General features: G+C 47.7%; 1 protein-coding gene across 1 annotated transcript; it reads right to left on the bottom strand.

The window, feature by feature from the left end:
- Positions 1–54,758: 54,758 nt before the first annotated feature.
- On the bottom strand, positions 54,759–175,505 carry LOC115075872 (phospholipase A2 inhibitor subunit gamma B-like). The gene is made up of 5 exons (XM_029576749.1): positions 175,367–175,505; positions 150,258–150,380; positions 139,119–139,268; positions 56,637–56,780; positions 54,759–56,332 (listed from the first exon to the last, which is right to left on the bottom strand). The coding sequence occupies exons 1-5, from the start codon at positions 175,416–175,418 to the stop codon at positions 56,145–56,147; spliced, it is 657 nt and encodes a 218-aa protein (XP_029432609.1). The 5' UTR covers positions 175,419–175,505; the 3' UTR covers positions 54,759–56,144.
- Between the last annotated feature and the right edge of the window lie 112,853 nt (positions 175,506–288,358).

The raw sequence follows: 288,358 nt of genomic DNA, 5'->3' as shown, positions 1-288,358 counted from the left end.
CATGGACCCTGACTTACGTGTATGTTTGAAGTTTTTAAAATAGCATATACTTGCATATATATTATTTTACATGTGCTATTTTTTTACAAACGCAACTTTTGAAAATTCACCTTAAAATGTTTTAGGATGTTCATACCAAGATGTGAGTTATATCTCTATCTTATTGGTAGTCAGGAGAATAGATCTCAAATATAAAGTAAAAAATTGCCCAGGACATGACAAGGTACAACTACCTCATGATTCTGTAGTTGTAGAATCAAGTAAAAAAAAAAGCTAAAAAATCAAAGGTTTTTCTACCAGGGAAAGAAGCAAAGATCCTAGACTATTCAGGGAAGAAAATCTTCCAGTCTCCCATGTTACACAGCAAGATGTCTGCTCATCAATTCCAGGTGACTTAGTATTTATATAATATTTAACAAAAAATAAAAGATACCTCAGCTATTCTTCCAGCTGACCTTCAGGACAAATTTACACCACTTCTTCAAGAAACAGATGAATGTTCAAAACATCTAATAAGATCTATATATGACAGCTTTGACACATTTTCTAGATGTTCTGCCTTAGCCATAAGTACAAGGAAATAAGTGTGATTGAAGGCATCAGGGCTACATGAGGATCCTCACCATAAATTAGCAGATGCTTCCATGTTCAGGTGACAATTTATTTGGAGATAAAATTAAAGAGACTGTCAATATTATGTTAAGCGCCAAGCCATTCTTTTTGACGCTTATATCCAGGGATACAAGAACACTTAGATTTTGTAGAAAGTATAATTTTTTATTGATCAATATAAGTATTCTTTGGAGATGCTGTATGCCATTTCTCTAACAAACTGTTGCATCCGTCGATCTCAGACAGCTTCGACCCTTGTGCCTAACCTTTTTCTCTGCTCTCCCCACTAGCCTTGGGAAGATGGCTGCCGCCGCGTCTGCAAGCCGCATCCTCCGGCGTCCTAGGAACGGCTTTGGCAAAGCCTCACGCCATGTTTCTCCTAAGGGCCTCCTAGGGTGCTCAGGTGCATGCCACCAATGTTTTTATCCACATCATGGCGGGAACCTCGGGGGCGTCCCCCTCAAGTGATGTCACGCCATCCAGGTATTTAGCCTACACTTGTTTGCTAGCTCATTGCGTTAGCAAGGATTGGACTCGTCCGGTCTAAGCTACTCTGCTGCTTCCGTGCTGCCGCTGGAAGCTCTCTCTGCCCTTCGGGGACTTCATCTACCTGGGTACTCGCTCCTTGGGGGCCCTTTGCTTTCTTTCAGGTGCCTTACTGGGATCAGATACTCGCTCCTCGAGGGCCTGCTCTCCCTGCATCGGTGCCTGTTACCATCTACTTCTGCCTGGTGGAATCATCAACCTTACAGCTACCATCTAGTGAGTAATCTAATTCTCAGTCTGTCTCATCTACAGCTCTGCCGAGCTGGGAAACCTACACCTGGATATCCCTATACCATCTTGGTGAGATGGGTTCCCTCCGCCGAGGGTCTCACTACTGCCACCTCTGGTGGTATACATCAACTGTACAATAAAAGATAAAACTCTGTGTTTGTGCGTCCTGAGTCTAGCCCAGTACTGTGGCTCCCCACAGGGCTCCTCCCCGTGGGCGTAATCTCCCACAGTACCCAAGAATCCACTCAAACACCTCGAAACCATAACACAAACTGACCACCAGCATCTCATTGTATACATGAACTGATTATTCTTTTATAGGTAAAATACAATATAGTATTAGGTTAGAAATTCTAAGTGCGGGATTACCCAGAGAATAATTTACATAGATTGTCATGTCAACAGCATGATAAGATTATCCCTAAGCTACCCTGATTAGGAAGGCTAAGATAGCAGATGATTCTGGGTCAGTTGCCTTCTCCATGTTGGTCTCCAGCTCAGGCACACATATCAATTATAAAGGAACATTGCTCAACTTCACAAACTTTTAACTACAGTGATCTCAGATCTGATATCTTTTCAGAGAAAGTATCAACCACAATCATTCAAGAAGCAATTCTATTATCCTAACAGGCGATTTCAACTTACTCATATCAAAAGCAACACTTCCAACATTTGCAGGCTTCACAATGACAATTGCAGAACAGAGCTTGTCCTAGAGAAAAAGCCCAGCAAAAATTCTGTCTAGCAACCATCGCAGGAGTACAAAGCTCTCCCATTTGGTAGGTATGTGCATGTGTTTAATTTGTTTTTGTTTTTTAGTGCGCACTAAAAAAATTAGTGATCACTATTTCAATTTAGTAACAAATATACAAACAATTGAACCAAAATCACTCTTAATAATTTTTTTCATTAAGTATACCAAAAAATAATCTACAAGTGGACGTCCCCACAGCAGATCAAAATAAATAGTGCACTTTTATTTACAATTGGCCAAAGAAAATCTTTTACTTGCTAACTAGAAAATTATACTTACAAGTTGATTATGTAGGCCTGATTAAATACTTACAAACAGATCTGTCATCCCCTACCGCAGTGGGGGGCACTCTCTCTTATGTCTTTCTGGTATCACTTTAATAAATAGTCATCCAGAAATCTTCTGTTCCTGGGAATTACTATGCAATAAGCAAAACATCCAGAAATATTTATCTGGGTAGCTTCCTTCGGATGAGAGCCAATTAATGTCCGAATACTAGTGTTAGGTCTGAGTCTGTCCAGCAGATTCAGACGAAAGACTGCACAATTCATGGTCACCGCAGCCACCAAGTCCCTGTTCAGGCACCAGAATGTTAAGCGCCAAGCCATTCTTTATGAAGCTTATATCCAGGGATACAAGAACACTTAGATTTTGTAGAAAGTATAATTTTTTATTGATCAATATAAGTATTTTTGGCAGATGCTGGATGCCATTTCTCTAACAAACTCATTGTATACATGAACTGTTCCTTCTTTTATAGGTAAAATACAATATAGTACTAGGTTAGAAATTCTAAGAGTGCATGACTACCCAGAGAATAATTTACATAGTGTTATGGTCCCGGGCCGTGCCCCGGTCCCTCTACTCACCTCGGGCTGGCCCGGGCTGCTGAAGCGCCTCCACAATACACTAGGCCCGATCCTGGCCTCTGCTGCGGCGCTCCCTCCGCGAGGGAGACGCTGCCGACCCGACGCGCTTGGCCCCACCCCCTAGGTGCGCGCGGGCTCGAGCTTTAAAGGGGCCAGCGTGGGAAATATCAAGCACAGCCATCGGATGACGTCAGACGCTGCAGGGGTATTTAAACCCTGCAACTTGACCTAGACATCGCCTTGCAACAAGGTTCACTCTCTGGTGAGAGCTATTCATTGCTGTTTCGTCTTCTGGCTTCCAACCCCGGCTTCTGACTACTGGCTTCCGACTACTGGCTTCCGACTCCGGCTTCTGACTCCAGCTTTCTTCCAGGAGGCCTCTCCTAAGTCCAAGAGGCTCGGGTCCTCACGAGCTCCTCTCGGGGGGACCGCGGGCATCCAGTGGTGAAGTTCCAATTGGCCTCCTGGCTTCAGCTCTACTCTTCTGGATCCTCTGGAACTCCTCTTCTGTCACCAGGTGACCTCCCTTGCCTTTGCCATTGGCTATTCCGTCACCAGCTGTGCAACTCACAGCTCAACAGCTATACAGCCTCTGGGGCTCTACCTGGGAGAAACTTCAATGCACGGCAGTCACGGCGAAGAGGTACGCGGACCGTCTGCGACGTCCAGCACCAACATTCCATCCCAGGGACAAGGTATGGTTATGTACTAAACACCTTCACCTACGGGTTCCTTCTATGCGCCTGGCTCCGAAGTACATTGGCCCATTTCCAGTCACAGAACGAGTGGGTGCTGTCTCCTACCGACTCCGCCTTCCCTCTATGCTTAGGGTTCATAACGTTTTTCATGTTTCATTGCTCAAGCCGTTGGTTCCATAAGAAGATCCCTGAACCTGCTGCTCCTGCGGCCCAGGAGGACACTCTCTACCAAGTGAAAGAGGTTTTGGATGTAAGGTTCCACCATCGTAGATGGGAGTACCTCCTTTCCTGGGAGGGTTACGGCCCTGAGGAGAATACGTGGGAACCATCCTATAACATCCTGGACAAGGGTCTTCGCCACCAGTTCCACGTGGATCATCCTGCAAAACCCAGGCCCCCAGGAAGGGGGTGTAAGAGGGGGGGGGGTACTATTACGGTCCCGGGCCATGCCCCAGTCCCTCCACTCACCTCGGGCCGGCCTGGGCTGCTGAAGCGCCTCCCCGATACACTAGATCCAATCCTGGCCTTTGCCGTGGTGCTTCCTCCGCGAGGGAGATGCTGCCGACCCGACACGCTTGGCCCTGCCCCCTAGGCGTGCACGCACTCGGGGGCTCAAGCTTTAAAGGGGCCAGTGTGGGAAATGGCAAGCACAGCCCTCGGATGACGTCAGATGCTGCATGGGTATTTAAACCCTGCAGCTTGACCTAGACATTGTCTTGCAACAAGTCTCATTCTCTGGTGAGAGCTACTAGTTGCTATTTCGTCTTCTGGCTTCCGACCCCGACTTCTGACTACTGGCTTCCGACTACTGGCTTCCGACTACTGGCTTCTGACTACTGGCTCTTGACTACTGGCTTCCGACTCCGGCTTCCGACTACTGAATTCCGACTCCGGCTTCTGACTCCAGCTTTCTTCAAGGAGGCCTCTCCAAGTGGCTCGGGTCCTCACAAGCTCCTTTCGGGGGGACCGCGGGCTTCCAGTGGTGAAGTTCCAGTTGGCCTCCTGGCTTCAGCTCTGGATCCTCTGGATCCTCTGGAACTCCTGGCTTCAGCTCTGGATCCTCTGGAACTCCTCTTCTGTCACCAGCCCACAGGAGACTGCACATAAGTCCAAGCGGCTCGGGTCCTCACGGGCTTCTCCTGGGGGGACCTCGGGCTTTCAGTGGTGAAGATTCCTCCGGTCTCCTGTTCAGTGCCGCCTCCTGGCTTCGACATCCACTGTGGGCCTTCCCACAGTGAGTGGAAAGGCCTTGCCGGCTCAAGGGTCCACAAATCCAACACATAGATTGTCATGTCAACAGCATGATAAGATTATCCCTAAACTATCCTGATTATTTCTCCAAGATGGGGCGATGGGGCCCATTTACCATCACTCTTTAGATAGTCTTTTGTTCTGTTAAAATCTTGCTGGTCAGGGCAATTAACACATCTTAGGCTGTGTTTACAGATGTCCCTGTAGTGAGTCTAGCCTGAGGTTCCAACCGTTGTCTTCTGCTTTTGTGACCCTATAATTAGGCATCACAAAGTGTTGCCAGCTTCAACTGCTGTTCAGGTGGTCTTGGAATTCCTGCAGGTCAAGCTCAGTAAGGCATTTGAAGTTAACAAGGCCAGGATGGCTAAGATAGCAGAGGATTCTGGGTCGCTTGCTTTCTCCATGTTGGTCTCCAGCTCAGGCACATATATCAATTATAAAGGAACATTGCTCAACTTCACAAACTTTTAACTACAGTGATCTCAGATTTTATATCTTTTCAGAGAAAGTATCAACCACAATCATTCAAGAAGCAATTCTATTATCCTAACAGGCGATTTCAACTTACTCATATCAAAAGCAACACTTCCAACATTTACAGGCTTCACAATGACAACTGTAGAACAGAGCTTGTCCTAGAGAAAAAGCCCAGCAAAAATTCTGTCTAACAACCATCGCAGGAGTCCACTCCTAATTTTTGACTACAAAATTTCTGTTCCACCCAAAGGAGTGGAGGACTTGCCTAGTGGTTAGATCAGTGGGCTGCGAACCATGGAAACTGGGGTTGAAATCCCATTGCCACACCTTGTGACCTTGGGCAAGTCATTTCACTCTCGATTCCCTCAGGTACAAACTTAGGCCTACATTCACTAAGCCACAATATTTTATCATGGGACTTAATATTGGGGGGGGGGGCTGAAATATTTTGCCCCTCCCTGGACCATGCCCCTGCAATAGGGACCTGGTCAGCACCACTAATGCTTATTTTACAAGTTAGGGGTGTTGGCGAGTCTGGGGTGGTGGGCTACTAGGCAGCCAAGTAATTTTTGATGGGCTGAGAGGTGGAGAGGACCCTACCAGCCTATACTTTTTATTGAAAGGGAGGTCATAGGGGTGGGAAAGTCACTGTTGGGGGGGCAGATAAGGGACCCGGGTTGCCTTATGGAGGAGGAGTTTGAGCAGGGAAGAGGGTTGTCACCACTGGTGCCTTTTGTCCATTTTTAAACTTATTTTTGGCATGGCTGTCTCGCATGGTGGTCCTGGAGTAGGGCGGTGCGACCATTAGGAGAACTTCGGTGGTCGCCTAGGGTGCCGAGCTGTAGGGGGTGCCAAAGAGCAGCCACGTGGTGCCACAAGTGTGGGAGTAGCTTGCTTGTTGCGGTGTTTACTACCCCTGTTGTGCTCGGGCTTGTGAACCCTTGGCCGACGGTAGGTTCTCTCGTCGGGTGGCGAGGCAGCTCAGAAGACGGGACCAGCTGACCCTTGGCACTGGAGACTGAGGCGACTGTGGAGGCGGATGAAGAGACGAGAAGAGATGCTGTGTCTTCACCACTGGAAGTCTGTGGTCCCCCCAGGAGGAGCCCGTAGGGACCCAGACCGCTGGGACTTAGGCGGACCTTTGAGAGGTCAGGGTGTCGGTGCAAGGGCTGACTGGAGCTTCACCCTGGAAGCCCGCGGTCCCCCCGGGAGGAGTCCATAGGAACCTGGGCCGCTGGGACTTAGGTGGGCCCTTGGAGACGGTAGTCTAGAAGGAGTCCTAGGTCGAGTGCCAGAGGGTCATCGCTCACCAGTCCAGGGCCACACACCGAAGGTTCACCACTTGCCAGTCCGAAGTCATACACCAGAGAATCACCGTAAGCCAATCCGAAGTCAGGAACCGGGAACACCAAGACGAAACAGGAACAGGATCCAAAGCTCAAGGAACTCACCGAAGCAAGCAGACTAGACAGCGCTGGAGGATGTTGCCAAGTCACTGGATGAGCAGAGGAGGCTTCCTTTTATACTTCCCCTGCCTAGGCTGATCAGGAACAGGTGAAGCCAGTTAAATTGATTAGGTCCCTTTAAATCTGAAGAGGAGGCGTGGCCTCGCACCTAAGGATGGCGGCGGCCATCTTGGATTTTCCCCCGCGGATGAGAGACGCCGCTGGATGCCGCAAGGGGGATCAGGACGACTCCCCCTGCAGCGAGCAGCACCGGAGGCCATGCGGGAGCGACGGCCCGAATCAGAGCATTCCCCTGGGGCTCCCGCGGCGAGGGAACGCCTCGGACAAGGTAGGGGGCCGCGGTCGTGGGACGCCATGGCCACGGAACACAACAGTACCCCCCTCTTTAGGGCGTCTCCCCGGAGGCCTGGGTTTAGCTGGATGGTCCTTGTGGAACTGCTCCAGCAAATTCCGGCCCAGGATATCAGCCAGGAGTTTTCCTTGGGGCCGAAGCCTTCCCACGCTATCAGGTACTCCCATTTCTTCCTGTGTTTCCTCACATCTAGGACCTCTTGGACTTGATAGGTGAGGTCATCCTCAGAGGCAACAGGTTGCGGGGTTGGAGGCGTGCTGGAAGGCCATGATAATACCAGAGGCTTCAGTAGGGAGACGTGGAACGTGTTGTGAATCTTGAGAGACGGAGGGAGACGAAGTTGATACGAGACAGCACCTACCTGCCAGATGATGGAAAACGGTCCGATGAATCGCGGGGCCAGTCGCGATGATGGCAGCTTCAAGCGGATGAACTGCGTGCTCAACCAAACCTTCTGGCCCGGTTTGTGAGGCGGGTACTGCCTTCTGTGCTGGTCAGCATATCTCTTAGCTGCCTGGCCAGCCCTGATCAGGGCACGTTGCGTGGATATCCAGAGACGATGCAACTCATCGGCAGAGAGTTGAGCTGTCGGAGACGCAACCGTGATGGGAACAGGCAGTGGCGGGCGTGGCTGTTTCCCATACACTATCTGAAACGGGGAGGATCCCGTAGCTGCGGAGATATGGGAATTTAGCGCAAATTCGGCTCAGGGTAGCAGGTTAGCCCAGTCATCTTTTCTCATTAACATACAGACTAAGGAATTGCTTCAAGGTCTGGTTTGTTCTCTCTGCGAGACTGTTGGTTTGTAGATGGTAAGCGGACGTGTAATCTAGGGTGATGTCGAACTTCTGGCAAAGAGCCCTCCAGAATTTGGCGGTAAATTGAGGGCCCCGATCAGACAGGATGCCTTTAGGTAGGCCATGAAGCCTGAAGATGTGCTGGACGAACAGCTGGGCCAGCTGAGGTGCAGACGGCAATCCTGGCAAAGGCACGAAGTGCGCCATCTTGCTAAAGCGATCGACGACCACCCATATTACCGTGTTGCCATTGCATAGTGGCAGGTCCACCACAAAGTCAGTTGCCACATAGGTCAACGGTTCAGAAGGTGCGGGTAATGGTTGAAGTAACCCTGGGGTCGAACCGGAGATCCTCTTGTGGCGAGCATAGGTCTGGCAGGACTCCACATATGCCCGGATATCCTTATGTACCTTTTGCCACCAGTAGTACCGGTGCAGGGTCTGCAACGTGCGGGATTGACCTGGGTGGCCGGAACAGCGGGAGTCGTGAGCCCATGCTAGTACTTGTTTCCGCAAGCATGGCGGGACCAGAGTTTTCCCAGGCGGAATGGTTGTGGTAGCCAACAGAAGGATATGGGATGGCTCAATGATGTACTTTGGTTCCTCAGAACCTTTCGTTGAATCAAATACCCGTGAGAGGGCGTCGGCCTTAATATTCTTCCCAGCCGGTCTGTATCAGAGAATAAAATTGAAACGGGTGAAGAACAGGGCCCACCGGGCTTGTCGTGGGTTGAGCCGCTGTGCCCGATGCAAGTATTCTAAATTCTTATGGTCTGTGAAGACCGTAAACTGGTGTTGTGCCCCTTCCAGCCAAGGGTGCCACTCTTCTAAGGCCACCAAGAGCTCTTTGTCGCCGATGGCATAGTTCCGCTCTGCAGGTGAGAACTGGTGGGAGAGGAAAGCACATGGACGTAGCTTATGGCCCTCAGAGGCCTGGCTCAGGACGGCCCCTACTCCCTCCGAAGATGCGTCCACCTCGATAAAGAAGGGATGTTGCAGATCCGGATGCCGAAGGCATGGTTACTGCATGAATGCCTCCTTGAGGTGACGAAAGGCGGCCTCTGCTGCCGGAGGCCACTTTTTGGGATCTGTGCCTTTCCGGGTCAGGACTGTCATCGGGGCAACAATGGACGCATAATGAGGGATAAAAGAGTGGTAATAGTTTGCAAAGCCCAGAAACCTTTGGAGTGCCTTGAGCCCGGACGGCTGTGGCCATTCCTGAATGGCCTTAGCTTTTACGGATCCATATGGAATCCCTGACTGGAGACTATATATCCCAGGAAGGGAAGAGACTCCTGCTCAAACAGGCACTTTTCGAGCTTCACATACAGCTTATGTTCCCTGAGGCGTTGTAAGACTTGGATGATGTGCCGCCGGTGAGCGGCCAAAGTATCGGAGCAAATCAAGATGTCGTCCAGATACACCACCACGCATTGGTACAGGAGATTGCGGAGTATCTCATTCATAGTATTCTGGAATACTGCAGGGGCATTACAAAGCCCGAACGGCATCACTAAGTACTCATAATGGCCGTCACGGGTATTGAAGGCCGTCTTTCATTCATCCCCTTCCTTAATTCGAATGTGATTGTAAGCCCCTCGGAGGTCCAACTTAGAAAAGATCCTCGCACCCTGTAGTCGGTCAAAGAGTTCAGAGATGAGAGGCAAGGGATAATGGTCCTTGATCGTTATAGCATTCAAGCCCCGGTAGTCAATGCAGGGGCGGAGTGTTCCATCCTTCTTCCAGACAAAGAAGTATCCAGCCCCTGCGGGGGATTTTGACTTCCGAATGAAGCCCCTCTCCAGGTTTTCTCTGATATACTCATTCATAGCCTGCGTCTCTGCAGGAGAGAGGGCGTAAGTGCGTCCTCAAGGAGGCTCAGTGCCAGGGAGAAGATTGATGGCGCAATCGAAGGATTGATGAGGCGGGAGAATCTCGGCCTTTTGTTTCGAGAACACATCCGCATATAAGGCATAGGGGGCCGGCAGGCCTGGAAGACTAGTGGATGCCATAGAGCAGAAGACTGGGACTACGGATTGAAGACATTTGTCATGACAGCTTGGGTCCCAACGGATCAGCTGTAAAGTCTTCCAGTCAAACTGGGGACCATGTTCTTGGAGCCACGGAAGGCCCAGGACTACAGGGTGTATCGAGTGCTCCAGGACGTGGAATGTCATCTCTTCGCGATGGAGGAGCCCGACCCTTAACAGGGTGGATTCTGTAATGTGGGTCACACAACCCGGGAGGGGTCTCCCTTGAATGGAAGAGATGACCAGAGGAGCTGGGATACGGGCCAGTGGAATTTTCGGTGCTCCACCAATTTCTGCATTATGAAATTGCCGCCGGCGCCTGAGTCGACCAGGGCTAACATTTGAAACTCACCCGCGGGTCACGTTAGAGCCACTGGAACAGTTAATGGAGGTGCCGATGAAGTTGAGCCTAGGAAGAGGCCTCCTCCTGGTCCTAGGCATGGGAGTTTTACAATCGCGCAGGGCATTACGGTTATCCGATGGCCCACTGCGCCGCAATAGACACAGAGGTCCTTCTTTATTCGCCGATGGCGTTCGTGGGAGGACAACTTCCCACATCTCACTTCCATGGGTTCATCAGGTAGCGACCGGGGGGTTCTCGACCTACCCTTGGGTGAAGGCGAATGTCGAGGATGTCTGGACGGAGTAGCGGCTTTAGATGTCATCTGGGCCTCTTGGCGGCGCTCCTGATGGCGCCGATCTATGCGGCCTGCCAAGTCGATCAAGGCGTTTAAGGACCTCAGTATCTCTCGTCCTGCAAGCTCGTCCTTAATTCGGGGACTCAGCTCCTGATAGAAAATGGTCTGGAGGCATTCGGAGCCCCAGCCGAGCTCCAAGGAGAGGCCCGAAAGTCGGCGTATTCCACCAATGTCCTCGAGCCTTGACGTAACTGCAGTAGTCTCGGGCCTGCCGAAACTTCTTGGGTTGGATCCCCGAAGTTTATCCGGAACAACTCCCAAAACTCCCTGAGGTTCCTTAGGATGGGATCGTCCCGTTCCCACAGAGGGGAAGCCCATTCTAGGGCCTTCCCTTCAAGAAGAGCCAGGATAAAGGTGGTCTTGGTGGCATCATCTGGAAAGAGCGCGACCTGGAGGCGGAAGTGCATGCTGCACTGGTTCATAAAACCCCTGCAGGCCGAGGTTCCCCAGAGAACCGTGGCGGTGTGGGCAGGCGGATTACCGGCCGACCCCCAGAAGCCATAGGCAGGGAAGGCAGCGTAGGATTCATGGGACCCAACGCATCAAAACGCTGGTTTAAGCTCTGCATGGAGGAAACCAGGGCGTCCAGGGTTTTCTGCTGGTCCACCAGGTGCTGGGCCATTCCCGGAATGGCCTGGTGGGCAGATGCCTCTGCCGGGTCCATGGACTTTGCAATCTGCTATGCTCGGACTTGTGAACCCTTGGCGGACGGGAGGATGGTATACCTTTCGGAGGATCCGTAGGTTCTCTCGTCGGGTGGCGAGGCAGTGCAGAAGATGGGACCAGCTGACCCTTGGCACTGGAGACTGAGGCGACTGCGGAGGCGGATGAAGAGACGAGAAGAGATGCTGTGTCTTCACCACTGGAAGTCTGTGGTCCCCCCAGGAGGAGCCCGTAGGACCCAGACCGCTGGGACTTAGGCGGACCTTTGAGAGGTCAGGGTGTCGGTGCAAGGACTGACTGGAGCTTCGCCCTGGAAGCACGCGGTCCCCCCGGGAGGAGCTCATAGGGACCCGGGCTGCTGGGACTTAGACGGGCCCTTGGAGACGGTAGTCTAGAAGGAGTCCTAGGTCGAGTGCCAGACACCGAAGGACTGGTGGTAGGCTCACCAGTCCAGGGCCACACACCGAAGGATCACCACTTGCCAGTCCGAAGTCATACACCAGAGAATCACCGTAAGCCAATCCAAAGTCAGGAACCGGGAACACCAAGACGAAACAGGAACAGGATCCAAAGCTCAAGGAACTCACTGAAGCAAGCAGACTAGATAGCGCTGGAGGATGTTGCCAAGTCACTGGATGAGCAGAGGAGGCTTCCTTTTATACTTCCCCTGCCTAGGCTGATCAGGAACAGGTGAAGCCAGTTAAAGTGATTAGGTCCCTTTAAATCTGAAGAGGAGGCGCGGCCTCGCGCCTAAGGATGGCGGCGGCCATCTTGGATTTTCCCCCGCGGAGGAGAGACGCCGCTGGATGCCGCAAGGGGGAACAGGGCGACTCCCCCTGCAGCGAGCAGCACCGGAGGCCATGCGGGAGCGACGGCCCGAATCAGAGCCTTCCCCCGGGGCTCCCGCGGCGAGGGAACGCCGCAGACAAGGTAGGGGGCCGCGGTCGTGGGACGCCATGGCCACGGAACAAAACAGTACCCCCCTCTTTAGGGCGTCTCCCCGGAGGCCTGGGTTTAGCTGGATGGTCCTTGTGGAACTGCTCCAGCAAATTCCGGCCCAGGATATCAGCCAGGAGTTTTCCTTGGGGCCGAAGCCTTCCCACGCTATCAGGTACTCCCATTTCTTCCTGTGTTTCCTCACATCTAGGACCTCTTGGACTTGATAGGTGAGGTCATCCTCAGAGGCAACAGGTTGCGGGGTTGGAGGCGTGCTGGAAGGCCATGATAATACCAGAGGCTTCAGTAGGGAGACGTGGAACGTGTTGTGAATCTTGAGAGACGGAGGGAGACGAAGTTGATACGAGACAGCATCTACCTGCCAGATGATGGAAAACGGTCCGATGAATCGCGGGGCCAGTCGCGATGATGGCAGCTTCAAGCGGATGAACTGCGTGCTCAACCAAACCTTCTGGCCCGGTTTGTGAGGCGGGTACTGCCTTCTGTGCTGGTCAGCATATCTCTTAGCTGCCTGGCCAGCCCTGATCAGGGCACGTTGCGTGGATATCCAGAGACGATGCAACTCATCGGCAGAGAGTTGAGCTGTCGGAGACGCAACCGTGATGGGAACAGGCAGTGGCGGGCGTGGCTGTTTCCCATACACTATCTGAAACGGGGAGGATCCCGTAGCTGCGGAGATATGGGAATTTAGCGCAAATTCGGCCCAGGGTAGCAGGCTAGCCCAGTCATCTTGTTTCTCATTAACATACAGACTAAGGAATTGCTTCAAGGAATTGCATTTAGCTCTTGACATCCTCTTGACACAGATCCTTTATTGCATACTATGTAAATATTCACTGTAAATGCGTTTTACTATGTAAATATTCCTGTCCCTTTTCTCTTTTTTCCTCCTATCCCAGTTGGTAATTTCCTTGTTCATTGTAACTATTATTTTCTGCACCAGTTCAATTACCCTAGTTCTATGTTTATTACACGACTTGTTAAATGTAAACCGACTTGATGCAACCTTTGGTCGTGAAAGCCGGTATAGAAATTAATAAATAAATAAATAAAATAAATAAAGGTCTGGTTTGTTCTCTCTGCGAGACTGTTGGTTTGTAGATGGTAAGCGGACGTGTAATCTAGGGTGATGTCGAACTTCTGGCAAAGAGCCCTCCAGAATTTGGCGGTAAATTGAGGGCCCTGATCAGACAGGATGCCTTTAGGTAGGCCATGAAGCCTGAAGATGTGCTGGACGAACAGCTGGGCCAGCTGAGGTGCAGACGGCAATCCTGGCAAAGGCATGAAGTGCGCCATCTTGCTAAAGCGATCGACGACCACCCATATTACCGTGTTGCCATTGCATAGTGGCAGGTCCACCACAAAGTCAGTTGCCACATAGGTCAACGGTTCAGAAGGTGCGGGTAATGGTTGAAGTAACCCTGGGGTCGAACCGGAGATCCTCTTGTGGCGAGCATAGGTCTGGCAGGACTCCACATATGCCCGGATATCCTTATGTACCTTTTGCCACCAGTAGTACCGGTGCAGGGTCTGCAACGTGCGGGATTGACCTGGGTGGCCGGAACAGCGGGGGTCGTGAGCCCATGCTAGTACTTGTTTCCGCAAGCATGGCGGGACCAGAGTTTTCCCAGGCGGAATGGTTGTGGTAGCCAACAGAAGGATATGGGATGGCTCAATGATGTACTTTGGTTCCTCAGAACCTTTTGTTGAATCAAATACCCATGAGAGGGCATCGGCCTTAATATTCTTCCCAGCCGGTCTGTATCAGAGAATAAAATTGAAACGGGTGAAGAACAGGGCCCACCGGGCTTGTCGTGGGTTGAGCCGCTGTGCCCGATGCAAGTATTCTAAATTCTTATGGTCTGTGAAGACCGTAAACTGGTGTTGTGCCCCTTCCAGCCAAGGGTGCCACTCTTCTAAGGCCACCAAGAGCTCTTTGTCGCCGATGGCATAGTTCCGCTCTGCAGGTGAGAACTGGTGGGAGAGGAAAGCACATGGACGTAGCTTATGGCCCTCAGAGGCCTGGCTCAGGACGGCCCCTACTCCCTCCGAAGATGCGTCCACCTCGATAAAGAAGGGATGTTGCAGATCCGGATGCCGAAGGCATGGTTACTGCATGAATGCCTCCTTGACGTAACGAAAGGCAGCCTCTGCTGCCGGAGGCCACTTTTTGGGATCTGCGACTTTCCGGGTCAGGACTGTCATCGGGGCAACAATGGACGCATAATGAGGGATAAAAGAGTGGTAATAGTTTGCAAAGCCCAGAAACCTTTGGAGTGCCTTGAGCCCGGACGGCTGTGGCCATTCCTGAATGGCCTTAACTTTTACGGATCCATATGGAATCCCTGACTGGAGACTATATATCCCAGGAAGGGAAGAGACTCCTGCTCAAACAGGCACTTTTCGAGCTTCACATACAGCTTATGTTCCCTGAGGCGTTGTAAGACTTGGATGACGTGCCGCCGGTGAGCGGCCAAAGTATCGGAGAAAATCAAGATGTCGTCCAGATATACCACCACGCATTGGTACAGGAGATTGCGGAGTATCTCATTCATAGTATTCTGGAATACTGCAGGGGCATTACAAAGCCCGAACGGCATCACTAAGTACTCATAATGGCCGTCACGGGTATTGAAGGCCGTCTTCCATTCATCCCCTTCCTTAATTCGAATGTGATTGTAAGCCCCTCGGAGGTCCAACTTAGAAAAGATCCTCGCACCCTGTAGTCGGTCAAAGAGTTCAGAGATGAGAGGCAAGGGATAATGGTCCTTGATCGTTATAGCATTCAAGCCCCGGTAGTCAATGCAGGGGCGGAGTGTTCCATCCTTCTTCCAGACAAAGAAGTATCCAGCCCCTGCGGGGGATTTTGACTTCCGAATGAAGCCCCTCTCCAGGTTTTCTCTGATATACTCATTCATAGCCTGCGTCTCTGCAGGAGAGAGGGCGTAAGTGCGTCCTCAAGGAGGCTCAGTGCCAGGGAGAAGATTGATGGCGCAATCGAAGGATTGATGAGGCGGGAGAATCTCGGCCTTTTGTTTCGAGAACACATCCGCATATAAGGCATAGGGGGCCGGCAGGCCTGGAAGACTAGTGGATGCCATAGAGCAGAAGACTGGGACTACGGATTGAAGACATTTGTCATGACAGCTTGGGCCCCAACGGATCAGCTGTAAAGTCTTCCAGTCAAACTGGGGACCGTGTTCTTGGAGCCAAGGAAGGCCCAGGACTACCGGGTGTATCGAGTGCTCCAGGACGTGGAATGTCATCTCTTCGCGATGGAGGAGCCCGACCCTTAACAGGGTGGATTCTGTAATGTGGGTCACACAACCCGGGAGGGGTCTCCCTTGAATGGAAGAGATGACCAGAGGAGCTGGGATACGGGCCAGTGGAATTTTCGGTGCTCCACCAATTTCTGCATTATGAAATTGCCGCCGGCGCCTGAGTCGACCAGGGCTAACGTTTGAAACTCACCCGCGGGTCACGTTGGAGCCACTGGAACAGTTAATGGAGGTGCCGATGAAGTTGAGCCTAGGAAGAGGCCTCCTCCTGGTCCTAGGCATGGGAGTTTTACGATCGCGCAGGGCATGCGGCTATCCGATGGCCCGCTGCGCCGCAATAGACACAGAGGTCCTTCTTTATTCGCCGATGGCGTTCGTGGGAGGACAACTTCCCACATCTCACTTCCATGGGTTCATCAGGTAGCGACCGGGGGGGTTCCCGACCTACCCTTGGGTGAAGGCGAATGTCGAGGATGTCTGGACGGAGTAGCGGCTTTAGATGTCATCTGGGCCTCTTGGCGGCGCTCCTGATGGCGCCGATCTATGCGGCCTGCCAAGTCGATCAAGGCGTTTAAGGACCTCGGTAACTCTCGTCCTGGAAGCTCGTCCTTAATTCGGGGACTCAGCTCCTGATAGAAAATGGTCTGGAGGCATTCGGAGCCCCAGCCGAGCTCCGAGGAGAGGCCCGAAAGTCGATGGCGTATTCCGCCAATGTCCTCGAGCCTTGACGTAACTGCAGTAGTCTCGGGCCTGCCGAAACTTCTTGGGTTGGATCCCCGAAGTTTATCCGGAACAACTCCCAAAACTCCCTGAGGTTCCTTAGGATGGGATCGTCCCATTCCCACAGAGGGGAAGCCCTTTCTAGGGCCTTCCCTTCAAGAAGAGCCAGGATAAAGGTGGTCATGGTGGCGTCATCTGGAAAGAGCGCGACCTGGAGGCGGAAGTGCATGCTGCACTGGTTTATAAAACCCCTGCAGGCCGAGGTTCCCCAGAGAACCGTGGCGGTGTGGGCAGGCGGATTACCGGCCGACCCCCAGAAGCCGTAGGCGGGGAAGGCAGCGTAGGATTCATGGGACCCAACGCATCAAAACGCTGGTTTAAGCTCTGCATGGAGGAAACCAGGGCGTCCAGGGTTTTCTGCTGGTCCACCAGGTGCTGGGCCATTCCCGGAATGGCCTGGTGGGCGGATGCCTCTGCCGGGTCCATGGACTTTGCAATCTGTTATGCTCGGACTTGTGAACCCTTGGCCGACGGGAGGATGGTATACCTTTCGGAGGATCCGTAGGTTCTCTCGTCGGGTGGCGAGGCAGTGCAGAAGATGGGACCAGCTGACCCTTGGCACTGGAGACTGAGGCGACTACGGAGGCGGATGAAGAGACGAGAAGAGATGCTGTGTCTTCACCACTGGAAGTCTGTGGTCCCCCCAGGAGGAGCCCGTAGGGACCCAGACCGCTTGGACTTAGGCGGACCTTTGAGAGGTCATGGTGTCGGTGCAAGGGCTGACTGGAGCTTCGCCCTGGAAGCACGCGGTCCCCCCGGGAGGAGCTCATAGGGACCCGGGCTGCTGGGACTTAGACGGGCCCTTGGAGACGGTAGTCTAGAAGGAGTCCTAGGTCGAGTGCCAGACACCGAAGGACTGGTGGTAGGCTCACCAGTCCAGGGCCACACACCGAAGGATCACCACTTGCCAGTCCGAAGTCATACACCAGAGAATCACCGTAAGCCAATCCAAAGTCAGGAACCGGGAACACCAAGACGAAACAGGAACAGGATCCAAAGCTCAAGGAACTCACTGAAGCAAGCAGACTAGATAGCGCTGGAGGATGTTGCCAAGTCACTGGATGAGCAGAGGAGGCTTCCTTTTATACTTCCCCTGCCTAGGCTGATCAGGAACAGGTGAAGCCAGTTAAAGTGATTAGGTCCCTTTAAATCTGAAGAGGAGGCGCGGCCTCGCGCCTAAGGATGGCGGCGGCCATCTTGGATTTTCCCCCACGGAGGAGAGACGCCGCTGGACGTCGCGAGGGGGGAACAGGACGACTCCCCCTGCAGCGAACAGCACCGGAGGCCGCGCGGGAGTGATGGCCCGAATCAGAGCCCTCCCCTGGGGCTCCCGCGGTGAGGGAACGCCGCGGACAAGGTAGGGGGCCACGGTCAATGGGTGCCATGGCCGCGGAACACAACAACCCCAAACCAAATAAGTCTGATACTTCACTTTCAATGCATATCCAAGCAGCTCTCTGCTTCAATGGCGGGAGGAATGAAGAAAAGAGGATGTATATTCAGACATCAACCAACAAGGACTAAATTGCACAGGCTGGGTAAACAAATAAGCATGGGAGTAGCTTGCTTGTTGCGGCGGTTACTACCTTGAACCAGCCAAGCCTGATACTTCACTTTGAATACATATACATCGTAGCTCACTGTAATGAAGAAAAGAGGGTTTATATTCAGACAACAACCAACAAGGACTAAATTGCACAGGCTATTGTTATGGTTAATGGTGTTTGGGTGGATCCTTGGACACTGTGGCAGCTGACCATGCCCATGGGGGGCAGCCCCGTGAGGGACCACGGTGTCAGGCTAGACTCTGGACACACAAACACAGAATTGAATCTTTATTTAAACAGGTTTGAGTAACCACGAGAGGTGGCAGTAGTGAATAGTGGTTGTAGAGCCCGGCTGGGTGCGTCTCACACAGAACGCTGGAACAGCAGATCCTCTGCAGGGCAGTGCTGTAGTGGAAAGAGACTGAGAGTTATGAGTACAAAATGAGAATAGCATTCAGAGTCCCAATGTTGAAATAGGAGAGCTCCGAGACAGGGAGAGCAGGCCCTCAAGGAGCGAGTACCTGATCCCTTAGAGCAGAGAGACTCGGTAGCGTTGTACTCACTTAGCAGTAACAGAAATTCCACTAGATGAGAGGTCTGACAGCAGAGCAGGGAGCAGGCCCTCGAGGAGTGAGTACCTGGTTCCAGTGAAGCAGTACTGTGGATAGAGATGGTTACTGTACTCACTGATGTTAGCTGTAGGTTAGTTCTTCCAAGTAGAAGGGTAGAGGTTGCAGGCAGCGACACAGGGAACATGGGCCCTCGAGGAGTGAGTACTGGTTTCCTGATAGCACCTGAAAGAAGCAAAGAGGCACCCGAGGAGCGGGTACCCCATTTGAGACCCCGAAGGGTAGTAAGAGTTCCAGATAGCGCTGGAGTGGCAGAGTAGCTTAGGAATGGAGAGCTAATCCCATCCGTAAAAATCCTGTTGCTATCTCAACGAGCCAGCAAATACTGTAGGCAGATATACCCGGAAGTCGTGACGTAAGAACAGGGGCATGCCCCTGAGGTTCGCGCCAACGTAGAATTAAAGATGAGGGCGGCGTGCACGCGCGTGCCCTAGAGGTACCTTGAAGGAGAATGGTGGGAGGCGGCACCAAAGCCGGTCCGGGGACGCCGGAGAGAACGGCAAGCAGACGCCGTGGCGGTCATCAGTCCAAGGTGAGCGGTAAGAGCCGCAAGTAGAGAGAGGTAGGCGGGGAGAAGCCTTCGAAGACCGACGGGCGCAACAGTACCCCCCCTTCAAAGGACGGCCTCCGGCCCTTTTATCAGATATGGATTTGTGTGGATGCATCTGATGAACCTGAAGAAGCATCTCCTTATCCAAGATATTTGCCTTCAGCTCCCAAGAATTTTCCTGGGGGCCGTAACTGTTGCGACCGTTGCTGCTCGATGTCCTCACTCCGCACTCTTTACCTCTGTGGCGACTCCCTCCGAGTCTGATAGATGGCTGGCTGCCGCGGCGTCTCCATACCGTCTCCCTCCAGCGTCCCCAGACCGGCTTGATGTTGCAGATCCGCCATGTTGCCTGAAGACCTAGGGGGCGCGCGCGTGCGCTCTGATTGAAGTACCAGCAAGAGCGCGAACCTCAGGGGCGTCCCCCTGAGATGACGTCATCCGCTTCCAATATTTAAAGGTCTCTATTTCGCTAGCAAACTGAGTTAGCAAAGACTCGCTTTGGCTATCCAAGCTACTCTGCCTCCTCGGACTTACCAGAGATACCCACTCCTCGGGGGCCTCGCTCTTTTCTTTACTTTCAGGTTACAGATAGGAACCGGTTCTCGCTCCTCAAGGGCCCATGTTCCTGGACACTCTGAAGATTCTCTACTGCCTGGAAGCTATCGCTGCTACAAACATTTGTGAGTTACCATTGCTCTCTCAGAGCTTTCCCTGGAACCAGGTACTTGCTCCTCGAGGGCCTAAACCTTTCCAGCTCCTGAGCTTCCTTGAGACCTTATGTGAGTTTTGTCATCTAGTTCTGTTCATGAACTCTGTCTACTCTGCCTACTCACTTTCTACAGTTTCTCAACAGCTCAGCCATTCTGGATCGCTGTTCCAGTACCTGAGGGACTACAGCCCTGCTGGGCATATCAGCTCACTACTGCCACCTCTGGTGGTTTCAAAAACCTGTTTAATAAAAGAACTAATGTGTGTCTGTCTCCATACTTAAGCCTAGCTGGTGGTCCCTCTCAGGATATCCTCCTGGGGGCGTGGTCATCTGCCTCCGGCCCAGGGATCCACCCACAATTCTATCAGATTCATTACAGTTTACTACTCCTTAGCAAGACGATATCTGAGACACAACAAGATTGCTGACTCCTCCTTCTTTAGGAGCCAATAATAACAGATTGCTAACTACCAGCTCTAACACAGTGCTTTCCTGACAGATTGCTAGCTCCTCCCTCCTTCAGGAGCCCGCAACACAGATTCTAACAAGATTGCTAACTCCTAGCTTGTCAACTAAGCTCATTCCTAACAGATTGCTAACTCCTGCAGTCAGTCTATGACAGTAACCTTCCCAAGACAGAAGGTATTCCCAAGTTTTGCCGCGTCTTCTTACATCCAGAATAGCTTCAACCTTATATTCAAGGTCTTCTTCTGTGGTAATAGAAGTTGGCTCTGGAGACTTGGATGAGAACTCAATGAGAATGAGTGGTTTCAATGTTTAGCACAGTTAGAGCATGACGCTATATAGGAGTACATGTCTTCCTTGATAGTAGGCCACCAATAGTACTTCTGTAATTTCAGCAGGGTATGGCATTGACCAGGATGGCCAGCCAGCTTGGAATCATGAGCCCAGTGTAGTAATCTCTTTCTCAGGTTCTTGGGTACAATCGTTTTACTGGCAGGCCCTGAATGGGTAGCCGCCAAGATGACTTTCTTCGGGTTGATGATATGCTGAGGTTCACGATTTAAAACTCCAGGGAGGAAGACTCAGAACAAATGTCAGGAAGTATTTCTTCACGGAGAGGGTGGTTGATGCCTGGAACGCCCTTCCAGAGAAAGTGGTGAAGACCAAAACTGTGAAGGATTTCAAAGGGGCGTGGGATAAATACTGTGGATCCATAAAGTCTAGAGGATGTGAATGAAGAGAAGAGGCATGGGGGTGGCTTGAGGGAATGATGGCTACTACCTGGAGATGAATATCCTTATTCAATAATGCGAATGCAACATTGAAGCATAGATCAACGGCAAGAGGAAATGTGGAAAAAAAGAATTTGCAACCACATAAAAGCAGGGGAATAGCTGGCTTGTTATGGCGGTTACTACCCCAAAACAAAAAATACCTGATACTTTACTTTCAATGCAAATCCAGCATAACTCTCTGCTTCAACGGCAGGGGAAAAAATTTGACAATTCACGCATATTCAGCATAGCCCTCTGCTTCAACGGCAGGGGAGAAAATTTTGACAATTCACACATATCCAGCATAGCCCTCTGCTTCAACGGCAGGGGAGCAAGTCTGATATTTCACTTCAATACAAAGCCAGCATAGCTCTCTGCTTCAACGCCAGAGAGGAAGTTTGACACTTCACGCATATCCAGCATAGTCCTCTGCTTCAACGGCAGGGGAGCAAGACTGATACTTCACTTTCAATACATAGCCAGCATGGCTCTCTGCTTCAACGGCAGGGGAGAAAATTTGACACTTCACGCATATCCAGCATAGTCCTCTGCTTCAACGGCAGGGGAGCAAGACTGATACTTCACTTTCAATACATAGCCAGCATGGCTCTCTGCTTCAACGACAGGGGAGAATGAAGAAAGGTTGATCTATATTCAGGCAATAATCAACAAGCACTGAATTACACAGTCTGAATAAACAGATAAGCATGGGTGTAGCTTGCTTATTGCGGTGGTTAATACCCCTAACTAAATTAAGCTATTTCACTTAGATGCAGTTCCAACACTGCTCTCTACATTAATGGTGGGGGTGGAAGGGAAATAGAATAAAAAAAGGTTACTAAGAGCCAAGAGAAACAGATAAATATGTGAGAAAACAAAAGTGCGAAAGCTTGCTGGGCAGACTGGATGGGCCGTTTGGTCTTCTTCTGCCGTCATTTCTATGTTTCTATGTTTCTTCAGGAACATCTTCAGAGAGGAAAGAGCGAGACAGGGCATCAGCTCTGGTATTCTTGTCTCTGGGACAGTATTTGAGCATGAAGTCAAAGCGATTAAAAAACAAGGACCAACTGGCTTGTCTGTGGAGATCGGATATTAAAAGATATGTGGAATTCTGTCCCACCTGTGCTGCTCAACAAGTTCCACGACAACAATCCTGTGAACTCTTGCAACCACTTCCTGTTCCAGATAGACCCTGGACTCACATAGCCACTGACTTTATTACTGAACTTCCTCGTTCCAAAGGGAATACTGTCATTTGGGTCGTAGTAGACCGATTTTCTAGGGTGGCTTATTTTATCCCACTTCCCGGATTACCCTCTGCTCCAGAATTAGCTCGACTTTTTCTGCAACATATTTTTTGGATTCATGGTCTGCCTTCAAGTATCGTGTCTGGCTATGTGAGCACGGCTCGATACTGGAGGGACATGTGCAAGAAACTTCAGATAGAACTAAATTTTCTTCATCTTATCATCCCCAACCCAATGGGTTAACTGAACGCACTAATCGGTCTCTCAAGACCTTTTTACGGTGCTATGTAAATCGACGACAGGGTGACTTGGCATCCCTTTTGCCTTGGGCCGAAATTTGTCACAATAATCACATAACCCAAGCTTCAGGAGCATCACCTTTTTTTTTAGTTTTTGGGAGACACCATCTCATTCCCCTTCCCATTACCACCCTCCTCTTGTCCAGCTGTAGAACAGACTATACAGTCCATGACTGAGCTCTGGAGGGAGAACCGACAGCTATTACTGCAGGCCTCCAGTAAAGCCAAGAGACAAGCCGATAAAAGAAGGAGATTGGCTCCTCGACTTCAACCAGGGGATTTAATGTGGTTAAGTACTTGGAACCTCAGGTTACGCACTCCATCCCTAAAATTTGTGTCCAGATTTGTTGGACTTTTTCCTGTTGAAAAGCAGATTAATGAAGTCACCTTCAAACTTCGTCTACCCCCAAATCTACGTATCCATGATGTGTTTCACACAAAGACCCAGCAAACTACCGGCCTATCTCCAACCTGCCTTTCATCTCCAAAATCCTTGAAAAGGTAGTTAACACGCAACTCACTGACTACCTCGAAGACCATAGTATCTTACACCCATCTCAATTCGGCTTCCATAAAGGTCGCAACACAGACAATCTCTTATTAGCAATTACAGACACCATCCTCATAGGCATGGACCAAGGTAAATCGTACTTACTCGCCCTTCTAGATATCTCGGCAGCCTTTGATACTGTCAACCACCAAATCCTCATTTCCCGTCTTGCAGAGACAGGTTTCTCCGACACTGCACTATCATGGTTCTCCTATCAAACCCACAGAGAATTCTTAGTAAAAATTGATAGGTCTGAATCTTCACACTTTTCCCTCACACAAGGTGTCCCCCAAAGATTCTCCCTATCCTCCACTCTATTTAGTATTTATCTCCTGCCACTCTGCAACCTACTCTCTGACCTAGGCCTGAAGTTTTTCCTATATGCTGACGATGTGCAAATCCTAATCCCTATTCAAAAACCCCTCAAGGAAGCCCTTCATTTCTGGGAATCTTGCCTTGTTTCTATCAATTCACTTTTATCCAACCTCCACCTTGCACTGAATGCATCAAAAACAGAAATCCTCATCATTTCTAATCAACCGGAACACACAATACATTCCACCCCTCATAACTCTACATTAGCCATTACCCCACTGCACTCTGTAAGAGACCTAGGCATCTCACTAGATCCACACCTACATTTCAAACTCCACATTAAATCTCTTCTAAAGGGGGGCTTCTACAAACTCCACGTCCTTAAAAAACTTAAGCCCCTCCTCCACTCCCAGGATTTTCACATAGTTCTGCAGATGACCATTCTATCTAAGCTGGACTACTGCAACTCCCTTCTTTTAGGCCTCCCGTCATCCACCATCAAACCCCTACAAATACTGCAGAATGCCATGGCGAGAATCATAACCAATACCCGGAAAAGGGACCGCATGATCCCCATTCTAAAGGATTTGCACTGGCTACCCATTCCCTACCACATCCAATACAAAACACTTACCATCCTACACAACACGCTTTACAAAAATGATCTCCCCTGGCTCGAGGACATGCCACGTTTCCGTTCTTCTACCCGCCCTACCAGAACCTCCCTTGCGGGCACCCTTCACACCCCATCCCTCAAAACTGCTCACCTCACCCTTACCAGAGAAAGAGCCTTCTCCATTGCTGGCCCGACTCTCTGGAACTCCCTTCCCACTGATCTCCGTCTTGAACCGTCCTTACGCAATTTCAAAAAAGGTATCAAGACATGGCTCTTCAAGCAAGCCTACTCGGATGCTAACCAAACATAGACAGTGCTAAGTCTACCCGGACGGTTTTCAATCCTAGACAGTCCTCCCTTCAGATCTCGCCTTCAAACTATGCCATTGTACGGCTAATCCAGTTATTCTGTGTACCCGCACACTTTGTGATTTCAATAAGTTTATTCTATGATGTTAGTAAGTTATTATGTTTATGTTGATTGCTCTTCGCTCTGTCCTCTTAACTTCTTTCCGTTATCTCTCCCTCAGTCTTTCTCGCTCCCGCCCTCCTCTACTTCCCCTTTCTTGCCTGCTCCTCTCACCCAGTATAGGTGAAGTTCCTGTCAGGTCTCCTGGTCCAGTTCCACCTCCCGGCTATGAGTGCCACTGTAGGCCTTCCTTCAGTGGATCCTCCAATTCTCGAGCCGGCTCAAGGGTCCATGTTTCCAACACACCTACAATTTGACTGGCTAAATTAGGAATTTTCTAAATTTAGCTGATTAGCGGCATCAATTTTCAAAGGCTTTGATCTAGCCAACTGAATCCCTTTGAATATTGAACTTATAATATATCTAGATTTGCGGTCATGAGGAACCTACTGTTTACTGAGTTATAAAAGTGCTCCCCTGATGCAGGCTCATTTTTGGTGCCAAAACGCTGCAGCGTTGGGATGCGTTGAAGTTGGGATTGGTTGAAGTTACTTGCACTGATATCGCACTTTTGTAGCCATTCTTGGATTTATGGGAGCTACTTGTGCCTACAACGCATGTCTCAGCAACATTTATACCAACCATAATTGGAGACATCTACACCATTTACAAATGGAGACATTTGATCTTTTCTCCATAAGACTGGCACACGAAAAGAGCTTCTCTCTGCTGATAGCGGTTATGATTTAAGAAGCGTGGTGTATCCTCTAACTCCTAACACGAAAAGAGCCTTTCTCTGTCGATAACAGCTATGATATGAGCAGTATGGAGCGGCTGCTATCTGTTAGTGCTGTGAATCTTCGAGTCATTTATAGGAGCCAGCCGGCAAGATTTTTTGCCTATATCAAGAATATTCTGGCTGGGGCTTCGCATATTTTGAACTATCTGGCTCCTTTTTGGTTATGCTCCATGATAATCTGCTATCGGTGCATTCAGATTAGTTTCAAGTGTTCTGTGGTGTATTTAGAATTTGTATACCTTTCCCTGGGAGTTTGTCTTTTGTTTGTGCTTTTGTTCTTTTTAAGTTTTTTGAAGGTTTTGTATTGGTTTTTTTCTCCTTGTTTTTCTCTTTGTCTTTAGTTTCTTGTGTACTTGTACATGTTTGTTGTTTTTAATGATTTCCTATTGTAACACTTTTAATCTATATATGTTCAATTTTTTGGAGATTATATTAAAAGATAAAGGGATAGTTTATTTGAAAATAAAGGAATGTAATTTTGGACAAAAATATTTTTGAAATAAAAGTTGATATACTTTTCACTGTTTTAGGTAGGTCTTTTGAGAAAAAAAAATGCCAAAGAGTGGCAACGGCAAACACTTGCAAAAACACAAAAAAGTCAAATTCTTCTCAAAAACACAAAAAAGTCAAATTCTTCTCAAAAATCCAGAACAGAAATCCTCTGGCAGCTAAACAGTTACTAAAAACAGGGACAAAACTACAGGAAACAGGAACTCTATCTCTTTACTTTCCTCCATCTCTGTTGAGACAGACTCCAGAGTCCTAACCCTGGAAAATATTCAAAGTGGTACAGCATAGGATATGCTGCCTCTTCAAAGGTTAGCTCAAGTTTTCAACTCAAAAGTCCACTGAAAATCCAGAACAGAAATCCACACACTCTGTGATAGAGGTAGAGGTTTATAAAGGCTCTAGGCACACCATCTGCTTCTCCCATATGGGGGAGCAAATCCCAAACCTCTGCTTCTCTACTCTCTCTTTCACTTCAGAATTTTGGTTCAATCCTTCTGGTAAGGAAACCAAAGATTCCTTACAAATATAAATCATACAGACTAGTATGGTGGTATAGACAAAGATATAAAGTAAGCAAGCTATTACACAGCAGGTTCATGTAAAGTAAAATTCATGTGAGGCTGTAGACAGATACTAAGGAGAGGGATAAAATATTCAGTGATACAACAAGGGGCAAAGATTTATGGGGAAAACTATGAGGTTGATATTCCAAAGCCATTTACATGGACAACTAAAACGTTATCCAGCTACAATTTAGCCAGATAAGTCAGAGGCATTCCTGGGCAGGCAGTAGGCATTCCAGGGAGGAGCAGAGTTAGCCGGATAAGTTAACTGGCTAACTTCTCTGGCTAACTTTAGTCATGCCATAGGGCTTTCCTAAAGTTAGCCAGATATACTTATCCAGCTAAATTTAAGATAGCCAGGTGAACATGGGAAGAATATCCAGTGAAGCTGAAGGAGATGAGGAAAGAAATCAGGAAAGCAAAAGGTCAAGTGGAAGAAAGGATGGCCAAAGAGGTTAAGTGAGGTGCCAAAAATGTTTTCTGATAAATCAGAGAAAGGAGAAGGGCCCAAGGTGGTATAGTAACATTGAAAGGTGACAAGAAGCAATGTATGGATAAAGAAATAACAGAAATATTAAACAAATACGTCGATGTTCTCTAAAGAAGACTCCAGAGAAGGACCATTGCTAATTCACAAGACCATGGATGGGGGTGAGGTAGATGAACCCCATTTACAGAAGAGAATGCATGGAAAGAACTAGGAAAACTGAAAATGGATAAGGTAATGGGGCCAGATAAGGCACATTCCAGGATAATAAAGGAATTCAAAATGTGCTGGCGGGTCCGCTGAAAGACTTGTTCAATAGATCCCTGGAAATGGGAGTGGTGCCACAGGACTGGAGAAGGGGAATTGTGGTCCCACTTTACAAAACTGGTAGCAAACTGAAAACTATAGGCCAGTCAGCCTCACCTTGGTGTTGGGAAAATTAATACTCTGCTGAAGGAAAGGATAGTGAACTACCTCCAATCATATTGGTTGTTGGAACCAAGACAGCATGGTTTCACCAGGGAAAAGTCCTGTCAGACAAATCCGATTGACTTTTTTGATTGGGTGACAAGAGAGCTTGATCAAAGAAGAATGCTCAATTTGATTTACTTGGATTTCAGAAAAGCTTTTGATACAGTCCCACATAGGAGGCTCATGAATAAAATGTGAAGCATGGGAATGGGCACTAAGGGGGTGGAGTGGATTACATACTGGTTGACGGACAGGAAACAGTGTGTAATGGTAAAGGGAACTTACTTTGAAGAGAGAATGGTGTTAAGTGGAGTGCCTGAAAGATCAATGTTGGACCGATTCTGTTCAATATCTTCGTCAGCAACATTGCAGAAGGAATAGAAGGTAAAGTTTATCTTTTTGCAGATAAGACTAAGATCTGCAACAAAGTGGACATGCCGGAAGGAGTAGAGAGAATGAAAAGTGATTTCAGAAAGCTTGAAGAGTGGTCGAAGACTTGGCAGTTGGGATTCAATGCCAAGAAGTGCAGAGTCATGCTTCTGGATGTGGTAATCCAGAAGAACTGTATACAATTGGTGGGGGGGGGGGGGGGGGGGGGGGGAGGATTGATGTGCATGGACTGGGAGAGGGACTTTGCAGAGATAGTGTCTAGAGATCTGAAGGCAGCAAAGCAATGTGACATGGCAGTTGCTAAAGCCAAAAGGATTCTAGGTTGCACAGAGAGGGATAACGAGTAAGAAAAAGGAGGTGATCATGCCTTGTACAGGTCCTTGGTGAGGCCTCACTTGAAGTATTGTGTTCAGTTTGGAGCCTGTATCTGAAAAAAGATAGAGACAGGATGGAGGCGGTCTAGAGAAAGGCAACCAAAATGGCATGGGGTCTGTATCAGAGGACTTATGAGGAGAGGCTGAATGATCTAAATATGTATACCCTGGAGAAGAGAAGGTGCAGGGGGATATGATACAGACCTTTATATATCTGAAAAGTATTAATATGCACAAACTTTAAACCTTTTCCATTGGAAAGGAAACTATAGAACTAGGGGTCACAAAATGAAACTCCAGGGAGTCAACTCAGAACCAATGTCAAGAAATATTTCTTCACAGAGAGGGTAGTGGATGCCTGGAATGCTCTGCTGGAAGAGGTGGTAAGGACGAAAACAGTAAATGATTTCAAAAGAGCATGGTATAGACACTGCAGATCCCTAAATGCTAGATGTTGGATATGAAAAAAAGGGGCATGGGTGTAACCTCCACGGAACGGAAGTTACTACCCTTAACAGAAGGCATGGGAGTAACTTGCATGAAATGGAAATTACTACTATGAGCAACTTGCTGGGCAGACTGGATGGACCATTTGGTCTTTATCTGCCATCATCACTATGTTACTATGTGTCCAGCTAACTTATCGAGCTGTTCAGCGGCTGAATATTGACCCCCATATGTATAATTTATCCCAGATATTCAGTGGGATTTACATTCAGTGGAAGACTTATGTATGTACTTGGATAAATTTAGGACTGATTATTCCAACCAGACTTGTGCGTGTGATTATACCCAGAGCATACTGAATCTGCATGCTCACTGGGTGGAGTTAAACTCACCCAAGAAGTGTTCGGGACTCATTAAAGAAAAAGAAGATATCATCAGAATTAAACTATATTGGCATCTGGTAAGGCTTCTTCTGATAGTATATGATTTGAAGTTCTAAGTTTTTTGGCTACATTTGGGCATCCATAAAAATATGGGTTGTTATATCAGCAAGCTGCACCATTATTTTCTTGCTTTTTTGGGGGGGCAGGGAATTTCTTTGATTTTTGGCTCTTCCCCCTTTTAATTTTGTGGTGGGCTTTTGTGTATTTCTTCATCTATATTATATGATTATATGAAGTGATATCAATTCATATTTGTACACTTTTCATTACAAGAGTGTTTCTTGCAATTTTTTGGATTAAATATGTTAAAAGTAAAGTAAAAAAACAACCTGTATTGACTGGAAAGACAACTAATCTAAAAATGTAGATTGACTACAGATTTTTTAATAAGCGCATTCTGCATTCTCCAGGCTACTGGAATTGTAAACTGGAAAGTCACTGCATATTTTTTCTTTTTTAATTTTTTATAACCTGTAGTAGGGTCTCCCCTCACCCCAGCCTTGGCAGGAATTTTCATCTCTGCTTCATCCACTTTCACAGTTAAATATTTTCTTAATATATGGCATGAAAAATAATCAATGTTACTGGAAGTGCAGAACTCAAAGATAGAATCTACAGGGGTATCCAGATCTTCTATTTCATTGCTAAATTTGGTGGGGTCACACCTTACTTTGATCTCCACCTTCCATTTTTTTTTGTCTTTGATCAACTGTGCTGTCCACATCACCATATGAGAAATTTGCTCACTGATTTCATGTTTCTAAGTCATTTCAAAGTTATATGTATACTCAGTCAGCTTTTTGAAGTTAAGCTAAGATATACATATCTGACATTGATAAATGTTAATTCTGATAAAAAAATGTGCAGAAGGCAATAGCTGGATCCTGATGTATAGGAGCAAATCAGTTTGCTAGGAGGAAACTGTAAACTCAGTTTTGGGCACTAAAACAAACCCCTTCATAATCATTATCAGGCTGATAACCTGCCCTTGGACGCGTGTTTTCCCTTACCCCTTATTCAGTAAGGGGCAGAAAACGCGCATCCAACCCGCCGAACCTAATAGCGACCTCAACATGCAAATGCATGTTGATGGCCCTATTAGGTATGCCCGCGCGATACAGAAAGTAAAATGTGCAGCCAAGCCGCACATTTTACTTTAAGAAACTAGCGCCTACCCAAAGGTAGGCGCTAGTTTCTGCCGGCACCGGGAAAGTGCACAGAAAAGCAGTAAAATCTGCTTTTCTGTGCACCCTCCAACTTAATTTCATGGCGATATTAAGTCGGAGGTCCCGAAGAGTAAAAAAAGTAAAAAAAAAAGAAAAAAAAATTTAAAATGGGCCGGCGGCTGTCGGGCCGAAAACCGGATGCTCAATTTTGCCAGCGTCCAGTTTCCGAGCCCGTGGCTGTCAGCAGGCTCGAGAACCGACGCCAGCAAAATTGAGCGGTGGCTGTCAAACCCGCTGACAGCTGCCGCTCCGGGTCAAAAGGAGGCGCTAAGGACGCGCTAGTGTCCCTAGCGCCTCCTTTTGCCCGTTTCTACCACACCACCTCATTTAAATAAAGAATCGTGTGCACAGGCGAGTGGCCTGTGCGCGCGCCGGGAGAGCGGGCGTTCGTCTGCTCTCCCGCTGGCTTTACTGAATCGGCCCGTATGTGATATGGCTTGAGACACCAGTCTGGTGGGAGCATATATCTTTGTTGACCCAGCTCAATGACCGCAGTAACTGAAGTACTGAAGTAAGTGCCATTACTTAGTTCTACTACCTGAGATTGAGGTGACTGCCAGATCTAAATTGCCTGCTGATTTCATTCAGTCCATAGGACTGTGGGACTCAGAACAATAAAGGTATGTGTCTGTGATATGGCAGGAGGCAGTTATTCATGAATGATGGAGCAATGTCCCATGCCATCCCCTGAAAAGGTATTATATGGGTTCTATGCCAATCTGGCTTCCCAGACTGGACAGAAACCGATATAGCTAAGGTCAGTTGTATCAGAAGGTCAGGCCACTACACTTCCTTAACCCTGACCGCTGTAACTTTGCCATCCTGCCAGGATCCAACATGGATGTCTTCCAGGACACTGTTAAGAAGATGTTGAGCTTGAGGTCCCACTACCCAATCAAGGCATTCCAATACAACCTGGCAACAGATACTTACAGGTCTGTATACAGAGTTTAAATGGCAGCTAAATATGCAACAATACTATTAGTTGTGGAACTGGTAGAATTCAAGGTATCCAAAGGAATGTGTCCCACCTGAGCAGTGTATTTATGCTAGCTGACCTACCCGGACTTGGGCCTACATGAGTAGACAATTGGAGGATAACTTTCAACCAAATGCGCATGGCGACATATGTGTGTATTTGGCCACGAGCAGATCTATGCAAGTATGTGTATTATATACATGCATTGTATAAAATGTACCTATCTCTATCCTGCAACATTCGCATGAATGTAGGCTTGCACTTGAATAATTCCAGTGCATTGAAACCACATATATCAATACATTGAAGCTGTGTTATGGGAGTTTCGATTTAGTGGACCCTTGGGCCGACCTGCAGGAGACTGGGATAGGTGTTCAATGTCTCTAGTATGTGGCAGGCCGGGAGGCAGATGTTCAGGCAGGACGTAGAGGTGCTCTTCACCCTGGAAGCTGGTGCTCCCATGGGAGGAGCCTGTAGGAGCCCAGCCGCTGGGACTTAGGCGGGTTGATGATCAGGACTGAGAACTGGAACCAGACTAGGACAGTAGACAGGAACTGTAGCAAGACTCGGGTACTGGAACCAGGCAGGAACTGTAGCAGGCAAGCAGGAACCAAGCAGGTACTGTAGCAGGCAAGCAGGAATGGAGCGAGTACCAAGGCAGCTCACTCCGGGGCACGAAGCAACAGGGAACCAGGAGGTAAACCCGTTGCAAGGCAAAGACTGAGTGTCCGCGGCCGGCTTATCAAGGCCGCGGCGACTGACGTCAGGAACTGGGCAGAGTCACCACTGGCGGGAAACGGCCTAGAAAAGCACCCAAGTGGCGCGCGCATGCCTAGAAGCAGGGTGGCCATGGGAGGCTTCCCGGCAGCGCGGCCCCCACAGGGATGCCGCCGAACAGGCCGCAAACCAGGCATCCAGAAGCGGGAACAGGTCCAGGAGCACGGAGGTAAGGGTCTGGTCGCGGCACTCGCGGCCAGAACCGTAACAAGCTGTGCACTTTTCATACCTATTTTTAAAATATATGTGTGTATATTTTACATGCAAAAGTAAAGTAGAACTTACTCATGCAAGGTACAATTTATGTATGTAAATTGGCCAATTTTAAAATATGCACACAGAAATGAAACTAGCCAGTTTACCAATTTGTCCATCAATTCACCCAGTTTTCTCCAAGTCATTGCTACTTTCCTGGTTCACCCAGACCTCCCACTCAGTCAGTACTACTCAATAAATACGTTTAATATCACTTACACTAGGAAATTATGTAATTACTCTTTGGGTTCATTACCAGAAAGGCCTTAGTTAATTTTTTGAGCTAGGAAAGGCAATCTTAGTAGGATTAGGGGAGGCACATTTGGTACAGCCACTCCCTTTGAAGGTGCTAGGATGACCATCCCCATGTGGTATGAAAGCAGCTTTCTCCCTGAGAGAGTGGGGCAGTGGAGCTTGATTTTTGAAGTTAGAGGAAGCAGAATAATTTAGCCTTAGTTGTTTTTTTGGGGCCTACCTTGGAGGCTCAGGCACTCCAGCCTGGAGTCTTTGGAAAAAGGTCAGGAAGCTGCCTTTCCAGTCCACTCCATGGTTGGTTGGGGTTGTCTTCCAGATTGTTTTTCTGGGATTCTTTTCATTTTTGTCATAGGATACCTTGTAAGGTCTCTATTTTTTGGCCTAGAGAGAGATTGTGTGTGTGTGTGGTGGGGGGGGGGGGGAGCAGAATAGGGAAGACCTACCCATCTGTACCCTCAATGAGGACAGAGACATGGTAGTGATCCACTGCAAGTGTATTCAGTTTTGGGGAAAGAAACTTCTTGTGTTAGAAGACCTGGGAGGAAGATTTTGCCACCTCCTTCCTCCCCTGAAGGAGGAATATCAAAAAAGTTGTGCTGTTCCTGGTTGGATCCATGTTCTAGTGTTGGATGCTGAATGACAGAGACATTTCTGGAGAACTGTGGGTAAGACCAAATTGAGATTTTATGAAGATCCCCAAGCCTAGTGCTACAGGGTGTGAAAACCATGTAATTGCATGGGAAGGCACACCCGGGAGGGCGGTGGATGGGACTCACCAAAGGGAGCAGTGAGAGGCCCATGTGGCTGCTGGTGGACCCCTTCCCACTGGCAGCGGAAGAAGAGAGAGGCCTGAGCTGCCAGCGGTGGAACCCATTCCATCAGCAGTAGCAGAAGAAAGAGGCCTGCACTCCGGCTGAAGAAGAGGGAGCTTATTTTACGGCTCCTCCTTATGTACCGGCCATCCCTGTAGTGTACCAATGGGAACCTGCCTGGGAGGGATGGATGTGTTTGTGAATGGGAGCCTGCTTTGGTGGGGGGGATGTGAAAAAAGTTTATGACACCCCCACCAATTGACGACAAACTCAAGGGTGCCTGGAAATCAAAGGTTTTCAGATAAGAAAAGTGGGGGATTTTACCCTTCTTGTTTTAATTATTAGGTGTTTGATGTGTCTGCTATTTTGAAATATTTTATTGCTGTTTGGAAATTTTAAAACTTTTTATATGAGTTCTTAATTATTAGATGTTATTCTTTGGGGAAGGAACAGATGGTTAAATGCATCTATAACATTACATATCCCACAAAGAAACCTTAGATCCAGCAATAAGGGTCTTCTTTCTATACCAACAGTAAAATCAGCACATCTAACACAGGTGTTGCGATGCGGCCCATGGCTGGAGCTATGAGCCGCCTCTTACCTCCACGGCCCAGAGGCCGCAGCTGCCAGGATCTTACCCGGCCGGGCTGGGCTTCTCCATTGTGGTAGGAAGCCGCCCCCGCACTTCACCGCAGCAGGATCTGCAGACTTCGGTGTCCTCTTCACGGTCTAGAGCCGCTGCCCATGCTGCCTCCTGACAGGCCTGGAGACCTGCTTCGCAGCGGCAGGGATGCCGCCTTGCTCCGCCTGTTTGTTATTGTAGTTTTTTGCATATATGAGAGTATATTTTTTTTTCATATGTGTAGATTTTTCGGTATCTTTCTCTCTTTTCATGTGCTATCTGTTACTTTGCAGACAGTGTCCTGCGCTGAGATTACAATCCTTTTCTTTTTCTAATTCCTGCTTTTCTGAGTCAAAGTGTTGCTCTTGCCATTAGTGTTTTAACTAAAGAACCACGTGATTTGTTTTCTGCTACTGTTCTATACAGGAGTCCATTATTAGGGTTTATGGGCAGGTACTGCAAGCACATTTGGTAGTAGGAACATTATCTGCTGGGTAATTTGAGAAGGTGCTGCAGATTTGCAGAGATTAGTGTTAAAGTTTCAAGCCTTGAGTCAGTAAGAATGTTTAGTTTCGTTTTACAGTGCAAAAGAAAAAAATAAGAGAAATCTTTATCTTGTCAGTACAGGGAATGCAGTAAATTGAAATGTCATTACTGGAATTATGGAAGAAAAAGGAAGGGAATTGAGATTGCCTTGAAGGATTAAATTTTTGGGACATTGAGAAAAACATACAGAGATTTGGTCATCACACTGGCACACTCAAAGCACATCCCTAAGCCTTTCCTTGCAAATTTAAAATTAATAGTCAAAATTAACAATATTTTGTCATTTCACAGAGGAGAGAGATTTCCCCAGACGCGAAAGAATTATCCCAGTAACAAAGATTCTGTTGCAGGACTGTATTCCAGAAGAGGAAAGAAAGAAATGAGTGGAAGCTGAGTATTAATGAGTACTGCGCCTCCTAGAGGCGCAGCAATATAAAAGAAATAAGGTAGCTTTTTTACTGCAGTTTGCTGAATTAATATCAGAATGTTTAGTTTCAATTGAGCTGTAATTTCTCTAACCTTTATGTTGCCAGATTTTATATTTTCCCAGGTTAATCACAGATGAAACATTTGAAGATTGTTGAAGATTACATTTTCTCCTTTTTCCCAGTTTTTCATTTTTAAACAGATCTCCTTTTTGATGTTTACTTTTGTTTTAGACTCTATCTAATCATTTTTTCACACACTTTTTGGCCTACTTTTATCTTTGATCAGGTTTTGAGCTCATCAAAAGAAAAATATGTGTTACTTGTTGTTTGTTTTCTGTGTCATGTGTCCTTACACCTGAAGAATGAATGAAGTTGTGTGTCATAGTTTAATATTCTATGTAATGACTGATGGAATCTTCTCCCTGATTAATCTGAATTTGTTGCTCTTATGTTAGATTCTGATCAAGTACAATAACTAGTGCTGAAATGAAAGGCTGTGCTTCGATGTCACTGAAGTGCACTAAGCCGAGAGAACTGTTTGCCCTGCATACATCATTGAATTCAAAGATTATCCCATCCTTACAACTGCATTCTTTGTCATGGAATTGGACTGTGAACTGTTTCCAAAGAAAGCCATCATACAGCTTTCATCATTTGATTTTCTTTTGTATGTTTCTTGCTTTGTGTCTTGCTCAGATGCTGTTTGGACCTATTTGCAAATGCCATTATGTAGACAGAATTAATGCTGTTTTTCCAAGTTTTGTAGTATTTTTCAGTCTGACTTTCACCACTTATATGCATTTCTTCACTGAATCAGCTAAATGATTATGTAATATGTCTTTCTTTGCCTTTGTCTATGAAAGCTGCTTTGATCACATTACTCAAACACCATATCCCACTGCTTGCCCTCTTAGAGTGAGATATGTTTCAGTATGGATCAAATGTTTCTTTATTCTCTGAGTATCTGTCTTTTTCTCTGGATCTTCCTTTTCTGAGTTTGATCTCCTGTAAAGACTCACCCATTCTAACTGAGGCTTACTCTCACAGGGATATGCAACTATTCCTATTCCTACCTATGACCAGAACGTGTCTTATGTTTTTTTCTGTTTTTCCTTTTCTTCCTTGTCCATTACGATGGATTGCCTCTTAATACTTTCTCTGTACCTTTTAGGAATGATGTTCAATTGCTTTGCTAGGTTATCCCTCCTGATTGGTATGTTTGTGACACCCATATGCATAAGTACCGATCCGACCTCATGTAACGCTTGCATCACAATAACCATAGATAGTATGACAAAAACATCTATATTGCTATATAAAACAAGGTACGAATGTCAAGAGACCATCACGCATTGTACATATAATTTCACCCAGTACAGTGTGTGTACACATAATAGAGAGATCACTTGTTTTGATCCTAGTGACAATCCCACCCAACAATGGCTGCAAGTTCCCAACGGAGGCTTGTCCCAGGGACAGCTCTTAGCATCTGTCCTCCTCCCCCTATCACCAGCTCCATGCTGTCTTCCTGCCCCCCCATTGATACACCTGCTTCTCATCTTTGAGGTATGTTCCTTGATCCCGGACTGGTATTTTATTTAGACCTGTGGTAGTTCCTAGAAAGGCACCATACTTACATGCATAACCATACATACATATGTCCACAACAGTGGCCACATACATACAGAAACCAGAGACATTGTACCTCCTTGATGCAGAGGTACCAACATGAGAGATAATTGGCTTTGGGAAGCAAAAGAATGGGATTGGAAATCACCTTATAATGTTTCTAGTATTCAGTTACCACCCAGATGTGGGAAAGCACAGTGGATATTGGCCCACTCCATTGTTGCAACATGGTGCATCCATACACCTTACACAGTATTGCACCCTATAGCTGTAGGCAATAGGGATGTGAATCGTTTTTCAACGATTAAAATTATCGTCCGATAATGTTTATATCGTCTTAAATCGTTATAGAACACGATACAATAGAAATTCTAACGATTTATCGTTAAAAATCGTTAAATCGTGTTAGTGCGCACTAACGGGAGTTAGTGCGCACTAACTCCCCGTTAGTGCGCACTAACTCGATTTAGTGCGCACTAACTGAAAATGATACAAATAAACACTTTCCAGGTCACTGAAGGTCAGTTAGGAATGAATATGTGTTCCTATTGGCTGGCTGCCCTCTTATCTATTGATGTTACCAAGGTTACCACTGAGGTGATGGTTGGGGGGATGGGAAATGGAACTGGAAACTAACGAACACCAACAGAAAATGAAACAAAGTGTTCACACTTCCCAGGTCAGTAAAGGTCACTTAGGAATGAATATGTATGTATGTATTCCTATTGGCTGGCTGTGCTCTTATCTATTGATGTTACCAAGGCTAACACTGAGGTAATGGTTGGGGGGATGTGAAATGGAAACAGTTGGAAGCTTGACAAAAAAAGTAATGTAATGATCAGCACTCACGTGACTAGAACTTGTTTGTTTATTATTTTTGTTAGCAGGCACCTGAAATGCTAGTGCATGTTGAATTTGCCAATCACTGTGCATTTTAGAAAGGTGGTCCTGGCTGGAACTGTACACAGTTCAAATATATGTAATTGATTGTTGGTAAGTGTATTTTTTAAGTAGCCACACTGGCACAAGTATGTTTACTTTTCCTCCTACTTAACTCACTAGCTCAGCTTTGTAAGAAGGGCTTCTCTGCTTGTGTGTTGTTTTTGTTTGGTGTGAGGAGAGCAGAAACATCAGATCTTTATTCAATCTACTACAGTCATCTCTTACAGTGCCCTATCCCTATTAATACCAGGAGTGTTGTGATCTTCCTGCACACAGTGCCCTAACCCTGATACCAGTCTGAGACAGCTCCCTCCCTGCATTACTAGTGAGAGGCTGGCTTCACAGACAGGGGGGAGCTGCCTGACCCTCACTCCTGACTTCCCCCATGTCCCAGCTAGTGAATGGTGTGTGGGTGAGGGGGGGGGGGAGGATGGTGAAGTCTGAGACAGCTCCCTCCCTGCATTACTAGTGAGAGGCTGGCTTCACAGACAGGGGGGAGCTGCCTGACCCTCACTCCTGACTTTCCCCATGTCCCAGCTAGTGAATGGTGTGTGGGTGAGGGGGGGGGGGGGGGGAGGATGGTGAAGTCTGAGACAGCTCCCTCCCTGCATTACTAGTGAGAGGCTGGCTTCACAGACAGGGGGGAGCTGCCTGACCCTCACTCCTGACTTCCCCCATGTCCCAGCTAGTGAATGGTGTGTGGGTGAGGGGGGGGGGGGAGGATGGTGAAGTCTGAGACAGCTCCCTCCCTGCATTACTAGTGAGAGGCTGGCTTCACAGACAGGGGGGAGCTGCCTGACCCTCACTCCTGACTTCCCCCATGTCCCAGCTAGTGAATGGTGTGTGGGTGAGGGGGGGGGGGGGGAGGATGGTGAAGTCTGAGACAGCTCCCTCCCTGCATTACTAGTGAGAGGCTGGCTTCACAGACAGGGGGGAGCTGCCTGACCCTCACTCCTGACTTCCCCCATGTCCCAGCTAGTGAATGGTGTGTGGGTGAGGGGGGGGGGGGGGAGGATGGTGAAGTCTGAGACAGCTCCCTCCCTGCATTACTAGTGAGAGGCTGGCTTCACAGACAGGGGGGAGCTGCCTGACCCTCACTCCTGACTTTTCCCATGTCCCAGCTAGTGAATGGTGTGTGGGTGAGGGGGGGGGGGGGGAGGATGGTGAAGTCTGAGACAGCCCCCTCCCTGCATTACTAGTGAGAGGCTGGCTTCACAGACAGGGGGGAGCTGCCTGACCCTCACTCCTGACTTCCCCCATGTCCCAGCTAGTGAATGGTGTGTGGGTGAGGGGGGGGGGGGGGAGGATGGTGAAGTCTCAGACAGCTCCCTCCCTGCATTACTAGTGAGAGGCTGGCTTCACAGACAGGGGGGAGCTGCCTGACCCTCACTCCTGACTTTCCCCATGTCCCAGCTAGTGAATGGTGTGTGGGTGAGGGGGGGGGGGGGGGGGAGGATGGTGAAGTCTGAGACAGCTCCCTCCCTGCATTACTAGTGAGAGGCTGGCTTCACAGACAGGGGGGAGCTGCCTGACCCTCACTCCTGACTTTCCCCATGTCCCAGCTAGTGAATGGTGTGTGGGTGAGGGGGGGGGGGGAGGATGGTGAAGTCTGAGACAGCTCCCTCCCTGCATTACTAGTGAGAGGCTGGCTTCACAGACAGGGGGGAGCTGCCTGACCCTCACTCCTCCGGGGTATTGTGATCTTCCTGCACACAGTGCCCTATCCCTGATACCAGGGGTGTTCTGATCTTCCTGCATGCAGTGCCCTATCCCTATTAATACCAGGAGTGTTGTGATCTTCCTGCATGCAGTGCCCTATCCCTGATACCGGGATGTGTGCAAGAAGATCACAACACCCCCGGTATCAGGAATAGGGCACTGTGTGCAGGAAGATCACAACACCCCCGGTATCAGGAATAGGGCACTGTGTGCAGGAAGATCACAACACCCCTGGTATTAGGGATAGGGCACTGTGTGCAGGAAGATCACAACACTCCTGGTATTAATAGGGATAGGGCACTGTGTACATGAAGATCACAAAACCCCTGGTGCCAGGGTTAGGGCACTGTGTGCAGGAAGATCACAACACTCCTGGTATTAATAGGGATAGGGCACTGTGTGCAGGAAGATCACAATACCCCTGGTATCAGGGTTATGGCACAAGTTCTAGTCACATTGACTGGAAATGGGGGATGGGAAACATGTTACCAAGTTTCCCACTGACAGTATATGGGGGATGGGGAATGGAAACAGTGGGAAACTTGGTAACATGAATAAAGAGGGCAGCCAATAGGAATACATATTCATTCCTAAACTGACCTTAACTGACCTGAAAAGTGTCAAATTGTATCATTTTCAGTTAGTGCGCACTAACTCCCAGTTAGTGCGCACTAACTCCTGTTAGTGCGCACTAACTCGAGTTAGTGCGCACTAATCGGAAAAAAACGATTTTTAACGATTTTTTAACTAAAAAATCGTGCCTAACACGATTTTCTTGCCCTGCCACACGATTTCTATCGTTAAGACGATATGGAAAACGATTCACATCCCTAGTAGGCAATTCTTCTTGTCTGTCACAATCTTTCCTCAATTATACCACGAAAGCTCAAATGGTAATTTCTTATTGGCCCACGATCCAGCCTCCTGGGCTCAGGATGGCTCTTGGGGTTACAGAACTCCAATTTACATGTTAAATCATATTATAAGACTGCAAGCTGTTGTAGAAATAATTACTAATGAAACTGCAAAAGCACTGAGAATATTAGCTGCACAGCAAAAGGGTTTCCGGAATGCCATTTACCAGAACTGTCTAGCGTTAGATTATACACTAGCTTTAGAAGGAGGACTATGTGGTAAATGTAACCTCAGTAACTGTTGTCTTCAAATAGACAACCAGGGTGAAGTAATTGAAGAGATCACCCGCAACATGATGTCAATTGCACATGTACCTGTGCAAACCTGGAAAGGACTTGATGTCAGTGATCCATTTGGATCCCTTGGATCATGGTTCTCTAGTTTAGGTTCAGGATTCAAAATTCTAATTGGCTCCATGTGTACGATTCCCTTACTGGGACTTGTCTGCCTCTGTCTGCCATGCCTTTGTATCTGCCTACGAAGATGCCATGATCAAGTATCTGAAATGTTGATATCTCAGACCAGCGCACAGATCATGATAAATCAAGCTGAAACCTTGAACCTGTTGCTCCTGGATTCCAATGATGACACCGAACCATTCCCCACCACCTTTAATAGCTATCTGTGAAAAATGAGCACATTGGTACTAGGACAGGTAAGTCTCTAGCCAGTAAGGAATAGCCTTAACTAGATGTAACTATCTAAGACAGGCGATGTGCGACGCAGATAGGTGTGAAGGGTTCCTAGGAGAAACCCTTCAAAAGGGGGGAATGTAAGAATAGCCAGCACAAAACTACACCTAGTAGATTGATAGCAAGCACACATGACCCTAGCACTGTGAAGAACTATGAAAACGAAACCTACTGGATTAACAGCCAGCACAGATGACATCATACTTCAGGAAACGAAACTTACTTGGATCCATCTTCCTGGGAATGAGTGCAGAGGCTTCTGTCCATAGTAACCAGGCACATACATACATGCATAAATTTAATGATTGGGCATAAGGTAAGAGGCGGTAAATGCAGACACCTGTTGATTGGCTGAAGGTAACCCTATATAATGTTATACATGCACGTTAGGATACTGAGCAGGTTTGAAAGTACAACCATTGCTTTGTATGGCTTGCTGTTCCAAAGAAAAGACGCATTTCTTTTTAATAAACTTTGCACTACTTAGACTCTTAATGCTGGTCTTTATTGGTCCTATTAGTCCGAGGTTTAAACACTGGTTTGTTCTGCTTCCCTAATAGGAGGTGTTTTAGGACCTGGTGTAATATTTTCCTTTTCATAGATAGGGTTGTTCCTATTTGAGTGCTTGCAGTAGTACTGTTTTGGTAAGATATTTTTACTATATTGTTGTCATTCAGGTTACTGAAGGCTGTCCAAGGGCCAAACCCACACCTATGATGCATTACAATAGGCCTACTACTATATGGACTCCAAGTGTCTTTTTGCAGTTTTCTGGGTGGCACCACTGCAGTGCATGTTTTCTGTACAACAAACTGGTACCATCTACAGGGCACAGCCAGCACCAATTGTATGTACCGGTAGGTGGGGAAGGAGCACCTGGAGATCATTCCTGCATAATTTAGAAATTTTGGGGTAAAATGGGTTTGCAGGAGCGTGTCAGTTTTGATAGTTTGGTCTGCAGAGGGAGCAGGGATTTTTTATCGGCAGCGAAAGGGGACCTGGAAAGGAGCGTGAGATGGACAATTTCTATAGTGTGTTGGTTATTGGGTGGAAAACCAAAAATTTTTATGTAAAACAAAACCCCAGAATTTGGGGGGGGGGGGGGGGGGGGGGCGCAGCACAGCAGTTTTTCACACAGGACAGCAGAAAGATTAGCATTGACCCTGAGGATCCCCATTCAGGCATCTTCACCCTGAGGAAGAGAGATTTTGGGATTGTGCAAAGACTGATTTTACCATTCTCTTGCCAGTTTGGATGGGTTTTTTCCTGCCCAAACAAGAATACTCCTGCCTACTTGGGAACCTTCTGTGTCCAAGCTCTGGAGGGTGAGTGCTTCCCTTGCCCTACTAGAGAGAGAGAGAGAGAGAGACCCTTGCACAAATAGAGAAGTGACTAAGAACTATATTCCATCTGTATGCCCAGAACTGATCTGAGCTTGCCACTTATTCATGCAAGAACATCTACAGAAAAGGCCGCATACGTTAAATCAGGCCTTTACGCACGTGGCTAGGCCTTGCATGCGTTGAGCCTATTTTCAAAAATGCTCGGCCTTGCAAGGGGGGGCAGGGAATGGCAGGGAGGGGCAGGCCGGGACAGCGCCATTGTTCACTGTCCTGAAGACCCAGCTCCCGGCGTGTGCATGTTATAAAATTGACGTGTCCATGTGCACGTGCACTGGGTAGCATGGACATGTGTGCGCACCTTTTAAAATCTACCCCTAAGGTTTTATGTTTGGACCTTCACCTAGAGTCTCTAGTATGTTTATTGGCACATCCCTACAGGAGGAAAAGGTATCCATACTTCTCCCAGGTAACAGAGACAGTTTCACACCTGCTACCCAGGGCCTTGTAGAGGAAATTCCTCACTCCCCCCGCCAGCCCTGAGGTCAAAGAGACTTGTATGAGAGAGATTGGAGATTAAAGAATTGCCCAAGAACCCTATGTGGCCCTGCACCACTGCAAGTAGGGGTTACCATTAGGAGGTGTAAAAATACATGAGTAAGTTGGCAAATGTACACACATGCATTTTAAATTAGCAACTTACATGTGCAAATGTCGACCCCCACCCTGGAACGCCCTAGACTGTTTTATGTGTGTATATGTTTATGTAAATGTGAAAGTATGCACTTATTTTCTACTTTATAAAATACTGATTACGTGAGACTACTTACGCGCATATATTCTAATTTTTATTGGTGTAACATTTTGAAAATTTACCTTTTAGTTTTTAAAAGATCTAACCCTCCATATGCTCCTGCCATGTGTCTCAGCCCCCCCGCCTGAAACACCCAGTCGTTGTTTATAATCTCTTTCTCTTGCTTTTAAAGCAGCATTGGCTGCAGATCCAGCTGTTCCGAGGGCTCCCATTAGTTTAGCCCAAATATCTTGTTTCCTTCAGTGCAAGAGTCAGTGTTGCAATTGATTTTCAACTTGGCATTGCTCATTCCATTGTTATCGTTGTGGACTCTTGAGCCGGAGCGAGAGGTGTTGATCACCGAGGGATCCCCTCAGTGGGGCTAGTCTCCGGGAGGTGGCATAGGCGAGAGGAGGACACACCAGGACTGGTTCCGAGGAATCAAGCAGGACGGCCCTCCAAGAAGCGGATAGCCTATGAACGCGGAAGAACCCCCGAGGAGCGGGTACTTGGAGCGTTCACCCAGCAAGATAGGAACCAACCTCCTCGAAGAGACGGCGTGGAGTACAGGTCAAAGGTCCTGGGCAGGCAGTGAAGAGACAAAGTAAAGTCCAGGCAGAAGGTCCGGGGCAGGCAGCGAAGAGACGAAGTGAAGTCCAGGCAGAAGGTCCGGGGCAGGCAGCGAACAGAGAGGTCAAGAGGCAGGCTGAGGTCAGTACCAGAGAGACAGTCCGAAGGTACTACCTGGGAAGATGAACAGACGGTCACAGGAACACGGACACTGGAGGCACGAAGACGCTGGAGGCACAAAGATGCCGGAGGCACCGGAGGAGCAGCACTGAAGCATAGGGAACACAGACTAGGAGCAACAGAAGGAGTCTGTTGCGAAAGCGAAGAAAGGAAGCAGCTGCAGGGTTTAAATACTCTTCCTGCAGAGACGTCATCATCCGGGGCCGGCTTAGCTCTTCCGCCGCGGCCCCTTTATTTATTTATTTATTTATTTTTATTTTTTCTATACCGATATTCTTGTAGAGCTACAAATCATACCGGTTTACATATAACTTCAATTTTGCCATAAAGCGATACAGTGAAACAAGTTTCAACAATTTTAACAGTAAAAAGAGATTAAACATTCTGGTCTGAACTTTGCCTTATATGATCATTGGAAATTATTTATACATAACAAACAAGCACATCAAAGAATCAGAGGAATTGAGATATTCATCTTAGAGGGAGGCCCCGATGCCAGCCGGGAGAGCGACGCTGCAGTCGCCGTGTGGCCCGGCGCCCGCAGCCCAGCACGGAAAGGAGGCTGCCGCACCGGCAGAGCCAATAAGGTAGGGGGGGGGGGGCTGGCCAGTCCCAGCCAGACCCCCTAACATTCATAGTGTCATGCCTGTACATCGAGGCTGGGAAGAGTAATATGTTTAATAAGAGTTAGGGCTGGTCCTACAGCTAATCTATCAGAGGGTGGAGGGACCAGACTAATCTTTCATTTAGCATAAGAACACCTATCCTTACATGATACTACGTTATTAAATACCAAGACTTCTCTGATTGATTAAACCAAACAAATGTGCTTCAAATAATGTCATTTGTTTTCTCATCCCCATCAAATTCAGCACGCCATATTGCCAAATTTGCCTAGGGCTTATGTTTTCTCTCTGGATAAGGGGACCATAGGATGGCATCAGGGCTCGGTGCTACTATAGTACTATGGAATTTCCAATCTCTTTCCCCTAAAAGAACCAATTTTTCCTCATCAAAACCTTATGAATTTGTCACTAGCAAATACTTGCTCATATTTAATGAGATATTCTTGCATCCCACCACACCTTCTGTGTGCCCCATCTCCCTGGGCACCCCAGGGGTCAGCACAGTTCATGTGAAATAAAGTGTATCTATAATCATGGTTTTGATGAAGTAACACAATTCTAGTAACATTAAGAACTCTCCAGGTTCTTTTCTTTTTATCACTAAACCCCTTGGAGTTAGATTCAGCATTTTCGCTCATCATGCCTTCACTAGCCTGCCTGGATCTAGATTCAGCAGCATCACTCATAGACCAGGAAAAATTGAAAAGAGTTGCCAGGAGTATTTAAGTTGTTGAGATGTCATCTCCTTGAACCTTAGACTCCGAGGATGGAAACCATCCAGGTGTGTGAGTATCCAGGTCTATTTCCTTTGCACCTTCACAGCTGTCTGCATAGTAAGTAGTATTTGGAAGGGACCTTCTCAGCGAGGTTGCAGTGGTGAAATGCAGACAAACTTCTTGACTAGGACCCAATCATCAGTTTCCAAGCAGTGGACTGGCTCTGGCATATCAGAGATCTTTGTCTCTTTTATCTGCTCTGAAATGGCACTAAGGCAGTGAGTTAACTCTTGATGATAACTAATTCACGAGTCACTTAGAAAATGTAAGGTGGCTCCATGTAAATGTGCTGCAGGAGTCCCTGCCGTTGGCATGGAATGTCCTATAATTATCTCAAAAGGACTGAATCCAATTTTTGCATTTGTATTCCCTCTAATGCTCATGAGCATAATTGGCAAAGCCTTTGGCCAGGACAATTTTATTTGTTCAACTCTTTGCTAATCTTTAATAGTCCAGCTCATCTTTTCAACTTGTCCAGATGATTGAAGGTGATAGGGACAATGCAAATTGCATTTAATTCCTAACACATGTCCCAGTTCTTTCCAGCCTTTCCTACAAATTCAACTCCCTGATCATTATCAATGCACTCTGGGATTCTCCATTAGGAAGTAACTTAGCAACAGTGTGTGAATTGTTGTTTCTGATGGGGTATGCTTCCACTCATTTACTGACGAGATCTACAATAACTAAGCAATATTTTAATCACGGGAGGGCGACAATAATAAAAAATCCATCTGCAGTTGCATGAATGATCTCCAAGGTAGTAGTGTTGTATGCTGTTCATTTCTAGTTGCTTGGGCAACATTATGTAAATAGTAAATAGAAGATGAAGATAGTTTTTCAGCTATAGGAGAAAACCTTTGGTATACCATTCCTTTTTTAAATTTACATTTAGACACCAGCTTCCACTCCCCCAGGCACATGCGCAAGATAGGGGAGTAAAGAAACTGGGGCCACTGGCGGCTGTAATAATGATTCCAGCAGCAGCATCAATAAAACTTATATTCATTATTACTTCTCAGGAAGTCCCATCTCAATTTGATATCTTACAGCATATTTTCCTCTACAAATGAGAGATAAATGTGTACTTCTCTGAATGCACACCATCTCTCAGATAAGTCAAATTCTTTTTGAGGTTGTTAAAAATACAACATGGCTGACAGGGAGCAGACAATATCAGACGTGCAGCTAGCCTGATCTACAAGGCAAACATCCTTAACCGAGCTCTTTTCTGCTCTCACTAGATGCTGAGAAAGCATTTGACCAGGTAGAATGACCCTTCTAGTTTGTGACCCTCGCCAGAATGAATTTCGGGCCTAAAATATTATGTTGGATTACCAGCTTACATTCATCTCCTAGGGCCCAAATTAGGGTCAATGACAGCTCCTCTGCTCGATTCTGTCTTGAGAAGGGGATTAGACAGACTATCTTGTATCACCCTTGCTTTTTGTTCTTTTTCTAGAGCCTTTAGCCTGTGGGATTAGATCTCACCCAAATATCCATGGAATGATAGGGGCAGAGAGGCAAGTGCATAAGACAGTGCTCTTCATTGATGATCTTCTTTTCATTAGAGATCCTCTTCTATCATTAAAGAATCTTTCTGATTGGATTGCTGACTTCACTCAGGTTTCTGGCTAGAAAATTAATATGAACAAGTGAGAAATATTAAACTTGGGTCTGTCCTGGGTGCACCATTCCCAGATCTCTGAGATATTTCCCTTTCAATGGGCTCTCACCTCACTTGAGGTATCTAGGAGTGGTCTTAGCTGCTAATTTAGTCCAATTATTTTCACTGAATTACTTACCTCTGAGGAGCAACATTTAACAGGACCTAAAAAATGGTTGCCCTTCTCGTTAACTTGGTTCAATAGAATTTCAACAATAAAGATGAACATTTTACCACGGGTTCTATTTTTATTTGATATGTTGTCTATTAAGCTATCCCCCTTCTATATGGCTGATCTTAACTCACCCATAAGTGAGATAAGGAAATTAGGTTGTGCCTACACAGCCCGCATCTAACTGCAGGTTAACTAGTGCGTTCGGCAAAGCGCACTGTATTGCATCGGCCCCAAAGTTATCCAGGGACGATGTTCCTGGATAATTTTAGACTTGCACTCAGGCACATCTAGAGTTAGGCCAGAAACCTAATCTGGGTAACTCTTGATATCGGAGTTAGCTGGCTAAGTTATTCACTTAACTTTTCCCCACCCCAGAACTCTCCCAACACTCCCCTTTCTTATTTGGCTAAATCTTAGCCAGATAAATACTTATCAGGCTGTTAGTTGGATAACAAGAAAAATATTCAAACCAAGCCATTTAGACAGATATCTTGTGAGTTATCCGTCTAAATGGCTTTGAATATTGACCCCCATGGTGTATAAATAAAAAGGTAGCATTTGACAGGGTTGAATGGAGATACATGTTTAACTGTTTAAGAAAACCCTAACAAGAGCTCTGATTTTGTAAATTAGATTAGAGCTCTGTATAGTAACTCTAAGTTGTAATTTTGTTAATGGACTTAAATCTGAAGAGTTGAATTTATTCAGGGGCACTAGACAGGAATGCCCATTGTCACTCGTATTGTTTGTCTTAATAAAACTATTTGCTTGTAATGTACAGAACAATAAGAATATAACATTTTTAAGTGCTGGTTATCAGAGCTTGGGTTAGGGGTAACCAAGTTAGGACAGAGCAGTGCTGCTCTGAGGGATAGTGGGCTTCTGCTGGTGTGGGTTGTGCAGGACCAGATCTTCTGCCTAACCAGCCACCTACCCTTCAGGTTTAGCCTTCAGGTTCTGGCGATGGTAGGACTTCACCTGAGGTGCTGGCAGGGGAACTGGAAGGCACCCACCAAGACAGAACAGGGCTGGAGCAGAAATACAAACACAAGGGTGCCCACAAGATAAGACAAATAAATAGAAATGAACAAAGGGGTCAGCACACACAAGAACAGAACAATGTCAAAGAAACACATAAACTAGGAAGCCAAATTATTGGCCTACGCAAGACAATGAACAACAAGGAAACAAGACAAGGACTAAAGCGGGCCATGGCAAGGACTCTGGATAGACCCAAGTTGAGGCAATGCACTGTGAGTGAGGCAGGCTTCTATGGATGGCACTGATGCGTCAGTGAATCTTCAAGCAAAGCCTGTGCAGTTCAGACTGTGTTCCAATGAGAGCCCCTGCAGGCAGGAGGGTTGCATTGCAACCAGGATCCTCACACTGGTTGAATTGACCTTAAGATCTGTATCTACGCTGACACCCTGATTTCTATGGAGGACCCAACAACATCTACCCCTTATCTAGTAAAGAAGATAAAATAATTTTCAACAGTACTGAGTTTAAAGTCAATGCAGATAAGAGAGAAGCTTCAGCTATAGGTTTAGATCAGAATGAGTTATAACTAGATTTCCTTTTCAAACAGTAGACTAGAAATTGGAATATCTAAGGGTTATAATCCCTTTGTAAATTTTCATTAGCAGGAAATATGTCTGTTTAAGAATACCGGATGCAAGGCAGTACTGTCAAAAATATGTAAGATAACCCTGAGGTAAAGAGGCTGTAAAACAAATCCTTATATTGATCTATACAGTGCTTGGTCAGGTTCTCTTTAAATCAGCAACAGTGGAAAATTCTTTAAAGACCAAGTTACGTAGAGTACAATAAAAGATATTCAGTAGGCTATATTTGACTACCTGAAAATTGTTTCATATGACGACATAGGAATCACCATTCTGTTGGAGTGGATACAATACTAATCTATACGTGGTAGGAATACTCCAAGATTCAGGCAGTTCTTTAGATTAAAGAACTCACAAGTTTAGAGGTTGCTTTAAATCTCAGACCTGTACCATCTAGGGATGTGAATGACCAAAAAATGTGTTTATTTTTTTGGTTTTTGTTTGTCATATTTTTAATGTTTTATGTTTTCATAAGTTTTAATTTTTTGTTTTTTCTTTCATATTTGTTTTTGGCAAATAGTGCGCACAGTTTTCAAACTGTGTGCACTATTTGCAGAAAATAAATAAGAATGAAAAATTTCAGGTTTTGGGTGTTGAATTAGTTTTGTTTGATACAAAACAAAAACAGGTACATTTGTTCATTTTTGTTTCAAAAGAATGAATGCAGAAACACATAAACATAGAAATGACGGCAGAAAAAGACCAATCGGCCCATCCAGTCTGCCCAGCAAGCTTCCACACTTATTTTCCCATACTTATCTGTTTCATCAACCAAGTTCAGGGCCCTTGTTGGTAACTGTTTGATTCAAATTTCCTGCCATCCCCTGTCATTGATGCAGAGAGTAATGTTGCAGTTGCATCTAAAGTGAGCATAAGGCTTAATGGTGATGGGTAGTAACTGACACATCAAGCAAGTTACTCCGATGCTTGTTTACCCAGACTGCACACATCAATGCCTTGTTGGGTGTTGTCTGAATGTAATACCTTCTAGGGTTTTTAGAAGATGGGTTTTTGGGAATAGATACATAGCTTGTGCGACATTTACTTCTAACTGCTAGAACTGTATTAGCCAGAAAGTGGAAAATGCATGATGGACCAGACTGTAAGAATGGCTCTCTAAAACAACAAAGGTAATGTCTTATGAGAAAGTTACAAAGTCCTTGAAGGGAAAGCGTGAGTTATTTTTATCCACCTTGTCCTCTTTATTCAAATGAAGCAGGCTTGCTACTGATATGAACAGCAGTAGACATCGCAATTCGAAGGTTATGTTAATATGTTTAATGATTTTGTAGACAGACACTCATAGTTAGCAATGTCAATACATTTAAATACATATTTGATAAAGGTGTACAATACATATTCTTATCAGAGTACAAGAACTGCGTTAAATATAGTATGGCATGGACTTTGATTTTCTTTTCCTGTCATTTTATTATGGATCTTTACCATGGTTATATGTTGACATGACATGTACAGAATCTGTTGCAGTTCTATTGGCTTTTTCATATGTTATTGGATTATACACATATATGTTTCTAATTAAAACAAAGTTAAAAAAAAAAAACCCCTGAGGTTGTATCTTCAATTGTAAGCAGAAACTCTGAGGGAGCTGGTGCATATGCTGGGGCAACCTACCTTAAAACGAGAATTATGTGTACTTAATGCAGAGTTCAGAATCCAGGCTCTTGCCTTATTTCTGTATGGATTTAAGGAGGCAGTTTGGAATTATCTGCATTCAGAGTCTGTGGGTGCATTTAACCTGCCAACTCGCCCCAGTTTTCCAAGCTGATATGGGCTTATCCTTTTGCTTTGAATTTTGCCCTGGTCTTTTGCATCTGCTTTCGCTGCGGCTATTTTTCTCATGTAGAAGCTGAAAATGCCATCCACGTACATTATTTCCCTTCCCATCACCTGAAAAAGCCGCCCCCCGGGTACCTCCTCTTACTGTGACTACCCCCCCCCCCTCATAAAATACATCTCAAAAAATATAAATATTGCCAACCCAGCCATCATTCTCGGAGATCTCAATCTCCATGTTGATTGTGACCCCCTCTCCACATCATGCGAAACTATATTGTTAGCTATGAATGCCCTTGGATTCAAACAGATCGTGACTAACCCCACGCACAAAGCGGGTCATACCCTTGACCTTATATTTACTAACACCTTAATCCAAGCTGACCACCCCTTTTGTACGCCCATTCCCTGGTCAGATCACTACCGTATTGACACATGGTGCACTATACAAGATTCCCCCCAATCCTCTCAACCTACAAAAACAATTAGTTTTCGCAAACAGGCTAAAACCGAAGATATCATAGAGGCCCTTTCAGAGGAACTACCTAACCTAGACCTTACAGATGCTAACTCCGCTACCTCTTCATGGTTCCAAATCACCACCAACATAGCAGATAGACTCTGCCCCTCTCAAACCAAAAAATCAACTTAGAAAAGAATAACAAAAAACCATGGTATGTAAATGAGCTTAAAACCATGAAACTGAAACTTCGTAAATTAGAAAAAACCTGGCGAAAGAACCGCCTCCCAACCACCTTATCACAGTTTCGCACCCATCTACACACCTACAGGAAGGCCACAGAAAAAGCAAAGAAAGATTTCTATGCCACAAGAATCCATCAATTCCAGTTCAACCCACAAGCCCTCTTCCAATACGTAAACAGCTCATTACATCTCCAGACAGATGCAACCCTGACAATGATGATGAAACTAAATGCGAGAAATCTAGCATCTTTACTTCCTTTCTAAAGTGGAAACCATTATGGCACGCTTCACAGCTCATTCTGGCTCCCCAAACCCATCAGCACCTAAAAACACCCCAATAGACGACACCAATCAAAGCATACAATCACACCCACACACAAAAAACCCAAACTCTTCACTATTGAAATTCGAAAACACATCTGCACTAGAAATTGAAAACACTCTCAAAAAAATCAAACCGGCCTATTACCCCTCAGACAACCTGCCCACCAACATACTACTCACGAGCCCGGCTACCACAGCCAAACACATCGCAAACATCCTGAACAAATCCATTACTCTAGGCCAAGTCCCAGAGCAACTCAAGCATGCCATTATCAAACCCACTCTCAAAAAACCTAATTTGGATCCCAATGAACTAGCCAACTATCGCCCAGTATCAAACCTCCCATTCCTCTCCAAAATACTGGAAAAGATTATCAACAAACAACTCACCGAATACATTGATGAACACAATATACTCTCCACATCCCAATATGGTTTTCGCAAACACCATAGCACAGAAACGCTACTCATCACACTCTCAGAATCCATACTTAAAGCCATGGACAACGGACAATCCCACATACTTGCACTGTTAGGACATCTCCGCGGCAATTCGACACCATCAATCACCTCACACTCATCAAACGCCTCATGGAAATTGGCATTGCTGGCACAGCCTTACTATGGTTCCAATCATACCTTAGCGACAGAAGCTATAGTGTAAAAATTGGTTGTAACAAATCCAACCCTGTCAAACTATCTCAAGGAGTACCACAGGGTTCATCCCTCTCTTCAACACTCTTTAATATATACCTCCTCCCCCTCTGCCATCTCCTCTCTAAACTGGGTATCCAGCACTTTATATATGCTGACGACGTGCAGATACTCATTCCTATTAATTATTCCATTACAAATGCAATGAAGATCTGGAACTCTGCTCTATCTGAGATAAATAAACTACTCTCCAATAATTTCCTTGCACTCAATACTAACAAAACAGAACTACTCATTCTTTCTCCTCCTAACAACCCCTCACGCAGTCTCTCCCCCCCCCCCCCCCCCCACCCCCCAGCTGCCCTCCTACCCTACAAGTCCGCAACCTTGGAATTATGATAGATAACCAATTTAACCTCAAAAAATTCATTTCGGCCACTATAAAAAGCGGATTCTTCAAACTCCACACCTTGAAGAGAATCAAACCTCTTCTTCACTCCTCTGACTTCCGCACAGTACTGCAAGCTATGATCCTGTCCAAACTTGATTATTGCAATGCTATCCTCCTAGGCTTACCAAAAAGTACTCTACAACCGCTACAGTTATTACAAAATGCTGCTGCACGCATCCTTACCAATACTCACCGTCATGACCACATCACTCCCGTCCTCCAATCATTACACTGGCTCCCTGTAACCTCCAGGATAGTATATAAAGTACTCACGCTCATACACAAAGCCATTCATAACCATGACATGCAATGGTTCCCAGAACATCTCCTGCTTCACACTCCGACCAGACCCACAAGAACGCCCCACCAGGCCAAACTCCAGACTCCCTCTCCTAAGCTCATGAAACACACCACCTTTAGAGAGCGATCATTCATCATTGCAGGCACTGCCCACTGGAATAAAAATGCCTTCCCAACTACGCCAGGAACCTTGCCCACAAAAAATTCAAGCACAATCTTAAAACATGGCTGTTCAAACTAGCGTACCCGGACTAACGAATTGACTCCCTCCAAAGATGCGACATGACCTCCCGACTGAACTCTTGCCCTTTCTGCTTACTCTCCCCATCCTTCCACCCACTGTGGATATACTCCCCCCTTCCCCTCCCCTAATTACTTTCCCCTGCTAATTATTCTGATTGCATTGATGAACGCCCTTGTAAAAACTAACATGTACATTTGTATATAATTCTCGTATTATCTACTCCTGTCCTTTGTTTACCCCCCTCCCTGTTAAAAAATGTTATTATTGTAAAGCTTGTTGCTCAGTTATGTTACATTGTGAACCGAGGTGATGTTTTGCAAACGTGCCTCGGTATATAAAAACCCGTAAATAAATAAATAAATAAATAAGTTTGCCAAAAGCGCCTGCGAAACAAAGTGCAGAATTTTAGCCATACTGAGGGAGGGAAATGTTAAGAGTGCCGATAATGAGGGTAAAATGATTTTTTATCTGCAGAAATTGTTTCAAAATTGCATATGTAAATATATGTTTGGGCAACAGTGTAAATATGTATCTATTTGATTATACATAAATGAACTAGAAACGTTTTGCTAGTCCAATCCCCACAGCTCTGCCAATACACCTCAGTGCTGCCGGGCAGCACTTCCTCAGCAACCCACAGTCCTGAGCTGCCCGACAGCACTGCACCCTGCCATTCTAGTATGAGGTGCTCCTCCACAGCTTTGGCAATGAAACCTCAGGTGTATCGTAAGGAAACATTTGCATGTCATAATTAATATTTTTATTTTAATCACCTTCATTTACTGTTCAGAGGTTATGGATTGTGAAGTTGGGGAACGGGAGTGTAAGTGTGAATCTGTCAAAGTATGTGTGTGTGTGTGTGTGTGTGTGCTAGTGGAGCCCTCTAGATTCCTAATATTTACCTTCATACCTGATCAAATCCTTTGAACCTAGCACTGGGGATCCTGGATGTTGGAGAAGGGGTAGTGTTTGCTGTTATTTGGAAATGAAAAACATAAGACTCAAGTAGGTGCTAGAAGTTTACTTTTCATCAACAACTGTGAAAAACCAACAAGCTGTGGGCCTGATTTATGAAGGATTTTTTCTTATTCTGTATGTACTGGGGCAAAAGCTTAGTGAAACAGGACCTACTTAGCTAAACCATTGGTCTGCATTAATGCAGGGGCGACCGCTTTCAGAGTACTGCGCCGATCAGGTCACTTGTGTAAAATATTTATTTGATATGCTGCATTATTGCTTGTTTTGTATCTATTGTAAATGACTCTGAAATAAAAAGTATTATAAAAAAAATAAAGAAAACTGTCTTCTCCGATCTGTTGCTGAGATCACTGCCCAGATTATGACATCAGTGAATTAATCTGGCAGGAAGAGAGGACAGCAGGCTGGTTTCTAAAATGCTTTTTCAATTTGTCCCACCGACTTCAAATTGGTGTACTGAGGAGTGGGCACTTACCAGTGGCATAGGCTGTAGTTTAAATGACACTGCTGATTTTGATTTAGTATATCACTAGTTCAGCTATGCATACTGTTTTGGGTGGTTGGATATTATTAGGCAGTTAATAAATCTATTAAATAAATGAAATAAATCCACAATGAGATACATTCAAAAGCTGCTCTTATCCTATTTCAGGTTCAAAAGGTAAGACACACACACAGGAAAGGACTGACGCTCCTGCAGTGAAAACAAATTTCCTTTCAGTCTTTATTATGAAGCCATAAAACATTGGTTTAATCTTCCACAGCCGGGCACAGACTTCAGCAATGCTACATCATTAGGTGTGTTTGGCTGCATAAGGAGAGCAGTCACCAGTAGGAAAAAGGAAGAAACACTGCTCTTTTACAGCACACCAGTGAGACCCCAGTACTGTGTGCTGCCTCAAAGATGGTACACGGCCTGCAGCAAAACTGCTAAATAGAGAAACTTAAGGAACTTGCTAAAGGAAAGAAGGGAAAGGGGATATGATAGAAACATTCAACTATCTGGCAGGTTTCAATAAAAGTACAAGGAGGCAGCATTTTAAATAAAAAAAAAAATAGCTCAAGGCAAAGGGATATGATAGAATATTGAAATGAAGTGGGCTCGGAGGAAATATTCCTTTACTGGAAGGGTGGAGGAATCCAGGAGAGCCACCATAGAAGGATGGTGACAACCAAAGCAGATCCACAATTCAAGCTCGCTTGGAGAGTGCGAGGAAGGCAGATAACATGAGAATGAGTAGGGCCTGCAGTGAACAGTAGGCAGGGACAAGTGGGCAGGCTAAAAGCTCCTTACCTGCCAGTGATTACTGAGTCACTATTTCGGAAAGTCTGAGGCAGGTTACAGAGTTTCTGATTGAAATGGATCTTTTATGGCTTTGTAAGGAATGTTTGAGAAGAGTGTCTTTCATCAGTATGGACCTGCCTGTTCTTGCATTTTAATATTTGCATGTGAAATAATGTTACACGTTTCTGTTTCGCATGCTGTTTGTTTCACAATAATTTTCTTTTTAAAGTTATTTTACTGAATAACATATTGAACTTATGTGCACAAAATAAAAAGCCATTCAGAAACTGAACAGATTCTGTTGTACAATTAGCAGACAAGGCATGTAGGGCAATCTTTAGCATGCTGAGCTTAGTAAGGAACCACAGATGGAACTGAGAAGAAACCACAAGCTGCATGGGTTGTGTGGTCTGAAAAGCTGCTGGGTATTTCTCCTGTGTTATCTCAGCAGAAAGTGGAAGAGGAGCTCTATCAGGAGTCCAGTGAGGACTGGAAAGAAGGACGAGGCCATTGGGAGAGAGGTTTAATCAGGAGTCCAGCGAGGAGTGGAAGGAAGAGGCCATTAGGAGAACAATCAGAAGGTGAGGAGTGAAAGGAGGAGGCCGTGAAGAGAGAAGCTTCATCAGGAAGAGACCAGTGAGGACTGGAAGAATGAGACCATTAGAAGAGGAGCTTCATCAAAAGCCCAGGGAAGAAGAAGGAAGAGGCCATAAAGAGAGAAGCTTCATTAGAAGGTGCCCAGAGAGGGCTGAAGGAAGCCTTTAGGAGAGGAGCCCAGCAAGACCAGGAAGGAAGAGATGATTAAGAGAAGACTTTCAGAAAGATAAGCCCTGTGACAGCTAAAAGGAAGAGACCAAGCTGAGGGTGGGTGCCGCTGCTGCACTTAAAGTTCATCTCATAGTTGTCTTTGTAATAGGCAGGGTTGTCCTTGCTTTCACAAAGGTTTCTGGTGGCACATCCATGCACAGCACTTTTCGCCTCCATTGTACCTGTGCAGATAAACAAACATGTTATCAATATCCCTGTGATCGTGTTACTAATATCTCTCTGCTACTGGGAGAACAGCATTGCTGAGATCATGCTATCAGCATCTTTTTGATTGCGTTATCTGCAACCATTTATTTTGCCATTATTCCTGAGACCATGCTAGAATCCCTATGACCATGTTATTAGCCTGCTGATACTGTGACTGTCAGGATACTGAAAACTCGAGGAGCAAAAGACCAGGGCTGCTTACAACCCTGTGCATTCCAGCAGGACATACCCTGCAGACTATGGCCTCACTAGACTTACCTGTTTTCACTGTCACGTCATACTCGATACACCTGTCCTCTGCTCCCTTACAGGTTGTGTTCTCTTTCCTGTCGCAGGTATGAGATGACAGAGAATAGCAGGATGGGCAGGAAAGGCCATTCACGTCTGTTTCCGTACGAGGCACTGAGAACAGAGATAAGACATGAGAGGGCTTTTGTACATTTTATGAAAATAAATACATTGCTAGTGAAATCTTTTGTTTAGTTTTTCATCATCATTGTTTATTTGTGACATGCTTTTCCAGCAAAGAGAGTTCAAAGTGAGTTACTTTAAAAATTGTCAGTGTTCAGATACAATTACACCAATAGCAAATTCAGAAACAGTGTACCAAGACAGTATCACAAGCACGCAAAAAAATATGAAAGGATAGTTACATTATGTCAATTTTTTTTTTCAAAATAATTTTTATTAATAGGAAGACGCTACACAAATCTGAGATAACAATAGCAGATGCAAACAGAAAAAAAACCTGCATACAATACAAGCGTTGCACAAAAATGTGTAGTTCAACAACCAATCCTCTGTCAACGTACTCCCCGGTTTTCTGTTTTTATATCCTCCATGCACTCCTGACCCTACCACCCCCACCCCAAATACCCAGCTCCAAAGCATCCTCATTCATACCGCATGCATACCACAGACAGACCGCGCATCCCCCCCTAATCTAACCCCCCCTCAGAACCTCATTTAAGACCATATGGCCTTGTACCCAGTGTTATTAAGCTCAGTTTGCAGAGCCAGAGGAAACAGGGCATAACATGCATTCCAACAGGCAGTATATATTTATTTATTTATTGTTTTTGTTATACCGAGTTTCATGATAGGCATCACATCAACCCGGTTTACAAATAACAAGGAGTGTAAAGCATAACGTAACGTAAAAAACAATATTTTCAATAAGAACCTTGAACTTTAAATACAGTGAATCAGAAAAAGGGAGAGGGAAAGTTACAAAAAACAAGGAAAATAAACTTGGGATGGAAGGGGAGAAATTGAACAGCACAATATTTACATTTCAGCCTATTGATACATTAGAATAGCAAGTGAAAAATGAAACAGTACATAGGTAATCAAATGAATAAATATGACAGTTGTGAATGGTAATAGTATGATAAATATTCAGCAGGAATTAGTGAGAGAGGGTTTGAGGTTGGTTGATTCGTGTTTACATTCCATTATTGCATACGAGTTAGTGCTAGTGAGAGGAGGTTTTATTCAAGGCTTGGAAATGCTTTTTTGAAAAGCCAAGTTTTTAGTCTTTTCCTAAATGTTAAAGAGCATGGCTCTTGTCTCAAATCAGGTGGGATCGAGTTCCAGAGAGCTGGACCTGCTGATGAGAAGGCTCTGAGACTCAAGGATTTATGTTGGTAGGTTTTGGCCTTTGGAATTTGGAGTGACTCTTTGTAGTGTTCCCCGATAGGCCTGGCGGAGGTGAATTTTTTAAGTGGTATTTGTAGGTCAAGTTGCGTGTGTTGGTTGATAGTTTTGTATATGATGTTAATGGTTTTGTACATGATTCTATAGTGGATCGGAAGCCAATGGAGGTTTTTGAGAATAGGTGAAATGTGGTCAATTTTCCTGGAATTTGTAAGGACTCTGGCTGCAGAGTTCTGAACCATTTGTAAAGGTTTGGTGTAAGAAGCTGGGAGGCCTAATAGTAATGAGTTGCAATAATCTAGTTTGGAAAAGATTATTGCTTGCAAGATTGTTCTGAAGTCCTGAGTGTGAAACAGCGGTTTTATTCTTTTCAGGATATGTAATTTGTAGAAGCAATCTTTGGTGGTTTGGTTAATGAATGTTTTGAGGTTGAGACGATTGTCTAGGATGGCTCCTAAGTCTCTTACGTGGGTTGTTTGAAGGAGTGTGGGTGGTTTAGGAAGTGTGTTATTGTTTTCCGGTGATATGAGCAGGAATTCTGTTTTCGAAGCATTGAGTACAAGGTTTAGACTGTTGAGGAGAAGTTTAATTTCTAATAGGCAACTGTCCCAGTATTCCATTGTTTTTGAGATTGATTCTTTTATAGGGATTACGATCTGTACGTCGTCTGCAAAAAGGAAATGTTTCAGGCTTAATTTTGTTAGTAGTTGGCAGAGTGGTAGCAGGTAGACATTGAAAAGGGTGGGTGAAAGTGATGATCCTTGCGGCACTCCTCTATTAGAAGGGTGGTATTGGGATTCTTTATTATGAATTTTGACTCTGTATCCTCTGTTTTCTAGAAATGTTTTGAACCAGTTTAGTGTGGCACCTGTTAAACCAATGTTTGCCAGCTGTTTTAGAAGAAGGGCGTGGTTGACGGTGTCAAAGGCCGCCGAGAAGTCAAGGAGGATTAGAAAATATGCTTGGCCTTTATCAATACCAGAGAGTAGGTAGTCCATGAGTGAAATTAGTAGCGTTTCGGTGCTTGCGGCTTTGCGAAAACCATATTGGTTTGGGGACAGAATACTGTGGTCCTCTAGGTAGTTGGATAGTTGGGTGTTTACCAGTTTTTCCATGATTTTAGCTATAAATGGTAGGTTGGAAATAGGGCGGAAGTTGTTGGGATCACATGCATTTAGATTTGGTTTTTTTAGCAGTGGCTTGATTGAGGCAGTTTTTAGGTCATCTGGGTAGATGCCATGTGATAAGGAGCAGTTTATAATATCTGCTAGGGTTTTTGCTATTGTGTCCGGGATAAGAAGAAGCATTTTGGTAGGGATTTGATCAAATGGGTGTGATGACGGTTTCATTCTTTTTAATACATTTTGTATCTCTGTGATTGTGATGGGTTGAAAGGCATTAAGCTGGATGTCTTTATTTTGGGGAAGATATGTGTTATCTGGAGACGTAGTGTTTGGAATCAGCTGATTAAGGAGATCCGATATTTTTTTGTTAAAATGAAGAGCCAATTCGTCTGCTTTAGTCTGGGCTTGTTCGGGTGGTATATCTGGAGTGATAGGTTTAGTGAGGCTGGAAACGAAGGCGAATAGAGCTTTTGAGTCAAAGCTGAGATGATGAACCTTTCGGGCATAGTAGTCTCTTTTGATTTTCAACGTGGTACTTTTGTAAAGATGGAGTGATCGTTTGTAATCAGAGAGTGAGGCTGGTGAAGGGGCTTTGCGCCATTTTCTTTCTTTTTGCCGAAGTAATTGTTTGAGTTTTCGTAGTTCATCATTATACCAGGGTTGACGTTTGGATGTATTAGCAGACCTTGTTTTGGTTGTCAGTGGGCAGAGAGTGTTTGCTATAGATTTTGTTATTTTGGACCAGGATTGGAGGGCAGCGTTAGGGGTAGATACTTCAATGAGTGGTAGATCCGAGGTTAGAGCTTTACTTAGATGTTCCGAGTTGCAAGGTTTTCTGTATAGGAAAGAGGGTCTTGAGTTGAGTTTGGAGTCTGATTGAGGTAAGGAAAAACTGGTGGAGATTAGAGAATGATCTGACCATGGGACTTTTTTGCAATTTGGTTGTTTTGTAAGAGAAATACCAGTGTTTGTAAAGAGTAGATCGAGCGTGTGGCCTGCTTTGTGGGTGGGTTTATTGATTTGTTGTCTGAATCCCATCGCTGACAGTGCGGTGAGGAGGGCTTCACAGTTTGTAGAGAGGGGAACTTTGTCAACATGTAAATTGAAGTCACCCAGGATTATAGCAGGGGAGTCAAGATTGAGATGCAGAGTTATGGTTTCGATGATAGGAGAGGAGTCTGACTCTAGTAAGCCTGGCGGGGCGTAGACTAGCAGGATTTGGAGTTGTTCTGATTTGAACAATCCTAGTTCTAGTTTAGTTACTGTACTGATGGGGTGGTGTGAGAACCTTAAGGATTTTTTTGCAGCTAGGAAGATACCCCCTCCTCTTTTTTTTTGTCTTGGGATGGAGAAGAAATCGTAAGTCTGTGTTGGTAATTGGTTAATGAGTGTGATGTCCGTGGATTTGAGCCATGTTTCTGTTATGGCGCAAACTTCTGGGGTTGTGTCCTGCAGTATGTCGTTGAGTATAAGAGTTTTGTTGGTGAGAGATTGGGCGTTGAATAGGATTATGGTGAATAGGGTGAGTCCTAGTAACTGTGTAGTGGGGGAAATCATGATTGGGATGAGTGATTTGTAGGTGCGTGGTCGGTAGTACATTATTGTTCAGGTTGGATCGGTGCTGGATGAGTGCTACCGGAGCTTGGATGTGCTGCTAGAGACTGGATGTGTGCTTCTGTAGCCTGGATGAGTGCTGCTAGAGATTGGATGCGTGCCTCTGGAGACTGGATGCGTGCCGCAGGAGACTGGATGCGTGCTGCTGGATGAGTGCCTCTGGGGACTGGATGAGTGCTGCTGGATGAGTGCCTCTGGAGACTGGATGCGTGCCGCAGGAGACTGGATGCGTGCTGCTGGATGAGTGCCTCTGGGGACTGGATGAGTGCTGTTGGATGAGTGCCTCTGGAGACTGGATGCGTGCCGCAGGAGACTGGATGCGTGCTGCTGGATGAGTGCCTCTGGGGACTGGATGAGTGCTGCTGGATGAGTGCTGCAGGAGACTGGATGAGTGCTGCAGGAGACTGGATGAGTGCTGCTGGATGAGTGCCTCTGGAGACTGGATGAGTGTTGCTGGATGAGTGCCTCTGGGGACTGGATGAGTGCCTCTGGGGACTGGATGAGTGCTGCAGGAGACTGGATGAGTGCTGCTGGATGAGTGCCTCTGGGGACTGGATGAGTGCCTCTGGAGACTGGATGAGTGCTGCTGGATGAGTGCCTCTGGGGACTGGATGAGTGCCTCTGGAGACTGGATGAGTGTTGCTGGATGAGTGCCTCTGGGGACTGGATGAGTGCCTCTGGGGACTGGATGAGTGCTGCAGGAGATTGGATGAGTGCTGCTGGAGATTGGATGAGTGCCGCTGGAGATTGGATGGGTGGATGTGTGATCGCTGGATGGATGGATAAGGGTGGGTAATGGCTCTTGCTCTGGGACGCTCCAAGGAGCGCACTAAGGGGCAGGCCCCTTAGGTTGCGCTCCTTCGGGTGCGCGACGCCTGGTGCGCGACGCCCCAGGGAGTGTCTGCAATTTAAGGGCCTGAAAACAGTGCTGGGCTAGACGGCTGGGTTGGGGGTGGGAGCAGTATCACTCACCACGTGGTCCTGCTGCTTCTCTTTATTTTGCAGGTTTCTGAGCCCTCTTGTCTCTTTTTTTCTCTTAATTTCCCGGTTCACTGTTCACTGCTGGCTCACAGAAGGGAGGGGTGAGCGGGCTCTTGCCCCGACTGAGCTGTGCCGACCGCACGAGCCCCTGCAGTGGAGGAGGACAGAGACTGAGAAAGGATCCTGGCAGAAAGAGGGACGCCCAGGGAAACGTCTGTAATTTAAACGCCTGAAAACAGTGCTGGGCTGGGGGTGGGAGCAGTATCACTCACCACGTGGTCCTGCTGCTTCTCTTTATTTTGCAGGTTTCTGAGCCCTCTTGTCTCTTTTTTTCTCTTAATTTCCCGGTTCACTGTTCACTGCTGGCTCACAGAAGGGAGGGGTGAGCGGGCTCTTATCCGGTTTTCTCTTGCCAAGGCGAAAATCCATAAATTCCATCTGAAGTAGAGAGGCCATCCTGCCAAACCACGCATCAACTGAAGGCTGCGCCAAGGGGTCAGTCCAGATAGCCAGTACGATATAGCACGCCATCATAACTGCTAGACGTTCAAATCTTGCTCTGGAACGCGTACCAGGAACCTGAGAGGACTGTTGATGTGCCATCAAAAGATGACCCATATGAGGGAGGACAATACCAGTACTTTTATTAATTGCGTCAAGGACTGACTTCCAAAAAAGCGCCACGTGCAGGCATGCCAACAAACGATGATATAAGTTGCCCTCAATAACGCCACACTGGCTACATAAAGAAGACTGGGTAATCTTCATATGAAATCGGCGAACATCATCACAGAAAATATTATGAAGAATTTTGAATTGGACCTCACACAGCCCCTCGTCTGGTAGAGGGCCATAAAGCAGCTCTTCAGGTAGGACGGGCCAACTGTAAGTCCAACAAGGCAGTCCAACTGTGAGTCCAACAAGGCAGTCCAAGGCAGTCCAACGAGTTGTAAGATGCTGTAATTGGCCTGAGTGGCCCAAGGACTGCCCTAATTTTTTCCATCCAGTAATTGTATTATGGAAGCAGGCAGTGTCAAAAACCTTAGTAGCAAACGTCATTTCCGCTGTCAGTTCCTCTACAGACCATGCAATGGATTGAATATAATGACGGGCTTGCAGGTACGCATAAAAGTACATAGTAGGCCGTTGAAACATGCATGTCAGAGTAGCAAAATCCTGGAGGACATGGGAATCAGGTTCAAACAAATGAAATATGTATACCACCCCATTGTCAGCCCAAGCCTGGAATACAGCCCGGCTATCGCTTCCCAGCACAAAACTTGCATTCCCTAGAAAAGGTAAAAAAAAGGGAGGCTATGCCCCTCAAGCCCCACTGTTGCCACAACCAGCACCAGGCTTGGATACAAGGTTGTAAAAATATTCGAGGGTATGCCATGGTACTCCGCAGCCCCGGGCGCATCTGAATAATACTTAAAGGGGAGCTAGGGAGGACTTCGTGTGGAGATACCTCTCCGTGAGAGGAGAGGAGAGGCTACAAGGGGTCTAAGTCAGAAGTGCTTCAAAAACATCAGAAGCTGGTAACAACGCAACTATACCTGTAGCCATGCCCCTCTAGTGACGTCATCCAGGGGAGCTGGAACGCTGGATAAATTCGAGGCAGGTGCGGCGCCTAATTCGGAGGACTTCGTGCGGAGATACCTCTCCATGAGAGGAGAGGAGAGGCTACAAGGGGTCTAAGTCAGAAGTGCTTCAAAAACATCAGAAGCTGGTAACAACGCGACTATACCTGTAGCCATGCCCCTCTAGTGACGTTATCCAGGGGAGCCGGAACGCCGGATAAATTTGATGCAGGTGCGGCACTCAGCTGCTGGCGCGCAGCCAAAGCCGCGCGCCAAAGGGGCGCGCCCCTTGGTAAAAAATTTCTTTTTTGCTCTTCCTATACCTTTATGGGTAGGAAGAGAAAGACCAAACTTTGGACTTCATCACCAGCGGTACAAGTGGTAAGAGGACCTATAGACGCTCACCTGATGAGACGAGTAAGTCAATCTGCTCGGGATACTATACCGGATATTTCTTTTTCCTCTGGTGCTTCTAACAGCCCTGGTCAAATGCAGCATTCTCAATCTTTGACAGAATCGCCTGGCCAAACATCCCCCACTACTGACCAAGGAGTTGTGAATACAACACCATGTGGGCTTGTAGAGTGTGGGAACATGGTGAGTTCTGGTTTGCAGGTTTCTGTGACAGAACCCATAGACCCTCAAAATATAACTTTGGGAGATGTATGGAAGGCTATAACTGAATTACAGAAAGTTGTATCTAGTGCTATAAGTCAGAATGACAAAACTGCTATGGAATTTAAAAATGCTTTAGAAGTGCATGATAGTCGTTTAAAGAATCTAGAAGAGTTGGGTAAAATAACTACAGCACAAGTTTCAACTTTGCAGGCTGTTAATAACTCTCATATTAAGGATAGTTTGGCGACTCATAGACAGTTGGAGAACTTGGAAAATGAATTGAGGGTCAGGAATCTGAGATTCCTGAATTTTCCTATTACACATGTCGAAATAGACAAAACCTCTAATAAGTATTTTTTCAGCAACTCATTGGCAGATAGGAGCCTACCTATCTGCCAATGAGTTGCTGAAAAAATACTTATTAGAGGTTTTGTCTATTTCAACAATTGATGATAAAAGTATATCGAAAATTTATTATGTGATGGATTCTAGATTAAGGACCCAGGTGGAGGGGGAAGGAATGGATATTGTTCAGCAACAGTCACCTAATCTGACTTCTTTTTTGGAGTCCTCTGTGGATGACATTCCACAAAGGGCTACCCTGTTAGTTACCTTATGTAGGGAAAATGATAAAAGTTTAATAATGCAAAAGTACTTCAAGAATAAGGATTTCCTATTTTGTGGGCAAAGGGTACAGATATTCCCTGATGTTTCAAGGAACACACAATTAAAGAGAAAACAATTTTTGGTTTTGAAGCCCAGAGTTATCGCTTTGGGAGCTTCATTCTTCTTAAAATTCCCCTGTAAATGTGTGGTTGTCCTTCATAAGAATAAATTTATATTTCAGGATCCCACCCACCTAGAAACCTTTCTGGAAGATAAAGGGGAGCTAGGTTGAGACATCTGATGTAACATCCCTGAATCACAATAAGAGTAAGTTTCTGTAATCCATTCACCCACATACCGCAACTGACAAGCCACATTATAGAGTCTAAAATCCGGCAAATTAAGCCCTCTTTGCTCCCAGGGGTGCTCCAGGACCACATAAGCCAACCAAGCCCGTTTTCCCCTTCCACAAAACTTTTGTAAACTAGCGCGCAATTGCCGAAGATCCCCAGCTCTCAACCAACAGCAGCAGATAGAGAAACCGTGGCACCATTACCATTTTAATAAGAGCACTTCTACCAAATAGGGAAAGTGGCAATGGGGTCCAGAGCTGCAGCTGCGCCGAAGCTTAAGGAGACATGGGGCAATATTTAACTCATAAAGCTGTGCCAGCTTTCAGGGTATCCAGACGCCCAGATATTTGATTTTGCCAGGGGCCCACTGAAAAGGAAAGGGACCGTCCCAGGATCCAGGCAGGTGAGCATTTAAGGCCAAAGCCTCTGACTTTCCATAATTGATTTTCAGCCCCGCTGTTGTGAAGCGCTAGGAGAGCGATTCCACTTACCAGGGGATGTGTGTTCTTGGACTACGGCTCAACCCCAGAGGAACTCCGAAGAGGTGCTGCGGCAGGCGAGGCATGCCCGAGCATGGGCTGGACAGGAGCGAGGCTGGACTGAAGATAGATGACTGGAGATACTGACCCTCCTCCGGACCTGCACGCTTCGGGAGACCAGCAACGCAATGGTGGTCTTATGAACAGTCCTCCGACCATTCCAAGCCCTTTCGGACCTGCCGCAGGGTACGGCAAGAAGCAGCAGGCCAGATGGAGGCCAGGGCAGCGAAGACCGGAACATGGAAATTCAGACGAGACTCAAGAACAAGGTACTTGAATGCACAGACGAAGACTCAGGAACAAGGTTCTTGGATGCACAGATGAAGACTCAGGAACAAGGTACTAGGTATTCAGAAGACTCAGGAACAAGGTATAAGGTAATCAGAAGACTCAGGCAAGGTGCAAGGTAATCAGAAGAGTCAAGCAAAATACTGGGTTGAGACTGCGACACAGCGCGCCCTACACAGTCCACCTGTGGGATTGGTCACGGACCACGCTGGACTCGAAGAGCCTCTAGACGAGATGGGGAGTAATGAAAGGAACATGTCTCAGAAGCATCGGGGTGCGCCCTACACAGCTGCCAATGGCTGGTCGCGGACCACGCTACAATGGCACAGGTTCTGGCAGAGTCTTTGGCACAGACAGAGCAAGCACAAGGGACTCCGTAGACCAGGGACAAGGATACAAGCGGAAGTCTCCCAGAGGCTTTTGCTGCAGAAGTGAGGAAGGCATTGCACCATGGTCCGCGACCAGTCCCATGGGACTGGTCGTGGACCATGACGTGGCACGCCAAGAAGGGTGGCAATGAGGGACCAAGGGTTCAGGACATCTGGACTGGAACACAGACTTCAGGAACAAGAGAAGAACATCATGGACATCAGGAACAGGAAACGAACATCTGGACTGGATCATGGATTACAGGAACAGCAGGCGGACATCTGGACTGGAACATGGTCATCAGGACAAGACGAGGAGCTCCAACGAAGAACAGGAAACACAGGACCTTGAAGAAGTGCTGGAACAAGGACGACTCCTGGAGCGAAGGACAGCAGGATCCCAGGAGTGTCTACTCCTTGCGAAGGCAAAGCTGGAAAGGACGCTGAGCCTTTTGTAGGGCTGAAGAGGACAATGCCCAGGGAGGGGTCAGCAGAGGGCCACACCTGGCTGGCCCTTGAAAAGCAGGAGAGAGGTGCATGCCCACGCCTAAGGAGAGCTGGAAGAAGAGAGCAGGAAGCTGGTGGTGTCCTCAGCCATGTGGAAGGCCTGAGGAAGCAAGGCAGGTAGTGGGGCAACCCTGCCATGAAGATGGACGAAAGGCAGGTTGCTGCAGCGGCTCCATGCCGTGAAGACTAAAGCAGGAAGGCTGCAAGCACTGGCAGGGACGGCTTCCCTGCCGGCTGAAGACCCCATGAGCTGCAGCAAGCCCCGGCAGGAGCAGGCAAGGCAAAGACAGCCTCCTTGCCGTCTAAGGACCCCAGGAATGCGAAAACAGCCGCAGGAATGGCTCCAGCCGCGTTGGGGAGGACAGGAGCAGCAGTGGTGGTCCCAGCCGCATGGGAGAGCTCCTGGTGGCTCAACCCTGCCCGGCGACAGCGACACGACCGCCGCGGAGGGAACAGCGCCAGCAGTCCGACTGGCCGTGGCAAGGTAGGGGACCTGCCCACGCTCCTCACGGGCAGGTTCACAACACCCGCCACCAGTTGAAACTGATCAAAAAGATGAATAATAGTAGGCACACTGGTGCGGGGTCATCCCACAAACAGAAGGATGTCATCTGCAAACAAAGCAGTCTTCAAAGGGTGGCCATCTACACTAATCCCATTGAATCCTGGGTCTCCTCTTAGCCGAATAGCCAGGGGTTCCAATGACAGCACAAATAGCAATGGGGAAAGGGGACACCCCTGCCATACTCCGCAGTGTAAAGGAAAAGGGTCGGTGGATCCTCCATTAAGCAAAATAGTGGCGTTAGGGTTACAATAAAGAGCCTTCAACCATTGCAGATAGGCCCCTGAGAAGCCGTAACGTTGCAGAGCCCAGAACATGAAGTTAGCATGGGGCACATTTAAAACTACTCGGAGAAAGTTCTTTTTTACTCAACGCACAATTAAACTCTGGAATTTGTTGCCAGAGGATGTGGTTAGTGCAGTTAGTATAGCTGTGTTTAAAAAAGGATTGGATAAGTTCTTGGAGGAGAAGTCCATTACCTGCTATTAAGCTCACCTAGAGAATAGCCACTGCCATTAGCAATGGTAACATGGAATAGACTTAGTTTTTGGGGTACTTGCCAGGTTCTTGTGGACTGGATTGGCCACTGTTGGAAGCAGGATGCTGAGCTTGATGGACCCTTGGTCTGACCCAGTATGGCATTTTCTTATGTTCTTATGTTCTTAATTTGTATTCCCAGGATAAGGAATCAAATGCCTTTTCCGCATCCAGACTCAAAACCAGGGCCTCTGGTATCGATTGATAGCTTAATACCGCCAGCAAGCGCCGAACATTGCAGACCCCCTGTCGCCCCTTAACAAACCCCGTCTGATCTCTATGAATAAGGAGGGGCAAAATTCCATTTAGCTGGGCCGCCAGGACAGCTGCCAGGATTTTAACGTCTATGTTTTATAAGGAAATGGGTCTATAAGAACCCACCTCCAAGGGATCTTTTCCTGGCTTTGGGAGAACGACAATGACAGACTGGTTAGAGTCCTCAGCCAGGCGGTCAGTGAACAAAAGGTCCGCATAATATTTCTGCAATGGGGAAAAGACTGAAAATTTCAAAATCTTGTAAAATTCGGAGCCTAGCCCATCCTGGCCCGCTGCCTTGCCCAATTTAAGCTTGGAAATAACAGCACAGATTTCCCCCTCAGTGATAGGGCTGCTCAATGCAGTAATCTGATCTACAGTTAGCGAGGGCCATGAGATTCCCTGAAAGAGGGACTCAGTAACATCAGCGGCCATAGGCTTAGAGCCATAAAAAGACATATAATAGTCCCGAAATCTATGGGCAATGTCAGATGAGGTACTCAAGTGGACTCCCTGGCTATACCTAATCCCAGTTATGGCTGCCCGTTGCCCCCTAGGCCAAATAAGGTGGGTCATCAGTCTACCTGCCCTGTTCCCTTGTTTATATAAGTGATACTGATAATAGGGATGTGCAGCCAAACAATTTTCGTTGCATTCGTGATACGTATTCGTCGGGGGTTATTTCCGTTGCATTCGGACGTATGGCGCCCCCGATATGTTGATATGTGAATTCATTTTCCGGTTCCCATTAAAGTCAATGGGGGAATGATTTCCAGCCTATTTTTGGCTGCAGAATTGGGGTTTTATTCGGCCCCTGCCCCGGCCCGAATCACCCGGCTACCTACCCTGCGACCTCCGATCGCCGAACCGACCCGGCAGACGCCCAGCAGACGCTCCAGGCCGCAGACCAGCCGCCGACCACGAGGCCCGGACACCCCACCCCCTCCCGGAGCTCCAGCCAATAGTAAGTGGAGCTGCGCTGACGTCAGCGCCAGGGAGGGAGGCACCTCGCAGCCCTTTAAATCCAGGGCTTTCTCCGCGGCTCTGCCTCTTCGCCCCGGCCCCGGCCCGAATCGCCCGGCTACCTACCCTGCGACCTCCGATCGCTGAACCGACCCGGCAGACGCCCAGCAGATGCTCCAGGCCGCAGACCAGCCGCCGACCACGAGGCCCGGACACCCCACCCCCCCCCGGAGCTCCAGCCAATCACCTATCTCCACCTCGACAGCTACAGGCAGCCAATCAGAGGAGCCCCTGACTGCGCATTAAATTTAGACCTCAGCTAGGTGCCGCGCGCTGAAGGAGCGTCACAAAGGGGCCAGCCCCTTTGTGCGCCCCTTCGTGCAGCACCAAAGTGCTGCCACCCTCTCCTACTCGCTCCTGCTACTGACTTGCTACTGACGTCCTTCATCATCTCAGGGCCGGGTTCTTTGTTGCCAAGAAACAAAGGAGGAAACAGCAGCACCACCACGTCACAGGCCAGAGGTCCTGTACTGACCAGCAAACCGAAGCAGCATTGCCCTATGGTCTTATCTCAATCTCACCCTTGATATCTTTAAACCACCAAGAACCCCTCAGCAACAGACACATCAGCAACCACCGGATTCCCTTCTATCTCGCTGCTGCTGATACCGGCAGCACTCAACCCTGACTTTCATCGTCTGGTGACCAACTTTAAGAACCTGGCTTGCTTCACTGATCCCTGTCACCTTTCTCACTTGATTTACTGTTTATCTTATACTGTACTGCTTTTTGCAGCCCTCCTCCTTTCGCTCCCGATTTCTCCTTGATTACCAGCTATCCAAAATGACCTCGTACTCAATTCCTCGTATCCACTACCCTCTCTCCAGACTTCCCCCCCCATTTCGCCTCCACCCACCCCCCCCTCGCAAATCCCTAATCCCCCATCCTCATCTCTCCATTGACACAACTCCTAGGCCTCACAACCCTCTCCATAATTCTCTTCAACGCCCAATCCCTATCCAAAAAGACACCCATCCTTAATGACCTTCTCATAGACTGCAAACCAGATATCTGTGCAGTCACCGAAACATGGTTCAAAGACTCAGACACTGTACTCATTAATCAACTCCCCATGACCTCCTACGACATCTTCCCTGTCCACCGACCCAAGAAAAGAGGAGGAGGACTCCTACTGGTGGCCAAAAAATACTTAAATCTCAAACCCATTAGCACTCCCAACCCACCCAACCTTGAAATAGGCCTTTTCAGATCGGCCACATTACAAATTTGTCTAGTCTACGCTCCCCCCGCCCTCCTAGAGTCTAACCCTTCTCCTGTGATTGAATTCATCGCAGAATGGATAAAAACAGACATTCCCTCCATTATCCTCAGAGATTTTAATCTCCATGTAGATTCTATTCCCCACTCCGCCGCCTGCGAGTCCATCATCCAATCCCTCCTTGCCATGGGCTTCCGGCAAATCATAACATCTCCTACACACAAAGCCGGACACACCCTTGACCTGATATTCATCAATACTGACATCCTCACCACCAACCCACCCACCTGCACTCCTGTGCCATGCCTCATAGAAAGCCTGCTCTCTACCAAAGCCGCCCCCCCTAAGCAACACCCATAGCACCACTATAATATACAGGAAAACCTGCCCAAGCGAAGAACTAGCAGACGCCCTATCATCTTCCCTACCGAGTCTAATCTGTTCAGATCCTGACACAGCTATAGCCTCCTGGAACTGCATCACCAAAGACATTGTCAACAAGCTCTGCCCCCTCTCCAACCGTGTCATAGATGCCTCCTCGAAACCCACAAAGTCCTGGTACTCCTCAGAGCTAAAAACCCTAAAGAACAACTTTAGACAAAAAGAAAGAAAATGGCGCAAGGACCCAACTCCACAAAATGCCTCCAGCTTCAAATCAGCCCTACACAACTACAGACTCTCCACTCTCAAACACAAGCGAGATTTTTACGCAACAAGAATCCACGACCACAGATTTAACCCCAAAGTACTCTTCTCTTACGTCACAAGTCTTACCACCTCTCCCCCCCCCACCATTCCAGACAATGAAGCAGCAGCCAAATGCGAAGAATTGGCAAACTACTTCCAAAACAAAATCTCTAACATCCTCGCTAGATTTCCCCCCTCCAATAAATGCCCCTCTCCCAACACACCCATCCTCCCCCTATCCTCCCAACCCATAATGGCTACTCTCGACCTCACCTCCTCTAAAGAGATCATCAATATCCTTCGAAAACTCAAGCCTGCCTCACATCCTAATGATACCATCCCAACTAAAGCCCTAATAGCCATACCCAACACCATAGCCAGAGCCCTGGCAGATGTCATCAACTGCTCCTTAGCACACGGGACGGTCCCTGACTCACTCAAGCATGCAGTAGTCAAACCCCTCCTGAAGAAACCCTCTTTAGACCCTAAAGACCCCTCCAACTTCCGCCCTATATCCAACCTCCCTCTTATCTCCAAGCTGATGGAAAAGGTTGTCAACTCGCAACTTATGGACCATCTCGAAAATCATGCCATCCTCCATGCCTCCCAATTTGGTTTCCGGAAACACTTTAACACCGAATCTCTACTCCTATCTCTCTCCGATCATCTCCTCAGAGGCCTAGGCCAAGGCCGCAGTTTCCTCCTTGCCCTCCTCGATATCTCAGCTGCCTTTGACACCATCAGCCACCATCACCTTCTAACACGTCTAGAAAGTATTGGCATTTCTGGACTAGCCCTCGCCTGGTTCAAATCATATCTCTCTAACAGAAAGTTTTCTGTCAAAATAGGAAACAACATCTCCACCTCACACTCTCTACAACAAGGAGTACCACAAGGCTCATCGCTCTCCTCCACCCTTTTTAATATTTACCTCATGCCACTCTGCCAACTCCTCTCTGAACTCAAGCTCAAATTCTACCTCTACGCTGATGATGTTCAGATCATTATCCCCATCCACACCTCTATTTCTGATGCCCTAGAACACTGGCAAAATTGTCTTATGGCCATTAACTCACTGCTCACTAACCTACAACTTGCCCTTAATACTAATAAAACTGAACTCCTACTCATCTCCTCGCAATCCTCCCCCACCCCCCTGCAGCCCAACAACCCCACACTTAACCTCCTCACAGCACAACCGTTTGTTAGGGACCTCGGTGTCTTCCTTGACCATCAACTAAGTATGAAACCGTACATCAACTCCATTCTCAAAACAGGATTTTTCAAGCTCAACGTACTTAAAAAACTCAGACCCCTACTGTACACCCAAGATTTTCGCACAGTAATACAAGCCACCATAACCTCCAAATTGGATTACTGCAACGCACTCCTCCTAGGACTCCCCTTTTCCACCATAAAACTTTTACAAATGTTGCAAAATGCATCAGCAAGACTTATCACCAATACATGCAAACACGAAAACATTACCCCTATCCTCAAAGACCTACACTGGCTCCCCATTACCTCTCGCATTCACTACAAAACCTTGACCATAATTCACAAATCCATCCACACCCACAACTCCAATTGGCTCGACATCCCCTTCAACACCCCACAGTCCACCCACCCCACCAGATCCATCAACATGGGCACCCTACATGTTCCCTCTTTGAAAACAGCCCACCTCTCCTCCACTCGCGATCGTACTCTCTCTATTGCAGGCCCTTCTCTCTGGAACTCCCTCCCTGTACACCTGCACCTCGAACCATGTTTATTCAAATTTAAAAAGAAACTAAAAACGCTACTATTCAAACAGGCCTATCCAGAATAGATTCCCTCTTCACCCCATCCCTGCACCGCCCCATAGATTCCTTCTCCACCCCACCCCACCCTTTCCACCCCATCCACCCTATCCACCCCATCCATTCCCTTTCCACCCCACCGCCCCTATAGATTCCTTTTCCACCCCATCCCTGCACCGCTTCCTGGTGAACGCAACTCCCTTATATTAAGGAATTTAATTATTTATACTGTTAACTTATGCTTGTTATTGTTTACGTTAATCTTTCCTTCCACGCTGCACCTTGTTATCCCTTTCCCAGTTTACTTCCCCTGTTATCATGTAATTTCAATCCTTTCTGTTCAAATGTAAACCGGTATGATGTCCCCACTAATACCGGTATATAAAAGGTTCTAAATAAATAAATAAATTTTATTATCAATTTTGATTAAACTTCTGGGGAGCAATCATCACAACAACAAAAGAGCTCCAAGGTACTTAGACTGTGGCAAAGTGGCACCAAAGTGGCATGAATAGCCTAAGGCACTGTAAAGGTGCAAAGGGGTACCAGAAGTGGCAAGAGTGCAGCAAGAGTGTCAAAAACACACCACAGCTTCAAAAGAGAGCACCGATAACAGATGCATGAACCCTCGAAGGCAGCATGACAGGCAAAGTGGTAAAACAAGTGGCATTGACATCCTACAGCACAATGAAGGGGGAACATAGCAAGCAGAAAGACTAGCACCAACACACTGAGGAACCATGATAGTGGCAATAACACCACAAGGAGATGAGTGAGTCAACTGGTGATTGGCAGCAAGGCAGAGTGGCAGAAAGTTGATAGGGGCAAGACAGGCTGGCAGAGCAGAGGTAGTCAGTTCCCTGTGGTTTGATAAGGGAAAGACAAGGAGGCAAGACAAGACGAGGCTCAGCATGTGGTGGTACTGTCAACTGTGCATACTGTGCACCCAACCCATCTTGAAACAGGGACCAGGGAGTCTAACACGAGTGCTAGGACCTGAAACATGATGAACTATGCCTGGGTGGAGTGGAGCATCTGCGGGTGCCGATTTTGGTGGTAGTAGCAAATATTCAAACAAGAGCCCTGGGGAGAGTTCCCTTTCCTATGAGCAGGAAAGGGCTCCCTAGAATGGGTTCGCCCCTAGAGTGGGGTGTTTCCATTGGCGTCCAGTGAGCTCTAAATCCGGTGGATGTAGCTGATATACAAACGAGAGTTTTCAAGGCCGAGACAGAGGAGGGTGAATGTGAACAGCGGTGCAACATGGGTCAGAGGGTAGAAACAGGCAGGCTACACCCGGGGAGAGTTCCCTTTCCTATGAGCAGGAAAGAGCTCCCTAGAATGGGTTTGCCCCTAAAGTGGGGGGTTTCCATTGGGGTCCAGTGAGCACGAGCCTTCAAAGCGTGGCGACAGGGAGCAGGGTGCCATGTGAACAGCGGTTAAACATGGGTCAACAGGTCCTAAGAGATAGGCTGCAACACCGGGGAGAGTTCCCTTTCCTAAGAGCAGGAAAGGGCTTCCTTGGAATGGATTGGCCACTAGAGTGTATACAAATTGTTCAGATTTAATCATTTGCAAACAGATCATGACTTCATATGCAAGACGAAGGAAGTTCTCTTCTCTGCCCTGAAACTAAAGAAAACTCTTTGTTTTATTTAAGGATCAATGCTGTGAAGGAGTTCGAGTTTTAATTGCCAGAGACTGAGGTTTCCCTTTGCAACGAGGGTTCAGCCATTAGGACTGGACATAAGGCCTGGATGGACAGGCAGAGCAATCGAGGTCAAACACTTGTAGGAACATAAGGCCTGGACGGACACGCAAAGCAGTCGAGGACAGAAGTCAATCCCACCTAGGGACATAAGGCCTAGACTGACAGGCACAGCAATCAAGGTCAAACACTTGTAGGAACATAAGGCCTGGACGTACAGGCAGAGCAATCGAGGTCAAACACTTGTAGGAACATAAGGCCTGGACGGACAGGCAGAGTAATCGAGGTCAAACACTTTTAGGAACATAAGGCCTGGGACGGACGGCAGAGCAATCAAGGTCAAACACTTGTAGGAACATAAGGCCTGGACTGACAGGCAAAGCAGTCGAGGACAGAAGTCAATCCCACCTAGGGACATAAGGCCTGGACTGACAGGCAGAGCAATCGAGGTCAAACAATTGTAGGAACATAAGGCCTGGACTGACAGGCAAAGCAGTCGAGGACAGAAGTCAATCCCACCTAGGGACATAAGGCCTGGACTGACAGGCACAGCAATCGAGGTCAAACACTTGTAGGAACATAAGGCCTGGACAGTTGGCGGTCAGGCACAGCGTTTGAAGTCAGGCCCTTGTAGGGACGTACGGACTGGGCAGTGGACGGTCAGGCACAGTGTTTGGTCAGGAACATGTGCTGCAGTGCTTATATTATCTGGAGCATAGGAGGCAGTTGGAGCTGCTGCAAGGCTTTGAATTGCTTTTATTCATCTTGCCATTCTCAGGGAAAATTTGGAAACCCAAGCAAAGGCAGGTTTACTTTCAAAAACAATAGCATTTCCATCAACTCTGGTGCCAGCCTTGAGCGGTGAGGGCTCATGATATCCCCTGTCATTGAAAAGACACGTTCACTGGGCACACTGGTTGGTGGACATGACAGATATCGCTGAGCCACTTTGGCTAGGTGTGGCCAGACAGTGGACTTGTGTGCCCAATATGCCAGCGGATCTGTCTGCATGTTCTCTATTGACTCTGAGAGATACCATGTCACTGACAGCTGTGCTGGTGTCTCCTTTACTTGGGCGGGCTGAGAGTCACTCATGCCAGCTGCTTTCTCTCTCGCCCATTGCACAATTGATGAATCTTTATGGGCAACATGCCTTGGGCGTTCTGACGTGGAGGAGGAGGTACTATCTGTCGCTGACACAGTGCTGCTCCTGCTTGGGCTAGCAGCACAACTCTCTGAAGTGCCTGCTGTTTCCACCTCTGCTTCAAGCCTAATCTGTCTCCGCCTATGGCGCTCCTGTTCACGGACTTTTGCTAACAGCAGCTCCTTCACAAATGACAGACAATTGGACTGTAGGGCGAGTTTCCCTTTCACACGGGGATCACAGACAGAGGCGAGCATGTATGTGCAGTCGTCTGTTAAAGGCCTTAATCTGTCTTTCATCTGCTGCTGCAAAACATCCAGTCACTGCAGCACCTCAACTGTCATTCCCTCTTCCCGTTTAAAGGCCTCCAAATGTTCATCCAGGAAATTAACTATAGGGATGATGTCAGCCAAGGTGACACTTCTGGAACTCAGCTCCTCCGTGACATCCTTGAAGGGCTGCAGGATTTTTACCAGCTGACTCATGACTAACCAATCATGATGCCCTAGGGGATTCTGTACACCTATGTCCATTGTACCAGAAAGTTCATGAAGGGGTGTCTGCAGCTCTAGAGGTTAGGACTTTTCAGCTTGGAGAAGAGACGACTGAGGGGGGATATGATAGAGGTGTTTAAAATCATGAGAGGTCTAGAACGGGTAGATGTGAATCGGTTATTTACTCTTTCGGATAGTAGAAAGACTAGGGGGCACTCCATGAAGTTAGCATGGGGCACATTTAAACTAATCGGAGAAAGTTCTTTTTTTACTCAATGCACAATTAAACTCTGGAATTTGTTACCAGGGGATGTGGTCAGTGCAGTTAGTATAGCTGTGTTTAAAAAAGGATTGGATAAGTTCTTGGAGGAGAAGTCCATTACCTGCTATTAAGCTCACTTAGAGAATAGCCACTGCCATTAGCAATGGTTACATGGAATAGACTTAGTTTTTGGGTACTTGCCAGGTTCCTATGACCTGGATTGGCCACTGTTGGAAACAGGATGCTGGGCTTGATGGACCCTTGGTCTGACCCAGTATGGCATTTTCTTATGTTCTTATGTAATCTCTCCAGCATCATAAAGGTGGAATTCCACCGGGTGGCAATGTCTTGAATGAGACGCTTGTGAGGCATATCCAAATCAGCCTGCTTTTGTCGGAGAACCTGCCCCGCCTTGACACTTCTGTGGAAGTGTGCTGCTATGTTCCTGCACTTCTGTATTAACCTATGCAGGTATTCAATCTCTTTGTCATTGGACTCCAAGCCCAGAGCTGACTTCACTACCAGGTGCAGAGTGTGTGCAAAACATCAGATGTTCTTAAAGCGCCCATCGGTTATTGCCTAGCACAGCTTCTCTTCTCAGTCAGAAATCACCAAAGTAAACAGCTTGAAAGAAACAGGACTAGCTGGCCCTGGCACTGCAGCAAAACAAAGAATAATTAACTTTTTCTTTCCTTAACTAGCTTAACTAGCCTATCTCTCAGTGCAGCCTTCTCTTACACCCAGCCCACCTCCCCATAGCATCGCTGGAAATAAGTGCGTGGCTCCTCATGCTGATGTTTATATAGTGCTGGCTCATCAGTAAAATTGACAGAGAGCACTGAATGACAGCGTGATTGGCTGCATTCAGTGCATGTCACAAAATGTCAGCGCGGATACGCTGCATTCCGGTATCCATGCCGACCTGTTCCGACCCTTTCCTGTGAGTCACTGTGGACTCACAGGAAAGGGTCAGGCAGGTCGGCTTGGATACCGGAATGTAGGGCATGGGTGCTGCCAATTTGTGAAAATCATAGGTAGCTAGTAGCTAATGGGGGCGAAGTAAAGCACGCGCTGCAGGGCGCACCGAATTAAACAGATAATAAGTTAAATACGTGGGGAGTCGCGATGCGTTTCGCCTCCCCACGTATTTAACAGATAGGACAAAATACGCTGCGGATTGCCAATACGTCGAAAACGGATGCACACCCCTAACTGATAGTAACGGAGCGATTTAGATGCCCTTTGGTGTAGTAAACCATTAAGTCAGCCACCTCCTTGGACTCCCCCGTCATGGAGGTCATATGTTGTTGTTGAGCTTGTTTAAGAACAGCAGTTAACCTCAGAATTTCAGCATTGCATTTTTTATTTGCTCTAGCCACATACGCTATTATTGCACCTCGCATCACAACCTTACCAGCCTCCCACACAGTCGGGGTGCTCATATCTGGGGTCGCATTATGTTTTAGATATTCCAGCTATTGATTTTGTAAATAAGTCTGGAATACTTTGTCCAGATATAAATCGGGACGCATGCGCCAGGAGAATAGAGGGCGAGCCCTGGATCCACATTGTATTGTTGCCATCACAGGGGCGTGATCAGAGATAGAAATAGTACCAATAGTGGCCTCCATCACCCTCGGAAAACAGCTATCCGATACCAGCAAGTAATCTAATTGGGAATAAGACTGGTGTGGGTTAGAAAAAAATGTAGAGTCAGAGTCTCTGGGATGCAATACCCGCCAGATGTCCATTAATTGCAATTCATCACATAAGAGAGTGACACCTTTACTCCTGTCTTGATTTTGCATAGGCTTGGGAGTCTAATATCTAGCTGCTTATTAGCCACTGTATTAAAGTTCCCCCCAACTACCAGGTGATAGTTAGGGAACTCAGCTAGACGACTCACCAAGGAAGCAAAAAATAGAGGAGAATATACATTAGGAGCATAAATATTACACAACACCATTTTCTGATCATAGACTGTACCTACAGCAATCACATATCTCCCTTCTGGATCCTGGTATGTGTGCGCTAGCTGAAATGGTATTTACAGCATTATAACATCTTCGATGGAGGTCTGAATTTTAAGGATCCTGGCATCCACCACTTCAGCCACCTTTGCAGATATCTTGCACAGGGCTTCTTCAGCAACCGGAGTCGTGTGGTCTCCCGCGTGTGTGGCAGCCATCTTGGCCACACTATGATGGTGCTGAGAGGATCTCGCCGATCTATGGTGCATTACGGGCCCAGGGGTGCTCAATTCCATCCCAAAATGCGGCAATTCTGAAGCCCCAGGCGTCCTCTGCAACCCCCACAAATCCAGAAGCTAGATGCTAAATAAGGTAGGGAGGATGGCTGTCGATGCAAAGCGAGGGAGCTCAGGCCTGGGACACTGATGCTGTGGGGAAGGCCGCACTGATTTTAGATCCGTACCGGCCTGAGAAGCTTCGTTTTTGATGCAAATCGCTGCGAAACGGCAGCCCCCCCGACTCGCTGGTCAGACTCCCAACAAAATTTTTAGGTATTTAAAGCGTTCCAGGGGAGGATGGCCGCCGATTGAAAGGAACGGAGTTCCAGGCCCGAGACGCCGATGCTATGGGGAAGGCCGCACCAAGTCTTACCGGCCTCAGAAGATTCGTTTCACCGCAGATCATGGTGAAACGGGCCTACCCCCAGATACATTGATCCAACTCCCAGCAAAAAAATTATGATATCAACGTATTTTCAGGGGAGGATGGCATCCGATGAGGGGGAGGGGGGTCTGGAGCTAGCTAGCTATGCTGCCGACCCCGGTGACGTCATCCAGGAAGTCCACATTATGTCAATTTTAGCCAAAAGATCTTCATTCAAAAATTGGAAGAAGGATCCAACAGAAGAAAATAGAATAAAGCATGTGCTGGCAAGTTAAATGTAAGACATTGATAAGACAGGCTAAGAGAGAATTTGAAAAGAAGTTGGCTGTAGAGGCAAAAACTCACAGTAAAAACTTTTAAAAATATATCCGAAGCAGAAAGCCTGCAAGGGAGTCAGTTTGACCGTTAGATGATCGAGGGGTTAAAAGGGCACTTAGAGAAGATAAGGCCATCGTGGAAAGATTACATGATTTCTTTGCTTCGGTGTTTACTGAAGAGGATGTTGAGGAGATACCTGTTCTGGAGAAGGTTTTCATGGGTAATGATTCAGATGAACTGAACCAAATCACGGTGAACCTAAAAGATGTGGTAGACCCGATTGACAAACTGAAGAATAGTAAATCACCTGCACCGGATGGTATACACCCCAGGGTTCTGAAGGAACTAAAAAATGAAATTTCAGATCTATTAGTTAAAATTTGCTACCTATCATTAAAATCATCCATTGTACCTGAAGACTGGAGGGTGGCCAATGCAACCCTAATATTTAAAAAGGGCTCCAGGGGCGATCCAGGAAACTATAGATCAGTTAGCCTGACTTCAGTGCCAGGAAAAATTGAGGAAAGTGTTCGAAAGATCGAAATCACAGAACATATAAAAAGACATGGTTTAATGGATCAAAGTCAGCATGGCTTTATCCAAGGCAAGTCTTGCCTCATAAATCTGCTTCACTTTTTTGAAGGAGTTAATAAACATGTACATAAAGATGAACCAGTCGATATAGTGTATTTGGATTTTCAGAAGGCATTTGACAAAGTTCCTCATGAGAGGCTTCTAAGAAAAGTAAAATGTCATGGGATAGGTGGCGATGTCCTTTCGTGGATTAACTGGTTAAAAGATAGGAAACAGAGAGCAGAATTAAATGGACTATTTTCTCAGTGGAAAAGAGTATACAGTGGAGTGCCTCAAGGATCTGTACTAAGACCCGTGCTTTTCAATATATTTATAAATGATCTGGAAAGGAATACGACGAGTGAGATAATCAAATTTGCAGATGATACAAAATTATTCAGAGTAGTTAAACCACAAGCGGATTGTGATAAAGTGCAGGAGGACCTTGTGAGACTGGAAAATTGGGCATCCAAATGGCAGATGAAATTTAATGTGGACAAGTGTAAGGTGATGCATTTAGGGAAAAATAACCCATGCTGTACTTACACAATGTTAGGTCCCATATTAGGAGCTACTGCCCAGGAAAGAGATCTGGGCATCATAGTGGATAATACTTTGAAATCTTCGGCTCAGGGAGCTGTGGCAGTCAAAAAATCAAACAGAATGTTCGGAATTATTAGGAAGAGAATGGTGAATAAAACAAAGGATGTCATAATGCCTCTGTATCACTCCATGGTGAGACCGCACCTTGAATACTGTGTACAATTCTGGTCTCCGCATCTCAAGAAAGATAGTTGCATTGGAGAAGGTACAGAGAAGGGTGACCAAAATGATAAAGGGGATGGAACTGCTCCCCTGTGAGGAAAGACTAAAAAGGTTAGGGCTGTTCAACTTAGAGAAGAGATGGCTAAGGGGGAATATGATAGAGGTCTTTAAAATCATGAGAGGTCTAGAATGGATAAATGTGAATCGGTTATTTACTCTTTCGGATAATAGAAGGATTAGGGGGCACTCCATGAAGTTAGCATGTAGCACATTTAAAACTAATCAGAGAAAATTCTTTTTCAGTCAACGCACAATTAATCTCTGGAATTTGTTACCTGGGGATATGGTTAGTGCAGTTAGTGTAGCTGGGTTTAAAAAAGGATTGGATAAGTTCTTGGAGGAGAAGACCATTACCTGCTATTAATCAAGTTGACTTAGAAAATAGCCACTGCTATTTAGAGTTGTGAATCGGAACCGGAATCAGTTCGGATTCCGGTTCTGATTCACATCGTGTTTTTTTTTCGTCCGGCCCGATCGCAGTTTTGTTTATCGGCTGCGCCCAAGCCGATAAACAAAACACCCACCCGACCCTTTAAAACTAATCGGCGCCATCTTTAAAAATGGCTCGGGCCATCCAGTGCTCCTACCATGTGTTAGGGGCCGGCCAATGGCACGGATACCCTGTCACATGATAAGGGCAAAGGGTGATCGGCACCATTTTGATTAGTGGCAGCCGACAGCCCGGGAGCGAGAGATCACTCCCGGGACCCCCACTGGACCACCAGGTACCTGTAAAACGTTTTTTTTGGGGGGGGGGGGGTCGGGAGGGTGGGGGAAGCTAAGGGATTAGTTTTAAAGGGTAGGAGTGGGTTTAGGGGTTATTTTTGTGTGCTGTTTTTCCCGCCCTCCCCCAAAACGATAAGAGAACCCCCACAAACAATATCGTAGGGTTTTCCTATCATTTTGGGGGAGCTCCCGATTTCTGACGATTTTGAAAATATCGTACGATATTTTCAATTGTCCGAAGCCCGATTCACATCCCTACTGCTATTACTAGCATCAGTAGCATGGGATATACTTAGTTTTTGGGTACTTGCCTGGTACTTGTAGCTGATTGGCCACTGTTGGAAACAGGATGCTGGTCTTGATAGTCCTTTGGTCTGACCCAGTATGGCTATTTCTTATGTTCTTGTGTGTTATGTTCAAAACAAAAGTGACTTTTCACAGTTAAAATTGCTACAATATACTGAATGCTATTGAATTTTCAATAGGTTTTGCCCATGTTATGTTACGCTCAAGTTTGTGGACCCTTGGCCGACGGGAGGATGGTATACCTTTCGGAGGATCCGTAGGTTCTCGCGTCGAAGGTCGAGGCAGAGCAGAAGACGGGACGAGCTGGCCCTTGGCACTGGAGACTGAGACGGCAGCGGAGACTGATGAAGGGACGAGAAGAGGAGTTGTGTCTTCACCCTTGGAAGTCTGTGGTCCCCCCAGGAGGAGCCCGTAGGGACCCAGACCGCTGAGACATAGGCAGACCTTTGAGAGGTCAGGTGTCGGTGCAAGCACTGATTGGAGCTTCGCCCTGGAAGCCCGCAGTCCCCCCAGGAGGAGCCCGTAGGGACCCGTGCCACTGGGACTTAGGTGGGCCCTTGGAGATGATGGTCTTGAAGGAGTCCTAGGTCAAGTGCCAGAGGGTCAACGCTCACCAGTCCGAAGTCGTGTACCAGAGAATCACCGCTTGCCAATCCGAAGTCAGGAACCAGAGAATCACCGTAAGCCAATCCGAAGTCAGGAACCAGGAACACCAAGACGAAACAGGAACCACAGTCCGAGCACAAGGAACTCACCGAAGCAAGCAGACTAGACAGCGTTGGAAGACGTTGCCAGGTCGAGAAATGAGCAGAGGAAGCCTTCCTTTATACTTCCCCTGCTCAGGCTGATTAGACACAGGTGCTGCTGGTTAAAGGGATCAGGTCCCTTTAAGTCTAGGAAGGGGGCGTGGCCTCGTGCCTAAAGATGGCGGCGGCCATCTTGGATTTTTTTCGCCAGGGAAACGCTGCAGGACGCCGCGAGGGAGGAGCAGGGGCGGCTCCTCCTGCGGCGGTCGGCATGGGGGACCCGTGCCGGAGCAAGGGCCTAGCGTCGGGGTCCTCCCCCGGGATTCCCACGACGGGTCGCCGTCACGGGTGAAGTAGGGGGTCTGCAGCTTTGGCTCCCACTGCCGTGGAGCACAACATGTTAACTGCACTTAATGCGGGTAAATGGGCTTTTGAAAATTGCTTCAATGGTATGATACATTTTCCTGCAAAAAAGACACTCAGGACTTATATAGCAAACCTCCCATACCAAAATAACACTAACTTCAAAGAATCAAAGAAACAGCTCTATGCTTGAAAAGGCAACACTATGAATATTACACTGGGTCCGAGAATACCAGTATACTCCCTATTGGGGAAACAAAACATGCCAGATTGCTACAGATTGCTAGTAGAATTCCTCATTTCAGTCACATATGCAAAACATGGATAAACCTTAAGAACGTAAGAATATATGAACATAAGAATTGCCATACTGGGTTAAACTGAGGGTCCATTAAGACCAGTATCCTGTTTCCAACAGTGGCCAGTTCAAGTCACTTTATCTGGCAAGATTGCAAACAGTAAACAGATTGCATACTGCTATCGCACAATGATAAATAGCAGCTTTTCCCTCAATAAGTCTACATGGTTAATAACAGTTTATGAACTTCTTCTAAAGGAATTTGTCCAAACCTTTTTAAAACCCAGCTATTCTAACTGCCTTAACCACATCCTCCGGCAATAAATTCCAGAGCTTAATTATGTATTGAGTAAATAAGAATTTTCCGTGAATTCTTTTGAATGTGCTACTTGTATTTTTTGAAAGAGTAAATAACTGATTTACATTCTATTCCACACATGATTTTAAAGACCTCTATCATAACCCCCCCTCATCCATCTCTTCTCCAACTCTTTAGCTTTTCCTTATAGAGGAGTCATTCCATACTCTTTATCATTTTGGTCACCCTTCTCTTTACCTTATTCAATGCAACTATAGCTTTTTTGAGATGTGGATATTAGAACTGCACACAGTACTCCAGATACAAAGGCATAATGAATTTGCCATTTTATTTTATTTATTTATTTAAGAGGTTTTATATACCGTCATTAAGTTATTCACCATCATAACGGTTTACAATAGGGCACCAATATAAAAATATGGGTCGTACATTACATAGGTGGTGCCATTAGTATTCGGTAACAATAAGGCGTTTATTTGGGGGACTGAGTGTTTCATAGCAATGTGTCCTGAAAGTTGCTTACAGTTAAAAAGGTTGACATAATTCAGTAAGGATCGTTAATTTGGGCGTTCGGTGCTTTATGCCGCATATCTTTGCTTAATTGCCTGCATCAGTTTTCTTTCTTGAAGGCTTGTATGTAGAGCCAGGTTTTGAGCTGTGTTTTGAAAAGTTTATGATTGCTTTGGAGTCTAAGGTCAAGGGGCATGGAGTTCCATAATATGGGACTGGCTAACGACAGAGCTCGCTCCCTCACTTGGGTAAGTCTTGCGGTTTTCACAGAAGGAATGGGAAGGAGTGCTCTGTTTGCTGACCTTAAATTTCTGTGTGGGATATGTACTCTAAGTGCTGTGTTCAGCCATTCTGCTTTATCGTCGTGGATAAGTTTGTGTATTAAGCACAGTGCTTTGAACTGTATTCTTTGTTCTATGGGAAGCCAATGTAGGGTGGTGAGTGTATCTGTTATGTGATCTCTTTTGTTTTTTCCAGTGAGAATTCTTGCTGCAGCATTTTGTAAAATCTGTAGAGGTCTTACTGTAGTGTTGGGTAGGCCTAGTAGCAAGGCATTACAATAGTCTGTGCTGGCGAAAATCAGAGATTGAAGCACAGTACGGAAGTTTGGTAATGACAGTAATGGTTTAAGTTTTCTTAGTATCATGAGTTTAGCGTATCCTTCCTTAACCTTTGTTGATATGTGTTGTTTGAGGTTTAGTTCATTGTCAATTATTACTCCGAGATTTTATTCGCCATTGCTTTCCTAATAATTCCTAACATTCTGTTTGCTGTTTTGACTGCTGCCACATTATGAACTGCGGATTTCATAGTATTGTCCACTATGATGCCCAGATCCTTTTTCTAGGTGGTAAAATTGGAAGAAAGATCCATCTGAAGAAAATAGGATAAAACATAAGCATTGTCAAGTTAAGTGTAAAACATTGATAAAACAAGCGAAGAGAGAATTTGAAATGAAGTTGGCCATAGAGGCAAAAACTCATAATAAAAACTTTTTTAAATATATCCAAAGCAAGAAACCTGTGAGGGAGTCGGTTGGACCATTAGATGACCGAGGGGTTAAAGGGGCTCTTAGGGAAGATAAGGCCATTGCAGAAAGACTAAATGAATTCTTTGCTTCCGTGTTTACTAGTGAGGATGTTGGGGAGATACCAGTTCCGGAGTTGGTTTTCAGGGATGATGAGTCAGACGAACTGAACGAAATCACTGTCAACCTGGAAGATGTAGTAGGCCAGATTGACAAACTAAAGAGTAGCAAGTCACCTGGACCGGATGGTATGCATCCCAGGGTACTAAAGGAACTAAAAAATGAAATTTCTGACCTATTAGTTAAAATTTGTAACCTATCATTAAAATCATCCATTGTACCTGAAGACTGGAGGGTGGCCAATGTAACCCCAATATTTAAAAAAGGCTCCAGGGGTGATCCGGGTAACTATAGACCAGTGAGCCTAACTTCAGTGCCGGGAAAAATAGTGGAAACTATCCTCAAGATCAAAATTGTAGAGCATATAGAAAGACATGATTTAATGGGACACAGTCAACATGGATTTACCCAAGGGAAGTCTTGCCTAACAAACCTGCTTCATTTTTTTGAAGGGGTTAATAAACATGTGGATAAAGGTGAACCGGTAGATGTAGTGTATTTGGATTTTCAGAAGGCGTTTGACAAAGTCCCTCATGAGAGGCTTCTACGAAAACTAAAAAGTCATGGGATAGGAGGCGATGTCCTTTCGTGGATTACAAACTGGTTAAAAGACAGGAAACAGAGAGTAGGACTAAATGGTCAATTTTCTCAGTGGAAAAGGGTAAACAGTGGAGTGCCTCAGGGATCTGTACTTGGACCGGTGCTTTTCAATATATATATCAATGATCTGGAAAGGAATACAATGAGTGACGTTATCAAATTTGCAGATGATACAAAATTATTCAGAGTAGTTAAATCACAAGCAGACTGTGATACATTACAGGAGGACCTTGCAAGACTGGAAGATTGGGCATCCAAATGGCAGATGAAATTTAATGTGGACAAGTGCAAGGTGTTGCATATAGGGAAAAATAACCCTAGCTGTAGTTACACGATGTTAGGTTCCATATTAGGAGCTACCACCCAAGAAAGAGATCTAGGCGTCATAGTAGATAATACATTGAAATCGTCAGCTCAGTGTGCTGCAGCAGTCAAAAAAGCAAATAAAATGTTAGGAATTATTAGGAAGGGAATGGTTAATAAAACGGAAAATGTCATAATGCCTCTATATCGCTCCATGTGAGACCACACCTTGAATTACTGTGTACAATTCTGGTCGCCGTATCTCAAAAAAGATATAGTTGCAATGGAGAAGGTACAGAGAAGGGCAACCAAAATGATAAAGGGGATGGAACAGCTCCCTATGAGGAAAGGCTGAAGAGGTTAGGGCTGTTCAGCTTGGAGAAAGAGACGGCTGAGGGGGGATATCATAGAGGTCTTTAAGATCATGAGAGGTCTTGAACGAGTAGATGTGACTCGGTTATTTACACTTTCGAATAATAGAAGGACTAGGGGGCATTCCATGAAGTTAGCAAGTAGCACATTTAAGACTAATCGGAGAAAATTTCTTTTTCACTCAACGCACAATAAATCTCTGAATTTGTTGCCAGAGGATGTGGTTAGTGCAGTTAGTGTAGCTGAGTTCAAAAAAGGTTTGGATAAGTTCTTGGAAGAGAAAGTCCATTAACTGCTATTAATCAAGTTACTTAGGGAATAGTCACTGCTATTAATTGCATCAGTAGCATGGGATCTTCTAGGTGTTTGGGTAATTGCCAGGTTCTTGTGGCCTGGTTTGGCCTCTGTTGGAAACAGGATGCTGGGCTTGATGGACCCTTGGTCTGACCCAGCATGGCAATTTCTTATGTTCTTATGTTCTTATGTTCTTAAATCCTAATATGGAACCTAACATCGTGTATCTATAATGTGAGTTACTTTTCCCCATGTGCATCACTTTGCACTCATCCACATTAAATTTCATCTGCCATTTGAAAAACCCAGTCTTTCAGTCTCAAAAGTTACTCTTGCAATTTTTCACAAACAATTTGTGATTTAACAACTTGGAATAATTTTGTGTCGTCTGCAAATTTGATCACCTCACTCACTATTCCCCTTTCCAGATAATTTATAAATATATTAAAAAGCACTAGCCACAGTATAGACCCCTGAGGCACTCCACTATTTGAGCCTTCTCCACTGACCATTTAGTCCTACTGTCTGTTTCCTATCTTTTAAACAGTTTGCATTCTACAGTAGGACATTGCATCCTATCCTGTGACTTTTTAATTTCCTCAGGACTCTCTAATGGTGCACTTGGTCAAATGCCTTCTGAAAATCTAAATATATTAAACTCACTGGCTCACCATTATCCATATGTTTATTAACCCCTTAAAAAATGTAGCAGGTTGGTGAGGAAAGGTTTCCCTGTTGCAAATCTATTTATTTATTTATTTATTTAACAATTTTTATATACCGGCATTCGTAGGACACATCATGTCGGTTCACATTTAACTGAGAAAGGAAATTACAATGAACGAGGATAGAGAGAGTCAACGATATTACAATGAACTAGGAACAAGGATAGAGAGAGTCAACGAGCAAGGATACAACTTTGTAAAACGAACTGGATGATGATTATGCATGTTAAGAGTAGGTATGCATCAGGATGTAAAGGATGCATGTACCCTTAAGAACTTAACATATGAAATTATTTACAATAATAATATTAAATGTAGGGGCAGGGAGAAGGGGAAGGGGTAGCGAGGAGGGGAAAGGAGAGGAGGGGGTAGGGGTATAGGAGAACGTTAAGGCAATGGCACTTTCAAGGAAAGGCTGTTTGTAGGAGGAGAGGGGAGGGGTAGGGGAGAGGCAGCAGGGTGCTGGGGAAGGGTGGGGGGAGGGAGCAGGGGGGGAGCTGGGAAGGTGAGGGAGCTAGAATGGTAGGGGAGAGGGGGGAGCTGGGAATTTTATTTATTTTGGGATGGCGAAGGGGAGGTTGAGGAGGGGGTGTGTAGGCTGAGCGGGAGCTGAGTATACTTGTTTGAGACCCATTAAACTATGTCTTTCTATATATTCTGTTATTTTGTTTGTTAGAATAGTTTAATGATTTTTCCCAGAACTAAAATCTGACTCACTGGTCTATAGTTTCCTGGATTACCCCTGGAGCCCTTTTAGAAGATCGGAGTTACATTGCCAATCTTCAGGCACAACGGATGATCCCAACGATAGGTTATAAATTACCAGTAACAGATCTGCAATTTCATTTATGAGTTCTTTTTAGAACTCTGGTTGTATACCATCTGGTCCGGGTGATTTGCTAAGCTTTAGTTTGTCAATCTGTCTTATTACATCTTCCAGCTTCACTGTGATTTGTTTCAGTTCATCAAAATCATCAACACTGCTGGGTATAGCTTCTGGCCCTGTATCTCCCCAACATCCTCTTCAGTAAACACAAAAGCAAAGAATTCATTCAGGCTTTCCATAATGGCTTTATCTTCATAAGTGCCGCTTTAACCCCTCAATCATCCAATGCTTCAACCAACTCTCTCACAGGCTTCCTGCTTTGGATATATTTTTAAAAGATTTTATTATGAGCAGAGGTGGCTGAAGGCAATCTGCTGCCGGAGGCAAGGGATGAGTTGGCACCCCCCCCCCCCCCCAGTCCACCCCTACTCCCTGTCTCTCTTTTCCAAACACACCCATACATGAGCTTCTCACAACAAGCATTCTCTTTCGCGCAAACACCAATCGGGCCACAGCCTCCCCCTTGCCTCTAGGTCTGGTCCACAGCATCCCTGCTGCTGGGCCTCCTCTTCTGGGCTGCCAAGAGATGGGATCCATGGCAGCCCTGCTACAGGGCCGTTTCTTTGGACACCATAGAGAGCTAATTGGTTGAACCACAGCCCACCCAATGGCCTCAGAGATGCTAACTAATAGGGATGTGAATCGTTTTTTGACGATTTAAAATATCGTCCGATATATTTTAAATCGTCAAAAATCGTTAGGGCCACGATACAATACCAATTCCCCCGATTTATCGTCAAAAAATCGTAAATCGGGGGAAGGGGGAGGGCAGGAAAACCAGCACACTAAAACACCCTAAAACCCACCCCCGACCCTTTAAATTAAATCCCTCACCCTCCCGAACCCCCCCCCCCCCAAATGCCTTAAATTACCTGGGGGTCCAGCGGCGGTCCAGAACGGTCTCCTGCAATTGAATCGTGTTGTCTTCAGCCGGCGCCATTCTGCGCCGCCATTTTGCAAAATGGCGGCGCAAAATGGCGGCGGCCATAGACCAACACGATTCGACTGCAGGAGGTCGTTCTGGACCCCCGCTGGACTTTTGGCAAGTCTTGTGGGGGTCAGGAGGCCCCCCCAAGCTGGCCAAAAGTCCCTGGGGGTCCAGCAGGGGTCCGGGAGCGATTTCCTGCCGTGAATCGTTTTCCGTACGGAAAATGGCGCCGGCAGGAGATCGACTGCAGGAGGTCGTTCAGCGGGGACCCTCGCTGAACGACCTCCTGCAGTCGATCTCCTGCCGGCGCCATTTTCCGTACGGACCGCCGCTGGACTGCCGCCGCTGGACCCCCAGGTAATTTAAGGCATTTGGGGGTTCGGGGGGGTGGGGAATTTAATTTAAAGGGTCGGGGGTGGGTTTTAGGGGGTTTTAGTGTGCCGGTTTTCCTGCCCTCCCCCTTCCCCGATTTAGCTACGGACCGCCGCTGGACCCCCCAGGTAATTTAAGGCATTTGGGGGGGGGGTTCGGGAGGGTGGGGGATTTAATTTAAAGGGTCGGGGGTGGGATTTAGGGGGTTTTAGTGTGCCAGTTCACGATTTTAACGATTTTCACGATACTCTAAACACCCAAATGGCGACGATACGATTCCCTCCCCCTCCCAGCCGAAATCGATCGTTAAGACGATCGAGGACACGATTCACATCTCTACTAACTAATCTCAGTACAGGGCTAACGTGACTCCTACTTCCTGCCCGCACAGGTTGATGCGCTTCCTACTTCCTACCTGCGTGGCTCCTGCAGTCATTTTCCGGGGCCTGCTTCCAAAGGAATGGAGAAATTACTTACCTGATAATTTCGTTTTCCTTAGTGTAGACAGATGGACTCAGGACCAATGGGTATTGTGCTCTCCTGATAGCAGATGGGAGACGGAGTCAGATTTCAAAGCTGACATCACCCTACTTATACCCATGCAGCAAGCTTAGCTCTTCAGTATTCTCTTCGAAAAGCCAGTGTGGATATATGTTGCTTAATACTTGATTACACTTGATTAACCTTGAACTGGTTCAACTGATTATATATATATATAAAACATTTGAAACTGGAGACCGCCAGTGCACTCAAACAATAAACACCGACACCGGACAACTGAGGGTGTCTTGAACTAGGGGTAGGCCATGGCTTACCCATACTTGCTCAGTCTTGAGATTTGATATCCGAGGTTATCAATTTCTGGAGCAGCCGTGGACGAGATGCTGAGTCCATCTGTCTACATTAAGGAAAATGAAATTATCAGGAAAGTAATTTCTCCATTTCCTAGTGTTTAGCCAGATGGACTCAGGACCAATGAGATGTACAAAAGCAACTCCCCTACAGGGTGGGAGGCTTCCCGTGGCCCACTTAGTACTGCCCTAGTGAAGGCTGTATCCTCCCTGGCCTGAACAGGTGTGTAGAAAGGACCATGTCGCCGCCCGACAGATCTCGGCTGGCGAAAGCAGCTTGGCTTCAGCCCAGGAGACTGCCTGGGCCCTTGTAGAATGCGCCTTGACCTGTAGAGATAATGGTTTTCTTGCCTTTATGTAGGCTGCCTTGATTACTTCTTTGATCCAGCGGGCTATGGTCGCCCGCAGTGCCGCTTCCCCTTGTTTCTGCCCACTGTGAAGAATGAACAGGTGATCAGTTTTGCGCAAGGGTTCCGATCTTTTCAGATATCGGACAAGGATTCTGTTGACATTCAGGTAGCGAAGGAGGCGTGAGTCTTCCAAATCCTTGTGCTCATCTGGGGATGGTAAGGATATGGTTTGGTTCATATGGAACTGGGAGACCACTTTTGGTAGGAACGATGGTACCGTATGCAGCTGTATGGTGCCCGGGATGAACCTGAGGAACGGTTCCTGACAGGATTGTGCTTGAAGTTCGGAGATGCGCCGAGCTGAGCATATTGCGACCAAAAATGCTGTCTTTAAGGTCAGGAGACGTAGAGACAGATCGCGTGTTGGTCTGAAGAAATCCCCTGCTAGGAATTCTAGTACTAGGTTGAGGTTCCATAGAGGCACTGGCCATTTTAGGGGTGGTCGGTATTACTTAACTCCTTTCAGGAAGCAAGACACATCAGGATGAGTTGATAGTCTGATACCATCTGTTATGGTTTTGAGGTGTTTGAGTGGATTCTTGGGTACTGTGGGGATGACCACACCCACGGGGAGGATCCCCGTGAGGAGCCACAGTACTAGGCTATACTCGAGATGCACAAATACAGAGTTCTGTCTTTTATTATACAGCTGATGTATAACACCAGAGGTGGCAGTAGTGAGATGATCCAGAGGTAGCAGTCCAGGAACCCTCGGCAAAGGGGACCCGTCTCACTGAGATGGTATAGGGGCTTCCAGGTGTAGTTTCCCAGCACAGCAGAGCTGTTGATGAAACAGACTGAGAAGTTAGATTACTCACTACGTTGGTGGCTGTATGGGTGAAGATTCCAGCAGGCAGAAGTAGTTGAATACAGGCACTGTACCAGGGAGAGCAGGCCCTCGAGGAGCGAGTACTTGATCCCAGATAGGCACCTGAAAGAGAGCAAAGGGGCCCCCAAGGAGCGGGTACCCAAGGTTAGTGAAATACCCCGAAGGGCAGAGAGAGCTTCCCGCGACACCAAGGAAGCGGCAGAGTAGCTCAGACCGGAGGCTTTCCATCCATTCACGATCCTTGCTAACTCGATTAGCTAGCAAACAAGGGCAGGCTAAATACCAGGATGGCATGATGTCACTCGAGGGGGATGCCCCCAAGGTTCCTGCCATGACGTAGATAAAGACGTGGGTGGCCCGCGTGTGCGCGCACACTAGGAGGCCCTTAGGAGAAACATGGCGTGAGGCTTTGCCATAGCGGTTCCAGGGACGCTGGAGAGAACGGCATGCAGATGCGGCGGTTAACATCTTCCCAAGGCTGGCGGGGAGAGCATAGAAAAGGGTGAGGCACAAAGGTCAAAGCCGTCTGAGACCGATGGACGCAACAGTACCCCCCTTCAAAGGGCCCCCTCCAGACCTCCTACCTGGTCTTGGTTTCTGAGGATGCATTCTGTGGTATTTCTGAAGCATCTCTTTATCCATGATATTAGCCAAAGGTTTCCAAGAGTTTTCTTCAGGTCCGTAACCCTCCCATGACAGGAGGTATTCCCATACTCTGCCTCTCATTCTCACATCAAGGATAGCATCTACCTTGTATTCGATGTCTTCTTCTGCATCAATAGGTGTAGGTTCAGGTGTCTTGGTGGAGAACTCGCTAAGGACTAGCGGTTTCAGTAGTGAGACATGGAACGCATTATGAATCTTCATTGCTGGTGGAAGTTTCAGACTGTACGTAAGAGTACCCAATCGTCGGAGGATGGGAAAGGGTCCGCTAAAACGTGGAGCAAAACGAGCTGATGGTAGCTTGAGTCTTAGTTGTTTTGTTGATAGCCAGACTTTGTCACCAGGCTGGAATTCAGGAGCCTTGCAGTGGTGAGCATCATAGCTTTTCTTAGTTCTTTGTCCTGCTTTTTGGAGCATCTCTTTAGTCTGACTCCATAGTAGTTGGATATCTTTGGCAGTAGATTGATCTGCTGGGGATGACACTGGAAGTGGTAAGGGTGGTACTGGTAGTCATCCGTAGACCACTTCAAATGGTGTTGATCCAGTTGATGTTGCTGGATGAGAGTTGATGGCGAATTCAGCCCAGGGCAACAGTTCAGCCCAGTCATTTTGACGTGTACCACGTAGGCACGAATGAACTGCTTGAGTGTCCTATTCATTCTCTCCCTTTACCCGTTCGACTGAGGATGGTATGCAGAGGTGAAGTCAAGAGAGATATCAAACTTCTTGCACAAAGCTTTCCAGAACTTAACTGTAAATTGAGCTCTTCCATCAGAGACAATGTGCTTAGGCATGGGTGATGTGGGTGATGAAAAGCTTTGCAAGCTCCATGGCTGAGGGCAAGCCAGGGAGAGCCACGAAGTGAGCCATCTTCGAGAAACGATCCACTGTAACCCAGATGGTATTGTTACCTCCCGAGAGTGGTAAGTCTAACACAAAGTCTGTAGCAATGTGAGTCCAGGGCTCTTCTGGTACTGGCAAGGGTTGGAGTAGGCCCCAAGGTCGTCCGGGCGGTGGTTTCTGTCTGGCACAATTGGAACATGAAGCAACATAGGAGAATGTGTCTTTCTTCATGGTGGGCCACCAGTAGTACTTCTGTAGTTTAGCCAGAGTTCTGCGTTGACCAGGGTGTCCAGCCAGTTTCAAATCGTGAGCCCATGCTAACAGCTTTTTCCTTGGGTTCATGGGTACAATGGTCTTGCCCGCAGGTACCGGGTGAGTAGCTGACAAGATAACTCTTTTCATGTCGATGATATGTTGAGGTTCATCAAGGTTCCTGTCATGATGTGGATAAAGACGTGGGTGGCGCGCGCGCGCACCCTAGGAGGCCCTTAGGAGAAACATGGCGAGAGGCTTTGCCATAGCCATTCCGGGGACGCCGGAGAGAGCAGCATGCAGACACGGTGGTAGCCATCTTCCCAAGGCTGGCGGGGAGAGCAAAGAGTGAGGCACAAAGGTCGAAGCTGTCTGAGACCGACGGACGCAACATCATCCACTTCGGACATGAAACAGGCTAGTGCTGCGACCTTGAAGGAGTTGAGAGACAACCCCTTCCTCATGCCGTCCTGTAGGAATTCTAGGATCATGGGAATCTTGGCTGTCCTCGGGAGGAGACCTCGGTCTTCATACCAGGCTTCGAATACTCTCCAGATCCGTATGTAAGACAGAGATGTGGAGAACTTGCGTGCCTGGAGCAGGGTGTCAATCACGGCTTTTGAGTAGCTGCGCTTCTTTAGGCTAGTCCTCTCAAGGGCCATACCGTAAGAAAGAATGGAGCCGGGTCTTCGTGGGAGTTCGTTCCCTGCTGAAGAAGGTCCCTGTATGGCGGTAGACGCAGAGGATTCCCCGCCAGTAGTCTTCGCATGTCCATGTACCATGGTCTTCTTGGCCAGTCCGGGGCTAGTAAAACTAGTCCCCTGTGGTGCTCTATCTTTTGGATGATCCTGCCCAGTAGTGGCCAGGGTGGGAAGGCATACAGGAGGTCTTCCTCTGGCCAGTTCTGGACGAGAGCATCAATTCCCTGAGATTGTGGTTCTCGTCTGTGGCTGAAGAACCTGGGGACTTGGGCATTGAGACGAGTTGCCAGTAGATCCATGACTGGGAGACTCCATTGATTTACTATCAGCTGGAAGGCCGTGTCCGCCAGCAACCATTCCCCCGGGTCTAGGCTCTCTCTGCTGAGGTAGTCCACTGAGATGTTGTCTTTTCCTGCGATGTGGGAGGCCGAAATCCCTTGCAGATTTAATTCCGCCCACGCCATTAGGGGATGTATTTCCAGAGACACCTGCTGGCTCTTGGTTCCTCCCTGGCGGCTGATGTAGGCACTGGTTGTCATGTTGTCCAACATGACTCTGACAGACTCGCCTCGGAGTCTGTGGTTGAATCGTAGGCAGGCTAGTCTGACCGCTCAAGATTCCAGGCGGTTTATGTTCCATCCCGCCTCTTCCTTGTTCCATTGTCCCTGGACTGTCAGTTCCTTACTGTGGGCTCCCCACCCTCGCAGACTCGTGTCCGTGGTGAGCAAGATCCAGGTTGGTGAGGATAGGCTTACATCTCTGCTTAGATGATCTTCCTGTAGCCACCATTGAAGCTGATCCCGAACCCCTGTTGGTAGCTGGAGGCGAATTGAGTAGTTCTGGGATGCTGGGTTCCATCGTGACAGTAGGGAACATTGTAGCGGTTGCATATGGGCCCTTGCCCACAGGACAACTTCCAGAGTTGATGTCATGAGGCCGAGGACTTGAAGATAGTTCCATACCTTGGGGCAAACCAAGGTCACCAGTTTTTCGCAATTGACCCATCAGTTTCCTTTCCCTTGGAGGGGGGAGGTAGACCTTGTTCTGTTTGGTATCACACCGGACTCCCAGATATTCTAGTGACTGGGAGAGCAGTAGACAGCTCTTGGCTGTGTTCACGACCCACCCGAGTTCTTCTAGTAGGTTCTTGACTCTGGTGGTCGCATGGCGACTCTCCTCCAGAGACTTTGCCCTGATCAACCAATCATCCAAATAAGGATGTACCAGGACTCCTTCTTTCCTCAGTGCTGCCACCACTACCACCATAATTTTGGTGAAGGTTCTAGGGGCGGTAGCTAATCCAAAGGGTAGCACCCGGAATTGAAAATGATGGCCCAGTATTGCAAAGCGCAGGAAGCGCTGATGGTCTTGATGGACCAGGATGTGAAGGTAGGCTTCGGATAGGTCCAGGGAGGTTAAGAATTCTCCCCGTTGTACCACCATTATAACGGAGCGTAGGGTTTCCATGAAGAAGTGTGGTACCTTCAGGTAACTGTTGATGGCCTTGAGGTCCAGGTTGGGCCAGAATGTTCCTTCTTTCTTAGGAACGATAAAATAGATGGAATAGTGGCCAGTATTTTGTTGACGCGTGGGCACCAGGGCTATTGCCTTCAGGCTGAGTAGTCTTGCTAGTGTGGTTTCCTCTGCCAGTCTCTTGGAGTGGGAGTGGCAAGATGATCTCATAAATTTGTCTGGAGGGAAGCTTTGGAATTCCAGAGAGTACCCCTCTTGAATGATAGTTAGGACCCACTTGTCCGAGGTTATCTCGACCCATCTTTGGTAGAAGAGGGCAAGTCTTCCCCCTAAGTCTTCTTCCTGTGGATGGGTCTGCATCTTCTCATTGTGGGGTACGGCCGGAGCCTGCCCCTGAGCCTGCTCCCCTCTTAATGTGTCTGTTCCGAAAGGAATGAGACCTTCCTGAAGGGCAAGGTGCCTGGGACTGTGTGTTCTTGTAAGGTTTAAAAAGCTGCGATCCTCTACCCTTGGTTCTTCTGGGGCAGGAGTGCTGATATGTTCTTTTGTTCCTGTCTTCAGATAATCGGGGTACTGGAGATTCGCCCCATTTGTTGGCTAACTTCTCCAGTTCGCTCCCAAACAGAAGAGATCATTTAAGGGCATTCTTGTGAGGTTCGCTTTGGAAGTCACGTCAGCCGACCAATTCCGAAGCCATAGTTGACTTCAGGCCGCCACTGCCGCGCCAAAACCCCTGGCTAAGGTGTGCACGAGGTCTACGGTAGCATTAGTGAGGAAGGAGACCACAGGCTCCTTCGCTTCCCTGGGGGTGGTTGCGTCTCTGGAGAGGATCAAACAGGAACATGCCACAAATGCGCAGCAGGAAGCAATTTGTAGCATCATGCTGATACATCAAAGGACTGCTTAAGGATGGCTTCCAGCCTTCTGTCCTGGGTGTCCTTCAGTGCCGCTCCTCCCTCCACAGGGATCGTAATGTGCTTTGAGACTGCACAGATCATAGCGTCCACTTTAGGGAAGCGTAGGAGTTCCTTAGCCATGGGTTCCAGTGGGTATAGGGCTTCAAGGGCCCACCCCCCTTTGAAATTGGCCTCTGGAGCATTCCCTTCCAGGTCAATCAGTTCCTTGATGGGCTCCAACATAGGAAAGTAGCATGAGGCCTTACGGAGGTACACCAACATGGGATTCTTCTTTGGTTCCGATATAGGCTCCATGCCTGGAAATCCCAGTGTCTTCATATTCTGGGACACGAGGGCTGGTAATTTGTCCTTGTGGAAGAATCGGAGCATGGTCCAGTATGGCTCCATCCCTGAGGGAATTTCTCCTTCTTCCAGGGAATCAGCTTCCTCATCTGAGGTGTCTGGATCCCCATCAGAGAGGCTCTTGGTTAGGAGAAGCATATCTCGAGGAACTCGGGAGGTGCCGGGAAGGGCTTGTGCCTGAACAAATGTTTGCAGCCCTTTAAAAATTACACCCAGAAGAAGGTTCCTAGGTCCATGTTGATCCCAGGAGGGGTTGTAGTGGGAGCCATGGAGGTACTTTCCTGTGGGGGTGCCGAGTTGGAAATACTTAGGTCCAGGGTGCCATCATCAGTGGTTCCGGATCCCTCTCCTGGCTGTAGGGGGTCTTGTTTTGGTTCTCCTTGGACCTGTTCGCACTGTTGACACAGGAGGGATTCCAATTTAGGCTGCACGGCTCTTAAGAGGCAGACTGGGCAAAGGAAGTGTCCCTTGGCTTTCTTGGATGGCGGTGCCATTGTTTGTGCTTGTGTAGAGTTTAAAAACTCATCTGTGCATGAGGTATGCGTGCGGATATGCTTAGTTGTGCATGCAAGATGTGCAGAAGTTATGCATACGATGTGTGCACAAGTTGTGCGTACAGACTACGGACTTTGTGCGCGCAGCACAGTTATGCATGCAGCTTGCGTGTGGCCTAGGTGTGCGTGCCGCTGTGCACACAGCACAGATGTGCGCACAGTTAAGCATGTGTCTTTAAGGGGGTGCTCAAATTAGGCGCCTCGGGCCTCCAGCCTGCCCCACGTGTACCGTCGGTTGAGGGGGGAAAATAGCGACAACGACCCCAATGGCAAAATGGCGACCCCCCTCGGAGGGTCTTCATGTGTGTGGACCCTCGCACCGAATTGAGGCCTAGCCAAACGAGGGCTGCTCAACCAGATTTTAAACCTTGTCGGAAGGAAGATCGGTACAACTATTCGAGCCTTGGAGACCGGAGACTTAAAAGTAAAAGTTTCTATCTTACCTAGTCTCGGCACTTACCAGTCGCGTGCCGGGTGGTCTCCAGCTGCTGGGGAAGAGGGGAATACCTTCACTGCAGCGCTCAAATCTGCACCCGCTGCCTTTCAGCCAACCTGGGGGCTAAGTCCACGCTGGGAATTGGCTACCGGACCAAGGCTTACCTCTGAGGGATATTGAAATCACCTCAGGAAAGTCTCGACTGTGGGAGGGACCATTAGGTTTCACCGCAGGAGAAGTGGGGCTCTCTTCTTAACAGGTAAATTTTCTTTCTTCTTTGTTGAAAATGTTACACTATTCTCTTTTGGATAGTGTCTGCATCTGCAATGGAGGCGGAGAAATACTGAAGAGCTAAGCTTGCTGCACGGGTATATGTAGGGTGACGTCAGCTTTGAAATCTGACTCCGTCTCCCATCTGCTATCAGCAGGGCCGGTGCAAGAGGATTAGGCGCCCTAGGTGAGCCTTCTCCCTTGCGGCCCCCCCCCCCCATTGCGCTGCCATCCCCCGGTCTCGGCCCCGACTTCTACATCGTTCTCGATCACGCACACCGACTGTGTGGTTTTCTGGGTCGCGAGCAGGTTGGGCATTGCTTGCGGCCCGCCAAATCTCCACTCCTCTTTGCTGCTGCTTGCGGCCCCATATGGTTCGCACCCAGTGGCGTACTAAGGGTCTCCGGCGCCCGGGGGCTAATGCATTTGTGTGCCTCTCCAGCATCCCCCCCTTAATCCTTCTTGTACTAATGCTTAAGGTCTCAGAAAATCAGTAGCATCTCTAGAGAGAAGAATTTTTTTTTGGGGGGGGGAGCCAAAATGACATTTCTTCATCACACCCACCTCTACAGCATGGATCCTGCTTTAAAATTGGTTACCAAAAAAAAGTGTTAATACAAAAGTCCAAAGGGTCTTCTGCGTAATTTTAAAAAGCTGGCCAGTTTCACACTTCTAGTAAAACTACTATAAAATTATTTGATAGCCTCATTCAACTAATTCTATATGGCTATGAGAGTGAAGTCTGGAATATATAGGAAGGGACAGAATGTCAATATAAATCCTGCACCTCCAGTTCTGTAACTGAAATTCCCACAAACAATGGAGCTTGGATATTTCTCTTACAGCTCAACATAGTAAAAGATATTTTCAAATTCTGGTGTCACCTCACAGTAACAGCAGCACAAACACCTTCCACTGCCAGGCACATTGTGAACTAACACAAAACCCCGCAAAAAAGACACTCAAAATCTATACTGCAATCCCATCATAACATAACAGTAATAACGCCAAGGACTCAAACAAGGGTAAATTTTACACTGGGTCCTAGAATACCAATACACCACCTACTAAGGAAACAAAACAAACCCAATTTCTATAGATCCCTATACAGACACTACATGCTAGCAGAATCTCTCATCACGGTCACAAACACAGAGCAGAGACAGACTCACCAAATACAGAATACAAAATAAAGGAGCACAAATTAGACAAAAACTGAAATGGAAACTCCAAGAAGCCAGAGTCTGTGTATTAACAATGGAAAAACAGAACCACCATTCCTCATAAAACAAATAAAATCAAGAAACATAAAGCATCAGTTATAATAGTAAAACCATAATAAAAGAATATTTTAAAACTACTGATAAATAGAATTTCTATTAATTAAAATCATATACATTTTTTACAATTTCCCAAACACCAATAAAATATTTCAAAACAGCACATATATCAAATAACATCCAATAATTAAAACTAATAAGGATTTTTAAAAGCCCCTGCTGTCCCCTTCTGTGGGAGCTCTTGATTTCCAGTCACCCTGATATCGTCGAGGATTAGGAGGTTATCCTCTCTCTCTCTCACACTGTTGCGGAGTGCTCGGAGAGCGATCCCACTCCTGGGAGATGTGTGTGCCCTTGGGCCGCGGCTCGAGGCCAGAGAGTCTGAAGAGGTGCCGTGGGAGGCGTGGCATGCCCGAGCATGGGCTAGACAGAAGCAAGCTGGAGTGAAGACTGGAAGACAGGCCCTCCTCCGAGCCTGCACACTTTGGAAGACCCAACAATGCTATGTTGGTCTTGTGAATAGTCCTCCGACCGTTCCCAGCCCTTTCGGACCTGCCGCAGGGTACGGCATGAAGCGGCAGGCCGGATGGAGGCCAGGGCAGCAAGGACTGGAACATGGATGCAGACGAGACCCAGAAACGAGATACTGGAAGTGCAGACGTAGACTCAGAAGCAAGGTACTGGAAGTGCAGACGAGGACTCAGAGACAAGGTACTGGACGTGCTGACGTAGACTCAGAAGCAAGGTTCTGGAAGTGCAGACGAGGACTCAGAGACAAGGTACTGGACGTGCTGACGTAGACTCAGAAGCAAGGTACTGGAAGTGCAGACGAGGACTCAGAGACAAGGTACTGGACGTGCTGACGTAGACTCAGAAGCAAGGTACTGGAAGTGCAGACGAGGACTCAGAGACAAGGTACTGGACGTGCTGACGTAGACTCAGAAGCAAGGTACTGGAAGTGCAGACGAGGACTCAGAGACAAGGTACTGGACGTGCTGACGTAGACTCAGAAGCAAGGTTCTGGAAGTGCAGACGAGGACTCAGAGACAAGGTACTGGACGTGCTGACGTAGACTCAGAAGCAAGGTACTGAAGGTGAAGACGTGGAGACAGGAACGAGGTATGATGCATACAGGAGACTCTAGGGCGAGGTACGAGACTGGCAACATGGAGCGCCCTACACAGCCCGCCCGTGGGGCTGGTCACGGACCATGACAGAGGTTGCCGCAGGATACCAGGCTTTTAGAGAGTTCAGGAATAGGGTAAGGCTTTCTCACAGATTCAGGAACGAGGTGCATGGCTTGCATCACGAAGCACCCTACTCAGCCCGCCCATGGGGCTGGTCACAGACCACGACATGGCTTGTCGCGAGGCACCAGGACATCTTGAACAGGAACGAGGTGCTAGCTTTCAGGAGATTCAGGAAAAGGGTAAGGCTTTCTCACAGATTCAGGAACGAGGTGCAAGGCTTGCATCACGAAGCGCCCTACTCAGCCCGCCCATGGGGCTGGTCACGGACCACGACATGGCTTGCCGCGAGGCACCAGGACATCTTGAAGAACAGGAACGAGGTGCTAGCTTTCAGGAGCTTCAGGAACAGGGTAAGGCAGGTAGCTGCACTCTTGGCAGTCTATAGCAGGGTTTGCTGCACACCGGCAGCCTGAAGCAGGGATTGCTGCACACCGGCAGCCTGAAGCAGAGTATGCTGCACACCGGCAGCTGAAGGCAAGGCAAGGCATCAACTGGACTGGAACACGGGATCGAATTGGAAGACAAGCCAAGGGCAGGAACAGAAACAGGCAAACATTAGGGCTGGTACATCAAGCAGACATCAGGACTGGAACAGCAGGTAAACATCAGATGAGACGAGGAGCTACAACAGAGAACGAGGAACACTGGACCTTGCAGAAGGCTGGAACACAAGGCAGCTCCTGGAAGGAGGATCGTAGACTCCCAGGAGTGACCAACTCCTTGCGAAGGCAACGTTAGACTGGAAGCTGGGCCCTTTAGTAGGGCTGATGATGACAACGCCCTGGGAGGAGCCAGCAGGGGGCCACACCTAGCTGGCCCTTGAAGAGGAGTAGAGGACCGCACGCCCACGCCCTAAGAAGCTGAAGAGACAAGCTGGAAGCTGACGGCGTCCTCCCGACCACGTGGACAATCCAAGGGAGTCAGGCAGGCCGCGGAGCAGGGCTGCTCTGAAGGTGGAAAGGTGGCAGGCTGCTAGCGGCTCCCAGCCGTGAAGACTGAAGCAGGAAGGCAGAGAGGTAAGCTGGCTGCAGGCTGAAGCGGAGTCAGAAGCAAACCGAAGTCAGATGCTGGCTGCAGGGAGCTGAAGAGACTGCAGGCACCGGCAGGGACGGCCTCCCTGCCGACCAAGGACCCGGGCTGAAGCAAGCACCGGCAGGGACGCCCTCCCTGCCGGCTGAAGACCCCGGGAAGCCTGCAGCGCGTCGGGGAACACCGGAGTGGTGGTAGCTGGCCCAGCCGCCCGAAGGAGCTCCCGGTGGCCGCGCAGGGCTGGAGGCAGCCAGGAAGGGACCCGGCTGCGGCGGCAGGCCTGCTGCGACGAAAACAGCGTCAGCGGCCTGACTGGCCGCGTGGGGTAAGAGCCTGCCCGCGCTCCTCGCGGGCAGGATCGCAACACACACATACTCACATGTCCATTCTCTTTCACATATACACTGTCACATACATACACATTCATGCTCTTATATCCACCATAACCTCTCGCTCTCACAGACACTGACACACTCTCAGGCTCTAAGACACTCTCTCCCCCTCCACACCCCCCCCCCCCACACACACACACAAACTCTTACTCCCCTGGATTTTCTCTTGTACACTCATGCTCCCACACTCACTGGCTCCCTCACATACACACAAACACACACACCCAGGCAAGCTCCCAGTCATTCTCACACACACACACACACACACACACACACACACAAACTGACTCCCAGGCAGGTTCCCATTCATTTTCACACCACTCCCTCCCCATCCCCCAGGCATGCACACATTCATTCTCACACACACAGACCCCCAGGCAGGCACCCATGCATTCACACACATACACCTCCAGGCAGTGTCTCATTCATACACATGCACACACTAAAGGCAGACCCCTCTCTCTTTCTTTTGCCAGCAACGTCTGAACCTCTCTCATTCCTCTGCTGCCACTGTCACTGCTGCCACATGGCTATTGTGGAGGCGCCAATTGCTGCTACTGGCACTGAAGCCCATTCTGCTGCCTCCTCTGTGCAGGCCCCGTGGGCTTCCACTTCCTCCATGCTGACCTCGTACATTGTGAGATCCGCATAGAGAAAGTGCTACTCTTGCACATTCCCAAAGATTACATGTGCCAATCACTAAAAAGTAATTTTTTTTTTTACCTTTGCTGTCTGATCTTAGTTTTCTAATTGGTTGGTCACAGGCTTTTTTTTTCCACCTTCCCTTTCTTACTTTTTTTCCAATTCCTTTTATATTATCTTTTTTTCTATTTCTTTTCGCTCCATCTTCTTTCCTCAAACACTGTCAGGTTCTCATTCTCACATGCTTTCTCTCTCTCACACACACAGGCTCTCACTGTCACATACTCTTTCTCATACAATCATTCATACACACAGTCTCTCACTGGCACATGCTATCTGAGTCTCACACATACAGGCTCTCTCTCACTCCCACATGCTGTCGTGCTCAAGCACAGGCTCTCACTGTCACATGCTCTCTCTCATACAATCATTCATACACACAGTCTCTCACTGGCACATGCTCTCTGAGTCTCACACACACAGGCTCTCTCTCACTCCCACATGCTGCCTTGCTCAAGCACAGGCTCTCACTGTCACATGCTGTCTCTCACACACACACAGCGGCTCTCACATGCTGTCTTTGCAAACATTCAGGTCCTCACTCTCACACACAATCTCTCAACTCATCTCACACACACACACACTCTACAGGCCCTCAGCCTCTCTCTCACCTCTGGGCCTCCTCTTCACGGGTCGCTGCAGGATGGGCTCTGCAGCGGCCTTGATCTTCTTGGGCCGCGGCGGCCCATAAGTGCTGCTCCTCTTCTGCACGTTCTGATGCTCCTCCTCCTTCCTGCCCGCGCGGCTCTGGCAACGTTTTCTTCCAGGGCCGCGCAGGCAGGAAGGAAGAGGAGCACCTGCAGGCTTGAACGCGACCTTTTTTTTCGGGCCGTGGTGACGTGAGCTCCACCACGGCCCTGCCGATCTGCCTGCTATGTGTCACTGCTCAGCCGCTAGTGGGATGAGGTCCACTGGAGGCTGCATGAGCCTCCCTGTGTCCGGGGGCATTGGCTCCTCTCGGGATACCACGGCTCGTGGCGCCTCCTAATACTCAGCGCCCTAGGCCCAGGCCTAGTTCGCCTAGTGCTTCCACCGGCCCTGGCTATTAGGGGAGCACAATACCCATTGGTCCTGAGTCCATCTGGCTACACGCTAGGAAAGGCGCACCTGGAGTTTTTGGATTTTGGCTTGGAGACCCGGCAATTTTGGCAGAATTCTGTAGTCTCTGGGCCAACTCCGGGGAGTTCCCAGGTATCCTCGTGGACCTCATTCAATCTTCAGCCACCGTGGTCTCTTCCGATCTTGAACCACTGGCACCCCGTGCTCTCATTCAATCTTCAGCCGCCAGTGGAATGGGAGCCATCAGCGGCCCTGCAGCCTCTTCTGATTTTGAGCTACCGATGGCCTCTTCCAATCTTGAGCTGCCGCCGGCCCCATGGTCTCATTCAATCTTCAGCCGCCACCAGCCTCTCCCGATCTTCAGCTGCTGGTAGAATGGGAGCTGCCAACAGCCCTGTGGCCTCTTCTTCCACGAGATCAATTTTAGTGCAGTTTTGGAAGCAAGGTGAGATGGCTGCAGGGCGTTTAGGAGGTGCTTTTTGCAGCTCATTTGGCCTTCCTTCCCCCTTTTAATGCATGGAATACATCTGGACTGGGCTTTCAAGATGGTATTTTTAAACAATGACCACAATGACCATGCCTGACGTAGCTCTTAATCTTTATAGCTGCACCTTTCAGTTTTTTTCTATTTTCCTCATTTATCAAAGCTTCCCTTTTAAAAGTTTAATGCAAGAGCTGTAGATTTAATTAATGACTTCTCCATTCATTAAGTCAAATTTGATCACAACTGAGCTAATTTTTAAAGCCTGGTGTGTGCCAAAATGGGAGATTTTGGCAGAATTCTGTAGTCTCTGGGCCAACTCCGGGGAGTTCCCAGGTATCCCCGTGGACCTCATTCAATCTTCAGCCACCGTGGTGTGGCTGAAGATTGAATGAGGGGGGTAGGAGGGTAAGGGAATTAGTTTCCCTTACCCTCCTACCCCCCTCCACATCCCCCCCCCTCAAGTTCTTTTCAGTTTCATTGTAAAGCCTCTTCCCTCTACCCCCTTCCCCACCCCCCTTCGCCCCCCTCCCCTCTAGTTCTTTTATCAGTTGCATTGTAAAGCCCTGTTGGCCAATTTTTGTTCTATGGAAACCGATGTGATATTTTCTTAACGAATGTCGGTATTCAAAAAACTTTAAATACATAAATAAATAAATAAATAAATAATGGCTAGGCCACGCATGTGCCACATGCATTTCAAAAAGGCTTGCTGCCATGCATGTATCTCCTGGTATGCGTACAGCGAAGATTTTTAAAAAGAGGCTGTGGGGGTGGGATATGGGTGGGGAGGAGCCAGCTGGGAGAACGCCATTAGGCACTGTCCTGGTGAAGCGCACGCCGGCGCACACTACTTACCATAGCTCCAGAGAGCAGGTAAGTATAAAAAAAAAACTTAGTAGAGGGAACGTAGAGGTCAGGGAGGAGAGAGGAAAAGGCAGGAAAGGTAGGTAAGAGGTGTAGGAAGTTCCCTCCCAGTCCGCTCCTTTATTGGAGCAGACTGGGAGGGAACTGGAGAAAGGCTTGCATTTTTTTAAATGACCCCCCCCCCCCCACCGTGCACGAGCCAATTTAAAATTGGGTGCGCATGTGCGCATGGGTTGTGAATTTTATAACATGTGCATGTCAGTGCCGGGAACTGTACGCACATGAACGTCCATGTGTTTCTTTTAAAATCTATCTTTGCATGATCACTGTTGCTAAGCAATCCCACCATTGTTACCTCCCTCAGCAAATCCCGTATTCCACTAAGAATTCAGTCTAAAATGGCTCCCCCTGTTACTAACTCCTGGTCCAACTGCTTCATGAAGCAGTCATTTATTTAATCTAGAAACTTTACCTCCCTAGGATGTCCTCATGCTATATTCACCCAATCAGTATTGGGGTAATTGAAATCTCCCATTATTACTGTGCTGTCAAATTTGATAGCTTCCCTATTCTCTGTTAACATTTCATTGTCTGTCACTTTATTTTAGCTAGTTAGATAGTTGTATACCCTCCACAGCTGTACTCTGCTCCATTACACATGAGATTTCCACCATTATGGCCATTTCCAACAAGAAAAGCCATAGAGGTCAATATTCAGCCATTTAGAGGGATAACTCACAAGTTAGCCATCTAATTCTAAGTTATCAATTTAAATGTAGACTTTTGATTATTGACCTCATGGAAACTATCAACAGACAGGTACACACAGACAAAGTCTTTGAAAAATACAACATTTTTATTGAAACTTTAAAACACATGCAAAATGTGTTAACTATGTACAAAATTTGCCAAAAAAAAGGGACAGGTGAGGGGTAAATTAGGGAGCAAACAAGTAACCAAAAAAAAAAGCCAGGGAATTAGAGAAGCCTGAGAACTCAGTAGTCTACTCAGCATTGGTGCAGCCTGAGGCTATAATCTGTACCACCGTAGTCAAGCACTGTCGTGCCTGACCGTGGCAGTCTACCATACTGAGCAGACTCCCAAAGGCTGCTTGCATTGCCCTCTGTTCTTCCATCATCTGCACCACAGATTTAAAATGGCTTCCTACAAAGAGCCTCTTTCTGGCTGCTGGGCTGCAGATGATGGCTGAGGATGCAGAGGGGTATGCAGGCTAAATGGCTGGCCACTCTGAGTCCCAGCATCCCTAACTCTCTGGCGCAGAAGAGGAGGAGGCCCTAACGGGATGGGGAGAGGGTGTTCGGGTTCAGCAGGCCCAAGGTGCATTGGTTGGGGGCGGAGCTGTGGGACCATCACCAATTCATCCCTTGGTGGTGGATGTAGTGGGGGAGGAGCATTCTGCTCATCCTCAGCAGTGGCTGCTGTATCCATCAGGACAGGGGCTGAGATCTCGCCACTGCCACCTGCTTCTTCTTCTTCCTCCTCCTCATCCAAGGATGATGACGACAAGGAGTTCTCATCTGTGAAGACAAAAACAATTGTGTGTCATGTTGTGTGCGCACATGCTGCAGAGTATGATGAAGAATTCCCTTTTCAGGAAGAGTTGAAGGCAAAGGGCAGCTTTGTTAATTATGGGACAACCCTGTCATCATTGTGCTGTCTTCCATATCGATAGATCTATGGACATCTAGATTATTGATTTGAGCATGATGTAATTGGCTAGAGGCTACTATGAGCCACGAGATCAGGATTTGAAATGTTTGACAGGGTTCACAGCGACTGCTTGAGGTCACTAGTACGCTTGAGGTGTACATAGCAAGACATCTAGAATTATGAGGCTACACATTCTTCTGTTGGTCAAGGGCCATGTTATTTACATGGAAATCATGTTGGAATGGGTGTTAACTCCCTGAAAGCATCCCAGCTAGGCTAAAGTGGTCTTCCCACAAAATCTTCAGGATAGTGGAGCCTCTGACAGAGAGATGTGTGAAGGAGGGTTTGTGTAAGCTGAAGGCTGAGAGCTTAGGGTGATTTGTGTTGGCATTGACGGAAAGAGGACATAGATAGACCTTGTTCACAGCTCTCAGTTGGCCTGATGAAAATCCCTATCCCACTAAGCACGCAGCTGGTCCATCATTCACCTCCACTTCAGGCACAGCTCCCAGGCCGCTTTCTTGAGGTCTTTGATCTAAAAAGGGAAAAAAGGATGCATTGTTGCTGTCAATGTGAGTGCCATACTCATATGTTACTATGAATTTTTCATAATTATGATGTGAGCAGTTATAGGACACTCGACCCCTCTAGTAGCCCCCATGCATCACCTGACCTTTTCTACCCTCCCCCCTAGCCTCCCAGTAGCCCCATGCACTGCCTTACCTTCACCCCTCCCCCACCCACTCTAACCCCACTTAGCTGACTCTACATGTATTGCCTAACCTTCTCCTCCCTTCCCTACCTCTAGCCCCCCAGTAAACCCCCATGCATTGCCCGATCTCTACCCTCAATCCACCCCCTCTAGCCTCCCAGCAGCACCCCATGCATTGCTTTATCTTCTCCACCCTCTTCCCCTTTAACCCCACCTAGTTATCCCCACATGCATTGCCTAGCCTTCCCTCCCCCATCATGCCCATTCTACTTACCACATGTGGATAGGAGGCACATTGGTTAAAAGTGGTGTAGGCAGTTGCTGCCGGGCATGTTTTTTGCGTTGTAAGTTTCTGTGGACCCCTGGGGCAAAATAGAAATCTGCTTCATTTTCCACCACCATGGATACCAGGCATTTGATGTCCCTAGTGGTGAAATTAACCTGCTGCGCTGGAGGAGGCATGTTTCTGGTCCCATGCCCCTGCAGGTCCAGAAGTTGTGCATCACTGTAGCGGGCACATAACCTGCTCACACACATGAGTGCACAAGCTTTGTAACATGTGTGACTATTCAGATAGTACGTGGCGAAGTTTGTGTATGGTGATGTGTGCATGTTTGGTGATGCATGTATAATTTGGCACACCATTTTAAATTCACACGCCTTTGCACTCACACCCACATAAGCGCATATGTGGGCGTGCGCATGCTCATTTTAAAGTTACCATCCCTATATTTTGCTACTATGTATGGAGGGTTCACAGTCTGTATGTGCATGAACATGCATACAGCTTAGAGGGAGCAGTGTCCTGGATTCTTCTCTGGATGAGGAAAATTTACAGGTCTCAAAATCTTTTCTATTGGATTCTTCAAATTCCCATCTCACCTGGATTCAAGTTTGCTGATGGATAACCCATCTTCCAGGTCAGTGCTGGCGTATGGGTAAAGGGTAAGCTGGGCAGTTACATGAGATACCTTGAGACTAGGAGCATCATGAGTGCCACTGGTATTGACCATTAGGCTGGTCCAGAGCACCACAGAAAATGAACACCCAGATCCTATGAGCCAATGAGAAGCCCAGAACTGGAGAAAACATGTTTTTTTTAGATTTATTTAGTTATTGTCCAACAGGTCAAATCAAGTCAAATTTGGTTCCCTGTACGTACCCGGATCAGTCCAGACACCTGGGTTGTGACTCCGCACCAGCAGATGGAGACAGAGCAAAACTTGTCGGGCTCCCTACATATAGTAAGGTGCCACCCACAGCCCCTCAGTCTTTCTCTGTCTCCAGCAGATGGGGCAGGTCCACCCACAGTCTCTGGGATCCCTGGGGTAGTTGGTAGTTAGTCAGGGATAGTTAAAAAAAAAAAAAAAGAGGATAGGATAAGAATCAATCTTCTACACTGAAGGAAGAAGAAGAAAGTCTCCCGTCGGTGGAGCCTCCCAGGGGGGTTGGGAAGGTCCTGAGGGGACCATCCCTACCTGGTTGAGGCCGCTGCTGAGGGTCGAGGACCCGGCCGTGTCTGGCAGCAGCGTCGGGGGTGACACCGGGGAGCCCGGTTCACTCACCCCCGCTGGAGCGGAAGATTTCAGGACCTGGGCCAGCGGCATAAGTAAAAAAAAAAAAAAAAAAGTTTCCGTACTTTGTTTTTAGCCGTGCCGTCTCTCTCTCATTTGGGCACTCGGTCAGGGCGCTTCGCAGGGGGGGGGGGGGGGAGTTGTTTTTTAAAGGTTATCTCTTCTTCTGCGGGGTTTTTTTTTTTGGTGCTGAGGTCCGGGGATGCCAAAAGGGGCGGCTTGCCGCGCGTGCGTCTCGCATGAAGGTGTGTGCGCGAATTGCGTGTCTGGGGGCGAGGGATCGTCGGAGGTCGGTCGGGGGGGGCCGATCTCGGGCGGCCCGTTCGCCGCTGTGCGCCGTGCAGCCGGAGGCCAGGGTTTCTGAGCCGTTCCCGCTTAGCGTGGGAACGGCGGCCATTTTGCAGTCTGTCAGGGAGGCCACGAGGAAGGTGGCCGATAATGGCGGCCAGCCTCCTCCACTTTCACCGCAACAACGGGCCCCCGGGGGGGAAGCCCCGGGGGGGCTTGGCTCGGGGGATCACAGTTTGGAGGAGGTTTCCTCTGCATCAGAAGATTCGTTCTCTGCGGATTTTGCCTTGTTGCTCCGGAAGCTAGTGAAGTATAAGAGGTCCAAAAAGAAGCATGGGAGATCGAAGGCTTCGGGGGGCAGGGAGGAACGCTCTCAGCCCCGGAAGAGGACGGCCCGGGATCGGGACCAGACGGACCCTCCGAGGGAGAAGCGGCCGACGCGGGGAGTCCCGCGGGACTCGGACACGGAGTCTACCTCCTCCTCCTCGGAGGAGCTGGCCTCAGGGGCCCCAGGAGGGCCTGAGGGGCCTGATGAAGAGGGTCCAACCCAGGCAGGGGCCGGCAAAAGGGCGCAGGCGGCGGATGGTGATGATCCGAAGGTCGTGCGCCTGTTCCGGAGGGAAGAGCTGTCACCCCTCATCCCGGCCATCCTCGAAGAGCTCGGGGTAGAGGCCCCACCGGTGGAATCCCGTCAAGGGGCCAATATGGATCCGGTGTTGCTGGGGCTTGCCGGACCGCCGGTGGCTTTTCCGTTTCACTTCTCTGCCTCCGATATCCTATTTCGAGAATGGGATACCACGGAATTGGGCCTGAAAGTGAGTAAGGCCATGGACAAGCTGTATCCTCTGCCGGAGGATGTCTTAGAACTGTTTTGCCACCCTCGAGTGGATGCGGCGGTGTCGGCAGTGACAAAAAGGTCCACAATCCCAGTCACAGGTGCCACGGCTCTCAGAGATATTCAAGATAGGAAGCTGGAGGTGCAACTCAAGAAGGTTTTCGAGTTACTACAAATGGCCGCCCTGGGAGTTCGGGCGGCCATTTGTAGTAATTTTGCGCTACGAGCGGGGCTGCGCTGGGCCCAGAATCTCCAAGCGAATGCAGGTCTCTCCGACGGGGAGGCATCGCAGGCTGATCACCTGGAAGCGGTGATCGCTTACAGCATGGATGCTATGCATGATTTGCTGAGGACATCGGCCAGGGCCATGGTGTCGGCGGTCTCTGCACGCCGTCTCCTCTAGCTTCGAAATTGGGCGGCTGACAGGACGTCTAAGGCTCACCTGGGCTCTTTGCCTTTTAAGGGGAAGTTATTATTTGGAAAACAGCTGGACGATCTGATGCAGTTCCTCGGGGAGAACAAGGCTTTCAAGTTGCCAGAGGACAGGCCCAGGCCTAGAACCTCCTTCTCATCTAGAAACCGTTCTCAGGGAAACAGACGGCAGCGACCGCAGAGATCGTCCGGGGCAGGGCCTTCCTACCGGTCCGGCTCCTCCAGGTCCTCCTCGTGGTCCCAGTCCTTTCGGGGGAAGAAGTTCAACAGAACGGGTGGTCCCTCGTCAGGATCGGGGGCCAAGTCGGCCCAATGAAACGAGGAGGGTTCATTCCTCGCTGCAGCCTCAGGAACTTGTACCAAATGTGGGAGCAAGGCTAGCATTGTTTTTCGAGGAGTGGACCAAGATAACTTCAGACCAGTGGGTCCTCAGCGTAATAAGTCGCGGTTACGCATTAGATTTTGCATGTCTGCCGGCAGACAAATTTCTCGTGTCGCCATGCATGGGGTTAGTCAAGCGCGCAGCGGTAAGGACAACCCTCCGGCGCTTGGAAGGTCTGGGCGCCATTACTCCCGTTCCCCCGAGCCAGATTTGCCGGGGGAGATACTCCATTTACTTCGTGGTACCAAAGAAAGAGGGCACGTTCAGACCAATTCTAGACTTGAAAGGGGTCAACAGGTGCTTTCGCGTTTCGCGCTTCAAAATGGAGACGATTCGGTCGGTGGTGGCCTCGGTTCGTCCGGGCGAGTTCCTAGCGTCTCTGGACCTTACGGAGGCATACCTGCACATCGGAATCCAGCCGGCCCATCACAAATACTTAAGGTTTTGCATCCTGGGCAGACACTATCAGTTCAGGGCTCTTCCCTTCGGGCTCGCCACGGCTCCACGCACCTTTACCAAAGTTATGGTGGTGGTGGCTGCCCAGCTCAGGAGGGAAGGCCTCCTGGTACACCCTTACTTGGACGATTGGCTCATTTGGGCCAAATCTGAGGTCGCGTGCCGGCAGGCGGTTTCCAGGGTGTTGCAACTCTTGCGGTCTCTCGGCTGGGTGATCAATCTCACCAAGAGTCGGCTGGAACCTACCCAGCGGTTGGAGTACCTGGGGGCCCTGTTCGACACGGAGAGGGGCAGGGTATCGCTGTCCCAGGAGAGAGTGGTCAAGCTGCAGAGTCAGGTGATACATCTGTTGTCACTGCGGTGCCCGCTAGTGTGCGATTACCTGATGGTCTTGGGCTCTATGGCATCAACGCTCGCCTTGGTTCCCTGGGCTTTCGCTCATCTGCGACCGTTGCAATCAGCATTACTTTCCCGCTGGAAGACGGCATCGGAAGAATTTCATCGTCCTCTTCCCCTCACAGACCACGCCAGGTCCAGCCTGCAGTGGTGGCTCCTTTCAGACCATCTGACATGCGGAGTCTCACTGCTTATGCCCAGCTGGACGGTGGTTACGACGGACGCCAGTCTCTCGGGCTGGGGAGTGGTCTGTCGGGGACGCTCGGTACAGGGGCAGTGGTCGAGCCAGCAGTCGCTGTGGTCCATCAATCGTTTAGAGCCCAGGGTCGTAGCGCTGGCGTTGCAAGCCTTTCTCCCATTGATACGGGGACGGGCAGTCCGGGTGCTGTCGGACAATGCGACCACGGTGGCCTACATTAATCGCCAAGGCGGTACAAGGAGCCAGCAAGTGGCGGAGGAGGCGAGCCGGTTGATGTGCTGGGCGGAGCAGCATCTCAGCAGCATCACGGCGTCCCACATCGCCGGAGTAGACAACATCCAAGCGGACTTCCTCAGCCGACATCGTCTGGACCCAGGAGAATGGGAGCTGCCGGACGTAGCTTATCACCTCATCTGCACCAGGTGGGGACAGCCACACATGGATCTGATGGCCACCGCTCAAAACACAAAGGCTCCGCGGTTCTTCAGTTGGCGGAGGGAGCGAGGGGCAGAAGGCGTCGATGCGTTGGTGCTTCCCTGGCCCACGGACGTGTTGCTGTATGTCTTCCCTCCTTAGCCCCTGATAGGCAAGGTGCTTCGGCGAATAGAGTTACACCCGTCGGAGGTGATCTTGGTTGCGCCGGAGTGGCCAAGGCGACCGTGGTTCGCGGATCTTCTACAGCTTGTAGCGGAACCTCCTCTTCGGTTTCGCGGGGACGTGATCCTTCTTCGCCAAGGACCCGTCTGTTTGGAGGATGCGGATCACTTTTGTCTCGCGGCTTGGCTTTTGAGAGGGCACGTTTGAGGTCTAAAGTGTACTCGGATGCGGTGGTAGCCACTTTGTTGAGAGCTAGGAAGCAGTCTACGTCCTTAGCCTATGTTCGGGTTTGGGCGGTATTTGAGGACTGGTGCAGTTCTCGCAAGGTGAACCCTATCCGGTCAGCTGTGCCTGAAGTCCTCGCTTTTCTCCAGGAGGGTCTCTCGAAAGGGCTGTCCTGGAGTACCCTAAGAGTCCAGATAGCTGCCCTTGGTTGTCTCAGAGGTAAGGTCCAAGGAGTGTCCTTGGCCCGCCATCTGGATGTGGCGCGTTTTCTTCAAGGGGCTAAACATTTGCGCCCGCCAGTGCGAAATCCTTGCCCGTCCTGGAATTTAAACTGCGTCCTGTCAGCTCTATGCGCAGCGCTGTTTGAACCTCTGAAACGAGCGACACTGAAGGATCTTACCTTGAAGACGGTGTTTCTGGTCGCGATTGCGTCCGCTAGACGAGTTTCGGAGTTACAGGCCCTGTCTTGTAGAGAACTGTTTTTGCGAATCTCGGATTCTGGGGTTTCCCTAAGAACGGTTCCGTCCTTTCTGCCGAAGGTGGTGTCATCTTTTCACTTGAATCAGTCTGTTGAGCTTCCCGCTTTTTCGGCCGTGGATCAGCTTGACAAGGGGTCAAAAGATTTAAGAAAACTCGATGTCCGTAGGATTCTGCTCCGTTACCTGGAGGTTACGAATCCTTTCCGAGTTTCAGACCACCTGTTTGTTTTGTGTTCTGGTTCAAGGAGGGGGTCTGCTGCTTCTCGTTCCACGATTGCGCGTTGGCTCAAGGAGGCGATCGGTTCGGCGTATCTTCTGCAGGGCAAGTCGGCTCCTAGGGGCCTCCGGGCTCATTCGACTCGTTCTCATGCCATGTCATGGGCTGAGATCTCTCAGGTTTCCCCGCAGGAGATCTGCAGGGCAGCGACGTGGAAGTCGTTGCATACTTTTACTAGACATTACCAACTTGATGTCCAGGCGGCAGAGGCTAGGGGGTTTGGAGAGAGTGTTCTTCGAGCGGGACTCTCTGCTTCCCACCCTCGGTAATTAGCTCTGGTACATCCCAGGTGTCTGGACTGATCCGGGTACGTACAGGGAAAGGAAAATTAGTTCTTACCTGATAATTTTTGTTCCTGTAGTACCACGGATCAGTCCAGGCTCCCGCCCGTATGTTCTGTTTTGCGCTGCAGTGAGGGAGAGTCCGCTCGGTTGGATTCAAGTTCTTCTTTTTTTCAAGTTCGGAATAATGCCGTTCGCCTCTGGCTCTGGCAGTTCGGTCCAGCTGGGGGTGTTTTTGTGAATTGGCCTATGTTGAAGGCGTGTTTTAGTTAGTTAGTCGGGCCCTTTAGTTGCTTTGACATTACGTAAGACTGAGGGGCTGTGGGTGGCACCTTACTATATGTAGGGAGCCCGACAAGTTTTGCTCTGTCTCCATCTGTTGGTGCGGAGTCACAACCCAGGTGTCTGGACTGATCCGTGGTACTACAGGAACGAAAATTATCAGGTAAGAACTAATTTTCCTATGATAAAACCTCATCATGGTTCCCATTAAATTCCAGTGTTCCACAGCAGTCTGCCCTTTCGACTATGCTATTCAATATCTACTTGAGACCTCTGTACAAAATCCTTGCTAAGTTAAGTCTACACCATTACTTATACACTGATGATAATCATTTTTTTCCTGCTCCTCAAACAGTAGCACTACTTTATTTATTTATTTATTTATTTTTTAGACATTTTATATACCATCCTTTCATGTACAAGATCACAAAGGTTTAAAAAGTGACATTCATAGTTATAACTCAACAAACAAACAGTGCTTGATTACAAGGGAGGTATTCATAGACAGGCATTAATATCTATCAAGACAAATTATCTAGTACATTCTAATAGTTGGTCTATCATGTAAGGCAATGTGTAAGGAAAATTAAAATGGAATGAAACTTTCATATTTTAGATAGTTGTTTTGAGAATCTTATGTTCTTTCATTTGGTTTATTCTATATGATTGGATTATTATCTTTAGTCCTTCTTAGTCCTTTATTCTGAAGTTTTTAAGTTAGTTTATATGCATTTCTGAAGAGCCATATTTTTAGCTCACATATAAATCTTTTTCTATCAGGTAAAATGCTTAGCGTTTCAGAAAGAGAATTTCAGAGCTTTGGCCCCGCAATGGAAAACACTCGATCTCTTACTTGCATCAGATGTGTGTGCTCCGTATTGAGGGTCTAGACAATAGTCCTTTATTTTGAGATCTTAATGTTCGTTGAGGATTGTAAGGTTGTAGTGTCACTCCTAACAAACTGGTGTTATTGGAATGAATGATGTTGAATATTACCGTTAATACTTTATAGCAGTGGTTCTCAACCAGTGTGTCGCCAAGAACATGCAGGTGTATCGCCACACTTCCCGATCCCCAACTGACCCAGCTGCTCCCTGGTCCTCCTCCGCCTGGGCTTAAAATGCTGTCAGGCCGGGCAGAACGTGGCAGAACAGGTGGAGTCAGCAGCACCGGCATGGTCTCTTCTTCCCGTTCCACCCCCCCCCCCCCCACGGCACGGAAGAGGAAGTGGTGAGCAACGGGTGCGTGCGCGGGAAGAAGAGACCATGCTAGTGTGGTCAGTGTCAGCCCGAAGAACAGAAGAGAGGAGCGGCCTGAAGAATGAGCAGCGCGGCGCGCAGAAAAATGAAGAAGAACGTCAACCCCCGCGGCCAATGGGACTCCTTGCTCCGCCAGGGCTGAAAACGAAGGAGGTTAGGGTTGGGAGGAGGCTGCTGCTGCTGCTAGTTCCGAGGAGGGAGGGAGGGAGAGCGAGTGAATGAGCAAGCAAGCATGTGTATTTGGGATCCTGTGTGTGTATGTGTGTGAGTGGGATAGCTTGTATGTGAATGATTGAGAGCCTGTATATGTGAAAGAGAGTATGTCTGTGATTGAGAGCCTGCCTGTGAGAGAGAGAGAGCATGAATGTAAGTTTACAATCGGGAACCTGTATGTGTAAGTTTGTGATTGAAAACCTGTTTGTGTGAAAGAGTATGTGTGTATGATTGAGATCCTTTGTGTGTGAGAGAGATCATGTGTATGTATGATTAAGAGCCTGTGTGTATAAGTAAGAGAGAGAGCATGTGTGTCTGTGTCTGATTGAAAGCTAGTTTAGGTGAGGGAGCATCTGAGAATTGGACCGATACAGTACATTGTGCTCCAATGGAGTGCACTGTTAACCTGCCATTGGACGCGCGTTTTCCCTTACCCCTTATTCAGTAAGGGGCGGAAAACGCGCGTCCAACCCGCCGAACCTAATAGCGCCCTCAACATGCAAATGCATTTTGAGGGCCCTATTAGGTATTCACGCGCGATTCCGTAAGTAAAATGTGCAGCCAAGCCGCACATTTTACTTTCAGAAATTAGCCCCTACCCAAAGTAAAAACTGCTTTTCTGTGCACCCTCTGACTTAATATCATGGTGATATTAAGTCAGAGGTCCCGAAGGGTAAAAAAAATTTAAAAAAAAAGAAAAAAAATTTTTGAAGTCGGCCGGCAGCTGTCGGGTCGAAAATGGACACTCAATTTTGCTGGCGTCCGGTTTCCGAGCCCGTGGCTGTCAGCGTCTCGAGAACCGAACGCCAGCAAAATTGAGCGTCGGCTGTCAAACCCGCTGACAGCTGCCGCTCCGGGCCAAAAGGAGGGCGCTAGGGATGCGTTTCTACCACCCGTTTCTACCGCCGGACCTAATTTAAATACTGAATCGCGAGCACAGGTGAGTGGCCTGTGCGCGCGCCGGGAGAGCGGGCGTTCGCCCACTCTCCCGCGGACTTTACTGAATCGACCTGTATGTGATTGGGAGCCTGTGTGAAAGTGAGAGAAAGAGAGACCATGTGTGCCTGTGTGTGACTGAGAGCTGGTTTAGGTGAGGGAGCATGTGAGTATGTGATTGAGAGCCTGTGTGTAAATGAGAGAAAGAGAGAGAGCATGTTTTTAAGCATGTGAATGAGAGTCTGTGTGTGAGAGAAAAAGACAGCATGTATGTGTGTGATTGAAAGCCTATGTGTGTAAGCGTGAAAAGATAGACAGCATGTGTGTAAATGTTTAATTAAGAGCCTATATAAGTGAGAGAAAAAGCATGTGTATATGTGAGTGACTGAGAGCATGTGCGTATAGGTGTGTAATTGAGAGCCAGTGTGAGAGAGAGCGCTGGTATGTGACTGAGAGAGAGGAGAAAGTTCCAAGCAAACCACCCCTCCTCCTGCTAATTCAAAACAATCTCAGGAGACCTGGATATCAAACGTTCCCAGGTATGCAGAGGAAAAACATTTTTGTATCCTTATTTTTCATTACTTGGTCTTTGTGTCTGCTATTTTGAAATATTTTATTGGTATCTAGAATTTTTTATATGAGTTTTTAATTATTGGATATTCCATTCATCAGCTGTTTTGAAATAATCTGTTCTTTTTGTTAGTATGGTTTTACTGCTACTGATTTTATATTTCTTGATTTGTTTTATAAGGATGGGTGATGTTTCTTTTTTTCCTTTGTTGCACTGCATACAGAGACTCTGGCTTGTTGCAGTTTCCAATTCAGTTTTTTCTGCATGCTTCTAGTTATGCGTTTTGGTCTCTTTATTCCTTGTTAGGTGAGGGTCAGCACATGTGACTGAGGTGAGGTATTCTGCTGGCGTGTAGTTTCTGTGTAGGGCTCTATAGCAGCCTGACTTGGTCCATTTTCCTAATAGAAGATGTATTGGTGTCTTAAGGCCTGGTGTAATATTTTCAGTGTTACCTTTTCTTAGGTAAGGTGGTTATTGTTTAAGTGCTGGAAATTGGTGCTGTTTTGGTGTGGGATGTTTACTATTTATGCAGTTTCTGTTCAGACAGAATATGTATCTTTTCCTTGTCATTTTAAACAATAAAAATAATTACCGGACCTTTACTTTTTATTTCTGCCGTGAATTGTGTCACACATGTGAGCGTGGCCTGTCAGGTGTGTCACGATGGGAAAAATGTTGAGAACCACTGCTTTATAGTATATTCTGGCTTGTACTGGTAATTAATGCAGTACAAGCCAGAGGGAGTGATGTGATCATATTTCCTAGATGCCAATAAGTCTTGCTGCAGCATTTTGTAATAGCTGTAGTGGTTTTAAGTGACATGCTGGAAGACCAAATAGTAAGGAGTTATAGTAGTCTAGGTTTGAGAAGATTAGAGTTTGCAATATAGTACAGAAGTGTTCCAAAGTTATTAGTGGTTTCAATCGGTGTAGTATACGCAACTTGGTATAACCTGACTTGATTAATTTATCGATGAGCATTGTTATTTTAAAGTTCTCATCTAGCTGTACACCTGAAGGCTTCCTTGATATTTACCTGACAGCTATTAAAAGCTGGCCACCTTGTAACAGACTCTTGTTGAACCTTGGAAAAACTGAGATTCTTTATTTAAGTAAAAATGTAGAAAAGCCTTTCCCAGCCACATTTTCTTCTCTGGGACATGACATTTTGATTGTACAGCAAGTAAGAGATCTTGGAGTTACCTGTACTCGGATCTTTCATCTAAAGTACATATTACATCATTAGTACAAAGTTCCTTTTGGAAGCTTCAAATGGTCCACAGATTAAAACCTTACCTGGATCCTTTTGTTTTTTGAACAGTTTTGCAAGCATTAATCATGCCGGTGTAAAGAACCCTTGATTTCCTTACCAGCAGGAATGTACTAACTAGCTTGGGAGGTGCAGAGGGATTTAGTGAAGAGAGGTTTGGGTTTTGCTCCCCCCATGTGGGAGACCAAGATGGTGCTGCCTTAGCCTTTTAACCCCCTAGGCATTATCTTAGGGTGTGGATTTTTATTGGAATCTTAGGCCTGGATTTATCAAAATGCACTAAATATCGCCTGCGATAGAAAAAGGGGTGTGTTTTATGGTATAAAACCCTCACCCTCACCCAGTATAAAACCCTCACCCTCATGCACAAAAAAATAAACAACAACAAAATGGACTGGCTAAACAACGGAATACAACCTTACCCCACTCAAAGAACTCTCAGATCCACCAACACTGGACTCCTAGCCGTCCCCAATCTCAAAGCTGCACACCTCAACGTCACCCGCAAACGAGCCATAACAATAGCGGGCCCCACCTTATGGAACACCCTCCCCACCTGTCTCAGAAACGAACCTTCACTGCAAGTCTTCAAAAAAACACCTCAAAACATGGCTATTTTAAAAGCTTTCCCACCCGACACATAACCCGCCCAATCGCAACCATCCACTCCATGCCCCCTCCACAAGCATCTCGCCCCACACCTTTCCCTCCCTACACAAGCATCTCCCACCACCCTTTCCCTCCCTATCACTACCCTTCCTCCCACAACATCCCTTCCTCTCCCCTCCCCCCTCTACACTCCCTGCTCTCCTTACCATAATTTATCCTCATCAACAAGCCATTTATGTACATATGTTTATTATGTTATATACTATAGTCTAATGTTCCATGTACTCCTGTTAGTTCTGTTACAACTTGTTATATTTATTACCATGTTATAATGTAAAATATTCTTATATCTATTTAATACCATGTTATAATGTAAAATAGGGCTGTTACCACCCTATTCCTTTAGTTATCTGGAAACCGATGTGATATCTCGATCGAATGTCGGTATACAAAAGAAATAAATAAATAAATAAAATAATAGGCAGTTTATTGCAATTTGTGCTAATACCTATGTGAAGAGCTAAGTTACTGCAAATGGTGATAACTTTTTTGCACTGTGAGATAAGTACCAGGATGTGGTATTTCCTACATACAACCACTTTGGAGACCATGTTTGCTATTAGAGCCATGGGGGGGGAGGGAGAGAGAGAGACTAGCCATAATGCCCTAACCCTAGATAGGTATTTATATCTCTACGGGAGGCCCACCTAGTAACTCAAGGTGAGGTTTAGGTATTAGTGTAGGGGTTAGGGGCCACTTTGACATTCAAAGTTAGATGTACGAACAGAACAGTGCTCTCTTGTGAAGATTTGATAACCCTCAGAGTGAGGAAACTCACTCAAAGATGATATTTGTGTAATGTTCTCTCAACCTAGCTTGATGTTACCCAGGTACCACGGATCAGCCCAGACTGCTGGGTTATGTCTCCCTTCCAGCAGATGGAGACAGAGAAAAACTTGAAGGACACCCCTGTAAGTAGGATGCGCCACCTGCAGCCCCTTTAGTATAAACAATATCAAAGCAGAATTAAAGTGGTTACAGGAATCAAAAAATTTAAATGGTTAAACCAAATTTAGGAGACTCAACTATGTACAAAATGTGAAATCTGCATCCTGTTATAGTATGACAGGAAAAAAAACCTATAATCTGTCGAACAGAATCAAAAAACTGGGTGGGCGTCTGGGCTGATCTGTGGTACTACAGGAACGAAAATTAGCAGGTAAGAACCAATTTTCCTTTCCCTGTTCGTACCTGGATCAGCCCAGACTGCTGGGATGTATCCAAGCCACCTTACATGGGGTGGGACCTAGAAAGCCCCGCTCGAAGCACACTGCTGCCAAAACTCTCCGAGTCGGGAGCCCGAACATCCACATGGTAATGCCGAGCAAAGGTATGCAAAGATTTCCAGGTTGCCGCCCTACAGATCTCCTGAAGGGAAATCAACTGACTTTCTGCTCTGAGAACGGAGCGAATGAGCCTTAAGACCCTCTGGAACTGCTCGCCCGTAACATATGTATGCTGAAGCAATAGCATCCTTCAACCACCGGGCAATAGTAGCCTTGGAAGCTTTATGCCCTTTCCTGGGACCACTCCAAAAGGCAAAAAGGTGATCCGACAGGCAAAAATCATTAGTGACCAAGTAACGCATCAGCGCCCGCCTGACATCCAAACACTTCAATTCACAAGCATGTGGAGAATTCTGATCCAAACCCGGGAACGCAGGCAACTCAATGGACTGGTTCACATGAAAAGCCGATACAACCTTAGGCAGAAAGGAGGGCATGGTTCTAAGAGAAATGCCCAAATCGGAAAACCTAAGAAAAGGTTCATGACAAGATAGGGCCTGAATTTCCGAAATTCTCCGAGCCAAGCAGATAGCTACCAAAAACACCGTTTTGAGCATAAGGTCCTTCAGAATGACGCACCTGAACATTTCAAAAGGAGGTTCACACAATGTCCTAAGGACCAAATTCAAACTCCAGGATGGACAAACAGCTCGACGTGGTGGATACAAATGCTTAGCACCCTGAAGGAAACGAACCACATCCGGATGAGCCACTATGGACGTACCATCCACCTTTCCTCGTAAATATCCTAATGCCACCACTTGAACCCGGAGAGAACTGAAAGCTAGCCCTTTTGCCAAACCCTCTTGCAAGAAGGCTAGAATGTGGACTATCGAGGCCCACCTAGGGGAAACATTCAACCTACTACACCAAGAGTCAAAAACCTTCCAGACTCGGGCATACGTAAGAGAGGTGGAAGTTTTGCGAGCCTGTAAAAGAGTGGAAATCACCGAATCCGGATACCCCTTCTTTCTCAACTACCGCCTCTCATAAGCCAAGCTGCTAGACAAAAGGGATCCACCTGGTCGAAAAATACTGGACCCTGCTGCAGGAGATTCGGAAGATGACCCAGATGGAGCGGCCCGTCCACTGCAAGGTTGAGGAGATCTGCAAACCACGGCCTTCTCGGCCATTCCGGAGCCATCAGCACCACCGCTCCTGGATGGGCTTCTATCCTTCTCAAGACCTTGCCTACCAGAGGCCAAGGAGGGAATACGTAGAGCAGAATGTCGCGAGGCCATGGGAGGACAAGACCGTTCACCCCTTCCACTCCGTGCTCTCTTCTGCGACTGAAGAAGCGTGGCGCCTTGGCATTCCCTCGAGTCGCTAGTAGATCCAAACAGGGAATCCCCCAGCAATGTCGGACAGCTCTTATTCTCCGGGATCCAATCTCTGATGGTTCAGAAAATCCGCCTGTACATTGTCTACCCTGGAAATGTGTGAAGCCGCTATCCTGAGCAGATGAGTTTCTGCCCAGGCCTTGAGCTGGTCCACCTCTGCTGCTATGGGGCAGCTCTTTGTGCCTCCCTGCCGGTTGATATATGCTACTGTCGTTGCATTGTCGGAGAGCACTCTCAGCAATCAACGATGAACCAGAGGCAAGAACTTCTGCAGGGCCAAGCGGACTGCCCTGGTCTCGAGATGATTGATGGACCATTGCACTTCCTGCTGCGTCCATTGGCCTTGGGCTGCCTGAGATTGGCAAACTGCCCCCCCAACTGGAAAGACTGGCATCCGTTGTCACAATAGTCCATTGAGGGACCTCCAGATCCATCCACTGGGACAAGTGTTTGTGGGTCAGCCACCAAGCTAAGCTGGACCTGGCCGGTTCCTGGAGGGGTAAGGGAACTTTAAAAGCTTCCGACTTGGGGTCCCATCATGATAGCAAATCCTTTGCAACGGCCTCATATGAGCGAAAGGCCACAGGATCAACTGCAGAGTAGACGCCATAGAACCAAGAACCTGTAAATAGTCCCATGCCCTGGGAACTGGCAGGGACAAGAGATGCCAAAATTGCGACATGAGTTTCTCTATCCGATCCTGCATCAGGAAGACTTTCCCAATCAGAGTATCGAATCTCACCCACCAAAAAATCCAGGACCTGGGCAGGGGACAACTGGCTCATGTCAGCATTGATGATCCAACCCAGAGCGTGAAGTGTCTGCACCACCTTGGCGACCGGCACCTCACATAGTTCCTTTGACTCTGCTTGAATGAGCCAGTCATCCAAGTAGGGATGGACCAGGATCCCCTGGTGATGGAGAGCCGCCGCCACGACCACCATCACCTTGGTAAATGTGCACGGAGCGGTCGCCAGCCCAAAGGGAAGTGCCTGAAACTGGTAATGCTTGCCGAGGACCATAAACCGGAGATACCGCTGATGGTCCTTCATCTCCAAAAAGCTGCTCGAACCCCCAGAGCCGACACTTTGAAGATACGCTTGAGAAGCACCTCCAGCTTATGATCCCGAGGGTCCTTAAGGGCAGCCGCCCCAACCAGAGGAATAGTCGTATGTTTGGTAGAGATGTGAATCGTGTCCTCGATCGTCTTAACGATCGATTTCGGCTGGGAGGGGGAGGGAATCGTATTGTTGCCGTTTGGGAGTGTAAACTATCGTGAAAATCGTTAAAATCGTGAGCCGGCACACTAAAACCCCCTAAAACCCACCCCCGACCCTTTAAATTAAATCCCCCACCAATGCTTTAAATTACCTGGGGATCCAGCGGTGGTCCAGAACGGCGGCGGTCCGGAACGGCCCCCTCAATTGAATCCTGTTGTCTTCAGCCGACGCCATTTGCAAAATGGCCGCTGCAAAATGGCGGCGGCCATAGACAAAAACGATTCGACGCAGGAGGTCGTTCCGGACCCCCGCTGGACTTTTGGCAAGTCTTGTGGGGGTCAGGAGGCCCCCCCAAGCTGGCCAAAAGTTCCTGGGAGTCCAGCGGGGTTCAGGAAGCGATTTCTTGCCACGAATCGTTTTCCGTACGGAAAATGGCGCCGGCAGGAGATCGACTGCAGGAGGTCGTTCAGCGGCGGTCGAACCCCCGCTGAACGACCTCCTGCAGTCGATCTCCTGCCGGCGCCATTTTCCGTACGGAAAACGATTCGTGGCAAGAAATCGCTTCCTGAACCCCGCTGGACTCCCAGGAACTTTTGGCCAGCTTGGGGGGGCCTCCTGACCCCCACAAGACTTGCCAAAAGTCCAGCGGGGGTCCGGAACGACCTCCTGCGTCGAATCGTTTTTGTCTATGGCCGCCGCCATTTTGCGGTGGCCATTTTGCAAAATGGCGCCGGCTGAAGACAACAGGATTCAATTGAGGGTGCCGTTCCGGACCGCCGCCGTTCTGGACCACCGCTGGATCCCCAGGTAATTTAAGCATTTGGGGGGGGGGTTTGGGAGGGTGGGGGATTTAATTTAAAGGGTCGGGGATGGGTTTTAGTGTGCCGGTTTTCCTGCCCTCCCCCTTCCCCCGATTTACGATTTTTTAACGATAAATCGGGGGAATTGGTATTGTATCGTGGCCCTAACGATTTTTGACGATTTAAAATATATCGGACGATATTTTAAATCGTCAAAAAACGATTCACATCCCTAATGCTTGGTGACTGCGGATACGGCCGCATCAACCTTGGGAACCTTAAGGAGGTCAAGAGAGTCATCCGGCAGCGGGTAACATTTTTCCATAGCTCTCCCTATGCGAAGGCTAGCTTCCGGAGTATCCCACTCCTGAAACATTAGCTGGAGCAACATAAGATGAAAAGGAAAAGTCCTAGCCAGGGGACGAAGACCAGACAGCACTGGATCCACCGTGCCCAGATCCTGAGGCGTCGGCGCCTGCAAACTCCGCTAGGACTTGTGGAATCATCGGCTCCAACTCATCTCTACGAAAGAGCCTAAAGACTCGAGGATCATCCCCTTCCACCAGGGCCACACGCTCGGAATCCTCATCCATGTCCACCTGAAGCGGATCTGCCAACAGCACCGTCCCCCGGTTCCTGGAACCGGACCCTTCCTGGACCACCCTAATTCGGGAGACCTCAGGAGGAATGGGGCAGGCTGAGTACCACGAGGCAGTATCGGGGTGCCCGCACCACGGGATCAATGTGCTTGCCTCCCCTGCCGCCAGCTGCCCCCGCTGATGGGCCCTTGCCCCCGGGAAGATACCGGGAGCAGAGGCTATCTCTGGAGAGCCATGCTGCCAGCTCCCCACAGGATTTGCAGGCCAAAGGCTATGTACTTGCCACGCTGAACAAGGAGGGAAGGCTGCGAAAATAAACCCCGGAGTCCGGGAGGCCAAATAAGAGCAGTGCAGCAGCAAAAAACAACACATTCCGATTCAAATTTTTTTTTTTTTTTAATTCACGTTGGCCTCACCAGAGCACAACCTGTGGTTGTCTCTGGGACAAAGGGGAGGGACCGGCCCACCGGTAAATCCCCCCCAGTCACTCACTGGCTGCTCTCCTGGTACACTGGAGTGAAGGGCAAAGCACACTGGAGGCCTACCACCGAGGAGAAATGACTCTGCTCCTCGGGAGGCCCAGCTTTTTTTTTTTTTTTTAAACTTTGTTTCAGCCAAATTTAAAGGACACCTGTCATTGCAACTCTCTTTATTTTTTTTCTTTGTTTAGAGTCAATTAGCCAGGACTGCAGGTTCTGTCACCTTCATCTGCTGGAGACAGAGAAATACTGAAGGGGCTGCAAGTGGCGCATCCTACTTACAAGGATGTCCTTCAAGTTTTTCTCTGTCTCTATCTGCTGGAAGGGAGACATAACTCAGCAGTCTGGGCTGATCCAGGTACGTATAGGGAACTCCTCATTTTTGAGGTAAGGACATTTTTACACCTTTCTTTTCTCTGGTTTTGGGTTTCCCCCATTTTGTGTCAAAATCTGTCTTTGTTCCACTTGGAACTGAATGCCACTGGTACCAGGGAATCATTCCAATCTGCTGGGAGAAGTAGCTTCTTTCATTTGGGAAGTGCCTGAGATTTCATCAAGGAGAAATGGACTCCTGTCCATTACCAGAGGGAAGGATGTGAAGGTATTGTTCAAGAGCTGTAGTTGCTACTGACTCATGTGTGCTGCACTTGAAAGGAGAGTACCCACTTGATGCTTTCAGAAGGAGATCTAGAAGACTACAGGAAACGTATAGGAATTGGGACTTGTGTGTTCAGATAAGGAGATGGAACTAAATTCTAACCATTCTATGGTGAGGAGAAGATTATTATAAATTTGGAAGTGGAGGAAGGATTAAGCTTTCTTCAGTCTGAATAATTGGGAAGAGAAGGAGATCAATATGTAAGGAATTGTCTTCCATAAATTCAGAGAATCTACTAGAAGAATGAGGTTACAAATTTATTAACCTTTCTTTTTCATTATTGTTCATTAACTTTATTTAATATCTAAGTGCTATAGATATTCTTCAGTCAATTAAATCAACTATTAGTAACGAAGTTAGAAACCACAATGCTTCTCAGTGTGATCACTGCTGCTATAGACTGTGGAGATTATTAGTGCTGTTTACAGAAACTGGAAAAGAGGCTATGTACTTGGGTTAAATGCAAAAGGGCCTTGAACTTTGCTTCCCCCCACAGGGACCCCTGGGCCTCAGAAGTAAAAGCTATCCATGGAGAACTGGTTGCAGATAGGGTCCATCTTTATACCTATGTACCCCTGGGTCCAATCCATGGGTACCATCCCACCCAAGGGTTACACTAAGTTTGGACTATTGTAACTCTCTAATTTTAGGACTCCGCAGCACATTCTAAAGCAGGGGTGGGCAATTCCGGTCCTCGAGGGCCCCAAACCGGTCGGGTTTTCAGGATATCCCTAATGAATATGCATGAAAATGATTTACATACGACTGAGGCAGAGTGCATGAAAATCTCTCTCGTGCATATTCATTAGGGATATCCTGAAAACCCGACCGGTTTGGGGCCCTCGAGGACCGGACTTGCCCACCCCTGTTCTAAAGGCACAGTAAAAAATTCAAGATTCTTCTGTTAGAATATTGATAGGCTCTTCTAAATACAATCACATCACCCCACTCCTAAATGCACTTCATTGGTTACCAGGTACAATATAACATTCTAAACCATGATCTATAACGCGTTGAGTGAAGATTCTCCTCATTGCATTAACTCACTGTTCAAAATTCATTTTCCTTGTATGCCAGATTTTATATCTTTCCAGGTTGAAAAAAACAAAGCCTTCTCTGCTATGTGAGCAATGCTTGAAGATTACATATTTTCTTAGTTTGATTTTTTCATTTTTAAATATATCTATTTTAATTTTGACTCTTGTTTTATTTTGGGTCGATCCAAACACTTTTTGGTCTAATGTTTTTAGCTCAAATGTGTTAATTGTTATTTGTCTTTTTGTGTTATGTGTGTGTCATGACATCTGAAGAGTGCAATGAATGAATTTATGTGTCAGTTCAGTGAAATGCATGTTTCTGTGTGTGATGTCTGAGCATTTACGTTGTTTGTGGTTCTAACTATTGCATGTCACCTAATAATAAAGAGGGAATATTATTCAGATGTAGGGATTACTAGATGCAGGGAGTTAAGATCATGATGGAATTTTCTCATTAATTAATTTAACCTGTAGCATATGCATTTAATAATGAGTTAAGAGGGTATCCTCTGATGTCAGAAATCCACCATGCTGAAACATAAGAACATAAGAACATAAGAAAATGCCATACTGGGTCAGACCAAGGGTCCATCAAGCCCAGCATCCTGTTTCCAACAGTGGCCAATCCAGGCCATAAGAACCTGGCAAGTACCCAAAAACTAAGTCTATTCCATGTTACCGTTGCTAGTAATAGCAGTTGCTATTTTCTAAGTAAACTTAATTAATAGCAGGTAATGGACTTCTCCTCCAAGAACTTATCCCATCCTTTTTTAAACACAGCTATACAACTGCACTAACCACAGCCTCTGGCAACAAATTCCAGAGTTTAATTGTGCGTTGAGTGAAAAAGAACTTTCTCCGATTAGTTTTAAATGTGCCACATGCTAACTTCATGGAGTGCCCCCTAGTCTTTCTATTATCTGAAAGAGTAAATAACCAATTCACATCTACCTGTTCTAGACCTCTCATGATTTTAAACACCTCTATCATATCTCCCCTCAGCCGTCTCTTCTCCAAGCTGAAAAGTCCTAACCTCTTTAGTCTTTCCTCATAGGGGAGCTGTTCCATTCCCCCTTATCATTTTGGTAGCCCTTCTCTGTACCTTCTCCATCACAGTTATATCTTTTTTGAGATGCGGCGACCAGAATTGTACACAGTATTCAAGGTGCGGTCTCACCATGGAGCGATACGGAGACATTATGACATTTTCCGTTTTATTCATCATTCCTTTTCTAATAATTCCCAACATTCTGTTTGCTTTTTTGACTGCCGCAGCACACTGCACCGACGATTTCAATGTGTTATCCACTATGACACCTAGATCTCTTTCTTGGGTTGTAGCACCTAATATGGAACCCAACATTGTGTAATTATAGCATGGGTTATTTTTCCCTATATGCATCACCTTGCACTTATCCACATTAAATTTCATCTGCCATTTCGATGCCCAATTTTCCAGTCTCACAAGGTCTTCCTGCAATTTATCACAATCTGCTTGCGATTTAACTACTCTGAACAATTTTGTGTCATCTGCAAATTTGATTATCTCACTCGTATTTCTTTCCAGATCATTTATACATATATTGAACAGTAAGGGTCCCAATACAGATCCCTGAGGCACTCCACTGTCCACTCCCTTCCACTGAGAAAATTGCCCATTTAATCCTACTCTCTGTTTCCTGTCTTTTAGCCAGTTTGCAATCCACGAAAGGACATCACCACCTATCCCATGACTTTTTACTTTTCCTAGAAGCCTCTCATGAGGAACTTTGTCAAACGCCTTCTGAAAATCCAAGTATACTATATCTACCGGTTCACCTTTATCCACATGTTTATTAACTCCTTCAAAAAAGTGAAGCAGATTTGTGAGGCAAGACTTGCCCTGGGTAAAGCCATGCTGACTTTGTTCCATTAAACCATGTCTTTCTATATGTTCTGTGATTTTGATGTTTAGAACACTTTCCACTATTTTTCCTGGCACTGAAGTCAGGCTAACCGGTCTGTAGTTTCCCGGATCGCCCCTGGAGCCCTTTTTAAATATTGGGGTTACATTTGCTATCCTCCAGTCTTCAGGTACAATGGATGATTTTAATGATAAGTTACAAATTTTTACTAATAGCTCTGAAATTTCATTTTTGAGTTCCTTCAGAACTCTGGGGTGAATAACATCTGGTCCAGGTGATTTACTACTTTTCAGTTTGTCAATCAGGCCTACCACACCTTCTAGGTTAACCCAAACACCAATAATAATATTTGAACAGAGTACAATTTAAAAAAAATGTATGAGTTTTCAATTATTGGATAGTCTATTCATCAGCCTTTTTGAAATATTTGTTCTTTTTTTAAGTATGGCTTTACTATTATGTTTTATATTGGTGTTATTGTTTGATGTTTTATAAGGAATGGTAATATTTCTGGTTTTCATATACATTGTCTGTCTTGTTGCAGTTTCCACTTCAGATTTTGACTGCACTTTTCTTTTTAAACTTTATGGTCTCTTTATTCTGTTTTTGTGTTCTGTCTGTATTCTGCCTGTGCCAGTCAAAGTGAGGTATTTGGTTAGGGTATAGTTTCTGTGTAGGGATCTATAGCTGCTTGGCTTGTTCTGTTTTCCTAATACGAAGTGTTTGATGTTTTAGGGCTTGATATAATATTTGCAGTGTTGCGTTTTCATAGGTAGGGTTGTTACTGTTTGAGTGCTGGCAGTTAGTGCTGTTTTGATTTGAGGATTTAGCGTATAATTTAATTGCAATTTAATTTACTCATGGTTTTCTGAAGGCCAAGCGCACACACAACACATGTTACAAAAGGCATCACTTGTTTTGGTAAATAGTATTCTTTTCCAATATATTTCCTAGCATTGAAGGCTTTTGCATACATCAATGCTGATAATGATTTTGTTTAACCTTCCCCCTTCCCTTTCACCTCCCTTTTTTTCTTGCCCTCCTTCTTCCCCTTCCCTCCTTCTCTTTCCTTCCCCCTCCTTCTTTCCCTCCCCCTCTTCCTCTTTCCTTCCTTCCCTTTGCTCCCTCTCCCTTCACCCCCCTCCCCTTTCCTTCCTCGCCCCCCTTTTTCACTCCCCTCCCCTTATTTATACTCTTTTGTCACCAATTTCATGATAATCTCTATGTTTATATTATTTCTATATATGGTTTCTATATATGGTTTATACATGTTTATATTAATTCTATATATGTTTTATACGTGTGTTTTATGATTTTTCTTGTTTTAAAATATTTTTCAGTCTTTTTTAGTATTTCTGTAGATATTAATGGCATTATTTGCTGTTTGGTGTCTTTGTTGTTTTCGGTGGATCCTTATTACATTTCTCTGACTTATTCTTTGGTCTAGCTGATTTCCTGGGCCTCTGTCCCTCCCGACACAGCCCGTGTGGTCAAACACGGTCCGTGTCGGGGGACCGAAACCTTCTTTCAACTACTCACGAATAAAGGTGGAAACGTTTAATTTAACATCTTTATTCGCTTCATTTTTTGATTAATCCAGTATAAGGATCCGTGAACTTTTAGCGCTATACCATTTGTAATTGTGGTTTCTACCAGTTGTGTATACCGCTCATCATCTCCACTTCCCATTGACAACAGGCATACTTACTTTTTGCAGGGTTTTATGATTGGCGCCACAGCAATGCATGGGAATATAGTGTGCATGTTATATTTTTATTTCAGAAGACTGTACTTTGAATATCTTTTTTCATGTAAAATATTATTACAAATACATAATTGTTAATTGTGTGTGTGGCGAATAGAGCTGGGGATGCAGTGCTGTACGATTTGCCTAGGATGCCTAATACCCTTGCACCAGCTCTGGCTGCACTGGCTCCACGTGGGAAAGCAGAATTTCTTCTGGAGCTGTGCTGTTGTGGGCCAGGCTCTCCCAGTCCTCTGCTGCAGCACTGATGCATATAGTCTTGGCCAGGGCTTAATTTCCTTTTCCTTAAGCCCTGGAGGATCACTTCTGCTGCCCACCCCCAAGGCAGAGCAGAGCCTAAGGAAGCATAAAAGCAGCAGATTATGTGTCATACAGTCAGTGAGAATATGTTGGAGTGAGGAAGGAAGTGGAGGCAAGCTACTGTCATAGAAAGGGAGGGGTGAACCAGAAGGAGACACCTTTTGTAGTGTTAGTGAATCTTGTGTCTGAGATGGCTGGGCTGAGGTCTTAGAGGGGCAGCTGGCTGCAGCAGTGCTGGAGCTGGCAGGCACTCACCGAATGAGCACAAGAGAAGCAGCACAACAGCAAATGTCTTTGTGTGTGTATATCTGAGCCTCTGGCTGGCAGTGTGATTTTCTCATTACATTGCAACTGGTTTAAAAGCTGATTGGGAGAGAACAAAATGACGTTGTGAAGAGAAGACATGTCTGGTTGCGCTCCCGGCTTGGAATCGTTTGTAGTTTTCTTGATTGCCTTGAAACTGTAATGCCACACACAAAAAGAAAGGGGAAGGTAAGGGAGGGAACCTCGACCCCACTTAAGCCTACCCCCAGTTCAAACGAGAATCCGGGAGTTCTTCACTGCAGTGTGCGAATCTCCAGGAGAGACGGCTAGGGCACCGGAGGAGGAGCAGACCCCTGTGTCTTTCGATGAGATATCTTTTGAGCCCTGGAGTGCCGGTCACCCCTTCCCATCCTGCCCGCATAGGTGCGCTGGAGCCAGTGGAATCCTTGTTGCCGGTGATACAGCATATGGAGGAAACGGTTGAGGTAGCTCTACAGCAGGCACGATGGGACAGACTCAGGGCGAAGGGACCTTAATCGCCCTGAGAGAGCTGAACATCGACGTGTTCAGCGGAGGAGGCAGTTCTCTGCCATTGACCACTGCCTTGGGAAGGAGCCAGACGGACCAGGCTGGATTGGAAGAATCAGTGCGAACTACAACAGTAAATCCTTTAGAGACTAAGGGGCGGATTTTAAAAGGGTTACGCACGTAATATACGCGCGTAACCCTGTTAAACCCCTCCTGCATGCACCGAGCCTATTTTGCATAGGCCCGGCGACGCGCACAAGCCCCAGGACACGCATATGTCCCGGGGCTTGAAAAAAGGGGCGGGCGGAACCGAGGCCTCTAGCACAGTGGCCATGCCAGGGGATCGCGCGCCGGCACTTGGCCGGCGCGCAACCTACGCTTGCCTGGAGGCAGGTGCAACATAGTAAACAAAGGTCAGGGGGGGTTTAAGTAGGGATGGGGGGCGGGATAGGGAGGGGAAGGTGGGGGGGCGGAAAGAAGTTCCCTCCGAGGCCGCTCTGATTCGGAGCGGCCTCGGAGGGAATGGGGAAAGCCATCGGGGCTCCCCTAGGGCTCGGCGTGCGCAAGGTGCACAAGTATGCACCCCCTTGCGCACGCCGACCCAGGATTTTATAACATGCGTGTGGCTGCGCACACACATGTTATAAAATCGGGCATAGATTTGTGCGTGCCAGGTTGCACGCACAAATCTACGCCCGCGCGTACGTCTTAAAATCTGGCCCTAAGCTTCTAAATAAGTCTGAAAACTTTACTTTTGACTCTTTGTGGAACGGAATATCTATTCTTGAAAATGCAATTATTTCTCTAATGGTAATGATTAACCGCCACCTAACACTATTATCCATTTTAGAACACATGTGCTAGATTCTATAAGTGAAGCAACAAAACAGCAAATTTAAAAAGAATGATGTCCCTGAAGATAATAGTGTTAGGTGGCAGTTTCAAAAGGGATAATAGATAGTGGTTAGTGGCATGGCAGTTGACAGTGTGCTGGTCGTGATAACGGTGGACAAAGGAAAATTAGTTCTTACTTGTTAATTTTCGTTCCTGTAGTACCACGGATCAGTCCAGACAGTGGGTTGAGCCTCCTTTCCAGCAGGTGGAGACAGACTAAAACTTGAAGGATGCCCTATATCAGGACAGAGCCTATCCTCTAACCCTTCAGTATAACGTTTGTCAAAGCAGAAAACAATAAACCCAAGAATAGGATCAAGCAAGTAACCATAAAGCTCAAAGGAGCAACTATATAATAATGTAGAAACATGGTATACCTATACGCGCTTGCATAAACATGGTATATAATAACGACCAAGGCTTCCGGTGTAATTGCTCAGTAATCTTGCACAAAGTAAAATATGAAAATCTGCGAACCTGCAAAAAAACAAGCTTCGAGAGAACAGAAGGACAGACAGGGAAGGGCGTCTGGACTGATCTGTGGTACTACAGGAATGAAAATTAACAGGTAATAACTAATTTTCCTTCCCTGTACGTACCCGGATTGGTCCAGACAGTGGGATGTACCAAAGCTTCCCTAAACTGGGTGGGACTGAGACAGTCCTGCTCGAAGCACTTGCCGCTCAAAAGAACCGAAAACCGGAGCGTGCACATCCAGACGGTAGTGCCGAGCAAAAGTTGCAGAGACGTCCAAGTGGCGGCCCTGCAAATCTCCTGTGGGGAGACAGATTGACTCTCTGCCCACGAAGTAGCCTGAGAACGCAGAGAATGGGTCTTCAGACCCTCAGGAAGCGGACGACCTTGACAAAGATACGCCGAGGAAATGGCTTCCTTCAACCACCGCGCGATCGTGGTCTTAGAAGCCTGTTTACTCCGGTTGGGACCACTCCAAAGGACGAAGAGATGGTCTGATACGTGGAAGTCATTGGTGACCTGAATATAGTGAAGCAAGACACGTTTGACATCTAGCCGACGAAGGTCGCCACCAGCCGTACCCGCAATCTCCTCCGGAGAAAACGCGGGTAGTTCAACCAACTGGTTGACATGAAAAGCGGAGACAACCTTAGGCAAAAAGGAAGGAACCATCCTGAGAGAGACCCCAGAATCAGAAAAACGCAGGAAGGGCTCCCGACAGGACAGCGCCTGGAGCTCGGAAATCCGGCGAGCGGAGGAGATAGAGACCAGAAAGACAGTTTTGAGAGTTAGGTCTTTGAGCGTAGCGTGACAAAGAGGCTCAAAGGGAGCCGTACAGAGAGCACGAAAGACTAGGTTGAGACTCCATGACGGACACGTAGCACGAGAGGGAGGGTGAAGGTGTCTAACACCCCTCAGGAAACGAATCACATCCGGGTGGGCAGCTAAAGAATGACCGTCCACCCGACCCAGGAGAGAGCCGAGCGCAGAGACTTGAACGCAGAGAGAACTGAAGGAGAGGCCCTTAGAAAGACCCTTCTGGAGAAAAGAAGGACCAGAGGGATCGAGGCAGAGCGTGCTGGAACACCAGACTCCACACACACGGACTCAAAAACTTTCCAGATGTGCACGTAGGCCAGAGAAGTCAACTGTTTCCGGGCTCGCAGTAGGGTGGAGATGACCTCCTCCTTATAGCCCTTACGCCTCAGACGACGCCGTTCAAAAGCCAGGCCACTAGACAAAAGCGATCAGCCTGGTCAAAAAATACAGGTCCCTGTCGGAGGAGACGAGGAAGATGACCGAGGCGCAGGGGCCCGTCCGCCGCTAGATTGATGAGGTCCGCGAACCACGGTCTTCGCAGCCACTCGGGAGCGACGAGAATCACCGGGCCCCGGTATAGTTCGATTCTCCTGAAAACTTTCCCCACCAGTGGCCACGGGGGAAACACGTACAGAAGGACGTCTGTTGGCCAAGGTAGAGCCAGAGCATCCACGCCCTCTGTGCCGTGCTCCCTCCAGCGGCTGAAGAACCGATTGGCCTTGGCATTGCGCAGAATCGCCATGAGGTTCCAGGTGAGGAGGACCCCACCTGTCCACTATCAGAGCCATGGCCGCGTCCGAGAGCTCCCCCCACTCTCCCGGATCGAGCGACTGTCGGCTGAGGAAGTCGGCTTTGAACATTTTCCTTGCCCGTGATGTGAGAGGCTGCAAGGCACTGTAGGTGTCGCTCTGCCCAAGAGAGAAGGCCGGCTTCTAGGGCTACCAGGGGACTGAGAGTGCCCCCTTGGCAATTGATGTAGGCCACAGTGGTGGAGTTGTCGGACAGGACTCTTACCACCTTGCCGCGGATCAGGGGAAGGAGCTCCTGAAGAGCCAGGCGGGCCGCCAATGTTTCCAGTCGATTGATGTGCCAGCGAGACTGAGTCTGCGACCATGTTCCCTGGGTGGCTTGAGAAAGGCAGACCGCACCCCAGCCCAAGAGGCTGGCGTCCATGGTCACTATCGTCCACTGTGGAGCTTGAAGAGGCATCCCTTGCAGAAGATGAGGAAGAGACAGCCACCACTGTAATTTGTCGACAGTAGAATCCAAAAATGGCAGGACTACGTGAAACTGCTCCGACACTGGCTGCCAACGGGATAGCAAAGCTTTCTGCAACGGACGCATATGAGCAAAGGCCCAGGGGACAAGGTTGATGGTGGAAGCCATGGATCCCAGGACTTGTAGATAATCCCAGGCTGTTGGAGAGGGCAGCACAATCAGATTCCGGACCTGATCGATCAGTTTGAGGGCGTGCGCCCGTGGTAAGAAAACCTTGCCTACTCAGGTGTCGAAGTGGGCTCCCAGGAATTCCAACTCCTGAGAGGGCTGAAGCTTGCTCTTGGAAAATTTCACTATCCACCCGAGGGAGGCAAGGAGCTCCAGGACACGATCCACCGCCCTTTGGCAAGAAGTCTCCGACTTGGCCCTGATGAGCTAATCGTCCAGATAGGGGTGGATGAGAATCCCTCCCGACGCAGAGCCGCCGCTACCACTACCATGACCTTCGTGAAGGTACGCAGAGCGGTCGCGAGGCCAAAGGGGAGAGCTCGAAACTGGAAGTCCTGGTTGAGGATGTGGAATCGGAGATATTTCTGGGTAGGGATATGGAAGTACGCTTCCTGCGAGATCGAGGGAAGCAAGGAACTCTCCGGGGTGGACCGCCGCAATGACCGCACGCAGGGTTTCCATGCGGAAGTGGGGGATCTTGAGGGCCCGATTGACCCTCTTGAGATCCAGGATGGGGTGGAAGGACCCCTCCTTTTTAGGCACGGTGAAGTAAATAAAATACTGGCCGGCGCCAATCTCCCTTTCCGGAACTGGGACCACTGCCCCCAGATCCAGAAGCTTGGAGAGAGTCTGAACCACCGCGTCCCTCTTAACCCGTCCGCAAGGTGAGAACAGGAAGAGATCCAGCAGTTCCCTGACGAGCTCGAAAGCGAACCCATCTTTGATAATGTCGAGGACCCACTGATCCGATGTGATCTTGACTCATTCCTCAAAGAACAGGGAGAGGCCGTCCGCCGAGGTAAGGAACCGAGGAATGGGTCGCTGAACTTCATTGCGTGGCGGGCTTAGTGGTGGCAACGCACGGGCTGGGCCCTCACGAAAGGGCCGCCTGCCACGAAAGGACTGCAACCAGGACTGAGCACGAGAAGAACCCCTCGCGAACCCGCCCGCTCCCGAGAAGCGAAGCGACGCTGGCCCCTGAAATGAGAACGGAAGGGCGCGAATGACCGGGAAGACTAAGGGAGGTCCTCTGGAAGCTTATAGACCTTGTTATCAGCCAAGGAGTCCATAAGCTTCTCGAGATCCTCTCCAAAGAGCATCTTACCTTTGAAGGGCAGCATGCCCAGCCGAGTCTTAGAAGACTGATCAGCCGACCAATGGTGTAGCCAAAGGAGCCTCCTGGCAGCCACCGCCGAAGCCATCGCCTTCACCTGCACATGGACCAGATCATAGAGGGCGTCCGATACGTAGGCGGTTATGGCCTCCAGATGTTCGGCTTGCTCTGCCTCTGCTGGCGGAAGATCCCGGGTGCAGAGTAACTGTTGGACCCACTGAAGGCCTGCCCGCATCATGGGGCTGCTACAGCAAGACGCCCTGACCCCGAGGGCCAGAACGTCGAAGATGCGCTTCAAGTGAGCCTCTAACTTACGATCCTGGGAATCCTTCAGAGCCATGGAACCTTCCACCGGAATCGTGGTGTGCTTGGCCACCGCAGAGACATAAGAGTCCACAGCGGGATATCGCAGCAGCTCCAAACCCTCCTCTGGAAGGGGATAGAGCTTATCCATCGCACGCCCCACCCAGAGTGCACCCTCGGGGGCCTCCCATTCCCGCAGGATTAGGAGCTTGAGCATGGGGTGGAAGGGAAAGGCCGAGGCCGGAGCCCGGAGCCCCCCCAAGACCGGGTTCATATCCTTAGGCAGCAAGGCCATGAGATTATCTACGGAAGGACTTTCCAGACCCAGCTCCTGCAGGACAAAGGGAAGGAGGGGCTCCAATTCCTCCTTACAAAATAAACGGAGGGCTCTGGGGTCATCCCCCTCTAAGGGGGGGGCATCTGCCAAATCCGGGGAAGCGGCGGGGTCCGAGGACCCGGGAGACATCGGGGGGGAGGGAGGGGGAGGTACCCCCGGGACCACCCGCACCCGAACTGGCCCCTGGGGTTCCGCAGCTGGTCCAGCGGTCAACGGCACTGAGCGAGGGATTTTTGTCGGGGGGGCAAGGGGGGGGGGGCTTTCGTCCTGCTCATGCAAGCTAGCTAAATAAGATTTATGCATGAGGAGGATGAAATCCGCCGAAAAAGGGACCCTGGATTTGCCGGAAAGGGGGGGGGGGGTGAGGAGGGGTCAGGACCCCCCTCCTGGGGACCCGCGGGGGCCAAATCGGGGGTTAAATAAAAAAAATCCGACCCCCCCAGCCCCAGGGAGTACTGAAATCGGCCCAGATGAAAAATCCAAGATGGTGGCCATTCCCGGGCTTTGTTGACCCGGGAAAGGCCTGGCCATGCCAGGAGAAGTGGAGTCCCGGGCTAAATTTGCTTGTCCTGCCGAGGAGGGACCTTCCCCACCCGGCAGGCAAGCAGTGCAGAGGCCCTGCCGCGAAAAACGCGAAGAGGGCAGCCCACAAGAAAGGCAGGCTGCCTGCCTGGACATAGCCGAGCTGCGGCTACAGAAAAAAAGCTTTGATTGACAGCCTGCACAGCAGGAGAGAGCAGGAGGGAAACCTGCTGCCTCCTGCTTGTCTGGCTGCCGGTTCAAGGCCTGCTCTGACCAGAAAAAAGAAAAATGCTGGTCAACTGCTGCCAATAAGTTAGAGGTAGGTGAGTACCTGCAACTTATTTAAAGTTTAAAACTAATACTGTGTGGATATACATATTATGTATTTGTGAGAAATATATAGTTTATAAAAAAAAGAACATGAGGAATTTAGATTAGTTGTTATGATTATGTTTATTGCATTATAGATAATGAAATAAGACAATTTCATACAGTGGACCAATTGTTTACAAACACATGTGCTAGGTTCTATAAGTGAAGCAACAAAACAGGAAATTTAAAAAGAATGATGTCCCTGAAGAAGCCCTAAGCGTTAGGGTGAAAAGAGGTTCTCGTATGAAGATAATTGATAGTATACTAGTTTTGCATTACCATTGTGAAAAAAGAAACATTTTCTTCTTTGAATGATATGTGAAGATAGCATTGAATGTGTTGCAAATGTTTAAATAATTGTAACTGCATTTGTGCAAAGTAAGTTTTAGCATTTACATATTTTATGTGAAGGATGACTGAGGAATGAGTGATACATGTATAGTATGATTGGAGTAATTGAAGGGTAAAGCATGATTGGGTGATTTTTAGTAACTGGATATAATTAGCACAGGTAATTTAGGGAAAGTTCCATGTATGCAGTAAATTACTTGTAATAAATTGGAGGTAACAAATTGTTGAAAATAAAAGATAATATGGCATATTTTGGGTATAGTGTGTACCAACTGATCAGAGACAGACTAACCCAGTACTCTTTGTTTCCCCATGCCAACCGTGGACTTGTAGTTTCAATTCTGCTAAGAAAAGTACTTCAAGCCCACAGATAAAATGAGGCAAAACCAGGACTGGTTCAATGTAGTCCTAATGATATAGCTTCGTCTGGCAACCTAGGGGAACATTGGAAGCTATTGAATGTCCAGTTGATTTTAGCTAGGTGAGGTTCTCCCTGGATAATAATATTTCAAGAGTTTCCATAACACATGCCCCCATCACAGACCTACCCACTAGTACCCCACTTTGTCCTATCTCCATGCTGAACCTTCATCCTCCTTGTTCACCTCCCTCTCTCACCACTTTGTGCTCATCATTACCCAGGACAACCCAATTAAAGAGCGGACTGGGAGGGAAACTTCCATAACCCTAACCTTACCCTTACTACCTTTTCCCTTCTCCTTCCTGACCCCTAACCTAACCCTACCTAGCCCCTAATTTTTTATTTTAATACTTACTGCTCCTCTGGAGCAGAAGTATTTTGCATGCGCCAGAAGCTGGATGGCGCGTGCTTCCCCGGGACAGCAGCTAATGGCACATCCCGCCCCATCCTTCCCCATCCCCTGAACCGCCTCTTTCAGCAGGCCCAGCATTTTGGCGCATAACGGGGTTATTCACGTGGCCAGGCCCGTTGTGAAATATGCGCGGTGTGTGTAAGGTCCGGCCATGCACGTAACCCCAAACATTTGTGCACGTGGCCCTTTTAAAATCAGGCTGCTTGTGCATAATCTCAGCACTGCCAAAAGATAAGACAGCAATAAACATTAACAGTATCTGAGCGCCTGAACAGCGTTCCTGCAATCTAGTGGCATGTAAAGCAGCGTCAGCTGCCACTTACTGCTCATCTGCTGAGTGTTGCAGTTCTCCTTAGTACAGCACTTGAACATAGTCATCATATGGTAAGACCCGGCAGTGATGCTGGTGACTTTGTCGCAATGCTTATTGGTTCCGCAAGACCTTATTAATGTCACCATCTTTGAACTTCCCACTGAAAAAGCAAAGCACCAGAAAGAGAGAAGCTAACAGAGTGTGCTGTCTTGGAGCATAAGTTTCTTATACACATTAGACTTGATTTAAAAAAAGCATTTACATGCTCAAAATTGGATTACACATGACAATAATTCACTCTTTGCTCCATAATACCTCTTCCATATGGCTGTGTTTTACACTTCGACTGTACCAACCACCACGTCATCTTCGTTCATCTGAAAAAAACTATCTCCAATGCTCGCTTAGATCTCACTCAAAACCGTGCTTTCTCTGTCACCGGTCCCAAATTATGGAACCCCATACCCAACCACATTCGTCAACTTACTATCAAGCATGACTTCAAAAAAGCAATAAAAAATCTATTTTCTTTGGCTTTTCCAAACCCCCAGAGTTAATTTCCTGTGTAAGATTATTAAGTTAGTTTACCTTATTATATTTCTCCTTGTTTTATTTTTATATATTTTTTTATTGATTTTATGTATGTTAACTGTTGTATATGCGAAATATAAGAATCTTTTAAATAAATAACATTTTAAATAAATATAAATGCACTTTACTCAAGTAAGTGGGCTTTTGAAAATTGCTACAATATATATACCATTGAATAGTATATAGGATTTACCTGAGTATGTACAACTTATTCAAGAAATGGCTTTTGAAAGTTGCTATGATAGTATGTTACATTTATGTGCATAAATCCTTTGAAAATTACCTCCAAATTATTCTTCACCTAGGTGCACATAGTGGCAGTAGATTTGTTCAGGTTAATTCTTTTAGAAGAGAGTATTTTGTCTCATTCTGCTTTTTGTATTCAGTCTCAAAGTTAAAAGCCCAAGACATTTCCTAATAATGATCATGTTTTGACTATGACTTTCAGGGGAATATGTGAAAACCAATTTCAAAGCAAGCTCAACATCCACGGTCACAGCACTATCATTCCATAGTCAGTCATTGAACTATCAACAATTGCTCCTCACAGTTGGTAACCACAGTCATAGCACTGTCACACACTGTTACGTCATAGGCCTGGATTTTCTAAAATCGCAGGCCTTAGTGAATCATGTGGTACCGGGGGGCAGCAAAGCGGGGGGTGAGCCTGCGAAAGCCGGCAGCGATTGCACCACCGCGGTGCTATCGCTTTCGGCTTTTGCAAACCAATAGCGCCACCGTGAAAGATGGTGCTATTGGGCGCGTTACTGGCAGCGATAAGGTGTCCTACATTTTCGCCGTTGCGGAGTCCACCCTGACGCTGCCCCCAACTCCTCCCCTTCTGGTGCGGACTCTGCCCCGATTTAGCTATCGCACGCGTGCGATCCCTTTAGAAAATGACCCCCATAGTCAACCATTCATACCCGTGGTGAGCAGCCATAGTGTTGCCACCAATAGCCATAGCATTGTCACACCATGGTCAACCATTCCCACCCATGGTCAACCACCACAATTACAGTATTATTACACCATGGCCAATCATTCCTATTCAAGGGCAATAACCATAGTTACATTGTCCCACCATGACCATTCATTCCTAGATCCTAGAGTACTAGAACAGTGGTTCCCTAACCTGGCCTGGGGAACTTCCAGCCAGTCAGGATTTTAGGATATCCACAGTGAATATGCAAGAGATTAATTTGCATGCAATGGAAGCAGTGTATGTAAATCTATCTCATGCACATCATGTTGAGTATCCTAGAAACCTAACTGGGGATCACCAGGACAGGTTTGGGAACCACTGTGCTAGAAAAGAAAATTATTTCTTACCTGCTACTTTTCGTTCCTGTAGTACCATGGATCAGTCCAGACAATGGGTTATGTTCCCCTTCCAGCAGATGGAGTCAGAGAAAAACTCAAAGGGTGCCCCTTATAAGCAGGTGCACCCTCTGCATCCCTTCAGTATTAAGAATATCAAAGCATAAAGGAGAGCATTGGATGGATCAAGCAAACCCAGAAAACGACTAACGATTAATAGTGAACAAGTATAAACCTTGATAACAATAAACTTGCAAAGAGAACCCTTAAAAACAGCCACACTAGTGACCGCGAACAGTCAGCTGAAAGACAATCCCAATCCCATGAATTCTTAGGGAGGGTGTCTGGATTGATCCGTGGTACTACAGGAACGAAATTAGCAGGTATGTACCCAGATCAGTCCAGACAGTGGGATGTACCAAAGCTTCCCTACGTAGGGTGGGTCCCAGATAGCCCTGCTCGAATGATGTGAGCGCCAAAGGAGTCAAAACCCAGTCCTTGGAGATTTAGATGATAGTGTCGCGCAAAGGTGTGCAGCGATTTCCAGGTAGCTGCACAGCAGATCTCCTGAGGAGAGACCGCCTGGCTCTCAGCCCAGGAAGCGGCCTGGGTGCGGAGTGAGTGAGCCTTAATCCCCGCTGAAGGTTGTCGACCTGCTCCCACGTACGCTGAGGAGATCACCTCCTTCAGCCAATGCGCGATTGTGGTTTTAGAAGCCTTGTTACCCTTCTTGGGACCGCTCCAAAGGACAAACAGATGGTCGGATAAGTGGAAATCATTAGTCACCTCCACAGAGCGAATAAGGACGCGCTTGACATCAAGGCGGCGGAGTTCTCTGGATGTATCATTTCCATCACTCATCATTTCCCTCACCCCTGTACAGTTTCCCCCCCCCCCCCCGCACTCCTCCCCCCTCCTTACCTTCACCACCCCCCTATCCATTTTGCAGCTTCCTATATACATTTACCATCTCCCCTTCCCATCGCCACCCCCTGCTCCCTTGTTCAGTTCCACCCCCACCCTGCCTCCCCTGTGCGCTTCACCCCCGCCCTATCCCCCATACTGCCTCCTCTTGTATATAATTAATCTTGGCTAATTTTATCTAATTTTACCTAATTTGGTTATTTATATGTAACCCCGTTTATTAACTGTGACGCCCGTTGGCTCTACAGCAAAGTTATCTCACCTTCTAACTACCTATCCTTTCTCCACCTATCATTGTAATTTCCTTTCTCAGTTGTCTGTAAACCGACATGATGTTTTTTACGAATGCCGGTATATAAAAAGTTATAAATAAAAATAAAATAAATGTATCATTCAGGAAGGATGGAAGTTCCACCAATTGATTCACATGAAAAGACGATACTACCTTTGGCAGAAACGATGGAACCGTAGTCAAGGATACTTCCGAAGCAGTAAAACGGAGGTAGGGCTCCCTGCACGAGAGAGCCTGGAGTTCCGAAATCCTGCGGGCAGAAGAAATGGACACTAGAAAGGCTGTCTTGAGCGTAAGATCTTTAAGAGTAGCATGCTTTAGCAGCTCGAAAGGAGGACCACTGAGGATCCGAAGTACCAAATTAGGCTCCAAGAGTGGCATAGAGGATGTACCGGAGGCTTCACATGCTTAACACCTTTAAAAAATCATACTATGTCTGGGTGAGAAGAAAGCGGAGCCCCGACCAGATGCCAAATGAGGGAGCCAAGGGCTGCCACCTGAACCCGCAGGGAATTGTAGGCCAAACCTTTCTCCAGGCCTCGCTGTAGGAAGGATAGGATTTGGGTTACTGAACCGCGATGTGGAGATATGCATATGGACATTCCAGGCCTCGAACACCTTCCAGACCCGGACATAGGAGAGAGATATGGAAGTTTTCCTGGCCTTGAGTAGGGTCAACATCCTCCTGGTAACCTCGTCTTCTCAACCTGCGCCTCTCAAAAGCCAGGCCACAAGACAGAAGCGATCTGCCCTGTTGAAAAATACAGGACCCTGACGCAGAAGGTTCGGCAGATGTCCCAGACAAAGAGGGCTGTCCACCTTGAGATTGCTCAAGTCCGCAAACCACGGTCTTCGTGGCCATTCGGGCGCCACTAGGATCATAGGTCCTTGGTGGAGTTCTATTCTCCAAATTACCTTTCCCACCAGGGACCAGGGTGGGAACATGTATAGCAGGAGATGTCGTGGCCATGGGAGGACCAGCGCATCCACCCCTTCTGTGCCGTGCTCCCTTCTGCGACTGAAGAAGCGTGGGGCCTTCACATTCCTTTGAGTGGCCATCAGGTCCATGTGAGGCGTTCCCCACTGGCGGAAGAGAAGTGTCACTGTGTCCTCGAAGAGTTCCCACTCGCCGGGATCTAAGTGTTGACAGCTTAAGAAATCCGCTTGGACATTGTCCACTCCCACTATATGGGACGCCGCTAGGCATGAGAGGTGAAGCTCCGCCCATGCCATCAACTTGTCCGCTTCCCGAGATACATGACGGCTCCTTGTTCCTCCTTGTAGACTGATATATGCTACTATGGTCGCATTGTTGGAGAGTATCCTTACGGCTTGATGATGAACTAGGGAGAGGAAACGCTTCAACGCGAGACGAACTGTTCTGGTTTCCAGCCGATTTATCAGCCATGTCGCCTGCACTGGTGTCCACTGGCCCTGAGCCAATTGTGTTTGACATACAGCCCTCCAGCCAGAGAGGCTGGCGTCCGTGGTGATGATCACCCACTGAGGGACCTCAAAGTTCACTCCCTGCAGCAAGTGCTCCAGACTGAGCCACCAGATCAGGCTGTCCTTGGTCGAATCTGACAGCGGCAGGAGGACGTGAAACTCCTGGGACACTGGCTTCCAGCAGGAGAGTAAAGCTCTCTGCAATGGTCACATATGTGCAAAGGCCCAAGGAACCAAATCGATAGTTGAAGCCATAGAGCCCAGCGCCTGAAGATAGTCCCATGCCGTGGGAGCGGAAGGCAACTGAAGTGTTGTACCTGGGAGATGAGGGACCGGGCCCGGTCCGGGCAAAGAAAATCCTTGCCCACGCTGGTATCGAAGTGTGCGCCCAAGAAGTCCAGCGATTGAGAGGGAATGAGGCTGCTCTTGGCGAAATTGACGATCCATCGTAGAGAATGGAGGAGTCGTAGGACTCTGTCGACAGCCTGCTGACACTAGTCTCTGGACTTCACTCAGATGAGCCAGTCATCCAGATAGGGGTGTAAAAGAATTCCCTCCCTTCACAGGGCTGCCGCCACTACCACCATTACTTTAATGAAAGTGCGGGGTGCAGTCGCTAGGTCGAAAGGTAGGGCTTGAAACTGAAAATGTTGACCGAGAATCTTGAAGCGCAGAAAACGCTGGTGCTCCTTGAAGATAGGAATGTGCAGATAAGCCTCCATCAGGTCCAAGGATGCTAGAAACTCCCCTCGGTGAACGGCCGCAATGACGGATCACAATGTTTCCATCCGGAAGTGAGGAATCTTGATGGCTCTGTTGACCATCTTGAGATCGAGAATTGGATGGAAGGAGCCTTCTTCCTTCTTGGGGACTATGAAGTAAACGGAATAATGGCCTAACCCTTGTTCCGCCGGAGGCACCGGAAGGATGGCTCCCAGAGCTAGGAGACGGTCGAGCGTCTGATGCACTAGGAGCTGCTTCTTCACTGGGCCGCAGGGAGAGAAGAGGAACCTGTCCCTTAGGGGGGCGAGAAAATTCTAAAGCATTGCCGTGCTTTAGAATATCCAGGACCCAAAGATCCGAAGTAATCTTGACCCACTCCTTGAAGAAGAGGGAGAGACATCCCCCTATCCTGGGGGTCAAAGAGTGGGCCAGCACACCTTCATTGGGAAAATTTGGAAGGGGCCGCCTGGGAGAGGTTATCCCGGGCTGGCCTTCGACCCCAAAAGGAATGAGACCAGGATTGGGAGCAAGACGAGGGAGGCCTCTGGGAGACTGGTCTGGACTGACAAAAGCGTCGCTGTCCTCTGAAACGGCTTCTGGTGGAGCTGAACGTCCTGGAGCTCTGTGGCCGATCCTCAGACAACTTATGCACCTTATTCTCTCCGAGGGATTTAATGATCTGCTCCAGATCTTCTCCAAAAAGCAACTTCCCCTTGAAGGGCAAGGACCCCAGCTAAGTCTTGGAGGAAGAATCCGCCGACCAATTCCGGAGCCAGAGGAGGCGTCTAGCAGAGACTGCTGAAACCATTGACCTGGCCAGCACCCGGAGGAGGTCGTATAGAGCATCTGCCCCATAAGCTATTACAGATTCCAGATGCTCCGCCTGTTGTGCTTCCTCCGTAGGTAGCTGTTGCGTACTAAACAGTTGTTGAAACCATCTGAAACCTGCACGTTACATGAGCGAACTACAGACAGCAGCCCTGACTCCCAGGGTAGATACCTCGAAGATCCTTTTGAGGTATACCTCGAGCTTGCGGTCTTGGAGATCCCGGAGAGTGACCCCACCTGTGACCGGGATGGTCGTTCGTTTAGTGATCGCAGACACCGACGCATCCACTTTGGGGACCTTGTGGAGCTCCAGGTACTCATCTGGTAGTGGGTAGAGCTCGTCCATAGCCCTGGCCACTCTGAGAGAGGCATCAGGAGTATCCCATTCTCTGGACAATAATTGGAGGAGCATCTCGTGGAAAGGAAAAGTTTTTGCTGGTAGGTGTAATCCTGCCAGGACAAGATCCCCCTTCTTAGACGCAGCACTGGTGCCAGGGGTGGCCTCGGAAGCCTCAATATCCAATTCTTTTAGAACATGGGGGATGAGAGGGTCCAGTTCATCCCATTGGAAAAGGTGCAGGACCCTAGGGTCATCCCCTTCAACCTGCATGTGAGACGTTGGATCATCCAGATCAGGATCAGGGAGTGTAGGCAACAGAGGATCCTGAGGCGCAGGAGCAGGCAAAACAGGATGGGAGATCAGCCGGATCCTGGAGGACCCCGGAGTAGCCCCTGACCCCACAATATCCCAGGGATCAGTCAATCTGCTTACTTTGGCAGGGGGAGGTCCTGGAACTGAATCTTGTTGTTGTTGCAAACTAGCTAGATAAGCATTGTGTAAGAGGAGAACGAAGTCCATTGAAAAAATCCTGGGGGTGGGGTAGGGCCCGATGAAGAAATATCAGGAGGACCCCCTGAAGTTGCTCCCCAGGCTGCAGCAAGGTCCGGAGGGTACACAGGGGTCAAAATCAGCGGCAACGGTGAAAATCCGGGGTCTGAATCTTCAGAGGGCTGCACTGGAGCAGCCGGCTCAGAATCCAAAATGGCCACCGTTCCCACATTAGATGGGAACAGGGCCGACCCCCCCTGAGGCTAGCGAGCTTGAGAACGCGCTGCCGAATGAGTAGCTAGTGTCGAGGGACCCTCCCCACCGGGGAGGCACCTCAAGCATATGCCTTCTCTGGAGAGCCGGGACCCAGGCTCCCCACAGGTACCACATCGCGAAAATCGTGGCATGGGGGGAGGGAGAAGAGCAAAGCGCTGCTGAAATCACCCCCAGAGAGAGCGGGTAAGCAGAAACCTCCGCTCAGAGAAATACCAACGCTTTAGTAGCTCCCTCTTTAAATATTACTTTATTGCCTTTTGAGCAGATGAATGACGCGTCTATGCTGGCGCTGCCCCGAGGAGCTCGGCTTCTCAGGGCAGCGAGTCGTTGGTAAAGGGGGAGAGGTTGGACCAGGGGCGGACTGACCTATCGGGGGATCGGGCATCCCCCGGTGGGCCGGTCTAACTGGTCATGAGGTCTCGACCGCGTGGCTCTTCCTCAGCCCAGCCTCAGCGCCTCCCAACCAGCCCCCGCCATTAGACCAAGCCAGCGTGGGCCGAAGAAATAAAAATCGAGGCCGGCGGAGGCCGAAGAAAAGAAGATCAGCCAGCCCCCGCGGAAGACCAAGCCGGCAGGGGTCGAAGAAAAGAAGATGTGAGCCTCCCAGCCAGCCCCCGCCAGAGACCAAGTCAGCAGGGGGCCGACTAAATTAAAATCGAGGCTGACGGTGGCGGCCGAAGAAAAGAAGATGGGCGCCTCCCAGCCAACCTCAAGCGGGGGCTGGCTGGGCAGCGCCTATCTTCTTTTCTTCGGTCCCCACCAGCCTCGATTTTAATTTCTTCGGCCCCCCGCCGGCCTCGATTTTAATTTCTTCGGCCCCCACCGGAGACCAAGCCGGGGGCCGAAGAAATTAAAATCGAGGCCGGCAGGGACCGAAGAAATTAAAATCGAGGCCCCCACTGAACAGCTGGTCTCCGGTGGCAGTTAGCAGCACTGGTGTTCACTTCTTCGGCCCCGCCGGCCTCGATTTTAATTTCTTCGGCCCCCGCCGGAGACCAAGAGGGCCGAAGAAATTAAAACCGAGGTTGGCGGGGGCCGAAGAAAATAAAATCGAGGCCGGTGGGGGCCGAAGAAGTGAACACCGGTGCTGCTAACCACCACCGGAGATCAACTGTTCAGCGGGTGCCTTGGATCGGAAGTGTGCTTGTGTGTGTGAGAAAGGAACAATGCTTGTGTGTGTGTGAATGTTAGAAAGGAATGGTGCTTGTGTGTGTGTATGTGATGTGTATGTGAGAAAGGAATCTGCCAGTTTAAAAAAAAATGAAATGTGATAGTATATATACCTCAGCTTTTGTGCTGGTAGTGCAACTTTTGAAAAGTTGGATGAAAGATTAAATTACTGAATGTTAAGCATCCCTCTTCTGGAAAATAAAATTTAGCAAAGTGGGTAGAGACAAATACTAAAGCAAAAAAAATTAAACTATTTAAAATGTTCATCTGAGCAAAATCACAAATTTAAGATACTGATGCTAGATGGGGTTTGTTTGGGTTTTTTAAGCAAAATTTAAGCATGAATACTAGAATAGTTCCAATCTGAAACGGTTTTGTCATTTTTTTTAAGCCTTTAGAAAATGTATATTTTTAAATGACTAAGACTGGAATCTTCCCATTTAAAAGGGAAATTGACTAAGGATGTCTTTCGGTGCCATATCTCCCACATGAATAATCATGTGACTGATAGTTGAAGAAAGACACTTGCTTTATTGCCTGAAAGCGTAAAACAAGAGAAGCTGTACTGTGTGGGTGGCTGTCCCTTGGGAGGACAGAACCTGAAGGAAGGATGTCATTTCGCCTTCTGATAGGAATGTGGTTTTCTTATTTAATGGTTGGGATCATCACTTTCACTTTTAGTAAAAGTGAAAAAATGCTGCAAGTCTGAAAGCAAGGTGCTTCTGTGAGAGTGTAATGTGTATGTGAGACAGGGAGGGTGCTTCTGTGTGTCAATGTGTGTGTGCAAAAGAGATGGAGCAAATTTTTGGCTGGCTTGTGGCTGTGAGATAGAACATGTGTGTGATTGAGAGCTTGTGTGTAAGTGAAAGAGAGAGAGCATGTGTGTGATTGAAAGCCTTTGTGTAAGTAAGAGAGAGCGAGAGCATTGTGTGATTGAGAGAGACTGGCCAGAGAGATGACATGTATATGTGTGAGACTGATCAGGGAGATGACTGGTATGTGTGTGCTTGTCTGTGTGTGTGTGTGTGTGAGAGAGAGAGACTGGTTGGTGAGATGATTGGTGTGTGAGAGACAGAAATTGGTCTTGAGGGTATGACTGGTGTGTGTGTGTGTGTGTGTGTGTGTGTGAGAGAGAGAGAGAGAGAGAAGAGATTGGTTGTGGTCCCTAAGGAAGAGGACCGTGAGGACAGCTTCAGCAGCTACTGCTGCTTCTGGTGTGGCCTGCAAGGGAAAGGAGTAGGAGAACTGCTGGAGAGGGTAAGTAAAGGTGGCTTTTTAAGTTCATTTTTCTTGATTGACTATCATTTTAATTATTGGGTAGTATGTGATGTGTCTGCTGTTTGAAATATTTTATTGGTGTTTGGTAAAGGTTTCAAAATTTGCTTGAGTCTTTAATTATTGGATATTCTATTCATCAGCTGTTTTGAAATTATTTTATTAGTATGATTTTATAATTATGATTCATGATTTATATATCTTAATTTTATTGATTGTTTCATGAGGATTAGTGACATTTTTGTTTTTCCATTGTTGCACTGTGTAGAGTCTGGCGTGATACGTTTTACAGTTTAGATTTTGTCTGTACATTTCTATTTATACTTCATGTGGCTTTATTCTGTGTTTGAGAGTTTGTGTTCTGCATGCAAAGACTGAGATGAAGCATTCTTTTAGCATGTGGTTTCTCTGTAGGGATCTGTAGTAGCTTGGCCTGTTCTGTTTTCCTGATAGGAGGTGTATTGATATTTTAGATTCTGGTGTAATATTTGTGGTATTCTTTTTCATAGGTGGGGTTGTTATTCTTTGAGTTTTGGCAACTAGTACTGTGTTGATACGGGAGGACCATGCCGAAATGTAGGGGTGTGTACATATATATGTAAATTATATATGTAAATTATATTGTATATGTAATTGGGTACCCATGGGCCAGTATGGAGAAAAATCCCTCGGGCCACTATTTTCCCTCAATCCGCCCCTGGGTTGGACCACCAACTTTCACCCCAAAAAGAAATCAGAAAATATTGAAACCTGTGGAGGACAAAATACAGAACTTACCCTCAAGGCAATAAAAGTAAAAAATGGAGACAGTTCTGTCTGCAAGTTTCTTAGTGCCTGAACATTGAGAACCCCCACTAACTGCTTTCTCTTTCACTTTTTTTTAAACTTGATCCATTCTCAGAAAGAACAAGAGCAAAAGAGAGAATAGAAAGGCTAATGTTCTCTCTGTAGAAAGTAAAGAAGGGAAACCGCAGGTTCTAACACTCTCATCTGCTAGAGTCAGAAGAATACTTAATACTGAAGGGACGCAGATGGTGCACCTGCTTATAAGGGGGCGCCCTTTGAGTTTTTCTCTGACTTCAGCTGCTGGAAGGGGGACATAACCCACTGACTGGACTGATCCGGGTACGTACAGGCAACATATAGATGTCCTTCATCATCCTCTGTACTGTACTTACATTGTATGGAATGCATTTATTCAGCACTGTGTTTGACAGAATATGGACATATAACTGGATGCTAAAGCTATATTCTGAAATTCTGTATTGTCAAAAATATGCAAAAAGATAAAAATTTGCAAAAATGAATAACCCAGTGTAAAGTTAAGAAAATACTAACAGATTCACTAAGGCTTTTCACCCATTCTTTGTCTATGGGCAAAAGCTTAGTGAATCAGGCCCTTAGGTCTTAAATTAAGTTCAGAGAACGGCACTGACACGTAAGATGTACGATGTGGGAATGGTTGGAAGGCAACCTACCTCCGGTGATGGTCTCTTTCAGCATGCTGATGCAGTGAGTGTGAAGAGACTGACATTCTTGGGGCGGGGAGCTGCAGGTATTACTGTTCATGCTGGTGCACTGCTGGCATTGTAGCGAGGTCCCTGGCAAAGTTAAAAGTAAAGAAGACAAAGTCAATTCATTTTGCATTTTATTGGCATCCTTTTTTTCCCCCCCTCTGACATCCCCTTCCCCTCACAGTGTCCCAACCCTTAGAAACTCTGTAGGAAGCAGTACAAGATCCCAGCCTTTTTATCCGTTTTTCAATTCATAAAACTTTAATAGCATGACAATGTGCATATGTGCTGCAAACACATATATGAAGGGCTAAAAAGAAAGAATTACAAAGTAGAGAAGAGAAATAAGGACAATTCCCTGGTTCCGGTGCTGGACCTTGTGAGCTAGGGCTCACTAGTGTTGCTATTACAGATGGTAAATACAATATAGAAATAGAATTATATTCCTTAAAGATGTTTAGAAATTTCTAGCTGTAGCAGGCCGAGTTGCTAAACCCTAACCAGCCCCCCCTTCTCTCCCCCCCCCTTCCCCCTTCTTGCTGAGAAACACAACCTGCACAGCATAATACTTTGTGCTAAGGCTGACACAATTAGGAAAGGAATGTGGAAGGATGAAACTCCCACATTCCTTTCTGTAACTGATTTTAACAAAGACTTTCTCATAGCATTAGAAACTAACAAAACAAAAATAGCCATTTAAGAACAGCATGTAGGCAAATATGAAAACAATAAGTTAACTTTGAAAGTTGAAACATGGCATTAAAATACGTTGGTTAAGCAAAATAAAGAAAAACAAAGTTTGAGATACATGAGAAAATGCCTGAGAAAGGGGTAACACTGAAATGAAGGCATTGGATAGGCTGAGTATCCTGAGATGGGGAGGAGTAAAAGGATACGCGAATGTACAATAGTAAGTTGTTTTTGCTTTGTGGGCATGCCTGCTTATGACACCCGTACTTGCAAGTTCGTAAAATAAAGAACAGAAATTGTTTCACCAACTCTTTGTGTTCACTATATAATTTTCTAAGACGGTGCAGTACCGCTTCTAACAGCTTGGGGGCTCGTCCGGGATTTGAGCCATCTCAGGCACCGAGGGTCGGGTGCCGAGGAAAGGAAGGTGCACCCTGTTGAAGTTTTCAACAGTCCTCGAGTCGGCACCAGGGTTGGTGTCTGGACTGGCAAATGGTCCCGTGGCAGTGAATTTGGTGAAACAATTTTAAAGGACACAAGTAGGCACAGCTAGCTCCACCGGGCAACTTTGTGCACGAAGCAAGGTAAGAAAAATGACTATTAAGTATTACCTTGTTGGTTGGGACTGTGAACCTTGAAGGGTGAAGGGATTTAAGATGTGTCGTGGACATGGGGAGGAAAGCCAGAGATGGCTATGATGGGAGTGGAGATTAGAGGACTTCAGAGAGTTCACAAGGGGAAATAAACTGGCCAGAGATAAAAAGAAAGGGGGGTGGACTTGGAAAAACTCCTCAGACATTCCCCTCCAGATAGTCCTATGGGGAGGATGTCAGGGTCCTGGGAGGACAGGTCTTGTACAGAAATAAAAAGAAAAAGAAGATGATAAAATATTGTTGTTTTAAATGGCCCAGACAGGGTCTAAAACGGCCGGCAATGTTTTGGCCAACATATGGGGCAGATGAGAATTGGTTATGTCAGACATTAAACATGTATGTAAATAGGAAAACACCACTTTCTCAGGAGGAGGCGGAATATGCCGCCTACTGGACAGGCAGCAGGGAAACCATGTTGCCCATTAAAATATCAGAGCCTAAGACAGTTCCTAAAAATGACTCTCCCTGCCACAGTTAGATCCAGTTCATGAACTCCCTGGTGCCCCTTCCCCTCCCCCAGCATATGAAAATGAAGGTGTCGGGGAATCAGAAGCACACCCAATAGTTAAGAGGGTTTGTGAGCAGTCTGAAGATGATCCCACAGTAAACTGGGATGCAGTAGAAGTGACAGCTAGAGAACAGAGATAAGGACAGGAAAGGGAGGGACAAAGGCACCGGCAGGGTGCCTCAGGGCTAGATAAAAAAAAAATTAAAGCAGTTAATACAGGATACAGAGCAGTATCTGTTCAAAGATGCTCTGGAATCTGGAGCTAGGAGAAAAGATAAAAAGATCAGAATGACCAGAGAACTCAGGCCCCTGTATCCCCTGAGGGAGGTACCCATAGGGGGTGGTAATATAGGATACATGTGTAATACTCTCACTAGTGGGGAAGTGAGAAACTTTAAATAGGAAATGAAATCCTTGTTAGATGATCCCAGTGGATTAGCAGATCAATTAGATCAGTTTTTAGGTCCTGATATATATACATGGGCAGGACTGATGGTAGCACTGAGCATTTTATTTACGGGAGAAGAGTGAGCTATGATCAGAGCAGCAGAGATGAGGATATGGGAAAGAGAACACCCACCCGGGGTGAAGAGACCCAGCAGAACAAAAGTATCCTAACAGAGACTCCGATGGGATAATGAAGCAGCAGACAGAGCTCATATGAGTGACTTACGGAGTCTCAATTTAAAGGGAGTTAGGGAAGCAGTGCCTAGGAATCAGAAGGAAAGCCTTCGAGGTACAGCAGGAGCACAAAGCGACTCCTTCGGCGTTCTTGGAACGGGTTCGGGAAAGGATGAGACAGTACTCCGGGCTGTCCCCCTAAGGACCCAAGAAGCCAGGGTTTGTTGGAAATTAATTTTGTCACCAAATCCTTGACAGATATTCAGAGGAAATTGCAGAAAATAGAGGGTTGGAATGAAAAGTCAATTGAAGAATTATTAAAGGAAGCCCAAAAGGTGTTTGTAAGAAGGGAAGAAATGAAGCAGAAGCAAAAAGCTAAAATTATGTTAAATACTGTGAATAAGATATTTAAAAAAGGAGCACAAGGGATGGAAAAAGAATGTGGCAGAGGAAGGGCTAGAGGAAGTTGGCAGAGGGGAGGAGGCTGAGGACAGAGATGCAGGGGCTTCAGTACAAGCCCTGAGTTCAGAGGAGGATGGAACCCTCAGGTTGTTTTGAGTGCAGACAAGTAGGACATTTTAAAGGGGAGTGCCCCGGATATACAAAGAGGAGAACATTTTCTCCCCAGCTGAGTTCATGGAAAAAGGAGAGACAGGAGCTACTACGCTAAAGTTCTGTGGAAATCCTTTGGTAAATTTAAAGGTAGGACCAGAAAAAGAGGAGATGGGTTTTTTTTAAAGTAGATACAGGAGATGCAAGTGTCCTTTGCAGGCAGTTTGCTTTATTCCTATGAGAGTTAAAATGTATCCATTGGTTATTTTAAGTATGAAGGGCTATACAAAATCATTCTGAAAAAGAGAGTGGAGCCTTTATTTGTACCCTATTCAGCAACAATTTGTTTTGATTAATTTTATGTTACAACATACTAATACAAATTATTTCACAGAATTAAAAGTTTTTATTATTGTGCACATGAGGAGGTCAGCTCTTGACATGTAGTTTTTTTTTTAAACTCTTCATTGTGGTATCTAAAGCTGCGGAGAGATGCATTTGTCTCTCTGCTATGTATGTGTGAAACAGGTTCAGAGACAGTTTTCAAAACCTAGCAAGGAACTCTTCTGGTAATTATTCCACTAAACAGATGCCTCTAATAAATTGTATTGTTGCAGTTTCAGACACCGTAATAGATTCATACAAGGTTTAAGGATTTTAAGTATCAGTTAAAAAAAAGCTCTTCTTTTGGGAAGAGTGTTGTTTATTTGAACAGAGAGTTACTAGCAAGTTATTGAAAGGGAAGAATAAGTATTTCAGATGGAGTGAGTGGGAAATAGTGGTTATGGAACAGGATATGAGTTGTTTAATTGGATGGAGAACAAGTTGTCACGCCAAAGCTTGAGGCAGTGCCTCCTAGAGGCATTTACAAGAGAGACAAGGGAGTAACTTTATGAAGGCACATTATAATGATAGGTTAGCCTAGAAGTGTGTTGAAAAATTCTGTTCAATCATCTAAATTGCAAGCACAACAAGGTATTTATTTTAACACAGACTGGAGCCACAAAAGTTAAAAACTAGTAGACAGCACTGATATGCATGCTTGTCCTTGAAACTATTAATCTTTTATTGATACTGGTATTCCCGAGCCATGGTCCGGTCCGGCATTTTCTGATGTTACCAAGGGACGTAGCAGTGGTTCATGTACCTGGCCATCAGAAAACTACCACCCCGGAAGCCAGAGGAATCAGTTAGCAGATAAGGCTACTAAATCAGGGCTATGCCAGAGTTAACTCAAAAGAAAAAGCTGAGCTCACTGAAACGGGGGCAGTTCAGAACGAAGCAGGGGCCTGGCTCCTCCCCGACGGACACCAGATGCTAAACAAGCCACTAGTGAAGAAAATTATGGCAATCCTCCACCAGGGGAGCCATGAGGGAGCTCAGGCCTCTGCGGTGCAGTCCTTAGAAAATGTGGTTGCATAGGTATTTGCACAGTGGCTAAACAGATATGTGAGAGATGTCCCAGATGTCAGAAAATCAATAGGAGAATTTTGAGAAAAACAGTCCCAGGGGGAGGGGATCCAGGCCTAAGGCCTTTTCAAAGTATACAAATAGATTTTACTGAGCTGCCCCCATCCCAGCGACTCAAATTCTTAAGGGTAGTTGTAGATCATTTCACCGGACAAGCTGAGGCTTTTTCTATGGCCTCAGCTACAGCACAGGAGAGTATGAGAGTGCTCTTGGGACAAATCACCCCATGATATGGGCTGGTTGAACATATTGACTCAGATCAGGGGAGTCATTTCACCTCCAAAGTCCTACAATGAGTAATGGAGGGATTGAGGCTCAATTAGTACTTTCATACTTCCTAGCATTCACAATTTTCTGAAAAAGTGGAAAGGATGAATCAGACTCTAAAACAGCAAATTTCTAAAATTGTTAGAAACCAAAATATCCTGGACTAAGTGCTTACCCTTGACATTGCTATGGGTAAGGACCCACCCCAGGAAGAATAGGAGAGTATCCCCCTTGAGATGATGTTTGGATTGCCCTATCTGGGAGGGGCTGGGGAAATACCAGTGTTCGAAACAAAGGACCTATTTTTAAAAGAATTGTTACTGGCACTTTCTTCTTTTTTATCTCATTTAAGGGAAAAGGGGCTATTGGCCCAGATTTCTCCACTGGACTCTGCGGTACACTGGTTCCGGCCTGGAGCTTGGGTGCTGATAAAGGTGTGGAAGGGAGTCCAAGTTACAGCCAAAGTGGGAAGGACCGTTCCAAATCCTTCTGACTATAGAAACGGCAGTGCGGACAGCTGAGAAAGGGTGGACTCACTATTCTCGAGTCAAGGGACCCGTGGAGCTGCCTGCAGATCCTTCTCAGTGCACAGTGGTGACAAGCACAGACCATCCACTTAAAGATAAAAATTACTAGAAAAGACTAGAAATTTCGCATGAACAGTTATACTTTGAACATTGCTTTGAGCTGGGATCCCAACCCTGATGACAACCTTATTTGGGACCCAACAACCAGGTTTTATGTACTGTGTGAATCATTGTTGAATATATGGACTATGGGACCAGGAACATTTATAGTGTGGAAGGGGGATTTTTACGGATTAAGGGGAATAAGAATTGAACAAGGGGATGTGTCACTAATCAGACTTAACACTGGGGAATTGGTAATATTTTGGTATACCACACATAAAGACTTAGGAAATAGAAGGTATCCGTGGTATTTCTTAAGGAAAAGGGGGAACAGAGCCCTCAAATACTTTGAATTAATTTGTGTAGGCAAACCTTTGGCTCCCACCTTAGGGGCCATAAGTTGGTATTTTCCTTAAGAAATCTGCTTAAACCTTCAGAAATTAGAGTATATTCTATTAATACCATTGCTTGTGATTGCATTAATTTTCTTTTGTTGGGAATATAGAAAAGGTGTGTGGGGAAAAGAAAGAACATGGGAAGGTATATAGAGGAGACAGTTATGTACGCCTCAATCCAAGAAAGAATGAGGTGAACATGGAGAATGGAAGGAATAGGGTATCCCCTTAAAAGTATTATGATAGGGATAATGATAGAAGCCGGATGGCCAGGGGTAGATTCTGGGGTTAGAAGTGGTTATGCAAGGGTCCCTGGCAAAGATGGCTCCCGGTATTGGATGGATGAGCATGGGGGCCCTATAAAGTTTACAATAAGTTTGAATGCAAAAGACCAGCCCTAAACAGCTGTTTTCTATGTGTGCCAATTGATAGACTGTGAAAATGTTCAGTATCAGCGGTCATATGCAGAGACTGACAAGTATATGTGCTATAATACATATTGTCCCACCTGGGAGCAAGTGGGTTGGACAACAGAGGCAGAGGGATGGGTATCGTCAGCTGAATACAGAGACAGAGAATTGAGACAGTTAATTTCTATAGTTAAAGGCACAATTGATCCACAATGTTTTGACAAGAAATGTAATCAAATTTATTTGGCAGTCACCAAGGCCAAAACAAAAAGAGGGGAACTACACACTAAAAAGTTTGGGATGGGTATAGCAGTAAATGGGAAGGACCCATTAGCCTGCTGCTTTCAGATATTGATTGAAGAAACTGTTGCGGTCTCTGCCGCTTCCCCTTCTCTAGCCCTGAACAGTGCCTACCTCCGCTGCTGGAAACGCCGCGTCCCGCGGTGCCGGGACTCCGACAGCTCTGCCAATTCCAAGTGGCGGCTACCATTGCTTGCCCGTCTCCCCGCTGCCTCGCGCGCGCGTGAGGACACCCACTTTGTGCGCACAGCTCCCGGAAGTCTGGCCCCGCCTGTGCTAATGACGCCACGCCCTAAGCCTGATATAACCGGCGCCCGGACTCCTTCTCCTTGCCTTGCAACGAGGTTCACTACTGCCTAGTAGTTCTGAGTTGCGCTTCGTCTGTTCCTCGTTCCTGCCAGCTACAGACTCGGTTCCAGTCTACAGCCTGCTTCAGTCCACAGCCTGCTTCCGTCCACAGCCAGCGGCAGACTCCGTTCCAGTCTACAGCCTGTTCCAGTCCACAGTCTGCTACCGATTCTATCTAAGTCTTTAGCCTGCTCCAGGCCCAGCATTCTACAGACCCTGCCTCACTGTCCGGTTTGCTACAGGTATCGCTGCCGCCCGCTGCCCTGTCATCAGCTGGCCCTCGACCTGTACTGCCGGTCCACGGACTATCTTTCACTCTGGACTTTCCATACTACACTCCCAGCCCAGGCTTACCTCCTATTGGACTTTGAGCATATACCCCAAGTCCCAAGGTTCCAGGACCCTACGGGCTCCTCCTGGGGGGTTCCTGGTTCCCGGGTGAACACCGCCAGCCTGTGGCTCCGCCTCCCGGCCTACCCTGTCATCCTAGGTGGGCCGGCCCAAGGGTCCACTACCCTGCCTGCAGTACCCAACTGCAACAGAAACCCCAAACTTTGATACTAGACCCACAATAATGCCTGGGATTCAACCATTTAGACACCCATTAAATGATCCCAAGGTAGTGAAAGTAATAACTATAAAGGACCTAAGCCAGACCACTGAAGTAGAAACAGGATATGGGGAAGTAAATGCCTGGGTAGAATGGATAAAATACACTGTGAAATCCCTGAACAAGAGCTTCTGGGAAACTTATAGCACAGATAGTGCCATTTCCTTTTGGTTGGAACAACAACCCAGAAGGACTGAAATGCATCCTGGCATTATATCAAGATGAAATGGCTTGGAACAACGCCACCTGTAAGTCTCTGGCTCTACAATTCCCAGTCCTGAAGCCACATAAAGAGCAGCAGGTACCTCCAGTATTCTCCCCAAGTACTTGGAACCACACTGCCTGCCTCTCACGGCGGGGGTTAGGATTCAATCAACAAGTGGAAAAATTGGTTACCTGTACTGCAACATGGAATGTGACAGGACTGGTGGAGGTCAGAAACTACTCGAATTTGTGAGTAGCTAGAGCAGACTTATGGTGGTACTGCGGAGGAAGAGTGATACGACCTACACTGCCCACTAATTGGTCTGACACTTGTGCAGTAGTACAATTGGCAATTCCATTTACCCTGGCATTTAAAAAAAAAGAAAATAAAGAGTACAAAAGAATAAAAAGGGGTAGTTTAGGGACATCCTTTGATGAAAGGGTATATTTAGACTCAATAGGAGTGCCAAGAGGAGTCCCCGATGAATTCAAAGCCCAGAATCAAATAGCAGCAGGGTTTGAGTCCGCCCTCTTCTGGTGGGCCACAATCAATAAAAATGTAGTTTGGATTAATTATATATATATATTATAATAAACAGAGATTTATTAATTGCACACAGGAGGCAATAAAAGGAATTGCAGAACAATTAGATGCCACTAGTAGGATGGCCTGGGAAAATAGGATGGCTTTAGATATGATGTTAGCTGAAAAAGGTGGAGTATGTGTAATGTTAGGAGGAGAATGCTGCACTTATATACCCAATAACACTGGCCCAGATGGCACAATTATACGAGCTTTACAGGGTCTCACTACCCTAGCAGATGAACTGGCAGAAAACTCTGGGGTTGATACATCATTCATGCATTGGTTGGAAGCATGGTTTGGAAAATGGAAAAACTTATTTGTGTCAGTATTCACCTCCTTCATAGTAGTTATAGGAGTTTTAGTGGCATTAGGATGTTGCATTATCCCATGTGTGCGAGAATTGGTGCAAAGATTAATAGAAACCGCAATTACTAAGAAAATGCCCCTAGGACCTCCTCCATATGTTGAGGCAATGCGATTGCTAGATAACACTGAGGAATTAGAAATACAGAAGGCTCAGCAAATGCTTGAGACCTTAGAAGCAACTTTCGAAAAACTGTGAATGTAATAGCAACAAGTTGATAAAGAAAGAGGGAGAAATTGTGAGCTAGGGCTCACTAGTATTGCTATTACAGATGGTAAATACAATATAGAAGTAGAATTATATTCCTTAAAGATGTTTAGAAATTTCTAGCTGTAGCAGGCCGAGTTGCTAAACCCTAACCAGCCCCCCCCTTCTCTTCCCCCCCCCCTTCTTCCCCCTTCTTGCTGAGAAACACAATCTGCACAGCATAATACTTTGTGCTAAGGCTGACACATATAGGAAAGGAATGTGGAAGGATGAAGCTCCCACATTCCTTTCTGTAACTGATTTTAACAAAGACTTTCTCATAGCATTAGAAACTAACAAGAGAAATAAGACTTTCTCATAGCATTAAAACTAACAAAAAAAAATAGCCATTTAAGAACAGCATGTAGGCAAATATGAAAACAATAAGTTAACTTTGAAAGTTGAAACATGGCATTAAAATACGTTGGTTAAGCAAAATAAAGAAAAACAAAGTTTGAGATACATGAGAAAATGCCTGAGAAAGGGGTAACACTGAAATGAAGGCATTGGATAGGCTGAGTATCCTGAGATGGGGAGGAGTAAAAGGATAGGCGAATGTACAATAGAATGTACAACAGTAAGTTGTTTTGGCGGACTAAGTGGACCTAGTGTCCGCGAGGTCAATATAATATGGGCCCAGGCCCGCTCGAGGAGCTGGTCTCGGTCAACGGCAGAGGGGGGGGGAGGAGGGGTAGCGAGCGCGGGAAGTTAGAGAAGGCTGTTCAGCGAGGCAGTCTAGGAGGGGGGGGGGAGGTGTAGTGTTGCGCCTGAGGGAATATCGTGGCGGTTAGGGATTGGTGGGTTAGTAACGGGGAGTTGAGAAGGAGGGGGGTGATAGGTTGAAAAATTTTGAACTAGAAGTAGGCGGGGGATGAAGCAGCAAAGCAGTCGGTAGTTGCACGGCGGCGAGGCAAGTCAGAGAAATTTGCTTACTGGTTTAATTCCTGAAGTTCGGGGGTACGAGTACAGAATCTTCCAGTTTGGATGGCCAGGTCGCACGAGCAGGCGGAGGTCGAGCGCGGCGGTGAAATGGCGGCGACGTTGGACTCCGAGGAGGCAGCGTGGGTGCCGGGTGAAAGTGCGGCGGCGGAGTCAGACTGGGAGGCGGGCTCTGAATGGGTGAGCGGAGCTGTTTGTATTGATCGGGGTGGGTTAGGCGGTGACGAGGAGGAGGGTGCCGGCAGAGTGATTCCAGACACTAGCAGAGGGATCGCTGAAGTGCCGTTCATGGAGGCCGCTATGGATTTGGTGAGGGCGGACAGGGGGCAGTCCGTAAGAGTTATTAGGCCTCGGGGAAAAGGGCGGGGTGGACTGCGGAGAGGAGTAGCGGGAGCTGAAAGGGAGGTGAGGCCGATTTCAGAGGCAGGTTGGGGGGTTGCGCGGCACGGGTCTGGAGCTGTTGCACGGAAAGCTTATACTGTCGTGGAAGTTGGTGAAGGGGGGGGCTCTGAGTTGGTAAACATTGGAGGAGAAGACAGGAGGAACGAAGACAGGCAGGGAGGTTTGTTGTGCAGGGTTCCTTCTCGGGGGAGGAGGGGCAGGGGTGTGTCCCTGGGAGGTATGGAAGGAGGAGTTTCGAGGGGAACTCGGGGGGTCGGTGTGACTAGGAGGGGGCGGGTACCAGTTAGTGGGGCTGGGATGAATTACAGGCATCTGCTTCAGGTGCAGGATGAAGGTTTTACGGGGGAGTTGGGATGGATGGGTGCTAGCCGGGGACGTGAGGAGGGCGCGGGGTTGGTTAGGGGCAGAGTGGGGCAGGAGAGTTTTAGGACCCGGTCTAGGGGTGCTGTGCAGCGTGGATATAACAATTTACCTATTGGTGATTTGTCATGGTTGGGAGGGGGGGAAAGAATTAGGGAACGACGTCTGGAGGAGTTTCAGTGGGGGAGACAAGGGGAGACGGAGGGACCTGGGTTTGAAGGAGAGTGGGACGCGGTGTCCGGTTTGGGGCTTTTTCCCTCCTCTGCTGCGGTGTGTGTAGAGGATGATGGAGCTATGCCGGGTCCTTCGCGGCAAGAGGCATGGCGGAGTGTGGCACCTGTGGAAGTTCGAACTGGTCAGCGTGAGAGGGTAACTGTGGCTGGAGCAATGGCGGTGGAGGCTGACCCGACAGGTGAGTTGGTAATTTTTCCACGGCTTGATCGGGGTGATGTTCAGAAGCAAAAGGGTACAGGTTCCAGTGGGGATAGAGGGGATAATAGGGATGGTGCAGGGGATGTGTTCAAAGTACAGAAGAGCAAGGATGAGGAAAGGAGGAGTAGTGGAAAAGGGGAGTCATCAAGGTCGGGAAAGGCTAAAAAGAAACGGAAAAGGGAGAGATCTAGCTCTTCAGATTCGTCCTCTTCTTCCTCTTCCTCGTCCTCTAGCACATCTGAGGAAGGGGCGTCGGGGAAAGGCGGAGTGGTGGGGGGTACTACAGTGCGTGGAGCCCCGGCCTTGGTGGCTCTGACGGAATTGTGGGAAGAGGTGCCAAAGTCCATACGTAAGCGTATTTGGCGGAGGCAGTTTATAGATATTTTTCAGCTGTTAGAAGGTAGGCGTGGGAGGCGTAAGGAGAAGAAGAAGCGAGGGAAGAGTGAACGTTTTCCGGGTGCGCAACAGAAAGTCGCACGAAATATTCATAATTGGATGAGAGCATTCCTGCGGTTAGCCAGTGTAGTAGGAAAAAAGGATCCATCACAGTATGGGTCTTTGTTAGCTTAAGCAGATTCCATTTTAGCAGCAAGTAAAACTTATGATGGGTGGTCATTGTTGAACTATGACGAGCGGTTCCACGACAGGATGGAGGAGAATAAATTTATGTCGTGGGGCACTCAGGATGTGGGGCTATGGTTAACCCAGATGGCCTCCAAGGTGTCGGGTGGAGGGTTGGGACAGGGCTTGGTTTCTGGAGTAGGCGTGGGGCGGTCCTTTCAGAAAGACTTCCCGAGTGGGGGGACAGGGAAAGGAGGTGCAGGGCGTAGCGACATTTGCTGGCGATTTAATCGCTCCAATTGCAACTTTCCTGATTGCAAATTCCGTCATGCCTGTTCCAATTGCGGAGCAGCCCACCCCGCCATGCGATGCCTCAAACGGCAAGGCGAGGGTCCCCCCTCGACTCAGATCACAAAAGGAGTGGGTAAATCAGGGGTGTGAATTGGCGTCGACACTGGTTAGGATTGCTGCCATGCTGCCCTGGTTAAGAATTTATCCGAACAAAAGGATGGCAGATCTGCTAATTCAAGGTTTTACAAGAGGTTTCCGTATCCCTTTTTTTTGGGGGGGGGGGGGGGGGGGGGGGCAATAATTGCCCATTGGTGCAGCGATTAGGGGGAGTGGTTCAGAATAAATTGCGGGAGGAGATTGCCTTGGGTAGGATTGCGGGTCCGTTCCCAACAGCTCCTTTAAAGAATTTGGTATTATCACCGTTGGCGGTTATTCCTAAGCGAGAGGCAGGCAAATTTAGGCTGATCCATAATTTGTCCTTTCCCGAGGGTAAGTCTGTGAACGACGGGATTCCTAGAGAGCAGTGTACGGTTCGCTACGCCTCTTTTGATTCGGCAGTTCGGGTAGTGAGGAGCTGTGGTCCGAAAGCATTGATGGCTAAAGCGGATATTGAGGCGGCTTTTTCGCTTGTTACCGATACATACGGAAAGTTTCCATTTGCTTGGATTCCGTTTTCAGCAGGAGTTTTACTTCGATAAGTGCTTGCCTATGGGTTGTTCTATAGCATGCGCTTATTTTGAAGCGTTTAGTTCATTTGTGCATTGGGTGGTACAGATAAGAGCAAAGTCGGCTAATCTGGTGCATTATCTGGATGACTTCCTGTTTGTCGGTGGGGCCGAATCGGGGGAGTGCGAGAAATTGTTGGGGTTTTTTCAAGAGGTTGCGAGGGAATTTGGTATTCCCCTTTCGGCAGGTAAGACAGAAGGACCAAGCACGAAATTGATATTTCTAGGAATTGAGTTGGACTCGGTGGAGATGGTATCATGTTTGCCAGAGGACAAAGTAGGGCGTCTGCGGAATTTGGTGCGGGAGGCATTGGGTAGGTGTAAGTTGACCTTGCGGGAATTGCAATCTTTAGTGGGCAGTCTTAATTTTGCCTGTAGGGTAATTCCTATGGGTCGGGTATTCCTGAGAAGACTGTCGCATGCCATGACCGGCATTAGAAAGCGTCATCATCGTGTTCGGGTTTCCAAATTGATGCGAGAGGATTTGCGAATTTGGGATAAATTCTTAGTTGGTTTTAATGGTGTGGAGTTTTGGCAATCCGATCCGTCGTCTAATCATGATTTGGAGTTGTTCACTGACGCAGCAGGTTCTATAGGATTTGGAGCTTATTTCCAAGGATCCTGGTGTGCGGATAGATGGCCGGTTGCATGGGTAGAATCGGGGGTTACCAAAAATATTACGTTTTTGGAGTTATTTCCGATTGTGGTAGCGGTACACATTTGGGGTGCGCGGTTACGAGGAAAGAGAGTCGTGTTTTGGTGTGATAATATGGGAGTAGTAGAGGTCATCAATAAAAGATCGGCGAAATGCTGCAGAGTTTCAGAGATGCTGCGACATTTGATCTTATGTTGTATGTCCTTGAATGTAACAATATGGGCTCGACATGTGCCGGGGGTTTCTAACGGTGTGGCCGACTCTCTTTCTCGTTTCAAGTGGGAAGTATTTCGAGAATTGGCTCCAGAGGCGGAACTCTGTGGAACGCCAGTGCCATCTTCCCTTTGGAAATTTGGTGCCCAGAAGCCTGGAATATGCTGCGAGCTTCATTAGCAACGTCTACATGGACAGGTTATGTGGGGGGGGGGGCTCGAAGAGTGACCGCATTTTTGTCTTCATTGGGATGGCGGGGTGGTCCAATTTCTGATGTTGCTCTGGTGCGTTTTATTGAACAAGCTAGATTAAATGGTTATTCGAGGGCGATGGTGGGCCGGCAATTGGCGGGATTTTCCTTTTTTATGAGGGCGCATGGTTGGGGCTTTCCGTCAGGGCGTTTTATAGTGCGCCGGTTATTAGCAGGTTGGTATAGAGAAGTGGGGCAAAGGTTGGATAATCGTTTGCCAATCACGCATGATATTTTGATTCGATTATGGGGAGCTTTGTCGTCGGTTTGTTCGTCCGATTACGAAACGTTGTTATTTCGTCTTGCTTTTGTTTTCGCTTTTTTTGGTGCATTCAGAGTAAGCGAATTAGTGGCCCGAGCGGCCGGCAGCAAGGATTACCCAGGCCTTTTGGCGCGGAATGTCATTGTGACAAATAGATCGGTGGTGATTTGTATACCACGATCTAAGACGGACCAGAAGGGACGAGGATTGTCAGTGGTGGTGGCTGCGGTGCCGGGATTGGTAACCTGCCCAGTTGCAAATGCTGTGAATTATTGTCAGTTGCGACCGGGAGGGGCATCTTAGTTTTTGGTACATGAGAATCTTCGTCCACTGACTAAGTACCAGTTCGAGATGGTACTTCGTCGAGTTTTGGTCAGGGTGGGACTGGATGGGCGGCGTTTTGGTACGCATTCTTTTCGAATTGGGGCAGCAACATCGGCAGCTGGCACAGGATTGTCAGAGGGAGTGATACAGAGAATTGGTCGATGGAGGTCAAACGCGTACCGGAGTTATATCCGCCCTGAAGCTGGGCGTGAATGAATGGTGACTAATCTTTGTTTCTTTTAGGTGCGGTGCCTGCTGATATGTCGGTGTGGATCATCGGACATTCTTATATTCATTGGGCACACAAGCATGCACGTGGTTGACCTTACGGTCCCCATTTGGATTTGCAGAGCAGAGGGGTGCGGGTGCACTGGTTGGGGCGGCGAGGCATGCTTTGGGACGAGCTGATTCCGTATGTGAAGAAGGAATGTGCACGTCTCAGCGCACCTTGAGTTTTGGTGATCCATTTGGGGGGAAACGACTGGGGACGGATGGTTGGTAGGCAATTTATCAGCATAGTCCGAAAGGACTTGATGACGGTTTCAATATTATTGCCTACTACTATCTTGTGTTGGTTGGACATAATCGTCAGACCTGCTGAATGGGAAAACATTAGGTGGCGACGAAGCAGGTCCAAAGCGAACCAACAAATTGGATCTTGGTTGGCACGCTTGGGGGGGGGGGCGTCATATTCGCCATGAGTGGTCCTGGGGTAAGGTCACAGGCTTATTTGGCTCTGACGGAGTTCACCTCTCTTTCTTAGGCACGGACCTGTTTCTAAATTCTATTCAGGAGGTTCTGGAGGCATTATTTCCGAAGTAAGCGGGGCCGCATCTTTGGGGCTCACAGGACATAGGATGCCTGTGTCTATGGCACTTGGTCCTAACCAGCAGAGTTTAAAGTTATGGTTTATGTTAAAAGGATTTCAGCAATATGCATGTGATGGTTGACAACTGGGGCTGTTGTCAGGGAGTGGTCCCTTGCTGGAAGGAGGCGGGAACCACTGGGCCAGACCCCTTGCAGGTTGGAGGCGGGGGTCCACTCAGGTTGGCTCCTTGCAGGAGGGCAGCGGGAGCCGGAACTTGGAGTGTGGTGCCAAATCTTCGAGCCGAGTGGCTGGTAAAGGCTATCCTGCCGGAAAGTGGCGGCTAGATTGGGGGGGAGTAAAACGACTGAAATCCGAGAGCAATATTTGTTTGTATATTTTGAGGCTCGGACCATTTATTAATAAAGCTGCGGCCTTGTTTTACCCAACATAATGTCTTGTAGTTTTTCCATGTTCAGGGTGGATGCGAGTGAGTGTGGTCCTGGTTGCCCATATTATTGCTTTGTGGGCATGCCTGCTTATGACACCCGTACTTGCAAGTTCGTAAAATAAAGAACAGAAATTGTTTCACCAACTCTTTGTGTTCACTATATAATTTTCTAAGACTGTGCAGTACCGCTTCTAACAACCTTATTGTCACCTACTGGACTGGTGGCAGGATATTTTGCCTCTCTAGCTGCTGTTTGCCCTGTTTCCCCCAGGATTAGACAAGTGTTTTCTTTCATCATTGTTTAGTGAGAAGTCTTTTATTTTCTCTCTCTGTTTCTCTCTATCACTTTCTTTTTTCCCCTCTCTGTCTTCCCATTATTTCTCTCTCTCTCTCTTGGATTTTTGTAGGTTCTGGTACCATTTATTGGACCAGCAAAAAATAAAATTTAAAATATATGGTATTATTCATGGCACCAGCTCATAACTTGAAAATATTGGGATGGCGGTGCAGTTTACCTTCCCTAGGCTTAAACCATTGGGTCTCATCAGTCCACATTTTTAGCAGGAAAAACCAAGTTTAATCATGACAGTTAGGTACCAAACTGGATTATTTTGCTTTATTATATTTTGCTTATTTAACTTGGTTTTATCTGACTTCTCTTCTGTCCACATGGGCCTAGTGCTTTCCAGCTGATGGTAGCAATTGCAGCAGTAGATCCTCGTCAGCTCTTCTCTCAGGCATCGATACCAGGTGACAAATTTTAGGTGCCTGCGCATCCTGGCACCCAGAAATTTTCCAGTCCTTCCCCTGTTGTCAATATAATCTCCGCCCCTTTTGCCTTCTGGTCCGTCTTTGATTTGTGTACTCTGAGTCTAATGAGACGATCCTGAGCTTGTACGTTGCCGTACAATAACCCGTTATTACCCTTATCGTTTTTGGATGGGGCCACCAACTTGCTAACCCTTAACGCAGCAAAAAATGCCGTACAGAACGCTGCCCTGAACAACGCCACCTCAAATGGCTCGGTGCATACTTGCTGTACTGCGTGCCACAATCTGACCAGTAGCTCATGCGTGATGGGTCGTCTTTTATCACCTTCCCATGCTACCTCCCTCGCCCACCCTGCTAGCAACTTCTTGACTATGAAGAAGCTGAACGGATTGCCCCGACCCTGCACCTTGGTGAAGAAGGCAAAGCCGGCCAAATGGTTGATCGTGGCTCCTCTGGACCGGCCTGCCTCCTTTGACTGGGATATAAAGCGAACTATCTGATTGGCCTCTACCACCCCTGTCGCGCTGCCCTGCCCTAACAGAAAATCCTGAACCTTATCATAACCCCGGCAGTATGCTTTCCAGGTCGCCGGGGCAACCGACGCCTTCAACAATCCCTGCTCGACCTTGTTCCAATTTGCCATAGACGGGCCGGTATTGGGACTCCCTCCGCCTCTGCCTCCGGCACCTGTTGGCGAAAGAGATCCCACTTAGCCCTTGAGAGCGCATCCGCCACCTGATTCCGGGCACCCGGTACATGTTTCGCCCATAGCGTCATGTTTAATCGCAAGCTCTGCAGGACCACTTCCCTTAACAACCCAGCCACCCGGGGACAGTGGGCCGCCTGTTTGTTCAACACCGTCACAACTGCCGCGTTGTCACACCAAAAGACTATCCTTTTGTTGTGGAACTTGTGGGCCCATACCGTAATCGCTACCAATATGGGAAAGAGTTCCAGGAACGTTATGTTCTTTACCAAGCCATCGTCCCGCCATGCCTGCGGCCAAGGCGCCGCGCACCAAGCGCCCTGGCAATACGCCCCGAATCCCCAACCACCCGACGCGTCCGTGTAAATATCTAAATCTCTGTTGGACATTACCTCCTCCTGCCACATTGCTATACCGTTGAAATTTTCCAAGAATTGCAACCACATTACAATTTCGGCCCTTATCGGTCTCGCTACTCTGATGTGGTGGTGCGGGCGCTTCACCCCTTTCGTCGCATCTGACAGTCGCCTCAAGAAAGCCCTTCCCATGGGTATTACCCGGGTGGCGAAATTCAGACTTCCTATTAAGGATTGCATCGCGGTTAAAGTGACCTTCCTTGATGCCAATGTCTGCCGAAGCAAGTCCCGTAGCTTACACACCTTCTCTACCGGTAATCTTGATGTCATTGTCTGGGTGTCTATCTCTATGCCTAAAAAGGACAGGGTGGTAGTGGGGCCTTCCGTCTTTTCCTGTGCCAATGGAATCCCGAACTCTCGGGCCATTTCCTGAAATTCTACTAACAGCTGTGCACAGGTGTTCGTATTGGCCGGTCCCACAAACAGGAAGTCGTCCAGGTAATGAACCACGTTGCCATTCCCCGCCCTTGCCTGCAATGCCCAATGCAAGAATGTACTGAACATCTCGAAACAAGCACAAGAGATAGAACACCCCATCGGCATACATTTGTCGAAATAGTAACTTCCTTTGAAGTGGAAACCTAGTAGCGGGAAGCTGTCGGGGTGGACGGGCAGCAGTCTGAATGCGGATTTTATGTCTGCCTTGGCCAGTAAAGCCCCTTGGCCGCATTGCCTTACCAAAGCGATCGCCTCATCGAAGGAGGCATATTGTACCCTGCAAGCGTCCTCCGGCACGTGATCATTAACCGAATCACCTGGGGGATAGGACAGGTTCTGAATAAGTCTGAATTCCCCTCGCTCTTTCTTGGGCACTACTGCCAAGGGTGATATCATCATATCCTGGAAGGGGGGGTCCGCGAATGGGCCCGCCATCCTGCCCAATTCGATTTCCTTAAGTACCTTCTGTTGTACTATGCCCGCGTGTCTCACTACGGAGACTGCATTACCTAAACTTGTGCTCCTAATTTTTCCATTAAACGGTATTCTAAAACCATCTCTAAAAACCCTCCCTAAGCCTGGCAGCGTCCAAACTTCTAGGGTATCCTGCCAGCCATTCCGCCATGGTCGCCAATTGTATCGGCGAAGGTGCCTTGCCGAAAACACTATTGCTTTCCTCCTCCTCCGAGATTTCCTGCCAGCCCTTGCCCTTTTTTGATACACTTACTTGCCGGGTGTGGTCCGGCACACATGGAACACACGTGCTTAAATTTGCATTCGTGGAAGGTGCACCCTGCCTTATTGAATCTCCAACACACTTTGCTATTCCCGCTCTCTCCCCAGGAACTACTCCCCGGCGTAGGTGTCCCGTAGCCCACCTTTCCGGTCCCATGTGCTCCACTTGTATCAAGGGCCTTGCTGGTCATCTGACGCAGCCATAAACCGACGTCTTGTGTTCCCCAGGACATACTCCTGTTGTCTTCCATTTTATCCCTGAAATGCTCATCATAATTTAACCAGCACCAGCCCTGATACTCCTTGTAACCCTCGAGTATGGCATCTGCGTAGCTAAGCATGGGCGCATACTGCGACGGGTCCTCCCTTCCGTGACACTGATCATCCTCAAAAAGGCTCTGGCCCAATTTATTATGTTCTTTGCCACCTTCACTTCCCCCCCTTTCTTCTCCTCCTTCTTTCCCCTCTTTTTCCTCTCCGCTGCGCCTTTCCTGCCCTCCAATATGGAGAATATATCTATATATTCCCTTTTCCTTATTTTACTGCGCAACGCCCTCGGAACACTTTCCCACAACTCCGCTAAAGGTGGCAGGGCCATGACAGCTGTCGCTCCCGCCGCTGCGCGCCCGACCGTCCCCAAGGGCCCTCTTTCCCCCTCGCTCCCGTCAGATTCCTCCTCTGAGGAGTCAGTGGAAGATTCACTGTCCTTCCTCATTCTCTTATTACCCTTTCTTTTCGACTCTGCATCCTTGTCCCGTCCTCCACTACTTTGTTCCCGACCGCCAAGTCCGCTGCACCGTCCGGTGCTCGTGTCTCGCCATCCTCCACCGAGCTCTCATCGCCCCTCTCGCTCTCAGCTCCTTGTCCTCTGCCGGCACACCGTTCGCCGCGGTCCGTTTCTTGGGTTGGTGACCCGACTTGGTCTTCCTCTCTCGCCCTTGGATGGGCTCCAATGCCTTTTGGGCTCCAGTGACCCCGTCCTGTGGGGCCGTCGTTCCCCCAGTCGCCGGGTTGTACCATGGCGGAGGTACCTGCCACCATGGGGGATACATGTGATGCTGATAAGGATTACCCATTGAGGCCATCCAGGTCTGAGCATTGTGCTGAGTTCCTCCCATCCCACCGTATGTCGACGACTCTGGCGATTGTCCGGGCGCTCCCGAGGGCTGCATGGCTCCTACTCCCATCGCCGGCCAGATGGGCCATCCCCACTGTGGTGGGCCGCCTTGCCCCGGCTGCCCGCCTTGTGACCAATGGGGGCCGCTTTGTTCCGCCGTGGCTGTTTTCGCCTGCTGTCGCCGGCCTTCGTTCTTCCTCGCCTGAACCTTCTTCACCTTTCCAGCCAATCCTGGCTCGCCCTGGTTCCTGGCCTGCGGTCTTCGCCTCCCCCCGGCTTCACGCCCTCCTTCCCCTTTGCTAGGGGCAGGATCCGCCGGTGCGTTCCGTGGCTCTGCGCCCCTCGGCTGCTGCGCTCCTCCCCGGCCTTTCTGCTGCCTTGCTGCTCCCCGGGCTCTCTGTGCTCCTTTACCTGGCATGCTCACGATCAATACAAAACTCTTTTTTCTGTTCTTTATTTAATTGTTTATTATTGTTTTACTCACGGTTTTGCCGCTTCTAACGGGAGGAGCGCTGGCAGGTACCCTTGCGTCGCTCCTGTGCTCGGCTCCAGCTCTTTTTGTCTTCGGAAGTGAGTCGCTTTAAAATTCTTTGCAGGGCTGAAATCGGTGCACAGGCACGTGGTTCCCAGCTCCTCGGCTGTCCAGCTCCCACCTGGTCCTTCCAGCCGATGCTTCCGTTCGCTGCGCTGCTCTGTCCTTCCTCCGCCCTGCCCGGGCTGCCCATGTGGCCACCGCCTGCCTGCCTGCCTCTTTGAATCAAGGTCTGGATCGCTGCTTCAGCTTGCTGAGCTGCTCTGCCCTTCCGGCGTCTGTGCACTGCCACGTGTTTCCCCTGCGGCTCAGCTGTCCTGGATCCCTCTACGGGTGCCTGCTCCTTAAAATCCTCTCTTGCCCCTTGTCTCCTCCTCCTCTTTGCCTTCCTCGGATCTGACTCGAGGCTGCCCGCGTGGCCACCAGCCGAGTCCCGGGGTCGCTGTTTATCCCCACGCCGGATGCAGCAGGAGAAACTGGCTGCCTTTAAATCTTTTGCCCTGGTCCTCGTGTCCTCCTAGTGCGTCCGCGGTGCTGCCTGCCCCCTCCTCGGCTCTCCCGGACGTCCCTCCGCCCGATTCGCGGTCCGATGGCGTGCTCCACGTGTTCGGGCTCTGCAGATGCTGCCCCAGATGCTCCGAGCGAGGCCTGAACCGGCGAGCGCTGGCCAGGAAAAAGGATTGAGGGCACGCGCCGGCATCTTAAAGGCCCCGGGTCTCGCGAGAGACCGCGGGCCGACGTCATCGCGCCGATGACGTGCCGGCGCCATCACCACTCGCGCCGCCCCCGCCCACCCCAAGGGCCGATGTCACCGCGCCACCGACGCGCCGCCAGCCGCCCCTCCCTGCACCGGAGGCAGGATCGCACGCCGCCGCGCGAACAACCCGCGCCTCGGGATTGGGGGGGGGGGCCCTCCCCTTCGGCGGACGCCATGTTAAGGGGGGGGGCCCTCCCCACACGAGGTGAGTCGGCCCGGATTACTATGTTTTATAAAGCATTGAAATGACAAGAAAGCAAATTCTGCCTATAGAGATATGTGACCAACTATGCAGTCGCAATCCAAAATACCATTTAGCATAACAGCACAATGACAATGAGGAGACAATCTGCGACAGAAGCAGTCTACTCACATCATAATAGAAGTTGTGTTACAATATCAAGCAAATAATTTATAAATAGACAATATGTAAAAAAACAGGCTTATACGTGTCCTGAATCCTGGCACAGTTTTTGGGCACTATGCTAAGTAAGTTCATATTCAATTGTTGCGCATTTGAAGTATGGATACTCTTGTGTATATAGAGTGCATTTGTGGCTCTTTTAGGCAGGTATGATGTATTAAGAGGATAGAAGAACTTACAGTATCATAAGCAAAAACATATAAATATTACAATGACAATAACATGAAACACTCACCTCTAAAATGCAACTAACCAATATTATTTGTCCTGTATTGGTTAGTTGCATTTATGTTCTGTACACAACTCGGAGTACGAGTCGATGTGGCGGTATATACAATTAATAAATCAATAATCCTAGACTGCCTTGGTGGGGGTGTGAAATATTCCATGACCTGACCTTGGATGTGTTGTGATTCTCTTTGCCACTGTGCAAGGAGAGCTTGCAAGCTAACTTTTTGGTCTTTATTTCTTTGCAGATGGGGTTGGGGAGATTAATTTAGGTGTGAATACCATTGGACTACATGGGTTTTTCAAATAAATGGATCAGCTGTGATCAGTACCAATCCAATAATAATGTTTCAATGTCCTGAAATCTGAGTATGCATAGGTTATTTGCTACTGATGGCTCTTCACTAGCACAGCTTGCTATGGTTTTGCAGGACTTGTCAGGTTCTAAATGTAAGAAAGCTTGGGTACACAGTTTATTGGTTGCTACAGGTAGGATCATTTTGATTCATTGGAAATAGTCCTCCCCATGTACTATATAAATCTGGTTAGAAAAGTGTTCCTCTTCAGGAATGCCAAAAACCCAGTATGTAAGGCAGGAATGATAAGCAGAAGCGGCTAAAAGATTTGAGGCCTTTTTGTAGGCTTGATATTTGGGCTTAATGGATCTAAGATATCAAGCCTGATAGTGCCTTTACATTTGATGTTGAGCTCGGCTGTTACTTACATCAGCTTGCTGTGCTAATATCAGCCACAAAAGAATAACAGCGTAGATGATGGCAGAAAAAGACCATCCGGTCTGCATTTGAATTTAATTATTCATCTTTCCAAGCTGATATCAACATGAGTTACATTCAACATATAGTACAGGAGTTATTAAATAATGAAACGAATGATTAATTGAATGTATGTAGGTTTTATTCTTTTTTGGTAATTTTTTATTTTAAAATTTTTAAGAGAGTAAGAGTGGAGATATTATCACTGGAGGCATTATTTGTTTGTTTTTATTTTTATATTTGTAAAATTGTGAACTGGTATGATGGTTTTATCCAAATAGCGGTATGTAAATGTTTTTAAATAAATACAAATAAATAAATAGGTATTTCCCTGCCCCAGAGGGCTCACAATCTAAGAGGATGGAGGGTAAAGTGACTTGCCTGATTGTCACAAAGAGAATGAGTGAGAGAAGTCAGGTCTGAACCCTGTTTTCCCTACTGCTCTATCCGCTAGGCTACAGCTCCACGCCCACACATTCCATTATTCCTGGCTCATGCTTTCAAGGATATATCCAAGCTGCAAACCAAATAGTGTGACCACTTGGAGGATCACTCTCCTTATCCAATCCTGCTCTGTACCCACCCTCTTGGGCAGATGAGGATCCGTACCAGCAACCCTCCCTGCCCGTGGCAAACCAGAAAGAGAGCATTGCATCACAGCTATTGCCATGATGAGGCAGGGTGCTGTTTCCTCTGCTCTGCTTTGTGCAGATACGCTGCTCTCTCTATGGGTTAATTTTATGTTATTCTCATTTATACTATTATGAAACTTAAAAAAAAAATGTTCCAACAAAATGTTAAATCTCTTCAAGGGAGGCCTATTGCTGTTATTCAAATAACATTTGGAAAATCTGTGAAGAAAACCAGTGAGCAATTCATTCATAATTAAGTGTCTCTAAGATGGGATTACATCCAAAGGAGGGATTGAACAGGTCTTCAAAATGTAATTGTGATCTACCTTAGGAAATAAAGATTGAGAAAAACAACATTTTTCTGTTCAAGAAAAGACATCTTTCTCACACTCTGAGGGCATCACAGCAAGGTCAAATGAACTGCATCATCAAACCATTTACTTTCTCATTTAATTATTTTGCTTTTTTTTACCTGTCTATACAGTAATTCATTCACATCTTTTCACCACCAGCGTTATAGCCTTCAACACGGCACAAAAACAGAGGCCGGGCCATGAAAATAGAGACAGCCATGTGGCCAATGTTCTCTGTCAATTTAGAACACAGCCAGTGCTCCTAGCCTCATCTCTTCCCTTCTCAGCAATATGCTCACCACACCCACAGAATTTCGGCCAGTCAGTTATAGAGAAAGCTTGCACATGTCCCCAGTACAGGTAATCATTGATAACTGCAGGCTAGGTTATTTTGTTGGCTGTCTCACTTTTGGGGAAATCTGAACGTATATTGTACAGTCTGGTTACTACTATACAATGAATCTAGGTCATTGTTATGTCAAAAAAAAAAGTGAGACAGGCAGGATGGTCTGTGTATTTTCCTTATTTCCAGTGGTGTGATATAGGGAGATAAAAAAGACAAAAATCCCTGAGGATGGTCTTTTTTCCCTGTATTTTGTGATTCAGTCAGCTAGAAGGGATAGAAATGCCTGGAGACCGTCTTTATTTCTGGCAGAATGAGATACAATAAAAGGATGGATAGAAAGATATGGGGATGGTCTTTATTCTTGCAGCCTATGATACAGTGAGATAGAAGGGTGAGAAATACCTGGGGATGGTCTTTATTCCCTGCAGCCTCTGATACAGTGAGATAGAAGGGATAGAAATGCCCGGGGATGATCTTTATTCCCTGCAGCCTGTGATAATGAGATAGAAGGGATAGAAACGGCTGGGGATGATCTTTATTCCCTGCAGCCTGTTATAATGAGATAGAAGGAATAGAAACGGCTGGGGATGGTTTTTATTCCCTGCAGTGTGTGATACCGTGAGATAGAAGGGTGAGAAATGCCTGGGGATGTCTTTATTATTACAGAAAGAAAATAAATAGAGATATTGTATATGATACAGATGCTTAAAGATGGATCGGTGAAACTCTTTCATTCCAGTCACAGAGAATCCAAATCATTAGAAACCTGTACTGTGTCTCAGATGAGCTAGGTTGGATTGATTCCCTCTAGACGCATTACATTTCAGGTAAAATGGCATCCATCGCATAAAAACCCGTGGAAAATAAAAAATGGGCCTTATTCGAGAAAGATTTTTTCCAATAAGCACGGAATGGGAAAAAAAAATCTTTCTTTGAGTAAGATCCAGATTGCAATAACTGAACCACAATTGTTCTGAAAAATGGAAAACCAACAAAAGAAGCTGCAGAGAGACTGTCACAGTGGGAAGGAGGGGAAGGGGAGAGAGCCAGGGAAAGTCCAAGAGAGGTAAGAGGGAAGAAGGAAAGAAATATAGGCAGGAAAGGAAAGAGAGAAAGGAGAACAGGTAAAGGATGAGCAGAGAGAATCTGTGGGTCGCTCTGTACAAAACCCGCAGCACTGTCAGTGTGTGCAGGCAGCCTTTGCACCTTTCACACTGCAATGCTGTCAGTCTGTGCAGGAGCCCAGCCTGATGCAGTAGACTGGAAAAAGCACAGGCATCATCTCAGGCATGGAAAAGCAAAGAATGAGGAGGAAGCCTCACCTGGAGCAACCAGTGCAGAGAGGAGGCAGAGGCCAGTGAGAACAGCCCTCATGGTGCTGGACAGAGGATGGAGCTGTGTGCTGTGTGCGGCTGGGAGCTCACTCTGATCCTGGGAGTGCCTTCTGCATAGGTTGCGCAATTTATGGGCAGGAAGGAAAGAGGGAGGGGGAAGGGCTGAAAGCAGAATTGATGCAGAAAGGGGGCAGGGAAGTGAGAGGGGGGCAGGGAGGGGAAAGACAGGCTCTGGAGAGAGGATAGCTTAATAGGGTGAATGCCTGCCGCCTACTGCAGTAATAAACCCTGGCAAGAGAAACTCAGGACTACCAAAACACTCTGCAGAAAACTCCAGATGTTTCCTGCAGCCTTCAAATCCATGCATCAGATGTCCTCTGTCTGAGCCAACAATACACAAAGAGCAGAGAGATGCCATAAAAATGTACATTACTATAGACTAGGGTGAGGGTGGCCTTACAGATATATACTGCTCCCCATCTATAACAAAGAAATGCTTCTAACAGCAGTATGTGTCCTCCTTACAGTAAAGTAATATTTGGCCTAAAGCCTAGGTCTTACATAGGATTTAATTCTTACAATTAGCTTCACTTTTCTATACCATCTTTTCAGGTAAAAGCTGTATAGGTGGTTTACAGTTTAACATAAATACAGAGGTTCACGTGAGATGGCTTCGTCCAGCTAACCATTCGAGTTATCCAGACCTACACCGAGAATTGATCATTTCTCCCAGCCAAAATGTAACCAGATAAATAGAGGTGGTGGTGGGGCATTCTGGAAGCGGAGGAGGGGGGCAGCAGGACTAAATTTTAGCCCATGAGCCTCATATGCAGCGCTATCCAGCAGCAGAAACCCAGGCCTCTTTACTAGGGAATATCCAGTGAAACCCTCACCCAGTCACCCAGGTACCTTCTGCTGACTATCCAGGCAAGGTTGACCAGGCAGCTTTTCAGCTCGCTGGCCCACAGAGCAGAAACGGATAACATAAACGCATGGAAGATCTGAATCAGAATCAAAATCTGCATCTTTAAAATAAAGCCATTATAACTGACCGTCTTGAAAGAAGCACTTGAAGCAGGTGATTTTCAAAAGCATTTCAGCAGGTAAAACAGTGTTTTCCCCTGCAGAAGTAGACGTTTACAAAAAGTTTCCATGGAATGGAGGCATTCCTGGGGGTCAGAGGCAGCCTATGCACAGTCATAAATCCCAAACCACCATAAGCACTGTTCCATTTGTGGGGGCCATTTTCTAAGAGACCACTTAAATCTGGCAGTAAGACGAGAGGGTAACCTGCACGAACTGCATCTTATTTATTTATTTATTTACCATTTTTCTATACCGAACTTCATGACAAGCTTCATATCAGGCCGGTTTACATCAAACTTGGGGGTTAACTGAACAAAACCATATAACAGGAAGGCCGAGGAGCAGATACAAATAACAGGGAGAATGAACTTGGGGGCTAGAGTAGCCAGGAAATAAAGGACAGAAAAACTGGAGAATGAGAACGAATGAGTATACAGTGGCTGGGTCGGTCATTTAGTCTATTGGGCTAAATGAAGAACTGTTGCAATGTTAGGCTTAAGGGAAGGCTTGGATGAAAACCAAGTCTTGAGTTTTTTTTCGGAAGGTAATCAGGCAGGGTTCCAGTCTTAGCTCAGTCGGCAGGTTGTTCCAGATGATGGGGCCAGCTGTGGAGAATGCCCGTTCTTTCGTGGAGGTTAGACGAGAGGATTTGGTTGGGGGAACTTGAAGTGTTCCTTTGTGTGCCGCTCTGATGGGTTTTACTGATGTGTATAGTTTGAGTGGGAACTGAAGGTCTAAAGGTAGTTGGTTGTGTATAGATTTGTGGATAATGGTGAGTGCTTTGTGCAAAATTCTGTATTTAATAGGTAGCCAGTGTAGGTTTCTAAGTATAGGAGTGATGTGAGTTCTCCGGTTGGTGTTGGTTAATATCCTGGCTGTTGAGTTCTGGAGCATCTGTAGTGGTCTAGTGGCAGAGATCGGGAGTCCTAAGAGGAGAGTGTTACAATAGTCGGTTTTGGAGAATATTGTTGACTGAAGGACAGTTCTGAAGTCCTGGAGATGGAGGAGGGGTTTGAGTCTTTTCATAACTTGGAGCTTGAAGAAACAATCCTTCGTAATATTGTTGATTGATTTTTTTAGGTTCAAATGGTTATCGATGGTGACTCCTAGATCTCTTACTTGAGTGGTCTGGGGAATAGAGGTTGTCTGATCATGGCTGGTAGAATGGTCGGTGGAGATGAGAAGGATTTCTGTTTTGGCTGCATTGAGGACCAGGTTCAGGCTGGTGAGTAAGTGGTTGATGGACTTAAGGCAGTTCTCCCAGAAGGAGAGCGTTTTTGGAAGGGATTCTTTTATAGGGATCAGGATCTGAATGTCGTCAGCATATAAGTAGTGAATAAGGTTAAGGTTTGTGAGGAGCTGGCAAAGAGGCAGTATGTAGATATTAAAGAGGGTGGGGGATAGAGAGGAGCCTTGGGGGACACCTAGAGTAGATTTGAAGTTAGGAGATTCTTTATTATTGATAGTGATCTTGGAGCTTCTATTGTTGAGGAAAGAGCTGAACCATTGGAAGGCGTGTCCAGATAATCCAATGTCTGAGAGACGATTGAGAAGGATGCTATGGTTCACGGTGTCAAACGCCGCGGAGATGTCTAAGAGAACTAGCAGGAATGAAATCCCTTTATCTAGGCCCATGAGGATGTGGTCTGTTAGCGAGATGAGGAGGGTTTCGGTACTGGAAGACTTGCGGAAGCCATACTGGGAAGGGTATAGGATTTTGTGTTCCCCCAGGTAGTCCGAAAGCTGTGTGTTCACCACCTTCTCGGTGAGCTTTGCTAGCAGTGGGAGGATGGATATGGGACGGAATTTGGAGAGCTCCATTAGTGTCCAGGTTGGGTTTCTTCAAGAGAGGTTTAATAGATGCTGTTTTAAGGTCATCTGGGTATACTCCTTGGGCTAGGGAGCAGTTAATGATGTCGGCCAGAGATCTAGAGATAGTGCCTGGGATAAGGAGCAGAAGTTTCGTTGGGATGTGGTCCATTGGGTGGCTGGATGGTTTCAGCTTCTTGAGTGTTGATTCTATCTCCAGAGGGGTGGTGGGCTCGAAGGAATATAGGGTAGCTCTAGGGGAGCATGTGGTGGTGAAGTTTAGAGCTGGGGGTGTTGGGTTAGTAGGGAGAAGTGCTAGCGTGTTAGCAATTTGTCCTGAAAGAAGAGTGCAAGATCATTGGCTTTGGTTTGAGCCTGATCATCAGGAATGGTAGGGGCAGAGGGTTTAGTGAGTTGAGATACATAGGAAAAGAGGGCCCTCGCGTCGTACTGAATATCATGGATTCTGCTGGCGTAATAGTCTTTTTTTGCTTGTAGAAGAGAAATCCTGTAAAGATGCATGTTACGTTTGTAATCGGACAAAGTTGTAGAGTTGGGGGGACTTCCGCCAAGAGCCTTCCTTGTGTCGGAGGTCTTGCTTCATTCGTTTAAGTTCCGGTGAGTACCAAGGTTGCTTCCTTTTTGAGTCCAATTGATGGTTTTTGTCTCTTTGGGGCAAAGTTGTTGGCTATAGACTCTGTGATATTGCGCCAGGATCGAAGGGCTGAGTTGGGGTTGGAGGTGTCCATATTGGGGAGTTCCTTGGAAAGATGTTCACTGAGAATATCAGAGGGACATTTTCTTCTGAGATGGATGGTGGAGTGAGGTTGTGATTGAGAGGGGTTTCCTCGAGTCGTGAGGGTAGCTGATATGAGTGAATGGTCGGACCAGGGGACCAGGGGACTGGTAATTGAGAAGACGTCATAAAGGTGAATAGGTAACTGGTTTATCAGTGAGGTGTCGGTGCTTTTTAACCAGGTTTCCGTGATAGCGCATACATCTGTATTGGAGTCGAGCAGGTAATCGTGAAGAATGTGCGTTTTCTTTGTGAGGGACTGAGCGTTGAAGAGGGTTAGGGAGAATATCGTGAGTCCTAATAGTTGGGTCAAGGGTGAGAGCATGATTGGGATGAGTGATCTTGTTGACTGATTCAAGGTCTGTTGTGAAAGTTTGGAGAGGTGTGAGTGGCGATGATAGATGATAGGAATGGGACAGGATTGCATGTTACCTACTTGGATGGTGCTGAGAGGATGGTGTGGGGAGGAGAGTTGGAGGTTGGTGGTAGAGGCTGGTCTGGCTGGACAGGGTTGCACAGGGTTGCTGGAGAGGCTGGAAAGATGAATGCTGGAACGGCTGGAAGGATGAATGCTGGAGAGACTGGATGGATGCTGGAGAGGCTGGAAGGATGAATGCTGGAGCGGCTGGGTGAAGGCTGGTGAGGCTGAATGGATGCTTGCTGTTCTTGGAGATCACCAATTGCAGGTTTGTAACTTTCTTTCTCTGTCAAAACATGGGTTTTTCTAGCAAAGGATTGCCATCTGGTTGTATGATGTTGTATCTTGGCGAAAGTTCCTGGGTATTTTGAAAATGGTGAATCTTTGCTTGCTGGGAGGTCTCGGTGCGAAGCTAGGTAGGTAGATCCTAGAGATGTGAATCGTGTCCTCGATCGTCTTAACGATCGATTTCGTCTGGGATGGGGAGGGAATCGTATTGTTGCCGTTGGGTGGGTAAAGTATCGTGAAAATCGTTAAAATCGTGAAGCTGGCACACTAAAACCCCCTAAAACCCACCCCGACCCTTTAAATTAAATCCCCCACCCTCCTGAACCCCCCCCCCCAAATGCTTTAAATTACCTGGGGATCCAGCGGCGGTCCGGAACGGCGGCGGTCCGAAACGGCCTCCTGCTATTGAATCGTGTTGTCTTCAGCCGGCGCCATTTTGCAAAATGGCCGCCGCAAAATGGCGGAGGCCATAGACCAACATGATTCGACTGCAGGAGGTCGTTCCAGACCCCCGCTGGACTTTTGGCAAGTCTTGTGGGGGTCAGGAGGCCCCCCAAGCTGGCCAAAAGTTCCTGGGGGTCCAGCGGGGGTCTGGGAGCGATTTCCTGCCGCAAATCGTTTTCCGTACGGAAAATGGCGCCGGCAGGAGATCGACTGCAGGAGGTCGTTCAGCGGGGGTCCCGAACCCTCGCTGAACGACCTCCTGCAGTCGATCTCCTGCCGGCGCCATTTTCCGTACGGAAAACGATTCGCGGCAGGAAATCGCTCCCAGACCCCCGCTGGACCCCCAGGAACTTTTGGCCAGCTTGGGGGGGCCTCCTGACCCCCACAAGACTTGCCAAAATTCCAGCGGGGGTCTGGAACGACCTCCTGCAGTCGAATCGTGTTGGTCTATGCCCGCCGCCATTTTGCGGCGGCCATTTTGCAAAATGGCGCCGGCTGAAGACAACACGATTCAATAGCAGGAGGCCGTTTCGGACCGCCGCTCTACCCAGGGTAATTTAAGGCATTGGGGGGGGGGGTTCGGGAGGGTGGGGGATTTAATTTAAAGGGTCGGGGGTGGGTTTTAGGGGGTTTTAGTGTGCCGGTTTTCCTGCCCTCCCCCTTCACCCGATTTAGCTACGGACCGCCGCTGGACCCAGGGTAATTTAAGGCATTTGGGGGGGGTTCAGGAGGGTGGGGGATTTAATTTAAAGGGTCGGGGGTGGGTTTTAGGGGGTTTTAGTGTGCCAGTTTTCCTGCCCTCCCCCTTCCCCCCGATTTACGATTTTTTGACGATAAATCGGGGGAATTGGTATTGTATCGTGGCCCTAACGGTTTTTGATGATTTAAAATATATCGGACGATATTTTAAATTGTCAAAAACGATTCACATCCCTAGTAGATCCAAGGTGGAGAGATGTCGAAGGAAGGGGGTTGATGAGGAGTACTAGTAGTAAGTCAGCAGCTGAGGCGAAAACAGTTGTACAGGACTGTAGGAGGTGGGCTCTGCTCGGGGTTCCCTCGGGGCTGCACGAAGGGGCGCACAAAGGGGCCTGCCCCTTTGTCGCGCTCCTTCGGCGCGTGGCGCCGCACAGAGCACTGATTTTTTTTTTTAATTTATATTTTATTCAACTTTTATAACATTTAATTACATTTCACAGCTTAAGATAACAAAAAAAGGAAAAAAATACATCTCTCAGACATTTTGTCCCTAGCTATGAATAATAATCTAGAAATTTTAATTATTTATTTATTTATTTATTTTATTTAACACTTTTTTATACCGACCTTCATAGTAATAACCATATCGGATCGGTTTACATAGAACAAGGATAACTGAAGCAATAAATAAAGTGATTAACAATAGAGGTGAATAAGGCAAAGTTACATTTAACAAGGAGTAGAAACTTGGAAGCTTAAATAGCTGGAAAAAAGATAAAAGGGAGGAAGTATTGTAACATTTATTTATTTATTTATTTTTAATTTTTATATACCGATGTTCCTGTAAAGAATACATATCGCACCGGTTTACAAGGAACTGAATAGTCGCCTCCAGGGCGGAAATACATTAAAACAGTCGCCTCAAGGCAGAATACATTAACACAAGTATACAGGATAATAAATATAACATAATAATAAAGGATATGGGTTAAAGCTTAAGGTGCTTTAACCTGGAGGTGCCAGAGTCCATCTTTTTGAGAGGATAGCAAACCATTTGTCCAGGTGGGGATAGATTTGTCCAGGTGAGAATAATGGTTACTAGTGATTGTCTGGAGATCAGCGAAGGCTGATCCTCAGAAAATCATTTGTAATCATTTATAATCATTTATAATTTATAAATAATTTATAATAATTAAATATATAATATATAAATGTATAATAATTAAATAATTAAAATAATTTATAATCATTTATAATCATCTTATAATTTCTTAATTATAAGAAAAGAAGAGAGGCTATGAGGGAATCATAAGTATCAAGAAGCAGTCTAAATATGAAAATATAAAGTATTAATCAACGCTCCCCCAAACTCTATTTTACCAGAACAATAAAGGTACTTTAGGGATGAGTATCCAAGTAGTGCCTCAACTGAATTGACTGATTAAAGATAAACTTATTCCCCTGATTTGTAATAATACATTGGCATGGGAATTTCAATAAGAATTTTACTCCTTTTTTCTGGGCTTCTTCCCTCAGTAATAAAAATTCTTTCCGTCTGGTTTGTGTTGTTCGAGATATATCAGGAAAAATCCTGATACTTTGACCATAGAATTTCTCATTTGATGTCTAAAGTATAGTCTCAATAGGGAATCTCTTTCAGAAGGAAAGAAAATTGTATAATGAGGGTAGCTCTAGTATTTATACTTGTTTCAAACAATTTTTCTAACAAATCCGATAAATTTAATTCAGATTGATTTTCCTGATTCTGACTCTTTAATTCCTGATTTTGAGGAACATAATAGATTCTAGCAATTGCTGGTATTGCTTCATTGGAATATTTTAGAATATTTACCACATAACTTTTAAATAGGTCCATTGGGGATATTAAATGACTCTCAGGAAAATTCAATATCCTCAAATTGTTTTTCCTAACCTGATTTTCTACTACTTCCAATCTCTCGAAATGAATTTTTTCTGATTTAATTAAATTTACTTGAATTTTATCCATTTCATTTACCTTGATTTGCACAGATTTCACAGACTCTTCTACCCTATCTATCTTAGTTTGAAAAACCCCATTCTTATTCATAACTTCCTGCATCGTATTAGCTATAGCATTTATAGATTTCTGCATAGAAACTAACATGATTCCAATCTCTTCAAGGGTAAAGTTTTTAGGAGTTATTATTGAAATTCCAGTTATAGGTTCCTCTTGGATGCTCTCACTCCCTCCCTCTATTGGAGTTTGACCGGGAGTGGATTGCATAGGTGTACTATCACGATGATCCTTGGAGCCCTTCAATGGGCTCTCCGAGGAGCAGATCGATATCTCTGCTACTCTCTGGGGTCTCAGTGATAAAAAATCCATCTTAAGTTTGGGATCTTCTCCAAAGAGTGTCCCATCTCTAATCCCAGTTGGTGGCTCAGGTGTTTCTGGTGCCCCTGGAGTTAAAGATGTCTCCTGTGTCTGGAGGATTAAACCCTGCTCCTGGCTCAATCCTCCTGCGACATTACTTCCAGGTGCATCTATGGGGGTTCTTGCAAAGCAATCCTCAATTTTAAGTTGATTGTCCATCACAGGGGTGGAAGGTAGTTCTCTCAACTTTGCCTTTCTCTTTGTGTGTGGCATCACAAAGAGAAGACTCAGTTCAACTTAGTTATAATCACACGTATAGAATAATAGAAAAAAGTCTTACCGAGGATCTTTGCCGTTGATTCAGACAACTTTAGTTCCTTCTCATAGCTTCACGGCTGCAGCTCAAGTGAACAAACAAACGAACAGAGATTCTTGCCAACGCCAACTTCGCCAAGCTAAGCCGAGCAAAGCTGCGCCGGCGGCTGCGGTGCGCCGGATGGACGTCGGTTTTGAAGGCGTCTCAAGCGGCTCCGCCCCCCGTAGTCCAGGTCCTCGCAGGCAGAAGAAAAATTCAGGAAATACTCGTTCACAGGTAAATCACCGGCTGCAGCGATTAGAGAGCTGAAGGGACGCCGGTTTTGAAGGCGTCTCAAGCGGCTCCACCCCTGTCGTCCAGGTCCTCGCAGGCTGAAGAAAAATTCAGGAAATACTCCTTCACAGGTAAATCACCGGCTGCAGCGATTAGAGAGCTGAAGGGACGCCGATTTTGAAGGCGTCTCAAGCGGCTCCGCCCCTGTCGTCCAGGTCCTCGCAGGCAGAAGAAAAATTCAGGAAATACTCCTTCACAGGTAAATCACCGGCTGCAGCGATTAGAGAGCTGAAGGGACGCCGGTTTTGAAGGCGTCTCAAGCGGCTCCGCCCCTGTCGTCCAGGTCCTCGCAGGCAGAAAAAAAATTCAGGAAATACTCCTTCACAGGTAAATCACCGGCTGCAGCGATTAGAGAGCTGAAGGGATGCTGGTTTTGAAGGCGTCTCAAGCGGCTCCGCCCCTGTCGTCCAGGTCCTCGCAGGCAGAAGAAAAATTCAGGAAATACTCCTTCACAGGTAAATCAACGGCTGCAGCGATTAGAGAGCTGAAGGGATGCTGGTTTTGAAGGCGTCTCAAGCGGCTCCGCCCCTGTCGTCCAGGTCCTCGCAGGCAGAAGAAAAATTCAAGAAATACTCCTTCACAGGTAAATCACCGGCTGCAGCGATTAGAGAGCTGAAGGGACGCCGGTTTTGAAGGCGTCTCACGTGGCTCCGCCTCTGTCGTCCAGGTCCTCGCAGGCAGAAGAAAAATTCAGGAAATACTCCTTCACAGGTAAATCACCGGCTGCAGCGATTAGAGAGCTGAAGGGACGCCGGTTTTGAAGGCGTCTCAAGCGGCTCTGCCCCTGTCGTCCAGGTCCTCGCAGGCAGAAGAAAAATTCAGGAAATACTCCTTCACAGGTAAATCACCGGCTGCAGCCAGCACTGATTTTTAAATCCGCGCAGGGCGAACTCCGATTGGAGGCGCTGGCTGGTGGGCGGGGTTAAGCCGGTCTCGGCTTTACTTTTCAGCTTTTTTTGTTTTTTCTAGGCTGCGCTGTCGGCGCTGAGGCCGACTGGGTGGGGAGCGTAGTTACCTGGCCTTCCCCCGGTGGGGCTTGGCGCCGATCGCGCAGGCCCTCCCCGGCGATTGCAGCAGTGGACGAAGAAGAAAAGGCAGAGCCGCACAGATGATGCTCTTCATCTGCTGTCACTCCCTTTCTTACCATAATTAAGCTACAGAAGTTTTCCAAGCCAGCTTATACTGTTGCTTTCATAACTTTCCCACCAAAGCTGCCACACACAATTACACCTGCTAATATGTATGCAGAAAATTTTTCAGGAGAGTTTACAGGCAGACTTTTGAAAATGCAAAGTATGTGACATAAGTGCAAAGCCCTCCCCACCCCCATCCCAGGGAACATCTCAGCTAAGTCCAGGCAAGTATAATGCGACATATAAGCATAAGGTAACCTGTATAACGGGCAGGCAATTTTATAAGACCATTTCTATGTCTAAAGAACCATTTTACCTATAGAAATACCTTTGAAAAAATACCCTCCCTATGTCCACATGCCTCCTCTTCCATTCTTGTAGATCAGCTAGCTCTAGTGTTCTGCACAAGAGAAGGCAGCGTGGACTCGTTTCACGCTGCCGCTTGTAACATGGGACAAGCTGCAGGGAGCGCCTGTAAAGAAGGAGGGGGTGGGGGAGGAGCTGGGGGGGGGATAGCAATGGCAACAATTTTAAATTGCTGCCTTGCTATTGGTGTAGGGCTTTTTGGCGGGATTGAGGCGCAAAATAACGGCAGTCAGTAACCAGCAGTGAAGCAGGGGACAGGTTTTCTGCTTTGCTCCGTTGCTGTTTGCTGGCTGGCGTTAGACATTAGCAAGCGTGGAGTGGCGGTTTGGCGGATCGGAGGATGCGCAAGGCTCGAGCCAAGACTGCTGCGAAGCCCCATGGGGGCGGTCTCAGCGAAGGGAAGGGAGCTGGAGGTCGGGGCGGGAAGTGCAGTCCCAGCCGCTAAGCGTACCGGGCCGGTAAGTCGTTCTTCGGGGCCCCCCAAAGCCATATTGTCTGCCCCAGCCGGCCGACCTCTGGCTTCCCCGGCACCTGCGTTAGCTCCCTCCACCCCCCTTCAGGTCAATTCGGGGGAGAGTGGCCCCGAGCCTGAGGTCGAGGAAACCTGGCCGGGGTTGCCGGTAGAAGCCGCCCCCCCCCCCCCTTCTCTTATGCAGCAGCCTACCATGCCTGACGATGAAATATCGTTGCATGCTGACGGCCAGGAGTTGTATGGGGAGGAGCCAGCCCTGACGGGCGGGGCCCCAGGGGTGCGCAAATTCGGCGGCGGTCTGGTCTTGTTGGTCGGCGATGGCGTAGCTTCCCAGGTCCCGGTCCGGTGTCTCATTCGATGGCTCCCGCGGCAGAAGCAGGCCCAGGCGGTTGGCGAAGGGTGCAAAAGCTAGGCGTAGGGTACAGGCCATGCCCAGTGGGGGGATGTGCAGTAGGCAGGGAGGTGGATCTCGGCCGGCCCATCCCGGGCCGGCTCCAGCACGTCCTGCCTCCCCAGTGGGTGGTGCCTTCCACGGCAAGCAAGGCAGGGGGGGGGGGGGGGGGGAAGATGCCTGCGCGGCGCATGCAAAGGAGTAAAAAAACAGTAACACAGGAGGGGGAGGCCCAGTCTTACCTACAGGGCCGGAGGAAGGTGGCTAGGGGCAGGGAAATTTTTTAGGCAGAAAGGATGCCGCGTTATTAGCGGACATAATTAGTATGTGGAGGCCAAGTTCAGCTCCAGCCCACAGGAATTGCGCGCAGAGGGAGATAGGAGCCTGCAGGGTGTAGGTGGTTGGATGCCAGAGGAGGTAGGATCTTTGGGGCGGGAAGTTTTTGCTGGGGAGGAGTGGGAGCAGGACGAGCTTACAGGGGTTAGCAGAGGAGCAGGTTTGCATTATGGTGTTCCAGGTAGGTATAAGGGCTGAGCATAGGTCTAAGGGGAATCGCGTAGGTGATTGTTTTTCAGCAGCGGAGGATGCGGAGGTCCCAGGGACATTGAGGCAAGAGGCGGGGAGTGACAGGAATTTTCAGGCGAGGTTCGAGCAGCCGAGGACCATGAAGGAGCCAGTGTGCGGAAGTGCGGGGGAATACCTGAAGAGCAGTTTTGCAGCATGGTGCATCGGGTGACGGTACAGGTACTGTTTCTGTGGGGGACAGCCAGGGAGTTCAAGAGTATGATAGGAAGAAGAAGAGAGCCAGGGACAGTAGTTCGTCCAGCTCTTCCTCCACATCTTCGAGTTCAAGGGATGAGGAAAGGGGTCAAAACTCAGGGGTAAATTTTATAAAAAAGCACGAGCGTGTACTTTTGTTCGCGCACCAGGCGCAAACAAAAGTACGCCGGATTTTATAAGATATGCGCGTAGCCGCGCTTAGCCGCATGTATCTTATAAAATATGGGGTCGGTGCGCGCAAGGGGGTGCACATTTGTGCACCTTGCGCGCGCCGAGCCCTGCGCGCACTGCCCGCCTCCCCCCACCTTCCCCTCCCTTCCCCTACCTAACCCACCCCCCCAGCTCTATCTACACCCCCCCTACCTTTATTCCCAAAGTTACGCCTTCTCGAGGCAGGCGTAACTCGTGCGCGCGGGCCGGCTGCCGGTGTTCCAGGTTCCGGTCCGGGGGCTGGTCCGGAGGCCGCGGCCACGTCCCCGGAACCCAGACCGGAACCACGCCCGCGGCCATGCCCCGGAATGCCCTCAAATGACACGCCACCGCAACACCCCCCCCGACACACCCCCCAGGAAAGCCCCGGGACTTACGCGCATCCCTGGGCTTGCACGCGCCACTGAGCCTATGCAAAATAGGCTCGGTGCGCACAGGGGGAGTTTGGGGTAGGTTTTCGGGGGTTACGCGTGTTACGTTACGTGCGTAACCCTTTGAAAATCTACCCCTCAGTGGTAGCTGAGGGCCCTAGGCAGGATAAGGGGCACCCAGCCTTGGCTTCATTATCGGAGCTATGGGAAGAAATTTGTAAGTGTATAGTCAAATGTATTTGCAAGTGTAAGTTTGTAAACATTTTTAGGTTACTCGAGGGTAGGAGAGGGGACACAGGAAGAAATCAAAGAAGAAGGGAAAACGGGGAGAGGGTGGCATCAAAATCTCTAAGAACATAATCAATTAGGTGTGAGGCTTTCTAAGATTGGCCAGTGTGGTTAGCCATTTTGACCCCCACGCAATATGGAGCATTGTTGTCCTATGCGGACAGCATATTGGGAGTGTTCAAAGATTACGAAGGTTGGGCTTGGCTCAACTACGATGAAAAATTTCGGGACAAAATGGCAGCTAACAAATTTATGTCCTGGGGTATGCAGGATATCCATCTGTGGCTTACACAGATGACAATAAAGGGAGCCAGCGTAGGAAGAAGAGGTGTGACAGGTGTTAGTGGGAACAGTAGTTTAACAGGGCATGGGGTGGCAGGTAACCAGGGTAGTTCCTTTTGTGGAACGGGGAGCATCCACAAGATGGAGTCAGGGGTTAAAGCTGCAGGGGGCGGAACTGACACATGTTGGAGGTTTAACAAACTTACCTGTTTGTTCACGCAATGTAAATTTAGGCACAACTGCAGTTCCTGTGGAGGGTCGCACCTGGCCACTAAGTGTGGGCAAGGGCAGAATTCTGTCATTACTAAGGGTGGTAAACTTTGAAGTGTTATATCAGAAGGCGGATTCACCCATAGTGCTCTCAGAATTGAAGGAGAGATTGAGGTGTTATCTGGACATAGAGGCGGCTACTTTGTTGTGTGCAGGGTTTAGTGAAGGGCTTCGGATTCCATACGAGGGTCCTGGGGAAGGGGGGAGGGTGAAGAATTCCAGGTCGGCTTATCGGATGGCGGAGGTAGCGCATCAGAAGTTAAATACGGAAATCCAGTTGGGGAGGGTGGTGGGGCCTTTTGAGGAATGGCCGTACATAAGTTGCATTTGTCCCCGTTAGCGGTTATTCCAAAGAAGGTGCCAGGGAAGTTCAGATTGATTTTGAACTTATCGTACCCGGAAGGTGCTTCTGTAAATCACTTTATTCTGCAGCAAGAATGTACGGTGAAGTACGCTTCCTTTGATGAGGCCATCGCCTTAGTGCGAGAGGCGGGGTGGGGAGCCTTGCTAGCCAAAGCGGATATCGAATCCGCATGTCGGCTCCTCCCGATTCACCCAAGTAGTTTTCCGTTATTGGGTTTTTCCTTTGACGGGGGTTACTTCGTAGATTGTTGTCTCCAAATGGGTTGTGCAGTTTCTTGCGCATTCTTCAAGGCGTTTAGCACCATTTTGCAATGGGCCACGATGCAGTGTAACGGGTGCAAGGAGATGTTACATTACTTAGATGATTTCCTGTTCATTGGTCCGAATGGGACAAGCGCCTGTCGGGATCAGTTAATGGGTTTTTTGGAGGTGGCAAGGTCATTAGACGTGCTCATCGCACAGGACAAAACGGAAGGGCCGGCCACCAGGATTACCTTTTTAGGTATTGAATTGGATTCGGTCGAGATGATGTCGCGGTTGCCGTGGGATAAGGTTGTTCACTTGAAGGAGTTGGTGAAGTTGGTTCGTGGATCGGTTAAGGTGACACTTAAGCAGATGCAATCTTTGATCAGTTCGCTGAACTTCGCATGTCGAGTTATTCCAATGGGTCGAGCGTTTATTCGATGGTTGTCCGCTAGGACAGTGGGAATAAGGGTGGGTCACCATTTTATTCGTATTACAAAAGCAGTGAAGGACGAACTGGGAATATGGGAGGGTTTCTTGGAGTCGTTCAATGGAGTGTGCCTGATGCAGGAGGAGATATCGAGCAAGGCCTTGGAATTGTACTTGGATGCGGCGGGGGCCACCGGATTCGGTGTGTATTTTCAGGGTCAATGGTGTGCGGAACAGTGGCCTGGGAAGCTGAGGGACTCACTAAAAATATCACGTTCTTGGAGCTTTTCCCTATGATTGTAGCGTTAACAATCTGGGGGTGTGAACTGCAGAACAAGAAAGTAGTCTGGTGGTGCGATAATTTGGGTGTTGTGCAGATAGTCAATAGGCAATCGGCAAGGTGCCCAAGGGTGTCGGGATTGCTGAGGGAGTTGGTATTTTTGTGTCTGCAGTGGAACGTAACTATCATGGCAAGGCACGTGGCGGGTAGCAGGAATTTGATTGCAAATGCTCTTTCTTGTTTCAAGTGGGACGTATTCTGGGCCGAGGCGCCTCAGGCGAGTCCGATGGGAGATACATTCCCGGAGCATCTGTGGAACCTTGGCTTGAGGAGATGTGGCATTTGATTCGACGATCCCTGGCACCGTCTACGTGGAGATCCTATATGACGGGCAGAGAACTGGTGTCTCATTTTTTGCGGGTGCTGGGGTGGATCGGGGGGGCAGTTAGTGAAGGGGACATCGTGCAGTATATTTTGTGGGCGAAGGGAGCGGGATACACGAGGGCGTCGGTGTGCTGCCAGCTTGCGGGTTTCACATTCTTTCAAAAGCTGGGGGGAATATGGAAATCCGATTCAGGGTTTCACAGTTCAGCGGGTGTTAAGGGGATAGGGAAGGGAGCAAACGGAACTCCAAGACAAGCAGAGACCCTTACGGTATTTTGGCCTGTTGCGGATTGCGAAGCACTTAGCAGTGGTGTGTAGGTCGCCTTACAAGTTATTGTTATTTCGGGTGGCTTTTTCACTGGCATTTTTCGGGGCTATGAGAATCGGGAGGTTGGTGGCACGATCCAAGGCAAACAATAGAGGTGAGGGGTTGCGGACTCAGGACATGTGGGTGTATGAGAATAAGATTACCATGCGCATTCAAAAATCCAAGACGGATCAGAAAGGTAAAGAGTGCAGGATATCGTTGGTGGAGGCGCGTGATGAGCTGGTGTTCCCTGTCAGGAGCACGAAAGCTTTCGTTTAGGTATGGCCAAAAATCGGGGGATCCTTCCTGATTCACGAAGATGGTTTACCTGTAACGATTTTTCAATTCGCTCGGGTGCTGCAGTTAGTAGTTGAGGGACTTGGTTGGGAGTCGGGAGTTTACTCGCTGCACTCTTTTCACATTGGTGTGGCAACCACAGCGGCAGAGTTAGGATGGTCCGTATCGCGGATTCAGGCAATCGGGCAATGGATATCGGCGGCCTTTCAGGCGTATGTGCGGAAATGAGAGAAAGCGGGGGGGGGGGGGTGCTTTTGATAGAGGCTAATGCAGTCCTTTGTTTTGCAGATATGGGGGTCATATCCAAACGAGAATGCACCTGGGTCGTGGGCCATTCATTCGTTCACCGTGCGCAGCAAAGGGCTGTGAAGAGGCCTTATGGAGAGCATTTAAATTTGAATAATTGTAATTGGATCATGCGATGGTTTGAGAAGGGAGGCATGCACTGGGGTGAGTTGCGATCTTTCCTCCAGTGGCGGGTTCAAATTTGGGGCATTCCAAAGATCATGATTATTCACTTGGGGGGCAACGACATTGGCAGGATGTCTTGCCGGAAATTAGTGGCAATAATACGGAAGGACTTGGCAAGTATTTTGAATGACATACCGGGTACAAGGGTGGGATGGTTTGAAATTATAGTGCTGATTAACGCTGCGCTAATATCCACCTTACACCAAATTTAGGCTCAAGCTCCGGCCTGGCTTCCATTGTTCAGTGAGTTTCCCCAACTGCACTATTTACAGTCAGGCCATTAAGCCATTGTCACCCAAATTATTATGCTTAGGTGTTAAAATCAAGGTCTAAGGATTTTGCTAATGTTTACTATTACTGCCTTAAAGTTTTAAGGGGCTAAGGTTATAGGGTCCCCCTTTCGTTCCATTTGAATTGGTTATATGTTTTCATATTTATATTTTATTGGACGCAATGTTTTAATGTAACGCCTTATCCGCGTCTGTTCTGTTGTATTGTAAACCGGTATGATTTGTAAATTATACAAGAATGTCGGTATATAAGAATTCAAAATAAATACATTAATTAATTAATTAAACACCGTTTGGAACCATTATGATATAAAGGAGTCAAAAAACTGAATCGACAGATTGGCAAATGGTTGGTGCAGCAGAGTGGTTTCTGGGTCCGGCATACTTGGTCGTGGGAGGTGTTCGGGGGTTTCTTTTTGGGAGACGGGGGTTCACCTTTCTGAAATTGGCATGGATTTATTTAATAACACCTTGGAGGAGGGATTTATGCAACAGTTGGATGAATAGAGGGCCGCAGTGGGGGAACTAAGGTAACGGGGTTACTTTTGTTTGTGACGGAAAGCCCGAGCCCTAAGTTGGAATGTGTTGTATTTGGTTTGCAAAGGACATTGGGGGGGGGGGGGGGGGGGAGGGAATGCTCATGTAGTGGGACAAGCTGCGGGGAGCGCCTGTAAAGAAGGAGGGGTGGGGGAGGAGCTGGGGGGGATAGCAATGGCAACAATTTTAAATGCTGCCTTGCTATTGGTGTAGGGCTTTTTGGCAGGACTGAGGCACAAAATAACTGCAGTCAGTAACCAGCAGTGAAGCAGGGGACAGGTTTTCTGCTTTCCCTCCCTCCCTCCCTAGAAGTTGGTTGTAAGGGGCTGGGAATTGTTGAGTGTATTCGCGTCGCAGTGAAACGGAAAACCCGAACCCTAAGTTGGAATGTGTTGTATTTGGTTTGCAAAGGACATTGGGGGGGGGGGGGGGGGAATGCTCATGTAGATTGGGGCTGCTACATGGGAAGGCCTAAGAGCAAGGGGGGGGGGGCAATGCTCAGGCCGCACGCTTACCCTCACTGGAGCCATGGCGGGGTAAGAGATGGGGGTGTCAACTGAGTCTTACCACTGGGACGTGGTGGTAAGTGAAGAGGGGGCAAAATGGAGGTGGGGGAGGGGTAATGCCTATTTAATGTTATGTATAAATTCAAGGGCTCGGGTTAGGTGGTGTAATAAACTGCGGCCTTGTGTTTAATGCCATAACTTGTGTTGATGTGTTTTGCACGGGGGGGAGGGTTGCGGGGTAGCAAGCCATGGGTCTTGCTTCCCTATGTAATAAAACTGGGTTAACCAAATTCATAAGTCAATTCCCAAAATACCTGTTAAACTACCAGGTTTTAATAATCAGAGATTGGATGTCAATCTCTGGGTAACGAAGAAAACACACAAGATGTGGTCATAACCAACCTTTGCTCTTTTAATGATGAGCCGGTTTAAGGGCCAACCTAAGAGTGCTGTGAGGAACATATGAATGAATACCTTTCTTAAGATATTCAGTGCCCATCCCATTTAAGCTTCTAAAGGTTAGCGTTGACATTTTACGTTGTATCCGTGCTCTAATCAGTAGCTAGTATAAGCTCCTTGGAACTAGCGTGATATGGGTTCTGTACCTGCAGCCAGTTCTGTAACATCTGCAGTGTATGTAATTGTCTCTGGTAATCCTATAAAGAGTGTTGGTCATGTAAATTAGAGAGTGCCATTACCTGTACAATTTTTTTCAGTGCATTAGATTCTAGGAAAAAGGCAAAATGTCTCACTATCTACAATTTTTTAAGAGACATTATGTGCTATCTGAGAACTATAGGCCTCCAGCTTTAATGCTTGGTCAATGGTAAACCCTAAATCCCTGATCTCACCTTTTGAGTTAAGGGTAAAAGCATTCAATGTAGGATATTCTCTTTACCCTTAAAGCTCCTTCTTCATGACCCACAGCATCTCAGTATTGTCACGGTTCAATCTAACTGTAGGTAAAGAAAGTGCAAACAACCCACGTAAGTCAAATCCAAGAAGTGGAAAATATAAGCAAATGAATAGGTGTCAAATGAAGTGCTTTTAATCTGCCATATTAAATCACTAGCATTATAGTTTTAATCGTCCACATTAAAATAGTCCAGTAAAGTAATTTTTATTCATGAAAATTACTTTCAAAATTGTGTTGTTGCATATCCCATCCGCGGTCAGCCCGCGGGCAGCCCTGCTCACCTCGCTCGTGCTCCAGCAGACCCCAGCGCTGCTTCTCCCATGGTAGTGGCAAGTCGGTGTCAACCTCAGCGTCCCTCGGCATTTCCAGGGCCTTCCACCTCCCGGGCCGGCCTGCCGGCTCCAAGCCGAAGCTTGGCGTCCTCCGCGTCAGACCCGCTCCTAGGCACGTGCACGCGGATCGCCCAGCCCTTTAAAGGGCCAGGGGCAGGAAACTACTCCGTGGTGCACGGAGATGACATCACCTGAGCACAATATTTAAGCGAGGGCCCACACTTCAGCCACTCGTTTTGTCAAACGGGTTGTCACACACTGTGTGAGCTAGTTGCCGTCTTCGTTCCTGTGCTTGTTCCAGTGTTCCTGTGCTTGTTCCAGTGTTACTGTGCCTGTTCCTATGTTCCTGTGTTCCTGTGCTTGTTCCAGTGTTCCTGAGTTCGCTCCTGTGTTTCCGTGGTTCTTCCTGTGTTCCAGCACCTGTTCCTGTGTTCCTTCATTCCTGAGTTCGTTCTACATTCCGCAACCCAGGTTGTACCCTGCTGGGACTGATACCCGGTACTGACCTCGGCTTGCCTCTGACCATGCTTGGACCCGGAACTGACCCCTCTTGCCTCTGACCACGCTTGGACTGATACCTGGAACTGACCTCTGCTTGTCTCTGACCACGCTTGGACTGATACCTGGAACTGACCCTTGCTTTGGCTGACCATCCTCGGATGGATACCCTGGCATTGACCCTTGCGCTCCATTCGGACACTCTCTTTGTTTCTCCTGTGACCACCAGGTCTGCCTGCCTTGACGCTATCAGCGGCCTTCCTCGAGCTAGACTACTAGGGGCTGCCTATCCTGCCCGAAGGACCTTCAGTTCCTGCCTCGTACCTGTGGTCTCCGGTACTCTCTGTTCCGGTCACAGTCAGCCACGCACCTCTATTCTTCGTGGGCACACCTCTCCACCACCTCTCCGAGAGACCCCCAGAGGCCCACCTAAGCCCAGGCATTCAGGGAATCCAAGGGCTCAACCCGCGGAGTCCCCGGGCCATTATTGGTGAAGCTCCAGCTTGCCTCTGTCTCCTTGTGTACTCTGGCGGCAGGTGCCCTCTAGGTTCCCTCAGAGGGCTATACCAATCCTGTGCCAGGCCAAGGGTCCACCTCCAGTGCAAAATGTGTCATTTATCAACATAATAATATCAAAATCACATACAGCGAATATTGAACAAAATACACTGACAAGTAGAGATTCACAGTGGCATGCAAAGGATGCCAAAGGACTGTAGAAGGTGATTAATAAGAGTTTCACAAACTGTTATGAATCTGAATAGGATTGTGGACCCTTAGTCTGAGGCGGAGATGGTGCTACCTGGAAAGATGAACCCTCGCAGGTCTCCACCATCGGGAGGCGAGGTCAGAGAGACGCAGGGGCCAACTGGAGCTTCGCCACTACTTCAGCCGGGGGAAAGCCTGCGCAGTCGGCGCCTTGACCTGCCGGGGTAAGGCTTCCAAAATCTCTCTCTCTCTCACCCCGAGCCGTCTCAGCACCGCCTGCGAGCCCGCAAACGTCGCCGCTCCGTTTCTTCAGCCTGAGCCAGGAAGCTCGGCCTGCCGTGACCCGAACAGCCCAATCAGAGGGCTGCAACAGCCCAACCAATCCCGGATAAGCCCGCGGGGATTTAAATCGCGGACATCCGCGGCGCCATTTCTTCTCACTCTGCAGCTTCAGCCAGGGAAAAGCCTGCGCAGTCGGCACCTTGACCTGCCGGGGTAAGGCTTCCAAAATCTCTCTCTCTCTCACCCCGAGCCGTCTCAGCACCGCCTGCGAGCCCGCAAACATCACCGCTCCGTTTCTTCAGCCTGAGCCAGGAAGCTCGGCCTGCCGCGACCCGAACAGCCCAATCAGAGGGCTGCAACAGCCCAACCAATCCCGGATAAGCCCGCAGGGATTTAAATCGCGGACATCCGCGGCGCCATTTCTTCTCACTCTGCAGCTTCAGCCGGGGGAAAGCCTGCGCAGTCGGCGCCTTGACCTGCCGGGGTAAGGCTTCCAAAATCTCTCTCTCTCTCACCCCGAGCCGTCTCAGCACCGCCTGCGAGCCCGCAAACGTCGCCGCTCCGTTTCTTCAGCCTGAGCCAGGAAGCTCGGCCTGCTGCGACCCGAACAGCCCAATCAGAGGGCTGCAACAGCCCAACCAATCCCGGATAAGCCCGCGGGGATTTAAATCGCGGACATCCGCGGCGCCATTTCTTCTCACTCTGCAGCTTCAGCCGGGGGAAAGCCTGCGCAGTCGGCACCTTGACCTGCCGGGGTAAGGCTTCCAAAATCTCTCTCTCTCTCACCCCGAGCCGTCTCAGCACCGCCTGCGAGCCCGCAAACGTCGCCGCTCCGTTTCTTCAGCCTGAGCCAGGAAGCTCGGCCTGCCGCGACCCGAACAGCCCAATCAGAGGGCTGCAACAGCCCAACCAATCCCGGATAAGCCCGCGGGGATTTTAATCCCGGACATCCGAGGCGCCGTGCGCCGAGCGTCGCGCGCCGAAGGAGCGCAACAAAGGGGCCCGCCCCTTTGTGCGCCCCTTCGTGCAGCCCCGAGGAAGCCCCTCTCCCTGCTCGACTGACTTAGCAAACTCGCCGACAAAATCCTCCCTTACCTTGTGTGCCCCTTCGTGTGAACTTGAGCACTACCAGAAACCACCCAGCCTAAACGCCTTGGCCACTCCACCCTCTACTAACGAAGCACCCAACGCCAGCTACTCACAAGCTTTCGGCCAGTGACTCCACCTTCAAGGTTTCACACACACATCTGCTTCTACAACATTCCGCCAGCCCCACCAGCACTCATCCAGCCTTCCAGCAAGCTTCCAGCATTCATCCAACCTCACCTGCAAGCTTCCAGCACTCATCCAGCCTCACCTGCTAGCTTCCAGTACTCATCCAGCCATCCAGCAAGCTTCCAGCACTCATCCAGCCTCACCTGCTAGCTTCCAGCACTCATCCAGCCTCACCTGATAGCTTCCAGCACTCATCTAGCCTCACCTGCAAGCTTCCAGCACTCATCCAGCCTTTCAGCAAGCTTCCAGCATTCACACAGCCTCTCCAACTTTTATTACAGTATCTCTAATCTCGCAACGTTGTTCCAACCAATGGCCCCATCTTTCCCAATTCCAATTCTCCAACATAATCTACCACCCAAAAGAGAATCATTCCGACATGCTCAACACCACAACCTCAAATCCCTCTCTTCAATCATGATCACTCCCACCACTCAACTTCTAGGCCTCACCCTATTTTCTTTAAGTCTATTTAATGCTCAATCTCTAACAAAAAAGTCCGTAATTCTAAACGACTACCTCATTGATGTGAAGCCTGATATATGTGCAATCACTGAAACGTGGTTAAAACCATCAGACACCGCAATAATCAACCAGTTACCTACAGAGGCTTACGACTTCTTCTCGCTTCCTCGTCATAAAAAAAAGGGAGGAGGAATTCTCTTAGCAACCAAAAAGGACCTCAGATTCTCTCTGCACCAGACCAATTCTAATTCAAAACTTGAAATCGGCTTCTTCACTTCAGACAAACTCCAAATCCTACTCGTATATGCTCCCCCAGGTTTCCTGGAATCAGATGCCTCACCTCTGGTCGAATTAACCACTTCCCTTATCAACTTGGACTCTCCAGCTATCATTCTAGGTGATTTTAACCTGCACGTTGATAACCCTACACTATCATCCAACTGTGAAGCATTACTCACAGCTTTCTCCGCGCTGGGCTTCACTCAATTAGTTAACAAACCCACCCACAAAGCCGGCCACACGTTAGACCTTATCTTTGTTAACTCTGCAATCAAGCCCACATCTCTCCCAAACTGCACAAAGGTCCCGTGGTCAGATCACTGCCTCATAACAACTTCATTCTCAATAAAAGATACTAGCCCGGCTTGCATTCCTTCGCCCTCCTTCACATACAGGAAAACTTGCTCACCAGAAGATCTCAATAATCAATTATCACCACACCTCCACCACCTGGACCTCACTGACCCGAACTCAGTGCTTCGAACATGGAATACAATTACGGAAACTATAGCTAACAAGCTATGCCCTCCTATAACAAAAAAACCACACCCCAATTCCTCCAAAAGACAGCCCTGGTTCTCCTCAGAATTAAGAAAACTCAAACTCCAACTAAGACAAAATGAGGCTAAATGGCGCAAAAACCCAGGAACCAATACCTTTTCAATCTACAAATCAATTCTTCATCAATACAAAGCAAGCACCTTAAGATCCAAGAGGGACTTCTACGCTTCTAAGATACACGACCTTGTCTTCGATGCCAAAGCACTCTTCAGCTATGTAGCCAACCTCACGCAATTAAACCAGACAGAGATTGCACATGACCAAGCTCAATCGAAAGCTGAAGAATTAGCACTATTCTTCAGCAACAAAATCAGCAATCTTCTATCTCAGCTCCCCACTAACGCCACTGCACCACTAACCACTCCACAATCCGCAATCAACAATACTCAACTAGAAGAACTTGATCCAACTTCATCCATTGAGATCCAAGGAATTCTAAGGAAAATGAAACCTTCCTCTCACCCTTCGGATCACATCCCAGCTAAACTTCTTTTATCAATTCCAGACTCTATCTCCAAAATCCTGGCAGACATCATAAATTGCTCCATCACACAAGGACTCTACCCAGAAAACCTCAAACTGGCCTCACTCAAACCCCTACTCAAAAAACCAAATCTCGACCCCAATGATCCCAACAATTATCGACCGATCGCTAACCTCCCCTTCATAGCCAAGATTATGGAAAAATTGGTAAACTCATGACTCTCAAACTACATAGAAGACAACAACCTCCTATTCCCATCACAATACGGATTCCGCAAAACCTTAAGTACGGAAGCACTCCTCATCTCCATGACAGATCACATCATCCTAGGCCTTGACAAAGGACAAGCCTTCCTTCTGATCCTACTGGACCTTTCGTCAGCATTTGACACCGTCAATCACTCCCTTCTCATCAACCAACTAATAGCCATAGGTATCTCAGGCACTGCCCTCTCGTGGTTCAGAACCTTCCTCAGCAATAGAGGATACAAGGTTAAGATTCATAACAAAGAATCCTCACTCTACCCCGTGTCAGTAGGAGTCCCTCAGGGCTCATCCCTATCTCCTACCTTATTTAACATATACCTGTTACCCTTATGCCAACTTCTCACTGACCTCAAGCTCAAACATTTCCTCTACGCGGATGATATCCAGGTCCTGATCCCCATCAAGGAGTCACTCGCGAAAACACTGTCTCATTGGGAAACATGCCTCCAAAATATCAAACAGCTTCTCACAAGCCTCAACCTGGTACTAAATTCATCCAAAACGGAACTACTACTCATCACACCAGAGAACAGTTCCTGCACCCCCACTCATCCAGCCATACCAAAAACTACACAAGTGAGAGACCTAGGAGTTCTAATTGACAATCACCTGAACCTGAAAGCTACCATCAACAAAACCACCAAAGACTGCTTTTATAAACTCCAAGTACTGAAAAGAATAAGACCTTTGTTCCACACTCATGACTTTAGAACAATCCTACAATCAATCATCTTCGCAAAGCTGGACTATTGTAACACCATCTTGCTTGGTCTCCCCTCACTACACACCAAACCACTGCAAATGGTTCAAAATGCCTCTGCCCGTATACTCACTAACACCAGGAGAAGAGACCATATAACCCCTATCCTAATGGGCCTCCACTGGCTACCCATCCACTTCAGAATAATCTACAAGGCCATTCTCACCATATACAAAAACATCCATCAACTAGCCCCAATTGACCTTCATTTCCCCCTCCGATTACACACTTCAACAAGACCAACAAGAGATGCCTACAAAGGATCACTTTAAGTACCCCCAGCCAAAACTACCAGACACATTACACTAAGAAATCGGGCCTTCTCCACAGCCGGTCCTACCTTATGGAACTCCATCCCCCCAGATCTTAAAATGGAACCCAGCCTCTCAACCTTCAAGAAAAGACTCAAGACCTGGCTGTTCATGCAGGCTTTTCCTAACTCCAATATTATTTAACTCCTAACAATCAACACACATCACCATCAATATCACTATTAGCTACCTCTTACAATGTAATTATATGTAATTAGCTGGTTTTTCCTTTTCCTTTTTCCTTCTCACTCCAAGTTCTATTTTTCCTTGTTACATGTAACTGCTTTTTGCGCACTATTGTTCAAGTTTAAGGTTATTTTGCACTCCTGTTTCATGTGAACCAGCATGATGGGACTATTGTCTTGAATGTTGGTATATAAAAAAACTTAAATAAATAAATAAATAAATAAATAAATACCAACCCACGTTCCCCGTGGGTTGAGCCCTTGGGTACCGGGGCCAGCTGGTCTTAGGTGGGCCCCTGGAATGATGAAAAGCTAGAAGGTGAGTGAGGAGATGAAGCAGAGTCTGAACTGGAGATGAGGGAAAAAAGCAGTGAAGACCTACATCCAGTATCGGCCAGAGGCAGCAGAGAGAGCTGAAGAATCTGATCCGAGGTCAGGAAACCAGAAGGAGACAACGATAGCTGGTCCAAAGTCAGGAAGCCAGAAAGAAACAACAAAATCCTGTCTGAGGTCAGGAAGCCAGAAAATCCAACCGAAGGGAGAAGACCGGGAAGAGGAACAGGCAGGCAGGATCCGGAGCAGGAAGGATGGAGCAGGAACGGAACACAGGAACAGGAACAAGGCACGCTGGAACCGAAGACCAGGAGCAGGAACGCTGAGAGAAGAAGACCTGTAGCCAAGTCACCTGCTGAAGTTTGTGGGCAGGTTTAAATACCTGCCAGGCTCTGACATCATCTGGAGGGGCCGACGGCAATTTCCCGCCGCGGGCCCTTTAAGACCCCCTAGGTGGCACGCGCGAGTGCTTAGGAGGAAGTCAGGGAGAGGCAGAGTCGACGGCATCCTGCAGCAGAGAGGCCCGAGACAGCCCCGGCAGTTTGCAGGGCCTGCCGACCGCGTTGGAGGGACCCAGGAGGTGCGGATCATTCCGGGAGACAGTTGGCATGTTAAGCCACTAGCAGGGATGGCCGGGATGGCTGCGGCCATGGGTGGTAGACCTAACAGTACCCCCTTTCTAAGCCCCCCCAAATCTAGGGGGGATGAGAGGCATGAAATTGCTGTAAGAAACTCTTATCCAAGATGTTGGCAGCTGGTTCCCAAGAATTTTCTTCTGGCCCAAAGCCCTCCCAGGCGAGGAGGTACTCCCATCTTCGGCCCCTCTTTCTTATATTTAGCACATCGCCGATAGCCTCGGCAAACGTTGTGTCGTTTGCCGAGGCTATCGGCTGAGGTTCAGGAGGTTTCCTAGTGGGCCAAGATAGCACCAATGGCTTCAGGAGTGAGAAGTGGAAGGAGTTGTGAATTTTCAAGGATGATGGTAATCGGAGTTGGTAGGTTACCGAGCCTAACTGATGGAGCACCCGAAAGGGACCGATGTAGCGGGGAGCCAGGTGCATGGATGGGAGCTTCAGGAGAATGAACCATGTGCTGAGCCAGACTTTGTCACCTGGCTGGAGTTGAGGAGCGGGTCTCCGATGGGCATCCGCATTTAGGGATGTGAATCGTTTTTTGACGATTTAAAATATCATCCGATATATTTTAAATCGTCAAAAATCGTTAGGGCCACGATACAATACCAATTCCCCCAATTTATCGTCAAAAAATCATAAATCGGGGGAAGGGGGAGGGCAGGAAAACCGGCACACTAAAACCCCCTAAAACCCACCCCCGACCCTTTAAATTAAATCCCCCACCCTCCCGAACCCCCCCAAATGCCTTAAATTACCTGGGGGTCCAGCGGCGGTCCGGAACGGTCTCCTGCAATTGAATCGTGTTGTCTTCAGCCGGCACCATTCTGCGCCGCCATTTTGCAAAATGGCGGCGCAAAATGGCGGCGGCCATAGACCAACACGATTCGACTGCAGGAGGTCGTTCCGGATCCCCGCTGGACTTTTGGCAAGTCTTGTGGGGGTCAGGAGGCCCCCCCAAGCTGGCCAAAAGTCCCTGGGGGTCCAGCGGGGGTCCAGGAGTGATTTCCTGCCGCGAATCGTTTTCCGTACGGAAAATGGCGCCGGCAGGAGATCGACTGCAGGAGGTCGTTCAGCAAGGGTTCCGGACCCCGGCTGAACGACCTCCTGCAGTCGATCTCCTGCCGGCGCCATTTTCCGTACGGAAAACGATTCGCGGCAGGAGATCGCTCCCGGACCCCCGCTGGTCCCCCAGGGACTTTTGGCCAGCTTGGGGGGGCCTCCTGACCCCCACAAGACTTGCCAAAAGTCTAGCGGGGGTCCGGAACGACCTCCTGCAGTCGAATCGTGTTGGTCTATGGCCGCCGCCATTTTGCGCCACCATTTTGCAAAATGGCGGCGCAGAATGGTGCCGGCTGAAGACAACACGATTCAATTGCAGGAGGCCGTTCCGGACCGCCGCTGGACCCCCAGGTAATTTAAGGCATTGGGGGGGGGGGGTTCGGGAGGGTGGGGGATTTAATTTAAAGGGTCGGGGGTGGGTTTTAGGGGGTTTTAGTGTGCCGGTTCACGATTTTAACGATTTTCACGATACTCTAAACACCCAAACGGTGACGATACGATTCCCTCCCCCTCCCAGCCGAAATCGATCGTTAAGACGATTGAGGACACGATTCACATCTCTATCCGCATTCCACTTGGCTAGACAACCAGCCTCTTGTATCAGGTGCTGTGTGCGTTCCCACAAATGATGCATCTCCTGTGCTGTTAACTGCACAGCGGGAGAAGGAACTGTATGGGGTAATGGTAGCGGAGGAAGCGGTTGCCTTCCATAGACTATTTGGAAGGGTGAGGATTTAGTGCTGGCTGAGACGTAGGAGTTGAGAGCGAACTCGGCCCAAGATAATAGTGCGGCCCAATCACTCTGTTGAAGGTTGACATAAGCATGGAGGAATTGTTTCAGGGTATGGTTAGTTCTCTCCAATTGGCCATTTGCTTGTGGATGGTAGGCGGTGGTAAAGTCCAGTGAAATATCAAACATTTTGCAAAGGGCTCTCCAAAACTTGGCAGTGAATTGAGTACCACGGTCTGACACTAGATGCTTGGGGAGCCCATGGGGCCGAAAGATGTTTTGGACAAACAGTTGTGCAAGTTGCAGAGTGGACGGCAGGCCTGGCAGTGGAACAAAGTGTGCAATTTTGAAGAAACGGTCGACTACTATCCAAATGGTAGTTTTGCCTTCGGAGGGTGGCAGGTCCACGATAAAATCTGTAGGGATATGCGACCAGGGTTCTTTGGGAGCCAGTAGAGGCTGCAGTAAGTCCCATGGGCGGCCGGGCGGCGTCTTCTGCTGGGCACATACGTGACAGGCATCCACGTAATTCTGAACATCCCTTCTCAAGGTCGGCCACCAGGAGAGCTGCTGGATGGAGGCTAAGTGCAGGCTTGCCCAGGATGCCCTGCAGTACGAGCATCATGGGCCCATTGAAGAACTCTCTCATGAAGTCTGCGGGGTACAATGGTCTTCCCAGTTGGTACCGTGATGGTGGCAAGGAGCTAAACCCGAGCAGAGTCAATAATATGGCTCGGTGGCTCAGGAGTGTCGCCCGCAATAAAGGAGTGGGAGAGGGCATCCGCCTTGATGTTTTTGGTCGCAGGCCGGTATCGTAAAATAAAATTGAAGCGGGTGAAGAAAAGAGCCCATCGGGCCTGCCGGGGATTTAGGAGTTGGGCTTGGTGCAGTTACTCCAGATTTTTGTGGTCAGAGTATATTGTGATGCAATGTTGAGCCCCCTCTAACCAGGGGCGCCACTCCTCGAAGGCGAGTTTTATGGCTAATAACTCCTTGTCCCCAATACCATAATTCCTCTCCGCAGGAAGGAATTGTCTCGAAAAGAAAGAGCAGGGATGCAGGGTCCCGGTAGAAGAGTGCTGGCTTAAGATAGCCTCTACCCCCTTGGAATAGGCGTCCACCTCCACGATGAAGGGTTTTATCCTGGTGCTAGAGACAGGGCTCACTGAGGAATGCAACTTTCAGGCAGCGGAAGGCTGCGGGTGGCCAACGGTTCAGTTCCTAATGTTGGCTGCAGGATGTCCTCTGTGGCAAAGGCATGACTTCTGTGGTAAAGGCATGATTTCTGGGGCAAAGGCATGGAAAAGGCTTGATGGGATGATTTCTGAAAATCAATGGTGTATTTCTTGGATATCGAAGCATAACCTCATAATTCTTTATTAAGTGAGATATGTGTGTTTTGTGGATCAAAAAACCTAATATGAGAGATTCAAATTCAAATTAATTAATGAGAAGATTTTATCATGACTATAACTCTACCATTAATAATTTATATAATGTTTTCCCACTTTATTATTAAATAACAATGATAGCACAAAAGACAAAAGACAGAAGACAAACAATGAACACATATTTTTGAGCTAAAAAAAATTAAATCAAAAAGTTGTTGGAAAATGTTTGTCCATAAATGTTGTAGTCAATCTTTCAGCAAGGTGTATCAATTTTTCATTCATCGAGACCTAAATGTGGTATGTGTTCCTAATGTAGTAAAATAGCATAAATTCAAATTAATCATTTGAAGGAAAAGTCAATTGCAGTAGGCTGAACCACAAACAACAAGTATTTCAGACATTACATTAAACATATGTTACACAAGACTGACACATATTCATCCATCCTACAAATATTCATCTTCTTATCATCAAACAGACAACAGATAACACATAATTGGAGCTCAAAATTCGTATCAAGATGTATCAAAAATAAAATTAGATCAAAGATCAAAAATCAAAAGGTGTGTGAAAAATGTTTAGAAAATGTTAAAAAAAATGTTTGGATAAGGTTTAAAAAAAGTGTTTGGATCGATCCAGTAGAAAACAAAAATCAGAATTCTGTTTAAAAATGAAAAAAATTAAGCTGCAAAATGTTCATCTTCACATCTCTCATGGCGGGAAGGCTGTCAATCTGGAAAATATTAAAATCTGGCACACAGCAAAAAAATTATTAAGGTAATGATTAAAGTGAAATTTTTACTCTTTAACCTTGGAGAATCAATTCTACTATACAATTTAATAAAATCAATTTGGATTTGCAAGAAAAAAACTTGGGAGGGGTTGCTGTAAATGTACCAACCCCTATCAGTAATTGCTTGTCAAAGAATAGGAATCATAACTTTTTCAATGTCTCTCTGTACTTTCAAAGCAATCTCAATTCTTTGTTTTAAAAACAACTTTATCAACTCTGCACTTCCTGCACTGGCAAGACACAGACTTTTTATTCACTGTAAAAGAAATTAAACTTTCTTGCTAAATTATGGCTATTACTATTTTATTCTTAATATCTTTAAATTCTACAGAAATCAATTTCTAAACTTAAAGGATTAATTCATTGAATGAAGTTCTCTCCTCTGTTTATTTGAGAAATGCTGTTCTGCATTCCGGGGAAGGGAGAACTTTTGAAAAAACAAACAAACAAACAAATTGATACTTAGTACTACTTATAACTTTCCTGTATCTGCGATACAATAAATTTAAATGTAGAATGCTTTATGAAAAACAATTTATCAACTTAAAGCTAACAGCCAGAAATTAAGCAAGAAATCTGCGAAAGGGAAATGAAAAAAAAATAAAGGACAGGTTACACATGCATATAAAATAAGTATCTCAATTATTGAATTGCATCATTAATGCAAGCGTTACGTGTGCTTCATGCTTTAACTCTACATAAACTGCCTGCTCTGTTTAAACCAAACGAAACTTAATTTTTTTTTCTTTCAGCTGACTAGAGAAAGCACTTCTCAGCATTTACCCACACTGGCTCGACCCCCCCCCCCCTTCTCTCTGTTAACTCTTAACTGATTTAGCATTTTCAAGTTCTAAACTTTTAAACACTAGTAAGTACTTTGTCAATATCAAACAATGCCTGAAATTAAATCTAATTGTTCTTACAATTCCATAATACAGGGCAGAAAGCAAAACAGTAGGAAGAAAGTAGAAAAAAAAATAAAGAAATTATCTCATTTCAGAACTTTGCCAAACATCCACTCCGTTAAAAAAAAACAAAACACTCAGAAATTAAATCTAAACATAGCAAACAAACTAGTATCACTTCTGATATAAACATTCATTAAGTATGCTGGACAATTTGAAAAAGAAAATCTTTTACTTCTATAAGAGACAGGCTTCCTTGTGCTATAGCTTATCCAAGGGTTAAATTCTGAGTCCTGACTCTCCCAAGGAGGATGGGAGCGTAGAACTGATATTGCCGCTTGGGAATCTGATCCTGTACTCATCTCATGCTTTCATGTGTTATTATAAAATAATGCAAATATTATGTTGGAGATTTTCCTGTCTTTTTATGCACTAGGCTATTTCTCCTCCTTAGGGAGGAGAAATAGCCTAGTGCTGGATGAGTGCTGCAACAGCCCAACCAATCCCGGATAAGCCCGCGGGGATTTTAATCCCGGACATCCGAGGCGCTGTGCGCCGAGCGTCGCGCGCCGAAGGAGCGCAACAAAGGGGCCCGCCCCTTTGTGCGCCCCTTCGTGCAGCCCCGAGGAAGCCCCTCTCCCTGCTCGACTGACTTAGCAAACTCGCCGACAAAATCCTCCCTTACCTTGTGTGCCCCTTCGTGTGAACTTGAGCACTACCAGAAACCACCCAGCCTAAACGCCTTGGCCACTCCACCCTCTACTAACGAAGCACCCAACGCCAGCTACTCACAAGCTTTCGGCCAGTGACTCCACCTTCAAGGTTTCACACACACATCTGCTTCTACAACATTCTGCCAGCCCCACCAGCACTCATCCAGCCTTCCAGCAAGCTTCCAGCATTCATCCAACCTCACCTGCAAGCTTCCAGCACTCATCCAGCCTCACCTGCTAGCTTCCAGTACTCATCCAGCCATCCAGCAAGCTTCCAGCACTCATCCAGCCTCACCTGCTAGCTTCCAGCACTCATCCAGCCTCACCTGATAGCTTCCAGCACTCATCTAGCCTCACCTGCAAGCTTCCAGCACTCATCCAGCCTTTCAGCAAGCTTCCCTTGTTTTTTTCTTTTGAACATTTCCGATTCTGAATATGAGTCTTGAGGTGGTCTCATTAAGTCTTCAAATAATATTGGCTGCTAGAGGGGAAGTGGCTTGTTACTGGAGGAAACCTTCGGTTCTGCCTTTTCAGAGTTATTCAGCGGTTAGCCCAGATTTATTATTTAAATTGGCTCACCGCAATCGAGCGGAAACAGTTTCCTAAATTTGAGGAAATTTGGCACTGATATGAATTATGGCAAAAAAAGTGCTAAATTGCTGGGCCTGTGAGATATGTGGGAATGTGCAGTTATTATGTGTCATTGTGCCTCAGGATGGAACGGGGTGGGGGGAAATACAAATAATGAAAACACTCATGATTCTTATTCTTACCCTTATTCTTTTAGTTGTGTGATATGCCCTGTCTTTGGTCCTCAGATATTATCAATATTTTTGGGATGGATAAGTGGATGAGAGGGATGACAGGTTTGAATTGATGGAGTGAATTTATGTACTGCCTTTCATGCAATTGTAAATGGTTGTGTTTTCTAATAAAATTTCAATTAAAAAAAAATGCAGTGGTAGCACTAGCTACATAGGCAAGGTCCACCAATTTGAAAATCTTGAGATCATTTCTAGGCTTCTGTGGCTACTACTGGAGTTTTATTCAGAACTATTCTATGATTGGGTAACCTTTGTTACAAAAGGCTACTTCCCAGAGAAATTGGGGTCCAAAGACCCCTGCCTCCGGAGTAAAGTACTTCAAGCCATCTGAACCCTTCTGTGCTAGGTCGTCCACCAAATGAGAAGGGTATTTCATAAAAAATCATCCACTGTTTGATGTATGCTCCTATGTTGCCATTTGCAAACAGCCGTTTTCCATATGTCCTGCACAATGATGCTAGCCTGGAGGAGTTGGGCGAAGTCCTATTCCAAAAACAACCTGACAGCATGCGACCTGTTGCTTTTGATAGACAGAAGTTGACTGAGCTCAAGAAGTACTCAGAACATCAACTGGAATTCTTAGCATTAAAATGGGCTGTAGCAGACAAGTTCCATGGCTGTCTCTATGGTGCCAAGTTCACACAGTACACAGAAAATAACCCGGTGACCTATGTGCTTATCACTGCCAAACTCAATGCCACAGTACACCAATGTCTGGCAACCTTAACCACATATCATTTCAGCCTGAAGTATCATCCTGGAAGAAACAATATTGATGCTGATGCGCTGTCATGAAGGGCCCATAGTAAATGAGTTTCAGACTCATAGATACAAGTGTCAGAGGAGGGAGTCAAGGCCTTGTATCATCCCACAGATGAGGTAGAAACCATAGTTTCGTTGTAGTGTCTGTCACTGCTCTACCTGTAGCTTATACTAAAGTTTTCAGTTTGAGATGTGAAGATTTACCCTCTTTACAGAAATCTGATTTACAGCAGGCTCAGGGAAGTAACCCCAGCCTGTTTGCTGTATGGACAACCAAAATGCACGTGTAGTGTTTCAACACCCAAATGTGCCCTGATTCCAATGCCAAGAAACAGCTTGTATTGCCTCAAGAGTTTCACAAATGTGTCCTGAGGAGCTTACATGATGATACTGGACACTTGGGGATCGAACACACCACTAAACTGGTGACAGCCCAATTCTACTGGCCTAGGTTGTCAGTTAATGTGGATTCCTGTGTAAAGACTTGTGGGAAGTGTATTATGCGTAAAACTACCCAGTAGAGCCACGCCCTTGACCAACATCACCAGCAAAGGGTCATTAGATTTAGTCTTGACCGGCAAAAAGGGGTGTTTCCTGGTCCTGAACCAGAGTCTGCTGGGTCTGGGGGCTGGTGTGCTGTGCATAGAACCATGGGATGGCTCAGAGAAAGCCAACTTCAACCTAAAGATAGCCTGCTATATGGCCTGAGGTTCCAGATTGGCCCTCAGGGGACTCAAAAGGAGTGCTGGGACCCTTTCCTGGTGTTCTCAGCATTTAGATTGCATGGAGGCCAAAGAAAAGTGTGGGATCTTGGAGGAGACCCATGAGATCTTGCTACTATTATGTGAATGTCATACTGTACTGTGAAGTTTGGAAGTCTTGTCTCTATTCATGTGCAAAGACCTGGACTGGAAGTAAGACCTGGACTGGAAGTAAGCCTTATCCCATTTGTGATTTACGTTCATTGTGAATTATCCCTTTAAGTTTACCTGACATGCATAAGTCAGAAAATGTTCTGTTTGCATTCCTAATAAAATCTCTATTGCAACATAAATCCTGTGTGCGTATACTGCAGAAGACTTCAGCCTGACAAGTCTGCATTGCTTCTTATGTCTGGAAAATGACAGTCACAACACTGGCAATAGTCACTGACCACTTCACCTGATATACTCAGGCATTCCCCACCAAAGACCCTGCAGGAGAAGTACTTCATCAATTATGGATTCCCCTAACCGTATACATTCCAATCAAGGATGAGATTTCTAGAGTTGTCTGATTAGAGATGATTCAAATCTGTGGTATCAAGAAATTACATTTCAACACTCTATCACCCTCAAGGTAATCCACAGCCTGAAAGATTCAATAGGCCTTTGTTAAACATGATGGGACCTTTAGATCCAAAACAGAAGCAACATTGGAGACAGCATATGAAGGTTGGTTCATGCATAGAACTATACAAAGAATGATGCTACCAGCTATTCACCCTACTACCTCATGTTTGACAATAAGGTCTGGCTGCCAGTAGATAGATGCATGCTTTGGGGTGAGCCCTGATGGTAACTCCTAAGGAATTCATTTAAAGAATATTGAGCATGTGAGAGAGCAATTGAACAAGGCCTACCAGGCTGCCGATGAAGCTGTAGGAAACATAAATGCAAGCAACAAAGTCAAATATGATGTCAAGAGTTGAGACTTGGAGATCAGGTACTGGTGAAAGCCCTTGGTATCCCCTGAAAGCATAAATATCCAAAATGTGATACAGGAAGCTTATGTCATTGTCAACAAGCTGCCCAATCTGCCTACAGACAGGTCGATACTGTAACGTGCGGTTGAAGATTTCCCGTCTGTAACGTGCTGGGAGCGCACAATTCGGACGCGTAAGGCGATTCAGCGATACAGTCTCCAGTTTCACGCGTCCTTAGCGCTTTTTAAAACAGACACATAACCCTTTCCGCACGCAGCATGTATATGCTATGTAAATGAACGAATTAGCTGTATAATGAAGGAATTAGCTATTTCCCTCCGATACTGTGACGCGCGCTCAGATTATCTCCTTTGTAACCCGCTATTTTGCCGCGTCCTTAACCTGTTAGTTTACCGCCACCCTCTACTTGGTGTTAGTGTGGTGTTCGAAAATTAAAACGGGAATAAAGTGTAAAAAATGGTGTAAAAAAAGTGTAAAAACATTGCTTACCTGCCCTGGCCCGGTCCGGTCTCCGGTGCAGCCCCAGTCCTGTCCCCTCCTCCCGAAGCAAAAAAAACCAAAAAAACCCGAAAAAGTAGCAAGGCTCGGGCCTGCTACGGTAGTCCCTTCTCCCTTCTCCTCTCCTCCCGATTTCGGCGCTCAAGGCAGCCGGGTGGGCGTGCATTAATCCAGGCAGAGGGAGCCGGCGGCGAAAGCGGCCTCCGGCTCCCTCTGCCTGGATGAATGCCCGGCCCCCGCCGGCCGCGAATGAATGCCCGTGCGATTTCGGCGCTCAAGGCATGAGCGCCGAAATCGCACGGGCATTCATTCACTGCCGGCGGGGGCCGCTGGATGAATGCACGGCCCTGCCGGCAGTGAGTGAATGCCCGTGCGATTTCGGCGCTCAAGGCAGTCACATGACGTGACGTCACGCCTTGAGCGCCGAAATCGCACGGGCATTCATTCACTCACTGCCGGCGGGGGCCGTGCATTCATCCAGGCAGAGGGAGCTAGAGGCCGCTTTCGCCGCCGGCTCCCTCTGCCTGGATGAATGCACGCCCACCCGGCCGCCTTGAGCAGTTTTGTTTTGTTTTTTTGCTTCGGGAGGAGACAGGACTGGGGCTGCACCGGAGACCGGACGGGGCCAGGGCAGGTGAGCGGGGGCTGGGGGATAGTTTGCTGAGCATCGGGGAACATAACTGTCCACTTCCTGGTACCTGTCATTTGAAATGTCATTTGAAATGACATTTGAAATGACAGATACCAGCGCAGCCATGAAGCGTTAGGCCTGCGAACCCAGGATACTGTATAGGTGCTCTATACAGTAAAATGGGTTGCGCGGGCCTACCGCTTGCCTAAGGCTTCGCAGCCGCGGCATGCATTTGCATGCAATTAGAAGAGAGTATAGAGCGGTAGGTGAAGAGAACTGTGCGTGCGGGGAACGAGGGTGAGCCTGACACTGCCGCACTGTTTCTACTGCGGCCTTAGAGTATCTATCTGAGAGTAAGGTCAGAAAGTGGACAAAGACCCGAGCAAACACTTTACCGAAATCATCTGCTTTCTTTTATAACTAATCAGTTGTGATTTTTATGCTGAAATTTAAGTATGCTTTATTTGTGAGTCACCGCAATTTTTGGAGCAGTGGTTGATAAATGATTTTAATTAATTAATTGATTAATTAATGGTGTGTCTGCCCTCACCTGAGGATGGTTCCTTGCCCAGGCCTCAGCTAAAGAGACTACAGTAGTTGAAGGGCCAAAATGATGACCCACCCACAAACCTAGAGATTGCCCTGCAGAGCTGTCAGATAGTGAAGACTCTCAGTCAGTGGAATATTCTGCTGGCTGTACAGGGAGGAAATGTTCTGATGTCACTGAGTTGGTGCGGCTATTCACCTAGACGTTAACAGCTAAGCCACCTGATGTACCCAGCCCTCAGGCAGGAGAGAATCCAGCTAACCTCCCTCATACAGCAATTCAACCACCTTCTTATATAACTTCTCAGCCACTTATGCATCAGATCTCTGGAGGTCACCCTGATGAGCTCATTGTGCCTCCAGCAGCATTGATATAGGAACCATTGATAGAGCTAGTGGGTGGGAGGATAAGGCTCCATGTGAACCAGACACCCAAGGACATGATGAGCTAAGTGAGGGGCCTCAGGTAGCCCTTGATGTCCCTCACCAAGATGCCAGTGCTGAAAACATCCCTACATTGAAAATGATGGGGACGTGGGTTAACAACTAGGAAAAAGGATGATTAAACTCATTCTGAAGTTTATGCATGATATCCTAGGGGAGCCTACCAATGTCCCCCTACAAGTAGTCCCCACCCCCAAAGTGTATTGGCTGATATAAAGAGGACCCTGGGCCTGGCCTGATTCAACTGTTATGGATTTTGAAAAATTCTCTAGCCAGAATGGAATGTGTATTAGACGGGAATAAATGGCCGGATTTTAAAAGGCCTGTGCACGTAAATCCCAGGGTTTATACGTGTATTTTCAAAGAGGCCCGGCCACGTGCGTAAACCCTGGTACGCGCACAAGTACTGGGCCTCTTCAAAGCGGCAGGCTGGGTGGCGGGGTCTGGGCAGGGAGGGGCAGGCCGGGACAGCACCATTGTACGCTGTCTTGGGGAAGTGTGCGCCGGCAGCCAAAAATCAGGGGTAGCTAGTTAGGAATTAGGGGTTGGAGTGGAAAGGGGAAAGGGAAGGAAGGTTAGGAAGGGGGGTAGGGAAGTTCCTTTCCAGTCTGCTCCTTAATTGGAGCGGACTGGGAGGGAACTCGGGGAGGCCTGATTGCGTCGCTGCACGTTCTCTTACAAAATTCAGCCCTCCTGCTTGCACCGCCTGCACATGCTCACACGGATTATAAAATCCAGCACACGTATGCCCGCAGCCTGCGCATGTTATAAAATCGGCGAGTTCATGCGCGCATGCCGGGAACCGCGCCCACATGGACGCACGCGCGTATGTTATAAAATCTACCCTTATGTGTTTATTTTGGTTTTCTTTCAGAGGTGTAGGGGACCCCTTTTTAAGTGATAGGGTCAAGGCTGGCATGCACCAGTTTGGAAAATGGCATGGTCCGGCCCAGAGCCCAGGGGGAGCTCTAGACTGCCACTGGGGGGAAGTCCACTAGATCACCAGGTAGTTTCTTCTATGTAAAGGGGAGACTACTAGACTACCAGGGAATATGTAGTATGTAAGAAGGGGGGCTGGGAGGCCTACTACTGTCAGAGGTTGGATCCAGGGGGTTCTTTGGTTGCGGGGGTGACTTCTATGCAAAGGGGAGGTGTTTGGGAAGGGAGCAGGGCATCACCAAACAACTATATTTTTTTACTTTTTTGAGGCTGGGCCACCTCTACAGGCAGCAGAGTTTTAGCCAGACCTCTGGGGGGGGGGGTGTCTTTTCTACTTTGGGTGGGACCAATTTAGGGCCACTGCAGACCCTTTGAAAAGTATCTCCAGGATAATAGGATGCGCTTTAGCATCCCATTGCCCCTAGGATCAGTTATTTACAACTGAGTTTTCATTGAAATTATCTGGCTTGCTTTTTTTGAGGAAAGCCACATTATGTTATTACCATAAGCTTGGCTATTAATGAGATGCTTTGCATGTAGTTGAAAATGTTATGCATTCAAATTGCATTGCAAGAAGTTCATTATAACAGGGGTGGGTTTTAGGCCTAAATATCATGAAATCAATGAGATATGGTTATATCGTGTGAAAAACAGCATTTTACATGCAATAAATACTTAGTTAATGAATCCCAAAGAGTGGTGATGTAACCCTCTCACCCCTTTATTACACTAGAGAATGTCCCTTGTAAGGGAAGTCTACCCGAAGGCATAGAAATCACCTGTCATTACAAATAAGTCCACATTTCCCAAGTTCCCTGAGGAAAATACAGACCTATGGGGTTCTGGTACAGGGAGGGTGTGGATTCCAATCTCCAGAGCAACCCAGGTGAATTAGATTGGGAGAGCCTGCAGCCAGGGCGTGGGGAAGAACCCCACCTAGGGTTTGAAGTTTGGCAACCAGGGATGGAGGAGATGGAGGTGGAAATTCCTTCTGTAGAAGAGTAGAACACTGCGATGGAGGTAGACTGAAACCACAAGCTGTTTTTGCTGCAGACAGGGTAGTTTAAAAGCAATATCATCAAAGTGATTTGCTGAAGAGAGCAGATGTGTGCTGCTGGTGCTCCCGTAATCCTGGCACATAATCTATCATCCTTAGCACTCTTGAGAGATTATCTGCCTAAAAAAATGTCCCAAGACGTCTCTTACTGCGATGTGGGCAGAATGGCCCAACAAAGCATTGAAATTGGGATCTAAAGCAATTGTTGGTAGAAAGGAGCAGGTCAAGGAACAGGCCTTTGATGGGGATTGGCCTGCCCTAGGGACACTAGCAAATAATTTGAAACTGCTCAGTGCTCTTAAATTCTTTTCCATAAAGCTGACTGTGATGATTAATAGAGAGCTGGAGGTGGTTGTGGAAAAGGTAGCAGAGTTGGTGACCTCGGTACAAGAAAATTCTTTAGAAGCTGGTATAGTGGGACAGTGGTCTTGGCAATTTTGCCATGTATGCCTCCTTCCTCGTTACATTTACAGAGGGTTACACAGGCTTGTCCCATAATAGCACACACTATGGTTTGGAGAGGGCTATATAAGGCTTTGGGGCTCCCTGAAGGTGCACATGCGCTGATTTCGGTGTTGAAGGATAACCCATTGATTTCTATAGCTATGTTTCATCTGGATTTGGTCAGCTGGGGGCGGGAGGGTTTACAGCATTTGGGGCAGATGTGGAACGAAGAAGGGTGGATTTCTTTTGAAGATCTATGGGTCAAAGTATCCTGGAAGAGGGGATGAGAGCTATGATAGAATACGTACACAACTGATGAAATTGGAGGGGATAATGAGGGAAAGGAGGATGTCCTCTCAGGTAGAATGGGCACTCTCATATATATATATATATATATATATATGGGTCATCTCTCATAGATATATATATATATATATATATATGAAGCAATCACATTAACTTACGAAGAGCAGAAGACTAATATAATGCTGAATTGGGGTTGCGCCTGAGGGAAAGAAACTGGGTGGGGATATGGAAGAGTAAACAAAAATTTTGATTTGCAGTCACAGAGCAAAGTTACTGTATAAATTGGTGAGACAAACCTATAGATAACCTTTATACTTTATATGATTCTCAGCAGGGACATCCAGACTATGCTGGAGAGGATGTGGAGAGGAGGGGTCCCACCTTCATATGTGGTGCATGGGCTTTTGGAAACAGGTGGAGGTGAACATTACAAATATCGTGGGCTGTCCGGTGGACCTTATTCCAGCATTATGCCTTCTTGGACTCTAGGTTGACATGTCTTTGACGAGCACCCAGCGTAAATTAAGCAACACTTCATACACGCTACCAGATTTACTATTACAACTCCCGGGAAGTCTCAGCTGCATGTCTCGCACTGGTATAAAAAAAGTGCACTGGTATAAATAAAGTGCAAGTGGTCATTGAAAGAATGACCTATGCTTTGCGTCAGTAGCTGTTTTATCTTTGAACAAGTATGGAGACCTTATTGAACGTATCTGGAGGGGAGAGATGGGGATCTTGGTCCGGGATGCCTGGTAGATGTGTTATTTAATATGCTGATAGTCAAGAGATTAATGAGATAAAGAAAATGAGTACATCTTAGTTGGATGGGGCAATTAATTTGTTAATGTGTATTTCGTTATTTAGCTATTTTAGTATATTGTTAATTAGGGTTGGTTATGGGAGATAGACTGGGGGGCCTGAGGTGGATGTTCTGGTTTTATATTTGGTACCACGCTTTAATGTTTATGCAAACGTGAAGCATGTAATCAATTTTTAGTAGATAAAAATAGATAAACAGATAAATTTGTTGCGCTTGGTGGTCCACAGGGGAGACCCACAAACTGCCGCACTTACCCCTTGGGTAGGGCCTCTATGGCCGCCCCTGACGGTGCCGGGCCGCTTCTCTTTCTGACATGGCAGGAAGCCACGTCGCAATGCAGCAGGATGCCACCACTGATTCCTGCGGCAGGATGCTGCCTGCACCCATTCCTCCTAGGGTGCACACGTGCCTGACCTCCTCAGTTTTAAAGGGCCAGCCTAGAGGTGCCCCTTAATGACATCACTCTTCAGGCCTATAAAAAGCCTCTGTAGACACCTCTTCAATGCCTCCATAACATGTCTCCTTACAGCCTTGTAGAGTGAGTTGCCTTAGCATTCCCAAGTTCCTGGTCTTTTCTGTATCTTCAGTTCCTGGTGCTCGGTCTCTGCTCTTCGTTTGGTCTTCAGTTCATCTTCCAGTCTGTGTCTTTGCCTCATCGGTCCTGTGGTCAGCCTTCAGTTCTTGTATGCCTTTTCTTCCTGCCCTGTCAAACCATCCACTTCCCTTTGATGGATACCTGGAATTGACCTCTGCCTTCATCCTGAACTTCGCTTGAAAGCCTTCTGCCATTTACCACTGCCTGATTACTGGATATTCCTTGAATGCTGCCAGCCCTGACCCAAGCTTGCCTTTGACTTCACCTGCATGCCCCTGCTTCAGTGAAGGATCTTTCATTTTTCAGCAGAGGCCCCACCTAAGACCTGCCGGCCCCGGCAACCAAAGGCTAAACCCAAGAGGAACTTGGGCTGGTATAGGCGAAGCTCCAGTTGGGCCTCTGCTTCCTCCAAGACCGCCAACCGACAGTGGGGACCTGCAGGGCTCCACCCTGCAGACTGCACCAACTCCATCTCGGTCCAAGGGTCCATGCCGCAATAAATTTCCCCTTTTGATTATCTGGGCTTCCAAAGACCCTGAGAGTTTGGGACTAGAGCCAGGAGTTTGTACAATTTGGTGGGGAGAAGGGATGTGAAATCTGCCGTTTCATCAATTGAAATATTAACAATGTTGAAACTCTTGAAGGGGGTGGGGGGGTGTTTCAGTTTTTCCCTCGTTGATAAATACTTTTGCTGGTCTCTTATTTTGACTTTGGTAAGGTCTGTCTATGTTGTTTATGTATGATCCAGGTGAGGGATTCTGCTAGTTTATAGTTTCTAGGAGTCTATAGCAGTCCGTTTTGTTCTGTTTTCAACAGGAGGTGTATTAGTCTTCTAGAGCCTGATATACTATTTACAATGCTGTTCTTTCCTGGGTAGGGTTGTTGCTGTTGAGTCCTGGGAGTTAGTGTTGTGTTGAAATGGAAGATTTGTCTCTTGGAGTAAACTGTATTCTTGGGAAGCTGTGATAGCTTTTATTGGAGCTCAGGAAGCATTATCCAAATATACTGTATGTGAGTTACTGAGACAATATAGGACCCATCTTTAGATGTGAATGTTTCTGATGTGACATCTGAAATAGGGACATGTAGTTTTAAAAGCTTTTGTACAATATCTTTTTTTTGATATATCATTTTTATTAACTTCACAGAGCAAGGTCAGTTGAACAAACAGAGCTAGCAAGCACAAGTTTTCCAATATTACAACAATCGCTCATTCAAACAACCAAAATATCCAATAGGATGCATAACAGATAGTTCACATTAAACAACACATCCCACTAGCTAGTTTCTTCTGGCCAGTGGAACAACAGAAAATAAAAATGCACAACAGAGAGAATAAGCAGACTGTAAAGAACCCACCCTCCAGGACATCGAGGTAAAGCATAAAGATATAAACATCGTATTACATGAGGCACCCAGAGTAACAATCAATTGAAGTGGTCTATAACAAAAGGCTCATAGGAATGTCAGGTAAGAAGAGGCTATAAGGCTGGCATATCATTAAGGATAAGGCTCCAAGCCAAAGGCGATAAGGAAAGGAGGTAAATCTCCCAGCGTTTATAAAAGACACGCCTTAGAAGAAACCATTCAACTTTAGTGATATAGCTAACAGACATGTCTGATGAATCAGGTTCTGTAATTGTGTTAAAGTGGGGGGATCCGCAGAGATCCACTTCTGCAAGATACATTTTTGGCAAGTACAATCACCAGACAGAACCACCATCTGGTGTATCAGGTCCAAAAAGGGATACCCCTACTATCATCCCAGAGAAAAACGTTAAGATGGAATGTGAAGGGAACACCACAGTGGGTCAACAAATAGCAGTGTACCGCATGCCAAAAAGAATTAATAAGAGGACAGGACCAAAACTGATGGCCAAGCATACTATGAGGTGCCTTACACTTAGGGCAACAGCCGGATCCCCTATTCCCCAGTTTGCTCGCCTGTGCAGCTGCCATATAGAAGCGATGTAAAAACTTGAATTGTACCTCTTGGAGAGGAGTTGGCAAGGACAAAGATCGAGCCCTTGTAAAGCACTGCCTGTAGAAAGGGGCGGATAGCGAGATTCCCAGATCCCTATTCCATCCCGCTACCTGAGTAGTCCAACTAGGAGTACATTGATATTTGCCCAAAAGCTTATATCAGAAAGAAAGTCGATGGCGGGTTGGGTCGTCCATAACCAAGTAGTCGGACAGGAACTCCCAAGCATGATCATGGAGGTCCGGTAGCACTAACAAGTGGGCATAGTGGCGTCTTTGCAGGTAAGTGTAAAAATGTTAGGGTGGAAGGCCATACTTTTCTTGTAATGTCGCGAAGGAGTGAATATTGTAAAGATCATCCACCAAATGTACCAAAGCCTTTATTCCTCTCACAGCCCAATCCTCAAAGATCCGATTATGCAGGCCAGGCGGAAAATACATATTTCCCACTAATGGCAAAAAATGAGTGGTAGTGCGGGAAAACTGAAACCGTCAGCAGGCCCAACGCCAAGCCACATATGTGTGTTTGATCAGCACACTATGTCTAAGGTGAACTGGAACCAACCGAGGAGTTTTGTGAAAAATATAAGCAAGGCTTGGCAGCTTTATCTGGTATGAGAATGGAAGTTTTTTTCAGCTTCAGTTCTACAACAATTGCAGCAGTTTATTAAGTTTTTGTTTTTTTTTAATTTATTATTTTTATATACCGACATTTGATCTCAATCGAGATATCACACTGGTTTACATTCAGGTACTGTAGGTATTTCTCTATCCCCAGAGGGCTTACAATCTAAGTTTTTGTACCTGAGGCAATGGAGGGTAAAGTGACTTGCCAAGGTCACAAGGAGCGACAGCAGGACTTGAACCCTGGTCTTCTGGTTCATAGTCCACTGCTCTAGGCCAGGCCAGGCCAGGCCAGGCGGAAAATACATATTTCCCACTAATGGCAAAAAATGAGTGGTAGTGCGGGAAAACTGAAACCGTCAGCAGGCCCAACGCCAAGCCACATATGTGTGTTTGATCAGCACACTATGTCTAAGGTGAACTGGAACCAACCGAGGAGTTTTGTGAAAAATATAAGCAAGGCTTGGCAGCTTTATCTGCATATGTTCGATCGCAAGCGGGGTATAATAAGAAGTATGCATAAGCCAATCTGCTGCATGTCGGAGCTGACAGGCCACATTATAGGATTTAAAGTCAGGAAGCCCCCATCCCCATTGCTTTCGTGGAAGGTGTAGGAGTTTAAGAGCGATACGAGATTTCCCCCCTCTCCAAAGCAATTTGCTCATTTAGGCGTCCAGCTCAGTCAGCTAACGCTTCGACCAATAAATGGGAAGTAGTTGCATTGCGTATAACCTCTGAGGAAGAATCATCATTTGATATAAGACAATCCTACCCACCAAAGTGAGCGGCAAATTTTGCCATCGCTGGACCAGAACATTCGTCTTTCATAGAATAGTCCTGAAATTTAAAGATTGCGTTAAAACAGGAAGCCGGGAATAAGAACACCCAAGTATTTAAGAGAATGAGATGCCTGCGGGATGGGAAAGTCAGTAAGCAGCCAGGTCTGGGCGCTCGACATGGTTAGCATTATGACAGATTTCCCCAAATTCAACTTAAAACCTGCCAAGGAGCCATAAAGAGAGATGTCGTGCATTAAGGCTCCCAAGAAGATTGTGGGGAGCTAAGATGGACTAACAGGTCATCTGCAAAGACCACAAGCTTGTAGGGGGCCGGCTTACCCAGTCTGGGAGGAATACCATGAATAGAGGTGTTGCTGCGAATATGGTTCAGTAAGGGCTCCAGGGTAAGTACAAAGAGGAGGGGTGAGAGGGGGCACCCCTGATGTGTTCCCCTAGTGATGGGAAAAGGCGATGTGAGAGTACCATTGATCATAATCGAGGCCACTGGATGAGAATATAAGGCTTGGATAGCTGACCTAAAATATCCAGTGATGTCCATCAAGTCCAAAACAACAAACATGAATGGCCAACCCACCCTGTCAAAAGCCTTTATGGCGTTAAAACTGATGAGGATGGAAGGTATGTCTTACCAGTGACAGGTCTCCAGGGAAGATAAGAGTTTTCGTACATTAGTAGAGGAGCTTCTGTCTTTTATGAAACCCACTTGATCTTCATGGATAAGGGTGGGAAGAAACCGAGACAGTCTGTTAGCCATTATCTTGGCCAAGAGCTTGATATCAAAATTCAAAAGAGAGATAGGCCTATAGGATTCAGGCTGAGATGGGTCTTTGTTTTCCTTAGGTATAACTGTGATATAATCCAAGTTGCGATAAAAAGGTGAGACAGGGTGAACGAGAAGATCATTGAGCAGTATAATATGAGGGAGAAGAACTTTATAGAACTCAGCTGGGTATCCATCGGGACCCGGAGCTTTCAAAGTCTTGGCCATTTTAACTGCAGCTTGTATCTCTTGGGAATGGATAGGGTATTAAGATTGGTTAATTGAGCCTCTGAAAGGTGAGGCAGCCCACAGTGAGCTAAGGGCCACGTGATCAACCGGGTCTGCTTGATATAACGTCTGATAGTAATGACGAAAAACCTCTCCCATTTCTCTATCTGTATTGACTAACGTTCCCTGGGATGTATGCATCGTCGCTATGTGTGTTTTACTTCCCCAATTTTTAGTCATGTTGGCGAGCATCTTTCCTGATTTATTGCCATAATGATAATACTTAGCCTTGAAATAAAAGGCAGACTTCCCGGTCCTCTGGTGCAACAAGGAGTTCAATTCATGCATAATGGTATACAAAGAGGATTTAGTGGCCCCAGTCGGTGACTTCTCAGTTACGTTTGGCGGACTGTAATTGGCGTTCGAGATTACGAATCTGTTGTAATTAAGCCTTGTTTTTACTGGAGGTGTAGGCTATTATATCACCTCTAAGAACAACTTTCGCTGTTTCCCAAAACAGCAAAGACTGTGATTTATATGGAGCATTATGGGTGGCAAAAGCCTCCCATTTCTGTGTAAGAAAAGTACGGAAAGAAGCATCGCCATATAGTCGGCGAAGAAACTGCCAGAGACGCGGAGAGTCAATAGGAGTTCCCATTAAAAAATCAACAAACACCAGAGTATGATCTGTGACTTCTAAGGGACCCAATTCAGCACGGAGTACATGTGCAAAATCACTATCCTGGGCTAAAATGTAGTCTATCCGAGACCCTGTGCCATGGGCTCTGGAGATTTGAGTATATTCAATATCATTACGGTAGAGCGTCCACCATGCGTCTAGCAGGCTAAGAGCATGGCATATCATGGAAACTCCTTTAGTGGGGTTGTCTCCCGGGCCCGCCCGTTTGGTGGTTCTATCTTGCATGTGGTCAAGGACACAATTCAAATCGCCTCCTATCAGGAGATGTCCTTTAGCATAAGCAGCCAGCAGTGCAATCAGGCGAGCAAAAAAACCTTGACTATACACATTCGGGGCATATATACTGCAGATGGTAAAATCCCACCCGTAAAGCTGCCCAATTAAAAGAAGATACCAACCTTCATAATCAGACAGCACACGTTCCAATTGAAAAGGGAGCTGTTTACTAGAGATGTGAATCGGAACTGGAATCGGTTCAGTTCCAGTTCCGATTCAAATCGTGCATTTCTTTTTGTCCGGCCCGATCGTTTTTTTGTTTTTTTTTTATTGGCTGCGCCTGATCCGATAAACGAAAAACCCACCCAACCCTTTAAAACCGCTCCCTTAGCCTCCACCATCCTCCCGACCTCCCCAAAAACATTTTAAAATTACCTGGTGGTCCAGTGGGCTCCGGGAGCGATCTCCCGCTCTCAGGCCATTGGCTGCCACTAATAAAAATGGCGCCGATGGCCCTTTGCCCTTACCATGTGACAGGGTAACCGTGCCATTGGCCGGCCCCTGTCACATGGTAGGAGCACTGGACGGCCGGCACCAACTTTAAAAATGGCGCGGGCCATCCAGTGGACGGCTGGCGCCATCTTTAAAAATGGTGCAGGCCATCCAGTGGACGGCCGGCGCCATCTTTAAAAATGGCGCCGGCCGTCCAGTGCTCCTACCATGTGACAGGGGCCGGCCAATGGCACGGTTACCCTGTCACATGGTAAGGGCAAAGGGCCATCGGCGCCAGTTTTATTAGTGGCAGCCGACGGCCTGAGAGCGGGAGATCAGTCCCGGGGCCCACTGGACCACCAGGTAATTTTAAAATGTTTTGGGGGGGGGGGGTCGGGAGGGTGGTGGAGGCTAAGGGAGCGGTTTTAAAGGGTCGGGGTGGGTTTTTTGTTTATCGGCCGACAGCCCGAGCGCGAGAGAACACTCCCGGGACCCCCGCTGGACCACCAGGTAATTTTAAAATGTTTTTTTGGGGGGTCGGGAGGGTGGTGGAGGCTGAGAGGTTTTAAAGGGTCGGGGTGGGTTTTTAGGTTGTGTCCTAACTCCCGTTAGTGTGCACTAACCCGATTAACGATTTTTTCACGATAAATCGGTGGAATTTCTATTGTATCGCACTCTTTAATGATTAATGACGATTTAAAAAATATCGGACGATATTTTAAATCGTCAAAAAACGATTTACATCCCTACTGTTTACCTATCAAAATAGCGACCCCTGCCACTCTAGAAGAGCTTTACGCCAAGTATTCTTGACTAACCCACGTACGGCGTAGTTTTTGGTGTTCTAACTCATCCAATTTAGTTTCCTGTAAGAGAGCAATATGAACTTGGTGTCTTTGCAGACAGAGCCTATTCCTGAGACATTCCATGAGCCAATACGAATTACAGACTGGGTCATGATAACATCCGACAAAAAGAAAAAGCAAAGCAAATACCCTGAGGTTTAAGAAGGGCTCGGGCCTCCCAGCCTAGACCCAAGCCCTGTAATCCTTGTACAATATTTTTAAGAACGTGTTTTTTTTTTTTATTTTACAGGTATTTTAGGCAGCCTGGCTTGTTTTGTTTTTTTTAAATAAGATGTATATTGGTGTTTTAGAGCCTAAGGTAATAATATTTGCAGTATTGCCTTTCGTAAATAAGGTTGTAGTTTGAGTGCTGGAAGTTAGTGCTGTTTTTGGTTTGGGAGGTTTACTATATTGCAATTGTTTATTCATGGCTTTCTGAGGGCCAAGCCCACACTCATTACATGATACAACAGGCCTAATCAACTGTAACACACGTAAACCCCAATATTAGTAAATTTTAGTACTGATGTAAAAATATCAACTACCAAAAATCAGACTACCACAAGTACCATAACATTACAACGTAGACGCTTATAGTATATTTTGACCAGTCATAATAGGCTTCATCTTATGAGCAGCATAGCAAGATGATTGGCCTTATATTTAATCATCGGTTAACTTCCCAAATCATGGGTCAAAATTTATTTGATATTTTCATTTGCAATTAATACTCTGTGCAGTTCATGTGACTTAACTTTTGTGAAATCGCTGAAGCCATGAGAGATGCCAATACACCCGACATGGTTCCATGTTTCGAACGCTTGCCGTTCTTTATGAAGGGCTAGAATTCAGCGTCTAGGAGATAAAACCAGTGTTATCTCTCTATAAATACAAAAACTCACAACAGTCCATATCTTATCTAATGGGCAACATATGAATATTGGAGAATCATAGGCTAACACTTACTGTATTTGTAGTCCTTTGAAATTCAAGAGTTCAAGATTTCAGTAATGGCGTGACTGCTTCATTTCCTATCTAGACACCGGAAGTGTCTCCTAATATATGCAAAATGTCGTCATGATTAATCAGTGACGTAAGTGCCGTCAAGTTAATGTATACCATTCTACTGCAAGAATCAGTCCTTTGGGGTGGACCGAATTCAATTTTAAAATCCAAAATTGTTCTCGATAATTGAGAGCAGCCTTAGTGTTTCCACCTCTAGGATTAACGTGAACTAGTACTATCACTCGCCATTTGATGTCCTGAAACGAATGATGATATTGTACGCAGTGGGAAACAATTGGAGCTTGAAGTTTAGATGTACTAATACAACTTCAATGTTCAGTCAATCTGACCTTAATGGAACGTTTAGTTCTACCTACTTATTGTTGCGGTCCCAGTCGCGGCAGCTGCAACTGGGCCCTTACCTCCTTGGTCCCGGTCCGTCTCCGAGGATCTGCGGCCTGTTTTGCGGCATCCCCACGGGGGGGACACCGCCGAGAAGCCCTGCCTGGACGCTTTCTCCCTAGGCGCGTGCGCACGCAGTTCGCGCTTATGAAGGCCTTTTCCCGCCACTGGAAGCACAGCCCCATCGATGACATCAGACGCCGCGGCCTATGTAAGGCCGCTGTGGAGCCCAGGACTTTGCCTTACAACGGGGTTCCTTGCGGTTCTCAGTTGCTCCGTGCCCCGGACTGTGCTATTGCGTTAGCGACTCCGTTTCTGCCTGAGACTTGTTCTCTCTCCCTGCTCAAGTCTTGCTTTTGTCTGGCTTGCTTGCAGTAACCTGTTTCTGCTTCAGATCCAGCTTGGTTCCAGGTTCCAGTAGCCAGTCCTGCCTCAGCTCCTGTCTGGTTCCAGTAGCCAGTCCTGCCTCAGCTCCTGTCTGGTTCCAGTAGCCAGTTCTGCTTCAGCTCCTGTCTGGTTCCAGTAGCCAGTCCTGCTTCAGCTCCTGTCTGGCTCCAGTAGCCAGTCTTGCTTCCGCTCCTGTCTGGTTCCAGTAGCCAGTTCTGCTTCCGTTCCTGCTTACTTCAGTCCTTGCCTGCTACCAGAGCCCTGCCTACCTGCTTCAGCTCCAGCTTCAGTGATTACCTAAGTCCCAGCGGCCAGGCTCCTACGGGCTCCTCCCGGGGGACTACCGGCTTCCAGGGTGAATCACCTAAGTCCCAGCGGCTGGACTCCTACAGGCTTCTCCCGGGGGAGTACCGGCTTCCAGGGTGAACCTCACCTTCTGCTCCTGCCTGGTATCCGCCTCCCGACCTGTCACTCTCCAGAGACTATAGTACACCTCTCCCCAGTCTCTCACAGGTCAGCCAAAGGGCCACTAAACACTTCACTCACAACAATACCTAACAACGGAATTAGTGCACCTGGACCTATCAGACGCCAACTCTGCCACCTCATCATGGATCAACCTCACTCACAAGGTAGCAGATCAAGCATGCCCCATGACGACAAAATCTCTAAATCCAGACAAAGACAACAGGAAACCCTGGTTCACACCTGAGCTGAAATCGCGCAAACAGGAGCTGAGAAGTAAGGAAAACAAATGGTGGAAAAGCCCATCGACGACAACCCTCCTCAACTACAAATCATGTCTAAATTCATATAGAATAGACATCAACAAAACCAAGAAAGAATTCTTCGCCAGAAAAATACACCACTTCATTTTCGACTCGAGCTCTATTCTCTTATGTTTCAGCCCTCACGAAACCAACCATGCCCATCATACCAGATGAACAAACCTCAAATAAAGCTAACGAACTAGCAGTCTTCTTTGACAAGAAAATCGCCACACTGGTCGCCCCCCTCAAGGGAACATCGACGCTTCCGAATTACTCAATCACCTCCAGCGCTCAATCAGCGCACACAACCACCCAACAACTTAACACAACCCCAACAGCTCTGGATACCTTCGAGCCAACATCCACTCTAGAAATAGAGAACATCCTAAAGAAGATAAAACCATCGTCTCATCCATTAGATCACATCCCTTCCAATCTGCTGAGCTCCATCCCCAATATCATTGCTAAACCTGTTGCAGACATCATCAACTGCTCACTAGCTCAAGGCCATGTCCCCAACCAACTCAAGCTGGCAATGCTGAAGCCTCTCCTCAAAAAACCCACCCTTTCCACAACAGACCCAGCCAATTTCAGACCTATAGCAAATCTTCCAATGATCGCCAAAGTGATGGAGAAAATTGTAAATAGACAACTTTCAGAATTCCTAGACGAAAACAACATCCTTACCACAAACCAATTTGGTTTCCGTAAGACCCGGAACACTGAATCGCTATTAGCCTCACTGTCTGACACCATTCTCCTTAATCTGGAAAAAGGCCAACCTTGCCTCCTCGCACTTCTGGATCTCTCATCAGCGTTCGACATCGTGAACCACTCATGCCTTTTACAGCGTTTAGTCGACATTGGCATAACAGGAACAGCATTTAAATGGTTCAAATCATTTCTTGATAACAGGTTTTATAAGGTCAAAATAAATAACAAAGAATCTCTCCCCATTGCATCCAAGATGGGCGTACCACAAGGATCATCCCTCTCACCCACTCTTTTTAATATCTACCTGCTGCCTCTCTGTCACCTTCTCTCCAATCTCAAGCTCACACACTTCCTTTACGCGGATGACATACAAATACTCATCCCCATAACAGAATCTATTCACAAAACCATGTCTTACTGGAATAACTGCTTATCGTCAATAAACAATCTACTGGACAGCCTCAACCTGGTTCTAAACACAAACAAAACTGAAATCCTCCTTATCGCTCCTGAAAATTACGTCCCACCTAACAATTCTACTTCTAGCCAATCCACTATCAACTCCAAAGACATCTCTTCGCCACAAGTAAGAGACCTTGGAGTACTCCTAGATAACAAACTCAGCCTCAACAAATTCATAAACAACACTACAAAGGAGTGCTTCTTTAAACTGCAAGTATTAAAAAAATTAAAACCACTACTACTCTACAAAGACTTCCGCCTGGTTCTACAAGCCATTATACTACCGAAATTGGACTACTGCAACTCACTCCTTCTCGGACTTCCCGGTAGCACCACTAAACCACTTCAGATGGTCATGAACGCTACAGCCAGAATTCTTACAAACACCAAAAAAAAGGGATCATATCACCCCCAATTCTCCAACACCTACATTGGCTACCAATCAAAATACAGAATTCAATTTAAAACCATTATGATGATACATAAGGCACTACATAACATCTCTCCTCTCAATTTAACTCATCAACTTCAGCCACACACTTCTAAGAGACCAACTAGAAATGCGTACAGAAATATGCTACGCACCCAGCCGGCGAAAACCTCCTTGAGAAAATGCGCACTATCCACAGCCGGCCCCACTCTCTGGAACACGCTCCCTCCAGACCTTCGCCTCGAACCCTGCCACATAACATTCAAAAAGAAGCTAAAGACTTGGTTTTTCGCTCAAGCTTTCCCGGAGAGCTAAGAACCAGTATAACACAATATCTGCGTAGACTCAGACAGACCATTACCGCATGTAAATAGTTACTGTCTATTTATTTATTTATTCCATATCACTATGTAACTAGATATGTTTTTAACCACTGTAACCTCCTCCATTTCCCCTGCCCCTTTGGTTATGCTGTTAAAAATGTTAAAAATGTTTCGATGTAAACTGCCTCTCCGAGGCATCAGTTTTATTTCCATGTAAACCGGTGTGATATGTATATTATACAGGAACATCGGTATATAAAAACTAAAAATAAATAAATAAACAAGTATATCAATGAGCATGGGCATTGTAAGATGTAGATCACATTGCTCGAGGTACAATCAGTATGTTGATAAGCTGAATAAACATTGCCACGAGGGTCAGTCCAGTTTGGCCCAATTAGAGCTTGACTACAAAATGAACATTTCTGCAGGTCCAATTGTCCCATAAATATTAATATTATGATGGCAAAGATCTCGGTAAATAAGAATGAATTAAGATATCTTTCAAATTTCTCCCTCGTTATAAGAAAATTATGGGAGGATTTTAAAATATAGAATGCATTTATAAAACAGGCCAATAATGTAATATCAGTTGTGAAATCTGTGTTGAAAAGATGGAAAAATGTACACACACGTTAGTGAAGTCTCCTCAATTGCTTTGTTGTCCAGCAGCAACATTAAGATCAGACTTGACTGAACATCGAAGTTGTTTTAGTACATCTAAACTTCAAGCTCCAATTGTGTTCCACTGCGTACAAATATCATCATTCGTTCAGGACATCAAATCGCGAGTGATAGAACTGGTTCACGCTATCCTAGAGGTGGAAACACTAAGGCTGCTCTCAATTACAGAGAACAATTTTGGATTTTTAATTGAATTCGGTCCACCCCCAAAGGACTGAATCTTGCAGTAGAATGGTATAACATTACTTGACGGCACTTACGTCACTGATTAATCATGACGACATTTTGCATATATTAGGAGACACTTCCGGTGTCTAGATAGGAATGAAGCAGTCACGCCATTACTGAAATCTTGAACTCTTGAATTTCAAAGGACTACAAATACAGTGTTAGCCTATGATTCTCCAATATTCATATGTTGCCCATTAGATAAGATATGGACTGTTGTGAGTTTTTGTATTTATAGAGAGATAACACTGGTTTTATCTCCTAGACGCTGAATTCTAGCCCTTCATAAAGAACGGCAAGCGTTCGAAACATGGAACCATGTCAGGCGTATTGACATCTCTCATGGCTTCAGCGATTTCACAAAAGTTAAGTCACATGAACTGCACAGAGTATTAATTGCAAATGAAAATATCAAAAAAATTTTGACCCGTGATTTGGGAAGTTGACCGATGATTAAATATAAGGCCAATCATCTTGCTATGCTGCTCATAAGATGAAGCCTATTATGACTGGTCAAAATATACTATAAGCGTCTACGTTGTAATGTTATGGTACTTGTGGTAGTCTGATTTTTGGTAGTTGACAACAGGCCTAATGCCATATGGGTTCCATGTGTCTTTTGAATCTAGGAGAAAGGGAGCTGAGGGAGTGAGACTGCTGTAGATTGTGGGGGGGAGGGAGAGTGGATGGGCGATGCATGTGGGAGGGGAGAGAGGACTGAGGAAGCGAAACTGAATCCCCTCTATAAATATCACTGCATGCCACCTAGCTTGTTGTTACCCAGGTAGAGAGTCCATCAAGCTAGGTTGAGAGAACATTGCACAAATCTCATCTTGGAGTGAGTTTCCTCACTCCGTAGGTCATCAAATCTTCACAAGAGACCACTGTTCTGTTCGTATGTCTCATGTTGAATGTGAAAGTGGCCCCTAACCCCTACACTAATACTTAAACCTCACCTCGAGTTACTAGGTGGGCCTCCCATAGGATACAAATAACCTGTCTAGGGAAGAGGCACTATGGCAAGGTGCTCTCTGTCTTGCTCTCTCCCTCCCTCCCCTGCAATGATACTGAAACAGGCCTGTCAGGAGACATCATGAACCGCAATAAACCTTTACCAGCCTCTAGCACACAACGTAACGCAAATGAAAGAGGTGTAGTTATGAGCCGCGCTAACAGTGCGGCTGTTTCGTGGCACACGATAAATCCTCCCTAACTTTACATTTTCTCCGCCCCAACTCCACCCCCTGAATACGAAATTAAAAATTAGCATTCGCAAATCGCGTTAACTGCTGTTAGCACGGTTTGCGGAATTATCACACGCGGTAACGTCCTTGGAAAATGAGGCCCTTAGTTTGTTGCAAGCCAATTTGGCAACAAAGAGCACAAAAACTGTACACTTTAAGGAGCATTCTTTTTTTTAGATACGGTAACAAGTCTGGGAGAACTCTAGCCAACTTGGTTCGAATGAGGCATAGTAAATCCTACATTGAAAAATTAAAGACGATGCAGGATAAATGGGCTACCAAAAGTGATGAGATCTATGAGGTCCTGAGACAGTTTTACTCATAACTTTACATGGAACATAGGACGGGAGGTCCCCAGGACGAATACAGTTTCTTTGATAACTTACCCTTGGCCTAGTCTCACAACTATCCAACAAGACCGGCTAACTGGGCCCATCACAGAGAGTGAGATCGACTTGGCTATTAAGCAGAGTAAATCCGGTAGGACCCCAGGTCCTGATGGGTTTACATATGACTTTTATAAACTTCTTAGGGACAGAGTGGTGGCCCCAATCCGTTCTTTCTATCAGGATGCCTTAGACCACCATAAATTTCCCACAGACTTCAACAAGGCTTATATAACGGTCCTTCCAAAGCCCGGTAAAAATCCATCACAGCCTGCTTCATACCGCCCGATCTCATTATTAAATTGTGACCTCAAATATCATCAACCGACTTCCCATATATTAGCAAATGGACATATTTCTCATGCATTTATACCACAACGTGAAGTCCAGCAAGGATGCCCTCTGTCTCCATTGCTGTACATTTTGGCCATTGACCCGCCTCTACGGAAAATAGCATTAGATGACCAAATTTCGGGTCTAAAGTGTGCAGACCAAGAATTTAAAACGGCTGCTTTTGCTGATATCATCTTAATTTTTCTCACCAATCCACAAAAAGCGTTTTCTAGGGTACTAGCCATCCAAACCTGGTATGTCATATTTTCAGGCCTCAAAATAAACATGGACAAATCTGAAGCTCTAGAAATTTTTGGAAATCTCAAACAGCAATGGGGATCACCATTTCCTCTCAAATGAGCACAGGGCCCTATAAAATACTTGGGTGTCCTTATTCCGCCTACTTTAGATATTATCTATGCAACCAACGTGCTACCCCTGCTAAAGAAAATGCAGGACAGGCTTTGCTGTTGGCAGTCGTTACCTCTCTACCTGACGGGGAGAATACAACTCATAAAAATGGTGGAGCTCCCAAAGTGGTTATACCTTCTTCAAATGCTCCCAATTTGGTTAAAAAGTAAAGACTTACGCCGCATCAATGGCATAATGTGTAAATTTATTTGGGGGGGAAAGAAAGAGAGGTTGGCTTTATCACATCTCACAAAGGCAAAAGCAGAGGGGGGTTAGCATGCCCTGATTTCCAACAGTACAACTTGGTGTCCATGCTCTGACACATTCGAGACTGGCTCCTATACACAGAATATTTCTCTTCTACTACATATCTTCAAGGTTGGATGAAAGATTTCTTCTTAGCTACCCTAATCCAGTTAAAACCGCAAAATCTGCCACCTACTTGTAAATCTTACCTGTTGCTGGAAGCTGGTAGAAAAGCTTGGGAACATTTGTGTGCAAAATTAGATTTATCCACCGCCTTGACTCCCTTAATATCTATTTGCGACAATCCTCAGTTCATACCTAGCAAAGGACAAACGGTTTTCCAATCCTGGGCAGCCAAAGGGCTTAAACTAGTTTCTCAAGTATTTCCCCCTACTTCCACATCTATGTATAGTTTCTTGGAACTCAAATACGAATTACCAAAAATGGATTTTTATGCCTACCTGCAACTTAGACATTACGTTTGTGCTTGTGGCTTCCTATCTTTCCCGGTAAAACAACGGGAACTACTGGAAAAACTTCTAGGAATTGGCAGACCTATGCGTTTTTCATGCTCTCTGTTCTCCAAATTATTGAAAAAGCAAACCGCTGCTGGATCTTTGGAGGTTATCTGTAAACACTGGGCAGAAATCCCGTATATGTACGTAACCCCTAAGATTATAAGGGTCTTTCTTCAAAACACTGTAAAGCTCACAGAAAATGCTAACTTGCGGTAACTGCAATTTAAGTTTATCTGGCAATTGTACTTTACCTGCTCTCGGGCTTTTAAAGCTGGGCTTTGTGCCTCTCCTACCTGTCTAAAATGTGACACTGAAATTGGGGACTTCTTTCATAGTTTCTGGACCTGTCCCATGATACAGGCGTTTTGGGTTCATATACAATCCTGCTGTTCGAGAGTTTGTGCTTACAAATTACCATTGGGTCCGCAACTGTGGCTACTCGGATGTGACATGACAGCCTCCCTTACCTTGAGTGGACCCACTAAGGAACTGGTAAATAAAGCAGGCCTTATAGCTAAACAAACTATTCTTCAATGCTGGCTTGCTAAGCAGGCCCCAACTTATCAACACTGGGTGGGGAAAATGATAAAACTAGCCACTTTCAAACAGATGACAGCCAATACAATGGGTGCAAAAAAGAGAATAATAACAGAGTATTCGGTCCCCTTTTTTGCTCCTATTATGACGCTTTGCTCTACCTATCGATTTGCCTCCTAACCTGGACATGGTTTCAGGACTCTGAGGGCTATACTGGGAAGAAAGCAGAAAACTGTGTAGGTGCTGACTTAAGGGAAACTAGTCTGGGGAGGAGACCTACACCCATACTTCCTTGCATCTCTTTTCACATTTCTCCTGCTTTATGTCATTCATATCACTTAAGACACTAATATACTGGTGGTCTACAGAATGATGGCCCCTGTGCTGTAAGATCGAGAGAGGAACTAGGGTGGGGACAGGGTGGGGGTGGTATCCGCTTAACGGGAAGAAAGGGTCATGTAACGCAACACCTAAGACTATGTTTTTCAGTTTCCATGTAAACACATATGTACTAATTCTCTTATTGTTCCTTTGTTTATTGTTCAAATCTGATGTACAATGCACCGTTTTTTAATATCAGGTATGTTCTGTTAGCTTTTGGAAAACCCAATAAAAAGATATAAAAAAAAAAAAAAAAAGAAAGAAAGGAATAGAGATTATCATAATACTTCTGAATATCGGAACTAGAAAGGGTATTGAGAAGGTTGACCAAAATGATGGCTCCCCTATGAAGAAAGACTAAGGAGGTTAGGGCTCTTCAACTTGAAGAAGAGATGGCTCAGGGGAGATATGACAGAGGTTTATAACATCATGAGTGGAGTGGAATGGGTAAACACAAATTGGTTGTTTACTCTTTCAACAAATACAAAGATTAGGGATACTCCAGGAAGTTACTAAGTAGCACATTCAAAACAAATCAGAAAAACATTTTTTCATTCAATACACTATTAAGCTTGGAATTCATTGCTGGAAGATGTAGTAAAGACTGATCTTAATTTGGGGCAGTCAGTATTGAACCAATGAGGATACAGTACTGGAAGGGACTCACATCAGGACAGTGAATGTAGGACCTAGGAGGCTGTAGTACTGGGCTAAGCTTAGTTTGGGGCAGTGAGGCTGTGGTACTGAGAAGAGTTCTATTTGGGGCACTAAATGAAGCTGTACTACTAAACTGAGCTCATTTGGGACCCATGGGATTGTATTACTAGGTTGGGCTCTGTTGGTTGTAGTACTGGGGAGAGTTCAGCTGTCTGTGATTATTATCCACAGCCATAAAGTAAAAATAAAGAAAAAAAAGCCCCTTGTGGCTTATGAATCAGAATGATTAAAGCTTGTGAGATCGATGATAGCTCTTCTGCACAACAAACAGATTGCAGTGAGATTGCTCATTGTAACTTCCGCTCTAGTTTTATCTACTAGTTACCCTTCAATTTTTGCAAGAAAGTAAGAAGAGAGTAGAATAAAAATTTAATGTTTGGGGGCATGCTGATGTCACCAGCAGGGATGGCTGCCTAATCTGAGTGTTCCCGGCAAAGCAAATTGAATCCACTCAAATCAGCCTCATCCGTCAAGAAATTGGCACGAAACATTGAGAGATTAGCAGAAAGCAACCGGCTATGGCAGCGAAACAAAAAATACGGATCTCCAGCAATTCTCCTACTCCAAAACTGAGGGGGAAAAGATGAAGCACCGGTGCGTCCAGGCCTCGGGGAAAGCTGGTGAGCCTATGCCCGAACACACAGCGCCATCTGATTTATCGAAGCTACCATCTAGATCAGAATTAAGAGAATGGATCATTGAGCTCTGCACCGATTTAAAACAACATAAGGACTTACTGCTCTCAATCTCAGAGGTAAGAGAGGATTTAGCAGCTTTGGGATCGAGGGTTGACAAACTGGACACCCGGATGGAATGGCAGGAGGACTCGACCCAAAAATTGAACAAACTGCAGCTAAAGTTGAGAGCCGACCATAAGGTCCTTGCAGAGAAATTAGAAGACATGGAGAACCATTTGCGGCGAAACAACATTCAAATCAGGGGAGTCCCAGAGGTGCCAAAATATGCAGACTGCCGAACCGTAGCACTAAATATCTTCAGATGTTTACTGGACTCATCTCCAGGGGAGTAGGCAAATGTTTAAGAATCAATACCTGACCTCAATCAATACCTGCCCAAATCTCACACTTCTTAGTCTTTTTTTCCATTGTACATATGTATATAATTGCAAACCTTGTTTATAATTTAATGCAAACTTTCCCATGTTATCTCCCACCCTCTTTTAATACCTTGTTTACATGTTTTAATCGTTCAATGTAAGACGCCATGCCTGGCACCTGTTTATGTTACAATGTGAACCGATATGATATCCTGGATGAATGTCGGTATATAAAAATTTTAAATAAATAAATAAATAAATAAATAAATAAATAAAATCAAGAGAGCGCTTCACGCTCAAGGAGCAAAAACTGCGGAGCAACCGAGGAATATAGTGATTTGCTTACATACATACACAGACAAGGACCAAATATACGCAATATCATGGAAACAACGAGACTGGAACTGGGAAGGACACAAAATATTTATTTTCAACAATCTGGCTGCTGTAACATTGCGCAAGAGATTTGAACTTAAAGCTATGACATCCACGCTGCATGACAATAACGTATGCTATCGTTGGACATTTCCCTTTGGTCTTTTCTTTATGGTACATGGCAAATCTTATCGGGTCAAAAATCTTCTGGAGGCGACTGAGGCCTTCACCCAAGCAAATCTGCCGATCACCTTCGTGGCGAAACACACTGAGAAAGCAATACCCAAAGCAGTAGCAACACCGAGCTGGCAAAGAGCGGGTCACCACAGAAGACTGGAACGCCAGAGAGGGACCCCGGTCTCTCCCAGCAGACAAACCAACAGTTCCAGGAGGGAAATTGGAGGTGAAGGCCGATGGCCAAACATGTCGGATAGTACAACTTGAGGCTTTCTGTACCTCACTAGATGACAGTGTTAGGGATCGGCTGCTCGAGTTAGCAATCTGTTAGCGAACTGCTGCTGGATGCTCCTGTAAAGGAAGGAGTTAGCAATCTGTTGTGGGATCGGCTGCTAGAGAGAGCTATCGGATAGGATCCTGCTGCTGGACACGCCCACAAGGGGAGGAGCCAGCAATCTGTTGTAATACTGCTAGTGGTTAGCAATCTGTTGCAGGGTCTGCGATGCGGATGGGAGGAGCGAGCAGATACGAATAGCAGTCTGATGGAAATCCCTCCCCTAAGGAAGGGATAGCAATCTGTAGTGAACTGCCTCCTAGGGGTCTGTTAAGGAATGGCAATGTTAATGTAGACTGCAGAGTTGGCAATCTGTACCAGCGGAGTACTGGAGATGGTGCGCAGCTGGACAGAAAGTAAATAGGTGAATCCTTGGGCCGATGGCAGATGACAGCGCCCTCAGGAGGGAGTCCCGAGAGGGACCATCGGCTAGGCTGGAGTATGGAGACAGACACAGATAGTTCTTTATTAGATAAGTAGTATAACTACCAGAGGTGGCAGTAGTGAGCTGGTATGCCCGGCAGGGCTGAAGTCCCTCAGAAACTGGAACTGCGATTCCCAGGTTGCTGAGCTGCAAAGAGACTGTAGATAGTGAATAGACAGGATATGCAGATATACATAGCCAGTACTAGATGATATATCACACAAGGTCTTGATATGGCTCTGTAGTTGGAAAGGGTTAGGCCCTCGAGGAGCGAGTACCTGGTTCCAGGAAAGCTCTGAGAGAGTGGTGATCACTCACACTAATCTGTATCTGGAATAGCTTCTAGTCAATAGAGAATCTTCAGGGTGTTCAGGAACATAGGCCCTCAAGGAGCGAGTGCCGGATCCTATATACCATCTGAAATAGTAACTCACCCCTTGAGGTTCGCGCCCTTGCTGGTACATACTTCGGAGCGCGCACGCCCTACGTCATCAGGAACATGGTGGATCCGCAGCATAGAGCCGGCCCGGGGATGCCGAGGAGAAGCGGCATGGAGACGCCACGGCATCAAGCCGTCCATCAGGCATGGAGGGAGTCGCCACACAGGTAGAGAGGGTGGAGCGAGGGTGAAAGCAGGCACGAACGCAACAGACAGAATTATAAATCTTTTGCTTTTTTCCTTTCTTTATATGTTTTTTCACACGTGAGCAGACTTACACAGGGGGAAACACTGGGAAAAGAAAATTATTCCTTACCTGCTAATTTTCGTTCCTGTAGTACCATGGATCAGTCCAGACAGTGGGTTATATCCCCCGACCAGCAGATGGAGTCAGAACAGAGTTTGAGAGCATCAGCATATAGAGTAGTGCACCCTCTGCTGGAGCTCAGTATTACGCATAGCAAAGCCCAAAAGCAAAACAACATTTTGGATCCAGATCCGTCCCCAAAAAGGAACAGAGAAAGATATAAGTAAACAAACGGTCAACGGGACCACCAACAGTCAACTTGTGAGGAGCTGTGAACACTAACAATAATCAGAGACAAACAGAATGAAAGTTACCTTGAAGAATCCGAGCAGGACCTAATGAAACCCCTAGTGGCGGGCGTCTGGACTGATCCATGGTACTACAGGAACGAAAATTAGCAGGTAAGGAATAATTTTCTTTTCCCTGTACGTACCTGGATCAGTCCAGACAGTGGGATGTACCCAAGCTTCCCTAAACCGGGTGGGGTCCAGAGAGACCTGCTCGGAGAACTTGATCGCCAAAAGAACCCGTGTACTGAGGCGCCAGGTGTAGTCCGTAATGTCTGGAAAAAGTGTGCAACGACTTCCACGTCGCCGCACGGCAGATTTCCTGGAAGGAAACGGAGCGAGATTCCACCCAGGACGCCGCTTGGGATCGCGTGAAATGAGCCGACACGCTGCGAGGCGGCACCCGCCCCACCGCAATGTAAGCCGATGAGATGGCGTCCTTTATCCAGCGCGCAATAGTCGTCTTGGATGCCTGAGAACCTCTCCTCGGTCCTGACCAGAGGACAAACAAATGATCGGATACCGGAAGTCATTGGTAACCTCCAGATAACGGAGCAGCACACGCTTGACGTCCAGGAGCCGGAGAGACCGGGGTTCCTCTGGAGCGAACGCTGGAAGCTCCACCGTTTGATTGACGTGGAAGGCCGAGACCACCTTTGGTAGGAAGGATGGCACCGTACGAAGGGAAACCCCGGAGTCGGAGAAACGCAGATAAGGGTCCCGGCAGGACAAGGCTTGGAGCTCTGAGATCCGGCGAGCAGAAGAGATGGCTACCAGGAAAACCGTCTTGAGGGTCAGGTCCTTGAGGGAGGCCCCCTCAGGGGTTCAAAAGGAGGGCCCGACAGCATTCGCAGCACCAAGTTGAGGCTCCAAGAAGGGAAAGGATCCCTGACCGGTGGCCATAGGTGTTTGGCACCCTTCAGAAAACGTGCGATATCCGGCTGAAGGGGTTGAGAGCAGTCCTTCTGTACCAAGACATTCAAGGCCGCCACCTGAACCCAGAGCAAATTATAGGCGAGACCCTTATCCAGACCATCCTGTAGGAAATGAAGGATCAGCGGGACAGTCGCCTCCATGGTTTGGACCCCGCGGTCGGAGCACCAGGCTTCGAAGACCTTCCAAACTCGAACGTAAGCGACGGAGGTCGAAGGCTTGCGGGAACGAAGCATCGTTGAGATCACTGTCTCCGGGTAGCCTCTGTGGCGGAGACGGCGCTGTTCAAAAAGCCAGGCCGCAAGACAGAAGAGTTCTGCCTGCTCGAAAAATACCAGCCCCTGACGCAGAAGATGAGGAAGATGGGACAGGCGAAGTGGGCCATCCACCGTCATCTGAAGTAGATCTGCGAACCATGGCCGACGGGGCCATTCCGGGGTGACGAGAATTACAGTCCCTCGATGATGTTCCAACCTGCGGAGAACCTTGCCGACCAGAGGCCAAGGAGGAAACACATAGAGCAGTTGATCCGACGGCCACGGAAAGGCGAGGGCATCCACCCCCTCCGTGCCGCGCTCTCTTCTGCGGCTGAAGAAGCGTGGAGCCTTGGCGTTGAGAAAGGTCGCCATTAGATCGAGGCGTGGAGTCCCCCAATGACGCACGATGAGAGCATTGCCTCATCGGAGAGAGCCCACTCGCCGGGGTCTAGCTGTTGACGACTCAGGAAGTCCGCCTGAACGTTGTCCACCCCGGCGATGTTAGAGGCCGCTATCCGGACGAGATTGCTCTCCGCCCACTCCATCAGGGGAGTTGACTCGAGGGAGACATGCTTGCTTCTTGTCCCCCCTTGACGAATGATGTAGGCCACGGTGGTGGCGTTGTCCGAGAGGATCCTCACCTCTCTGTGTCGCACCAGGGGAAGAAAACGCTGGAGAGCGAAACGCACGGCTCTCGTTTCCAGGCGATTGATCGGCCACTTTGCCTCCTCTGGCGTCCAAGTCCCCTGCGTGGCGCTTCTTTCGCAGACGGCGCCCCATCCCACGAAGCTGGCATCGGTGGTCACCACCACCCAATTGGGAACATCGAGCAAGACTCCCCGAGCCAGATGCGAGGGGACAAGCCACCAATCCAGGCTTTTCCTGGCTAATGGTGGAAGTGGCAGGATCACCTGATACTCCTGGGGGAGACTGGTTTCCAACGGGATAGCAGGGACGCCTGCAGTGGACGCAGGTGTGCAAACGCCCAGGGTACCATGTCGATGGTGGAGGCCATTACTCCCAGGAGCTGCAGATAATTCCAGGCGGTTGGTTCTTCCAAAGCCGAAAACCGAGACATGTGCTCCCTCAGGGCTTGCGCCTTGTCCTGGCGCAGGAACACCATACCCCGCCGGGTATCAAAGCTCGCTCCTAAGAAATCCAGGTGTTGCGAGGGCACAAGGGAACTCTTTGGAAGGTTCACCACCCAGCCCAGAGAGCGTAGGAATTGTACTACTCTGGCCACTGAGGTCTGACCATGTGAGAAGGACTTCGCTCGAATCAGCCAGTCGTCTAGGTACGGATGTACTAGGATACCCTTCTTGCGGAGGGCCGCCGCCGCCACCACTACCATGATCTTTGTGAAGGTCCGAGGTGCGGTCGCCAAACCGAAGGGAAGCGCCTTGAACTGAAAGTGTTGACCGAGAATCTTGAAGCGAAGATACCGCCGGTGAGCCGGCAGGATGGGAATGTGCAAGTATGCTTCCGAGAGATCCAGTGAAGCGAGGAATTCTCCCTTGTGCACTGCGGCAATCACTGATCGAAGAGTCTCCATGCGGAACCAGCTGACCCTGAGGGCCTTGTTTACCTCCTTCAAGTCCAGGATGGGCCGAAAGGAACCGTCCTTTTTGGGAACGATGAAGTAAATGGAATAGTGGCCCAAGCCCACCTCGTCGAAGGGGACGGGAACGATGGCCCCTATTTCCTGCAGTCGGTCTAGTGTTTGTTGAACCGCTATCCTCTTGAGATCCGAACTGCAGGGGGAGAAGATGAACCGGTCCCTCGGGGGGCGGACAAACTCCAAGACGTAACCGTCTCTTATGGTGTCCAGCACCCACTGGTCCGTGAAGATAACTACCCACTCCTCGTAGAAGTCCATGAGGCGTCCTCCGATCCGGGGAGGTGAGAAGTGGGCTCCTTTGGCATCATTGGGAGGACTTTGTGGGTGGATTTCCCTGCCCTGGACCCTCTCTCGCGGGCCTCCGTCCACGAAAGGAACGAGACCAAGGCTGGGATCTTGTCAGCTGTGTCCGGGAACCGGACTGCCGGTAAGACCTATAACATCGCTGTGCCCTGGCCCTGGTTCTACCGGAAGAAAAAGACCTGAAGGAATGCTGTCTATCCTCCGGCAGCCGATGCACCGAATTTTCCCCCAGTGACTTGATGATCTGATCCAGGTCCTCTCCAAATAAAAACTTTCCCCGAAAGGGGAGGGAGCTAAGGCTCGACTTGGAGAAAGCATCCGCCGCCCAGTTGCGAAGCCACAAGAGCCGTCGGGCTGCTACAACCGAAACCATGGACCGTGCTATTACGCGAAAGAGATCATACAAGGCGTCCGCCCCGTATGCTATGGCAGATTCCAGACGGTCCGCCTGGGCGGCCTCTTCGGGGGGCAACTCCTGAGAGGTGAGAAGCTGCTGTACCCAGAGTAAGCTGGCCCTTTGCGCGAGCGAACTGCACATCACGGCCCGCATACCTAGGGTGGAGACTTCGAAGACCCTCTTGAGGAAGGTTTCTAGTTTACGGTCCTGCGTATCCCGCAGGGCCGTTCCACCCGTGACCGGGATGGTCGTCCTCTTGGTCACTGCCGACACCGCTGAGTCCACCTTGGACACCTTGATAACATCCAAAAAATCCTCAGGGAGCGGGTATAGCTTTTCCATGGCGCGTGTGACTTTCATGGACGCCTCGGGAGTGTCCCACTCCCTGGTGAGAAGCTGTAGGAAGGACTCATGGATAGGGAAAGCCCTTGCCCTAGGACGGAGGGCGGCAAGTACTGGATCCCCTTTGCGAGAAGAGGTGGCGACGGCAGGAGCCACAGGGATCGGCGGATCTGGAGGTGGGTCGAGGTCCAGCTCCTGAATAACATGGTGGATGAGTTCATCCAGCTCTTCTTTTTGAAAAATCCGTAGGGCTCGAGGGTCGTCCCCCTCCGTATGTCTATCCGGATGCGCCTCTGGGGGTTCCGGGGAGTCGTCTCTCACTAGCGAAGCCGCCCACGTGGTACGCCGGGGTGGCACGGGAGAGGGACCCGGCAGGGATCCAGGCGTAACGGGCGAGGCGGTGAGACCAACAGCAAGTTTAGGAACCTTGGGGGGAGGGGCCCCCAGGGGATTCGGCGCCTGCGCTCCCATACCCTGCAAATAAGCCATGTGCATTGCCAGAATAAAATCAGGTGAGAAAAACGGGGAGCTGATAGGAATCCCTGGGGGGGGGGGACCGTCCTGGGAGCCCCGGTCGGGCAAACCCCCCGCCGGGGGCAAAGCCTGTTGAGAGCCAGTGCAACCAATCCTGTCTGCATCTGGGAGCGAGTCCGTCTCACGCTGTCCCCCTAAAATGGCCGCCGTTCCCGCCAAAGGCGGCGTCGTGGCCGGCCCGCGCCGCCCGGGCTGAGGAGGAGGCAAGTCCGAAATCGCACCGGAGGCCTGCAGGGTGCCTTCCCCGTCAGGGAAGCACCGCTCACAAAGCCCCTTCCTCAGAAATTGATTCCCCGGTTCGCCGCAGGCCTCACACCTCGAGGACCGCGGCATGTCAGCACCGGGAAAAAAGCCTCGGGGGGGGGGGGGCCAAAAATGAGCTAGTGCCGCGGGGGGGCCTGGAATGGCCCTAACAACCCGCCGAAGGGGTCCAGGAACTGCGGGGGAAAAACCCCCGTTTCAGTTGAGCACACACCCGCGGGCGGAGCTTGCGAACTACGGGACCCACAAACGACGCGTGGAGCGGCCGGAACCACCGACATCCACGGGGCACCACCAAAAAGAAGCAAACCTGTGGAGAAAGAAACTCAAAAAACTTCCACTTACCCCAACGGAAGAGGAAAGGAGTACAGAATAGAGAAGGCAGAGCCACAGACACACGCCTCCTCAAAAATTGAAAAGTCTTTTTTTTTTTTTTTAAATTATAAGGATCCAAAATGAAGAGAAACATAAGACAGGGAAATACTGTGGAGAAAAAGAAAGAAATAACCAAAAATGAAGAAACCCTGTCAATCTGGGGGAGCTAGTGGATCCCCCTGCTCACATCTGCTGGAGTCAGAAGAATACTGAGCTCCAGCAGAGGGTGCACTACTCTATATGCTGACGCTCTCAAACTCTGTTCTGACTCCATCTGCTGGTCGGGGGATATAACCCACTATCTGGACTGATCCAGGTACGTACAGGGAAGGTGAGATACCTCATTTGGATTCAGGAGCCGGACAGAGCCCACGGAGTAGAGGCCCACTTTCTGGTGCCACACCCCCTGAGCGAGGGAGGTATCCGAGAAGTGGCTACAATAAATGTGGGAGAGGTGGGATTGGGAGGTTGGTTTTTTTTTTCATGAGTTCACAGGAGATAATTGTTATTGTATTTTGCATAAATATGTTTTGAGTTTATGGGCAAGGGGGATGGTACTATTTTTTGTTATTTACCACAAATCTATTAAACAGCTTCTTACACACATGTCATTAGCACTTAATAATACCAAAACTGAAATAGTGCTCATCACTAGTAAATTTACTGAAAAAATAGAGTCAGCTTGTGCCCCATCGTACAGCATTCGACGAGAAGCAAGAGACTTGGGCTGTGTTCTTGACACAGAGCTGAGTATGAAAGCGTCAATAAAAGCTATTTCGAGAGATGGCTTTTATAAATTACAAATTCTAAAAAAATTGAAGCCGCTATTACACTCAAACGATTTTCGGATTGTATTGCAGGCCTTGATTCTACCAAAACTAGACTATTGTAACGCCTTATTACTAGGTGTGCCATTGTCAACCATTCGACCCTTGCAGTTATTGCAAAATGCTGCAGCGCGGCTTCTGGAAACCGAGTGGACCTTGTGTCCATGAGGTTAATTAATGTGGGCCCAGGCACACTCACGACGTTAGGTTTAGCTAGGGGGAGGGGGAGCGAGAAGAGGAGGGGGGGGGGGGAAGAGTAGATGGAGTGATCTAGGAGGGGATCGTGGCGGTCAGGGATTGGTGGGAAATCCGTGGGGAAAGGGGGGGGTAGTGAATAGGGCAGCGGTGATTGGGCAAGGGCATTTTCAAATTTTATATTATAGCGAGGGCAGCGCGGGAAGGAGGCCAGTTCGGGGATCGCGCGGCGGCGAGACAAGTTTTGCGCGGCAGCTGCTAAGTTTTGTCTAGTGGTGCTGCGATTGACTTGCCTGGCCGTTTTCGTGAGGGTTGGTGCGGTTTCGAGCGGAGCCGGGCGAATGGCGAGCGAGGGAGCAGACGAGCTGTCCTGGCTCGTGGATTCCGAGGAAGCGGCGTGGCTGCCGGTCGATGGAGACGAGGTGGAGGCTGACGGAGGAGGCGGCCTGGAGCGGGTGAGCGCGGAGGAAGGGCAGCGGAGGGCCCCTTCCGAGATGGGACGGCGGGTAGACGTGGGGGGCGGGGTTCTGGGCGGCAGTTCCTTGCCGCATGGGGGGCGGTCCCCGGAGGTGCTGGGAAGAGAGACGTAGGCACGCAATGCCCAGCGAGTAGGGAGGACTCGGCTCCGGGGGCGGGGGGTCCAGGTTAGAGGGGCGGCGCAGGTGGTGTCGGGGATAGGAGGAGGTCCGGTGGGGCTGCATGCGGAGGTTCGATGGCATGAAGGCGGGGTAGGCCTGCGAGTTGGTTTGCGGGTTCGGGAGGAGTTGGAGGGCCATGAGGAGGAAGCGCTTTGTGCCTCAGAAGATCTGGGGGGCGATGCGGGCGGCGACCGGTGTGAGAGAGAGAGGGGCTATCGGGTGGCTTGAGAGGTAGTGCGCGCAGGGCACGAGGACACAGAGCGGGTCCTCGGAGTGGCCGTGGGTCGGGCGCTCCCACTGGTTGTGGGCGGGGCTCCCCTTCCTTAGCGCCGGAGAAAGAGCGCAGCAGGCGGGTGGCGGCTGCGGGAGGCGCGTATGGAGCGAGAGGAGGAATGCGAAGGGTGAGCAGAGCTGGAACCTCGGGTCCTGGGAGAGCAGGGACCAGGAGACGGAGGCAATCGGCAGTCAGTAATAGGCGGGGGGATTTTGCATGGTGGCAGTGCGGGGACATAGGGGATAGGAGCCGGGCGGAAGGTGACATTTTGGGGGGGGGGGACTGGGGGGAGGGACTGGGGGGGGGAAGGGGGGGGAGAGATTGGGAAATGGGGCCGGTATTGGGGCATGTGCTCTCCCAGGATGTGGTGTCTCATCAGAGAGAGTTGGAGGAGGAGCAGCGCGAGGAGGAAGAGGCGGCGTTGCCTGGTCCTTCACGATCGGAAGCGTGGCGGAATGTGGCGCCGGCGGAGGATCGGAGGGGGAGTCAAGAACGAAATGTTGTGGCGGAAGCAGCAGCGGTGGAGGCTGGTTCGGCAGGTGAGTTCGTGATTTTTCCACGGCTCCAAAAAAGAGATAATTCCCAAGACAGGGTCGGGGGGGTTCAGGGGGGCGGATGGGTTCGGAGTGGGGCGTTAGAAGAGGGAGGAGACGGACAGAAGGGCGGGGAAAGAAGGGGGGGGGGGTGGGGGCCCGTGGAGGGACGGTGAAGAAGGGAAGGTCCAAGAAACGGAAGAGGCGAGAGAGATCTAGTTCCTCCGATTCTTCCTCGTCTTCTTCTTCATCGTCCTCGACCTCTTCGAGTTCAATCACAGAGAAAGTGGTAGATACGAGTGGGATCGTGGGAGGTGTAACGACACATGGAGCCCCAGCGTTGGTGGCCTTAACCGAATTATGGGAAGAGGTTCCGAAATCGCTGCGTAAGCGGATTAGGCATAGGCGCTTCATAGATATTTTTCAACTCTTGGAGGGTAGGCGGGGAAAGCGAAAGGGAAAAAAGAAGAGGGGTAAGAGTGAGCGTTTTCCAGGAGCACAGCCAAAGATTGCGCGAAACATCCATAACTGGATGAGGGCTTTCCTTCGTTTGGCGAGCGTTGTCGGACGTAAGGATCCGGCACAATATGGGCCATTGTTGACCTATGCAGATTCTATTTTGGCAGCCAGCAAAACCTACGACGGTTGGTCGTGGTTAAATTACGATGAACGTTTTCGCGACAGGATGGAAGAAAATAAATTCATGTCGTGGGGTACCCAGGACGTAGGTTTATGGTTGACACAAATGGCGTCTAAGAGCACAACGGGTGGCCAAGGGCAGGGAGCAATGGCAGGTAGCGGATTGGTGCGGCCATTTCGGAAAGAAGCCCAGGGTGGAGGTTCCGGCAAAGCGGTGTCTGGGCGGAGCGATGTGTGTTGGAGATATAATCGCTCCAACTGTATTTTCCCTGACTGCAAATTTCGACACGCCTGTTCCACTTGTGGAGCGGCCCATCCGGTGTCTCGCTGTCTCAAACGACAAGGGGAGGGTGCGGTTCCAATCCCGGTCTCCAAGGGTCCGGGTAAACTTGGGGTGTGATAGGGCCTTCACTCCGGTTAGGGTCTCTGCTATGCGTCCTTGGTTGAAGTTATATCCGCGGAGGAGCATGGCGGAGCTTTTGATGCGAGGTTTTACAGTTGGTTTTGAGATTCCGTTTGAAGGGGGAGAAAAGGTGGGAGGGGGGGGCAATTGTCCGTCGGTGCGGAGGTTGCAGGGGGTGGTGCGAGCTAAGCTACAGGAGGAACTTGAGTTAGGCAGGATAGCAGGGCCTTTCTGTGAGAGTCCATTGGAAGGTTTAATTCTGTCACCACTAGCGGTTATCCCCAAGAAGGAGGCGGGCAAATTTCGTTTGATCCACAATTTGTCCTTTCCGGAGGGGAAGTCGGTGAATGATGGGATCCCGAGAGCGCAGTGTACCGTTCGGTATGCGTCATTCGATTCGGCAGTGAGGTTGGTACGCAGTTGTGGACCAGGGGCGTTGATGGCGAAGGCCGACATTGAGGCGGCGTTTCGTTTACTTCCTGTACACCCAGACAGTTTTCATTTGTTTGGATTCCGTTTCGATAATGCATTCTATTTTGATAAGTGCATGCCTATGGGTTGCTCCATAGCGTGTGCTTATTTCGAGGCTTTTAGTTCATTTGTGCACTGGGTGGTGCAGCTGAGAGCTAAGTCGGTCAAGTTGGTGCATTATTTAGACGATTTCTTCTTCGTGGGTGCAGCGGATACAGGAGAGTGCGAGCATTTAGTGGCTAGTTTCCAGGCGGTGTCGGCAGTGTTTGGCATACCTTTGTCGGCGGGTAAGTCGGAAGGTCCGTGCACCAAGCTGACCTTTTTGGGCATAGAATTGGACTCCGAAGTCGGGGTGTCCCGTCTGCCAGCAGATAAAGTAGAGAGGCTGCGAGTGATGGTCCGGGATGCTGTAGGTCGTACCAAGTTAACGCTGCGCGAGTTACAATCCTTAGTAGGCAGTTTGAATTTCGCATGCAGGGTAATTCCTATGGGGAGAGTATTTGTGCGGCGATTGTCGCATGCTACGACTGGTCTCAAGAAGTCGTTTCATCATGTCCGGGTATCTAAGGCCCTGCGGGAAGATTTGCGTATTTGGGATGCATTTTTGCTGAACTTTAATGGGGTGGCATTTTGGCAAACGGATCCGTGGTCAAATCACGAGCTGGAGTTGTTTACGGACGCCGCAGGGTCTTTGGGATTTGGAGCTTACTTTCAGGGGTCATGGTGTGCCGCGGAGTGGCCGGCGGATTGGGTGGCTTCAGGGATTACAAGAAATATTACATTTCTGGAATTGTTCCCCATCGTGGTGGCGGTGCATATCTGGGGTTCGCAGCTTCGGGATAAGAGAGTCGTGTTTTGGTGTGACAATATGGGCGTGGTCGAGGTCATTAATAAACGGGCGGCGCGATGTATTAGGGTTTCTGAGTTATTGCGGGAATTGCTGTTATGTTGCATGTCTTTGAATGTGACCTTATGGGCCAGGCACGTACCAGGTGTGTCTAACGGGGTGGCTGATTCTCTTTCTCGTTTCAAGTGGGAAGTTTTTCGAGAACTGGCTCCGAAGGCGAAAGTTTGCGGAGACCCGGTCCCGTCTTCCCTCTGGAGATTTGGTACCCAGAATCTTGGAACATGCTGCGAGCTTCATTAGCTCCGTCCACCTGGACAGGTTATGTGGGAGGGGCGCGTAGAGTGGCGGCATTCTTGTGGTCCCGAGGCTGGAGGGGAGGGCCGATTTCGGACGTGGCGCTGGTTCGGTTCCTTGAGCATGCTCGGTGTATTGGGTCTTCGAGAGCGGCGGTAGGAAGGCAGTTGGCGGGTTTCTCCTTTTTGATGAGAGCGCATGGCTGGGGTTTTCCATCTGGGCGCTTCCTTGTGAGGCGTGTATTGGCGGGTTGGTCCAGAGGGTTGGCGCAGAACCTTGATTGCCGTTTGCCGATCACTCACGAAATCCTTCTACAGTTGTGGGGAGCGTTAAAATCGGTGTGTTCTTCAAGTTACGAAACAGCCTTGTTTCGTTTAGCTTTTGTGTGGGCCTTTTTTGGTGCGCTGCGAGTGAGCGAATTAGTGGCGCGTTCGGTGGGATGTCGGGAGTATCCAGGTCTGTTAGCAATGAATGTGGTGGTGACTAACCGGTCGGTGATACTGGGCATTCCCAGATCCAAGACGGATCAGAGGGGTCGTGGTTCGTCAGTGGTATTGACAGGAGTCCCTGGTTTAGTAACGTGTCCGGTTGGCAATGCGGTACACTATTGTGGCTTGCGACCGTTGGGGGATGCCCAGTTTCTGATTCATGAGACGGGTAGACCATTGACGAAGTATCAGTTCGCGGTTGTACTCCGGCGAGCACTGTTCGCTATAGGATTGGATGAGCGGCGTTTTGGTACGCATTCGTTCAGAATTGGGGCAGCGACATCTGCGGCGAGAGCGGGTTTGACGGGGGGGATCATTCAGCGGATAGGCCGGTGGCGATCGGGCGCATATCGTGGTTATATACGCCCGGGAACCGGGCAAGAATGAGTGGTGTCTAACCTTTGTTTCTTTGCAGGTGCTGGGTTGCATGACATGGAGGTGTGGATCATCGGGCACTCATATACTCATTGGGCTCACAGACACGCCGGGGGCCGGCCTTATGGTCCCCATTTGGACTTGCAAAGCAGGGGGGTGCGGGTGCGTTGGTTGGGGCGTCGGGGCATGTTGTGGGAAGACTTGCTGCCGTATGTACAGAGGGCATGTCGCAGCTTCGGATCCCCTCGAGCGATGGTAATTCATCTTGGGGGCAACGATTGGGGGAGGGTGGCTGGTAGACAGTTTATCAACATAGTGCGTAAGGATTTGATGTCTGTGTCGATACTGATGCCGACCACCATTCTTTGTTGGTCTGACATAATAGTCAGACCGGCAATGGGGGATAATGTTATGTGGCGCAGAAGTAGGTCCAAGGCAAACCAACAGATTGGCTCTTGGTTGGCGCGATTGGGGGGACGACATATTAGACACGAATGGTCATGGGGCAAATTGCAGGGATTGTTTCGGGATGATGGGGTTCACTTGTCTTTCTTGGGAATGGACCTGTTTCTGAACTCTATTCAAGAGGCGCTCGAAGCATTGTTTCCCAGGTAAAACAGACCGCATCTTTGGGGGGTCACTGGACATTGAATGTCCGTGGCCTGTGGCGCTTGGCCCGAGCCATATGTGTTATAGTTATGGTTATGTCAGTGCGGATTTCAGATATACTAATGAGGGGTGACAACTGGGCTGTTGTCAGGGAGTGGCCCCTTGCTGGTGAGAGGCGGGGGCCGCTTGGCCAGACTCCCTGCAGGATGCTGTGGGGGGTCCGCACAGGCTGGCTTCGTGCAGAGTGGCAACGGAAGTCGGAGCCTGATGTGTAGGGCCTGGAAAACAGCGAGCCGAGTGGCTGGTAATGGCTATCCTGCCGGAAAGAGGCGGATAGGTTGGGGGGTGTGGAAAGGCTGAAATCCGAGTATATTGTCAAATATGTTCATGTTGTATAATAGGGGGGCTCGGGTCATTGATTAAAGCTGCGGCCTTGATTTACCCAAATATCTTGTCTTATGTTTTGTTTGGAATGGATGGGAGGTCAGGAGATGAGTGAGTGAGGTCCTGGATGTCCATATTATGGAAACCGAGTGGACCTTGTGTCCATGAGGTTAATTAATGTGGGCCCAGGCACACTCACGACGTTAGGTTTAGCTAGGGGGAGGGGGAGCGAGAAGAGGAGGGGGGGGGGGGGAAGAGTAGATGGAGTGATCTAGGAGGGGATCGTGGCGGTCAGGGATTGGTGGGAAATCCGTGGGGAAAGGGGGGGGGTAGTGAATAGGGCAGCGGTGATTGGGCAAGGGCATTTTCAAATTTTATATTATAGCGAGGGCAGCGCGGGAAGGAGGCCAGTTCGGGGATCGCGCGGCGGCGAGACAAGTTTTGCGCGGCAGCTGCTACCCTCCCACCCGCCCTTATGTGTTTAATGTTGGGATATTGAATTGATGGGAATTTGTCGCAGCACAAGGAGGGGTTTGTGGCGCTTGGCCCGAGCCATATGTGTTATAGTTATGGTTATGTCAGTGCGGATTTCAGATATACTAATGAGGGGTGACAACTGGGCTGTTGTCAGGGAGTGGCCCCTTGCTGGTGAGAGGCGGGGGCCGCTTGGCCAGACTCCCTGCAGGATGCTGTGGGGGGTCCGCACAGGCTGGCTTCGTGCAGAGTGGCAACGGAAGTCGGAGCCTGATGTGTAGGGCCTGGAAAACAGCGAGCCGAGTGGCTGGTAATGGCTATCCTGCCGGAAAGAGGCGGATAGGTTGGGGGGTGTGGAAAGGCTGAAATCCGAGTATATTGTCAAATATGTTCATGTTGTATAATAGGGGGGCTCGGGTCATTGATTAAAGCTGCGGCCTTGATTTACCCAAATATCTTGTCTTATGTTTTGTTTGGAATGGATGGGAGGTCAGGAGATGAGTGAGTGAGGTCCTGGATGTCCATATTATGTCCAATACTAAGAAATTTGATCATGTTTCTCCTGTTTTAATGAATTTGCACTGGTTGCCAGTGCAGTTTCGAATTAGGGTAAGTACAAATGTCTTACCGTATACAGCTTTATGAATTAAAGTAACAACACTGAATGGTTGAATCCATCACTTTGTATTCATGTCCCATCCCGCAATCTGAGATCACTTGGGCAAGCTTTACTAACAATACCATCTCCAAAATTAGCCTATCTTGGTTCAGTGAGGGAAAGATCGCTTTCCCTGGCTGGGCCTAAGATGTAGAATTCACTCCCTGTTGATATTCGAACAGAGTCAAATATTAATAGCTTTAGGAAACTGATAAAAACTTGGCTATTTGAACAGGTGTTCAACCAAGCTAACTGATATCTTCTTGGATTCCCTGTTCGGATTAAGTAATTATCTATTCATTTTAGTATAGGAACATTATTTTATCTTTGGGTGGTTTTTAGTTCCTTTATCCTATTTTTAGGTTGTTTTAGTTTTTTAAATAATTTGATTTTATGTTATCTTAATATATTAGGAGTCACTTAAGTTTAGTTTTATAGATAAGTAACAATTTTTAGTATTTAGGTTGATATATTTTATTTTTAGAACTATTGGTTAATGGTAGGGTATTATGTTTTAGTATAATACTGATGTTGATGTATCGATAGGTTTAACTGTATTTCTGTTTTGTTATGCTGAAGTTTGTCATTGTAAACCGACATGAAATGAATTTGAATGTCGGTATATAAATCTGACTAAATAAATAAATAAATAAATAGATAAATAGATAAATAAATTATTATATACCGAAATGGCAGCTTTGAAGGTTTGGTCCCTTAATGTTAAGGGTTTGAATTCCCACCAGAAATGACAGTTATTACAACAGGATTTAATTAAGCATAGGTGTCCATAGCACTAATCCAAGAAACACATTTAAGAAAACAACATGAATGGGTACTCCGTATTCAGGGATGTTCTAGTCAATAGGGATGTGAATCGTGTCCTCGATCGTCTTAACGATCGATTTCGGCTGGGAGGGGGAGGGAATCGTATTGTTGCCGTTTGGGGGGGTAAAATATCGTGAAAAATCGTGAAAATCGTTAAAAAATCGAAAAATCGAAAAATCGAAAAACCGGCACATTAAAACCCCCTAAAACCCACCCCCGACCCTTTAAATTAAATCCCCCACCCCCAAATAACTTAAATAACCTGCGGGTCCAGCGGCGGTCCGGAACGGCAGCGGTCCGGAACGGGCTCCTGCTCCTGCATCTTGTCGTCTTCGGCCGGCGCCATTTTCCAAAATGGCGCCGAAAAATGGCGGCGGCCATAGACGAAAAAGATTGGACGGCAGGAGGTCCTTCCGGACCCCCGCTGGACTTTTGGCAAGTCTCGTGGGGGTCAGGAGGCCCCCCACAAGCTGGCCAAAAGTTCCTGGAGGTCCAGCGGGGGTCAGGGAGCGATTTCCCGCCGCAAATCGTTTTCGTACGGAAAATGGCGCCGGCAGGAGATCGACTGCAGGAGGTCGTTCAGCGAGGGTTCCGGCGCCTCGCTGAACGACCTCCTGCAGTCGATCTCCTGCCGGCGCCATTTTCCGTACGAAAACGATTCGCGGCGGGAAATCGCTCCCTGACCCCCGCTGGACCTCCAGGAACTTTTGGCCAGCTTGTGGGGGGCCTCCTGACCCCCACGAGACTTGCCAAAAGTCCAGCGGGGGTCCGGAAGGACCTCCTGCCGTCCAATCTTTTTCGTCTATGGCCGCTGCCATTTTTCGGCGCCATTTTGGAAAATGGCGCCGGCCGAAGACGACAAGATGCAGGAGCAGGAGCCCGTTCCGGACCGCTGCCGTTCCGGACCGCCGCTGGACCCGCAGGTTATTTAAGTTATTTGGGGGGGGGTTCGGGAGGGTGGGGGATTTAATTTAAAGGGTCGGGGGTGGGTTTTAGGGGGTTTTAGTGTGCCGGCTCACGATTCTAACGATTTATAACGATAAATCGTTAGAATCTGTATTGTATTGTGTTCCATAACGGTTTAAGACGATATTAAAATTATCGGACGATAATTTTAATCGTCCTAAAACGATTCACATCCCTACTAGTCAATACTTAGCTGCCAGTACTAAAGGCTCTAAATATGCAGGTGTTGGCATACTTATATCTAACCGAGTCACCTATGAGTACATATCTCACATATCAGATCCTCATGGGCGGTATGTATTTTTGAAAATCAAGATTGGGCAGGATGTTTTGACAGTGATTAATATTTATGCACTGAACACAGGTCAGAGTCCATTCTTGAGGATGTTAAATGGAGTGCTAGAGCAATACGCGGAAGGACAATTGATATGGTGGGGGGATCATAATCTAGTAAGAAATCTGAGACTGGACACATCTAACTTTAGATTGACTGCGAGTTGGAAAGCTACATCAGAATTGTCCTCACTTATATCCAGATGGGGGTTGGTGGACATTTGGAGACAGCACCTTCCAACCTCTAGATCCTATACATTTTATTCTAATCCACATCGTACATACTCATGAAATGACTTTATTCTAGTAGACACATTTTTGTAAAATAGGGTGTTGGACGTGGGAAAAGGGGACATCACATGGTCAGACCATGCCCCTGTCTGGGCCACAATACAGCTGATTTGCCCTGATACTGGGGTGAGATACTGGAGACTGAATGATAGGCTGTTACGGGAAGAGGGTCAGTGTAAATTGATGGCTGATGCTTTCATGGATTACTTTAGTTTGAATACCGGGACAGTAGAGTCCGTGGGGACTCTCTGGGAATGCTCCAAAGCAGTAATGCACGGCCGCTTCATTGCCCAAGCCACTACTTTAAAAAAGCAGTCCGAAAGGCGCAAGTCTGAACTATTACCCGATATAGGTTGTCTATCCAAACGTCACAAAGCCACACTGGATAATGCCACACTTAAAGATTACAGGCTGTGAGTTAAATATATTAGAATCTTCCCAGCAAGGCCATGCCATGGAACGTATGAAACAGAGTTATTTTGAGGGAAATAATAAAGCAGGAAAGGTGTTGGCAAGGAAGCTGAAACAAGTCACCCTACAGAATAACATAGCAAAAATTAAAGATACTAGGGGTCACATGTTGACATCCACGCCGGAAATTAGAGACTGTTTTACTACATTCTACTCCTTACTATACAGTAAAGATGAGTCTATCACGCCAGACTCAATAATCAATTATCTGCAAATGGTTACCCTACCCACTCTAACACGCAGATACAATATCTAGATGCCCCCATTGAAGCAAGCGAAGTTATGGCAGCCATTAAATCTCTTAAATCTGGGAAATCACCAGGGCTGGATGGTCTTTCGGGATGCTATTATAAAAAGGGATGCCCTTGGTTGGTGGGACCTCTCACTGATTTTTTCAATAGTTTACGGGATGGAGCCACTCTACCCGCTCACTCTAATGTCGCGGGCATCACAATTATTGTGAAACCTGGGAGGGATCCGACGCAATGCGGATCATACCGGCCAATCTCCCTAATCAATATAGATAGACCTCAAAATATTAGCTAAGGTGATAGCGGGTCGTCTAAACATGATACTTCCTCAATTAATACATAGGTATAAATCCCCCAGAGGATGGCAGCAGATAACATTCGCAAGGTCACTGGTATTTTATGATGGGCCATAATACAGCTGATTTGCCCAATGGACCATGTCAATCGACGCTGAAAAAGCGTTTGACACGGTCCATTGGGATTTTTTATTAGCAGTCCTGGATAAAATGCTTTTTGGTCCTTATTTCATGACATGGGTGAAACAACTCTATACGGACCCATTAGCCAGAATCAAAGTAAACGGAGGGTATGGTACCTCATTTCTGGTACAGAGGGGGACTCACCAGGGATGCCCATTGTCTCCATTATTATTTGCAATGTTTATTGAACTGCTAGCCTCGATAATCAGAGACTCTGCTGACACTGAAGGGATACAGAAGGGTAATATGAATCTGAAAATGTCACTATTGGCGGGTGACATTTTGCTGACGTTAACTAACCCAGTACACTCTCTACCCAGTGTATTTACCACATTACAGATGTTATGTTTTTGAGGTGTTTGAGTGGATTCTTGGGTACTGTGGAAGATGACAACGCCCATGGGGAGGAGCCCCGTGGGGAGCCACAGTACTGGGCTAGACTCAGGACGCACAAACACTGAATTGTCTTTTATAATACAGCAGATGTAAGCCACCAGAGGTGGCGGTAGTGAGCAGGTTCTGAAGTAGCAGTCCAGGGACCCTCGGCAGAGGGACCCATCTCACCAAGTTAATATAGGGAGGTTCCGGTGTAGGGTTCCCTGCACGGTAAAGCTGTAGATGAGATAGACTGAGAATTAGATTACTCACTAGATGGTAGCTGTAATGTAGAAGGTTTCCACCAGGCAGAAGTAGATGGTTCCAGGCACTGAGGCAGGGAGAGCAGGCCCTTGAGGAGCGAGTACCTGATCCCAGTAAGGCACCTGAAAGAAGAGGAAGGGCCCCCGAGGAGCAGGTACCCAGGTTAGTAGTTACCCCGAAGGGCAGAGAGAGATCTTCCAGCAGCTGCATGGAAGCACAGAGCAGAGTAGACCAGACGAATCCAATCCACAATCCAGTCCTTGCTAACTCGATTAGCTAGCAAGTATAGGCAGGCTATATACCCGGATGTTGTGACGTCAGTCGAGGGGGACGCCCCCAAGGTTCGCGCCTTAGCTGGAATAAAGACTTGGGTAGCACACGAGCGTGCACCCTAGTAGGCCCTTGGGAGGAACATGGCAGGAGGCAACACCATAGCCGTTCCAGGGACGCCGGAGAGGGCGGCTTGCAGACGCGGCAGTAGCCATTTTCCCAAGGTAAGCGGGAGGAGCCGAGAGCAAGGTGAGGCATACGGGGCGAAGCCGTCTGAGACTGATGGACGCAACAACAGGAGTTCAGTGCGGTCTCAGGTTTTAAGATAAATCTCAAATTTTGAATTTTACTGTTGACCCTCAGATCATAACAGAGCTCCAGCACCAATACCCCTTTAAATGGGTGCCAACATCCCTTAAGTATTTGGGAGTACATATTGGAACTGATGTGAATAACTTGTTTCAGCTTAACTATGCCCTCCTGATTCGCACTATAGAGAAAGACCTGCATAAATGGGAGAGCAATTTTCGTGGATGGGGTGCATAGCTGTAGTAAAAATGAATGTGCTGCCTAGATTTTTATATTTGTTTATCACGTTGCCTATATTCCTCAGCTCCAAGGTACTAAGAGTTTGGCAGAAAAAAATATTTGATTTTATCTGGAGGAAGAGACCCCCATGGCGATAACTATACCAACCTCGGGATAGAGAAGGTTTATGAGTACCTAATTTAGAATGGTACTATGTAGCTACCCAGCTGTTAGCAATTCTGGATTTATACAGAACGGCTACACCTAAACAGTGGGTATCCTTTGAAGAATCTATAGTATGAAGGATGCCATTGCAGGCCATGCCATGACAACCCCGAGACACCTGGCTTGTAAGGGGCAGCTTACCAATTACGTTTGAGACAACCATGCAACTATGGCATAAATGGAAAGCCCGCATGATGGGAACTCGAGATTATTTCCACTCTACTCATCTTTTTTTAAATAAATTATTCCCAGCAGGGAACACCAACAATGCCTTTAGGGCCTGGCAAGGACGGGGTATTTTCAGGGTTGAACATCTTTTACGGGGAGGATCTGTTATGACCTGGAATGATTTACAAACTGTCTATCAGTTGCCTGATAGGCACTATCTGGCTGGTTATCAAATCCACTCACAAAAACAGTATAGATTTCAATGGTCAAATTATTACAATTCTAATATAACCACATGTGCAACAGCCCACATATTATCGTAGGACCCACACTCAGTGAATTTGTTCAACAATCAAACTCAGATTAAGGGTTATCGGTCCATTTAATTTATTAATTCTTAATTGTTAACTTATTTCAAATTTTTAGTTGAATTTTTTGATTTTTTTGATATTACATAAAAACTGACGAACTGAAGCTAACACACTGCAATATTTATCCCAACGCGGGTATATCATTGTAAACAAATCAATGGAGCAATAAACATCTATGATAGTTTGGAAACAATCTCATACTCCACACAAACTAGATGAAACAATGTTGAGAGATTTCTCATAAGCCAATCTATGGAGCAATACTCATCTGTGCTGTAGGAGCAAAATAGTCCCAACACAATCTTTTCTTCAAGATACATCACATACATTACGGTTATTACAGGACTTACCATTGTTACCGGAGGATTGTTGGTTGGTAACTCTAGACATTGCCTCTCTATATACTAATGTCCCCCAGGATGAGTCCTTTGAGTTGGTGGCACGTCTTTTACAATGGTAAGTCCTGTAATAATAACCGTAATGTATGTTATGTATCTTGAAGAAAAGATTTAGCTTCCTGAACAAATGGTTTAAGGAAGAAATCAAGATAATCTGATAGTGGTTCTGAAATAGAACCATCTGGTTTTTGTTTATCCTTGTCTTTTTCCTCCTTTTTCGCTGGTCAACTAGAGGACGTAATTGAAACCTTCTGTGGATAATAAATGATCAGCTCTCAGCGTTTTAGCTCACTAAACGGACCTGGTTGAGACCTAATTTTTGAATTGTATTTCCCTTTTGATAATACGATTGATTTAGAAGCTTGTTTTGTTTCTTGGTCTATTATATATACAACACAGTTATTGTACAATGTTTTGTCTGATTGCTGAATTGTCAGCAATACATTTTTCGAGTCTTTGGAGGTACGACCTAATTGAAGACTTGAGATGATGTATGCTCTTCCAGTTTGAGGATAAAAAGCCTGCAGGTTCGCCATGTTTGTTGTGAAACGGCGGTATTGAATGCGAACCACGAGAAAAATGAACACATTGGTTTAGCCATGGAAGCAAGTGATGCGGATTGAATGATGTAGAACTGAAGTCTCTGCAAGATATGGAGTACAGTTTTTGAAGAGTGGTCTCCCCTGAAGCAGGACCGGGTGGTCTGAAACACAATCATGTCGGGACTATTTTGCTTCTACAGCACAGATGAGTATTGCTCCATATATTGGCTTATGAGAAATCTCTCAACATTGTTTCATCTAGTTTGTGTGGAGTATGAGATTGTTTCCAAACTATCATAGATGTTTATTGCTCCATTGACTTGTTTACAACGATATACCCGCGTTGGGATAAATATTGCAGTGTGTTAGCGTCAGTTCTTATGCAATATCAAAAAAATCAAAAAATTCAACTAAAATTTGAAATAAGTTAACAATTAAGAATTAATAAATTAAATGGACCAATAACCCTTAATCTGAGTTTGATTGTTGAACAAACTCACTGAGTGTGGGTCCTACAGATAATATGTGGGCTGTTGCACATGTGGTTATATTAGAATTGCAATAATTTGACCATTGAAACCTATACTGTTTTTGTGAGTGCATTGCACTATAGGGTTTCTGGAATACATTGGATTTTGGGCGTTTTTTGTGATTGGTTAACAAATCTTACATTTCTTAAGATCATCAGCTTTGGCCCCCTCGATCACTCAAGGGAAAACTCTGTTTGAGCATTACTGTGAGTATATTGACAAGAAACAAGGAATGATCTCAAAATTATATGCCATCGTGCTTAGTTTTGAAAAATATACCCATCCCCATATCACAGCTTAGGCAGCTGACTTGGGATTTGCTTTTACCCCGGATGTGTGGGATTGAATTTATACTAGTGCATGTAAATGCTCTATTTCCACCTCCCTGCAAGAAAATTGTTATAAAATACTCATCAAGTGGTATCTTACCCCTTATACCTTACATCATAGGTACCCCATGGTTAGTGAACTGTGTTGGAGGAATTGCAGTCACGTAGGAACATATTACCACATATGGTGGGGGTGTGAGTGAATACATATCTTTTGGGAGGTAATAATGCATTGGGTGGAAGAGTTATTGGGCTTGACTAATTTGCTCGACGCAGGATACACATTGCTTAATGTTCCCAATCAAGCAATGAAGAACACACAACAAGTTTTTATTGCAGCCAGAACTGCCGTAGCGGGACATTGGAAATTGGCGACTATTCCGCACTCCAATTTTTGCAACAAAGAGTACATTTCTACTGTAAAATGGCAGCCATCTCCGCTGCTTTGGATGATGGGGCGTCCAAATTTCGGGACACGTGGGACCCTTATTTAAATTGGGAAAACAATGCTCATGTTTAAATGTATTATATCTTTAACACTGTTTTTTGGTTTGTTTTTTTTAAGTTGTCATACCTCTTTGCTGAATATGCTGGGCTTGAGTAACACTTCAACATTTTTGTAAGTGAGCTCATGAAGGGGAGGGGAGGATTGGGTTGGGGGGGTAATATAAAACATTGAAAATTATTTTGGGGGGATATTATTGCTGTTACTGTCTCTTGTTTGATCAATAAAAATCTTTAATTTAAAAAAAAATTACATTTATAAAGTGAATAAACTGCTAGTTCCAGAATAAAAAATAATTTAGTGAAAATGCAACCATGTTGTGACCTTGATTTCTGAGAAACCCAAAATATCCACATCTGGCCTCGCTCTTCTTATAATCCTCTCGCAAGTCTCACACAAGTGTTTTTGTAGCAAAGGACCCTTGCCACAAAAGGAACTTGTGGAGGAGCAGGGCAGAAACTGGGAGAGTCCCGAAGGTATTGCAGAAGGATGGCTAAGGGAAGAAAATTAGATTAGAGAGGTCAAAGAAAGGGGAGTTCAGGGATGAGGAGTATGAGTAAATCAGGTAGTGGAAGCTATCTGAGATAGGATGATGGGGGAGGAGGGTGAAGGGTGGGACCAGGCACTAGGGGCAGGACGGCAGGAGTACAAAGAGGAAGGGATCAGAAACCCCTTCCTTTCATTCCTGCAAGCCAGCCCAAGAGGTTTCCCCACCCACTCTCCCTCACAGGATCTTCCTACCATGGGGGGAAAGGGTAATTAGAAATTGTCACAGCACCGGCAGGGTGACCAGCTTGGAAGGGAAAGCTCCCACAGGAAGATAATTCAGTCACTGTAGGGCATGGCGAATGCTCGCAGCCGCTTGTTAGCCCGCTAGCAGCAGAGCACATAAGACTACCAATGCACACTCACCACTTCTACAGCAGATGGGGCAAGACAGTGCCATATTACTACTCAAGCGCTGTGTCTTTGACAGACCAAGACACTCAATAGCAAGACTGGCATACAACCCATTGAACTGGCTTTTACAGCCAGACAAATGAGTTACAAGGAGCAAGGCACAGCATTTACAGAGCTCTGGTCATTCATTGCACAATTGGGTTCACAAGTTCAGGCACTGACATATTTTGAATGCATATTGTTGGTAGGTGTTAGATAGTGCCAATTGTTAGTTAGGCACATGTTAAATGTAATGTTATTTAAGTTTGCTGGGCTGTGGCCATATCATACCAAATAAAGAATTGGCTTGTTTTTCTAATTGACGTGTAGGCTCTAGTTATTTCAAAGGTTGGTGCGAGGGTAGTATCTGGTAAGAAGGGACCCCTCAGTTTGCACATGTTGAGTAAAAACAAACATAAAGAAGTTATTTTTATAACTGTGTATCTTTGGGTAAAGTCTGCATGTTTCTTTTATGTACAAAGTTTGTCCTAATTTTCAAAGTGAATTTAAGCACATACTGTTAATCCGGTTTTTCTTAAACAACAATTTAGGCAGTCTTCTTACAATTAAAGAATTTTATTATCACGAGGAGTAAAGGAAAAGAAACTCAGAAAAGTAAATTTAGAAACACTGCACAGTCATTTTCTGAGGTAGTGGAATCAGATCTCCACCAGCTGCCTGTAAGGTAGCAGAGAAAAGATGCCAATCAAATGGTCCTTTGTTCTAACCAAAACATTATATCGTTCCTATCTCTATCATGCCCATTTCCCCTTTGCCCTTATTTGGTATTACTTCTTGCAGTTTCTCTGGTATCTATAACATTCCTGAGCCCACATCTACCTCAGTGCTTGGCATTTAAGTGTTACTTAGCATACATATAGAATCTCTTGATGTGACTGGGGTTAAAAGGTCTTAGACCATGTATAGGAAATTGTAAAGGCTAAGATCAAATGTACTATAAAAACAATTAGAAACAGAGGGGCCGATGCAATAAGGTGATTAGCGCCTATTTAACCCATGACCCACACGGAGTGAATGAGTTAGCACTCATCACATGCAAAAGCAAGTGAATGAGCCTATTACTCATTCACTCCAGTCTCAAAAAAATAAAATGTGCGTCTCAGACGCACATTTATCACTCAGATATTAACGCCTGCCTGGAGCAGGCGTTAATAGCTGAGCACACCTAGAAGAAGTACAGAAAAGCAGAAAAAACTGCTTTTCTGTACTTCTTCAATAAAAAAAAAAAAAAACACCTCGGCAGACCGCCGAGTTATAAAGACCGACGCCTGTAAACTCGGCGTCAGTTTTCATAACCGGCCGTCTGCCAGTAATGAAAACGGACGCTGAGTTTCAGTCGGGGGGGAGGGGGAAGGTTAGAGTAGGGCTGGGGGGGGAAGGTTAGGGGGAAGGGGTGGGAAGGTCAGGCTAGGGGGAAGGGAACGGGAGAAGGCAGCGCGGCTCGGCACGCACAAGGTGCACAATTGTGCACCCCTTTGCGCGCGCCAACCCCTGATTTTATAACATGTGCGCCGGGTAGCGCTCGCACATGTATGCCTACGCGCACCTTTTAAAATCTACCTCACTATGCCCATGAGTGCGAGTGATTATACAGTACAGATAGTTTAGGTAAATATACAGGAGGCAGAAGATACGTACGAGCAACCACGCCATTGTCGCAGTGGTCTGAACTGCAGCACTTGGAGGCTAGCCTTTGCTTGTAATTATCACTGCTCATGAGAGTCTGTGTACCACACTCTGAAGACATAGCACACCCCTTCATGAAAACCTTCGTCACAACCTGTCCTGTGATAGGGAGAGAAGCAAAGAGAACAATTACTGTTTTGAAGGAAGTCACCTCTTACAACATAAGAAGTGCATTCTGTGCTGCAGAAGGAAATGGTGTATGGAATGTATATATGTTAACATTATAGGATCTTAAAAGAAAATTATTACTTACCTGCTAATTTTCGTTCCTGTAGTACCATGGATCAGTCCAGACAGTGGGTTATGTCCCCAATCCAGCAGATGGAGTCAGCCAAAGCTTCGAGGGGGCGTCACCATAAGTACTACTACCCCCTCTGCAGGAGTTCAGTATCGAGTATATCAAAGCCCGAGTAAACAAACAAACCCCTGTATTGGATCAAGTTTAAAGGAAACGGCAACAATAAGCCGCGTAACCTAAGTAAAGAACTGCAACCGTCCCACCAACAGGTAGGAGGTCGTGAGTACAGCGTGTCAACCCGAAGGGAACTGTGAAAAACAGTGAAAACTGAGAAATCGTGAAAAACAGAAAACACTACCGTACTATAGAGAACAGCTGAGCAGGAGTAGAACCCAAACGCGGTGGGCGTCTGGACTGATCCATGGTACTACAGGAACGAAAATTAGCAGGTAAGTAATAATTTTCTTTTTCCTGTACGTACCTGGATCAGTCCAGACAGTGGGATGTACCCAAGCTTCCCTAAATCGGGTGGGGTCCTGCGAGGCCTGCTCGAAGAACCTGCTCGCCAAAGTGTCCGGAGACTGGAGAGGCGAGATGCAGACGATAGTGCCTCGAAAACGTGTGTAACGACTTCCAGGTGGCTGCTCTACAAATTTCTTGAGAGGAGACCGAGCGAGCCTCCGCCCAGGAGGCCGCCTGAGCACGTGTCGAATGCGCAACGATGCCGGGAGGAGGAGTCCGTCCCGCCCCTATGTAGGAAGCCGCAATGCCGGCCTTCAGCCATCTGGCAATGGTCGTCTTGGAGGCCTGAGACCCCTTCCTAGGGCCGGACCAGAGGACGAAGAGATGGTCAGAAGTGCGGAAATCATTCGTAGCCTCCAGAGACGCAGAGTGCGCTTGACATCCAGGAGTCGGAGAGCTCGCGGCTCCGAAGGAGAGAAGGACGGCAGTTCCACCGTCCGGTTCACATGGAACGCAGACACCACCTTCGGAAGGAAGGAGGGAACGGTGCGGAGCGAAACTCCCGAGTCGGAGAAACGAAGATAAGGCTCTCTACACGACAGTGCCTGCAGCTCCGAGATGCGTCGAGCGGAACAGATAGCCACCAGAAACACAGTCTTGAGGGTGAGATCCTTAAGCGCCGCACCCCGGAGTAGTTCGAACGGGGGCCCCGACATGGAACAGAGCACCAGGTTGAGACTCCAGGAGGGGCAAGGATCTCTCAACGGAGGCCGCAAATGCTTGACACCCTTGAGGAAGCGAACAATATCCGGGTGTTGTAGCAGAGAGCCCCCATCGCGCAGGAGCGAACCAAGGGCGGCCACCTGAACCCGGAGTGAGTTATAGGCGAGCTCCTTGTCCACTCCCGCTTGGAGAAACTGAAGGATCTGAGGAACCGAAGCCTTAGCGGGTCTCGTGTTCTGACCGGTACACCACAGCTCGAAGACCCTCCAGACCCGAACATAGGCCGCCGACGTCGAAGTCTTACGGGAACGCAGCAGCGTCGAAACTACCGCCTCCTGGTAGCCCTGGCGTCGAAGGCAGTGCCGCTCAAAAGCCAGGCCGCAAGACAGAAGAGTTCTGCCTGGTTGAAAAATACCGGGCCCTGGTGCAGGAGGCGGGGGAGATGTCCCAGTCGGACGGGTCCGTCGATCACCAGCTGGAGAAGATCCGCAAACCAGGGTCGCCTTGGCCATTCCGGCGCGACGAAGATCACCGTCCCCTGATGAGCCTCTATTCTGCGAAGTAATCTGCTCACCAGTGGCCACGGCGGGAATGCGTATAGAAGGAGATTGTCCGGCCACGGGAGCACTAGAGCATCCACTCCCTCCGCTCCTCGCTCTCTTCGACGACTGAAGAAACGGGGAGTCTTTGCGTTTTGTGCGGACGCCATCAGATCCATGTGGGGGATCCCCCACCGCTGGACAAGCAGTTGCATCGCCTCGTCAGAGAGGGACCATTCTCCGGGATCCAGAAGCTGGCGACTGAGGAAATCCGCCTGGACGTTGTCCACTCCTGTGTTGTGCGAGGCCGCCAGGCGGAGGAGATGTCGTTCCGCCCACTGCATCAACATCGCCGTCTCGAGCGCGACCTGCGGACTGCGAGTGCCGCCCTGTCGGTTGATATATGCCACCGTGGTCGCGTTGTCCGATAAAATCCGAACCTCCCGATTCCGAAGGAGTGGCAGGAAATGTCGCAGAGCTAGTCTGGCCGCTCTGGTCTCCAGGCGGTTGATGGACCACTTCGCCTCCTCCGCGGACCACGTCCCCTGCGTGGCGCTGCGGTTGCATACTGCTCCCCAGCCGACGAGACTGGCATCGGTGGTTACCACTACCCAATCTGGAAGATCGAGGGACACGCCGCGAGCCAGATTCTCCGGAGCCAGCCACCAGCTCAGGCTGCTCCTGGCGAGCTGTGGCAGGGGAAGGAGCGCCTGGTAGTCCTGCGAAAGCGGTTTCCAATGGGATAGAAGTGCTCTTTGTAGGGGCCGGAGGTGCGCAAATGCCCAAGGGACCATGTCGATGGTGGAGCCCATCACCCCCAGGAGCTGCAGGTAGTCCCAGGAGGTGGGAACTGGTAACGCAGAGAACCGCCGTATGTGTTCCCGCAGGGCGTGCGCCTTGTCCTGCCGCAGAAAGACCTCGCCCAGACGTGTGTCGAAAGTCGCCCCCAAAAAATCCAAGCGCTGCGAGGGCACGAGGGAGCTCTTGGAGAAGTTCACTACCCATCCCAGGGACTGTAGGAACTGTATTACCCTGGCTACCGCAGCCTGTCCATGTAGGAAAGACTTCGCTCGGATGAGCCAATCGTCCAGGTAGGGATGGACTAGAATACCCTCCTTCCGAAGGGCAGCCGCCACGACCACCATGATCTTGGTGAAGGTGCGCGGTGCCGTTGCCAACCCGAACGGGAGCGCTACAAACTGGAAGTGTTGGTCCAGGATCTTGAACCTGAGAAGACGATGATGCTCCCGGCAGATGGGGATGTGAAGGTAGGCCTCCGTCAGGTCCAAGGAGGCCAGGAACTCCCCTCGATGCACCGCCGCAATCACCGAGCGCAGCGTTTCCATGCGGAACCGAACCACCCGGAGGGACTTGTTGATTTCCTTTAAGTCCAGGATGGGCCGGTAGGATCCGTCCTTCTTTGGCACCACGAAGTAGATGGAATTATGGCCCGAGCCCACCTCTCCGGAGGGCACGGGCGCAATTGCGCCTATCTCCCGAAGCCTGTCCAGTGTCACCTGCACTGCCCAGCGCTTGGAGGCCGATCCGCAGGGGGAGAAGATGAACCGGCCCTTCGGAGCGCGGACAAACTCCAATGCGTAGCCGTGTTTTATAGTGTCCAAGACCCACTGGTCCGAGGTGATCCGCGCCCACTCTTTGTAAAAGAACGCCAGCCGACCCCCAATCCTGGGGACGGTGGAGTGGGCGAGCCGAACATCATTGGGAGGACTTAGGAGAGGGTTGTCCCGCTCCGGAGGCGGGACGCGCGGGCCTCCACCCGCGAAAGGAGCGCAACCATGGCTGCGACCTGGGGGCAGAGGACCTGGAGCCCGCAGGTCTGTAGTTCCTGTAGCGCCGTTGCGCCCTGGCTCTGGTTTGGGAAGACGAAAACGCCCTGGAGGGCCGGTACCTGTCCTCCGGCAGGCGATGGACCGCGTTTTCCCCCAGGGACTTGATGATCTGGTCCAAATCCTCCCCGAACAGGAACTTACCCCTGAATGGCAGGGAGCCCAGGCTCGACTTGGAGGACATATCCGCCGCCCAGTTGCGGAGCCATAGAAGTCGACGTGCCGCCACCACGGAAACCATGGATCGAGCGAGGACCCGAAACAGGTCGTAGGAGGCGTACGCCCCGTACGCCACCGCAGCCTCCAGCCTATCCGCCTGGGCGGCCTCCTCGGCCGGCAGAGCCTGAGAGGTGAGAAGTTGTTGCACCCAGAGAAGACTCGCCCTCTGAGCAAGCGAACTGCACATCACCGCCCGCATCCCCAGCGCGGAGACCTCGAAGACCCGCTTGAGGAAAACTTCCAACTTGCGATCTTGCGTATCCCGTAAGGCCGCTCCACCCGTCACTGGTATGGTCATCCTCTTCGTGACTGCCGACACCGTGGAGTCCACCTTTGGTACCTTGAGATCCAGAAAATCTTCCGGCAGCGGATACAGTTTTTCCATGGCACGGCTGACCTTTAGGGAAGCCTCCGGGGTGTCCCATTCCCTAGTGAGAAGCTGTAGGAACGACTCGTGGATGGGAAACGCCCGAGCCCTCGGACGAAGGGCTGCCAGCACCGGATCTCCCTTCTTAGCCGAAGTGACGACAGCGGGCGCTACGGGAGCGGGCGGGTCCGGCGGCGGATCGAGATCTAACTCCTAGCTAATTAGCGGGATAAGCTCGTCCAGCTCTTCCCTCTGGAAGAGGCGCAGCGTGTGCGGATCGTCCCCCTCTGATGTGGAGTCCCCTTGCCCCAAGTCTCCCAGGTCCGGCCCAGGAGATGCTGGGCCTGGCACCACTCCCCCGGAGCCCACAGGAAGCCGGGTGCGGGTGGGAGGCTGGGGGGCCCCCACTCCCGCCGGGACTGGGGGGGGGCCTGAGAGGGAGGCAAGGGCCGCAGGACCTTGGCTGGAGGCGGTCCCGCAGGAGCGTTGAGGCCCTGCAAATACGCTGTGGGGCGGATTTTAAAAGGCGCGCGAATAGCCTACTTTTGTTTGCGCTCCAGGCGCAAACAAAAGTACGCTGGATTTTAGTAGATACGCGCGGAGCCGCGCGTATCCACTAAAATCCTGGAGCGGCGCGCGCAAGGCTATGAATTTTGTATAGCCGGCGCGCGCCGAGCCGCGCAGCCTACCCCGTTCCCTCCAAGGCCGCTCCGAAATCGGAGCGGCCTCGGAGGGAACTTTCCTTTGCCCTCCCCTCACCTTCCCCTCCCTTCCCCTACCTAACCCACCCGCCCGGCCCTGTCTAAACCCCCCCCTTACCTTTGTCGGGGGATTTACGCCTCCCAGAGGGAGGCGTAAATCCCCGCGCGCCAGCGGGCCTCCTGCGCGCCGGGCCGCGACCTGGGGGCGGGTACGGAGGGCGCGGCCACGCCCCCGGGCCGTAGCCACGCCCCCGTACCCGCCCCCAAAACGCTGCCGACACGCCCCCGAAACGCCGCGACGACCGGGCCCGCCCCCCGACACGCCCCCGACACGCCCCCCTCCGAGAACCCCGGGACTTACGCGAGTCCCGGGGCTCTGCGCGCGCCGGGAGGCCTATGTAAAATAGGCTTCCCGGCGCGCAGGGCCCTGCTCGCGTAAATCCGCCCGGTTTTGGGCGGATTTACGCGAGCAGGGCTCTGAAAATCCGCCCCTGTGTGCATTAGCAGTATAAACTCCGGGGAAAACCCCGGCCTACCCAAGGAAGCACCGGAGGGGGGAGACCCCATGGGACCCTGGTCCAGCAAACCTGGCTCCGGCAGCAAGTTCGGGGGAGAAACCTCGGGGGAGTCTCTGTCCTCCAGCGCTGCCTGAGTCCCCTCAGGGCGCTGGGCATGTAAAATGGCCGCCGTTCCCGCCAGTAATGGGGGAGGGGCCGGCCCGCGCCGCCCGGCACGCCTGTCAAAAATGAAAATTCGCTAAGGGACTGCGACGTGCCTTCCCCCCCGGGGAGGCACCGAGCACAGATCCCCTCACGCGAAATTCGCGATCCCGGCTCGCCGCAGGCCGAGCAACGCGACGGCCGCGGCATCGGGAGCACTGCTGAAAACGTGGGAGACAGGCAAAAGTAAAGAAAAAAAGCCTCGGGGGGGGGGGCCGCAAGAAGAAACACCGGTGCGGGGGGGCCCGATCGGCCTGCACTGCCCGCCGACGAAGAACGTTGCCGCGGGGGGGCCCTCCTGGCCTCACAACCCGCCGACGAAGAGCTCCCTGCCCACCTCCGCAGCCCACGAGGAGCCGACAAAATGGCCGCGGGTGAGGGAGAGAAACGCGGAGAGGCCGGTCCCACCGGCAGCCGCGATCAAAAACAAACTGCAAGAGAAACACAGAAAAAAAAATGCACAACTTACCCCGGTTATCAAGCGACAGGCTAGCACCGAGAGAGAGAGAGAGAGAGAGAGACACACACAACGCAGAGGGAAGCCACGCCTCCCCAAATTGAACCCTTTTTTTTTTTTTTTTTTTTTTAAATACAACAAACTTGATCCAAGAGAAAATAGTCAGAGAAAACAGAGAAGAAAAGCAACCAAGGGAAGAAAATGGTTTAAGGCAATCTGGAGGAACCCCAGAGTCCCCTACTCGCATCTGCTGGAGTCAGAAGATACTGAACTCCTGCAGAGGGGGTAGTAGTACTTTTGGTGACGCCCCCTCGAAGCTTTGGCTGACTCCATCTGTGGGATTGGGGACATAACCCACTGTCTGGACTGATCCAGGTACATACAGGGAATAAAAGTTTAACACACAAAAGATTAATATGCAATTAAAACATTAAAATGAACTAAAATGGCGACACCTCTTACCAGATAAACAACTGCTGTAAGGGCTAAAATGACATCATAATAGATATTGCAATGATTGTGAATAAATCATTTTCTTATTAAAAACAACTAGGGAATGTTCTATTTCTGGCCAAGAAAGATGCTAGTACACTTAAAGGACTTCAAGGAAAGAAAAGTTTTCAAAGCTTTCCTAAACTTAAGATAAATGGAAAATAGTTTCTTAAACTAAGTGCTAAATAAGAGAAACTCATTTCTCCTCTTGTCTCTAGTCTAATTGCCCTTGGTGATGGTAGAGCTAATAATTCTTGTTGTGATAAATGGAGTTGATGGCCAGGCTAACGGGGAACTATGAGACAGACTAAATATGAGGGAATACCCCACTTTGAAGACTGGGCACCCAATTTTAATTTTTTTTTGAGACATGCCTCACAAGATGCAGAAGTCACTTGAAGCATTAGAAGAAGTTGAAATTCCAGCCAGATATATCATTAAGTACTTAGAAGCCCTGATTTATCTATCATTGCCTGCTGTTTTGAGATGCCAAGGATTAATAAATGATTAATCAAACTTTTGAAGTCCTCCTCTAATAGGTAGATTCTTAAAAACATAGGATAGTTTTAAGGCACAGTAGATCCTTCCTAGTTCACCCAGAGATATAATAAGAACTATTATTTGTCAGGGACTCTATCCAACACTACAAGGACCAGAAAACACTTGGGAGTTGGTGATGTCAGAATACCAGGACTGGCCTGAAGCCTCCTTTCTCCAATCACTGGAGTGACTTCGTGGCTCCTTTTGATCTGGTATAAAGTTTAGCAGTACCTGTTCTGTATGGATTATACACATTTAAAATTAAATGTGTGATTGTAAAGATAGATATTATCAGAGAACATGTCAGTTGGGGGCATTTATTTTAGAAACTGTTTGTATCATAATGGGTATGCCAACAATTTCAAATATGCCCAGCATTGCTCCCAGTCCTTCTGAAGATGACATGATGGAACAGCTGGAAGAAGGCTCAGGGTTAGCTGAGTCTCTGCTACATGCTCTGTACAGCAGCTTTGCCTGGTGCTTTTTTTCAAGGTGGTTGCCAATTCTGGTTTTCAGGATATCCACAGTACATAATGCATAAGATATTTGCATGTTGAAGACCCAGAAAAAAAAATGAATCCATTATAAACTAGGTGAGAAGCTGGTTAAGTGATAGAACATACTGGGTCAGACCAAGGGTTAATCAAACCCAGTATCCTGCCTCCAACAACAGCCAATCCAAGTCTCAAGTACCTGGCAAGTACCCAACCATTAAATAGATCCCATGCTACTAATGCCAACAAAAAGCAGTGGCTACTCCCTAACGATTAATAGCAGTTTATGGACTTCTCTTTCAGAAGCTTATCCAAACCTTTTTTAAACCCAGCTACACTAACTCGAGACTCAGACAGTAGTAGTAAATAGGTGAAGAGAAAGTGAATATGGGATGTCACAAGAATCAGTTCTAAATTACTGCTAAAACAAAACAAAAGTTGAAACGAGCAAATATTAAAATTCCACGTCAAACTTGAGAAAACTGGCATTCCCACTGGGATCCTGGGAGCATACAATTTGAAAAAACAGTTTTGGGGGTTCTCAGTTTTTCACTGCTCCAGTGCCCCTTGTGTGGTGAGAGAATAGACTTGTGATTCTTGTGGGAGAGCTAGAGATTAACCAGAGTGTGGCATACATAGGAACAGTTATTTTCAATTTTCATTTTCTCAGGAATTCTCTGGGGTAGATATTCAAACCATAGCCAAGTGGGATTATTTGCACCTGTTTGGTCTGATGGCAGCGACTGTGGATTTGGTGTTGTGGGCCAGAGTTCGCATGCACTCTCTTCAAGAGTCGCTACTGGTGAGGTGGTTTCCACAGTCTCAGAATTTTGGAGTTTTACTCCCTCCTAATTGGCCGGTGCTCATCACTTCTTTCATGGCTGGTCCCCTCCCATCTGTTGAAGGGCGTCGGCCTAACCATGCCATCCTGGGTCTTGGTAATGACAGATGTGAGCCCCTCACACTGGGGAGCAAGGGTCGATGGGTATCAACGCTTTAGTGCAGCTTTGGCTGGCAGGAGAACTTCCTGGGCACTAATGAGCAGGTTACTATGGAAATAGAACTGGAGAACAATCAAGTTATTCTGGTTCCCCAGGGCTAGCCATGTAGAACCTGATATGTGGATCTTCTTCGGCTTCAAGTAGAACAGCCCTTCCACCTCCCGAAGGTGCGGAGTCTCTTGGCTCAAGGGCCCATGGTAATGGAGGATCCTGCTCAATTCTGTCTTACAGCCTGCTCTTGAGCAGAGATGGCTCCACAAAAAGGGATATTCTTCAGCGGTAATTTCTACACTGTTGAAGTCTCGGAAGTGGTCCACTTCCTTGGCTTACATTTGAGTTTGGTGTCTGTTTGAGCAGTTCTGTGAATCCAGTGTTGCGCATCCCTGCTGCGGCAGGCCCGCGACCGGCCCTACTCACCCCCGGCACCAGGGTCCCAGACCTGACCCTTGCTCTTTGGCAGCGGTAGGCAGTCGCCTATGCGTTCGAGCTCCTGCTATGCTCCCAGGTTCCTCTGGCAGCTCCGCGGCCTCCTCCGGTCCTAGTCGGGTCTCCCCCAAGTGCATCGAGGGGAGACGCCGCCACCACGTAGTTCCAGTCTGTCTGCCTTAGGGAGCGCACGCGCCTTCCCCGACTTTAAAGGGGCCGCAGCGGGAAACTTTCCCGCAGCCCCGGATAATGACGTCTCTGGGCCTTGCTACTTAAGGCAGGCTCCGCCATCCAGTCTTTGCCTTGGCAACAGGTTTCCACGCTTCCAGTCGTGTGCTTAGTTGCTATTCATTCGTGTTCCTGATCCTGTACCTGATCTGTTCCAGTCCCAGTCCTTGTGCTTCGGTTCTAGTTTCCTGTTCCTGACCCTTGCTTGTTCCTGATTACCCTTTGGACGGATTCCTGGCTTTGACCCTTGCTTGTTCCTGACCACACTTTGGACAGATTCTCTGGCTCTGACCCTCGCTTGGACCTGTCCTTGTCTCCAGCCACCTGCCCTGACTTCAGCTTGTACCTGAAGTTGTCTCCAGCCTCCTGCCCTGACTCCAGCTTGAACTTGACTTTGCCTCCAGCTGACTACTTGGACTTTCTTAAGCTTTTGCCTATTTACAAGCCTGGACTTAACGTGTTCCTGACCTCTAGTCTGCTTCAGCCTGTCCGGGCTTCTGGATCCAGGCCCTATCTTGAACTCATCTTCTTTGGACCCTTGTCTCCATTGCTTCCTGGCTCCTTGCCTTGAGCATCCTTCGCGGGATCAACCACACAGAGGCCCACCTAAAACCAGCCGGCCCCGGAACCCAAGAGCTCAACCTGCAGGGAACGAGGGCTGGTATCGGCGAAGCTCCAGTTGGCCTCCACTTCCCGTTCTGCTCCACCTCCCAATGGTGGGGACCCGTGGGGGCTTCCCATGCGTAGCGTCAACTCCACCTCGGGCTAAGGGTCCACCTCCAGCAACATCCAGGTCAGAGTCCCATTGACAGGCTAATGTTTCTTGTATTCCAGCCTTCCTTCTGGGCCACCTGGATAAAGGGCTTGCTCTGAATTCCTTGAATGTGCAAGCAGAGGCTATCAACTGTTACTGGGGGCCATAGAGGAATCTGTCTATAGTGGCTCACCCGGATGTGGTTCATTCTTGAGGGGTGTGAAGAGGTTATGGCCTTCTTTTTGGCCTATTGTTTCCCCATGGGATTTTAATTTGGTGTTTAAATCTTTGAGGCTTGAGTGATGGGAAGGAGGAGGAGTTTATCCTTTGAAGCCTGACCAAATCTCAAGTATCAGCAGTCTCTCCCAAGTTAGAAAACAAGATCTAAATCTTTTAAATAAATAAATAAACGTGGGCAGCCCAGAGAAACCAGTGGTTGGTGTTGCGGTTCTGGCCGCGAGCACCGTGGCCAGGCCCTTACCTCCGGGCTCCCGGACCTGCTCCCACTTCCTGAGGCCTGGTTTGCGGCCTGTTTGGCGGCGTCCTCACTGGGGCTGCGCTGCTGTGAGGACTCTCATGGATGCCCGGCTCCTAGGCGCGCGCGCACGCCACTTGGGCGCTTTTCTAGGCTGTTTCCCGCCAGTGGTGACTCCGCCCAACTCCTGACGTCAGACGCCGCGGCCTTGATAAGCCGGCCGCGGTCATCCAGTCTTTGCTTGCAACGGGTTAGCCTCCCGGTTTCCTGTTGCGCTGTGCCCCGGAGTGACTCACTTTGCTTCGTCGCTCCGTCCCTGCTACAGTACCTGCCTGGTTCCTGCCTGCTTGGTTCCAGCCTGCCTGCTACAGTTCCTGCCTGGTTCCAGCCTGCTTGCTACAGTCCTTGCCTGGTTCCAGTACCCGAATCCTGCTACAGTCCTTGCCTGGTTCCAGTATCCGAATCCTGCTACAGTTCTTGCCTGGTTCCAGTACCCGAGTCTTGCTACAGTTCCTGCCTGGTTCCAGAACCTGAGCCCAGTTACAGTATTGCTACTGTCCTAGTCTGGTTCCAGTTACCTGTCCTGATCCACAACCCGCCTAAGTCCCTGCGGCCGGGCCCCTACGGGCTCCTCCCGGGGGGGCTTCGGCTTCCAAGGGTGAAGCCACCTAAGTCCCAGCGGTTGGGCTCCTACGGGCTCCTCCCGGGGGAGTACCAGCTTCCAGGGTGAAGAGCATTTACGTCCTGCCTGAACATCTGCCTCCCAGCCTGCTATTCATTAGAGACAGTGACCACCTTTCCCGGTCTCCAGCAGGTCGGCCCAAGGGTCCACTAAACAGAGACTCTCATAACAGTTGGGGAGATACTCCTAAGCTGGATTTGATCATTTTGCCTATCATTTGTGATCTCCAAGAGCTGTGGATACAGCCTGGGTGCCCTAAGCCTGGAAATGACTCAGCCTGTCCCTGCTGACTTGGGTCTTGTTGGCAATCCTAGTTCCATAAAAACAGCACATGCACATAACTGGTAGGAGCTGCCACCATGACACTTCATGGCCAGAGGACTCACTCAGGATAGTTTCTGTGTAGACAGATACACAATTATTTTGTAAGGCTCTGCAGGTTTTCTCTTGTCCTCTGCAATTGCTTTCAGTTGTACTGATGCACTCCTCACATGTCAGCGAACTCACTATAAAATTAAGATGGAAAAAAAGTTAATTATACCATATGGTTGCTTGTAAGTGAGCACCAGAAACATCACATCAAACTTCATTATTCCCAGAGTTACAGAAACCTCTCCTAAATTACTGGATGATCCCATTTCACCTGGAAAGGCCTATTGCCTACATGGATTTGCAGTTGCGGCTGCTGTTTTCCTTTTGAGAAGGGAGGGAAGGAAGGAGAAAGAGAGCTGAACTGAGTGGGTAGAAGGGAAGGGGAGCAAGTGAGAGGCAAAGTGAAATGGGGCAGAGGGAAGGGAGGGGGTTGTGAGGGAAGAGAAGGGGACAGGGTGAATGAGAGGGAAGGGAAGGCGAGTGAGAGGGAAGAGGTGAGAGAACAAAGGGAAAGGGGTGGGGGAGGAGGGAAGGAAGGGAAAGGGGGTAGGAGTGAGGTGGGAGTGAAAGAAAAAGGGTGGGAAATAGGGAATAAGGAAGGTGGTAGGTGGAGAAACTAGGCACACTAGGTGGCTGCCTAGAGAGCCAGAATTTTGGGGGCAGCACAGCAGTGACAGGACTGTGATATTTGTGTCTCCTTGTTCTTCGCACTCATGTGGACCCAGGAGAGGAAGCTGTGTTGGCCAAAGTAGATGAGAAGAAGGAGGCAAATCGTTGTGGCTAGAAGGAAGAGGACCAGCATTGGCCCCTGTAGCCAGAAAAAAAGGGAGTAGCGTCAGCCCATGCCTGAGAGGAAAAAAAGAGTAGTGTTGTTGGCTGCATGAGCTGAATATGGAGGCTGCTTTAGCTTGTGTATTCTGGAGGAAGTGAAGAGGGTGTGAGCCATGTGAGAGGCTGTGAGCATGCATGTGTGTGTGTGGGGGGGGGGGTTTGCCTGACTGAAATTTTAGTTGCAGTCAGGCAAACTCCCACACACACACACCTTTCTTCTTAAAGTGTGTCTTCTCTCCTACATTCTAAATTATTCTTTTTATTTTAAACAACAAAGAACTAGAGTTAAGCAACACCAATCTTATAACGGAGTTAGAAAAACTGGACATGACTTATAACACTCACCAAATAGTATTTATTATGATATTATGTTACAGTATTTTTGATGGCACCTGTTTAAGAGTTAGAATTCTAAACACTTTATACAACATAGTTTTTGTGCCTTATTGTGAACCGTTGTGATGGCACCCGCTTAACGACGGTATAGAAAAGATTTTAAATAAATAAATAAACAAACAAATAAATAAATGTGTGTTAGTATATTTTTAATTTATTTATTTAGGCACTTTTATATACCGGACATTCGTATTAGCATCATGTCGGTTTACAATACAATAAAACATTAAGTAATCATGAATAAACTAAACATAAAATAATTCATGCAGTAATAATTCTAAAAGACAGTAAGTAAGATAAAAACACATAAAATAAAACAACAAACATTGCCCCAGAATAAAAGATATAAGAACAAATCGGCAATAGCAAGATTATAAAATTGCAATATAAATCATAAAACTCAATTAATAAAACAAAAGATGGAAATAAAACAGTATAATGGACTAATTCCATAATTACAATTAACAAAATTAACAGAAAGGGAGAGTATCTAAACCGGGGGTTAGCCTGGTTGGGTAAAAGCCTGTACAAACATCCATGTCTTCAACAGTTTTTTAAAAGTGTGTAGATTTGACTCGAGCCAGATTTTGGGAGGGAGAAAATTCCAGAGTTTTGGTCCTGCCAAAGACAACGCTCTTTCTCTAACTGAATTCAGATGGGCTAATTTAGGTGATGGTATGGATAACAATGCTTTTTCTAAAAACCTTAGGTTACGTTGGGGGGTATGAATATGGAGTATATGTATTTGAGAGGGAGAGGGTGACTGGAAATCAAAAAAATTCCCAAGTATGGAGAGAGAATTTCTGTTACCCTTAGTTTTAAAAATTGGTTATTTTGTGTCTGCTCTTTTGAAATAGTTTATTGATTATTTAGAATTTTATATGAGTTTAATTATTGAATATTCTGTTTTCCCATCAATAAGCAGGCCGAATTAGCCATGCTTTCCAGGTGACGTTCTCTGACAACTCGGGGCGGAGCTTTCTCTTAGTATGCAGCGCTTTACTCTGTGCTCATGTGCGGTGATTTCCCATGCGATTACTTCTTCTCTTCAGTTTTTTCTTTCCCCGCAACTGGACAATAGCACGGTCAACCTTCTGTTCCTTCTCTTCACTCCTTGTCACTTATAGTGACCCCCAAAACAACACTTTTAAGTGCTCAAATAGCTCCAAAAACACCAGGATTTAAATACTGCCAATGCAGTAAAATTATGTCCATAACAGATGGATATAACTATTGTTATCTCTGTCTTGGTCCGGATCACCAACAAGAATCTTGCATGCCCCCGACAGCTAAGAGACAGAAGGCAGTCAAAATCGAATGGCTCCAGCAATGCAAGGCTTCGGAGTTTTATGCCCCCATCCAAAAAGGCCTCATGTTGGCTTAGTCACTGCCTAGCCACAAGGCACACAGGGCCCCCAAGGGGAAATCCAGCAGTCCATAAAGCAGTGGAGTGACACTCATCCCTCCAAACTAAATAGGGATCCTGAGACAGTATTTACACCAGAAGAGCTCATGTGGGGTGACCAGTTGGATGTTGAGGAAGTCGTGTCTTCTCCATCAGAGGTTCTCTCGGAAAGATCATCTGCATTTTCCCTCACAGTTTATTCTGATCTGTCATCAGAATCTCATCAGAAGAGGCAAGCCAATCTTGCTATTGTCGATTTGTTCTTATATCTTTTATTCTGGGGCAATATTTGTTGTTTTATTTTATTTTATGTGTTTTTATCTTACTTACTGTCTTTTAGAATCTCATCAGATTGGCAGGAGCCAATCACTAGGAGGCACAAATCAATGCCCCAAAGCTTATCTCCATTTGAACATAATAGAGGACCAGACTCCTTCATACTGCAGGGGGCTCTGCCTACACCTTGAAAGGGGCACAGGAGATCTGCCTCCAAGTCATGATAGGTTGCTGAACAGACTTCTATTTCGCATAGGGAAAAGCACCTGGCCATGCAAGGTGGAAAGCCTCGCAGGCCATGACCAAGATATCGCATATTCTTAAGACATTCTTCTCCTTGCTCAACACTGAGCAGCGCCAGCCTCAGGGTCTAGTCCACCAGTGGAGGAGGAACTCTCACCCCGGATCCTCTTTCATCCCTGGAGCAAGCCCTTAGTAGCCCACTTGACCAGAGTGGGGGCCAAAAAGCAAGTTTGTCCTCAGAACCAGACACTGACATTTTTTCTCCACAGACTTCTCCGGGAAGCTCTACTGGTATCCTTTCCAACCCCCCCTGAGGTCCCTCCAGAGCCAACAGTACCCCCAGAAGATTTGACCTATTCAAAATTGGTTGACAAGGTGGAGTTGGCCTTGAAAATAGAGACCAAGAAACTTCCTGATCCAAGGTCAAAAACATTGGGAATTCTGAAAATCTTTGATGTCCTTTCAGAGCTGACGGCATTGCAATCCCACTGGATAAGACCTGGGAGTTGTCCCCTTATACAGGGCAAGCAGTTTCCCGGAAAATGGACCTAAAGTTCTGAATGCACGAGTCTCATCACAATAGGTTAGTACAATTCTCCCATACATTAGTATTGGTTTGGCCTCTGTTGGAAACAGGATGCTGGGCTTGATGAACCCTTGGTCTGACCCAGCATAGCAATTTCTTATGGAATTGGCGATGCCTAAGGCTATTCCAATGCATCTCCTGGAAGAGAATATAAGATCCTTGACAAGTTTGGTCGAAAAGTTTTCCAAGGGGCGATGTTGAATGCCAGGATTCAGTACATCAATTTCATATTACGCAGTATTTATATGAATGCTTACAAACCTTAAAATCATCTCTTCCAGGGGACACAGGTGATCATTCCCCCCTCCTCCACAACCCTTGGCAGACCTGGAGTAAGGTTTATGGCATTTGTTATGAGCCATATACAAAGCCTTTGAAACATCTGCATGCATGTCTGAAGCTTCGACAGCAGTTAGAAGAATAACCTGACTCTGTGTGAGTGTCATCAGGGAAGATGTCCATGGTAAGCTAGCAGACTTACCATGCAAAGGAGACAACCTGTTTGGAGATAAACTTAAGGAGACTGTCTCCCAATTCATAGATCAAAATGTGGCAGTTCTTTCCCTCACTTCTCCAACAATCTGGAATTCAAATAATTTGTTAACCTTAGTACAGGGCTTCCCAAACTTCTAGCCAATATGACCCCATTTTAGCAATTGGAAATTCACATGACCCCAGAGGAAGACCAAAACAAACAAGCAGGGGCGTGGCTCCCCTCAAACAATCTCTCCATTCTCACCCTCACCACACACCAACTAATGCCCTTTCAACCGCCATCATCTCTAGACAATCCTCTCTCAACCTCCACTCCCTCTCTCAACCTCTGTGCTTCTCCAGCCCACCCCCTCTCTTTCCTTTACCTTTTTTGATTCCTCCACCTGACTTTCTCTCACTCCCAAGCCCTTCTTTTAACCAACTATTCCTGTCACCCTCATCTTCTTATCCCCCATTCTCCCACTCACCTCCATGCCTCCCCCTCCTCCTTCTCTCAGCCTTTGCCCCTCAGCTCCTCTCCAGCCCATTCCCTTTTACCTCCTTCAGCTTTTTTGCATCCTCTAGCTGACCCTCACTCCCAGGTCATTCTTATAACCAACCGATCATGTCATATCTCCCTCTCTCACCTCAAACCCTTCTCTTACATTCCACGTACCCATCTAACTCAACTAGCACCTCTATTATATTGCCAACCAAACATCCCTCTCTCACCTTCCACAGCAAATCCCTCTCCAGCTGATCCAACCCTAAAACCTCTCCTGCATCTGACCTCTCCCTTCAAACAACCCTCTCTCTAAACATCCACCTGGCTAGAGTCAATGGCAACATTTTTTTTTGCATGGATGACAGCTGGTGAGAAGAGAGGGCAGGCTGACTACAGGAGCAATATCTTTCTCTTGGGTAGGCAAGGACAGAGGAAACATGCACACTCAGCCTTTTCCTCTATTCATGGCTAGTACTAATCCCTACAGTGATCTGTAAGCGGCAGCATTAGTAATGAAAGTCAGCGTGTGAGGCCTGTGAGCCAGAGCAAAGTCACAGGTCTTGCAGCTACCATGATCATTCCTCATGCAGGGCTTTCTGTTACCACAGACACCCATATAAGGGCAGTCCTCTGTGGGGCCTGTGAGTGTTTGCTGCCTTACACTGACTTCTACTACTGTTACTGCTGTCATTTGAAGCACTTGTGATTCCACCTGGAGATTGTCCTCAGAACCAAACACTGACATTTTTTCTCCACAGACTTCTCCGGGAAGCTCTACTGGTATCCTTTCCGACCCCCCCCTGAGGTCCCTCCAGAGCCAACATTACCCCCAGAAGATTTGACCTATTCAAAATTGGTTGACAAGGTGGAGTTGGCCTTGAAAATAGAGACCTGTGTGAGGCATGTGAGCCAGAGCCTCACAGACCCATGGTTTGAGAAACCCTGCCTTAGTGATTCAGGAATAATCTGAAAGGTAGGATAGCCCAGGCCCGTGTCTGGGAACTCTCCGGATTTCCCCCAGAGACTCAGGGAATTTATATCACCAAAAAGCTTGACCTCTACGTTTACAATTCCAGCCACTCCTCTTCCTCAAGCCTGCAGGGAACTGGAGAAGAGAGGCGATTCTGGAGCAAATTCTGCAGGCAGCGTGTGGGGAGAGTCTTAATCATGATAAAAGTGAATTTCTCTGCATAAAGCATCTGCGGACTGATACTCCTCAATTGCTAACTGGCTCCCATGACAATCCAGCTAATGCAGACCTTAAGATTTTAGGAGTATGGTTAGAATCATCATCCTCTATGAATAAGCATATTAGTACAACAGAGAAATCCTGCTTTTTCCATTTATGGAACATCTTTTATCTCCGCTCCTATCTGGAGAAAGATGATCTCCTTACCTTAGTTCAAACACTTGATATTACCAGAATTGATAACTGTAACACTCTTTTAAAGGGACTGCCAAAATAAAAATATCAACTTCACAGGCTGCAAAAACATTGGGAGTAAAGAAGCAAGATTATATAGACCCAGAGCTCAAGGCCCTTCACTGGCTGCCCGTTGCGATCAGAGTTCATTTAAATTGCTATATATAATCTTCCATATTTTGCAAGACTGTGCCCAGTCTTACGTAATGGATATCACACACCCCTACCAGTCAGTCATCGCAGCATGCTTTACTTAGTCTTCCTGCTGCTTAGTAGAGACTAAATAATTCACTTTTCTTTGCACAGTCCCCATGTTATGGGATGCATTACCCTCAGACTTCAGCACCTATCACCCAATTGCTCGTCTTTCATGGTATTCTTTCTGTTTCTGGATAAAGTGGCTTATAAATAAGAAAATGAATAAATAAAACCGGAGAGGGACTGCAATAGACAAAGCGCAGTCTGCAGCTAAGATTCCAGGCCCTGGCTCACTCAGCTGAGGGTAGAGTGAAGGGGGCAAATGCTAGGATCATCCCTAAAGGGGGTAAAATTGGTGGTGATGGGTGGGGGAGAGAGGAAGAGGAGAGAAAAAGTGTGGCTGTCGGGAAGGGGGGGTGTGGAAAAGAGAAAGCCAATGTCATTATTCCTCACTTTCCTTCCTTGCCAGTCAACAGCAATCTCAGAGTGACCCCAGTATGCTCAGGCCCTCAGTGATGAGCTGAGCTGGGGCTGTGAGAGGCAGCTCAGGCAAAACCTGGCTCTGCTGTTCCGGAAGAAAAAAGGGGGGAAACCTTGTCCCCAGTTGGGTGACAGCACACAGCTAGTGATGGATCAGCAAAACATTAACCTTCCAGAAAGCCAGAGATTGCAAGACCCAATCTTAGCCTCCCAGTTTCAAGGGCTGTTTGCACAGGGATTTGCTCTGGCCGACAATTAAAGTCTTCATTGAAGAAATGTCTTCATGGCACTGGACAATGGCAGAAGAAAAAGGTACGTGTAATGTACATGTAATATCTGTTTACTCATGCTTTTCTGCAGACAAAACCCATTCCCAATACATGTTACAGCAGGCCTAATATTATACATTATACATTAATATCAAGTCCTTACTTCAATCAGACTCTCCCCTGACTCACATTAGGTGCTGAAATGGACTGCATTACAAAATCAATATCATAAAATCAAAAGTAACACTCTCACCCAAAAGCCACATAATTATCCCATCTCATTCTCTCACCAAGGGAGACAGGAAAAACTATAAAGCATAACCAGATGCTCTCCGCTCTCCTCCCATCCCAAAACCATAAAACTACCAAGAAACAGCCTTAAAAACTCCAAGACAACCTTCCAAAATACCCCTGCAACCCATGTATCCCCTCCAAAGAATAATAATATTCTCACATCTCTTGGTTGCTCCTGAAGGAGTTCCCAAGGGGCTACCACCTTTGGATTCAGTAATTCAGGAGTGACTTGCCCCTGCATTGAGATGGTGAGTTACGGATGTTATCTTTTGCACTGAAAGGAAGCCCAGTCCAGATGAATTCCAGACATTAAAAAAAGTGGAAGGAAGGCCAAGCAACTGCCTACATAGTTAAAAAGTGAGGTGAAAGTGGCTATTTTACCCAAAAGAACTTCTTTCAAAAATTGGATAAAGGATCCTTCTGAAGAAAATAGGAAAAAACATAAGCATCGGCAAGTCAGATGTAAAGCATTAATAAGGCAAGCTAAAAGAGATTTTGAAAAGAAGCTGGCCGTAGAAGCAAAAATCATAATAAAACCTTTTTAAAATATATCGAAGTAGGAAGCCTGTGAGGGAGTCTGTGGCACTGTTAGATGATCGAGGGGTTAAAGGAGCACATCGCAGAGAGACTATGTAGGCCCCTACCTTATTTGCTGTGTAGTAAAAGTATGCTGTGATCCTGTTGATCCCCATTGAACTAAAAGGCTATAAGGAGTGGATAATGATGTTATGCAGCACATACTATATAAGGATAAACCCCCAGATGGATTGATGCATGGTTGGGATCCATTTTGCATACTGCACAGTGTAAGAGTTTTGTTATAAATCCTTAAAAATATATAACCCAGCCTATAAGGATGCTCAGTCAATCAAGAGTGAGATTCATATGAGGAGGGTGACTGTGTTCAAGCTCCGGAGAGAGCTCCAGAGAGGATGGGCATGTAGCACCTGCTGCCCAAACAGTTGAGAGAAAGGGGAAAAAAGAGAGAGTTGGGTGCAACCTGAGTCTGCAGCATCTGTGGATTTCTAGTATCCAAGAGACAGGAACTGTGTGAAGTGGGTGCCAGAGACTGCCACAGTGAAATGGAAGGCATGTTATTTATTTATTCAAATGCTTATATTCCACTCCCTTCAATCGGGTGACTATTTGGTGTGGATTACAACAATTTCAAGGCTAAAACATTACATCAACAATTTAATAACATTAAAATACATATATATGTAAACATGGCCATCAACCAAATGCTTCTTTAAACAAAAATTGACTTTAACTGCTTTCTAAAATCCTTTACATCAGTTTGAAATCTAAGCTGATCGGGAAAGGAATTCCACGTAACAGTCGCAGCATATGAGAAAAGAAAATTATTCCTTACCTGCTAATTTTCGTTCCTGTAGTACCATGGATCAGTCCAGACAGTGGGTTATATCCCCCGACCAGCAGATGGAGTCAGCACAGAGTTTGAGAGCGTCAGCATATAGAGTAGTGCACCCTCTGCTGGAGCTCAGTATTACGCATAGCAAAGCCCAAAAGCAAAACACATTTTGGATCCAGAACCGTTCTCAAAAAGGAACAGAGAAAGATATAAGTAAACAAACGGTCAACGGGACCACCAACAGTCAACTTGTGAAGAGCTGTGAACAGTAACAATAATCAGAGACAAACAGAATGAAAGTTACCTGGAAGAATCCGAGCAGGACCTAATGAAACCCCTAGTGGCGGGCGTCTGGACTGATCCATGGTACTACAGGAACGAAAATTAGCGGGTAAGGAATAATTTTCTTTTCCCTGTACGTACCTGGATCAGTCCAGACAGTGGGATGTACCCAAGCTTCCCTAAACCGGGTGGGGTCCTGAGAGACCTGCTCGGAGAACTTGATCGCCAAAAGAACCCGTGCACTGAGGCGCCAGGTGTAGTCTGTAATGCCTGGAAAAAGTGTGCAATGACTTCCACGTCGCCGCACAGCAGATTTCCTGGGAGGAAACGGAGCGAGATTCCGCCCAGGACGCCGCTTGGGATCGCGTGGAATGAGCCGACACGCTGCGAGGCGGCACCCGCCCCGCCGCAATGTAAGCCGATGAGATGGCGTCCTTTATCCAGCGCGCAATAGTCATCTTGGATGCCTGAGAACCTCTCCTCGGTCCTGACCAGAGGACAAACAAATGATCGGATACCCGGAAGTCATTGGTAACCTCCAGGTAACGGAGCAGTACACGCTTGACGTCCAGGAGCCGGAGAGACCGGGGTTCCTGTGGAGCAAACGCTGGAAGCTCCACCGTTTGATTGACGTGGAAGGCCGAGACCACCTTTGGTAGGAAGGATGGCACCGTACGAAGGGAAACCCCGGAGTCGGAGAAACGCAGATAAGGGTCCCGGCAGGACAAGGCTTGAAGCTCTGAGATCCGGCGAGCAGAAGAGATGGCTACCAGGAAAACCGTCTTCAGGGTCAGGTCCTTGAGGGAGGACCCCTTCAGGGGTTCAAAAGGAGGGCCCGACAGCGTTCGCAGCACCAAGTTGAGGCTCCAAGAAGGGAAAGGATCCCTGACCGGTGGCCGTAGGTGTTTGGCACCCTTCAGAAAACGTGCGATATCCGGCTGAAGGGGTAGAGAGCAGTCCTTCTGTACCAAGATATTCAAGGCCGCCACCTGAACCCGGAGCGAATTATAGGTGAGACCCTTATCCAGACCATCCTGTAGGAAATGAAGGTTTAGCGGGACAGTCGCCTCCATGGTTTGGACTCCGCGGTCGGAGCACCATGCTTCGAAGACCTTCCAAACTCGAACGTAAGCGACGGAGGTCGAAGGCTTGCGGGAACGAAGCATCGTTGAGATCACTGTCTCCGGGTAGCCTCTGCGGCGGAGACGGCGCCGTTCAAAAGCCAGGCCGCAAGACAGAAGAGTTCTGCCTGCTCGAAAAATACCGGCCCCTGGCGCAGAAGATAAGAAGATGGGACAGGCGAAGTGGGCCGTCCACCGTCATCTGAAGTAGATCTGCGAACCATGGCCGACGGGGCCATTCCGGGGCGACGAGAATTACAGTCCCTCGATGATGTTCCAACCTGCGGAGAACCTTGCCGACCAGAGGCCAAGGAGGAAACACATAGAGCAGTTGATCCGACGGCCACGGAAGGGCGAGGGCATCCACCCCCTCCGCGCCGCGCTCTCTTCTGCGGCTGAAGAAGCGTGGAGCCTTGGCGTTGAGAAAGGTCGCCATTAGATCGAGGCGTGGAGTCCCCCAACGACGGATGATGAGATGCATTGCCTCGTCGGAGAGAGCCCACTCGCCGGGGTCTAGCTGTTGACGACTCAGGAAGTCCGCCTGAACGTTGTCCACCCTGGCGATGTGAGAGGCCGCTATCCGGACGAGATTGCTCTCGCCCACTCCATCAGGGGAAGTAGACTCGAGGGAGACATGCTTGCTTCTTGTCCCCCCTTGACGATTGATGTAGGCCACGGTGGTGGCGTTGTCCCGAGAGGATCCTCACCTCTCTGTGTCGCACCAGGGGAAGAAAACGCTGTGTAGAGCGAAACGCACGGCTCTCGTTTCTAGGCGATTGATCGGCCACTTTGCCTCCTCTGGCGTCCCAAGTCCCTTGAGTGGCACTTCTTTCTCAGACGGCGCCCCATCCCGCAAGGCTGGCATCGGTGGTCACCACCACTCAATTGAGAACCTCGAGCGAGACTCCCCCGAGCCAGATGCGAGGGGACAAGCCACCTATCCAGGCTTTTCCTGGCTAATGGTGGAAGCGGCAGGAGCACCTGATACTCCTGGGAGACTGGTTTCCAGCGGGATAGTAGGGACTCCTGCAGTGGACGCAGGTGTGCAAACGCCCAGGGTACCATGTCGATGGTGGAGGCCATTACTCCCCAGGAGCTGCAGATAATTCCAGGCGGGTTGGTTCTTCAAAGCCGAAAACCGAAGACACGTGCTCTCTCAGGGCTTGCGCCTTGTCCTGGCGCAGGAACACCATACCCCGCTGGGTATCGAAGCTCGCTCTAAGAAATCCAGGTGTTGCGAGGGCACAAGGGAACTCTTTGGAAGGTTCACCACCCAGCCCAGAGAGCATAGGAATTGTACTACTCTGGCCACTGAGGTCTGACCATGTGAGAAGGACTTTGCTCGAATCAGCCAGTCGTCTAGGTACGGATGGTACTAGATACCCTCCTTGCGGAGGGCCCGCCGCCACCACTATTGTCCTCCAAAGATTTTACATTCTAATCTTTCTTTATTATTCGAACAGCTTTTGTTGGCTCCAGTCTGTTTAAACAATATGATTCTATTAGGAGATTTTAATCTACCTTTTAATCTCTTAGATGAGGACTTTCAGATTTCGATGTGTAGGGATATCTTATTGTCACTTGGTTGGCAACAAATAATTGATTCTTCTACACATCGTCTGGGAAACTTACTTGATTTAGTCTTTATTAATGAAAATGCTAATTTGCAGTTAGTTAGTTCTCCTGATATAAAACCTGTTCCCTGGACTGATCATTTTTTAATTAGTTTTTCCTTACATGGTACAGCTGTGTGCTTTAAAAAGTATGACTCTGTTAGTAATTATGTGAAGAGATTTATCATTGATTTCAGTAGGTTGAGGGAAGCTCTCATTAATATTCCTGAAATGACAGAGAATATAGATTTTGATTGTTATTTTACTAATTGGCATTCCTGTTTAAACATGGCCATTGACTTGACAGCACCCCTTAAGTGTATTTCATCTTTTAAATCTAGTAAGAAAGCTTTTTGTCCCTGGATCTCCCCTGCTCTGCTGTCTTCACGACAGCAGGTACGCAGAAATGAACGAAAATGGCATAAACATCCTTCTTGTGAGAATGTTGTTAGGTATCGCCGGTCCTTAAAACAATATCAATCAGATACATTATCTGCCAAAAAGGATTATTTTTCTAAAAGATTAATGAAATTGGTCATAATTCTAAAGTTTTATTTACATTAGTGCATAAGTTAACTGGAAAACAGAAGTTGGAAAAGAATGTGGATGTTTCCCTGCTGACAGCAGATATTTTTGCTAACCATTTTGCAACTAAGTTAGAAACGCTGTCATTTAAGGATGTAGATCAGTGTAACCCAGTGTCTGTAGCTGGGGATGTTCAATTATGGTCTGAATTTGAATCAGTAGCTTCTACAGAAATTTTTAATGTCATCGCAAATATGAACAATACTGTGTGCCCTATTCTGAATGTTTCTACTATTTCCTTTAAGGGTATTTTTGAACTTATGAGAACTTTGATTGTTGATATTGTGAATGCTTCTTTAAGTCTAGGTATCATGCCCAGCATTCTTAAATCAGCTTCAGTCAAACCTCTGCTTAAAAAATCTACGTTGGAAGCTAGTAATCCCTCAAATTACAGGCCTATTTCGTCACTTCCGTTAATTGCTAAAGTAATAGAAGGGATAGTTCTCAAGCAATTAACAGATTTCTTAGAAGAGAATGAAGCACTGAGCCCTCATCAATTTGGCTTTCGCCGCGGTCTTAGTACTGAATTACTATTGATCTCTTTAATTGATTCCGTTAAACGTGGTCTCGACGACGGATTTCAGTTTATTCTAGTTTCACTTGACATCACCTCAGCTTTTGATTCTATTGATCACCAAATTCTACTTCATCGTCTCCAGGAATGTGGTATTTCAGGAATTGTGTTAAAATGGTTTGAGAGCTATTTATCTGAGCGGTCACAAGTTTTTCGATTTAACAATTCCCACTCTGATCCTCAGCAGGTAAAGGTAGGTGTGCCACAGGGTTCAGCCCTTTCGGCAATGTTGTTCAACATTTATCTTGCACCAATCACCAAATTGCTCGCTACTATTGTGGATGGGTTCAAGATATACGCAGATGACATCCAGTTCTACATTAAAGTTCAGAATTCATGGCAGGACACATTAAATTCTTTAAGTGCTTGTTTAGAGGCTACTGAGAAATGGTTGAAACAACACAAGTTACTATTAAACACCAGTAAGACCACAATGCTTCTAATTCATCGTCCACAGACAGTACCTTTATCGGATACTGTCTTAATAGGCGATTCTTCTTTTTCCTTGACTAAGCCTATTAAGAGTTTAGGTATTTGGATTGATCCTACTTTATCTTTCAAACCCCAAATAAAATCGTTGATTAGATCAGGTTTTTTAAACTTCGGTTATTAAGTGGTCTTCGGCATTTGCTATACGACAAAGATTTTTTAATGGTCGTTCGTGCCATTATCTTCCCACATATCGACTATTGTAATGGGTTATATATTGGGTTGCCAAAATATATACTTCAATCAGTACAACTTTTATTAAATTCTGCTGCTAGGTTGGTTACTCATACTGCACGCCATGATCATATTTCACCAATTCTCTGTAGACTTAATTGGCTCCCATTGCATCAACGAATATTATTTAAAATAGGGATGTTGGTTTACAAACTACATTTGTCTGAGTTTCATTTTGGTTTAACGCTTTGTTACGGACATATAATCCTGTCCGAACTTTGAGATCTTCCCAACTTAACATGTTAGCCATTCCCTCAGTTCGTCAAGCTCGACTACTTTGTACTAGGGAAACATCTTTTTCTATAGTAGCACCCACCGTATGGAATCTTTTTCCAGTTGACCTGAAATCTCTTGATGACATTAAAAAATTCAAAACAGCTTTGAAGGAACATCTGCTTCATCTTGCATTTAATGGTAAATAAACAGTATGAATATCATCATTCTGTTTTCACTGTAAAAATGATGTACTAACATTGTGATTTTAATGGTAAAATTGCAGAGTTGTTTTAATATCATATGCACCAATAATATCTGGTATTATTGTTTTGGTTTCTGTGAAACTAACATTTTGTTTTCACTGTATGTTTTTTGCTTTAATATGTATGTATTTTTGTATATCGCCTAGGCCTTTTTAAGTGTTAGGCGATTAATAAATTTTAATAAATACAAATACAAATACTACCATGATCTTTGTGAAGGTCCGAGGTGCGGTCGCCAAACCGAAGGGAAGCGCCTTGAACTGAAAGTGTTGACCGAGAATCTTGAAGCGAAGATACCGCCGGTGAGCCGGCAGGATGGGAATGTGCAAGTATGCTTCCGAGAGATCCAGTGAAGCGAGGAATTCTCCCTTGTGCACTGCGGCAATCACTGATCAAAGAGTCTCCATGCGGAACCGGGTGACCCTGAGGGCCTTGTTTACCTCCTTCAAGTCCAGGATGGGGCGAAAGGTGAGAAGTTTTTGGGAACGATGAAGTAAATGTGGCCCAAGCCCACCTCGAAGGGGACGGGAACGATGGCCCCTATTTCCTGCAGTCGGTCTAGTGTTTGTTGAACCGCTATCCTCTTGAGATCCGAACCGCAGGGGGAGAAGATGAACCAGTCCCTCGGGGGGCAGACAAATTCCAAGGCGTAACCGTCTCTTATGGTATCCGTGGAGATAACTGCCCACTCCTCGTAGAAGTCCATGAGGCGGCTTCCGATCCGGGGAGGTGAGAAGTGGGCTCCTTTGGCATCATTGGGATGACTTTGTGGGCGGAATTCCCTGCCCTGTACCCTCTCTCGCGGGCCTCCGCCCACGAAAGGAACGAGACCAAGGCTGGGATCTTGTCTGCTGTGTCCGGGAACCGGACTGCCGGTAAGACCTATAACGTCGCTGTGCCCTGGCCCTGGTTCTACCGGAAGAAAATGACCTGAAGGAACGCTGTCTATCCTCCGGCAGCCGATGCACCGAATTTTCCCCTAGTGACTTGATGATCTGATCCAGGTCCTCTCCAAATAAAAACTTCCCCCGAAAGGGGAGGGAGCCAAGGCTCGACTTGGAGGAAGCATCCGCTGCCCAGTTGCAAAGCCACAAGAGCCGTCGGGCTGCTACAACCGAAACCATGGACCGCGCCATTACGCGAAAGAGATCATACAGGGCGTCCGCCCCGTAAGCTATGGCAGATTCCAGACGGTCCGCCTGGGCGGCCTCTTTGGGGGGCAATTCCTGAGAGGTGAGAAGCTGCTGTACCCAGAGTAAGCTGGCCCTTTGCGCGAGCGAACTGCACATACCTAGGGCGGAGACTTCGAAGACCCTCTTGAGGAAGGTTTCTAGTTTACGGTCCTGCGTATCCCGCAGGGCCGTTCCACCCGTGACCGGGATGGTTGTCCTCTTGGTCACTGCCGACACCGCTGAATCCACCTTGGGCACCTTGATAAGATCCAAAAAATCCTCAGGGAGCGGGTATAGCTTTTCCATGGCGCGTGTGACTTTCAAGGACGCCTCGGGAGTGTCCCACTCCCTGGTGAGAAGCTGTAGGAAGGACTCATGGATAGAGAAAGCCCTTGCCCTAGGACGGAGGGCGGCAAGTACTAGATCCCCTTTGCGAGAAGAGGTGGCGACGGCAGGAGCCACAGGGATCGGCGGATCTGGAGGTGGGTCGAGGTCCAGCTCCTGAATAATATGGTGGATGAGCTCATCCAGCTCTTCTTTTTGAAAAATCCATAGGGCTCGAGGGTCGTCCCCCTCCGTATGTCCATCCGGATGCGCCTCCGGGGGTTCCGGGGAGACGTCTCTCACCGGCGAAGCCTCCCCCGTGGTACGCCGGGGTGGCACGGGAGAGGGACCCGGCAGGGATGCAGGCGTAACGGGCGAGGCGGTGAGACCAACCGCAAGTTTAGGAACCTTGGGGGGAGGGGCCCCCAGGGGATTAGGCGCCTGCGCTCCCATACCCTGCAAATAAGCCATGTGCATTGCCAGAATAAAAGGTGAGAAAAACGGAGAGCTGATTGAAATCCCTGGGGGGGGGGACCATCCTGGGAGCCCCGGTCGGGCAAACCTCCCGCCGGGGGCAAAGCCTGTTGAGAGCCAGTGCAACAAATCCTGTCTGCATCTGGGAGCGAGTCCGTCTCACGCTGTCCCCCTAAAATGGCCGCCGTTTTCCGCCAAAGGCGGCGTCGTGGCCAGCCCGCGCCACCCGGGCTGAGGAGGAGGCAGGTCCGAAATCGCACCGGAGGACTGCAGGGTGCCTTCCCCGTCGGGGAAGCACCGCTCACAAAGCCCCTCCCTCAGAAATTGATTCCCCGGCTCGCCGCAGGCCTCACACC

Source organism: Rhinatrema bivittatum, chromosome 14 (genome assembly GCF_901001135.1).
Source record: "Rhinatrema bivittatum chromosome 14, aRhiBiv1.1, whole genome shotgun sequence".
In the NCBI taxonomy this organism is placed as follows: Eukaryota; Metazoa; Chordata; class Amphibia; order Gymnophiona; family Rhinatrematidae; genus Rhinatrema; species Rhinatrema bivittatum.
Note: the sequence above shows the minus strand (reverse complement) of the source record. Positions and strands in the feature narration are given on the sequence as shown.

Bases quoted from the DNA above. Each gene is read 5' to 3' on its own strand.
- LOC115075872 (XM_029576749.1), bottom strand. From the start codon at position 175,418: ATGAGGGCTGTTCTCACTGGCCTCTGCCTCCTCTCTGCACTGGTTGCT. The intron at 150,381-175,366 runs GTGAGGCTTCCT...TAACTTTGCCAG, and splicing joins CTCTGCACTGGTTGCTCCAG to GGACCTCGCTACAATGCCAG. The intron at 56,781-139,118 runs GTAAGTGGCAGC...CTCTGTTCTCAG, and splicing joins CAACACTCAGCAGATGAGCA to TGCCTCGTACGGAAACAGAC.